Here is a 250204-nt window from a genome sequence, read left to right on the forward strand (position 1 = left end):
CCAGCCAACTCCCCTGCTCTATTTACCCATTCCCTGAAATTTGAGACATCGTTCAAATTTGTGGTCTCTGAATTCTGACTTACCAATTTCTCCTTAATCAATTTTAGCAGTCCTCTCACTTCATGCCCAAAAACTAATGCAAATGGACTGAATTTGTTTGATTCATTTGGTGCATCTCTCATGGCAAAAACTACAACTAGAATTCCTTCATCCCAATCATCTGGATAGTCCTGACTATAGGCTGTCGTTATGGTCTTTGACGTCTGATGCCACCTTTCCAGTGCTCCCTGCGATTCTGGATGGTATGCTGTAGATTTGAATAGTTTTATTCCTAATCTGTTCATAACTACCTTGAATAATTTTGATGTGAAGTTTGACCCTTGATCTGATTTTATTTCTGTTGGTAATCCATGTCTTGTGAAAAATTTGAGTAACTCTTCGACAATCCTTTTAGCTGTGATTTTGCGTAATGGAATGGCCTCTAGAAATCAAGGGGACACATCCATTATTGTTAACAAATACTGATTCCCACTTTTTGTTTTAGGTAGGGGGCCAACACAATCAACTGAGACTCTTGTAAAAGGTTCCTCAAATGCAGGAATAGGTATTAAAGATGCAGGATTTATTACTGTCTGTGGTTTTCCAATTACCTGATATGTCATGACATATCTGCTAAAATTCAACCACATCCTTGTGAAGTCCAGACCAGTAAAAATGTCTTTGTTTTTTAGCTTGAGTTTTGCTTACCCATAAATGACCTGCTACTGGTAGTTCATGTGTCACTCGCAACACCTCCTTTCTATAACCAACTGGTACTGCGACTTGATAAACTTCTGACCATATCTCATCTGCCTGAATATGTGATGGTCTGCATTTCCTCATTAAGTTATCATTTTTAAGGTAATAGTATTCAGGAATACATTCAGATTCTTTTTCCATGTTTGCCTTTTTATATAATTGCTAGCTTCTCATTTTTCTGCTGTAACTCAGTTAATGTCTCTGAACTAAAGATTTCTACATTGTCATCCATTTGCTTCCATTGTCATCCATTGTCATCCATTTGTGGGTGGCACGGTGGCACAGTGGTTAGCACTGCTGCCTCACAGCGCCAGAGACCCACCTCAGGCGACTGACTGTGTGGAGTTTGCACGTCCTCCCCGTGTCTGCGTGGGTTTTCTCCGGGTGCTCCGGTTTCCTCCCACAGTCCAAAGATGTGCAGGTCAGGTGAATTGGCCATGCTAAATTGCCCGTAGTGTAGGTAAGGGGTAGATGTAGGGGTATGGGTGGGTTGCGCTTCGGCGGAGCAGTATGGACTTGTTGGGCCGAAGGGCCTGTTTCCACACTGTAAGTAATCTAATCTGCTTCTGTTTTGTCTCAACCATTTGATCAAACTGGGCCTCTGCTAATTCCACTTCAACTTTTTTATCTGTACTCTTTGACTTCTCCTGTTTCAACTGGTGACTTTGTGACCTCATTACCAGATAGTCAGGAAAAATTCCAGGATAGGCTTCCGGAAATATTCGGTTGCCTGAGTTTCTACTGGTTTTTCACGTACAGTAGGCAGCACTCCTACCTGTGAACCCCCTGCATCATTATCAAGGACAAATTGTATTTCTGGAGCTGAGAGTTTGTCCAGTACTCCTACTATGACTTCTTCACTCTTCACTGGAGACTCTAACCTCATTCTAAATAATTGAGCACTTCTTGTCTCACCATGAATTCCCGTTACTAGCACTTTTCCTGGTAATAGCCCTTCAGAGATACATATCTCCTCATCTTACAACATCAAAGATTGATATGATCGTCTATCTCTTAATATTGTGACCTCTTTACCTGCTGCTCATGGCTTAGGCGAGTAAACTTTACATTCGCAGGTGTGTGGTTTAAGAAGATCTGGCACTTCCTCCTTAACCAATCTCTGACCAGGTTGTACATTCTGGTGCAGCTTTTTAGCATGCACTATGCTTTCCATTACCACTCCAACAAAATTTACCGGCTTATCCTGTTTTCTTACATTTGTTCTCCCAGTGCATTTTCTAACCCACCAACACTGTGATTTCATGTAGCCTACTTTATTACTGTGAAAACACCTGAGCTTTGTAACTTCACTTTCCCCTTTCAAGGGTTTCCTTTTTACCCTGTGGTAAGCTATCCTTATGAATCTTCACCGAGATCTGCCTTTCTCTTACCATGTAAGGATTTCTCTTTTCCCCAATTTCTAACCCTCTTGGATTGAAATTGATGTTGGAAGCTAAACTTTGATTTATGAACTAACTCATAATCATGAGCCATTTTGGCTGCTAATCTTGCCCTTTTAACTTTCTGCTCTTCCACATGAGTTCTCAATACATCAGGAAGTGAATTTTTGAACTTCTTCAAAATAATTGTGTAAGAGTATCACATGTTTGCTCTATTTTAATGCCCTTATCCATCTATCAAAACTACTTTGTTTGATCCTTTCAACTGAATGTAGGTTTGACAAGGATCCATCCTTAGATTCCTGAAATGTTGTCTGTAGGCTTCAGGCACAACCTCCTATGCACTTAAGATGGCTTTCTTCATCTCCTCATATTCCTCAAATACTTCCTCTGATAGTGATGCAAATACTGCACCAACTCTACCTCCAAGGTTTGTTTGGATCAATAAAATCCACATGCTTACTGGCCACTGCATTTGTTTAGCCACCTTCTCAAATGAGATAAAAAAGGGCCTTTACATCCTTCCCATCAAATTTTGGAATTGCTTGAATATATTTAAACACATCCCCACCAGGCTACCATGGGTATGCTCATCCTCACTCTCTTCTCCATTAGGTTTAGCCTCTGCCTTTACTTCTATTTGTTCAAGCTGACTTTCCTGTCTAAGTGCACAATTTCTGAAGTTCAAGCTCCCTCTCCTTCTTTCTTTCCTTTCTCTCTTTCCTCTCTCTTTTTGTTCTTCGAAAGCAATTCTGTCCTTTTCTTTTTATGGTCCTAGGGCTTTTCATTCTTTTTCTCTTTCCTCTGCTTTTAATCAGAATCCAAACAGTTTCATTTCTTTTTCTCTTCCATTTTCTTTGGCCTCCAACTCAAGCTGCTTCATTCTCAATTGAATTTTAGCAATCTCCAAAGATTCTGATTACGCTTCTAGCGAATTTAAATGCTGGGCTATTGTTGGACTTATTTCTCCTTTCCTCGTAGAAGGAGGCAGCTCCAACTCTAGCTTGATTGTCAATGCCAGCAGCTTTTCCTTGTTCATCTTTTGTAAAGCCCCCAATGTCACTTCTTCCACCCCCAGAAAACTCTTGATAATTGAAAGAGCCATTACTACACCAAGCACTGTTTAAACCAACAGCCAGAACAAAAGACGCTCACATTTACCACCCACTGCCTTTGAGTTCAACAACCCTAATTCCAATTTGGAACTATAGAACAAATCCCACAAAAAGCCCCAATTTGTTTTGGACCAGGCCAGACCCTTCAAAACATTTCAAGAAGATAGCCCAGAGCCTAACTTTTCTCGTTGTTTTAAGCAGATGTACAGTAGACATTCCAAGACTGATGCAGCTGGCACAACCACTCAGTTTTAAACAAAACAGAGTTTATTTACAGATGACCAAATGAAACCTGAACAAAAGAGAGTCAAATTTAAAATAACTTAAACTATCTGAAAACCCAATCAATTCTATCATAACATAATGATGCTGTTCTAAATACTTGCAACATTCTCATAAATATCCTCTTTGGCAAAAGAAGGTAAAATCAAACACAGGCTCTTACATTACAGGAGAGATATCAGAGAGAGAAAGGGTCAGCAAGGAACTGTTTCTTTGGGTTCCCAGCTAAAACTTGACCAGCAGCTGCAAACAAAAACAGCTTGCTAAAACCAAACCTGAACTGATAGAACTGGCCATTCCCCTTTCATTATACTAGTGTTTAAAAGAAACACTTAAAAGCTTTTTCAAGTAGATATTTCCAGGTATGTTGTAACCTCTGCTTTATGACCCCTCTAAAAAAAAAGCAAGGACAACGTAACCTTGTCAAAGGAGCAGCATCATCACAGTACAGAAACCTTTTAATCAAGAATTACCCTTCAATTAACTTCAGGTCTGGCATCATGTACAAGCGAAAGCTTCTTTGGTCTATTCTTTTCCTTTATCACAAGCTGCTTCCCAAAGTCCAAAGTCATCCTCAGCCCACACTTCGCAGTTCACCACTCGAAACCAAAACCGATAAAAGAATAAAAAGAAAAATAATGAAAAATCAATGAGGATTTGAACAAGCATAGAAAGTGTAGAGGGTAATTTTAATAAAAGAAATTAAGAAAAGCAAAGTGAGTGTATGAAAACCCACAAATGAGTAGAATAAAAAACTCAAAGAAGTTTTTTTAAGTATGTAAAAAAAAGAGACTAAATAAGGAAAGAGTCATAGAGGTACAAATGTGTGTCAGCTTGGGAGACATGGGTACGGTCTTCAGTGAATGGGCGGCACGGTGGTTAGCACTGCTGCCTCACAGCCAGAGACTGACTGTGTGGAGTTTGCACATTCTCCCCGTGTCTGCATGGGCATCCTCTGGGTGCTCCGGTTTCTTCCCACAGTCCAAAAATGTGCAGGTTAGGTGAATTGGCCATGCTAAATTGCCCGTAGTGTTAGGTGAAGGGGTAAATGTAGGGGAATTGGTCTGGGTGGATCGGTGTTCCACACTGTAAGTAATCTAATATAAATACTTTGCATTAATCTTCACAATGGAAAACATGATGCAGGTACAGACATCATGATAGAGAACTGTGAAATATTAGAATAAAATTAATGTTGAAAGAGAAGAGATACCAAATGGTTTAGCAGCCTTAAAAGTGAATAAATCTGCAAGCCCATTTGAAGTGTATCCCAGGCTATTGAGGGAGACACTGGGCAAAAGATCAGGGCCCCTGCAATAAATTTAAAATCCTCACTGGCTACAGAGGACTGAAGTGTTGCTGACATTATCCTATTATTTTAAAAGGGACGAAGGAAAAGACCAAGAAATTCCAGGCCAATCAATCTACCCTCAGTGGTGAGGATGTTATTGGAAAGAATTCTGAGGGGCAGAATATATCTGGTCTTGGAGAGACACAGATTAATCAGAAGCAGTCAGCTTGGATTTATTAAGGGTCATGTTTGACAAATTTGACTTAATGTTTTGAGGAATGTTGATAAGGATAATGCTTTTGATGTGGTCCACATGGACTTAAACAAGGCTTTTGAGAGGGTGCCACATAACAGACTGGGTAAGAAAGTAAAAACCAATGGGATTCAATACAAAGTGGCACAACGACTACAAATTTAGCTAAGAGACAAAAAGCAATAGGTAGTAAAGGGATATTTCTGTGACTGAAAGTCTGTTTCTAGTGAGGTCCTGCAGGGCTGAGTGCTGGGGCCCTTGCTGTTTCTGATATGATTTGGACTTAAATGTAGTGGCATGATCAAGAAATTCAGAAATGATACAAAAAATAGGTAAGTGGTAAATATCGAGCGTGAGAGTTTCAACGGACTGCTTAACTAGGGAGAACAATGACAAATGGAATTCAGCCAAGAAAATTCTGAGGTAATGTATTTGGGGAGGTCTATCAATGTGAGGGATTACATTATAAATGATAGAGCTTGGAAAGTACTGAAGATCAGAAGGACCTTGGTGTGCACATCCACTGATCCTTGAAGGTAGCAGGGCAGGTAAATAAGGCAGATAAGAAGGCATAAGGGATATGTGCCTTTATTAGCCAAGGCATTGAATATAAAAGCAGGGAGGTTATGCTGGAACTGTATTGGTGAGGTCACAACTAAAACGCTGTGTGCAGTTCTGGTCATTGTATTGTAGGTAAGATGTGATTGTACTAGAGAGGGTACAAAGGAGATTTGCCTGGGTGATGCTTGGACTGGAGGATCTATGTTATGCGAAGGATTGGATAGGCTGAGATTTTTTACCTTGGACCAGCAGTGGTTGCGAGGGGACCTGATAGAGTTTATATGATTATGAGGTTCATAGATATAGTGGATAGGAAAGACAATGACTATTAGTGAAGCAGTCAATAACCAGGGGGCATAGATTTAAGGTAAGAGCTAGGAAGCTAAGAGGAGACTTGAGGAGAATTTTTTTTCACACAAAGGGTGATGAAAGTCTGGGACTCATTGTCTGAAAGGTTATTTGAAACAGAAAATCCTGTAACGTTTAAGCAGCATTTAAATATTCACTTGTGCTGCCTAGCTTTCAAGATTATGCCCTAAAAGCTGGAAAATGGGATGAGTGGACTCAGATCTTTGACCAGCATAGACACGATGGGCTTAATGGCCTCCTTCATGCTATGAATGCCCATGAGTCTACAGTGTAAGTGAAGACAACACTTTTCATCCTTCCAATCACAGTACTACCATGACGCCCATTACTCTACCTAGCCATTTTCCTTGCATGGATCACATTTTTCACAGCCTCTGTTCTGTTCAACCCAAAGCTGGATTCCAACACTGTATTTCATCCATTATTAAGATTGCTAACCTCTTGACTACCTCTATCTGCTGCTGAATCATTCACATACCAGAAGCTGAACTATCTTCATATTGACTAGGAGGTCTGCTATTCTCATGCTTTGTAAATTATAACTTACCCAAATCTCTGCTGCTCATATCCTATCCTGTAACAGTTCTAATTCATCCAACGCCCCTGTCCCAGCTGAGTTCCTGAATATCAATACCTTAAATTTAAAATTTTCAGACTCATTGTTAAAATTATCCATGGTCTTGTGAATTCCTCTCTCTGTTGCCTGTTCAGTACCTACATCTTTTCCTCAAACTCTGCTCTTCTGAATTCTTTTACAACTCCTGACTTCTCTTTACAATTATTAACTGCACCTTCAACTGTCCAAACTTCATACCCGAAAATTCATTCCCGAAACCTGTTCATTTTCCTTTCCTTCTTTAGAACCCTTCTTAAAAATGATTTCTTTAAAGTCACAACTCCTGATATCTTCTTTGGTTTACAGTTTCAGAACAAGTAAGCTTTTTTTTCCAAACAAGCAGTTCTCATTTTATGTAAATGTACTTAATTCTATACATTAGTACATGTGGCATTTGGTAATTATGCACTTTATCCAGTATTGAACTATCAGCTAATATTACATCGCATAATCATCAATAATCCTGAACAATTTAAAAACTTGTAAAGCTGCCAATTATTTTCTTTGGAGCCTTTTGCAGCAGGTAGTCGGTAACACCGGTGTGGCAGCTAGATCGGGCCCAGGGTGAAATGGTGGCTCCTCCCGGTGGTCAGAGGCTAAGGTTGATTATGGTGCCTTGGAGGTGGTAGCAGCAGCAGCACAGATGTCCTTCTTGCCTTCACAGTTGCCCGCTTCAGTCGCAGCAAGACTACTCCAGTGATCGTGATCGGAGGCGGTGGCGGCAGCAGCAGCGATGTCCTCCCAGCATTCAGAGCTGGCAGCAAAGTTACTCCAGTGATTGAGGGTGGTGGGGAGGGCGGGCATTTCAAGGTGGAAGTGTTTGCAAGGTGACATCAGAGAGGAGGCAACCAGAGCGGAGGCCTGGTCTGGCAGCGGAGCCAGGAACTCCTGGTTGCAGTAGGCCGAGAGCAGGAACTCATGGCACTGGGAGGCGGCGGTGTTGTATGCCTGAAGCTCCTGACATTATCGAGGTAGTCACAGAGCCATGTACTCCTGGTTACGGGGCAAGTGTGGGTTCAACATTGCACCCAGCAGAGGCATCAGCAGTGGCGGTAGGGTGGGCCCAGCAGCAAAGAGATGGTGCCTAAAGAGTGGCGACAAACCCCACCCCTCCAACCGTAACAAGGACAGAACCCCCCCGGTCCTCACTTTCCACCCTACCAACTTTCGCATTAACTGCATCATCCGCCAACATTTCTGCCACCTCCAAAAGGACCCCAACACCAGAGATATTTTTCCTTCCCCACCCCTTTCCGCTTTCCACAAAGACCGTTCCCTCTGTGACTACCTGGTCAGGTCCACGCCCCCCCCACCAAACCACCTTCCCGTCCTGGCACCCTCCCCTGCCACTGCAGGAATTGCAAAACCTGTGCCCACACCTCTTCCCTCACCACCATCCAAAGCCTCAAAGGAGCCTTCCGCATCCATCAAAGTTTCACCTGCACATCCACCAATGTCATTTATTGTATCCATTGCTCCCGATGCAGTCTCTTCTTCATTGGGGAGACTGGTCGCCCCCTTGCAGAGCGCTTTAGGGAACATCTCTGGGACACCCGCATCAATTAACCCCACCATCCTGTGGCCCAACATTCTAACTTCCCCTCCCACTCTGCCAAGGACATGCAGGTCCTGGGCCTCCTCCACCGCCACTCCCTCACCGCCCAACGCCTGGAAGAAGAACATCTCATCTACCGCCTTGGAACAAGGTACAAGAAGTCATAGTTTGAAGATATGAGGAGGAAGGTGTAAAGGAGACATCAGAGGAAGGTTCTTTACACAGAGAGTTGTGAATGCATGGAATGCGTTGCCAGTTGAGGTGGTGGAAGCAGAGTTATTGGGGACATTTAAGCAACTGCTGGACATGCACATGGATAGCAGTGAGTTGAGGGGTATGTGGATTAAGTTACTATATTTGACATTAGGATTAAATCTCAGCACAACATCGTGGGTCAAAGGTCCTGTTCTGTGCTGTACTTTTCTATGTTCTATGTTCTAACACTTCAACCCCAGGGCATCAATGTGGGCTTCACCAGTTTCCTAATTTCCCCTCCCCCCACCTTACCCGAGTTCCAACCTTCCAGCTCAGTACTATCACCATGACTTGTCCTACCTGCCGATCACCCTTCCCACCTATCCGCTCCACCCTCCTTTCTGACCTATCACCTCCATCCCCACACTCATTCACCTATTGCACTCTGTGGTACCTTCTCCCCAGCCCCACCCCACCCCACCCCCATTTACCTCTCCACCCTGCAGGCACTCTTGCCTCTATTCCTGATGAAGAGCTTTTGCCCAAAACGTCAATTTTCCTGCTCCTTGGATGCTGCCTGACCTGCTGTGCTTTTCCAGCACCACTCCGATCTAACCTCTGGTTTCCAGCATCTGCAGTCCTCACTTTTGCCACTGTTACAGGTGGGTCTGGCACAGGGAGCGGCGAGGTCGTGCAGGAGGGATGGATGCGCCGGTGTCATTGGTGAACTGGCTCACGACTCAAGCCTGGGGACTCTGTTTCAGTTACATATTTTGTTCTTAAACAATTCTCTTTCAATTATATCTTTTATTCAAGATTTGTTGTTAAACTGTTCAAAATAGTACTAGATTGAGGTGACTGTTAATGTTTTTCACCATTTTACTGCATTATTCACTGTAAAATACAAGTGACAATAAATAAATCATTCATTCAAATAAATCATTAATTTACTCAATTCCAATCAATGTTCTCTTCAATACGATTCAGTTCTTTAACTCTTTATTCTTAATTCAGAAATCCTGGAATCATCCTACCCCCTTTCTTCCTCAATCTCCAGAAACGTGGGATTCAAGTTAAGAAACTGGACAGAGGATGGTGGTGGAAGGTTGCTTTTCAGATTGGAGGCCTCTGACCAGTGGAGTGTCACAAGGAAAGGGTGCTGGGTGGGTCCACTTCTTTTCGTCATTTGTATAAATGATTTGGATGGGAACACAGGAGGTATAGTTAGTAAGTTTGCAGATGACACCAAAATTGGGGGTGTAGTGGACAGCATAAAAGTTACCTCAGAGTACAACAGGATCTTGATCAAATATGCCAATGGGCTAAAGAGTGGCAGAGGGAGTTTAATTTAGATAAATGTGAGGTGCTGAAATTTGGAAAAGCAAATCAGAGCAGGACTAACACACTCAATGGTTGAAGAGCTTCAGGCAGAGAAGATGACCTGTGGGTTGCAGTGAGAGAGAGACTCACTGAGATTCTTGTGGAGAGAGGAGGAGAACTTCTTCAAAGTAGCCATGATTTGGAGATGCTGGTGTTGGACTGGGATGTACAAAGATAAAAGTCACACAACACCAGGTTATAGTCCAACAGGTTTAATTGGAAGCACACTAGCTTTCGGAGCGACGCTCCTTCATCAGGTGATAGTGGAGGGCTCAATCCTAACACACAGAATTTATAGCAAAAATTTATAGTGTGATGTAACTGAAATTATACATTGAAAAATTGATTGTCTGTTAAGCCTTTCATCTGTTAGAATACAGTAATAGTTTCACTTCTTTCATGTGTAAATCACAAAACCTTTTTTTAAAAAAGTTGCATTCGCGGGTTAGCTGTTAACAATGGTGATAGCTAAACAATATGTTGAAGGTGTTGGCGCCCTCTGTGTTCTCTGTCTATGCCATGATGTTTAGATTGATTCTAACCTAAAAAGTGAGATAACGGAGTTTTACGTGAATGCATGCAGTTTTTGAGCAAAATACTATGTAACCCTGAAAGTACAAATTCACCCCCTTTGTCTGTGTGTGTGTGTGTGTGTGTGTGTGTTTGTGTGTCTGTCAGTCTGTCTGTCTGTCTGGGTTGGGGGTTGTGAGTGTGAGAAAGTGTATGTGTGTGTAGTGAGTGCAGAGTGTCTTAAGTCTGTGAGGGGATGCATGTGTGAGTGTGGAGTGTGTGTGTCTGTAAGGGTGTTTGTGGGTATCTGTGTGCGCGTCTATGTATATGTGTGTCCGTGTGTATGTGTGTATAGGAGTGCCTGTGTGTGTGTGAGAGTGTGTGTGTGCAGGGGTATCTGTGTGTGTGTATAGTGCAATGGTGGTCACCCCGTAATGTGACATGAACCCAAGGTCCCGGTTGAGGCCCTCCCTATGGGTACCGAACTTAGCTATCAGCCTCTGCTCGGCCACTTTTCGCTACTGCCTGTCCCAAAGTCCACCTTGGAGGATGGTCACCCAAAGATCTGAGGCTGAATGTCCTGGACCCCGGAGGCATGGTACATTGGGGAAACCGATCAAAGGCTATGACAACGGATGAATGGGCACCGCACAACAATCAACAGACAGGAGGGTTCCTTCCCAGTTGGGGAACACTTCAGCGGTCCAGGACATTCAGCCTCAGACCATCAGGTGACCATCGTCCAAGGTGGACTTCGGGACAGGCAGCAGAGAAACGTGGCCGAGCAGAGGCTGATAGCTAAGTTCGGTACCCATAGGGAGGGCCTCAACTGGGACCTTGGGTTCATGTCACATTACTGGTGACCACCATTGCACTGTACACACACACACAGATACACTGCACACACACACTCTCACACACACACAGGCACTCCTATATACACACATACACATGGACACACACACACACACACACACACGCGCACACAGACACCCACACACACCCTTACAGACACACACACTCCCACACTCACAAATGCACCCCCTCACAGACTTAAGACACTCTGCACTCACTGCACACACATATACACTTTCTCACACTCACAACCCCCAACCCAGACAGACAGACACACACACACAGACAAAGACCCACATGCACACATATATTTTGTGGGGTGAATTTGTACTTGCAGGGTTACATTGTACTTTGCTCAAAAACTGCATGAATTCATGTAAAACTCCGTTATCTCACTTTTTAGATTAGAATCAATCTAATCATCATGGCATAGACAGAGAACACAGGGGGCGAACACCTTCAACATATTGTTTAGCTATCACCATTGTTAACAGCTAACCCGAGAATGCAACTTTTTTTAAAAAAAGTTTTGTGATTTACACATGAAAGAAGTGAAACTATCACTGTATTCTAACAGATGAAAGGCTTAACAAACAATCAATTTTTCAATGTATAATTTCAGTTACATCACACTGTAAATTTTTGCTATAAATTCTGTGTGTTAGGATTGAGCTCTCCACTATCACCTGATTAAGGATAAAGCTAGTGTGCTTCCAATTAAACCTGTTGGACTATAACCTTCTTCAAAGTAGGCATTGTTGCAAGAGGATTTGCAGTAAGGTTAAAATCATCATGTTTTTGCCCGAAACGTCGATTTTCCTGTTCCTCAGATGCTGTCTGACCTGCTGTGTTTTTCCAGCACCACTCTAATCTGACTGATTCCCAGCATCAGCAGTCCTCACTTTTGCCTTATACACTCAATGGTAAGGTCCTGGGGAATGTTGCTGAACAAAGAGTTGTTGGAATGCAGCTTCATAGTTCCTTGAAAGAGGAGTGGCCTGTAGATAGGAGAGTGAAGAAGATATTTGGCACGCCTTCCTTTGTTGGACAGAGCATTGAATATAGGAGGTGTGAGGTCATGTTGCGGCTGTACGGGACATTGTTTGGGCCACTTTTGTGTGTAATTCTGGTCTCCCTCCTATCAGAAGGATGACATAGTGTCATAGAGATGTACAGCAGCTCATTCCATACATGTACCACCCTCTGCGTGAAAACCTAGCCCGTTAGGTCTCTTTTGTATCTTGCCTCTCTCACCCTAAACCTATGCCCTGTAGTTCTGGACTCACCCACCCCAGGGAAAAGACTTGGTCTATTTATTCTATCCATACCCTGCATGATTTTATAAACCTCTATAAGGTCACCTCCCAGCCTCCGAGGATCCAGGGAAAAGAGCCCTAGCCTATTCAACCTCTCCCTATAGCTCAAATCCTCCAACCCAAATGGTTGAATGTCCTTGACTGCTGAAGTGTTTCCTAACTGGGAGGGAGCATTCCTGCCTAGTGATTGTTGTACATTCATCCATCAGCATGATGTCACTATGTGTGAAACTTGAAAGGGTTCAGAAACGATAAACAAGGATTTTGCCAGGGTTGGAAGATTTGAGCTATGGTGAGAGGCTGAATATGCTGGGGCTGTTTTCCCTGGAGCATTGGAGGCTGAGGGGTCACCTTATAGCAGTTTATAAAATCATAAGGATAGGGTAAATAGACAAGGCCTTTTCCCTGAGATGGCAGAGTCCAGAACTCGAGGGCATGGGTTTAGGGTGAGGGGAAAAATTTAAAAGGGACCTAAGGGGCAAACTTTTCACACAGAGCATGGTGCGTGTATGGAATGAGCTGCCTGGGAAGTGGTAGAGGCTGGTACAATTGCAACATTTAAAAGACATCTGGATGGGTATCTGAATAGGAAGGGTTTAGAGAGATATGGGCCAAATGCTGGGAAATGGGACAAAATTAGGTTAGGATATCTGGTCAGCATGGACAAGTTGAACCGAAGAGTCTGTTTCCATGCTGTACATCTCTATGACTGTACGACTCTATGTGTCACCCCTTTAGGGAAAGGTCATTTGAGACAGGTTGTATTTCATACTATTCAATATTAACCTAGAACAGAGGGACAGGAGGTGGCCATTCAGCACGTCAAGCCTGCCCTAGCGTTCAATATAATCATGATTGTTCGGACAAAGAATGGAGGGACATGGACCAAGGGCTGGCAGAAGGGATTAGTTTAATTTGGCATAGTGTTTGGCACAAAATTGTGACCCAAAGGATGCATTTCTGTACTGTACTGTTCTATGTTCTTTATACATTATCTCTTACCCACCCCATCTCCAATAACTCTGTGCAGCACCTGTAATCATTAATCTATCAATTGGTCCTTAAATGTACTCAAAGACACCCTTCTGTGGTAGAAAGTTCTGAAGGTTCACAACCCTCTGAGTAAAAAATTACTCTGCAACTCTGACCTAATTGGCGTTCACCTTATTTTAAATTATGTTGTCTAGTTCCAGACTTCCCAACAGGGAATAAGTTTATGTGCATCAATCTTGCCTATCCCTTTTATAAGTTTCTATGACAATAACAAATTTCCTGCGATAAGGAGACCGGTAATCACCAGTCAAGAGGATGGATATGCTGTTGTATGGTACCATGCCATGTCAATCTCATACCTGTACCATCTGCCAGCAGCGTGTGCTTCAAGCAAATGGCTATATCCTGAAATCTAAGAGGAGTAGTCCTCAGTCAAGTCAAGGGAGACAGCCTTCAATTAGATGTTCTTGAAAGAGTAGGTCAATGGTAGCTTTTGGTTTCAATGCAGGGGTTTAGCTACAGCCACTTAGCTGTCTGGGTCTGAATCTATACCACTGTGGAGAATCATGGTGTGCCAGTCGAGGAGCGTCAGGTAGGAATCCGGTCAGTCATCACTCGGGGCTGTCCATCCAATTCATTCAAGGGAGTGGTCCATGGTCAATCCTGGCGGTTTGTCAAATAAACATCAAGGGAGCTTATCAGGGAACACCACCATGATAAAGAGGCTGGTAAACTCAGTTGTGGTGATTAGAGGCAGCTTCTGGGATGCAGGGAGAACAATGATTTTGATGGGGAACAACTCACACAGAAGGGAGATATAAAGGAGGGAAAGGGTAATATGAGAAGTGGGGGGTCATTGACATTCAAAACTGACCTGGCTTTGAGGGGGGACAGTTTACTACTATCACCAAGTGTTATGCCTGGGGCTTAAGTTAAAGTGAGGAGATGTACAGTTAAATTAACTGGTTGGGTGGGAGCGTGGAAAAGGTCAAAAATAAAGGTGTTAACAGGGAGGGAAACCAAGAAGACAATGTGAAGATTTGAAGGTTCATTTAAATTGAGAAGCTGACTGTGAGACTTACTCTGTCAAAGATGACTTGTGATTCATTCCATTGTCATTCAAATAGCAGGAGCACAATTGAGCTGAAAATGTCTGCCACCACACCCAGAGTGGGTGAGGTAAGTGAGGGAGGGATCTCCATTTTTGTGGTATGTGAGACTCCTCAAAGGGCAATGGCATTAAACAGACTCCCACAAAGTGCCAATAAAAGACACCTGTGATTGTAAAAAGCTGTATATTAACCTTATGCATTGACTTATGGTGTCATGTCCGAATCCTGGTCCCAAACACATTTGACCATATCAATCAACATTACAAATCAATGCCAGTAATGGCTGTGATGCACAAGCAATACATTACAGCAGAGAAATATTCATCCTAGTTGCCAAAATAGCAATCATCTTCCAAAGTCCTATTGCCTGAACATGGTACAGAACCTGAAGTTAATTGGAGTTCCACAGGGGCCAGTATTGGGACCCTTTCGTTAAAAATTATAGAGTTGTACAGCACGGAAACAGATCGTTTGCTGCAATTCATCCATGCTGACCAGATATCCTAAGTTAATCTCGTCCCATTTGCTAGCATTTGGCTCATATCCCTTTATACCCTGCCTATTCACATATCTGTCCAGACACCTTTTAAATGTTGTCATTGTACCAGCCTCCACCACTTCTTCGGGTAGTTTGTTCTATACATGCATCATCCTCTGTGTGAAAAAGTTTCCCCTAAGGTCTGTTCTAAACCTATGCCCTCTAGTTTTGGACTCCCCCACCCTGGGGAAAAGACCTTGTCTAATCACCCTTCCTAATATATATTAATGATCTGGATCTTGTTGTGGAGGAGAAAATTTCAAAGTTTGCAGATGACACGAAATTTGGAAGAATTGTAAGCTGTGAGCAGAAAAACAGTATGGAACTCCGAAATTGTTGGAGTGGAGCAATAAGTTCAATGCAGAAAAGTGTGAGGTGATGCCCTTTGGTAATAAGAATATTGAAAGACAAAACAAAGTAGGGGATACAAGGGACAACAAAGCAACAACAGTGGGATCAAAGTGTGCACAGTTCATTGAAGGTGGCAGGACAGATTGAGAGAGCAGTTAATAAAGCATACAGTATTCTTGGTTTTAATCAAAAGGGATCGAGAACAAGAGCAAGGAGGTTATGTTGAACCTGTACAAAATATTTGTTTGACCTCAGTTGAAGTATTGTGTAGTTATGGGTGCCGGATCATAGGAAAGATATGAATTGGATGGTATGCAGAAATGATTTACAAGAATGGTTTTGGGGGTTAAGAAACTTCAGTTATGAGGATTTATTGAAGAAATTGGGTTTATTCTCCTTGGAGAGAAGAAGACTGAGAAGAGATTTGATAGAGGTTTTCAAAATCATGAGTGGGCTGGTTAGAGTAGATAGTGAGAAGTTGCTCCCGTTGATAAAAGAAGTAAGAATGAGAAGGCATAGGTTTAAAATGACGTGACAAAGAAACAAGGGTGATGTCAGAAAACCAACTTTTTCACACTTTTAGTAGTAATGGTATGGCAAAGTCTGGAAATGTGGAGGACACAGATTTAACTGAGGCATTTAAGAGGGATTGTTTGATTATTTAGATGGAAATGGTGTGAAAGGATATGGAAAGAAAGCAGGCGAATGGCACAAGGTGCTCACTCGAAGAAACAGTGCAGATGTAATGGGCTGAATGGCCTCCATTTGCACCCTAACAACTCTGTTATTGTGATTATATGAAGGTGCTCACTTCATATTTTGGATGATAAAGCATTGTGGTACCAGTGAGAATGGCCAACATCTTGACCATCTTGTGCACTTCTGGGCTTGCTTCAGTCAAACACATTGTCCTTTCTTTCCCCCACCACCAGGTTGGCAGCTGCATTATCAGGATCTTCGAAACCATTGTTAAAACGTTGCTAGTCACTCCATATACTCAAACAAAATCTTGTGGTCATGGCTATACTCCCCCAGTCACATATGACTACCTATGGATGCAGTCATCCTTTAAAGTTAATCCACATGTGTTAAGTATACTTTTCTCTCGGCCAGATTATTAAGCCTATTTCTCACAGAAGGAACAGTCAAATGTTCCTGTTAGTTAGATTGAAATTATTCAGCTAAGGAATCTGTGATCCCATTCTTGTCACCAAATTTGTTCTCTATTTACAGATAAAATTCCTCTCATAGATAACATGATTGTCAATATAAAATTAGCTAATTTAATCATAGAATCCCTAGTGTGGAAACACACCATTTGACTCTCTGAAGAGTATCCCATTCAGACACATCCCCCTACCCTATTACTCTATATTATATGCACTTAGCCTATATATTCCTGAACACTGTGGGCAATTTAGCATGGCCAACTCACCTGACCTGCACATCTTTGGACTGTGGGATGAAACCCGCACAAACACAGGGAGAACATGTAAACTCCACACAAACAATACCCTGAGGCTGGAACCTGGGTCCCTGGCACTGTGAGGCAGCAGCACGAACCACTGAGCCATTGTGCCACCCACATCAAGTTTTATTTATGTAAATGCATGGAACTTCTGTGGTGTAGTGGTAGTGGCCTTGCCAAGTCCCATCTGCCCTAGAGGCATCTACGACATTTCAGAACAAGCTCATTCAAAAATACATAAACTTTAAAAATAATCCTTCATACCTTTTATTAACACCAAATACTGAAGCAAATCCTTGCAGCATTCCAGTTGACTTTCTTGTTCATTGACATCATGAAAATTGATTAGCTGTTAAATCCATAATCATATTAATCTTCACACATGGAATTACATCAAGTGCATTATAAAGAAGTAATAAATGTAAGTAACTGAATGGCCTTTAATCAGTTAGTTTGAATAATTCCAACAAATTTATTAGATCTATTCCCAAAAAAAAATTTCCTTTTAATCGTTACCCTCTTTAAGTAGCTAATAGAAGTCAAATAGGTCTGAAATGGGCAAGTGCGACTTTACTTTTTTTTGTAAATCTGAAATAGTGACCAGAGTTGGTTTTTGTGATTATATGTTTTATTGAGAGTTGCCTTTTGATTACACTTCAAAAATACAAAACACAGATACCAAGTTTTCTTGGAGCAGTAAGGCTGTGCTATTTTCTGAGTCTGTAGATTGCTAAAGTGCAAAAATAGCCTTCAATAGAGTGATGTCCCCTTCCTGTCGGATGTGGGAAATTAAGGAGAGTTTTCATGTTACTGATAATTATGTCTGCAAGAAGTGTGTTTGACTGTAAATTCTATCGGAGCATGTGAATCAGTTGGATCAGCAGTTAGATGCAATGAGGAATTTATAGGAGCTAGATGGCAGTTACAGGAAGCGAGAAAAGCCACAGATACAGTCAGGTAGATGGATTACCACCAGAAAAAGTAGGAGAGGTAGGTAGGTAGTGCAGGAGTCTCCTGCCTATCCATCTCAAACAAGTATTCTGCTTTGGAAAATGTCGAAGGTGAGGAACTCTTAGGGGAATGTAACATTGACAGCCAGGTTTCCGTTACCAAGCCTGGCTCTAATGTAACAAAAGGACAGGTCAGATTCCAAGTGATCAATTGTGATAGGGGACTCCCTTGTTAGAACGACAGTAAGACATTTCTGTGGCTGACAACAAGACATCAGAATGATAAGTTGCCTCCCTGGTGCCAGGATCAAGGGTATCTCGGAGGGGACGCAAATCTTCTCAAAGGGGAGAGGGACAAGCAGGGGGTCATTGTACCTGTTGGAACTGATGACAGAGGAAGAGAAAAGGACAAGATTCTGAGGACAAAGTATAAGCAATTAGGCAGGAATTTGAAAAGTAGGTCCTTGAGGGTAGTAATATCTGGATTATTCCCAGTGCCACAAGCATTGAAGGTAGGAACAGAAGGATAGAGCAGATGAATATGTGGCTGAGGAGCTGGTGTTGGGAGCAGTATTCACATTTTTGGATCATTGGACTCTCTTCTGGGGTAGACGTGACCTGTTTAAGAAGGATGGATTGCACCTGGGTTGGTAGGGGACTAATACACTGGCAGAGAGATTTGCTAGAGCTGCTCAGGAGTTGAACTAGAAATGGGGGGTGGGGGTGGGGAGAATCCAGGCAGACAGTAAGAAAAGAGATCAGTCTGACATTGATGCAGTTGGGAAAAGGAACAACTCAAACAGTAGGGCAGGCAGGAGCAAAGCAGAAGCAGAGGTAGGACTGAGAAATTAAACCATTTATTTCAATCCAAGAAGCCTAGCAAGTAAGGGTGTGATTGGGAACATGGGAGTGGGATATCATAGCAATTACAGAGATGTGGCTCAGGGATGGACAGGACTGACAGCTTTATATTTCAGCGTATAATTGTTAGAAGAAGGATAGAAAGTGAGGGTGGGGGGGGTAAAATGAGGAGGGGAAGTGGCGTTTTTGATTAGGGATAACATTACAACTATACTCAGGGAATCATGATTTGGAGATGCCGGTGTTGGACTGGGGTGTACAAAGTTAAAAATCACACAACACCAGGTTATAGTCCAACAGGTTTAATTGGAAGTACACTAGCTTTCGGAGCATCGCTTCTTCGTCAGGTGATTGTGGAGGGCTCGATCGTAACACAGAATTTATAGCAAAAATTTGCAGTGTGAAATTTTACATTGAAAAATTGATTGTCTTTTAAGCCTTGCATCTGTTAGAATACAGTGATAGTTTCACTTCTATCATGTGTAAATCACAAAACCCTTTTTTTAAAGTTGCATTCTCATGTTAGCTGTTAACAATGGTGATAGCTAGACAATATGTTGAAGGTGACATTTACTTCCTATTGTTGACATTTTCTTATAGACACACACACTCCCACACATGCACCCCCACACACACTTTCTCACACTCACAACCCCCAACCCAGACAGACACATACACACACACAGACAGACAAAGACCCACATGCACACATATATTTTGTGGGGTGAATTTGTACTTGCAGTTACATTGCACTTTGCTCAAAAACTGCATACATTCATGTAGAACTCTGAGCTCAAAAACTGCATGAATTTATGTAAAACTCTGTTATCTCACTTTCTAGATTAGAATCAATCTAAACATCAGGTCATAGACAGAGAACACAGGGGGATAACACCTTCAACATATTGTCTAGCTATCACCATTGTTAACAGCTAACCCGAGAATGCAACTTTAAAAAAAAGGGTTTTGTGATTTACACATGAAAGAAGTGAAAGTATCACCGTATTCTAACAGATGAAAGGCTTAACAGACAATCAACTTTTCAATGTATAATTTCAGTTACATCACACTGCAAATTTTTGCTATAAATTCTGTGTTACGATCGAGCCCTCCACAATCACCTGATGAAGGAGCGTCGCTCCGAAAGCTAGTGTACTTCCAATTAAACCTGTTGGACTATAACCTGGTGTTGTGTGACTTTTAACTTTGTATACTCAGGGAGGGTATTCTTTGGAGTACGTCCAGGGAAGTTATTTGGGTGGAACTTAGAAAGGGATGATCACCTTTTTGGGATTGTGCTATAGACCCCCAGTAGTCAGCAGGAAATTGAGAAACAAATTTGTAAGGAAATCTGGTATCTGTAAGAATAATACGGTGGTAATAGTAGGGGACTTTAGGTTTCCAAATGAGGATTGGGACTGCCAAACTGTTAAGGGCTTGGATGGAGAGGAATTTGTTTGGTATGTACAAGAACATTTTCTGATTCAGTATGTGGATGTACCTACTAGAGAAGGAGCAAAACTTGATCACCTTTGGGAAATAAGGCAGATGACTGAGTTGTCATTGAGGGAGAATTTGGGGGCCTGTGATCACAATTCTATTAGTTTTAACATAATGGTGAATAAGGATAGACCACATCTAAAAGTTAAAATTCTAATTTGGAGAAAGGCCAATTTTGACAGTATTAGGCATGAACTTTCAAAAGTTGATTGGGGGTGGATATTTGTGGATAAAGGGTCAACTGGAAAATGGGAAGCCTTCAAAACAAGATAATAACAGTCCAGAGACAGTATGTTCCAGTTAGGCTGAAGGGCAAGGCTGAAAAATGTAGGAATGCTGGATGATGAGAATAATTGACATTTTGGTCAAGAAAAAGAAGGAAGCATATTGTCAGGTAAGGAACAGCAGGGATTGAGTAATTCCCTCGAAGAGTATAAAGGCAGTAGAAGCATGTTTAATGGTAAAATCAGGAGTCCAAAAAAGAGACATGACATAGCTTTGGAAAATAGAGTTAAGGAGAATCCAAAGAGATTCTGTAAATACATTAAGGACAAAAGAGTAACTAGGGAGAGAATAGGGCCCCTAAAAGATCAGCAAAACCCCCTACATGTGGAACCGCAGGAAATTGGGGGGATACTAAGTTTGCATCAGTATTTACAATGGAGAAACATATGGAATATAGGGAATGTGGGGAAAGTACATAGTGACATCTTGAAAATGTCCATGTTACAGAGGAGGAGGTTCTGGAGGTTATTTATTTATATAAATAATTTGAATGTGAACAGAGGAGGTATGGTTGCTGAGTTTGCAGATGACACCAAAATTGGAGATGTAGTCGACAACAAAGAAGGTTACCTCAGAGTAAAATGGGATCTTGGTCAGATGGGCCAGTGGGCTGAGGAATTGCAGATGGAGTTTAATTTAGATAAATGTGAGATGCTGCATTTTGGAAAAGCAAATCAGGGCAAAACACTTAACAGTAAGGTGCTGGGGAGTGTTGCTGAACAAAGAGATCTTGGAGTTTCACAGTTCCTTGCAAGTGAAGTCCCAGGTAGGCACGATAGTGAAGGAGGTGTTTGGTATGCTCGTCTTTATTGAGCAGTGCATTGAGTACAGGAGTTGGTAAGTTATGTTTGCAGCTGCACAGGACATTGATTAGGCTACTTTTAGAATACAGCATTCAATTCTTGTCTCCCCGCTATAGGAAGGATGTTGTGAAACTTGAAAGGTTTCAGAAAGGATTTACAAGGATGTTGCTAAGGCTGAAGGATTCGAGCTATAGGAAGAAGCTGAATAGGCTAGGAGATTTTCCCTAGAATGCTGGAGGCTGAGACAAGTCCTTATAGAGTTCGTAAAATCATATGGGGCATGGATAAAATGAATAGCCAATATATTTTCACCAGGCTGGGTGAGGCCAAAATTAGAGGGCATAGGGTTAAGGTGAGAGGGATAAGATTTTAAAGGGACCTAAGGGGCCACTTTTTCACAGATGTGGTGCTTGTATGGAATGAGCTGCTGGAGGAAGTGGATGGGTTATGAATAGGAAAGGCTTAAGAGGAATATTAGCCAAATGCTGACAAATGAGACTATATTAATTTAGATATCTGGTCTGTGTGCACGAGTTAGACTGGGGTCTGTTTCCATGCTGTGCAGCTATATGACTCTATTTGTACAAGACTGAAAACCATGGAAATTTGAGACATCTGACATTTGGAGTCTGGCAGAATGGTATGACACAGCCATCTAATATTTTTGCTACATATTAGAAAATCTGAAAACCGTGGGAATAAAGAGTGACAATGTAGATACTTTCTGTCCTTGAGCCAATTGTGTATTAAGTCATACTGAGTAATTGTTGAAGACAGGAGCAAAGTATACAGTGGTTTTCCCTAGAGTGCAGGATTAAGACAACTGATCTTTTTGATTCATAGAAATTACGTGGACTAGAGTATACTGGGCATAATTCCAAGGTTTGTAAATGATACAAAACACAAATGGAATAAAGTAGAAGAATAACTACAGACTTCAGCAGGACACGATGTGTGAAATGAGCAAGTACACGATTGGTGAAATTTAATACAAAATGTGAAATGATTCTTTTAGTTAGAATGATACGCAATACAAACAAAATAGCACAATTTGAAAGAAGTTGGAACAATGATCTTGGGGTGTGCATACATAAATGTTTGAATGTGGCAAGATAAGTTGCCTCCTTGTTCTGCTTCTGATAGTTTGCAATGTTATGGGTTAGACCTGGCTTTCAGCCATGAAGCCAAGAAGACGTACAACTTCTTGTGCAACTTTATAAACTGGATGGAAATGATAAAAGCAAATTGTAAATATCATATTGAATTTTATTTTAATGGTTCTAATATGAATGCTGTTCTGCTTTATTTCAAATGCTGAAACTGAAAATTAAAAAGGGTGAATTCCTGGAAAATCAGCTTAAATATGTAACACGCGGCAATTCTCTTGAAGTCTAGAAATTTTAAACTGTATTGCTAAAGATTTAATAACTATGCCTTTGTATTATTAGATGTACACAGGACAGAAGAAAACTGCAGTTTTGAAATTTAAAGATACTGAAGGATTCCATAATTATCCTGTATCATAGTGCTGCAGAGAATGTCACCATCTTGTGGCACACTGATGTCATTTCTGCTGCAAGTAAATATCAGGATTTTGCATTTCCAATGAGACCCTTATTCCTTGGTCTTTTCAGCAAAGTCTCAAATACAAACTATATTAAATGGTTAATTACTTCAAGTGATAATATTGGTCTTCATGCAGATAGTACTTAAAACTATGTGATCAAGAATGATAGCCAAGCAAAACCACCAAAATAAAAGCAAGACTTTTATTCTTGTTGTCTTATGCCCAATACCGTTAATAAAAAGGTGAACATTTCAAAAAGATGCGAAAAAAATGACCTAGTAGTTGATAACATTATATTGTCAAATCATTGTAATATCGCAACAGTAAATTTGATCATTTTGTAAGCTAAACACATAACAATGTGCATGGTGCATTTTGTTTCTTTTTAAAAATGCAAGGCATGGACACTATACATTTCCAGCATGAAGTGCTGCATAAAAACTAAAGATTCTCTGTAAGCATAAGCTCTGTCAGACACAAGTTCAATTAGTATAGTCAATGCATTATTTTTCCAAGCAAATTTAAGGTCATTATAATAAGTTAATTAGTTAATATAGCCATTGCTGGATGAATTGTATTACTCACTTTGTATTATTGTGTTCAGTGCCTCTCCGCAATTATATTTCTGCACTCGACATAACTAGCCTAAACTGTAAATGTTAATTCTACTGAAGCATTAATACCAAGCTATATTGCATGTAAAAACCTCTCATTACTGCTGCCTTACAGCTAATATTCAACTAAATCTGCAGATCACAACAAAATGTAAAGTATATTTCCTTAAGTAAATATAATGAATTGAAAAACAGAAACAGCATCAAATTGAATAAAAACTTGGGAATTTGAACAAATATTCAAATCTGAAATGGACTGAGCATAAGAAAAAATTGTGGGAGTTTGGGTGAAGTGTAGTGTCTTTGATGGTTTTACGATATCCCAATTACCTTAAAACCAATTAAGTACTTTTGAACCATAGGCAAAATCACAAACAGCAATGGTTGGACTGCATTTGTTGAACCTTTGAGAGTGCACCAATTATTTAATTGACAACTAATTTAAGACCATCAAACTCATAACATGGCTCATGGATATTTAATGAAGCAGCAGACATTCTTACACATGGTAAAAACAAGGACTGCAGATGCTGGAAACCAGATTCTAGATTAGAGTGGTGCTGGAAAAGCACGGCAGTTCAGGCAGCATCCGAGGAACAGTAAAATCGATGTTTCGAGCAAAAGCCCTTCATCTAATCCTGATGAAGGGCTTTTGCCCGAAACATCGATTTTACTGCTCCTTGGATGCTGCCTGAACTGCTGTGCTTTTCCAGCACCACTCTAATCTAGAATCTTACACATGGACCCATTCCCTGTGAATATAAAGAATATGTTCAAGCCTTGCAGCATTTTTTTTTTCAAATTAACAAGAATGTGGGGAGCTGGATGGAGGTTTGCTCACTGAGCTATAAGGTTCGTTTTAAGACGTTTTGTCACCATACTAGGTAACATCATCAGTGAGCCTCTGGATGAAGCACTGGCGGCATGGCCTGCTTTCTATTTGTGTGTTTAGGTTTCCTTGGGCTGGTGATATAATTTCGTCTGGTGTCATTTCAGGTTATTATTCTCAGGGGGTGGTAAATGGAATCCAAGTCAATGTGTTTGTTGATAAGAGTTCTGACTGGAATGCCATGCTTCTAGTTTTTCTCATGCATGTCTATTTGGCTTGTCCTAAGATGGATGTGTTGTCCAAGTCAAAGTGGTGTCCTTCCTCATCTGTTCATGTATCCTAGTTTTCTGCCAGTTTGTCCAATGTAATGTTTGTTACAGTTATAGAGTCATAGTCAGATGTACAGCGTGAAAATAGACCCTTCAGTCCAAACCGTCCATGCTGACCAGATATCCCAATCCAATCTAGTCCCACCTGCCAGCACCCAGCCCATATCCCACCAAACCCTTCCTCTTCATATATCCATCCAAATGCCTTCTACATGTTGCAATTGTACCAGCCTCCACCACTTCCTCTGGCAGCTCATTCCATACACGTACCACTGTGTGTGAAAACGTTGCCCGTTAGGTCTCTTTTCTATCTTTCCCCTCTCACCCTAAACCTATGCCCTCTAGTTCTGGAACCCCAGGGAAAAGACTTTTGTCTATTTATCCTATCCGTGCCCCTCATAATTCCGTAAACCTCTATAAGGTCACCCCCCAGCCTCCGATGATCCAGAGAAAATTCCCTCCCTCCATCATAAGGTTAGAAGTGGGGATGTTCACTGATGGTTGCACAATGCTCAGCACCAGTCACAACTGCTCAGAGACTGAAGCATTCCACGACCAAGTACAAAACGACATGGACAAAACATTTGGGATGAAGATTAGTAAGTAACATTCATGCCACATAGGTGCCAGGCAATTACCATCTCCAAAATAAAATCTAACCATTGCCAGTAGACACACAATGGCATAGACTTTACTGAATCAGTTACTATTGCCCAGAAACTGGACTAGTTATATGAGTACAGTGGTTACAAGACCAAGGTCAGAAGCTAGGAATCCTGTAGTAACCCACCACCTGATACCCAAAAGCCTGTCTACCATCGACAACGGCAAAAGTCAAGAAAGTGACAGAATATCCCCTACTTGCATAGATGAGTGCAGCTCCAACAACATCCAGGTTGGATACCATCCCTCAGAATAAAGCATTAAAGCAATAAATTTACTTTGCACTATATCAACATTCACTTCCTTCAACACCAATGCTCAGGAGTAGCAGTGTGTACCCATATACAAGATGCACAGCAGAATTTCACCAAGGCTTCTTAGGCAACAACTTTCAAATCCATAAATATAAGGGCAGCACATAGAAAGACCATCAAATGTGGGATTTTCTCCATGCTAATCACCATCTTGACTTGGAAATCTTTCTTCCAGTGTAATGAAGTCAAAATTCTGGGGAAAAAAAAACACCCTAATGGCATTGTGGGTGTACCTTCATCAAATGAACTACAGCAGTTCAAATCAACTACAGCAATTGGAAGGCAACTCACCAGTTCTTCTCAAACACAGCTAGGGACAGACAATACATACTGGTCTAACTACAAATATCCATATCCCAAGAACTTTAAAAGTATTCACTGGTCAAACAGATCACTAGCTTTACCAACCTCTATGACAATCCTGTGATTTACATTGAAGACTGTCAATTTTGAATGTAAGCAAACTCATTTTAAACGCTTTCTACCTGCAATTACATCTCACAAACTAGAGTTGCATGGACTCAATTTCTACAACGCTATCTTCTGATATGCATAATTAGGTAGAATGCAAATATAAGTATTTTATAATGTTCTTCTTATCACAAGTAAAAGTAGTTTTAGTTTGATAAATTCTTTCAAACTTACTGCCTCCCTAATGGATAGTTAATCTCACTTACATATCATGGAACTGCAGAATTTTTAAATTACACACTTCATACACCCAGATTCAATAAAGAGAGACAACATTTTAGCACTACTGATATTTATTGAATAATAATGAATTTAAAACTTCAGTAGATTTACCAGGTTTTTTTTTAATGAACAAAGGCAGATTCTAGCAGGTGACAGTCTCGGTCTTTACAATTTAATAATCATACAATGAGAGGGAAAAAATGCTCAGCAAAATTAGGGGAAATAAAAGTGAATTTGGCACTTGAATCCAAGTACATAAAGCAGCCTTATTAAAACAAAGCCTCAGAAAAAACTTACAACTGATCATATTCCTTCTAAAAATATTAAAACCCAAAACAAGAAATATTCTCTGAGCATCCAACTCCAGTGCAAAAAAGTACATGCATTAAACAACCAAAAATGATATTTATGAATGAAAACATTGTCATTCCTAACAGAATCAGCATTTCCCCAGAGAGAGACTAGGCCTTGACTTTCCCCAAACAGGCCATTGGTCATCCTATACTTCCTTTAACTCTCTTACATCAATAATAGGTACATGGAACAAAACAAGGTTAAGTGCAGTCAGAAAAGTTCACCCTTAAAGCAGCAGTAGCCCAACAAGTCAACAATTCAAAGACGCCTCAAAAGTCCACCACCTTCTAAATTCCACTACCAGGTTACATCTGCAACCAAACTATGACTCACGAGTATAGTTAGCTTGAAATGTTATCATAGCTCTTTAATTAAAGAAATTTGAAGGTAACTTCTGACAAACTAAGATGAAATCAGATCTCAGCCAAGGGAGAAGGAAAGGTTTACTTGAGGCCAATGAGACTTATAGAAACTTTGTAGAGGCCTGGAGATAAACCAACTTCATATCTCTTCCTTCAGCATAGACTAATACATGATACAAAGACAAAAGACAGCAAGTTTAAAGAAAAAAAGAATACAAATTCAATTTTAGAATATAGTGTGCAGCAATGTAACTTCATTGTACAAATAATGAACAGTAATCATGAGCCTTTCAAGGTCAAAATGACAAAATGTCCGTCAGTCACACTTATGTTCTGGTCTGGTGCAAATCTTAAATTAGTATTGGTGACAGAGCAATTGAATTTCACAAACTCTTAACAAATAAAACTGAGAAAAACAGGCATCCTGTTCGAAACCCTTTCAACATCCAATTACCTCCCACAAACTGGAGTTGTATGAACTTTCAATTTCTACAATACTGTCCAAATCTTTGTGGATGTAAAAATTATTCATATTCTTTGTTAGTTTGCAAACCTTTACCAAGCAGATAGATGCATATTGTAGCAGAGAAAAGTGGAATTAACAACTTATACTTCTGACTGTGATCATTTTATTTAATTGAAGGGTTGTCACTGAACACAAGCTAAACCATCTACAAACATACCATGACATTTAGTTTGAAACAAAACAAAAACTCAGAGGCTCATACATCTCCAGTGCAGTCCATCTTCTTCATTGAAACAAAATATATATTGAACAGTCATCAGGTTGATTTGAATCAAACCTAAAATAAATAAGTTTCAATTACAAAACCTTGTTAGCTGATGAAGGAAGTATTGAAAAGAAACTGAACTGGTGTGATAGATTTGGAATCCCACAAAATCTTTTCTGTTTGACATTGAGGCTAGTCTGCCTTTTTTTTTTGGAAAGTGACCAAATTATTCAATCTTGGTTGCTTTAGCTAATGCTGTTTATTGCAGCCGTGTAACATTGATGCAGAAATGACAGCTGTTAAATCTATACCAAAACTGCATTTCAAGCTTGTCAACTTATAGAATTAAAAACTTCATGCAGTAAGTATATATTTAAATGGTAAAAGAAAAAGCAGAACATATTGGAATACTGGAAAACAGAGCGAAGTAGTCCAGCCACATAAGAGGATTTTTTAAAAAATTTGACACTGCAACAAAGCAATAATGGCAAGCTATAAAACTGCAATATGATTATAATAAAACTATTGATACAAAGCAAAACAATTTAGTGTTGCCAACAGGAAATTCAACAAAACTTCTTCCATCACCAAAGGTCACCCAATTCAAACTTCATTACACAATTAAAATTAATCAGTACCACATTTCTCTAGTAGGCCTCCAAGCCTGCATTTTTCACATTAGGATTAATGCAGGCTGTTTAAAAATCAGAGTTTTCACTGTTTCTAGGGCTTATTACACAAGATTGTAGTACCCAGGCAGCAATGCACACTATATGCATTTAAGTACAAGAATCCACAGCATTTTTTGAGTGACACCAGTTTACTCAAATCATTTTCTCCATATCAAGACCAAGGCCTCTCAGGATTGCGCGATGGAATACAAGTTGCATTTAAACAAACAAAAGGTGCGATTTGTCAATATTTGTCTGGAACAGAAATCCATAGCCACCTATACTTTTAGTGCTATAAGGAAAAGCCCAAGTGCTATACGTTCATTGTTCACTTCAGTGAAACCAAACTTCAGCAAGTAGGTATAAGTGCTCATGACCATCTATTCAAAATAATCATGCCCAGTTAGATTAGCTGTGACTATTTACCAACAACCATTAAGGAGGGCAAAAATATTTTTCTCAGTGCTTCAACTGGCTGCAAACAAGTCCAATTGCTCTTTCAAATTCCAAGCTAGTTTTTTTTAAAATTAGACTATTACAAGTTGAATACAGTAATCTAGTTCAGTGGTACTTTCAGATAATACTGCATCTTACATTATGGTCAACGTTTGGTCCATGCAATAAACTTCAAAGGTATTTTTAGATATTTCCTAATCAACCTGTTTAGAGGTATTATTATACGTGTTGGGCAGGTGGGATTGAACGCAGGCCTCTTGGCTCAGAGTAGTGACACTACCAAGAATCCTTTTATGGTATTTTTACCTAAACGGATCAAAGTATATTTATGCTACTGGAACTCTGATTTGTGTTCATGTTTTAAAATAGGTTCCATTAAATTAAGTGCTCCTTTCCCATTCTAGTATTATTTGGTTCATTTATTTCAACTGAGCTGAAGTTGCTTGCTAGAATGCTAATGGTAGAGAGCATTTATTCATTGTGGATAGTTGGCAAATCGAAATCACAGCACCAAATTTCCAATGTAGTAGCAATTCTGAAGTAGAAGAGTTTGATACATGTACCATCAGTGCGTTGTAAAGGTTTGCTGAAATGAAAAAGTCTTGGAATGCAGCAGCCTTTAATAATTAAAAAAAATTACAGGATTTGGACCATGACTCAGCTGAAATACTAGAAATCTAAACTTTAAACAAGAACAATGAGTTATACTTGCAATGCAGTTAGTGCCAGATAAAGATAACAGTTAAATTGTCATTAAATTTTTGTTTTGTTAACCTAATTATTACGTCTTTGTTTCCAAGCCCATAATGTTGCCAGTGAAAAGTGAACACTGAAGCTTAACAGAAATCTGATATCTTTCTTTATCATCTTGAAAGGCACTGCTCATCTTACATTCCAAAGAGTGCAAATTTTGCACGAGAAACACAAGTCAAATACTCCTGCTACACCTAGAATTCAGCACCTGCAGATTCAATTCCTGCTTGACATAATCTGATCCTTCGTTCAAAGCTTTGTAATATTTACTAAACTAAAACTTTACATAAACCTGTTCCAGACAAAAAGTGCATAACACTTGTGCTCCTTTAAGCAAGGGCCACAACATTCATAATCTTCAAATCTACATAATAGCAGCCTATTAAAAGCAAATATAAGGTGCATAACTTGTCTGGTGAACTAGTAGGACCTTAGTCCACAGACAGTTCCATTTCATAAAAGGTAAGCATTGCAGTTACTGGCGCAACTGTGCTTCAGTTAAGTTCGCCAGCTCGATGAGAGCCAGAGCACCATGTAGTCGCTCCCGTTGCTCCTGCATACGTCGGCATGCTGCAGCATGTGATCCATTTTTCTCCTCTTCTTCATCTTCATCGGACTGTATGAACTCCAATGGATCCTGCTGCTCCTGGTCAGCCTTCTGTCCAGTGCTTTTCACAGGGTGAGTACGCTGTTCTCGGGTTTCCCAATATCTACATTTAGACAGAATTTGGACATGGTATTCCCAATTTAAAGATGCACATCACCATATCTACCAATCGGAAATAAACCACTTTGCTTTATACAATCTGTTCGTATAAAAATACTTAAAAATAAGCAGAATGATATCTAGAGGCTTCAAAGAATGCAGTAGACTTTTCACTTTTATTCTAAAGTTAAGGAGATAAGCATTTTACAACTCATTTAGGTATACAGGTATAATTAATGCTCATGATCATGCAATTTTTATTATTTTTTGCTTTTTATAAATAATTATCTATAGGCGGGGCATCAACCTTTACACAGAGGGTGACATTTCAATTTCTTTGTCACTTTAGGTGGGGGCGAGGAGGGAGGTGCATTACATTTCAGAAAGATGTTTGTTACAAGAGTAAATGTGACTTTTTTTCCTCAAAAGTGTACAATGAAAATGACTATTAAAAAGAGCTAAGCAGTAATTAACAAATAAAACCTATTTTGTTGTCAATTAAGAAGCAGCAGATCAAGACATAGTAGAGTCAAAAGCCTGACCCCATTGGGTGGAAGGATAGGAATCAGGATTTAACAATGACACTGCTTCACCTCTGATGGTGCACACTTCGGCCGGGCTTTGGCAAAATTCATATGATCATCAGGTTTGGACTTTCAAACTGGGCTTTCCTTCTCTTCCAGCTTGCTATGTAGTTAGTTTTTTAGGGAATGGAAGGAGAAGTGTAGCTGCATCCGGTTCAATACATTTCATATATTGTAGTTCTATATTCTGGTTCGCTTAGCCTCCCCCGCACATACTTGCTCTCCTTCTTTCCCTTCTGATAAAACACTCTCCTTCACATCCTGGGGTGGCACAGTGGCATAGCAGTTAGCACTGCTGCCTCACAGCACCAGAGAACTGGGTTCAATTCCTGCCTCAGGCAACTGTCTGTGTGGAGTTTGCACGTTCTCCCCAATGTGTGGGTTTCCTCCAGGTGCTCCGGTTTCCTCCCACAGTCCAAAGATGTACAGGTCAGGTGAATTGGCCACGCTAAATTGCCCGTAGTGTTAGGTGAAGGGGTAATGGGTCTGGGTGGGTTGCTCTTTGGAGGTTTGGTGTGGACTTGTTGGGCCGTAGGGCCTGTTTCCACACTAAGTAATCTAATCTAATCCTAGGGGCACACCTCACCCTCAAGCCAGCCCATCACATGCTCTCACATGAACACACCATCTCTGCCCTCCTCACACATCCCTGTGTGCATATCCAGTCCCATCCCCACCTTAGCACCCACCCACCCCACCCTAACACCCCTTCCTCTTGCAACCAGTCGACCCTGAACCCCTCCACCAAGAAGATGCTCAACGTTGCTTTCCTTGTGTGCTGCCCTTCCTGTCATTACCATAACCAGTTATAATACCCAGTTAAGACAAAGGATGAATGCAAAATGACAGTTCTTACAAATCAAGAAACAGAAGGTTCCCTTACTAATGGCAAATTCTCTCAAATGTACAACATTTGGGGCTTTTACACAAACCAACGTAGACAATATTTCAATTCCTTTCCAAGTTGAACAAACAGATATTTTAGTATCAAACAAACAGAGTCAGAGATGTACAGCACGGAAACAGAACCTTCGGTCCAACCCGCCCATGCTGACTAGATATCCCAACCTAATCTAGTCCCATTTGCCAGCACTTAACCCATATCCCTCTAAACCATTCCTATTCATATACCCATCCAGATGCCTCTTAAATGCTGCGATTACACCAGCCTCCAACACGTCATCTCGCAGCTCATTCAATACATGCACCACCCTCTGTGTTCTGTATCCAAATGGCTAATTCTCCTTGTATTCCATGAGATATAACCTTGCTAACCATCTCCCATGGGGAAACTTGTCGAACATCTTACCGAAGTTCATATAGATCACGTCCAACGCTCTGCCCTCATCAATCCTCTTTGTTACTTCTTGAAAAAACTCAATCAAGTTCCTGAGACATGATTTCCCATGCACAAAGACATGTGGACTATCCCTAATCAGTCCTTGCCTTCCCAAATACGTGTAAATACTGTCCCCCGGGATTCCCTCCAACAACTTGCCGACCACCTATATCAAGAACTTTCAAAAGCTGATTGGGCGCAGATGTTCGCAGGTAAAAAGGGATGTCTGGAAAATTGAAATTATATGACGAGAATCCAGAGACAATATATTCCTGTTGGGGTGAAAGGAAAGGCTGGCAAGTATAGGAAATGCTGGATGACTGGAGAAATTGAGGGTTTGGTTAAGAAAAAGAAGGAAGCATATGTCAGATAGAGACAGGAGAGATAAAGTGAATCCTTAGAAGGGTATAAAGGCAGTAGGAGCATTCTTAAGAGGGAAATCAGGAGGGCAAAAAGGGGACATGGGATAGCTTTGGCAAATGGGGTTAAGGAGAATCTAAAGAGATTTTACAAATACATTAAGGAGAAACGGGTAACTAGGGAGAGAATAGGGCCCATCAATGATCAGCAAGGTGGCCTGGAGCCACAGCAGATGGGAGAGATACTAAATGAGTATTTTGCGTCAGTGTTTACTGTGGAGAAGGACGTGGAAGATATACATTGTGGGAAAATAGATAGTGACATTTTGAAAAATGTCCATACCAGAGAGGAGTAAGTGCTGGATGTCTTGAAACGCATAAAAGGTGGATAAATCCCAGGTGTACCCTAGGGAAGCTAGGGAAATGATTGCTGGGCCCCTTGCTCAGATATTTGTATCATCAATAGTCACAGGTGAGGTGCCAGAAGACTGGAGCCTGGCTAACGTGGTGCTATTATTTAAGAAAGGTGGTAAGGACAAGACAGGGAAACTATGGACCGGTGAGCCTGAATGGATAACTGAATTATTAGCTAATAAACCATAAATAGACAATTTATCAGGTATTCTTTTGAGACATACTCACTTTGCCAGCCATTCTGCAACAGCTGTGTTGTCTGCAGCCTGCGTTTTCTTTGCTCCACTGGATGACTCATCTCTCCGTAAACGTGCGTAAGGATGCTTGGTACAATGGCGGTTTGCATGTGTAAATCTGCTTCCACAGCCTGTGGAGAATTCAGTAAATCCTACATTACATTTCACTTCCAAAACAGGTACCCCTTTAACAACTTTTAAGAGTATTTATGTTTCAAAAGATAGCACTCCCCTAATCCAACTTCGAAAGACTGACACACAAAACATCTGTGGCATTCAATTTACGTTTCACATATTGTAGTTCTGTACTCAACAGGCAAACTACAGTCTGCACCTTTGGAGAGATGCGCAAATAACCATGAGGAAATGCTGAAGTGAGAAATGGGCTTTTATTCCCCCTTTCTCCAATGTAATTCTGACTTGTAAATCCCTGCTCCTCTATTTCTACCCACATCTTATTCAACTCTCAATAAAGCTTCTGATGCAATCTTAAAATATACAGCATAGCAGCATTTGGAATAGGGGAATCAAAATAGGGTGTAGGTTTGCTCGCTGAGCTGTAGGTTTGATATCTAGACATTTCATTACCTGGTGAGGTAACATCATCAGTGGCGACCTCCAAGTGAAGCAAAGCTGTTGTCTCCTGCTTTCTATTTATATGTTTGTCCTGGATGGGGTTCCTGGGGTTTGTGGTGATGTCATTTCCTGTGGGGTTGATAGATGGCATCTAGATCTATGTGTTTGTTTATGACATTGTGGTTGGAGTGCCAGGCCCCTAGGAATTCTCTGGCATGTCTTTGCTTAGCCTGTCCCAGGATAGATGTGTTGTCCCAGTCAAAATGGTGGGTTTTTTCATTCGTGTGTAGGGCTACGAGGGAGTAAGGGTTGTGGCTTTTTGTGGCTAGCTGGGGTTAGTGTATCCTGGTGGCTGACTTTCTTCCTGTTCTCAGCACCCTGGCCTCAGAGGTCACTACTATGCATGGACCTCCAAAGCCTGAGCAATTAAAAGAAAATTAGAAGGAACTCAGGCTGATCTATGTACTTCAAGTTCAACATCCCCAGCTACCATAGATAGTCTGATTTAGTTGACCAACAAGCATCTACCATGGTCAAATCTGAAAAATTTCAAACGCTTCACCTCCATAGCCGTTAAAGCAGTTGCAAAGTCATACAACTTTCCAAAAAAAAAAAAAAAAAAATCCCATCTCTGTCCTAATTTCATTTAGTGTCCCTTATTTATGGACTCACCCACCAGTGGAAAGATTCCTTCTACATCCACTTGTCAAGACCATGATCTTAAACTTCAATCCAATCACCCCTCACTCTGTTGAACACCATTGTAAGCAAGCCCAGCATGTCAAATCTTTCCTTATGAGACAACCCACTCTCTCCAAGTTTCAATCCAATAAACCTCCTCTGAACCACCTCCTTTCTTAAATAAGGAGACCAAACCTATACACAGTATTTCATCCTGCAATGTATAACATAAAAAAAAGATTGTTAGGCTTCAAATTTCAATTAATTTCTTAAAAGACTAGCATTCCATGAATCTTGTGATTACATGCTAACCTGCTGTGCCTCACGCAGAGGAAACACCTAGATCCCTCTGCAACCCAGAATTCTGCAGAAATAGGCCATTCAGCCCTTTGAGCCTGCTCCACCATTCAATATCATGGCTGATTTGACATTCCTCAACTCCGCTTTCCTGACTTTCACTCACAACCGATGTTTCCCTTAAATTAAAACAAAACCCATCTCAGCCTCAAATATACTTAACGACCCAACCCTGACAGCCCTTGCGATAACAATTCCACAGGTTCACTACACTATGAGAGAAAAACACCCTACTCATTTAGCCAATATAACTGAAGATTATGCTCTCCACTCCTAGAAATTCTCACAAAAGGGAACAACCCTTCCATGATTACTTGTCAAACCTCTTAATAATCTTATATGCTTTAAGAAGATCTCCTCTCACTCAAAATTCCAATGAATATAGTCCAATCTACTCAACCTCTCCTCAGAGTCCAAATCAACCTCAAGAACTTTGATGGACTGTCTTGAATGTCACTACATCTTTCCTTAATTAAAGGAGAATAAAATTGTTCAGTATTCCAGCTGTGGTCCCACTAGTGCCTTGTGTATGTTTAGCAAAACCTCCCTACTGTTATACTCCATTGCCTTTGAAATAAAGGCTAACATTCCCTTTGCATTCCCATTGTCTACTGAACCTGGATGCTAGCTTGGATGTCGGATGTAAATTAAATCAGGAGCTGAAATTGGCCTGTCACAAAGATGTTACTACAGTTGATATGGGGGATTTCAACATGCAGGTAGACTGGGAGAATCAGGATGGTATTGGACCTCAAGAAAGAGACTTTGTGGAGTGCCTCAGAGATGGATTCTTAGAACAGCTGGTGCTGGAGCCTACCAGGGAGAAGGCAATTCTGGATCTGGTATTGTGCAACGAACCAGAATTGGTCAGGGACCTCGAAGTAAAGGAGCCATTGGGAAGTAGTGACCATAATAAGCTTCAATCTGCAATTTGAGAGGGAGAGGGTACAACGGAAGTGACAATATTTCTGTTGAATAAAGGGAACTATGGAGCTATGAGGGAGGAGCTGGCCAAAATTCAATGGTGCAATACCTTAGCAGGGATGACAGTGGAGGAACAATGGCGGATATTTCTATGTATAATGCAGAAGATGCAGGATCAGTTCATTCCAAAAAGGAAGAAAGATCCTAGGAGGAGGCATGGGTGGCCGTGGCTGACGAGAGAAGTTACGAAACATACAAAGTTAAAAGAGAACAAGTATAACATAGCAAAGATAAGTGGGAAAACGGAGAACTGGGAAGCTTTTAAAGAACAGAGGATTACTAAGAAGGAAATACGCAGAGAAAAAATGAGATATGAAGATAGACTGGCCAATAATATAAAGGAGGATAGTAAAAGATTTTTTTTAGGTATGTGAAAGGCAAAAAAATGGTTAAGACTAAAATTGGGCCTTGAAGACAGAAATAGGGGAATATATTACGGGGAACAAAGAAATGGCAGAAGAATTTAATTGGTATTTCAGATCTGTGTTCACTGGGGAAGACACAAGCAATCTCCCTGAGGTAACAGTGGCTGAAGGACCTGAACTGAAGGGAATTTATATTTGCCAGGAATTGGTGTTGGAGAGACTGTTAGGTCTGAAGGTTGAGAAGTCCCCGGGGCCTGATGGTCTACATCCCAGGGTACTGAAGGAGGTGGCTCAAGAAATCGTGGATGTGTTGGTGATTATTTTCCAGTGTTCGATAGATTCGGGATCAGTTCCTGCGGATTGGAGGGTGGCTAATGTTGTACCACATTTTAAGAAAGGTGGGAGAGAGAAAGCAGGAAATTATAGACCAGTTAGTCTGACCACAGTGGTGGGAAAGATGCTGGAGTCTATTATAAAGGATGAAATTACAACAGATCTGGATAGTAGTAACAGGATAGGTCAGAGTCAGCATGGATTTATGAAGGGGAAATCATGCTTGACTAATCTTCTGGAATTTTTTGAGGATGTAACTCTGAAGATGGACAAGGGTGATCCAGTAGATGTAGTATACCTGGACTTCCAGAAAGCTTTTGATAAAGTCCCACATAGAAGGTTAGTGAGCAAACGTAGGGTGCATAGCATTGGGGGCAAAGTACTAACTTGGATTGAAAATTGGTTGGCTGATAGGCAACAAAGGGTAGTGATAAACAGCTCCATTTCAGAATGGCAAGCAGTGACAGTGGGGATCAGTACTGGGACCGCAGCTTTTTACAATATATGTTAATGATATAGAAGGTGGTATTAGTAATAACATCAGCAAATTTGCTGATGATACTAAGCTGGGTGGCAGGGTGAAATGTGATGAGGACGTTCGGAGATTACAGGGTGACCTGGACAAGTTAGGTGAGTGGACAGATGCATGGCAGATGCAGTTTAATGTGGATAAATGTATGGTTATCCACTTTGGTGGCAAGAACAGGAAGACAGATTACTACCTAAATGGAATCAATTTAGGTAAAGGGGCAGTACAGAGAGATCTGGGTGTTCTTATACACCAGTCAATGAAGGCAAGCATGCAGGTACAGCAGGTAGTGAAGAAGGCTAATAGCATGCTGGCCTTCATAACAAGAGGGATTGAGTATAGAAGCAAAGAGGTTCTTCTGCAGCTGTACAGGGCTCTGGTGAGACCACACCTGGAGTACTGTGTGCAGTTCTGGTCTCCAAATTTGAGGAAAGACATTCTGGCTATTGAGGGAGTGCAGCGTAGGTTCACGAGATCAATTCCTGGAATGGCAGGATTACCTTACACTGAATGACTGGAGCGACTGGGCTTGTATACCCTTGAGTTTAGAAGACTGAGAGGGGATCTGATTGAGACATACAAGATTATTAAAGGATTGGACACTCTGGAGGCAGGAAACATGTTTCCGCTGATGGGTGAGTGCCAAACCAGAGGACACAGCTTAAAACTACAGGGTAGACCATTTAGGACAGAGATGAGGAGAAACTTCTTCACCCAGAGAGTGGTGGCTGTGTGGAATGCTCTGCCCCAGAGGGCAGTGGAGGCCCAGTCTCTGTATTCATTTAAGAAAGAGTTGGACAGAGCTCTCAAGGATTGTGGAATCAAGGGTTATGGAGATAAGGCAGGAACAAGATACTGATTAAGGATGATCAGCCATGATCATACTGAATGGTGGTGCAGGCTCGAAGGGCAGAATGGCCTACTACTGCAACTATTGTCAATTGTGTTTTTGCGATTTTTTTGGATGATGACTCTCAAATTCCTGTTGTGCTGCATCTTGCTAGAAACCCCCTCCAGTGAAACAATTTCCAGCTCCTGTACTCAACCCGCCAAAGTGCATAACCTCACATTTTCCATATTATATGTGGAGTTGAAGTGCCCATCAGCCATGATTGAATGGCGGAGTGGACTCGATGGGCCGAATGGCCTTACTTCCACTCCTATGTCTTATGGTCTTATATTCCAACGGCCATGCTTCTGTCCACTCACTCAAACCCTGAAGAAGGACTTGTGCCCGAAACGTCGATTCTCCTGCTCCTCGGATGATGCCTGGCCTGCTGTGTTTTTCCAGCACCACACTTCTCAACCCTGGTCTCTAGCATCCGCAGCCCTCACTTTTCCACTCACTCAAACTGTCTATATTCCTCTGTAGACTCTGTCATAGACTCCCTAGTGTAGAAGCAGGCTATTTGGCCCATCAAGTCAACACCGACCCTCTGAAGGGCAGCCCACCCAAACCCACATCCCTTCCCCTATCCCTGTAATCTGCATTTCACATGGCTAATCCATCTAGCCTGCACATCTTTGACTGCGGGAGGAAACCCACACAGATACAGGGAGAGTGCGCAAACTCCACACAGACACCAGAGGGTGGAATTCAACTGGGTCCCTGGTGCTGTGAGATGGCAGTGCTACCCATTCAGCCACCATGCTGCTGTCAACCTCACCACTTGCCTTTTCATCTATTTTTGTGACATCTGCAAACTTGGCAATAGTGCATTCACTTCGTTAATCCAAATCATTAATGTATATCGTAAACAATTGTGCTTCCAGCACTTATAAACTAGTGGAATAACATAAGAATAAGTTACCATCCTGAAAATGGCCACTTTAACCCAATCCTATCTTTTATTGGTCAGCTAATCTATGTTAATACATAGACCTGACACCATAGACCATTAACTTAATATGAGGTAGCCTTATTGCATGCTTTTGAAACCAGCTCCCCCTTCATCTATTCTGAATGTTACACCTCAAAGAACTCTAATGAGTTTGTCATACATAATTTCCCCTTCAAAAAAGTCATTGCAATTATATATCCTCTGACATTTTTTATTGCTGGTATAGTCTTCGGATTTTTTTCTCTTCTGTCCCTTCCTGCTCTTTTCTGCTATTCATTTTCAACATCAATATTTTATTATTCTGCCTCATTTCACTCCCTCTTTGTCTGATACAATTTCACAAGCAAGATCTCTCACCCCCATTCAGTTTATTCCTACTTCTGATGCACTTTGATCCATGCAGTCACTTTAATGCCATGCCAATTTACACATGATTCAAGCACAGTACCAAGACTATCATTTTGAGCTTTTGCACTGTAGCCCTGACTCTCATCCAAACAAGCTACAAATGTGGACAATTGCAAAGGCTGAGGGTCCTGTGCTCTAGGTCTCTTTTACCTGCCTTCTTTACAGTAAAGCCTTCCTGTCTTTGACCTTTGACGAAATCATAAAAAACCTATCTTAAAGAATTATGTGGACACTTAATCCAGGAGGCAGTCCCATTCCTTATGTCTTGATATGCCAGTGTATACACCTTGATAAGCCAGTCAAGTTTACTCCAGTTGCAAGCACTTGCTGCAGATGTATTTACTCTTGATCACACTGGTATCCTAAGCATCCACATTTTGAAATCACAACACATCACCTGCCCTGCCATCTTTAATAATTGTTAATTATATAGGCATTGCTAATTAATAAATTTATAATTACCAGAGCCTGCACCTCATGAAATGTTGAAATACCATCAGTAAACTTTACAATACTAATGAAACAATTCAATATTTACAGTTTCCAACAGTACGAGTTACAGCTCCATCTCCTCCACTAAATTGTCGATCAACTGTTGGAGGTTTAAAAAAAAGATAGCTGAAGTAGATCTCCTCGCCACCGTTCAAATAATACTGCTTGTAGCAAACCTTATTAAATGTACCTCTCTTTTACCCAGGTCAAAAATTACTACTTGGATCCAAATTCTTAGATGTACTCACTTAGTAAAGTCTCCCTCCCACTGGCCATACTCCTTACTCTTTCAATCCATTCTTTGCATATGGTAGTATATGTATAGGCATCAAAAACATTGAACATGCCCCATATTTACTGCAAGCCATGCTTCATCCAAATCAATGTATCATTTACAATTAAGAGACACAAGATATCCTGCATGCACAAGTGAAAACCTAAAGGCTTGGCTACACTTTATTAGTACTTAGGAAGAGACATGAAAAGTAGATTTTGATAATTTACCAGTTTCAGAACAAACAAATGGCTTTTCCCCAGTGTGAAGACGCTGGTGAGTTTTTAGTTGTCCACTCTGAACAAATGCTTTCCCACAATTTGGGTAGTCACATAAATAAGGTCTTTCACCTAAAAGAAACCCACAGTAATACAATCAATTAAAGACTATAATCCTTTCTCAAATTGTTCATTTTAAATAAGACAGCCTGAATTTTGTGAAGTTATCCCTCAATTTCAGCAAAAAAAAGTGTTTAAAATTAATCCTGCCTTATTTTACACACGTTTTCAGTGTGATAATTTCAGTTAGTCAGGATCAGTTACCATTTGGTCCTACTGATTAAATTTTGGACAGGTGTTAATTAAGTTCGGAGTCTGAAAGGGGAACAAAATGAAGAGTTGAACACAAAAAGTATCCAAATGATTTCTGAATAACATTACATAAGGATAACTTTTCAATTGAATTGTTAATCTGCAATGTCCTCTGAAAAATTAACATCCCTTTAGTTATGCAAATAAATGGTAAACCTCAAGACCAATGTTATGATACTATTACACATGCAAATTTACATTCATTTAAAGACAAACATTTCCAGTTTAGGGAATCTCCAATATAATATAATCCAACAGGTGTTAGCAGGTGCACTTTTAAAAAAAAGCTTGTCTAATATCCAAGGGATAACCAGGACATCTCAGTGATCACACTTTCCACATTTAAAGGACTATTTTAAGTTATTCAAAGCTGCACTTTAGCAATAAAGTAAGGTATGCAACACATGGCACAAAAAGGGTGAAAGTAGCATTGACATCAAAAGAAAATATTACTGACTGAAGTTAAAACAAAACTTTCAACTTAAATTCATGACTAGTACAATTTAGGTAAACACAGGATCCAATGACTTGTTAGCAAATTTTGCCACTGAGTAACAATCTTGACATAAGGACTAGAATGAAGAGCTACTTTGGATAATAACAAGTGCATAGTCAGAAACGGAGAAAAATGACCCAAAAGACTTGAACTTATATTTTAAACTAAAATCTATCAATAAATAACAGACTGCATTAAAGCCGATAAGAAATAAATTTGTCCATTGCCTTCAACCAGATTATGTTAGGATAATCATAGAAATTCCTACCAAGTTATGGACTGATGATATGGCAAACTGCAAAATACTCACCAGCTTTCCATTGTTTCTACCAGCAGGCAATATGCAAGGATCATGATTCATCTCATGTGCCAATATACGATACCCATGAAAAGTTCTAAATCTTACCAGTGTGTGTTCTCTTGTGAGCTTGCAAGGATTTCTCGCGAGGAAACACTCGGTTACAAATGTTACAGCGGATTCTGCTTGAGGAGTGTTCACCCTCGTTTATCAGATCGCGGATTAACTCCGCTCTTGGTCGGCCTCGTCTTGTTCCGTCCTGAAATAAAGCATACCAATATGGATTAATAACTTAATCTCTCAGTAATATAAAAAGCATGTCGCAATGGCTGACTTTTGGTGCAATTGGCAAAATTTAGTCTTACTAAAACTTTCCAAAAATGCCCCAATGCTTTCTTGAAACGCAATGCAGGAAGTCTTTGGAAAATCTCCAAACCAAGCTGAAGTATTCAGTTAATTTCCTCGTGTCTCATGGAGAGTGCACACTCTTTCCCTTACATGGGCACAAACTTTATAACAACTGCAGACAGCTCTACAACATAAAAAAAACTTAAACACTGCCCCTTCACTCTCCCAAGGTACATTTAAAGATACGAGAGTGTTTAAAACTTAGCAGTACAGCGTACTGACTAACCTCACATTGTTTGTTCAGCCTTTTCCCACCTACATTGCTTCGGAGTTAAATTGGGAGAATTCCAGTCTTCAATGAAGAGTTTCTGATCAACCATGTCGGCAGGGTACGGGTCTAAGTTTCAGAATTCACTCCTTAAAATAGGCCAATTTTCAAGTTATATAGTGCTGAATACCTATCCTAATATCTAGTTATTTGACTTGACATCATTTAACTCTTCGGAAGAGGGAAGAGCCCTTCAGAGCTAAAGAGTCATCTAGACCCGGCGGCTTGCTCTCTCTCCATGGTTGCTGCCTGGCGTCTAGCATTTTTTGTTGTTGTCAGTATAGCTCCAGCACTCACAGCCGGGTCAAGTGATTTAGCATCGACTAACGCTGCCAGAAAAATCGTGGCAGGCTTCCACGTTTGGATGTTTTGCCACAGAAACGAAGTGAAATCATTCTCCGCACTGAAAGCGAAAGAAAGGCGTGATTGTGGGATCACCAACATCAGTCCACACAGTGTAATCACAGAAATTGAACATGCGGACAACATAAACAGAGCGGCGTGACTTTGGACAGATGCGATTTGTGCAGCCAGGACAATATAAGAGAGCAGGATCTCTTTAAACATGTCCGGGGGTGGAAACTCGTTTCTTTTTTGGCGCGCTGGAGTTTTGACAAGCTCTCCAGGAAGTGATTTCATTCATTTGAATTGTTTTCTCCTTCCACAGCAGCATCGGTGGCGGGAAAGCAACGGGTCTTGGACTTAATGGCTCAACGGGGTGATTGGCCGAACTTTGAAGCAGGATCTGAGGGCGGTTCGGACTTGAAGGTGCTGCTGGTGACACCACTTTGTTTATTTAATCCTCCAGACCACCCCCCCGCACTCACTCTCCCACTGAAAATGGGCGCCAAGCGGGAGCCAGACAAACTGCACAGTTCCAACCGCAAAACGCCAGTCCGCGTTAAAAAAAACCCACCTTTAAAATTTAACCAATTTAAAAATAAATTTAAACACTCCCCTCCCTTTAGGTCTAAAGGATGAGTCCGCGGACATGGTGACTGGGGGGAAAAAAACAAACGCTCAAGTATTTCATAATACAAATTCTGCAGGACTCGAGTTCACTTTCCGTTGCCCGGTTCTTATGCTGCTCCCGGGTTCTGCCCCCGCCGCTCTCACTGACCTGTGAAAGGTGATCCAGCTCCCGGTGCAGAGCTGCCGCTGCTCCGCACTGGGCTTCCCTGGTGCCGGGACCGTTGAACGGGGCGCCGGGGCTGAGAGTGACATTGTGGGCGTTCTCACCCCATCGCCACGGATACACCATAAAATCACTGAAGCCGGGGCTGGTGGGGCTCACATCCAGGCGCTTGGGTTTAATCGGCGTAGTTTTAATAACCGACACGCGCTTGGGAGAACCACCGGCGATCTGATTCTCCGCCATCGCAAGGGCGATCCCCAAAGAATGGCGGAAAAACAGCGAAAGTAAATAAATAATCCAGCGGTGACAGAGCAGCCACTCAGACACAAACTCGCGCGTTTAAGCATTTCCCGCCTTTTCTGCAGACACCAACCGAACGCGGCGACGGAACCTCGCGACGTCACAATGGCTGATTGACAGCTCCATTCATGCATTGGAACGTCCGGTCACAGCCAATCAGGCGCCGGCGCGCTTTGTTGATTGGCGGAGTCGGGTTTTCCCCGCCGGAATTCATAACGTCTTCTTGTTAATCAGCGGGTTCTTTGTTTTCATTTTTATGGTTAAAGAGACAGAGGCGTTGGGAAATGCCACTTTGTGTAAAAAATATTATACATCTGCTGGGCCTGTAGACGTACTGGATACTGTGTGATGCAAGCCTATGGAAAGCTTCCAGAGAGGCGTTTATTTATGTGCAATTCTATTAGTATTCCTGAAAAGGGCCATATTTTGTTACAGCCGTTTTGTCTTGCACTCAACAGAACAATTCACAAGAAATGTTAAAATATATGTATTTAGAAATGCAAGTACTGATTAGGAAATAGGGTCGAGAGTGTGTTGCTGGAAAAGCACAGCAGGTCAGGCAGCAATCTGAGGAGCAGGAGAATCGACGTTTCGAGCAAAAGCCCTTCATCAGGAATGAGGCTTGTGGGTCCGGGCTGAGAGATAAATGGGAGGGGGGCTGGGGGGAATGTAGTTGGGAGTGTGACAGACAGATGAAGGTGGGGGTGAAGGTGACAGGTCGGAGAGGAGGTTGGAGCAGATAGGAGGGAAGGAAGATGGACAGTTAAGACAGTTCAAGAGGGCAATGCTGAGTTGGAAGATTGGATCTGGGAGAAGGGAAATGAGGAAACTTGTGAAATCCACATTGATCCCATGTGGTTGGAGGGTCCTAAGGCAGAAGATAAGGCATTCTTCCTCCAGGCGTCGGGTGGTAAGGGTTTGGCGATTGAGGAGGCTCAGGACCTGCATGACCTTGGCGAAGTGGGAGGTGGATGCAGATAGGGGTGGGAAGGGAAATATGTCCCTAGTGGTGGGGTTTGTTTGTAGGTGGTGGTGAATGATATGATGTATCTGGAGGTTGGTGAGGTGGAAGGTGAGGACTAGGGGGGTTCTGTCCTTGTTGTGGTTGGAGGGGTCGGGTTCCTGGGCAGAGGTGTGGGAAGTGCTGAAGGATATCATCGACCACGTGGGAGGGGAAATTGTAATCTTTGAAGAAGGAGGATATCTGGTATATCCTACAGTGGAATTAGTCCTCCTGGGAGCAGATGAGGCGGAGGAATTGGGAGTAAGGGATAGCGATTTTACAGGAGGCAGGCTGGGAGGAGGTATAGTCTAGGTAGCTGTGGGTTTGTATTAGATGTCCATTTTGAGTTGGTCACTGTTAATAGAGATGGCGAGGTCCAGGAACATGGCTTTGCGTCTTGGAAATCCTGGAATATCTACAGTGTGCACAGGGCTCAACAAGTCCACACTGACTCTCCAAATAGCATTCCACCCAGACTTACACACCTACCTTATCTCTGTAACCCTGGATTTCCCATGGCTCCATCTAACCTGCACACTTTGGGCAATTTAGCATGGCCAATCCACCTAATCTGTACATCTTTGGACTGTGGGAGGAAATCCATGCAGGCACGGGACAATGTATAAATTTCACACAGTTGCTCAAGACTGGAATTGAACCCAGGTCCCTGGCGCTGTAAGGCAGCAGTGGTAACCATTGAGCCACCTTGCTTCATTAACTTAATTGAGTTTTCTGAAGAGGTAATGAAGCGGATTGATGAAGGCAGAGTGATGGCCATGATTGTTATGGGCTTCAGTAAGGCGGTTGACAAGCTTCTGCATGGTAGACTGGTTAGCAAGGTTAGAACATATGGAGTACAGGGAGAACTAGCCGTTTTGATACAAAACTGGCTCAAAGGAAGGGGACATAGGGTGATGGTGAAGAGTTATTTTTCAGACTGGAGGCCTGTGACCACTGGTGTGCCACAAGGGCTGATGCTGGGTCCACTGCTTTTTGTCATTTATATAAATGATTTGGATGCGAACATAGGATGTATGGTTAGTAAGTTTGCAGATGACACCATAGGAGGTGTCGTGGACAGCAAAGAAGGTTACCGCAGAGTACAGTGGGACCTTGATCAGATGGGCCAATGGGCTGAGGAGTGGCAGATGGAGTTTAATTTAGATAAATGTGAGGTGCTGCATTTTGGAAAGGCAAATCAGGCCAGGACTTATACACTTCATAGTAAGGTCCTGGGAGTGTTGCTGAACATAGAGATCTTGGAGTGCAGGTTCATAGTTCCTTGAAAGTAGAGTCACAAGTAGACAGTATAGTAAAAATGGCATTTGGCATGCTTGCCTTTATTGGTCAGTGTGTTGAGAATAGGACTACATGTTGCGGCCGTACAGAACATTGGTTAGGTCAGTTTTGGAATACTGCATTCAATTAAGGTCTATTGTGGTTCTGTTCGCCGAGCTAGGAATTTGTGGTTGCAGACGTTTCGTCCCATGTCTAGGTGACATCCTCAGTGCTTGGGAGCCTCCTGTGAAGCACTTCTGTGATGTTTCGTCCGGCATTTATAGTTGTTTGAATCTGCCACTTCCAGTTGTTAGTTCCAGCTGTCCATTGCAGTGGTTGGTATATTGGGTCCAGGTCGATGTGCTTATTGATTGAACAGATTCAATCAATAAGCACATCGACCTGGACCCAATATACCGACCACTGCAATGGACAGCTGGAACTGACAACCGGAAGCAGCAAATTTAAACCACTATAAATGCCGGAGGAAACATCACAGAAGCGCTTCACAGGAGGCTCCCAAGCACTGAGGATGTCACCTAGACAGGGGACGAAACGTCTGCAACCACAAATTCCTAGCTCGGCGAACAGAACCACAACAACGAGCACCCGAGCTACAAATCTTCTCACAAACTTTCAATTAAGGTCTCTCTGCTTTGGAAGGACGTTGTGAAACTTGAAAGGTTCAGAAAAGATATACAAGGATGTTGCCAGGGCTGGAGGGTTTGAGCTATAGAGAGAGGGTGAATAGGCTGGGGCTTTTTTCCCTGGAGCATCGGAGGCTGAGGAGTGAACATACAGAAGTTTATAAAATCATGAGGGACATAGATAGGGTAAATACCCAAGGTCTAGTTCCCAAGATAGTTAGAATCATAGAATACCTATAGTGTGGAACCAGGCCCTTCGGCCCAACAAGTCCACACCGACCCTCCAAGGAGTAACCCACCCAAACCCATTCTCCTATTCTATTATCCTATATGGACCACTGACTAATGCACCTAGCCTTCACATCCCTGAACACTATGGGCAATTTAGCATGGCCAATCCATCTAACCTGCACATCTTTGGATTACGGGAGGAAACTGGCCCACGCAGACGTGGGGAGAATGTGCAAACTCCACACAGACAGTTCCCAGAGGCTGAAATCAAACCCAGGTCCCAGTGCTGTGAGGCAGCAGTGCTAACCACTGAGTCACCATGCCACCCTAAAGTAACTATTTTGATTGGCTAAGTAGATATAGTTACATGCTCTGTTTATACAAGTCCTAGATCCCAAATGGGAGAGTTGTGCTGAAATGGCTTTCTCATCACAGTAAGTTCCAAGACTAATGTTTATAGAAAGCTTGTCAGCAAGGATAATTGTATAGGATAGCTAGATTTATTCACCGGTATTCACCAAGTTCTGTCCATTAAGTTCAAAGTGCAATGCTGTCAATTACAAAGTATCTTTTAAATAACATCAAATTTATAATTTAAAGTAATAATACAAAATTATATAGAATATTCTGTTTAATTCAAAACAAACAAAAGCCTGTTAAACGAGTTAATTGAAGAATCTATTAATAGTCATATGCAATTTATTTTTAATGATAAAAGTATAAATCTACGAACATGCTTGTTCGGATAGAAATGCTCTGTTGTACCAAACCTCAGGCATGTTTTAGTGAACTTCCACAATGAGGCAGCCACCTGCAACATCACTTTGACAACCAGGTCAATGAAGTCACAGTAGTAGTTAGACTGTTGTCTTACAAGCTAGTACTAATGCTTGCAATGTTCAATGTAACATCTTAAAATCAAATAGGAAGAGCCTGTGGGATCTTACAAAATAAGCAGGAAGAGAAAAACTTCCAACCATTTTGCAAAGGTTTATTACATATTTTATTCTGTTTATTATGATAAATATAAAAATGAGTTTTTATATTTATAGAATGAGTTCTATTATGGTTCCTAAATCTCTACAGGAAACAGCTCACTTTTGCAAAGAGAGGAATGGATTGCAAATGTGCATAGTAATTAAATCCTTAAGGTGTATCTTAAAATTCCAGGTATAGTTCCCCAATTGCTTCCTATTATTTTCAGCCAAAACCTTGGAAATTGTCATTCCATTCAAATCACCACTGATCTAATGTTATAGTAAAAATGCGACAGAATCCCTACAAAAATTACTGGTGGAGTTTTAAACATATTTCCAATCACAATCCTTCACAAGTGGAGTCCAAAACGAGAGGGCATAGGTTTAAATCTTCCCCCTCTTACCTTAAAAGGGACCTAAGGGTCAACGTTTTCATGCAGAGGGTGATGCATCTATGGAATGAGCTGCCAGTGGAAGTAATGCAGGTAAAATTCCATTTAAAATGCATCTGGATTGACATATGAATAGGAACGGTTTAGAGGAATATGGGCCAAATGCTGGCAAACGGTACTAGATTAGTTCAGGATATCTAGTCGGCATGGATGAGTTGCACTGAAGGGGAGAGACCACACATGCATAGGAGGGACAGGGGGAGCACACATGAGGTGGTGGAAAGAGCATGTGTGTGGGGAGATGAGAATGCATGCACGTGAGAGGAGTGGAAGACAGTACGTACATGATGGGGGAGAGAGTGGACGCAATGGGGGTGAGAGATCACACGTGCACGAGAGAGTGGCTAGAGAGCCAATGTTGGGTGGGGGGGGGGGGGGGTGTTGGAGAGAGCGTGCTTGCACGCAAGTGGGAGAAAAGAATGCGTGCACGAGAGAGAGGGGAGAGAGTGAGGGGCAGTGGGCAGATTGTGAAAGGGGGGGGAGAGAGTGCATGAAAGAGGGAGCAAGGGAGGAGGCAAAAGGGAGGGGAGAGAAAGAGGGAGATAGCTGGAGAGAGAGGTTGAGAGACAGGGAGAGGGAGAGAGACGGAGAAAGAGTGGCAGAGAGAGAGGGAGGGAGATGGAGGGGGATAGAGATGAGCTGGGAATTTGTGTTGCTGACGTTTCGTCCCCTGTCTAGGTGACATTCTCAGTGCTTGGGAGCCTCCTGTGAAGCGCTTCTGTGATCTTTCCTCCGGCATTTATAGTGGTTTGAATCTGCCGCTTCCAGTTGTCAGTTCCAGCTGTCAGTTGCAGTGGTCGGTATATTGGGTCCAGGTCGATGTGCTTATTGATTGAATCTGTGGATGAGTGCCATGCCTTTAGGAATTCCCTGGCTGTTCTCTGTTTGGCTTGTCCTATAATAGTAGTGTTGTCCCAGTCAAATTCATGTTGCTTGTCATCTGTGTGTGTGGCTACTAAGGATACACACACCCAACACTCACAAAAGAAGTTGCATCAAGACACTATTCAAAAGGGCCACAACACACTGCAGTACACCAGAACTGCAAAAAGAGGAAGAAGAACAATGTATTCGCCAAAAACGGATACCCGTGCAATTTCATCAACGGATGCCAAAGGGAAAGACAACGTAACGAGGACATGCCACAACCCAAAGGACTAGCCATCAAGAGCATTTCCGAACTGATAGTCAGACTACTGTGACCACTAGGACTCATAATAGCACACAAACCAACAGCCACTCTCAGATAACAACTCACCAGAACGAAGGACCTGATACCCAGCATGAGCAAAACCAATGTAGTGTACAAAATCCCATGCAAGGACTGTACAAAACACTATATAGGACAAACAGGAAGACAGCTAACGATCCGCATCCATGAACACCAACTAGCCACGAAACGACACGACCAGCTATTCTTAGTAGCCACACACACAGATGACAAGCAACATGAATTCGACTGGGACAACACTACTATTATAGGACAAGTCAAACAGAGAACAGCCAGGGAATTCCTAGAGGCATGGCACTCATCCACAGATTCAATCAATAAGCACATCAACCTGGACCCAGTATACCGACCACTGCAACTGACAGCTGGAACTGACAACTAGAAGCGGCAGATTCAAACCACTATAAATGCCAGAGGAAAGATCACAGAAGCGCTTCACAGGAGGCTCCCAGCACTGAGGATGTCACCTAGACAGGGGACGAAACGTCTGCAACACAAATTCTCAGCTTGGCGAACAGAACCACAACAGAGAGAGATATATATGGGAGAAACAGAATGAGAGAGATATTGGGAGGGACAGAGAGAAAGATTTTGGGGAGAGAGAGAGTGAGGTACAGAGAGAGAGATTGGGAGGGAGAGATATTGGGAGGGGGATAGAGACAGCGATATTGGGAGGGGGTAGAGAGAGAGATATTGGGAGGGACAGAGAGATGGAGTTTTTCAGGGACAGAGTCATATGGGGAGGGAGGTATTGGGGGAGAGAGAGATGTTGGGAGAGGGAGAGAGAGGTTCGGAGAGAAAGAGTGAGATATTGATAAAGAGAGAGATATTGGGGGAGAGAGATATATTGGGAGGATGAGATATGGGGAGAGAGAAATATTGGGGGAGAGAGAGAGGTATTGGGAAAGACAGAGATATTGGGAGAGATATATATATTGGGAGAGATATATTGGGAGGGACAGAGAGATTGAGAGAGATATTGGAGAAGAGAGGTATTCGGGGACAAAGGGTCATATTGGGACAGAGAGAAAGACATATTGGGACAGAGGTATTGGGAGGGAGAGAGAAATATTGGGAGAGAGACATATTGGGAAAGAGAGAGATATTGGGAGATATATATATATATAGGGAGAGATATATTGGGAGGGACAGAGAGAGATTGACAGAGATATTGGGGGAAAGAGGTATTCAGGGACAAAGGGTCATATTGGGACAGAGAGAAAGACATATTGGGAGAGGGAAAGAGAGAGAGGTTGGGAGAGAGAGATACATTGGTAGAGAGGTATTACTAAAGAGAAATATTGGGAAAGAGAAAGAGAGATTGGGACAGAGAGAGATATTGAAAGAGAGATATTGGCGGAGGGAGAGATATTCGGGAACAGAGAGTCATATTGGGACAGAGAGAGAGAGAGACGTTGGGAGAGGGAGAGACATGTTGGGAGAGAGAGAGCTAATTGGAGAGAGAGATATGGGAAAGAGAGAGAGCAAATTGGAGAGAGAGATATTGGGAGAGACAGGGAAACTTGTGGAGTGAGAGAGGTATTGGGAGAAATGCGGAAATTTGTGGAGTGAGAGAGATATTGGGAGGGACAGAAAGAGAGATATTGTTAGGGACAGAGAGAGATTAGGAGAGAGAGATATGGGATAGAGAGATATTGGGAGGGACAGAGAGCAAGAGATATTGGGAGTGAGAGATATATTGGAAGGGTGCAGAGAGAAAGATAGATATTGGGAGGGGGATAGAGAGAGATATTGGGAGGAGGATAGAGAGAGAGACATTGGGAGGGACAGACAGCGATATTGGGTGGGACAGAGAGAGAGTGATATTGGGTGGGACAGAGAGAGGAGGATATTGGGAGAGAGAAAGATATTGAGTGTAGAGAGATGGGGGAGACAAAGAGATAGTGGGAGGGACAGAATGAGAGAGATATTAGGAGGGAGAGAGATATTGGGAAAGAGATATATTGGGATGGGGGAGAGAGAAAGATAGATATTGGGAGGGGGATAGAGAGAGATGCTGGGAGGGGGTAGAGAGAGAAACATTGGGAGGCACAGACAGCGATATTGGGTGGGACAGAGAGAGGGAAATATTGGGGGAGAGAGAGAAAGATATTGAGAGAGAGAGATGGGGGAGAAAAAGAGATATTGGGAGGGACAGAATGAGGGAGATATTGGGAGGGAGAGAGATATTGGGAAAGAGATATATTGGGACGGGGGAGAGAGAAAGATAGATATTGGGAGGGGGATAGAGAGAGATGCTGGGAAGGGGATAGAGAGAGAAACATTGGGAGGCACAGACAGCGATACTGGGTGGGACAGAGAGAAAGTGATATTGGGTGGGACAGAGAGAGGGAGATATTGGGAGAGAGAGAAAGATATTGAGAAAGAGAGAGATGGGGGAGACAAAGATATATTGAGAGGGACAGAATGAGAGAGATATTGGGAGGGAGAGAGATATCGGGAAAGAGATATATTGGGACAGGGGAGAAAGAAAGATAGATATTGGGAGGGGGATAGAGAGAGAGACATTGGGAGGGACAGACAGCGATATTGGGTGAGACAGAGAGAAAGTGATATTGGGTGGGACAGAAAGAGGGAGATATTAGGGGAGAGAGAGAAAGATATTGAGAGAGAGAGAGATGGGGGAGACAAAGAGATATTGGGAGGGACAGAGTGAGAGAGATATTGGGAAAGAGAGAGAGAGATTGGGACAGAGAGAGATATTGAAAGAGAGATATTGGTGGAGGGAGAGAGATATTCGGGGACAGAGAGTCTTTTGGGACAGAGAGAGAGACGTAGGGAGAGGGAAAGACATGTTGGGAGAGAGAGAGACATGTTGGGAGAGAGAGAGACATGTTGGGAGAGAGAGAGCTAATTGGAGAGAGAGATATGGGAAAGAGAGAGCTAATTGGAGAGAGAGATATTGAGAGAGACAGGGAAACTTGTGGAGTGTGACAGATATTGGGAGAGACAGGGAAATTTGTGGAGTGAGAGAGATATTGGGAGGGACAGAGAGAGATATTGTTAGGGACAGAGAGAGATTAGGAAATAGAGATATGGTAGAGAGAGATATTGGGAGGGACAGAATGAGAAAGATATTGGGATGGAGAGAGAGATATTGGGAGTGAGAGATATATCGGGAGGGGGGAGAGAGAAAGATAGATATTGGGAGGGGGATAGAGAGAGAGATATTGGGAGGGACAGACAGCGATATTGGGTGGGACAGAGAGAGAGTAATATTGGTTGGGACAGAGAGAGGGAGATATTGGGAGAGAGAGAAAGATATTGAGACAGAGAGAGATGGGCGAGACAAAGAGATATTGGGAGGGACAGAATGACAGAGATATTGGGACAGGGAGAGATATTGGGAAAGAGATATACTGGTACGGGGAGAGAGAAAGATAGATATTGGGAAAGGGATAGAGAGAGAAGTTGGGAGGGACAGACAGCGATATTGGGTGGGAGAGAGATAAAGTGATATTGGGTGGGACAGAGAGAGGGAGATATTGGGGGAGAGAGAGAAAGATATTGAGAGAGAGAGAGAGATGGAGGAGACAAAGAGATATTGGGAGGGACAGATTGAGAGAGATATTGGGAAAGAGAGAGAGAGATTGGGACAGAGAGATATTGAAAGAGAGATATTGGAGGAGGGAGAGAGATATTCGGGGACAGAGGGTCATATTGGGACAGAGAGGGAGAGACATGTTTGGAGAGAGAGAGCTAATTGGAGAGAGAGATATGGGAAAGAGAGAGAGCTAATTGGAGAGAGATATATTGAGAGAGACAGGGAAATATGTGGAATGAGAGAGATATTGGGAGAGACAGGGAAATTTGTAGAGTGAGAGAGATATTGGGAGGGACAGAGAGAGAGATATTGTTAGGGACAGAGAGAGATTAGGAGAGAGAGAGATATGGGATAGAGAGATATTGGGAGGGAGAGAGATATTGGGAGTGAGAGATATATTGGGAGGGGGGAGAGAGAAAGATAGATATTGGGAGGGGGATAGAGAGAGATGTTGGGAGGGGGACAGAGAGAGAGAGAGAGACATTGGGAGGCTCAGACAGCGATAATGGGTGGGACAGAGAGAGAGAGTGATATTGGGTGGGACAGAGAGAGGGAGATATTGGAGAGCGAGAAAGATATTGAGAGAGAGACATGGGGGAGACAAAGAGATATTGGAAGGGACAGAATGAGAGAGATATTGGGAGGGAGAGAGAAATTGAGAAAGATATATTGGGACGAGTGTAGAGACAGATAGATATGGGGAGGGGTATAGAGAGAGATGTTGGGAGGGGGATAGAGAGAGACATTGGGAGAGACAGACAGCGATATTGGGTGGGACAGAGAGAAAGTGATCTTGGATGGGACAGAGAGAGGGAGATATTGGGAGAGAGAGAAAGATACTGAGAGAGAGAGATGGGGGAGACAAAGATATATTGGGAGGAACAGAATGAGAGAGATATTGGGAGGAGGGAGATATTGGGAGTGAGAGATATATTGGGAGGGGGGGAGAGAGAAAGATAGATATTGGGAGGGGGATAGAGAGAGAGAGACATCGGGAGGGACAGACAGCGATATTGGGTGGGACAGAGAGAGAGCAATATTGGTTTGGACAGAGAGAGGGAGATATTGGGAGAGAGAAAAAGATATTGAGACAGACAGAGATGGGGGAGACAAAGTGATAATGGGAGGGACAGAATGACAGAGATATTGGGACAGAGGGAGATATTGGGAAAGAGATATATTGGGACGGGGAGAGAGAAAGATAGATATTGGGAGGGGGATAGAGAGAGATGTTGGGAGGGGGATAGAGAGAGAGACATTGGGAGGGACAGACAGCGATATGGGGTGGGACAGAGAGAAAGTGATATTGGGTGGGACAGAGAGAGGGAGATATTGGGAGAGAGAAAGATATTGAGAAAAGAGCTATGGGGGAGACAAAGAGATGTTGGAAGGGACAGAATGAGAGAGATATTGGGAGGGAGAGAGATATTGGGAAACAGATATATTCGCACGGGAGAGAGAGAAAGATAGATATTGGGAGGGGGATAGAGAGAGATGTTGGGAGGGGGATAGAGAGAGAGACATTGGGAGGGACAGACAGCGATATTGGGTGGGACAGAGAGAGGGAGATATTGGGGGAGAGAGAGAAAGATATTGAGAGAGACAGAGATGGGGGAGACAAAGGGATATTGGGAGGGACAGAGTGAGAGAGATATTGGGAATGAGATAGAGAGAGATTGGGACAGAGAGAGATATTGAAAGAGAGATATTGGCGGAGGGAGTGAGATATTCGGGGACAGAGAGTCATATTGGGACAGAGAGAGAGAGAGACGTTGGGATAGGGAGAGACATGTTGGGAGAGAGAGAGCTAATTGGAGAGAGAGATATGGGAAAGAGAGAGAGCAAATTGGAGAGAGAGATATTGAGAGAGACAGGGAAACTTGTGGAGTGAGAGAGATATTGGAGAGAGAAGGAAATTTGTGGAGTGAGAGAGATATTGGGAGGGACAGAGAGAGAGATATTGTTAGGGACAGAGAGAGATTAGGAGAGAGAGAGATATGGGATAGAGAGATTTTGGGAGGGACAGAGAGCGAGAGATATTGGGAGGGAGAGAGATATTGGGAGTGAGAGATATATTGGGAGGGGGGAGAGAGAAAGATAGATGTTGGGAGAGGGATAGAGAGAGAGACATTGGGAGGTACAGACAGCGATATTGGGTGGGACAGAGAGAGAGTAATATTGGGTGGGACAGAGAGAGGGAGATATTGGGAGAGAGAGAAAGATTTTGAGAGACACAGATGGGGAAGACAAAGAGATATTGGGAGGGACAGAATAACAGAGATATTGGGAGGGAGAGAGATATTGGGAAAGAGATATATTGGGACAGGGGAGAGATAAAGATAGATATTGGGAGGGGGTTAAAGAGAGATGTTGTGAGGGGGATAGAGAGAGAGACATTGGGAGGGACAGACAGCGATATTGGGTGGGACAATGAGAAAGTGATATTGGGTGGGACAGAATGAGAGAGATATTGGGAGGGAGAGAGATATTGGGAAAGAGATATATTGGGACAGGGGAGAAAGAAAGATAGATATTGGGAGGGGGATAGAGAGAGATGTTGGGAGGGGGATAGAGAGAGAGAGACATTGGGAGGGACAGACAGTGATATTGGGTGGGACAGCGAGAAAGTGATATTGGGTGGGACAGAGAGAGAGAGATATAGAGGGAGGGAGAGAAAGATATTGAGAGAGAGAGATGGGGGAGACAAAGATACATTGGGAGGGACAGAGTGAGAGAGATATTGGGAAAGAGAGAGAGAGAGATTGGGATAGAGAGAGATATTGAAAGAGAGATATTGGCGGAGGGAGAGAGATATTCGGGGACAGAGAGTCGTATTGGGACAGAGAGAGAGAGACGTTGGGAGAGGGAGAGACATGTTGCGAGAGAGAGAGACATGTTGGGAGAGAGAGAGCTAATTGGAGAGAGAGGTATGAGAAAGAGAGAGAGCTAATTGGAGAGAGAGATATTGAGAGAGGCAGGGAAATTTGTGGAGTGAGAGAGATATTGGGAGGGACAGAGAGAGAGATATTGTCAGGGACAGAGAGAGATATGGGATAAAGAGATATTGGGAGGGACAGAGAGTGAGAGATATTGGGAGGGAGAGAGATATTGGGAGTGAAAGATATATTGGGAGGGGGAGAGAGAAAGATAGATTTTGGGAGGGGGATAGAGAGAGAATTTGGTGGGGGATAGAGAGAGAGAGACATTGGGAGGGACAGACAGCGATATTGGGTGGGACAGAGAGTGGGAGATATTGGGGGAGAGAGAGAAAGATATTGAGAGAGACAAAGATGGGGGAGACAGAGTGAGAGAGATATTGGGAAAGAGAGAGAGAGTTTGGGACAGAGAGAGATATTGAAAGTGAGATATTGGCGGAGGGAGAGAGATATTCTAGGACAGAGAGTCATATTGGGGCAGAGAGAGAGGGAGAGAGATATTCGGGGACAGAGAGTCACATTGGGACAGAGAGAGAGACGTTGGGAGAGGGAGAGACATGTTGGGAGAGAGAGAGATATGTTGGGCGGAGGGAGAGAGATATTTGGGGACAGAGAGTCATATTGGGACAGAGAGAGAGGGAGAGAGATATTCGGGGACAGAGAGTCATATTGGGACAGAGAGAGAGTGAGACGTTGGGAGAGGGAGAGACATGTTGGGAGAGAGAGACATGTTGGGAGAGAGAGAGCTAATTGGAGAGAGATATATGGGAAAGAGAGAGAGTTAATTGGAGAGAGAGATATTGAGAGAGACAGGGAAATTTGTGGAGTGAGAGAGATATTGGGAGTTACAGAGAGAGAGATATTGTTAGGGACAGAGAGAGATTAGGAGAGAGAGATATGGGATAGAGAGATATTGGGAGGGACAGAGAGCGAGAGATATTGAGAGGGAGAGAGATATTGGGAGTGAGAGATATATTGGGAGGGGGGAGAGAGAAAGATAGATATTGGGAGGGGCATAGAGAGAGATGTTGGGAGGGGGACAGAGAGAGAGACATTGGGAGGGACAGACAGCGAAATTGTGTGGGACAGAGAGAGAGTGATATTGGCTGGGACAGAGAGAGGGAGATATTGGGAGAGAGGGAAAGATATTGAGAGAGAGAGATGGGGGAGACAAAGAGATATTGGGAGGGACAGAATGAGAGAGATATTGGGAGGGAGAGAGATATTGGGAAAGAGATATATTGGGACAGGGGAGAGAGAAAGATAGATATTGGGAGGGGGATAGAGAGAGATGTTGGGAGGGGGAATAGAGAGACATTGGAAGGGACAGACAGCGATATTGGGTGGGACAGAGAGAAAGTGATATTGGAAAGAGAGAGGGAGATATTGGGAGAGAGAAAGAAAGATATTGAGAGAGAGAGAGATGGGTGAGACAAAGAGATATTGGGAGGGACAGAGTGAGAGAGATATTGGGAAAGAGAAAGTGAAATTGGGACAGAGAGAGCTATTGAAAGAGAGATATTGGCGGAGGTAGAGGGATATTTGGGGACAGAGAATCATATTGGGACAGAGAGATGTTGCGAGAGAGAGAGACATGTTGGGAGAGAGAGAGCTAATTGGAGAGAGAGATATGAGAAAGAGAGACAGCTAATTGGAGAGAGAGATATTGAGAGAGACAGGGAAATTTGTGGAGTGAGAGAGATATTGGGAGGGACAGAGAGAGAGATATTGTTAGGGACAGAGAGAGATTAGGAGAGAGAGAGATATGGGATAGAGAGATATTGGGAGGGAGAGAGATATTGGGAGTGAGAGATATATTGGGAGGGGGGAGAGAGAAAGATAGATATTGGGAGGAGGATAGAGAGATGTTGGGAGGGGGAAGAGAGAGAGACATTGGGAGGGACAGACAGCGATATTGGGTGGGACAGAGAGAGGGAGATATTGGAGAGAGAGAAAGATATTGAGAGAGAGATGGGGGAGACAAAGAGATATGGGGAGGGACAGAATGAGAGAGATATTGGGAGGGAGAGAGATATTGGGAAAGAGATATATTGGGACGGGGAGAGAGAAAGTTATATATTGGGAGGGGGATAGAGAGAGATGTTGGGAGGGGGATAGAGAGAGAGACATTGGGAGGGACAGACAGCAATATTGGGTGGGACAGAGAGAATGTGATATTTGGTGTGACAGAGCAAGGGAGATATTGGGAGAGAGAGAAAGATATTGAGAGAGAGAGAGATGGCGAGACAAAGAGATATTGGGAGGGACAGAGTGAGAGAGATATTGGGAAAGAGAGAGAGTGAGGGAGATATTGAGGGAGAGAGGGAAATATTGGAGAGAAGGAGATATTGGGGGACAGAGAGACATGTTGGGAGAGAGCGAGAGAGATGTTGGGAAAGAGAGGTTGGGAGAGAAAGAGAGATATTGGGGGAGTGAGATGTTGGTAGAGGGAGAGGTTGGGAGAGAAAGAGAGATATTGGTAAAGAAAGAGATGTATTGGACAGAGCGAGACAGATTGGGAGAGATATATTGGGAGGGACAGAGAGAGATATTGAGACAGATATTGGGGAAAAGAGATTGAGCTTCAGTGACAGAGAGTCATGTTGGGAAAGAAAGAGATATTGGGAGAGCAACAGACATTGGCAGAGAGAGAGAGATGTTGGGAGAGGGAAAGAGAGTTTGGGAGACAAAGAGATATTGGTAAAGAGAGAGATGTTGGGAAAGAGAGATATTGGGAGATATATATTATATTTAGGGAGAGAAATATTGGGAGGGATAGAAAGATACTGGGGGAGAGAGAGATATATATTGGGAGAGAGATATTGGGAGGGATAGAGAGATACTGAGGGGAGATATATATATATGTAGGGAGTGAGATATTGGGAGGGACAGAGAGAGATATTGGGGAGCGAGAGATATTTGGGGACAGAGAGTCATATTAGGACAGAGAAATAGGCATGTTGCAAGAGAGAGAGGCATGTTGGGAGAGAGAGAGACATGGTGGGGGAGAGAGATATTGGGAGAAACGGAAATTGGGGGAGAGAATGAGAGAGATATTGGGAGAGAGAAAGATATTGGACAAGAGAGATATTGGGGAAGAGATAGAGACATTTTGTGCGAGAGGGACATGTTGGGAGAGAGAAAGACATATTGTTTGAGAGAGGGCCATATTGGGGGAGAGGGAGATGGATATTGGAAAAGAGCGCGAGAGAGAAATTGGGAGAACACAAGACAGATGTTTTATGACAGCGCGATATTTTATGAGAGAGGGAGATATTGCGGGAGAGAGGGAAATATTGGGGGAGAGAGGGAGATATTGGGTGAGAGAGGGACATATTGGGGGGAGAGAAATATATTGGGAGAGAGACAGAGATATATTGGGAGAAAGCGAGATTTGGAAGAGGGAAAGAGATATTGGGGGAGATATATTGGAAGGGACAGAGAGAGATATTGAAAGAGATATTGGCAGAGGGAGAGAGGTATTCAGGGACAGAGAGTCATATTGGGAGAGAGAGATGTTGGGAGACAGAGGTTGGAGGAGAGAGAGAGAGAGACATTGCAGGAGAGAGAGAGAGATAATGGTGGAGACAGAGAAAGATATTGGGAGACAGAGAGGCAGATACATTGGGGCAGGGACAGAATGATATTGGGAGAGACAGAGATTGGGAAGGAGAGAGATATTTTGAGAAAGATATGTTGGAATAGCAGGAGAACTTAACAAGTACTCAGTTTTCACAGTGGAAGACAGGAGTAACATCCCAACAATTAAAGGGAGTCAGGAGGCTGAGTTGAGTATGGTTGTCATTACAAAAGAGATAGTGCTAGAAAAGCTAAAAAGTCTTAAAATTGATAAATCTCCTGGCCCCGATGGGATACATCCTAGAGTTCTGAGAGAGGTGGCTGAGGAAATAGCGGAGGCATTGGTTGGATCTTTCAAGAGTCATTGGAGTCACGGAAAGTCCCGGATGATTGGAAGATCGCGGTTGTAACCCCATTGTTCAAGAAAGGATCAAGACAAAAGATGGAAAATTATAGGCCAATTAGCCTAACCTCGGTTGTTGGTAAAATTCTAGAATCCATCATTAAGGATGAGGTTTCTAAATTCTTAGAAGAGCAGAGTCTGATTAGAACAAGTCAACGTGGATTTACTAAGGGGAGGTCATGCCTGACAAACCTGTTGGTATTCTTTGAAGAGGTGACAAGTAGGTTAGACCAGGGAAACCCAGTGGATGTGGTCTATCTAGACTTCCAAAAGGCCTTTGATAAGGTGCCACATGGGAGGCTGCTGAGCAAGGTGAGGGCCCATGGTGTTCGAGGTGAGTTACTGGGATGGATTGAGGATTGGCTGTCTGACAGAAGGCAGAGAGTTGGGATAAAAGGTTCTTTTTCAGAATGGCAGCCGGTGACGAGCAGTGTCCCGCAGGGTTCAGTGTTGGGGCCACAGCTGTTCGCATTATTTATTAATGATCTGGATGAAGGGACTGGGGGCATACTAGCGAAGTTTGCCGATGATACAAAGATAGGTGGACAGGCAGGTAGTACTGAGGAAGTGGGGAGGCTGCAGAAGGATCTAGACAGTTTGGGAGAGTGGTTCAGGAAATGGCTGATGGAATTCAACGTGAACAAATGCGAGGTCTTGCACTTTGGCAAAAAGAATAAAAGCACAGACTACTTTCTAAACGGTAAGAAAATTCATAAAGCCAAAGTACAAAGGGATCTGGGAGTGCTAGTCGAGGATTCTTTAAAGGTCAACATGCAGGTTGAGTCTGTGATTAAGAAAGCGAATGCGATGTTGTCACTTATCTCAAGAGGGTTGGAATATAAAAACACCATTGTGCTCCTGAGACTTTATAAAGCTCTGGTTAGGCTCCATTTGGAGTACTGTATCCAGTTTTGGTCCCCACACCTCAGGAAGGACATACTGGCACTGGAACGTGTCCAGCGGAGATTCACACGTATGATCCCTGGAATGGTAGGCCTAACATATGAGGAACGGCTGAGGATCTTGGGATTGTATTCATTGGAGTTTAGAAGATTAAGGGGAGACTTAATAGAGACGTACAAGATAATACATGGCTTGGAAAGGATGGACGCTAGGAAATTGTTTCCGTTAGGCGAGGAGACTAGGACCCGTGGACACAGCTTTAGAATTAGAGGGGGTAAATTCAGAACAGAAATGCGGAGACATTTCTTCAGCCAGAGAGTGGTGGGCCTGTGGAATTCATTGCCGCAGAGTGCAGTGGAGGCTGGGATGCTAAATGTCTTCAAGACAGAGATTGATAGATTCTTGTTGTCTCGGGGAATTAAGGGTTACGGGGAGAATGCGGGTAAGTGGAGTTGAAGTGCCCAGCAGCCATGATCGAATGGCGGAGTGGACTCGATGGGCCGAATAGCCTTACTTCCACTCCTATGTCTTATGGTCTTATGGAAGTGAGAGAGAGAGAAAAAGATTGCAAAAGGGAGGGAGAGGTTGGGGGAGAGAGATATTGAGAGAAAGTGAGTAACATTGGGGTAGGTAGAGAGAAAGATGTGGAGAGAGGGAGATATTAGGAGAGAGAGATATTGGACAAGAGAGAAAGCTACTGGGCGAGAGAGAGAGACATATTGGGGGACGGAGAAAGAGAGATATTCAGGGAGAGCCAGATTTTGAGGAGTAAAAAAGAGATGTGGAGCGAGGGAGAGCAAATGGGAGAGAGAGAGATTTTGCAAGGGAAAGAGATATTCAGAGCAAGTGAGGGATATTGGATGGGAGAGACAGATATTGGAATAGAGAAAGATGTTGGGAGAGAGAGAGGTATTGGGAGCGAGAGAGAAAGAGACATATTGGCAGAGAGAGAGAGTGACATGTAGGGATAGAGAAAGATGTTGGGAGAGAGAGATATTGGGGAGAGAGTGAGACAGATATCGGGAGAGAGAGAGATGCTGAGAGAGAGAGACATGTTGGAAGAGAGAGATGTTGGGAGAGGGGGAGAGTGATGTTGGGAGAGAGATGTTGGGAGTGATGGAAAGAGATGTTTGGTGAGAGGGAGAGAGATGTTGGGTGAGAGGGAGAGAAATGCTGGGAGTGAGAAAGAGAGATATTGGAGGGAGACAGAGATATTGGGAGGGAGTGAGATATATATTGGGAGATATATATATATATATATATAGGGGGAGAGAGAGAGAGAGGGAGATATTGGGGAGAAAGATATGTTGGAAGAGAGAGAGATGTTGGGAGAGATAGATGTTTGGAGAAAGATAGTGGGAGAGAGGGAGAGTGATGTTGGGAGAGAGATGATGGGTCAGAGGAAGAGAGATGTTGGGAGTGAGAGAGATATTGGGAGACAGAGAGAGACATATTGCGAGACTGAGAGAAATATTGGGAGAGAGGGAGAGATGTTGGGAGTGAGAGAGAGATATTGGAAGGGAGAGATATTGGGAGAGGGAGTGATTTTGGAGAGAGATGTTGAGAGAAAAAGAGACATTGGAAGAGAGAGAGATTGGGAGAGGGAGAGACGTATTGGGAAAGAGAGATATTGGGAATGAGAGATAGACATGTTGGGAGAGGAAGAGGTGTTGAGAGAGGGAGCGGGGCTGGGAGAGGGAGCGGGGTTTGGTGAGGGAGAGATGTTGGGAGAGAGAGAAATGTTGGGAGAGGGAGAGATGTTGAAACAGAGAGAGACATATTGGGAGAGAGAGACATTGAGATGGAGAGAGAGATATTGGGAGGGCAGAGGGAGATATTGTGGAGAGAGAGAGATTTTGGGGAGAGAGACAGAGATATTCAGAGTTGGAGAGATGTTGGGAGAGAGGGTGAGATGTTGGGAGGGAGAGAGATATTGCGAGGGAGAGAGATATTGGAGGGAGAGACAGAGAGATATTGGGAGGCAGAGAGATATGTATTGGGAGAGAGAGAGACATGTAATGGGGGAGAGAGAGATATGTTGGAAGAGAGCGGAAAAGAGATAGAAATGTTAGGAAAGAGAGAGAAAGATGTTGCAAAAGAGAAAGAGGGATTGGGAGCAAGAGAGATAGATATTGAGAGGGAGAGATAGATCTTAGGAGTGAGAGAGAGAGAGACATATAGGGAGAGAGAGATATTGGGAGGGAGAGAGAGATCCTGGAAGAGAGAGAGATTGGGGAGAGCGGAAGAAAGATATTGGGAGAGAGCAAGAGAAAGGTATTGGGAGAGAGAGTGAGTTTTTTTGGGAGAGAGATTGATTTTTGTAGAGAGATGTTTGGGGAGAGAGACATGTTGGAAGAGTGAGAGAGAGTGGAAGAGAGAGATATTGGAAGAGAGAAGAGATATTGGGGGAGAGAGAAGTAGGTAGAGAGACAGTGATGTTGGGAGAGAAAGAGAGACATTGGGAGAGAGAGTTGTTGAGAGAGAGATGTTGGGAGAGAGTGAGAGAGATATTGGAAGAGAGAGAGAGATTTTGGAGAGTAGGGGTGAGATGCTGGGAGAGAGAGAGATGTTGGGAGAGAGAGAGGTATTGGGAGAGTGTTTTATTGGGAGAGAGATTGATTTTTGCTGAGAGAGATGTTGGGAGAGAGAGAGATAGGAAGGAGAGAGAGATGATGGGAGAGAGATGTTGGGAGAGAGACAGAGAGAGAGATATTAGAAGACATAGAGAGACATACTGGGAGAAAGAGTTGGGAGAGAGAAATATTGGAAGAGGGAGAGAGATATATTGGGAGGGAGAGACAGATATTGGGAACAAGAGAGGGATATTGAGAGGGAGAGAGAGAAATATATATGGAGATATGTATATATATATATTTGGAGATGGAGATATATATATATAATATATATGGAGTGAGAGAAAGAGAGACGTCAGAAGAGAGTGAGAGGTATTGGGAGTGACTGAGATAGATATTAGGATCAACAGAGATAGAATTTGGGAGCAAAAGAGAGACGTATTGGCAGAGAAAGAGATGTTGGGAGAGAGAGATATTGGGGGGAGAGAGTTATTGGGAGGGAGAGATAATGGGAGAGAGAGAAATATTGGGAGAGAGAGATGTTGGAAGAGAGAGACATATAGAGAGAGAGAGAGTTATTAGGAGGGATAGACATAGATACTGTAAGAGAGTATTGGGGGGGAGAGTGAAAGAGATGTTGGGAGAGAGAGAGATGCCGAGAAAAAGAGACATGTTGGAAGAGAGAGATGTTGGGAGAGGGGGAGAGTGATGTTGGGAGAGAGATGTTGGGAGTGATGGAAAGAGATGTTGGGTGAGAGGGAGAGAGATGTTGGGTGAGAGGGAGAGAGATATTGGGAGCGAGAGAGAGATATTGGGAGACAGAGACATATTGCGAGACTGAGAGAAATATTGGGAGAGAGGGAGAGATGTTGGGAGTGAGAGAGAGATATTGGAAGGGAGAGATATTCGGAGAGGGAGTGATTTTGGAGAGAGATGTTGAGAGAAAGAGAGACATTGGAAGAGAGAGAGATTGGGAGAGGGAGAGGTGTATTGGGAAAGAGAGATATTGGGAATGAGAGATAGACATGTTGGGAGGGGAAGAGGTGTTGAGAGAGGGAGCAGGGCTGGGAGAGGGAGCGGGGTTTGGTGAGGGAGAGATGTTGGGAGAGAGAGAAATGTTGGGAGAGGGAGAGATGTTGAAACAGAGAGAGACATATTGGGAGAGAGAGACATTGAGATGGAGAGAGAGATATTGGGAGGGCAGAGGGAGATATTGGGGAGAGAGAGAGAGATTTTGGGGAGTGAGACAGAGATATTCAGAGTTGGAGAGATGTTGGGAGAGAGGGTGAGATGTTGGGAGGGAGAGAGATATTGCGAGGGAGAGAGATATTGGAGGGAGAGACAGAGAGTTATTGGGAGGCAGAGAGATATGTATTGGGAGAGAGAGAGACATGTAATGGGGGAGAGAGAGATATGTTGGAAGAGAGCGGAAAAGAGATAGAAATGTTGGGAAAGAGAGAGAAAGATGTTGCAAAAGAGAAAGAGGGATTGGGAGCAAGAGAGATAGATATTGAGAGGGAGAGATAGATCTTAGGAGTGAGAGAGAGAGAGACATATAGGGAGAGAGAGATATTGGGAGGGAGAGAGAGATCCTGGAAGAGAGAGAGATTGGGGAGAGCGGAAGAAAGATATTGAGAGAGAGCAAGAGAGAGGTATTGGGAGAGAGAGAGTGAGTTTTTTTGGGAGAGAAATTGATTTTTGCAGAGAGATGTTTGGGGAGAGAGACATGTTGGAAGAGTGAGCGAGAGTGGAAGAGAGAGATATTGGAAGAGAGAAGAGATATTGGGGGAGAGAGAAGTAGGTAGAGAGACAGTGATGTTGGGAGAGAAAGAGAAACATTGGGAGAGAGAATTATTGGGAGAGAGAGATGTTGGGAGAGAGTGAGAGAGATATTGGAAGAGAGAGAGAGATTTTGGAGAGTGAGGGTGATTTTGGAGAGAGAGAGATGTTGGGAAAGAGAGAGGTATTGGGAGAGAGTTTTTTTGGGAGGGAGATTGATTTTTGCTGAGAGAGATGTTGGGAGAGAGAGAGATGGGAGGGAGAGAGAGATGATTGGAGACAGATGTTGGGAGAGAGACAGAGAGAGAGATATTAGAAGACATAGAGAGACATACTGGGAGAAAGAGAGAGACATGTTGGGAGAGAGAAATATTGGGAGAGGGAGAGAGATATATTGGGAGGGAGAGACAGAGATATTGGGAACAAGAGAGGGATATTGGGAGGGAGGAATATATTTGGAGATTATGTATATATATATTTGGAGATGGAGATATATATAATATATATGGGGTGAGAGAAAGAGATGTCAGAAGAGAGCGAGAGGTATTGGGAGTGACTGAGATAGATATTAGGATCAACAGAGATAGAATTTGTGAGCAAAAGAGAGACGTATTGGCAGAGAAAGAGATGTTGGGAGAGAGAGATATTGGAGGGAGAGAGTTATTGGGAGAGAGTGATAATGGGAGAGAGAGAAATATTGGGAGAGAGAGATGTTGGAAGAGAGAGACATATAGGGAGAGAGAGAGTTATTGGGAGGGATAGAAATAGATATTGTAAGAGAGAGAGATATTGGGAGAGAGAGTGAAAGAGATATTGGGAGAGAGTAAGAGATATTCGGAGAAAGAGAGAGGTATTGGGAGAGAGAGAATTTAATTGGGAGAAAAATTGATTTTTGATGAGAGATATTGGGGCAGAGAGAGACAAATTGGGAAGGAGAGATATTGGGGAAGAGAGAAAGATGTTGGGAGAGGAATATAAAGATACTGGGAGGGAGAGAGAGAGACACATGTTGGGAGAGAGTTGTTGGGAGAGAGACGTTGAGAGAGAGGGAGAGAGACATTGGGAGAGAGGGACAGTGAGGTTGGGAGAGTGAGAGAGATATTGGGAGAGAGGGAGAGGGATGTTGGGAGCGAGAAAAGGAGAGATGTTAGGAGCAAGAGAGAGACATTGGGAGATAGAGAGAGACATATTGGGAGAGAGGAAGAGATTTTGGGAGGGAGAGAGAGATATTGGGAGAGAGAGAGATTATGAGAGAAAGAGAGACATTAGAAGATAGATAGATTAGGAGAGGGAGAGACATATTAGGAGAAAGAGATATTGGGAACAAGAGAGAGACATGTTGGGAGAAGGAGCGGTGTTCAGAGAGATAGCAGTATTGGGAGGTAGAGCTGTGTTGGGAGATGGACCGGTGTTGAGAGATGGGATTGCTTTGGGAGATAGAGCGGTGTTGAGAGATGGAGCAGTGTTGGGAGATGGAGTGGTGTTGGGAGATGGAGAGGTGTTGGGAGATGGAGTGGTGTTGGGAGATGGAGCAGTGTTGGGAGATGGAGCGGTGTTGGGAGATGGAGAGGTGTTGGGAGATGAAGCGGCATTGGGAGATGGAGCAGTGTTGGGAGATGGAACGGCGTTGGAAGATGGAGAGCTTTGGGATATGGATCGGCGTTGGGAGATGGAGTGGTGTTGGGAGATGGAGTGGTGTTGGGAGATGGAGTGGTGTTAGGAGAGGGAGAGATGTTGGGAGATGGAGAGATGTTGAAAGAGAGAGAGATTGGAAGAAAAAAAGAGAGATTGGGAGACAGAGGCATTGAAATGGAGAGAGAGATATTGGGAAGGCAGAGAGAGATATTGCGGAGAGAGAGAGAGATATTGGGAGGGCAAAAAGAGATTTTGGGGAGAAAAACGGATATTCAGAGTGGGAGAGATGTTGGGAGAGAGTGAGCTATTGTGAGGAAGACAGGTATTGCGAATGAGAGAGCTATTGGGAGGGAGAGGCACAGAGATATTGGGAGGAAGAGAGAGATATATATTTGGGGGCGAGACAGAGAGAGACATTGGGAGGGAGAGATATTATGGAATAGTTGGAAAAGAGAGCGTAATGTTGGGGAGGAGAAAGAGAGAGATGTTGGAAAATAGAGAGAGAGGTATTGGAAACGAGAGAGAGAGATATTTGGAGCGAAAGAGAGAGAGGGACATATTGGCAGAGAGGGACATATTGGCAGAGAGAGAGAAAGATGTTGGGAAAGAGAGAGACATATAGGGAGAGAAAGATCCTGAAAGAGAGAGATTGGGGAGAGAGGTATTGGGAGAGAGAGAGAGAATTTTATTGGGAGAGAGATTCATTTTTGGTGAGAGAGATGTTGGGGAAAGAGAGATTTTGGGGGGGAGAGAGATTAGATTAGATTAGATTACTTACAGTGTGGAAACAGGCCCTTCGGCCCAACAAGCCCACACCGCCCCACCGAAGCACAACCCACCCATACCCCTATATCTACCCCTTACCTAACACTACGGGCAATTTAGCATGGCCAATTCACCTGACCTGCACACCTTTGGAGTGTGGGAGGAAACCGGAGCACCCGGAGGAAACCCACGCAGACACGGGGAGAATGTGCAAACTCCACACAGAGAGTCGCCTGAGGCGGGAATTGAACCCGGGTCTCTGGCACTGTGAGGCAGCAGTGCTAACCGTTGGGAGAGAGAAATGTTGGGAGAGAGAGATATTGGAAGAGAGAGAGAGATTGGGGAAAGGGAGAGAGATATTGGGAGAGAGAGAGGCATACTGGGAGAAAGAAATATTGGGAGAGATATTGGGAGGGAGAGATATTGAGAATGAGACAGGGATATTGGAGGGGGGAGAGAGAGAGAGATATATTGGGAGATAGGTATATATTCGGAGATGGAGATATATATATTGAGGGTGAGAGATAAAAAGAGATGTTGAAAGAGATTAAGAGGTATTGGGAGCGAGAGAGATAGAGAGAGACATATTGGCAGGGAGAGACACGTTGGTAGAGAGACAAATATTGGGAGGGAGAGAGAGTTATTGGGGGAGAGAGTGAGAAAGATATTGGGAGAGTGAGAGATATTTGGAGAAAGAGAGAAGTATTGGTAGAGGGAGAGTTTTATGGGAGAGAGATTGATTTTTGGTGAGAGAGATATTCGGAGGGAGACACACACATTGGGAAAGAGAGATATTGGGATGAAGAGAGATGTTGGGAAAGGGAGAGAGACATATTGGGAGAGAGAGTAACATGTTGGGAGAGAGATGTTGGGAGGGAGACTATGAGGTACTGGAAGAGAGATATGGGGGGAGAGAGTGAGAGATATTGGGAGAGAGTGAGTGATATTGGGATAGAGAGTTTTATTGGGAGAGAGATTGACTTTTGGTGAGATAGACATTGGGGGAGAGAGAAAGATGTTGGGAGAGGGGGAGATATTGGGAGCGAGGGAGAGACATATTGGGAGAGAGAGAGAGAATGATGTTAGGAGAGAGAGGGAGATGTTAGGAGAGAGGGAGAGAGATGTTGGGAGAGAGATGTTGGGAGCGAGAGAGAGAGAAATTGGAAGACAGAGAGAGACATGTTGGGAGAGAGAGGAATATCAGGAGAGAGGGAGAGATGTTGGGAGGGAGAGAGAAAGATATTGGGAGAGAGAGAGAGACATATTGGGAGGGAGAGAGGGAGATCGGAAGTTAGAGATATTGGGAGAGGGAGAGGTGTTGGGAGAGAGAGATGTTGAGAGAAAGAGAAACTTTGGAAGAGAGAGAGATTGGGAGAAGGAGAGATATTTGGAACAAGAAACAGACATTTTGGGAGAGGGAGAGATGTTGGGAGAGGGAGCAGTGTTAGGAGAGGAAGCAGTGTTGCGAGAGGAAGTGGTTTTGCGAGAGGGAGAGATGTTGAAAAAGAGAGGGAGACGTCGAAAGAGAGAGATTGGGAGAGTGAGAGAGATAATGGGAGGGCAGAGAGAGATATTGGAAGAGAGACAGATTGTATGAGAAAGAGATATTGGGAGGGAGAGAGAGAGACAAATAGAGCGACAGAGAGAGATTGGGAGGGAGAGAGATTTGGGGGAAGAGTGTGAGATATTGGGAGAGAGAGTTTTATTGGGAGAGAGATTAATTTTGGTGAGAGAGATATGGGGCAGAGAGAGACACATTGGGAAAGACAGGTATGGGGGGGAGAGAGAGAGAGATGTTGGGAGAGGGAAAGAGAGATATTGGGAGCAAGAGAGAGACATGTTGGGAGAGAGATCTTGGGAGAAAGGAGAGATATTAGAAGAGAGTGAGAGATGTTAGGAGAGAGAGGTATTAGGAGAGAGAGTTTTATTGGGAGAGAGATATGGGTGGGAGAGAGATATTGTGAGAGAGAAAGATATTGGGGGAGAGAGAAATAGACATATTGGGACAGAGAGATGTTAGGAAACAGACAGAGATGTTGGGAGACACTCAGAGAGATGTTGGGAGAGAGAGAGAGAGAGAGATTGGAGGAGAGAGAGAGATATATGTATTTGGGGGGGAGAGAGAGATGTTAGAAGACAGAGAGAGATTTTGGGAGACAGACGAGAAATTTTGGAAGAGAGAGAGATATTGGGAATGAGAGAGGGATATTGGGAGGGAGAGAGATCTATATATTGGGAGATGGAGAGATACATATTTGGAGTGAGAAAGAGAAAGGTTGGAAGAGAGAGAGATGTTGTAAGAGTGCAATAGGTATTGGGAGCGACAGAGATAGATATTGAGAGCAGGAGAGTTAGATATTGGGAGCAAGAGGGAGAAACATATTGGCAGAGAGAGAGACATGTTGGGAGAGAGAGAAGTATAAGGAGAGAGATATTGGGAGAGCGTGAGAGATATTCAGAGAGAGAGAGAGGTATTGGTAGAGAGAGATTTATTGGGAGAGAGGTTGATTTTTGTGAGAGATGTTGGGGTAGAGAGAGAAATATTGGGGGGGTAGAGAGATGTTGTGAGAGGGAGAGAGATATTGGGAGTGAGGGAGAGACATATTGAGAGAGAGATGTTGGGAGAGAGAGAGATGTTGGGAGTGAGAGAGAGAAAGAGAGATGTTGCGAGAGAGAGATGTTGGGGGAGAGAGAGAGATGTTGGGAGACAGGGAGAAACATTGGGAACCAAAGAGACACATCTTGGGAGAGAGAGAAATAGTCGGAGAGAGGGAGACATGTTGGGAGCGAGAGAGAGGGAGCGAGATATTAGGAGTGAGAGAGAGATATTGGAAGGAAGAAGAAAGAGATATTGGAAGAGAGAGAGATATTGGGAGAGGAAGGGATGTTCGGAGAGAGATAGAGATGTTGAGAGAAAGAGAGAACTTGGAAGATGGAGAGACATATTGGGAGAGAGACATTAGGAACGAAGGAGAGATATGTTGGGAAAGGGAGAGATGCTGGGAGAGGTAGAGATGTTGGGAAAATGAGCGGTGTTGGGAGAGGGAGCGGTGTTAGGAGAGGGAGAGGTGTTGGGAGAGGGAGAGATGTTGAAAGAGAGAGGGAGATGTTGAAAGAGGGAGACGTTGAAAGAGAGAGCGAGAGATTGGAGGTAGAGCAACAGAGATTGGGAGAGAGGAAGAGATTGGATGAGAAAGACATATTGGGAGGGAGAGAGAGATGTTGGGAGAGAGAGCTATTAGGAGGCAGAAAGAGAGATATTGGGAGGGAACGAGATATGGGGGAGTGAGAGAGATATTGGGAGAGAGCAAGAGATATTCGGAGAGCGAGAGACGTTTTGGGAGACAGAGTTTTATTGGGAAAGATTGATTTTTGGTGAAAGAGATATTGGGGCAGAGAGAGAGACATTGGGTAAGACAGAGAAATGTTGGGAGAGGGAGAGAGAGAGATACTAGGAGAGAGAGATGTTGGGAGAGAGAGATGTTGAGAGAGAGAAAGATGTTGGGAGAGAGATGTGTGAGAGAGAGATATTGAGAGAGAGAGAGAAAAAGATATTGGGAGAGAGTGAGACTGCGATGTTGGGACAGAGAGAGTGATGTTGGGAGTGGGGGAGAGAGAGATTTGGGGGAAGAGAGAGCAAAATATTGGGGGAGAGAGATGTTGGGAGAGAGATGGGGGAGAGAGAGAGATTGCGAGAGAAAGACACACTGGGAGAGAGATATTGGGAGTGAGAGAGAAGCATGTTGGGAGAGAGAGATATTTGGAGAGTGAGAGGTGTTGGGAGAGAGATGTTGAAAGAAACAGCGAGACGTTGAAAGAAAGAGAGATTGGGAGAGAGAGACATATTGGGAGAGAGACATATTGGGAGAGAGACATTGAGAGGAGGAGAGAGAGATATTTTGAGGGAGAGAGACATATTGGGAGGGCAGAGAGAGATATTGGAAGATAGAGATATTGGGAGAGGGAATGATGTTGGGAGAGAGAGATGTTGAGAGAGAGATGTTGAGAGAAAGATGTTGATAGAGAGAGATTTTGGATGACAGGGAAATATTGGATGAGAGAGAGTTATTGGATGAGAAAGGGCTATTGGGAGGGACAGAGGGAGATATCGGGAGAGACCAATATTGGGGAAGAGAGTGAGATATTGGGGGCAAGAGTTAGTGGTGGAGAGAGAGATATTGGTGGAGAGAGAGATGTTGGGGAAAAAGAGAGATATTGGGGGAGAGACAGATTTTGCAGTGAGATAGGAATGTTGAGAGGGAGAGATGTTGGGTGGAAGAGAGAGATATTGCAAGAGAGATATTGGGAGTGAAAGAGATATTGGGAAAGACAAAGAGATATTGGGAGCAGTAGAGAGGTATGTTGGGAGGGAGACAGATATTGAGAGAGAGAGAGAGAGAGAGAAAGATATTGGGGGAGAGAGATGTTGTGACAGAGAGATATTGGGAGAGAGAGAGCGATGTTGGGAGAGAGAGAGAGTGATGTTGGGAGTGGAGGAGAGAGATTTGGGGGAAGAGAGAGACAGTGGGAGAGAGAGAAAGATATTGGGAGAGAGAGAGATATTGGGAGAGAGATGTTGAGGGAGAGAGAGATGTTGGGAGCAAGAGAGATATTGGGAGAGGGAGAGATGTTGGCAGAGAGAGAGAGAGATTGTGAGAGGAAGAGACACATTGGGAGAGAGATATTGGGAGCAAGAGAGAGACATGTTGGGAGAGAGAGATATTTGTAGAGTGAGAGGTGTTGGGAGAGAGATGTTGAAAGAGAGATTGGGAGAGAGAGAGACATATTGGGAGAAAGTCATATTGGGAGAGAGACATTGAGAGGGGGAGTGAGAGAGATATTTTGAGGGAGAGAGACATATTGGGAGAGGGAATGATGTTGGGAGAGAGAGAGATGTTGAGAGAAAGATGTTGATAGAGAGTGAGTGACATTGGGGTAGGTAGAGAGAGATGTGGAGAGAGAGATTTTGGATGACAGGGAGATATTGGATGAGAGAGAGTTATTGGATGAGAAAGGGATATTGGGAGGGAGAGAGGGAGATATTGGGTGAAAGAGAGCTAGTGGTGGAGAGAGAGATATTGGGGTAACGAGAGAGATATTGGGGAGAGACAGATTTTGCAGTGAGACAGGGATATTGAGAGAGGGAGAGAGAGAGATATTGGGAGGGAGAGAGATATTGGGAGAGAGGGAGAGATATTGGGAAGGAGAGAGAGATATTGGGAGCAAGAAAGGGATATTGGGAGGGCGAGAGAGAGAGAGAAATAATTTGGTGGAGGGAGAGAGAGAGACATATTGGCAAACAGTTATATTGAGCAAGAGAGATTTTGAGAGATGGACAGACATATAAGGAGAGAGATATATTGGGAAGATGAGAGATACTGGAAGAGAGAGAGATATTGGGGGAAAGTGTGAGAGAGGTATTCAGAGAGAGCAAGAGATATTCAGAGAGAGGTAGATATTGGGAGATAGAGTTTATTGAGAGATAGATTGATTTTTGGTGTGAGTGATATTGGGGAGAGAGAATTGGGAGTGAGAGAAATAGATATGCAGAGCGGGAGAGAGAGAGATACATGTTGGGAGAGAGAGGGATATTGGGGAAGGGGGGTAATTGGGGAGAGAGAGATATTGGGAGAGAGGGGGAGAGATATTCATAGCAAGAGAGAGCTATTCGGAGGTAGATTTTTTTAGATTAGATTAGATTTTTTTTTAGATTACTTACAGTGTGGAAACAGGCCCTTCGGCCCAACAAGTCCACACCGCCCCGCCGAAGCGCAACCCACCCATACCCCTACATCTACCCCTTACCTCACACTACGGGCAATTTAGCATGGCCAATTCACCTGACCTGCACATCTTTGGAGTGTGGGAGGAAACCCGAGCACCCGGAGGAAACCCACGCAGACACGGGGAGAATGTGCAAACTCCACACAGTCAGTCGCCTGAGGCGGGAATTGAACCCGGGTCTCTGGCGCTGTGAGGCAGCAGTGCTAACCACTGTGCCACCGTGCCGCCCACGATATTGGATGGGAGAGAGATATTGGGAGCAGGATAGAGATATTGGGAGAGAGAGATATTGGGAGAAGGAGAGAAGATATTGGGAGAGAGAGAGATATTGAATGAGAAAGAAATATTGGATGGGAGAGAGAGATATTGGGGGAGACTGAGAGAGATATTGGCAGAGAGAGACATATTTGACGAGAGAGAGATATTGGGGGTGAGAGGGGCATATTGGGAGTGAGAGAAACATTGGAAGGAAAAAACAGAGATATTGAGGGGATGAGAGAATGAGGGAGAAATTGGGAGAGAGAAAGAGATATTGAGCGGGGGAGAGAGAGATATATTTGGAGACGGAGTGATATATTGGGGGAGTGAGAGAGGAAGATATTGGGGGAGAAAGATATTGGGTAAGAGAGAGAGAGAAAGAGATATTGGGGGGAGAGAGAAAGATATTAGGGGAGAGAGAAATGATATTAGGGGAGAGAGAAAGATACTGGGGGAGAGAGAGATACATTGAGAGAGAGATATTCAGAGAGCAAGAGAGAGATATTGGGGGGTTTGGGGGGCGAGGGAGAGATATTGTGAGAGAGAGAGAGACCGAGATATATCAGAAGAGAGGGAGATATTGGGAGAGAGAGTAGATATTGGGAGATAGAGATATTGGGGCGGGGGTGAGAGAGAGAGAGAGGGAGATATCGGGAGATGGAGAGATTCAGAGAGAGAGATATTGGGTGAGACAGAGAAAGATAATTTCGGAAAGAGAGACAGCGGGAGAGAGAGATATATTGGGAGGGAGGTTCATTTTGGGAGACAGAGATATCGAGGGAGAGAGCAAGGGAGAGATAGATGGAGGGAGAAAGGAAGGAATTGATGGAGAGATAGAAAGATATTGGGAGAGTGATACTGAGGGGTGTGAGAGAGAGAAATATTGGGAGAGATAAAGAGATATTGAGGGGGAGAGAAAGAGGTATTGGGAGAGTGAGAGGTAGAGAGAGTGAGCGGGGAGAATATGAGCAGGAGTGTCAGGAAGAGCGATGGGAAGGGGCAGAAAGGGGAGAGTGAGAGAGGGAGAATGGAGGAGAGAGAGTGTTGGAGAGAGGGAGGGAGAGTGGGAGAGATGGAGAAGAAGAGAGCGAGGAAGGAGAGAGAGAAAGGGTGTGGAAGCAGAAGGTGGAGTGGGAAAGGGGGATGGGTCAAGGAGATGGGGGAGAGGAGAGTGAAGAAGAGAGGGAAAGCGAAGGCAAGAGGGAGGAAGGCGTGGAGAGAGTGATAGAGAGAGGAAGCGAGAGGAAGAGAGAGAGGGCTTGCAAGAGAGATAGAGGGAGCAAGTGGAGGGGAAATTCAGCAGAGTGGGAGGGAGAGGGAGGGACAGAGGGAGAGCGAGGGAGGGAAAGCAAGGGAAGGAGGGAGAGTGGTAGGGAGAGAGATACAGGGAGAGTGGGAGGGAGTGAGGGAAGGATAGTGGGTGAAAAAGAGAGAGGGAGGGGGAGAGGAAGGGGTAGGAAGAAATGGAACAACGGAGGGAGAGGGAGGGAGGGGGAAAGACAGGGATAGGGAGAGACAGAGATAGACGGATCGAGGAAAAGAGGGAGGGGAAGTGGGAGGGAGTGAGTGGGGAACGGGGAGAGAGAAGGAAAGTGGAAGGGAGAGGGAGAGAGAGTGATAGAAGGAGCAAGAGATAGAGGGAGCGGGAGGAGGGAGACAGGGGAAATGGGAAGAGGGAGGGGGAAGGGAAATAAAGAGGAAGGAAAGGTGGGAGATACAGTGAGGATGAGATGGATAGAAAGAGGGAGAGATGGATAGAGAGAGGGAGACGGAGATTGAGGAAGGGAGAGGGGGAAGAGGTGAGCAAGGGAGGGACAGCGAGGAAGAGAGGGAGAGAAGGAGGGAGGGAGATGGAGGGAGGGAGATGAAGGGATGGAGAGATATAGAGGGAGGGAGGGGGGAAGACAGAGGGTGAGAGAGAGATAGACAGAGGGGGAGAGGTTTCTGGAAGGGGAGAGGGAGATAGAGAGAAGGGGTTCGAAAGAGTTGATTAGGGAGAGAGCATGGGAGGGCAAGGGTACGGGAGGGATAGAGCGCGAGAGGGAGAGAAAGATGGAGAGAGAGAGGGAGTGTGGCAGAGAGGGAGGGAGAGGGTGGGTGGGGAGAGAAAGAGAGAGATCAGAGAGGGGAGGGTAGAGAGAGGTGGGATGGGAAGAAGGGAGAGAGGGAGTGGGAGAGAGGGAGGTGGGAGTGGGGAGAAAGAAGGAAAGTGAGAAAGGGAGAAAAGGGAGTGGGGGTTGAGAGAGGGAGAGAGAGAGGAGAGTGAGGGGAGGGTGAGAGAGGGAATAAGAAAGAATGGGGAGAGAGAGAGGGTGCAAGAAGGGGATAGAGAGATGGAGAGACCAGGAGAGAGGGTGCAGGAGAGAAAGGGGGGTGGGGGGAATGGGAGAGAGAGGGGCAAAGAGGGAGAGAGGAAATGGGGGATGGGGGGAGAGATAGAGAGGGAGAGAGAAAGGAAGAGGGGGAAAGGGAGCGTTTTGCTCCTGCCAAACTGAGCCAAAACTGCTTCTTTTTTCTTTTCTCAATCAACATTCTCTGTGTTGGCTGGTCACCGCTGGTCCTCCTTTGACTGATCAATTAAACATCCAAACAGCTACTAGCCCTGAGCATTGCAACCACTGCGTGTCAATTTGTTTACAGTGTCCTTAGATTAGTAATTAAGTGGTATTACTTTGCAAGCCACTTTCCAACCAAAATCATTTGTCTTTGTTCTCTTTTAAAACAAGCTGTTCCAAGTTAAATTCTTAACTTCAACTGACAGTTTCAAATCAAAAAATAAGAAAAACTGTGATGGTCTCCACAATATGTTGCCATATGTCAGGTGACGGAGAGGATAGAGGGATACTGATCAAAATTTCACTACCTGGAATTTTAACAGTCACATTTGCAGTATTCACCTGCGATAGTTTCTAAGATTGTGGTGGCATATTGCACTTTGTGCATCTTTTCCAACCCAGAAAAGATTGACCCTGAAGCCTGTCAATGAAATAGCTACAAAAATGGATAAGCATTGCCCATCTCCATGAAGCTTCCCATCAGAGTGGGACTAACCTAAAGGATGATTGGAAAACTGTTCAACATTTGATGCCTCCAAGCCAGAACTAAGACCACCTGAACCTCTGTCATCAGTACACAGTCATCAGTACATCTGTTGCAGTACACAGACAACACCTGCTATTGCACACACTTAGAGGTCAATCTTCAAACCATCGTCAATGCATTCCCAAGGCATACAAGAGAATGGGCCTTAGACTAAATGCCCGGAAAGCAAAGTAAAAACAAAGAACTGCCAATGCTGGAAATCTGAAACAAAAACAGACAGTGCTGGAGAAAAACTGAGTTAATGCATTGAATCTAGTGACCCTTCAGAAAATAAGCATGCTCTGTCAACTTGCTCATGCCACAAACATTGACTCTCAACTGTCAAAATCCATGGAAAGAGTTTGCATGATGTGGATTATTTCCCATACGTTGGTGGCCTTCTCTCAGCACAAGCCGACATTGATGATGAAAACCAACATTGACTCCAATGAGCCACTGCAGCCTTTGGATGCATGAGGAACAGTATTCGAAGTTTAAGATCTCAAACCCAGCACCAAACTCATAGTCTATAAAGCAGGTCCCCAACCTCCTGTTTGCATCAGAAACATTGTCCTTGTACAGCAGACACTTCAATTCCCTTAAAAGTGACACCTTTGCAAAATTCTTCAAATGCACTGGCAGGATAGGCGTACCAACATGACCATTCTCTCCCAGGCCAATATCTCCAGTACCAAGGCATTGGTCATTCACAACCAGCTGTGATGGGTAAATGCATTGCCCACATGCCTGAAACATGACTCCCTAAACAACAGCTTATTCTGAACTCCATAATGGTGAGTGATTGCTAGGAGAGCAGAGGAAATGCTGCCAAGAACAGCCTACCTAAACTAAAGCAAACTGGAGAAGTATCCATGAAGATACCGCCCACTTTGAGCATCACTGAATGGAGCAGCAGAAACAGTGCATGGAATCCAAAGCTTCCCACCCATAGACTCATAAAATACCAACTGTCCCACATGTGGCACAGTCTGTGGCTCTAGTTTTGGACAACTCAGCCACCGCTGAATAACATCCAACCTCCCCATGCTTGCTGGTGTAGAAGCAAATCATCCTTGATCCTGATGTTGCCAAAAAAGAGTTTGTACATATTTATCTATGTATTCATATAAAAGCTATTCTGTGAAACTTAATAGCCCCTTTGAAGTTAAGTTTAAAAAGCATTACATGAGGAATTGTTTATGTTCATTTTTATGAAGTGTTGTGAAATGCAGTTGCTTTGGTGAGCACTTTGTCTCAACTTACCCTGTAAACGCAGCACAACAGATATTGTTTACTGATTTTATGAGATGTAGTAAAATTCAGTTGTCTGGGAGATAGATCTGACTATGTGGCTAAGGATATTGGCCTTGGTATTGGCTTTTAGAAATTCATAGCACTCATGAAGTATGTCACAAGACTGAAAATCATGATTTCATTTAAATTTTCTCATCTTCCTACTAGGTGAAGCTGATGCAAAATATCGAGGAGTGTTCATTGACTGGAGGGACTGTCATGGGGGCTGGTGGCAGGGAGAAGCCATACGTCAATGATCTGATGGAGCAGGAGGAATTCACAGGGTGCCTGTTTGGCCTTTCCAGTCCTTTGGATCCTACTGCAGCTTCATATGTAGGTTTAAGCAAAGTTGTTGTGAAAATTTAATTCACTATTGAGAGGAGAGTTAATTTGTGACAATGATAGACTCATCAGCTTGCAATATTGATAGTTTGCTCCATTGTCTGAAAAATATGAGGAAGGAATGGAGATAATGACATCATGCCAACAGGACATGGTAGATGCAATGGTGGAAGGAAAGGAGTGAATTAAGAATGACATCTGTCACCAAGGTGGATGGTAGTCATTGTTGTGGTTCTGTTCGCCGAGCTGGGAATTTGTGTTGCAGACGTTTCGTCCCCTGTCTAGGTGACATCCTCAGTGCTTGGGAGCCTCCTGTGAAGCACTTCTGTGATGTTTCCTCCGGTATTTATAGTGGTTTGAATCTGCCGCTTTCAGTTGTCAGTTCCAGCTGTCCGTTGCAGTAGTCGGTATATTGGGTCCAGGTCGATGTGCTTATTGATTGAATCTGTGGATGAGTGCCATGCCTCTAGGAATTCCCTGGCCGTTCTCTGTTTGGCTTGTCCTATAATAGTAGTGTTGTCCCAGTCGAATTCATGTTGCTTGTCATCTGCGAGTGTGGCTACTAAGGATAGCTGGTCGTGTCGTTTTGTGGCTAGTTGGTGTTCACGGATGCGGATCATTAGCTGTCTTCCTGTTTGTCCTATGTAGTGTTTTGTGCAGTCCTTGCATGGGATTTTGTACACTACATTGGTTTTGCTCATACTGGGTATCGGGTCCTTCGTTCTGGTGAGTTGTTGTTTGAGAGTGGCTGTTGGTTTGTGTGCTGTTATGAGTCCTAGTGGTCACAGTAGTCTGGCTGTCAGTTCGGAAATGCTCTTGATGTATGGTAGTGTGGTTAGTCCTTTGGGTTGCGGCATGTCCTCGTTCCATTGTCTTTCCCTTAGGCATCTGTTGAGCAACCACCTCAACACACACAAAAGAAGTTGAATCAAGACACTATTCAAAAGGACCACAACACACTGCAGTACACCAGAACTGCAAAAAGAGGAAGAAGAACACCTATACAATGTGTTCGCCAAAAATGGATACCCGCACAATTTCATCAACAGATGCCTAAGGGAAAGTCAACGGAATGAGGACATGCCGCACAAATAATAGCATTGTAACTACATGTTAAAATTATACATTTTAATGAAATAATACAATAAATTTAACACTTTAAGGGGTTTCTGAGTTTGCTGAGTTACAGTATTGTATTAAGACAGGGACTGAAGGTCATCATCAGCATCATTTTACTTTAAGGTACAGTTCTGGGTGCAGGGTTACAATGAAAGTAAACATTTAGTTCAGAAGTAGATGGCTGTGATTCATTGTCCTCAGACTGTTTCTTGGGGTTTGGCTTAAAAAATGCAACTAGTGTTTGTTGCTTTGCCATCTTTCTTCTTTCACAAAGAAACTGTTCATAGGATGCCAGATAAGACTTTATGCCACAAGCTGTGATCCTACTGCATTCTGCAGTGTAGTCATCGTCTTCGAAGAGCTGCAACTGCTTCTAAACTTCCTTCAGGATATAAGAGAAGTGGAAAGTTCTTGTGGTGCTGCATTGTGGACTTCATTTCATCTTGAACTTCAATTTCCCCTGCAGCAACAAGTTGATATAGATCAGTCTCCACTTCTTTAAATCCAACTTGCTTTGCAAGAGCGACACCATGTTCTTTGATTGCTGGAAGCTCCTCTGACGTTCAATGCCTTTAAAATCATGAAGAAAATCTGGGAGACGCTTCCACCAAACTGCATGCAAGCAGTCCTTACTGACATCACTCCATGCCTCCACAATGATGTCAGTAGCATTCTTAATGTTAAAGCTCTTCCAAATTGAAGAACACTGTCCTGATTATCCTCCTCAGTAGTTGTAATCAGCTTCCTGATTGTGTGCCTTGAATAATATGCTTTAAATGCTGTTATTGCAGTCTGGCCCATAGGTTGAATGAGAGAGGTTGTGTTCAAAGGTAGAAATAGCACTTTGCTGTTTTCAGAAAGCTCATCAATGGTGGGAGAATGGCTTGGTGCATTGTCTAGACTGAGGAGAATCTTGAAATCCAAATCTTTGCTTCTGCAATAATTTCTAAAAACATCCTCAAAAACATCAACAATAATCACAGAATCCCGACAGTGTGCAAACAGGCCATTGGTCCAACAAGTGCACACCGACACTCCGAAGAGTAACCCACCATAACATTGCCCTACCCTATTGCTTTAGATTTACCCCTGACTAATGCACCTACTCTACACATCCCTTAACACTCTGGGCAATTTAGTATGGCCAATTCACCAACCTGTACATCTTTGCCTGTCATCCAAAACCTCTTTTGCTTGACCTGAAGTAAATACCTAGAGCAGACTAAAGGTAATTTGGGATGGAATTGCATAATAGAGTCATAGAGTCAGAGAGATGTACAGCATGGAAACAGACCCTTTGGTCCAACTCGTCCATGCCAACCAGATAGCCCAACCCAATCTAGTCCCACCTGCCAGCACCCGACCGATAGCCCTCCACACCCTTCCTAGTCGTTTACCCATCCAGATGCTTTTTAAATGTTACAATCGTACTAGCCTCCACCACTTGCCCTAGCAGCCCATTCCATACACACACCACCCTCTGCGTGAAAAAGTTGCCCCTTAGGCCCCTTTTATATCTTTCCCTTCTCACCCTAAACCTATGCCCTCTCGTTCTGGACTCCCCCATCCCAGGGAAAAGACCTTATCAACCATCCTATACATGCCCCTCATGATTTTATAAACCTCTATAAGGTCACCCAACTGGAATTTGTGTTTTTAAAAAACTGTTCCCCAATTCACCAATTGCTTTACAGCTAAATTGTGTTGAGAAAATGCGTGTTATAGGAGAAATTACCTGTGTCACTGTTTCTGATGCTAGACAAATACATTTGCAGTAATCTCTGAAGTTCCATTAAAATTTCTATTCAAATATAAATAATGGCAAATCAATTCAAACTGTTTAAGATATGAAAACCTTTTACTTAAACAGCTGAAGTTTAGAATCTTTAGTAACTATATGAAATGAACTAAATGAAATAAAATCATTCATTTGGTTATTTTCAAAAATTTGATTGTTTTTGAGGAGTGAAAAAGCAAAGCAGGGATGTCTTACTTAAAGATGTAAATGTATTGGAGGCAGTTAGAGAAGCTTTACTAGGCTCATAACTGGAATGGGTGGGTTGTGTTATGAGGAAAAGTTGGACAGATCAGGCATGCATCCCCTCAAGTTTAAAAGAGTAAAAGGTGACTTGGCTAAAACATAAAATCGTGAGGGGTCTTGATAGTTTAGATGTGGAAAAGATGTGAATAAAGATTCTCTTATAGGAGAATCGAGAATTAAAGTTCACTACTTAAAAATCAATGGTCATCCATTTAAAACAAAGATCAGGCAAATTTTGTTCTCATGGAAGGTGATGTGTCTTTGACTCGCATCCTGAAAAGTTGATGGAAGCAGAGTTCTTGAATATTTTTAAGGAAGAGGCTGATAGATCCTTGTTAATCAAGGGATTGAAAGGTTGTTAGACATATGTGGGAACATGGATTTGAAGTTATAATCAGATCAACCATGATCTATTGAATTGAGTAGCAGGTTTCCAAGGATTTGTGTAAGAACTTAAATCCTCAACTCAGGAGGCTTCGAAGGATGCAAACTGTGCAATTACACCATTTCATAGTCATAGAGATGTACAGTGCGGAATCAGACCCTTCGGTCCAACTTGTCCATGCCAATCAGATATCCTAACCTTATTCAGTCCCATTTGCCAACACTTGGCCCATAAGCCTCTAAACTCTCCCTATTCATATACCTTTCCAGATGCCTTTTAAATATATTAATTGTACCATCTTCACCACTTCCTCTCGCAGTTCATTCCATATACACACACCATCCTCTGTTTCTCTGTGATGAGATCAGAGCTGCAGCCCAGTCAGTAGGTTTAGCCAACATCATTGACTTCCTGTAGGTGCTGGGCATTACAGATTGTACACCCATCATGTTGAGAGCAACATATTATAATGTGGCTGATGCTGTCAACAGAAAAGGGTTCCATTTCACCAATTTACAAATCATCTCTGATCATTAACACTACGTCTTTTTGGGTGGCACGGTGACTCAGTGGTTAGCACTGCTGCCTCTCAGTGCCAGGGACCCGGATTCGATTCCAGACTCAGATGACTAACTGTGTGGTGTTTGCACATTCTCCCCATGTCTGCATGGGTTTCCGCCCACAGTCCAAAGATGTGCAGGTTAGGTGAATTGGCCATGCTAAATTGCCCTTAGTGTTTAGGGATATGTAGGTGAGGTGCATTAGTCAGGGGAAACGTAAAGTAATATGGTAGAGGAATAGGTCTGGCTGGATACTCTTCGGAGAGTCAGTGTGGACTTGTTGGGCCAAATGCCTGTTTCCACACTGTAGGGATTCTATGAAAAATATCTTAGAAGTCTGCATCACGTACCCTGGAAGCTGCCATGATACTAACGTTGTTGACGACTCTATGTTCCTAATTGTTTTCAACGAATGGATGCCTTTCAAGGACGGTTACCAGGGAACAAGAGCTACCCTCTGCAACCATGACAGACTGCATTACACACTCTCCTAACTGAAACCAAACATAGCCATTCTTCTGCTTGGGTCCTTGTAAAGCAGATGATAGGCTGTGAGATGAAAATCCAAAGATGGGCCTTTTGGTCTGGACAGAGTGTGCCACATACTCCTCATAAGTTGTGGTCCACAGGAAAATTTATGTTAGAGCAGGAAAGAAGTGGGTCTGATGGACTCTGAAGGGTGTGTGGCAGCCATCTGAAGGCACTGAGCATCAACTCCTTCAACATGATTCTGCATGCAGCATCAAGCACTTAGTAAGCAGGCAGAACTTAATTGACCTTCAGTTCCAATGCATGTGAATTGGCTGCAGTGATCACTCATTGACTGTAAATGTTTGCTGCTGAAAAAGCATGTGGTACCCAGAAGCAAATTATGCTTTTGTTTCTTTACTTTTGCTTTGCTTAATATAAATCAAAGCTTTCATTGCTTGAATGCTTTCCAGGATACGATGGTCCCATATTAAACAATGAGAAGAAGTTAGGCTACATAGGGCGTTGGGACAGTCTACTAACATGACACAATGCTAAGGACAGGTAACCTGTGTAGCTTCATCCCTAAAAAGGAATACATTTAAGGAATTTGTACTTATATTTGTGATGAAGTGCCAGCAGTGTCATCTATGTACCCTGTGAAGTATTTCCTTTAGTACCCTCCCACCATTTGCATGGTGAAGGGCAATACTTGGCTGGAAGCACTCATCCAGGCAAGTACAGAGTATTCCATCACATTCCAGATTTGTGCTTTGTAGATAATGAACAGACTTTGGTGAGTCACTCATAGCAAGATATCTAGCCTCTGACTTACTCTTTTTGACACAGAATCCCTAGAACATGTAAATAGGCCATTCAAAACATCAAATCCATACCGATCCTCTGAAGAGCATCCTTCCCAGTCCCACACCCCCCACCCTGTCCTTTTAACCCTCCAGTTCTCCTGGCTAATCCACCCAGCCTGCACACTATGGGAAATTTTACATGGCCAATCCACCTAACCTGCACATCTTTGGACTATGGGAAGACATGGGAGCACCCAGAGGAAACCCATGAAGACATGGATACAGTTACACAAGGGTGGAATTGAACCTGAGTCCCTAGCACTATGGGGCAGCAGTATTGGCCACTGAGCTGCCCAGCTGGTCCAGTTCAACATCTGGTCAGTGGTAAACCCCCAGGATGTTGATCGTGGGGGATTCTGTGATGACTATTGAATGTGAACAGGAGATGATAAAATTGTTTTTTGTCGGATCATAGAGATGTACAACACAGAAACAGACCCTCTAGTCCAACTCGTCTATGCCAACTAGATATCCTAAATTAATCTAGTCCCATTTGCCAGCATTTTGTCCATATCCCTCTGAACCCTTCCTATTCATATACCTATCCAGGTGCCTTTTAAATGTTGTAATAGTACCAGGCTCCAACTTCCTCTGGGAGCTCATTCCATACATACACCACCCTCTGGCTGAAAATGGTGCCCCTTAGCTACCTTTTAAATCTTTCAGCTCTCACCTTAAACGTATGCCGTCTAGTTTTGGACTCCCCCACCCAGGGGAAAAGACCTTGTCTATTTAACCTACCCATGCCCTTCATGATTTTATAAACTTTTATAAGGTCACCCCTCAGCCTCTGACACTCAGGAAAAATAGCCTCAGTCTATTCAGCCTCTCCATATAGTTCAAACCCTGGCAACGTCCTTGTAAATCTTTTCTGAACCCTTTCAAGTTTCACAACATCCTTCCAATAGCAAGGAGACCAGAATTGCACATTGTACTCCATTAGTGGCCTAACCAATATCCTGTACAGCCACAACATATCCTCCCAACTCCTATACTCAATGCACTGACCAACAAAGGAAAGCATACCAAATGCTTTCTTCATTATCCTATCTACCTAAGACTCCACTTTCAAGGAACTATGAATCTACACTCCAAGGTCTCTTTGTTCAGCAAAACTCCCAAGACTCTTATCATTAACTGTATAAGTTCTGCCCTGATTGACCTTTCTAAACTGCAGCACCTCACATTTATCAAAATAAAATTCCATCTGCCACTCCTTGGTCCATCTGATCAAAAACCTGTTGTACAGAGGTAACCTTCTTCACTGCCCACTACACCTACAATTTTGCTGTCATCTGCAAATTTACTAACCATACCTCCTATGACGTTCACATCGAAATCATTTATATAAATGATCCTTGTGGCGCACTGCTGGTCACAGGCTTCCAATTTGAAAAACAACCCTCTACCACCACCTTCTGTCTTCCGCCTTCGAGCCAGTTCTGTACCCAGAATCTGTATCTTCTCCTTCTATTCCATACGACCTTGCTAACCAGTCTACCATGAGTAATGTGGTCAAATGCCTTTCTGAAGTCCATAGGGATCATGATCATCACTCTGCTCTGATCAATCTTTTTTGTTCCTTCTTCAAAAAACTAATCTACTTTGCAAGACATGATTACAAGTGGCAATTGTTTTTGCACATTGCAATGATGCGAGGCTAAAATACCATTTTTGCTGCAAGCCTCAATTTACCAAGGCACTGTTCTACTGAGTACTTGCACTGCGATAAGTGGGTATAGGGTACAGGGTATGAAGAGACCTCAGGGATAGTTTGATTGATGACATGGAAGAACGTAAAGAGAAAACCCAAGACAATTTTTAAAAAGCCTCAACCTTGGTCCTTCTACCCTCATAAACTTTAACCCTCTTGCAATCTGCTTTTTTTCTCTAAGTGCATTGTTGCCTCAACAATACATGCTAATTTTTCCTGCAACATCATACTTGAATCTGTTCCTGTAACAGCATTGAAACAGTCCTAACCTGTCACAAATTGTATCTGGGATTAGTGAACTATCCTAATTCTGTCAGTAGTTTCTGACAAGTTGAATGATACAATTGTCCTCTGATGCCTTGTGTCTCTTGTGCAGTTGAGTGGGACTGCCATTGCTTGCTAGTCTTGACTCTTACATATTCATAGTTAGATCATAGGGGTGGCACAGTGGTTAGCACTGCTGCCTCACAGTGCTAGGGACACGTGTTTGATTCCAGCCTCAGGTGACTGTCTGTGTGGAGTTTGCACATTCTTCCCGTACCTGTGTGGGTTCCCTCCAGGTGCTTCGGTTTCTCCCAAAGATGTGCAGGTCAGGTGAATTTGCCATACTAAATTGCCCATAGTAATAGGTTCATTAGTCAGGGGTAAATGTGGGGAATGGGTCTGGGTGGGTTACTTTTCGGAGGGTCGGTGTGGACTTATTGGGCCGAAGAGCCTGTTTCCAGACTGTATGGAATCTAATCTAAGATCATTTCTAGCGATGGCTCTCTTCCCATACACAATATTACCTCTGGATTACTAAGGATATATCATTGGGTCTTGCTTTATCTTCCCTTCCTACATGCCTAGATAACAACACCTTACATGTACCTAGCTGAAGACCTTGTCTAGGTCTCTCTGATAACACCTAACCTTTCTTATGCCTCTGTGTTATGACGTTGCTCGTCTCACATCAAGTCAAAATGAATTTCAATTTCCTCCAATGATCAATTTTCAGTCGCTTGACAACCATTTTGAATTTGTTGCTAGTCACAGTAGCCCTGATTTCTCATGAATGAGGGAAGGTTTGACTTAATTCAGTTCAGAAATTTGCATTCAGATACTCAGTGTGAGGCTGTAAGAAGCATTAATTTTATACTTTGGAGTTGTCCATATGCACTGATGTCACTGTTAGAGATGGAAGAGAACATACAATGAGATAGGAGTATGTAATTTCTCTTGTTGCAGATGGCCTGGCATTGATGTGACATAAATGTTACTTACTATTTATCAGTTATTTCAGTATCTGAGTCATGATTGGTGCTGAACATTGTGTAGCCATCAGCACACATCCCCGCTTCTTACCATATGATGCCAGGACAGTCATTCATGAAGTAGCTGAAGATTGTTGGGCCTAGGATATTACCCTGAGGAACTCCTGTAGAGATGTCCAAGAGCTGAGATGACTGCACAACTATCTTCCTTGGTGCTAGGTATGACTTAAGTTCTACTTGAGCTCCTTGATGCCACAGGTTTAAATGTAGCATTGATGTGAAGGTCTGTTATTCTCATCTCACCTCTGGAATTCAGCTCTTTTGTCCATGTTTTTGGTCATTTCACTTTTAATTCTAGATTGTTATTGAATTCAAATTCTACCATCTGACATGGTAGTCTGAGAACATTTCCTAGGTGTCTAGGTTACTAGTTCAGTAACAATACCAAGAGGCCATTTCCTTTCCTTGGTGATTGAGGCTGGAAATATTCCATTCATTGATTTAGCTGAAGGTTAAGCTCTAATGCTCGTGTTATCCCATAGATTTTCTAGTATTCATGGCAGGCTAACTATCCCATAATTTCTTGTTTTCTCTTTCCTTCCTTCCTCGAATAGTGGTTGCTACATTTGCTACCCAAAACATTAACTCTGCTTTCTCTCCATAGTTGCTGCCAGACCTGTTGAGTTTTCCTAGTGATTTTTGTTTTTGTTTCTGATTTCAACATGCACAGTTCTTTGTTTTTTTTATTTAAGCAACAGGGAGATCTGGAAAGAGTAACATAATTGGATTTCTAGGTCATTATATAATTTCCGAGAAGTTAGACTTAGCTGAGGTTGCTATGAGAATGAAAGCTTAGCATATGCACTGGCAGGGAATGAATGATCTGTTTCTATGCCATATATCCTATGTAATCCTATGCAATATTTGTTATATATTATAAATTTTGTTTTAAATGTTTGGCATACTTCCTTCATGTTGTTTCTTGCATGTCACACTAATCACACATATCTCATCATGTCTCTCACAAATCCAATCAGGCTGTCAAATTACTCTTCATAAGCTCTCCTCCTTTCTGCAGGACTAGTTGATGCACTATAACCATAAATAAATAAGTAAAGGAGTAAGGCCAGATTCCATTCATAGGCTGACTTACATGGAGAAGAAAACCTTGGAAATTCTTGCTCATGTCTCTCTCATACTAATATACGAGGGGAAGTTGGACAAACTGAGCAGGAAGTTTTGAGTGTTTTGTTTTCTGTTTTTCTCTCCATATTGCTCATCAATGTTTAGTTTCTTCAGGTTGTGGACAGCTGAGGGGATAGGTGGAGATGGAGCGCAGAGAGATATGAAAAGGGTAGGTGATAAGGGGATTACTGATCATAGGCCAAAGTAGAAGAGAAGCTGAATAAGTGATAATGAAAACTGAAAGGAGGAGAGATTGTGGGTAGCTGTGCTGAAAGCAATCTATATCAATGACAGAATTGGGTGTGAGAGTGGGTAAAAGTAATGGAAGAATGAAATCAGGCTGTAAAGTTAGAGTGCTCTACTCATTGTTATGCACTGCCATTTACACACTCATGACCTCTCTCTCCATCAGCTCAGCCTCATGCTGTCTGATTCCTCCATGCAACCCAGTTCCACTTCATTCTCCAGCTTGTTTGACGTTCTAACAAGAAATTTTTCTTTTCCTTTCAAGAATGAAGGAATATAAGTTGCAATTACTCAAAGATACCCATACCCTCTGGATCCTCCCTTCCCTCTGACTCAATTGTTTCTTCAAAGCCTACATTTTATCGAATATTTAGTATCTCATCTGACCTTCCACTTTCTGATGCTGAATGGTCTACACTCAGCCAAAAATTTAGTTTTATCCTTCTGCACCTCACTTCAATCAATTTTTAATTCCAGACTTATTAATAAGTTGAACTTTAATTCTCCTGTCTGCTGTGGCAGGATTTGAATGAATGTCCGCAAAGCATTTGTATGCTCTTCTGAATTACTGGTCCAGCAACAAATCACCGCTATGTTGCTGTTCCCTTTGGATTACATCTATATTTCCTAATCTTATTATCTATCTTCCAAATCCATTTCATTGTACTTAGGCCTAAATACCCATATGTAATACCACAGAATATTGGTTACTATATATACTTATAAATAATGATAAATATGATGATTTGCTAGTAATATTCTTTTCATAAGTTTACATTCAAAGGTATTGTGCATCACTGTAGCATTCCTCATAAGGTTTGAGATATAATTTGAATCCATTCATATTACTGTCTTCTCATCCAGGAGCTCATTAGTCTTTATAACAACGAATGGGAATGCAGTAGTGAATTACCAAATCCTGGTGATAACTGCTAGGAATGAAAGTGCAGTTTCTTTTAGGAATGCTTGCCTTACTTGATCAATAATGAAGAACAAAGAACAATAAAACACTATTGCTCAGAATAGAAACAAATGATCTGGTTATTCAATAGTCTGCTTTGTACAAGTTGACTCTTATCTAAAAATCAAATTACTCCAGTTCAAAACAATTCACAGTGTGTGCAGTATTTTGGGATTTGTTTGGGAAGAATGTTACATAGTGCAAGGTGGAATTTTCTACTTACAGGTTTTATAAATCCTTGCACCTGTTGACATATTTCCTGTACTTTCTAAAATACACTTTTTAAAAACCTGGAACCTGGTTTGCATAACATACCATTTCTAGATTCAACAATTCTGAGCACAAGAGGTAGCCTGTATGATATTCTGCGGGCAGCAAGGAAACTAAATAGGAAACAAAACTAAATTCAGCGTTTAGCTTTGATCGGGAAAGTGGGATGGCAAAAAAAGCACCTCGAAATATCTGGCAATAAAACGAGCACGAAAAATAATACTTGCGTACTATCAATTTAGGTGGATTGACGCGCCGATTTTTAAAATAAAACTTTGGAGAATTAGAAAAACAAATAAGGGGAATTAATAGAATTTTTGTTGGTAGAGAGACGGTTTGTTATTTTGAGATGTAACAAGTACCAGTCGATGTTGCGGAGGGTCAATCAGAAAATTTTGTTGCACAAAGGGGGAGGGAAAGAGGTAAATAGAGAGTCGCCATATTGTCGAGTGTGGGCCGGGAGTGGGAAGAGCGAGGAGGAAGGAGGAGCTGCTCCGGTGAGGCTGGATCTACCGGACTACGATACAAGTATAAACCCGTGTAAGGTTGTGGAGGCGGCGGGAGCAGAAACTGGGCTATGAAAGGAGTTCTCTTGGCCGCTGCCGCCATGCAGGAGACTTTTGGTTGCGCCGTCACTAATCGCTTCGACCAGCTGCTGGACGACGAGTCCGACCCGTTCGACATCCTGCGGGAGGCCGAGGAGAAGAAGCAGAAGAAGAAGAAAGAGGAAGGAGGCCGCAAGAGCCGAGCCGGGAGTGGGCCCTCGGGCGGCTCGGCAGCATCAACCGCCGGCGCCGCCTACGCCTCGGCATCGAGCTCGGCCAAAGCCGGCAGGAGAGAGTCTCAGAAAGCTCGGAAAATCCCGGCGGGCGTCGAGGCCGGCAACAGGCCCGGGGGAGCATCTGGCACCGAAAATGTCTTCCTCGGAGGAGGAGGAGGACAGCGGAGAGAAGGTCGGTACCTAACATAGCTCTGCAGCACCTGGGCGTGGGGGGGACTCCTCCTCCTCCTCCTCCTCCTCCATCATTCCGAAATGTTTAAGATACCCGGGGGCGGGGGGGCTTCAATCTGTAAATTCTGGGGTTAAGTTTATTCTGATTTCAAACGTGTAGGATCAATGATGTAGCCCCGGGTTTAATTTCTAACGGACTACAGCAACAATACACACGTGGTATGTACTGTATTAGTGGTGCTGGAAGAGCACAGCAGGTCAGGCAGCATCCAACGAGCAGCGAAATCAACGTTTCGGGCAAAAGCCCTTCATCAGTCCGTACCGGGGGGGTGGGGGGTGAGTGGTGGAGAGGGGGAAAGGGATGTATGAGAACCTGGCCGGAGAGAATGGAGGTTAATGCAGGTGCAACTACCACTTTGTACTCCAAACCTGGAATTGGCATACATTTTCTTGGGGCTGTCCTTTCAAGCGACATTTGGGCAAGTTTGGCCTATAAATTGTGGGTGAGTTATCACGTAGTTTTTATTTGGGAGACTGTTAATCTGCCTTATATCGTTTTGTTGAGTTGCCATTTTTGTAAGTATTTTAAAAGCGATATTCACAAGCGTAGATTTTTCAACCCCTGCTGAAGAACTTCATGCATATGAAACGTGGACATGTTGTCTCTATGGCCATACATTTGGGGAACTGGACGTTTGGGATTGCAAGACTCTAACTTCAAGTTGCTGTTTTGTTAAATCCAACAGTTTACTTTGAACACTGAGATGTGTAGCTTTTTTATGAAAAGTAAGGGAAGAAAAATTCGTCAGGCAGTCCTGTTTACTGCAATGAGTGGTATATATTATGGAGAGAATAAAGGAGTCCTACAGCACGCAAACAGATGCTTCCATCCAACCAGTCCATGCCAAATACAATCTCAGATGAAACTACTCTCACCTACCCGCTCCTGGACCATATTCCTCCAAACCTTTGCTATTCGTGAACCTATCCAAATGTCTTCCAGTTTCTGTTTTAGTTTTGAATTTAATGTTGAGGTGTTTACTTCCCTTTAAATTGGTACTGGATTAGTGATGCTGGAAGAGCACAGCAGTTCAGGCAGCATCCAACGAGCAGCGAAATCGACGTTTCGGGCAAATTGGTACTGTATGTCACTATTTGAGGTTACTTTTGTTATTTTTTTTCAAACATTAGGTGAGGTACAACTTAATTTTATATGGGTGGACATTTGTTTTTTTTTCTAAACCATCTTCTGTTCCCCTCTTGAATGTTATGGTTGGCTGCAGCTTAGTTTCATTGAATCAGTCATTCAGCAGAGACAAGGGAACCTCCTAAGTTGAAATGTCTAGGTAGGTTGCTAAGCCTTTAAGGTTGCATATATGCTATATTAAGTAAGTAACCCTGTGGTGGTTGAAGAGGCAACGACAAAATGGGAAGAGGTTTTCTTCACTCATAGGATATGGATTTTGCAGTCTTCTTAACCTCATTGCCAAGGACCTCAATTTTGACTTGAGAATGCTGCAGCCTTCAGGTCTAGTCATAGAATCATACAGCACAGAAACAGACCCTTTGGTCCAACTATTTGATGCCAACCATCATCCCAAACTAAACCAATCCCACTTGTGTGCTCCTGGCCCAAACCTTTCCACCTTTCCTATTCATGTATTTATCCAAATGTCTCTTAAATGTTGTAATTGTACCAGCATCCATCGCTTCCTCAGGAAGTTCATTTCACACACTAACCACCTTCTGTGGGGAAAAAAAATTTGGTCCTCATGTCTTTTCTAAATCTGTCTCATCACCTTAAAAATTTGCCTCCGAGTCTTGAAATCCCCTATCCTAGGGAAAAGACAACTACCACTAACTCTATCTATAGCCCTGTTTATTTTATAAACTTCTATACAGTTACCTCTTAAACACCTATGCATCGGTGAAAAACATGCCAGCCTTTCTTTATAACTCAAACTTTCTATACCTGGTAAATCTCTTTTGCACCCTCTCCAGCTTCATAGACAGATCATAGAATCCCTACAGTGTAGAAGCAAGCCATTTAGCTCCGCGAGTCTACATCAACCCTCAGAGCGTCCATCCAGACCCATCCCTTACCCTGTCCCTGTAACCCTACATTTCCTATGGCTAATCCACCTAATCACTTGACACTAAGGGCAACATTGCATATCCAATCCACCTAATCTGCACATCCTAGGACTGTGGGAGGAAACTAGAGCACCCAGAGGAAACCCATGCAGATGCTGGGAGAATGTGTAAACTCCCCACAGACAGTCGCCCAAGGCTGCAATCGCACCAGAGTCCCTGATGCTGCGAGGCAGCAGTGCTAACCACTGAGTCACTGTGTTGCCCCAGATTAATAATATCCTTCCTATAACTGTGCGATGAGAACTGGACATTATATTCCAAAGAGACCTCAAAGTCCTGTACGACCTCAACATGACTTCCCACTCCTATACTCAAAGGACTGAACAATGAAGGCAAGCATGCCAAGCACCCTTTTAAGCACTCGGTCTGCATGTGAGGCACACTTCAAAGAATTATGTGCCTCCAACCTTGCGTTACTGTGTTCTATAATGCTACCCAAAGGCCCTGCCATTATTTGTATGAAACCTATCCTTGTTTGTTGTTGCATTTATCCAGATTGAACTCCATCTGCTGTTTTTCAGCCCATTGACCCATTTGATCAAGACCCCTTTGTAATCTTAGTAGACAGTGAAGAAGGTTTTCTATGCCACTAATTTTGGTGTTGTCTGCAAACTTGCTAAGAGTGCCTTCCATTTTCTCATCCAGATATTTATATAAATGACATACAGAAGAGGACTCAGAATATTGAGTTCAATAATTTTGGAACCTGAGCACCTTCCACATCCATCCCCATCCCTACTTGTCCTCACATGGGCTTCTACCACAGCCAATCCGTTTTCAGCCATTGGTTGGTCCTAGTTGAAAGCTTCTCTTTCTCCCAAGCTCACCATTATCCATTTGTTTGTCTGTCCAGTTGTTTTCTCTTTTTTTAATTAGTATACAATAGCTGTCCTGTTCAGTTTTACTGTACATATTTTTGCATCATTTTGATAGAATTAACCAGAAATGCCTTTCAAAATGATAAATCATTCTTTTTTTTAAAAAACTGAATCAAATTGAACAATTATTTCTGTACCAGGAAAAAAGTTAAATTGCTTACTGTTGACCTATTGGGTAGGATTGTTTGTGATGTGGTAATTCAGGTCATTCAGAGCCATCTGCAGAGGATTGGGCCCTTTTTTTTTTGAAGAAAAGTTTTGGCAAAAGTTGGCAGAACATTTAAAGTAGATCCCTTTTTATAAAAACTAGGGTGTCTAGAGGGGTGTGGAAATGGCTACAAAATAGGTATTTTTTAAAGTACACTCATTAAGTGAGAGTAAACTTTCTTTGTCTACGACCTCCTGTAAAACTCTATGCAGAGTTTAGGGATGCTGATTATTCTGCAGAGTTTTAGATCTATTGTATCACACTAGATTGTTGAGAGGCTAATTAAATTCTCCCCTTCCCCCACTGTACATTCATACATCTATTGAAAGCAGTAATTGACTTCTAAATAATTTCCAGTTTTTCAAAGATTTTTGATTCTTGTTCATTTGCTAACCTCTGAGGTGCTAGAAAGACATTACATAACACCTTTAACCTATTACTTAAAACAGACTCCCTTGAATTACCTCTTTCAAGGTTTCATCAGTGTTTCATCAAAATAAAAACCACCAGTACTGGAGGTGGATAATATTATTAGCATGTGACATCCACAGAGAAGTAAATGCTTTAGGTCATTAGCCTTCTAACAACATGGAAGAAGTTGAAGATATAACATGCTTAAAGCAAGCACAGCATTCGGAGGGGATAACATAACAAGACTTTGAAAGAGAGATTCTGAAAAAGGGTCACTGGACTCGAAAGTTAATTTTATTTTCTTTCCACAGATACTGCCTGACCTACTGAGTTTCTCCAGCAATTTCTGTTTTTGTTTCAAATTTCCATTATCTTTAGTTGTTTGTTTTATTTAAATGCAAGTTTTGTTTGTATGTTGCTTTTCTTGATCAAAGTATCTCAAAGCAATTAAATACTATTTTGAATTGTTGTAGGAAATATCACAATGTGCACACGTCATAACATTGCTGATTTCAGAGTTTCCTTTGTGTTTTCTGATGTTGATTTGAGGGTTAGATATTGCTGAAGACCAGCAGCAATTTCTCTCTGCTCTTTGAAATAGTTTCTTGGATCTTTCTGCCAACCAGAGCAGGTAGATGGGACCTTGGTTTAATGTCTCATCCAAAAGATGCCTGGTCCAAATCTCACTGTCCTTTCAGTCCTCTGCATCCTGTGTTGTTCACCTATGCCTAATTGATGTTTGAGGAATAGTGTCCCATCTTTTTATGGATTCCATGTTGTGTTCTGTTTTATTTCTTCTTCCATTGCCATATCTTGTTGCCTAGCACTATAATTCCTTTTTATCATTTAATTTTTCCTGCTAGCCACTTCTTGAACTTTCTTCCCTCCCCCTCTATTAGCTTGAAAACTGTTACATCAATACCCTTTACAGTTTTTATAAAGGGTAATTGATCTGAAGTATTAATTTTGTTTTTCCTTCCTAAGATGCTGCTTGACCAGCTGAGTATTCCTGGCCTTTTCTGTTTCTGTTCCATCAATATATTGCTGCTTTAATTCCACCCCTGTGTGATACATGATAACAATTTGAATAATAACTCCTCACAGCACTTTCTCTGTTTGGGGGTTCTGCAAAACCATAATTAAATCTGTTACATTACTCAGAATATTGATTCATTTATTAATCAGTTTAATGCAGAGTAAAATTAACGTTGTAAGATGAGTGAACTTACTGGGATTGTTTTCTGGTAGATTTAACTTTGTGTCCTAAATGGTCAATATAAAAGATTGTGGTGCCTGTTACATTGTTGAATTTTTCCTACAAGTTAACTATTTTCCTTGTTTTATTTTAATCTAACTGGGCATTCTAGGGAAAAAAAACAAGAATAAAATAATTACAATGCATTTTGAACTTGGAATAGGTATGGCATGCAGTACTTGGGAATGTGGGGGCAGGTTCAAGTGAGACATTCAAGAAGATATTGAATGTATATTTGAATAGAAATGGCGTTCACAGATATGGGAAAAGGTAGGGTATTGGCACTGGATAATAGGACAAGTGCAGAGACAGTGGACCAAACGGCTTCTCTGCTCCAAAACAATTATGTAATGTAAGAATCCTTTTTGAAGATAGCCTTGGGACTCTACTTATTAATGTCCAATTTTATTGAGTAAATGATGCTATTTACAGAGTACTATGTGAGCATATGCAAAGACATTTGGCAGTTCAGAAAATTGGACAGAATATTTGTTTTCTTGTAATAAAAGATTTAAAGAATATAAAATGAAGATTTAAAAAAGATGAGTTACCAGAGAAAGTGAGTCCAGATGAATCGAATAGGTATTTTGTGTCAACCTTCATTACAAGCGATACAAGTAATATCCCAGATGCAGCTATAAATCGGCAACAGTAGGGAGGGAGAAGCTCAGGAAAATTACTTTCACGAGCAAAGTGGTGCTGAGTAAACGTTTGGAGCTGGAGGCTAACCAGTACCTGGGTCCTGATGGACTTCATCTCTCAACACCCCCCACTTCCACCTCCACTTCAATTCCTGAAGAAGGGCTTATGCCCGAAAAGCTGCCTAATCTGCTGTGCTTTTCCAGTGCCATATTTTGAGTATGAGTAGTGAAGTCTTGCAGCAACTGTACAAGGTGCTGGTGAGACCACATCTGAAGTACTGTAAGATTGTCTTGTGAACAAAGGCTAAGTAAACAGGGACTCTACTCACTGAGGTTTTGAAGAATGAGAGGTGATCACTTTGATTCAAATAGGGTCCATGCTGAGAGGATATTTCCCATCGTGGGAGAGTCTAGCACTGGAGAGCATAGTTTTGGAATGAAGGGACAGTAATTTAAGATTGGAATGAGGAATTTCTTCTGAGGTTGGAGAATCCTTGGAGCTCCTTGCCACAGATGTTTTGGGGCAGACTACCTGTTTGTGTATAAGGCTGAATAGATCTTTGGTCAGTAGGGGAATTGAGGGTGAAGGGGAAAATGCAGGCAAGTGGATGTGAGGTATGTTGGATTAGCTATGAACTTATTGAAGGGCAAAACAGGTTTATGGGGCCGAATGTCCTACTCCTTTTCTTACAATTGCATGGAATGTCAAGTATGATGGCAAGATTCTCTCATTGGAGATGGGCATTGCTTGTCACTTTTTTGTGACGTGAGTGTTACTTGTCACTTTTCAGCCCAAACTTTGATACTGTCTAAATCGTACTGCTCCATTTGGATGTATGCTGCTCAGGAATCTGAGGAATTGCAAATAGTGTTGATATCCCTTCTTCTGACCTTGTGACAGAGGTAAGGTCAGTGATGAAGGGGCTAAAGATGATTGAGGAGAAAGTGAGGACTGCAGGTGCTGGAGATCAGAGCTGAAAATGTGTTGCTGGAAAAGCGCAGCAGGTCAGGCAGCATCAAAGGAACAGGAGAATCGACTTTTTGGGCATGAGCCTGAAAGAAGGGCTCATGCCCAAAACGTCGATTTCTCCTGCTCCTTGGATGCTGCCTGACCTGCTGCGCTTTTCCAGCAACACATTTTTAGCTAAAGATGATTGGGCTTGGAACACCAAGCTGAAGACCTCCTGCAAAGATGTCCTGAAACTGGAATTACTGACCTCCAGTGACCACAACCATCTTCCTTCCTTCCTTCCTTCCTTCCTTCCTTCCTTCCTTCCTTCCTTCAAGCCAGTTATGTCTCCAAATAGTGGGGAAGATCTCTTCCCACCTCTTCTTTTTTTTTTTACCCCCACCCACCCCACCCCAACCTGATTCTTATTGACTCCAGTTTTGCAAGGGTCCTTTGATTGTCAAGGACAGTAACTCTCAGCACACGTCTGGCATTTTTTTTTAAAGAAAGATACATAATCAAAACCTAGGGTGACACGGTGGCTCTGTGGTTGGCACTACTCCCTCACAGCACCAGGGACCCAGGTTTGATTCCACCCTCTGGCAACTGTCTGTGTGAGGTTTGCACATTCTTCTTGTATTGGTGTATGTCTCCTCTGATGCTGCAGTTTCTTTTGAGTCAAAAGATGTGCAGTTTAGGTGGATTAGTAATAGGAAATGTCAGGATTTGGGATAGGGTAAGAGTGTGGATCTGGATGGGATGGTCTTTGGAGGGTTGGCGTATTTGATAGGCCTAATGGATTGCTTCCACGTTGTGGGGAATCAGTGATTCTAAACATGATTCTAAAAGCAAAATATCTGGCTACATCTAAAATTGAGTGACTACACTTCAAAGTATCTGTTTGGGAACATTCTGCAGCAATGAAAAGCACTGTAAATGCAAGCCTTGCTTTTCACTTTTTCTTAGACCTTATCTTTGAACCTGCTTATACTTCCTTTAATGTTTTGCATATGTTTAACTTATATTTCATTTAGGCCCAAAGAGGGGCCCAAAAAGGGCAGAAATGCGAGGACAGAATGAGAACCAAGATATTGAAAGAAAAACTGAAAGACCAGAACGTAGAGTTGTATTCCGAGAACGGCGCCCAAATGAAACTGAAGGAGCGACTGAATTTTCATTAGAAGCGTAAGATTTAAGTCTCTGTGGAATATGTTTTACTCTAGGTAATTTTTTGCAATATTGTTTTCAACAAATTTGGTTTTAACCTTGACGCAGGTGGGCTACAGGTGAGGGAAATTTGGGAGGATTCTCAGGTTTTGCTGTAATTTAATGTGCTGTAAAGCAGTTTCATTTTCCCTTTGCATTTGTAACAGTTTCTGTAATATTTAATTTTCTCATTCTGGCACCCATGTGACCATTCCTCATTTCACCACTTTGTAACCAATAATGGGTTGTCAATATTGACTTGCCAACCATGTTTGGCATATGTCCTCCCTTCCCCTCAATGGAGTAATGTGATCAGATTTGCCAGGATATTTGTTTATATTTTGTAGATTATGAAATTTCTGTTGACAATAGTGGCCTTTTTAAAAAAAAAAATGCATTGTTCAAAATATTTACCAGGATGTTGACAAGTTTGAGTTATATGTTTAGCATGGACTGGTTGGACCAAAGGGATGTTTCCATGCTAGATGACTCTGTATTACTGGTATTTGGGCTTCAGTTCCAATTTTTCGTTTGTGTGAAAACAATCTTATCTTATTGAGTATAAGTGGTTTTTTTGTCTCCTTTGGGATGTGGGCATTCCTCACCATTCCAGATTTGTTATCCATCACTAATTGCCCTCGAGAAAGTGGTGGTGACCTGTTTTAACCTGCTGCAGTTCCTAGGGTGTGGGTGCACCTGCAAAACTGTTAGGAAGGGAGCTGCAAGATTTTGACTCGGTGAAATAAAGGAATGCTGATTTATAGTTCAGTCAGCAGCGGGGAGAAATTTGCAGATGGTGATCTTGTGGATCTGCTTCCCTTGACCTTCCAGGTGGTAGAGATTGTAGTTTGGAGTGTGCTGTCATGAGCCTTAAGTTATTTGCAATGTGTTTGTAGATGGGATAGACATCTGTCACTCTGTGTCTTGGTGATGAAAGTAGTGATGTTGAAAGTGGTGGATGAGGTGTCAGTCAAGCTGGTACCTTTTACTCTGGTTGATACTGAACTTTGAGGGTTGTTAGAGCTACAATCATCCAGGAAATTAGTATTCCAATATTCCATAAAACTCTTGCACTTTGTGAATAGAAAAAGGGGCCATATTGTTCAGGATATGGATAGTAGGGGATTCAGTGATGGTAATGCAATTGAATGTCGAGGTGTGATGGTTAGATTCTGTTTTGCTGCACAAATATTATTTGCCACTCAGCAAACTAAGCTTTGACGTTGTCTACGTTTTGCTGAATATGAACATTGCTTCATTATCTGAGGATTTGCAAATTGTGCAGTCTTCAGCAAGTAATCCCCCTTGTGACCTTCATGGAGGGAAATTCACGGATGAAGCTATTGAAGAAGGTTGGGCCTAAGGCACTACCCTGAAGCATTTCCACAGTGATGACCCGAGACTGAGGTGGTTGAGCTCCGGTTACTACAAAGTAATTGACTGCAATTATAATAGCCCGTTTGGTCCAATACCTGGTCACGTTCTGCTCCGATATCAAGGATAGACACTTTTGTCTCACCACCTGGATTTCATCTCTTTTTGTCCATGTTTGGACCAAGGCTATAATGGGGTCAGCAGTTGAGTGGCCTTGGCAAACCAAAGCTGAGCACCCATAAGCAGGTTATTATTAAACAAATGCTACTTGATGATAATACTTGATAATTCCTTCCATCACTTTGATCTGGCTAAATAGGATTTGCATTGCTTTTTGTACGCAGGACGCATCTGGGCAATTTTCATTGTTGCTGAATAATTGTCGGTGTTGTCAATGTATTGGAACAGCTTAGTTAGGGTTGCAGCTAGTTCTGGAGCACCAGTCTTCAGTACCAATCCTGGAATGTTGTCAGGGCCCATAGACATTGTGGTGTCTAGTATCTTCAGTTGCACACCTTTATTTGAAAAGGGAAGGAGACAAAAAACAGGTGACTATAGGCCAGTTAGCCTAATGTCTGTTGTTGGGGAAATGTTAGAGTTCATTATATAAAATCTAATAGCAGAGCATTTAGAAATGCGTAATATCATCAAGCAGTGTCAGCATGGCTTCATGAACGGGAAATTATGCCTGACAAATTTGATAGAAGCAGGATGTGAAAGGTGTTGGTTGTGATGTGTGGATTTTTCAGAAGGTGTTTGATAAGATACCATATATTAGGCTACTTAATAAGACAGAAGCCCATCATGTTGAAATTAGAGTATTAACATGGTTAGCAATATCCTAACTCGGAAGACAGAGTTGAGATAAGAGGGAATTTTCAGGATGCCACCCTATAACTAGTGAGTTAGGGATCAGTGCAGGACCACAATTATTTACATTATATATTATTTGACTTAGATGAAGAAAGTGAATTTTAGCAAAGGTTGCAAATGACACAAAAATGGGTGGAAAGGCAAGTGATGAGAATGACATAGTGCAGAGGAATATAAACAGGGTTATGTGAGTGGGCAAAAACTTGACAAATGAAATATAATGTGGGAAAATGAGAGGTTATGTACTTTGGCAGGATGAATAGAGATTCTGAATGTTATTTAAATGGAAACACTTAAGAAACCAGTGGTGCAGAGAGATGTGGTGGCGGATAATTGAGAAGGCAAATGGAATTGAGTAAAAGGACAGAGGTTTTGCTAAAATTACACCTGGGCTTTAGAATATGGAGAACAGTTTTGGACCCCTTTTTCCAACGAAAAACATAACTCGCATTGGAGTTGAGGTTTGATATCAAGTATGCAGAGACGGTCTTATGAAAGAGAATTGTACTGAGTGGAATTTAGAATTAGAGGAGACCTTATTGAAGTTATCAATGTTTTTAGGAGACTTAACCAAGCAAATGTGACAGATTGTTTCCCATTGCGGAAGAGTCTAGGATCAGAGGACATAAACATGTAACACTTATTCCTGAGATTAAGACAGATGAGGATGAATCTCATCTGATGCTAATAGATCTGTGGAATTCTTTACTACAGAAAGGTATCAAGGCTGGGTAAGTTACATATTTTTAAGGCTGAGACAGAGGATTTCTAACCAGTGAGAGAGATCCTAGATTTATGGCAACAACAAGAAGTGGAGTTTAGCATTGATCTGACAGCTGTGATTTAATTGCGTAGACTTCCTTGTCTTTAATTGAACAAACTACTCTGTTCTTATGTCTAATGGTCTTATCCCTTAAAGTGAATTGAAATGGTTGAAGCATGGAATCTATGCTGGACACATCAGACATCCTTATGGTACCTTTTGATTGAAGATGGACAGAAATGCATCAGTCTTGTCTTTTATACTGATATGTTGGACGACTCCATCATTGGGGATGGATACGTTTTATGGAGCGTCCTCTTTCTATTGGTGGTTTTAAATTTGGACCACTATTCGTGACTGAATGTCAGGACTGCAGAGCTTTGATCAAATCCTTTGGACCTCTTATCTCTGACGACCGTGTGCTGCTTCTGCTATTTGGCATGCAGCTGGCCTTGTATTGTAACCCCCAAGGTAACGCCTCTTTTTTTTAGATGTCCCTAGTGCTGCTCTTGGCATGTCTTCTTGCAGTCTTAATTGACTCAAAGTTGATTCCATGGCTTGATGGCATGGTAGAACTGCGGGTTTCTGGACCATGATGTTACAGATTGTGGTTGAAAACAGTTCTGGTCTCCCACTGTGCCTTTTGCTTGGCCAACTTTAAGTTGCTGGATCTGTTTGAAGACTGTCCCATTTCGCATGGTGCCAATGCCATGTAACATTACAGAAGATCTCCTTCATGTTTGATGACAAGACTTTTCCTCCACAAGAGTGCAGTGGCCACTCCTACCTGTATTGCAGTCGCTGTGCATCTCTGACAGGTTGAGGGCAAAGTAGTACAGGTTTTTCTCTGACCCCCTCAGGCAGATTCACTCTAGTAGCTGTACTGTTCTGGACTTGATCAACTTATTCAGTATTGGTGTCATTGTGCCACACTGGTGATGGATTGAACTCCGCCCCCCCCCCCCAACCACCACCACCACCACATGTTTGTTCTTTATTCTTGCCACCTTCTCTCTTTCTTCCAAATGGAGTTCAGCGTGGTGAAGTAGTCATTCATAAGCTAAGGTGGGTGTTATGGGTCGGTATATGAATGATTTGTTGTCCATACTTGACATAATGCCATGGGATTTGGCATCAACGTTGAGGTCTACCAAAGTGACTGCTGCCTGACTGTAATTGATGTGCCGTCAGCACTGTGACTGCTGGTGGTACAAGACTTATGTCCATATGGTTGAGGTTGTGACTGGCAGGTCATTAAGGTATGATTTTGTGAATCTGACAATATCAGGTTGCTTGACTCACCTAACTGTGGCACAAGCCCCAGATGTGGGTAAAGAGGAATTTGCTGGGGTGATGGTTAGACCTATTATCATTGTTTGTTTCTGCTACCAAGATTGATTGCAGGTTAATTGTCTGGTTTTCTTCTTTGCTTTCCACTTTTTTTAAGCTGTTTTGATTCAACTGACTGGCTTTTCATTCCATTTTGGAGGATATTTGAAACCAATCACATCACTTTGGGTCTGGAGTCATATGTAGGCCAGGGTAAGGAAGTATAGTAGACTTCCTTCTCAAAAGGACATCAGTGAAGCAGATGGGTCTTGATTATTGGCAATGGTTAACTGAGCTGCACTCAGTCTAGCTCTTTACTTATAGGTTTTTTTTGTTTATAGTTCACATATCCCCATTTGCTATCATGGGACTCCAGCTTATATCCCCAGTGCATTAGTTGGGACTCTAGGCAATACCACCGCACCATTTTGTATAATATTTATGATTCTGAAATAATATATTTAAAAGGTAAATGTCAAATCTTATTGCTCAATCATCATCTTGGGTCACGTAGGACAGAATGTCCTTGTTTTGATCCTTGACTTAGATTGAAGTAACGACAATATGATGTGTACTTTTATGATGTCATAGGAAATAGCTGTTCACTATCCAGCCATCTTTGCTGAAACTATCTATTTGATATCCGAGGAAAATGTTGTATCTCCTATGTCCCCATTTAAGAATTAATTCCTCATTCAAGCTAACTTTCTCAAAGTTGAAAGCAGTGCAGTGTCCTTTTGGTGTTTTTAATAATTTTTGAATGAAATAGGAAAAGCCTTTAACTTAGATGTGGTTTAGGGGCGGCACAGTGGTTCAGTGGTTAACACTGCTGCCTCACAGTGCCAGTGTCCCCGGTTTGATTCCAGCCTCTGGCGACTGTGCAAACTCCACACAGACATTCTCCCCGTGTCTGCATGGGTTTCCTCCCACAGTCCAAAGATGTGCAGGTCAGGTGAAGTGGCCATGCTAAATTGCCCATAATGTTAGGTGCGTAAGTCAGAGGGAAATGGGTCTGAGTAGGTTACTCTTCAGTGGGTCGGTGTGGACTGGTTGGGCGGAAGGGCCTGTTTCCACGCTGTAGGGAATCTAATCTAATCTATACGTATCAGGGGTAGGTAAGCTTCAGTATATTAAGCCATTCTGAATTGGAGCTCACTTCTTAAAATGTATTTTAGTATGTGCATCATATGTCTTAAATCAAATATGCCTAATATTAGGTACTATTGCTCTTGCTGTTTTGTCAGTTACATCAGGAAGCAAATATGAGTTAAAGGGAGACAGACACTCTTTTTTGAAGTACTGTGTACTGCCAGTAGAACTGGCTGTTTTTTCACTTGTGTTTTGTTTGAGAGTTGGACCATGAGCAATTATTGAATTGGTCCATGGTTAGGGACAAAGTACTGCAGAAATTTTGCAGGTGCCTTCTGCAGAATAGCTAACCAAGAGACTTTTCCTATTTTTAACTGCCTGTCATCAGAGTGTTGAAAGAATTTTCAAGTTGAGATCCAAATTTTAGTCATATTCTGATTACATCTTCCATCTTCAACAAATCCTGTCATTGGACTTGAACCTAATAATTATGACTCAGATGCTACCACTGTGCTACAAGGCATGTTAACTGGCCAAAAAGGCCGAAAACTTGGTAAGTTGTGTAAATAGCTCAGCAGTGTTAAAGAGCTGGATGCAGTCAATCATGAATCTGGATGATATTGGTTAATCAGTTACGAAGAAACTCTGGAAAGCTACAGCATGGGGCTGGTTGTGAAAAGTGGAGAGAGGAATGATAGTGATTTTTCCAAAATGATGGCCATTAATGAGAAATCTTGGAGGTGAAAGCTGTTGTCATGTAGGACTCCTGACCAAATGAAGAGCAACATTTTATAGAAATGTGTACCAACAAATTGCAGCATTTGTTTGGTCTGTGATACATATGCTTGCATTTAATCTGTAGATTAGTTAGTGATTTATTTTGTTCTTATTTGTGTTTCCCTGTTAACACATGTAATTTACATTGATTTTGATTTATTCATGTAAAAGCTACAAAAGGTGAAATCTTGGTCATTTTCATGTTTGGGGTCATTTAGCCAATTTTGTTAATATTGCACAAACATCTATCTTCAGCTCACCAGCCCACCTTTGATTTGACTAAAAAAAACCCAATGTCAGGGTGGAGCAGACGTCACCACTGGGATGCAGGTGAGCAGAACTAAAAGTGCTTTACACCTGTCCTAAATAAATCTAGTTATAAAATTAAGTATTTGGCAAACAAGTCTGAACAAGATGGAGTAAGAGCCTGTGCAGAACCATTAATTGCAGTAAAAGGCCCATGAAGTCCGTATTGATCCTCCAAAGAGAAATAACAGCAAACCTCTTGCTTTCACCGCTGTTTGGAACCAAAGATCTAAGCAATCTTTTGGAGCATCTCTTTTCTCCACGCATTCCATTAATGGAAGTATACAACTTGTTGATTCATTTTGAGCCGCTCCATAAGAGGTGCCGATTTCTCTTATTGGTTTATGCAATTTATTTCATGAATCTCACATCTTTGTAAGAAGAGCTTACCTCCCATACCCCCTCTGCCCATAAGGTTTTTACCATGATTTGCATGTTTATAAAGTTAGACTTGCATTTTTAAAGTAATTTTTAAAAAACAATATTACCTATATTCATTGCAATTAACTTTCTTTTGGTGTGTAGACCAATTGACAGGGTGGACAGGCCAATGAAAGGACGTGGAGGTGGCAGAGGGCGTGCAAGAGGACGAGGCGGATTTCCCAGGAGTGTTGATGGATTTGATCCAAGAGGAAAACGAGAGTTTGAAAGGCACAGCGGAAATGACAAAGTGTGAGTTTCTTGAACAGTGCAATAAGTAAATTTAAGGTAGGAATGCTGCAGAAATCGCAATGTATTGAACATAAGGGGCGTATTTTGCAAGCACATGACATGACTAAGTCATGATCAAGCTGTTGAGTGGAAAACCTCCTTCAATGTGGTGGTCTTTTTGAAAGCATGCGTAATTTAACAAAGACTGGGATTTAATGCTGTATTATTTCCAAATATAATCCTCTACATTGGTAGCCTGCTGTTTTGATAAACATTGGATAAATTTCAGGGCATTTATTTACAAATAACTAAGTTAGCTGTGGTAGAAACAAAGAACACATGTATTAGCTGGTAGCCATGTTATTGCTGGGTGTTTGCTGATCATTGATTTTGAGCTTTTTTTTGAACTAGTATTTTTTAAAAGAATTCTGTTATCATCTGTTATGGCCTTCTACTTATGATCAATAGAAAGGTGGAGGTGTTTACTGCTGACCATGGGAAGAAGTTGAGTGTAGGATGCAGTGGGGGCTCGTTCTTTAGGCTACAGTGTTGTTTCAACAGTAAAGTCAATGGAAAGGTCTTGGGACATGGCACATTTCTGGTGAAACCACACCATCCTCTGATGTCAGCATCTGAAGATCAACCCCTTGAGATGTGTATTCAACTCAAGCAGGGATAAGATGAAGGGTTTTTGCCAAAATGTCAGCTCTCCTGCTCCTCTGATGCTGCCTGATCAGCTGTGCTTTTCCAGCACCGCACTCTCGACTCTATAATCTCCATCATCTGCAATCCTAACTTTCGCCCAGAGATAAGAAATGGCTAACTATTGGCCACTGTTAATAAGAAAATCCAATGTAGTTGCGTATACATTGCATTAAAGCTCCTCGGGTGCATCTTCGGTTCCTCAGTCCTATTAATATCAGAAGTTATACTTAATTGAAGTGAGGTTGTGAGTTATTTTAATATTTTTGTTTCGATGGCTCAATGTGAGGTGCTCCAGAACAGGCTTTGCAACTGCTAAGAGCATCTCAAGTAAAATTCCTACAACTGCTTGGCAATCAGGCAAGTTCCTGAATAACTGGCCCTGGTGACACTGTCAACTTGGGATCCTCTGAAACTTGTACAGGCCCACTGCAGGCCTGCATTTGAGCATAAATGTATTCCTTGGCACATTTTAGTGCTTCCTGCTATTGGTACCACAAGATTTGGGTCTGTATTCATGATAACATGTATAGTAGTGTGGATAGTTACTTGTGTGCCAGGTGTCTGTTCCTATAGAGTAGTTCTGGGAAATGGAATTTTAAACTGCTGTGCTATTGTTTTTTGGATTTAGTGCAGTGCCATGGCTTTTAAGTTGCCAGAGCTGTGTGCAGTGTACTGTGCTTGGTGTCTGTGTTGATGTCTTGTTCACTTGCTAGCAGTTGGTCAGAATGGAGATCAGGTTTTAAAAACCAAAGTCCCTTCGTTTGCTCTGGGAGAGTGTATAATTTTTCTCAGGCTTAATTATTTTTCATAGTGCTTCATTGGATGTGGGTTGGGTGGCAGGATTCTCCTGCTGCAGTTCAGTAGACTTTTAATAGCTAAACGATTCATTCGATCTAAAATTGTGAAAGAGACTTCATGCAGTCTATTCAAGGGGCACAGTAAAGGGGATTTTTTTTTGGTCTTTGTTCAAAATTACATGGTATCTGATGGTCTTGCATTTCTGGCCATGAAGTGTGTTTTTCTAACAGTTTAGAATGAAGTTGTTAATGTTTGATTACTGACTACAATTATTTTTCTATGTATTTTGAAAGGTTCAAGCTATATGTAGATTGAAATTGTAATTTTATTTCAGGTAGGATGTGAGGGAGGTGCGAAGTTTGGAACTTGTGTACCTTTTTCTCTTGGGGAAAGTATATGATCATCACTCCTTTTCACGTTTTAGTTCTTTATTTTCCCCCCAACTCCCTCACTTTGATAACAGGAGGTAGTTCCATCGATTTCATATATGCATCTGTAAATCAGAAGATTATGTACAAGCTGCACACCAGAACTCCCGTGCATACTTTGCCCCTTTCCATCTAACTCTTATAAACATTGTCTTCTATTCCTTGCTTCCCCATATGTATATCTAGTTGTCCCTTAAATTTTGATGTCGTTTGTCTCAACCATTACTTGTACTGAGTTTCAAATTCAGCCTTTCTCTGGGTAAAGAAGTTTCTCTCCGAATTTCCAGTTTTGCTTATACATAGCCCTCTTTTTGTTCAATTTTAAAAAGAACCACTGTAAAGCTTAGCCTTAATTGAGGAAAGATTAGTTTATTGCAAAAAGTTGGAGGTCATTTATCTCCGCTGCAAGATCTCTCTCCAGTAGTTTTTTGGTTGTCCTAGATCCAACCTCCAGTTGGTTCATCAATGATCTTGCCTCCGTCGTGATGTCAGCAGAGGGGATATTCAGTAACATTTGCAAGTCCTGAGATACTGAAGCAGTAATGTCTATATGCGGGAAAACCTAGACAATTTTCAGACTTGGGCTGTCAGGTGACGGGTAACATTCCCTGGCAGTTATGTAGTGTGAACAATAATCTCCAACAAGATAAAATCTGACAATAACCTTGCTGAAACTACCACCATCCGCATTCTCAACATTGCTATTTACCAAAAACTGAACTGGGCCAGCCAAATAAATACTGTGGTTACAAAAGCAGGTCACAGTATCTTTCTTCCTGTCTCCCCAGTGTTTGACCATTCACCAGGAACAAGTCAGGAGAATGGGGAAATATTTTTCACTTGCTTGGATATGTACAACTCCCGCAACCCTTCAGCTCAATACCATCCAGGACGAAGCAGCCCATTTGCTTGGTACCCGATCCACTACCTTCAGCATTCATTCCCTTAACACCATTTCATAACCACAGCATTATGTAGCATTTATATAATCCACTACGGGAATTCGCCAAGCTCCTTTGACCGCATCTTCCAAATGTGTAACGTTTGCCGGCTAGAAGAGAATAATATGTCTGTGAGTTATCCTCTAAACTGCACACCATCCTGACTTGCAACTCTATTGTTGTTGTTTCACCCTCAACTGGATTAAGCTGTCTTTCTGTACGTCAAAGTATGCAGTGGTTCAAGAAGATGGCTCTCCACTATCTTCCACTGGGCAATAAATGCTGGCATAGCCAGTGACACTGACATCCCAAGAATTCCTCCTTCTACACACCACCCTTCGTGTTTCCTCTTTGTCCTTTACCTTCAACAAAAAGCCCACATCTAAGGTCTTAAACTCATTCACTATCGCCAATTATTTCCTCGACTGCTCATTGCTGCAATCATTAGTGAGCATGTATGCAGCAGATGGTGAGTTACGTACAACCTGTGATTGGGGTAGAAGCATCTCCCTGATTCTCTCTCCAAGTTCCTTCCTCACAGGTGTTTTGTTTTTTTTTGCTACCCAAATGCAGGGGTGCCATGTAGGAAAACTTGGAATTGGGAAGATCCATTTTCACTGTTTTGTAGAGGAAAAGGACAATGATATTTTCTGGTCTGCAGATTGGAAGAATCAAAAATGGCCCTTAGTAGAGTGATATGCTCTTGTCGAATGTGTAAGTTTAGGGAGAGTTTACGGGTTACTGAGGATTATATCTGCAATAAATGTCGTTGGTTGCGAATCCTATCAGATTGAATGGAATGATTGTCTCGAACCGTCGCTCAATGAGAAATTTACAAGAGCAAGGGGGTGTGATGGATGGCAGTTATAGAAAGGGAGAAAAGTTGCAGATACAGTCACATAGATGGGTTAACTCCAGGAAAAGTAAGGGCGGTAGGCAGGTAGTGCAGGAGTCTTCTGTAGCTATCCCCATTTCAAACAAGTGTGCTGTTTTGGAAAATGTAGGGGTGATGGATTCTCAGGGGAACAGAGCATGAACAGTCAAGGTTCTGGTATTGAGACTGGCTCTAATGCAATGAGGGGTATGTCGGGTTCCAAGAGATAAACTGTGTTGGGGACTCTCTAATCCGAGGCAGACAGACATTTCTGTGGCCAGCAGTGAAAAATCAGAATGGTGTGTTGCTTCCCTGGTGCCAGGATCAAGGATATCTGAGAGGGTGCAGAATGTTTTCAAGGAGGACAGGGGCCAGTTGGGGATCGTGGTACACATTCGGAACCAACAACGTAGGAACGGAATAGGTTGAGATTCTGAAGAGGGATTAGCAAGTTAGGCAGGAATTTAAAAAGGAGGTCCTCGAGTAGTAATATCTGGCTTATTCCCAGTGCAATGAGCTAGGGAAGGCAGGAACTAGGAAGATAGAACAGATGAATGCGTGGCTGAGGAGCTGGTGTATGGGAGAAGGATTCGCATTTTTGGATCATTGGAAGCTCTTTTGGGGTACAAGAAGGACGGATTGCACCTAAATTGGAAGGGGACAAATATACTGGCAAGGAGATTTGCTGCAGCTGGTTGGGAGGATTTAAACTAGTAAGGTTGGGGGGAGGGTGGTGGGACCCAAGAACATAGTGAGGAAAAAGATCAATCTGAGACTGGTACAATTGAGAAAAGAAGCGAGTCAAACAGTCAGGGCAGGCAGGAACAAAACCGAGAACAAGGTGGGCCTGATCAATTGAACTGCACTTATTTCGATGCAAAGGGCCTGATAGGGAAGGCAGATGAACTCAAGGCATTGTTAGGAATATGGGACTGAGATGTCATCATCATAATTGCAGAAACGTGGCTCAGGGATGGGCAGGACTGGCAGCTTAATATATGCTATAGGAAGGATAGAAAGGGAGGTAAGAGAGCAGGGGAAGTGGCATTACAGCTGTACTGAGGGAGGATATTCCTGGAAATACATCCAGTGAAGTTATTTGGGTGGAACTGAGAAATAAATAAAGAAAGGGATGGCCACCTTATTGGGATTGTATTAAAGACCCCCTAATAGTCAGAGGGAAATTGAGAAACAAATTTGTAAGAAGATCTCAGTTATCTGTAAGAATAATAGGGTGGTTATGGTCTGGGATTTTAACTTTCCAAAAATCGACTGGGACTGCCATATTGTTAAGGGTTTAGATGGAGAGATAATTGTGTGTACAAGAAAATTTTCTGATTCAGTATGTGGATGTACCTACTCTTGGAAATAAGGCAGGGCAGGTGTCAGTTGGGGAGCACTTTGGGGCCAGCGACCATAATTCTATTAGTTTTTAAATCGTGATGGAAAAGGATAGACCAGATCTAAAAGTTGAAATTCCTAATTGGAGAGAGGCTAATTTTGTCAGTATTAGGCTAGAACTTTCAAAAGCTGATTGGTGGCAGATGTTCGCAGGTAAAGGGCTGGCTGGAAAATGGGAAGCCTTCAAAAATGAGATAACAAGAATCCAGAGAGAAAATCATCCTGACAGGATGAAAGGAAAGGCTAGTAGGTAAAGGGAATGTTGGATGACTAAAGAAATTGAGGGTTTGGTTAAGAAACAGAAGGAAGCATATGTTGAGTATAGACAGGACAGATCAAGTGAATCCTTAGAGTATAAAGGCAGTAGGAATATAATTGAGGGAAATCAGGAGGGCAAAAAAGGGACATGAGATAGCTTTGGCAAATAGGGTTATGGAGTATCCAAAGGGTTTTTACAAATACATTTCAGGACAAAAGGGTAACTATGGAGAAACTAGAGCCCCTCAAAGATCAGCAAGGTGGCCTTTGTGTGGAGCCGCAGAAAATGGGAGAGATACTGAACGAGTATTTTTGCATCCGTATTTACTGTGGAAAAGGACATGAAAGATAGAGGACATACAATGTAGGAAAATAGGGGTGACATCTTGAAAAATGTCCACATTACAGAGGAGGAATTGCTGGACATCTTGAAACACAAGTGGATAAATCCCCAGGACCTGATCAGATGTACCCTCAAACTGTGTGGGAAGCTATGGAAGTGATTGTAGGCCTCTTGCTGAGGTATTTGTATCATTGATGGTCACAGGCGAGGTGTCGGAAGACTGGTGGTTAGCTAACGTGGTGCCACTACTTAAGAAAGGTGGCAAGGACAAGCCAGGAAACTATAAACTAGTGAGCCTGACCTCGGTGGTGAGCAAGTTGTTGGAGGGACTCCTGAGGGACAGGATGTATATGTATTTGGAAAGGACTGATTAGGGATAGTCCACATGACTTTGAATGTGGGAAATTGGGATTTTTGAAGAAGTAACAAAGAGGATTGAGGGCAGAGCAGTAGACATGATCTATATGGACTTCAGTAAGGCATTTGACAAGGTTCCCCATTGGAGACTGGTTAGATCTCACGGAATAAACTGAGATCTAGCCATTTGGATACAGAACTGGCTCAAAAAAGGCAGAGGTTGGTGGTGGAGGGTTGTTTTTCGGAGTGGAGGCCTGTGACCAGTAGAGTGCCACAAGGATCGGTGCTGGGTCCATTACTTTTCTTCACTTATTTAAATGATTTGAATTTGAGCTTAAGAAGTGTAGTCAGTAAGTTTGGCTACCTCAGATTACAACAGGATCTTGATCAGATAGGCTGAGAAGTGGCAGATGGAGATTAATTTAGATAAATGCGAGGTGCTATGTTTTGGGAAAGCAAATCTTAGCAGACTTATACACTTAATGGTAAGGTCCTAGGGAGTGTTGTTGAACAAAGAAACCTTGGGAGTGCAGCTCCTTGAAAGTGGGGTCACCGGTAGATAGGATAGTGAAGAAGGTGTTTAGTATGCTTTCCTTTATGCTCAGAGTATTGAGTACAGGAGTTGGGAGGTCATGTTGTGGCTGTACAGGATATTGGTTAGCCCACTGTTGGAATATTGCGTGCAATTCTGGTCTCCTTCCTATTGGAAAGATATTGTGAAACTTGAAAGGGTTCAGAAAAGATTTACAAGGGTGTTGCCAGGGTTGGAGGATTTGAGCTATAGAGAGAGTTTGAATAGGCTAGGGCTGTTTTTCCTGGAGCGTCAGAAGCTGCGTGATGACCTTATTGAGGTTTATAAAATCATGAGGGACATAGGTAGAATAAGTGGACAAAGTCTTTTACCTGGGGTCGGGGAGTCCAGAACTAGAGGGCATAGGTTTTGGGTGAGAGGGAAAGATATAAAAGGGACCTGAGGGGCAACTTTTTCATGCAGAGGGTGGTACGTGTGGAACCATGCTGCCACAGGAAGTGGTGGAAGATGGTACAATTGCAACATTTAAAAGCCATTTAGATGGGTATATGAATAGGAAACGTTTCGAGGGATATGGGCCGGGTGCTGGCAGGTGGGACTAGATTGGGTTGGGATATCTGTTCAGCATGGACGAGTTTATCTGAGATGAAAACTGAACAATGGCAACAGTATTCAGGTCAGGCAGCATCTTTAGAGCGAGAAACTGACAATGTTTCAGATCTTTTAACTGAACTAGTATACCTAAGCTTTAGCATAATCTTTGAACATTCTGGTACTTTCCTGTGAAGTTAGGCAAAGATGTACTCTAAGCATCGGGGCTCTGTTTTTGTGCTGTAGGAGAACATGAGGATTGTTTTTAGTCACGTTGACTGAAATTTGGGGTCTCTGGCATGGATAGAAATTGTGAAAAGCCAAGTTTCAAGTGGCTTGGAGGCAGATCTTTGACATGTTAGCCTTGCCTGAAGAGATGTTATTGGATAACATTTTGGGTTTGGGGTAAAAAAAATCTTTGTTTTTTAAAACAAGACATCCATTAGCCTAAATTTCCTTTTGTTGTCTTTTCAGAGGACATTATTGGGCCAAATTTAACTTGGAAAATGGCTTACTTAAACCTATTCTTCGAAGCGATTGAATGACTAGGTTATACTGAGAAACTTTTTCTTTTAGGGGATTGAAACCAGAGGACAAAAGGGGTGGAAGTGGATCTCGAAACTGGGGAGCAGTCAGAGATGATCTGAGGTATGAACTTGTACAATAATGTTCGGTAGACCAGAGTGGAAATACATTGTCAATCTCCATTTTCGATAATTAGAGAAGATCCCCTATTTGGAGAGAAGTGTCTTGCCTACATCATTCCTAAAATCCATCTGGCATTAGGGGTGAATAATGTGCTTAGAACATAGACCATTACAGCGCGGAACTGGCCCTTCCACCCTCTTTTTGCACTGACCTGTGGAACCAATCCGAAGCTCATCTAACCTATACTATTCTATTCTCCTCTATGTGCCTATCCAATGACCATTTTAAATGCCCTTAAAGTTGGCGAGTCTACTACTGTTGCGGGCTGTGTTTTCCACGCCCCAACTTCTGAGTAAAGAAACTACCTCTGACATCTGTCCTCTCTCTATCACCCCTCAATTTAAAGCTATGTCCACTCGTGCTAGCCATCGCCATCTGAGGAAAAAGGCTGTCACTGTCCAACGTATCGTGTGTCTCAATTAAGTCTCCTCTCAACCTTCCCTCAAACGAAAACAGCCTCAAGTCCATCCGCCTTTCCTCGTAAGACCTTCCCTCCCTCCATACCAGGCAACATCCAGTAAATCTCCTCTGTACCCTTTCCAAAGCTTCCACATCTTTTCGATAATGCGGTGACCTGAATTGTACGTAATATTGCAAGTGTGGCCGCACCAGAGTTTTGTACAGCTGCAGCATCATCTCATAGGCCCAAAGCTCAATCCCTCTACCAATAAAAACGAACACACCATATACCGCCTTAGCAATCTTTCAACATGGGTGGCAGTTTTCAAGGATCAATGTACATGGGCACCCAGATCTCTCTGCTCATCTACACTACCAAGAATCTTAGCATTAGCAGTACTTTGCATTCCTGTTACTCCTTCCAAAGTGAATCACCTCTCCCTTTTCCACATTAAACTCCATTTGCCACCTCTCAGCCCAACTCTGCAGCTTATCTGTCATTCTGTAACCTACAGCATTCTTTGTTACTGTCCACAACTGTACTGTCCTTTAGTGTCATCCGCAAACTTACATGCCCATCCCTCATCCAGGTCATTTGTATAAATGACAAACAATAGTGGACTCAAAATAGATCCTTGCGGTACTGCCACTAGTAACTAAACTCCAGGATGCATATTTCCCATCAGCCACCAGCCTCTGTCGTCTTTCAGATAGCCAATTTCTGATCCAAACCGCTAAATCATCCTCAATCCCATGCAACTGTATTTTGTGCAATAGCCTACCATGAGGAACTTTTTTCAAACGCCTTACTGAAATCCATATATACCACATCAACTGCTTTACCCTCATCCACCTGTTTGGTCACCTTTCTCAAAGAACTCAATAAGGTTTGTGAGTACCACCTACCCTTCACAAAATAGTGTTGTCTATCCCTAATCAACTTATTCCTCTCTAGATGATTATAAATCCTATCTCTTATAACGTTTGACGACATAAAGATCCAAGCCAAAGGTTCGGCAATTTCCTCCCAGGCTTCCCAGAGAATCCTAGGATAAATCCCATCCAACCCAGGGGACTTAGCGATTTTTACACTTTTCAGAATTGCACCTTCTCATCCTTTTGCTTTTGTACGGACAAACTTTTTTTTTTCCCTCTGCTTCTGATTGATATTAGATATAGGGCAATAGAAATTTAGAGAAGCAAAATATTCCCAACTTGTTCTATTTTATAAATAAAGATAGTAAATATGAAATCATCCTTCATATTCCTAAGTTAAATTTCCAGAAGTAATTTTAGTGACCATTACGCTGCATCTGGAACAATACATTTGAAGGGCTGCTGTTATCTTATGTAATTTTGATACATTAGATCCTGGTTGATGGTGTGAGTACACCTACCATAGATCACAGTCTCTGAAGACGAATGAAATATTAAGGATAGAATTCATACCAATTTACAGACAGAATGTTCACCCCACCCCCCGCCCCCCCGCCCTTGCTTTGGAGTACCGTAATTTTTGTAATCCTACCCCATATTCTGGTGACTGGATTGGCTGAATATTAGAGGCAGACATTTTTACCTGTGGTAGCTCCGCACAGGTGTCCATCCGGCTGAGGACTTAACTAAGAATGACACTGCATTCGGAGAAAACTGTCTCATCCTGAAACAAACTGAAAGATGTTACTAAAAACAATTTTTCTTCCTGAACAGAGGGCCAGTTTTACAAGATTGTTTCTGGGCCAAGCTACCTTTTTGATCTCCGCTTTAATAAGCCCACAGAACTCAAGTACCTGCTGAAAGCAGGGAATGTTGCATTGGGCATATCCTGACTAAGTCAGGCAGAATCCTTAGGACTAACCATAAAATTTGCTGTTTGCCTTTAGTGTTTTCATCCACTTAGCGCAATTAAGTTTTTGTTTAAACTGGGATAAAGCCTGGAACAATTTGCAGCTCCTCCTAGCTGACCTTGCATTGTGGTTTTCCTCCTTACCCTAGATTATACAAATTTGACCCTGTCACTTTCGGTGGCAAATATTGCTTGGACTTTTAAAAATTTGTTTCTTAATTCTCTTGCCAAAAGAAGATCTTGAGTGTCACAGCTTCTATAACTGGCAGAGCAAGGAATCCTAAATCTGTCCCTGCAGAATGTGGATCAAGCCTTGTACTGCTGGTGCAAATCTGTTCCACGTAGGCTGCCCATCCTTCCAGCCCCCTCCAGAAGACCCAAGTCACCGTGGCAATGTGCACTTTTACATGTATGTTGTAGTGTGGAGACATGGATAGTGGCAGTAAAGGCTCTGATTTTGTTCCATCGCATAATTGAAGTCTTTCCTCCCCTTATTGTTTGCCATTGACATGTTTTGGAAGGATTTGTATGTTAATAATCAACCTGTTTACATTATGAATGCACCTTCCTTGGACCTTCAAGTTCTGAAGTGGGATGTAAACTTCTGCTCCGTGGCAGGGATGCTACCCAGAGTGCCATAAGTTGTTTTTTATTTATAGAGGAAAAATTATGTTGTATTTATTTGTCCTTGTGGTACAATTTTTAACATTTTTTGATACTATTGCAGAGTGCAAAAATTGTGGTGAGCAACAATTTTTGTGTGAAGAACAATATTAACTAACTACTGCAAGTTCTTAGTCTAATGTTAATATTTGTAATGGAGCAAGATGGAATAGCTAACTAACTCTACATAACTCTGCAGGGATAGGGTAGCATTTATAGAACCTCTCCATCTGATCATTCAGTGCGTGGTACTATTAACCACCCAGCCCCCTTCATCCATGTAAACCGATGGTTATAAGCAAATCTACAACAGTTTTCTCAAATCCTTACTTCCCTCCCTTTTTTTATGCCTATAACACAACTTTCTACATTAATGATTTATACAGTAACCTCGCACTATTAATGCCTCAGCTCATATATTGTTTAAATCTTCAACCTGCCATTGTTGCTTCTGTAGTTGGTATTCTGATGATCCACCTCCTGTAAGAATGTCAGCAAAAAGAGCAGGAATAGACTGAATGTCCCCCTTGCAAAGTAGTGACAAAGATTTATAGAAGCTGAAGCAAAGACCGGCATCAAATAGGATCAGATGGAGAATAAAGTTAAATAGAATTAAAAGCATTCTATTTGAATGCACACAACATTTACAAAAAAAGTTGATTTGAAGGCTCAAATTGAGATAAATGGGCATGATTTAATTACTGATTCAGATACATGACAACAGGGTGACAACGTTGGAAGTTGAATGTTCAAGGAGGAAGGATAGGCTAGCACCTTTAAGGGATGAGAACATACATAATTGAGAGAATCTTGGATCAAAGGATCAACATGTAGAAGCAATGTTGAACCTGAGAAGCAGCAAGATGCAGCAAACACTGGGAGCTGATTATAGAGCACCAAACTGCATGTTGGGAATGGTATTAATCAGAAACTTAGAGATGCTTTAATGTGTAATGCAGTAATAATGTGACTTCAATTTATGTAAACACTGGGTAAACCTAATCAGCACATTTGCTGTGGAGGTTAAATATCTGGATTGAGCGTAAGATGTGTTCCTGGAGTAGTACGCTAAAGAATCACCCAGCAACCAATCTATTTTGGATCTTTTCATTACGTAGTAGAAGGACTAATTAATAATATTGCTGGAAAGCATCCTTTGGGAAAGCGTAACCATAATATGACAGTACTTCACATGAAGTTTGAATATAATCTAGTTCATTCTGACATCTTACATCTGAACAAGGGAAACTGAAGGTATGAGGATTAAGTTGGCTGTAGTGGAATGGAAAAAAAAATAATAAACAGGCATTGGCTAGTATTTAAAGAAATGATACATGGTTTATAACATGTGTTCGTCCACGTCAAAGGGCAAGGTGATTCAACCAAGGCTAATAAAATTAGCTAAGGTTGCATTAAGATAGGAAGTGGATTGTAAGGATGGCAGAAAGTGTTAAGCCTGGTGATTGGGGCAATTTGGAAAACAACAATAACAAAAAAAAATAGAGAAGAGGGAAAGTGAATGCTAAGCTACCAAGAAATGTAGATACATCTATAAAAAGTATCATGGGAATGTAAAAGAAAAGCATTGGATTGGATAAATGCAGTACAGCAGAGGCAGGAGCATTTAAAGTAGAGAATTTAGACAAAGTGACTGTTTATCTTGCATCTGTGGAAGATGATGCAGGATATTCCAGCAATACTATGCAATTGAATGACTTGTGAAATTGAGGAACTGAAAGGAATTAGTATTAGTAAAAGAAAAATTACTATTTGAAAGGTTAACTGGATTGGAAGTCAATAAATCCATTGGATTGGATGAGCTTACATTCCAGTCTGTTAAAGAAAATGACTGCAGATATAATGGATGCATTGGTGCTTATCTTTCAAAATCTATAGATTCCTGGAGACAGGGAGGTAACAAATGTGGGAAGCTCGAGGAGTGATTGCTGGGCCTCTTGCTGAGATATTTGTATCATCGATAGTCACAGGTGAGGTGCCGGAAGACTGGAGGTTGGCTAACATGGTGCAACTGTTTAAGAAGGATGGTAAGGACAAGACAGGGAACTATAGACTAGTGAGCCTGACGTCAGTGGTGGGCAAGTTGTTGGAGGGAATCCTGAGGGACAGGATGTACATGTATTTGGAAAGGCAAGGACTGATTTAGGGATAGTCAACATGGCTTTGTGCGTGGGAAATCGTGTCTCACAAACTTGATGGAGTATGTTGAAGAAGTAACAAAGATTGAGGGCAGGGCGGTAGATTTGATGTATACGGACTTCAGTAAGTCGTTCAATAAGATTCCCCATGGGAGACTGATTAGTAAGGTTAGATCTCATGGAATACAGGGAGAACTAGCCATTTGGATACAGAACTGACTCAAAGGTAGAAGACAGAGGGTGGTGGTGGACAGTTGTTTTTCAGACTGGAGGCCTGTAACTAATGGAGTGCCACAAGGATCGTTGCTGGGTCCTCTAATTTTAGTCATTTACATAAATGATTTGGATGCGAGCATAAGAGGTACAGTTAGTAAGTTTGCAAATGTCACCAAAATTGGAGGTGTAATAGACAGCAAAGAAAGCTACCTCCAATTACAACAGGATCTTGATCAGATGGGCCAATGGGCTGACAAGTGGCAGATGGAGTTTAATTCTGATAAATGCGAGGTGCTGCATTTTGGGAAAGCAAATCTTAGCAGGACTTATACACTTAATGGTAAGGTCCTAGGGAGTGTTGCTGAACAAAGAGACCTTGGCATGCAGGTTCATAGCTCCTTGAAAGTGGAGTCACAGGTAGATAGGATAGTGAAGAAGGCGTTTGGTATGCTTTCCTTTATTGGTCAGAGTATTGAGTACAGGAGTTGGGAGGCCATATTGCGGCTGTACAGGACATTGGTTAGGCCACTGTTGGAATATTGCATACAATTCTGGTCTCCTTCCTATCGGAAAGATGTTGTGAAACTTGAAAAGGTTCAGAAAAGATTTACAAGGATGTTGCCAGGATTGGAAGATTTGAGCTATGGGGAGAGGCTGAACAGGCTGGGGCTGTTTTCCCTGGAGCGCCGGAGGCTGAGGGGTGACCTTAGAGGTTTACAAAATTGAGGGGCATGGATAGGATAAATAGACAAAGTCCTTTCCCTGGGATCGGGGAGTCCAGAACGAGAGGGCATAGGTTTAGGGTGAGAGGGGAAAGATAGAAAAGGGACCTGAGGGGCAACGTTTTCACGCAGAAGGTGGTACCTGTATGGAATGAGCTGCCAGAGGAAGTGATGGAGACCGTTACAATTGCAACATTTAAAAGGAATCTGGATGGGTATATGAATAGGAAGGGTTTGGAGGGATATGGGTTGGGTACTGGCAGGTGGGACTAGATTGGGTTAGGATATCTGGTTGGCATGGATGAGTTGGACCAAAGGGTCTATATCCATGCTGTACATCACCATGCTGGTGATTATTTTCCAGAGTTCAATAGAATCGGGGTTGATTCCTGAGGATTGGAGGGCGGCTAATGTTGTGCCACTTTTTAAGAAGGGTGGGCGGGAGAAAGCAGGAAATTATAGACCAGTTAGTCTGACCTCAGTGGTGGGAAAGATGCTGGAGTCTATTATAAAGGATGAAATTACGGCACATCTGGATAATAGTAACAGGATAGGACAGAGTCAGCATGGATTTATGAAGGGGAAATCATGCTTGACTAATCTTCTTGAATTTTTTGAGGATGTAACTCTGAAGATGGACGAGGGAGATCCAGTGGATGTAGTGTACCTGGACTTTCAGAAAGCTTTTGATAAAGTCCCACACAAGAGGTTAGTGAGTAAAATTAGGGCGCACGGGATTGGGGGCAAAGTACTAGATTGGATAGAGAATTGGTTGGCTAATAGGAAACAAAGGGTAGTGATTAACGGCTCCATTTCGAAATGGCAGGCAGTGACCAGTGGGGTACCGCAGGGATCCGTGCTGGGACCGCAGCTTTTTACAATATATGTAAATGATATAGAAGATGGTATCAGCAATAACATTAGCAAATTTGCTGATGACACAAAGCTAGGTGGTAGGGTAAAATGTGATGAGGATGTTAGGGGATTACAGGGTGACCTGGACAAGTTAGGTGAGTGGGCAGATGCATGGCAGATGCAGTTTAATGTGGATAAATGTCTGGTTATCCACTTTGGTGGCAAGAACAGGAAGGCAGATTACTACCTCAATGGTATCAAATTAGGTAAAGGGGCTGTTCAGAGAGATCTGGGTGTTCTTGTCCACCAGTCAATGAAGGCAAGCATGCAGGTACAGCAGGTCGTGAAGAAAGCTAATAGCATGCTGGCCTTCATAACAAGAGGGATTGAGTATAGAAGCAAAGAGGTGCTTCTGCAGCTGTACAGGGCCCTGGTGAGACCACACCTGGAGTACTGTGTACAGTTCTGGTCTCCAAATTTGAGGAAAGACATTCTGGCTATTGAGGGAGTGCAGCGTAGGTTCACGAGGTCAATTCCTGGAATGGCAGGATTGCCTTACACGGAAAGACTGAAGCGACTGGGCTTGTATACCCTTGAGTTTAGAAGACTGAGAGGGGATCTGATTGAAACGTATAGGCTTATGAAAGGATTGGACACTCTGGCAGGAGGGAACATATTTCCGTTGATGGGGGAGTGCCGAACCAGAGGACACAACTTAAAAATACGGGGTAGACCATTTAGGACAGAGATGAGGAGAAACTACTTCACCCAGAGAGTGGTGGCTGTGTGGAATGCTCTGCCCCAGAGGGCAGTGGAGGCCCAGTCTCTGGATTCTTTTAAGAAAGAATTGGATAGAGCTCTTAAAGATAGTGGAGTCAAGGGGTACGGAGATAAGGCTGGAACAGGATACTAATTAGGAATGATCAGCCATGATCATATTGAATGGCGGTGCAGGCTCGAAGGGCAGAATGGCCTACTCCTGCATCTATTGTCTATTGTCTATTGTCTATTGTCTATCTCTATGACTCTATATTATTCCCACTATTTTTTAAGAGAACGAGAAAGGAGGACTTAAAGGCATATTAGTTTGATTTTAAAAGTATGGGAAATGTTTAGCAAAATCAGCATAGATTTATGAAAGGGATTTATATTTGATAAACTTGTGCAATTATTTTAGTGTGCTATATGTAGCATCGACCAAAGAGAACCCGTGGATATGGTGCATTTTAATTTTTGGAAAATTCTTGAAAACCTGCCACAAAGGAGGTTAGTTAACAAATTGGAGTGCATGGGATTGGGAGTAATATGGCAGAAAATATGGCTGGAAAAGCATTGCACGTCAAGCAGCATAAGAAGAGCAAGAAAGTCAACATTTTGGTCAAGATCCTCATCAGGACTTATTGGGAATAATATCAGTCTAGAGTCAGAATTCGTTAACAGGAAACAAAGTAGGGATAAACGGATCATGCTCAGGTTGACAAGCTGTTGCTAGTGGAATACTGCAAGGATCAGCATAGGGTTCATTGCTTTTGTAAAATGATTTGAATGTGGGGGCCAGTTTGCTGATGACATTTGATGAGAATGCAAGTTGGGGAGGATGCTAGCGACCTTCAAGTGGACTAGGTGAATGGGCTAGAATGTAGCCAGTAGTGTATAAAGTTAAAAATCACACAACGCCAGGTTATAGTCCAACAGGCTTAATTGGATGCACACTAGCTTTCGGAGCATCACTCCTTCATCAGGTGATAGTGGAGGGCTCAATCCTAACACACAGAATTTATAGCAAAAATTTACAATGTGTAACTGAAATTATGCATTGAAAAATTGTTTGTCTGTTAAGTCTTTCATGTGTTTGAATGCCATGATAGTTTTACTACTTTCGTGTGTAAATCACAAAACCTTTTTTTAAAAGGTTATATTCTCAGGTTAGCTGTTCACAATGGTGATAGCTAGACAATATGTTGAAGGTGTTAGCCCCCTGTGTTCTCTGTCTATGCCATGATGTTTAGATTGATTCTAATCTCAAAAGTGAGATAACGGAGTTTTACATGAATGCATCCAGTTTTTGAGCAAAGTACAATGTAACCCTGCAAGTACAAAATTCACCCCACAAAATATGTGTGCGCATGTGGGTCTTTGTCTGTGTGTGTCTCTGTCTGTCTGTCTGGGTTGGGGTGTGTGTGTGTGTGTAGTGAGTGCAGAGTGTCTTAAGTCTGTGAGGGGGTGCATGTGTGTCTGTAAGGGTGTGTGTGGGTGTCTTTGCGCGCATCTCAGTACGCAACACCAACAACTGCCAATCTCCAAGCACCATTCTACAACTCATCCGCTTTATCTTTGATCACAACATCTTCACCTTTTGACAACCAGTTCTTCATCCAGACACATGGAACAACCATGGGGACCAAATTTGCACCCCAATATGCCAACATTTTTATGCACAGGTTTGAACAAGACTTCTTCTCTATGCAGGATCTCCAACCAACATTATATACCAGGCACATTGACGATGTTTTCTTCCTCTGGACCCATGGCGAGGAGTCACTGATAAAACTACACAGTGTCATCAACAAGTTTCATCCCTCCATCAAACTCACCATGGACTACTCTCGACTATCTGTCTCATTCTTGGACACATGCATCTCTATCAAGGATGGACACCTCAGCATCACACTCTACTGCAAACCCACAGACAACCTCACAATGCTACACTTCTTCTCCAATTTCCACCCAAAACATATTAAAACAGCCATCCCCTATGGACAAGCCCTACGCGTACACCAGATCTGCTCAGATGAGGAGGAACGTGATGGACACCTGGAAGTACTCAGGGGTGCCCTCACAAGAGTCGGTTACGATGCCCAACTCATTGACCACCAGCTCCGACGTGCCACAGCAAGGAACCGTAATGACCACCTGAGGAGACAGACACATGCTGCAACCAACAGGGGTACCCTTCGTTGTTCAGTATTTCCCAGGAGCTGAAAAACTACGCCATGTTTTTCGTTACGTGCAACACATTATCAATGAGGATGAGCACCTCACCAAGATCTTCCCCACACCTTCAACTACTTGCCTCTAAACAACCACCAAACCTCAAACAGATCAGTGTTCGTAGCAGGACAACTCCGTACAACCCTGTCACGGTAGGCGCTGCAAGACGTGTCGGAGTGTGGACGTAGATACCATTATTACGTGCTGGGACACCTCCCACCTTGTACATGGCAGGTACTCATGTGACTCAGCCAATGTTGTCTATCGTGTACGTTGCAGGCAAGGATGCCCTGAGGCATGGTACATTGGGGAAACCAAGCAAAGGCTACGACAATGGATGAATGGGCACCGCACAACAAACAGGAGTGTTCCCTCCCAGTTGGGATCACTTCAGTGGTCCAGGACATTCTACCTCGGACCTTTGGAACTCCATTATCTCACCTTTTAGATTAGAATCGATCTAAACATCATGGCATACACCGAGAACACAACACCTTCAAACATAGTCTAGCAATCACCATTGTTAACAGCTAACATGAGAATGCAACAAAAAAAAAGGTTTTGTGATTTACACATGAAAGAAGTGAAACTATCATGGTATTCTAACAGATGAAAGTCTTAACAGACAATCAATTTTTCAATGTATAATTTCAGTTACATCACCCTGTAAATTTTTGCTATAAATTCTGTTAGGATTGAGCCCTCCACTACCACCTGATGGAGGAGTGACGCTTCGAAAGCTTGTGTGCTTACAATTAAACCTGTTGAACTATAACCTGGTGTTGTGCGATTTTTAACTTTGTACACCCCAGTCCAACACCGGCATCTCCAAATCGTGAATAAGTGTGTAATTATTCACCCTTTCAAAAAAAAAAATCATACTACTTATATTCAGAATTTTGCAATACCCTGGTGTCCAAAGGGATCCTTGTTCACAGATCACTAAAAGCTAACATGTTGATGCAGCAAGCAATTTGGAAGGCTTTACAGAATAGAGTCTCAAAGAATGAGTGGTTTCTTCAAAATTTACAAAATTCTTACACAACATGCCAATGAGTATAATCTTAAAGATTGGATGTAAATAAGTTGCTTTTCATAACCAATGAACCTAGAACTAGGAAACATAATCTCAGAATAAGGAGTAGGTAATAATCTTGGATAATTACATGATCTACATGCAAATTGGTTTAAGGTAAATGAGATTAAAGAGGTAACTATGTGGCCTCAAAGATAGGTACGTGAGAAATTATTTCTGATTCATGGTGTATTGGTACCAGTACTGGGGAAAGGAGCTGTCTGTTTGGGATGAGCTTTGTTTAAACCGTGCTGGGACTGGTGTCATAGCTAGGGTTCTAGATTAGGCTTTAAACTAATTAATTAGTTGGGGAATTCTTCAATTGAAAGGAAGTTTAAATCACGAAATGGAGTGGTGGTGGAGGGTCGTAAAGAACAAATAATAAACTGTGATACAAAGGGATAAAAAGACGTGCAGAAGAGTCTAGCAAAATTCAAATCAGAATAAATAATGGTTAAATAAAAAGGTTCTTGTAGTTCTTTATCAGGATGCGTGTAGCATTTGTGATCAGATAGATGAGTTTATAGCACAAATAGAAACAAATGAGTATGGCTTGATATCAGAGTTACAGATTGAACGAGAGTAAACTTGCTATTCCAGGATATTCGATGTCTACTCTTCTGCGACAAAGAGTAGAGGTGGGGTGGAGTCACACAGCACTGAAACAGACCCTTCGGTCCAACCAGTCCATGCCGAACATAATCCCAAACTGAATTAGTCCCATCCTCCTGCTCCTGGTCCATATACCTCTAAACCTTTCCTATTCATGCACTTATCCAAATGTCTTTTAAATGTTGTATTGACACTCTCATCCACCACTTTCTCAGGAAGTTCATTTCACACTTGAGCCACACTCTGTATTTAAAAATAAAATTGCCCCTCATGTCTTTATAAATCTCTTTCCTCTCATCCTAAAAATGTGCCCCCTTGTGTTGAAATTCCCCCATCCTAGGGAAGAGACAACTACCAATAACTCTGTCTATACTCCTCATTTTATAAACTTGTATAAGGCCACACCTCAACCTCCTATGCTCTAGTGAAAAAGGTTCCAGCCTTCCTTTTCTTAAATCGAACCCTCCATAACTGGCAACATCGTGGTAAATCTTTTCCGAACCTTCTCCAGCTTAATATTCGTCCCATAACTGAGTGACCTGAACTGGACACAGTATTTCGGAAGAGGCCTTGCCATTGTCCCGTGCAACCACATCATGGCTTCCCAACTCCTATACTCAGAACTGAGCAATAAACGCAAGCATGCTAAATGCATTTTCAATCACCCTGTCTGCGTGAGAAGCAAACTTTAAAGAATTGTGTACCTGCACCTCTAGGTCTCTCTGTTCTGCAACACTACCCGAGGTCCTGTCATTAATTACGTAAGCCCTCCCCTTGTTTGTTTTAAAATGCAAGTGATCACAATAATCCAGATTGAACTCCAGCTGCCATTTTTCTGCCATTGATCCATTTGATCAAGATCCCTTTGTAATCTTAGAAAACCTTCTTCAGTGTCTACTATTCCACCAATTTTGATGTCATCCGCAAACTTACTAATCATGCCTTCTGTATTCTCATACAAATCATTTACATAAATGTCAAACAAAAGAAGACCCAGAACTGATTCCTGTGGAACACCACTGCTGACAGGTCTCCAGCCCAAAAAGCAATCCTCCACCACTTTGTCTCCTGTCATTAAGCCAGTTATGGCAGGCTCACCCTGAACTCAATGTGACCTGATTTGACTGTTTAGTTCACCATGTGGACCTTTGTTGACTACTTTACTGAAATCCCTGTGAACAAAGTTTACTGCTCTGTAATAGAACAATACAGCCCAGAAACAGACCATTCAATCCAACCAGTCCTTGCTGAACAGAATCCCAAATTTAACTAGTTCCACCTGTTAGCTCCTGACCTTTATCCCTCTGAACCTGTCTTATTCATGTATCTATCCAAACCTTTTTGGTAATGTCCTCAAAAAGTGCAGTCAAGCTGTGTGAAGAAAATAGTGTCTCTCAAAAACCATGCTGACTATCGCTGATCAATTTTTGCCTCTCAATGACCATTAATCTTTTAAAATCATCTCCCAACAATTTACCCACAACTGAAGCCAAATTCATGGGTCTAGTGTTCCCTGGTTTCTCCTTACAACCTCTTAAACAAAGGTACAACATCAGCCACCATCCAGTCATCAGGCACCTCACCTGTATTTATAGATAATGCAAATATTTCGGCAAGGAGACTGTCAATTTCCTGCCTTGCTTCCCACACCATTCTAAGATACATTAGATCCTTTATATTCTCGAAGACCTTCATATTCTCAAAGACCTCCAGAACCACCACCTCTATAATGTGAACTGTTTTTAAAGCATCATAATTTATTTCTCTGCACTACCTAGTCTCCATTTCTTTTCCACAGTAAAAACTGACGCAAAATATTCATTTAGTATCTGTCATCTCCTGAAGTTCAAACACAGATGATCTTGATCTTTAAGGAGCCTAACCCTCCTTCTCTAGTTACCCTCTTACTGTTAATATGTTTGTAGAATCTCTTTGAATTATCATTAACCTTATCTGCCTATGCTGTCTCATATCCCCTCTTTTTGCTTACCTGATTTCTTTCTTAAGCATGCCCCATACTCTTAATATTGATTGAGATTGAATTGAACCAAGTTGCCTATATCTTAAAATAAGATTTGCTTTTATTTTGACTACGACCTCCATATCTTTTATTCATCTATTGTTTCTTAATCTTGCCAGTTTTACTCTTAACTCAAACAGGAAAATAATGTCTCTGAACTCTTTATCGTCAGACATCAGGAAAGCCTCCCACTTATCAGATGTTCTTTTACCTGAAAATAGTCTACTCCAATCAATTTTTGAAACTTCTAGCCTCATATCATTAAAACTTATTTTACTTCAATTAAAAACTTTAACTTTTATAGAAGGCTTATCTTTTTCCATAACCATTTTGAAACTGAGAGAATTATGATGGCTAGACCCAAAGTGTTCCATCACTTTTACTTCAGTCACCTGCTCTATTGCCCAAACAAAGGTCTAGTTTAGCTCTTTCTCTCTTAGGAGCAAGCACATTGATAAAAATGTCCTTGAACACATTTGATAAATTCTTCACCATCCAAACCTTTAATACTATGGTAACTCCAGTCACTCTGTGGAAAATTAAAATACCCTATTATTGTAAACTTATGCTTGCATATATCTGTGATTTTACTGCACAGTTGTTTCTTAATCTCCTCTGACGACTGGGGAGCTTGTAGTACACTCCATCAAGGTGATCGTTCCTTTCTAATTTCTACCCATTTATTTTCACTGGGCGATTTTTCAGAAAGTTTGTCTCCCAGTTACAGCAGTAATGTATTCTTTAATCAAAATTGTCACTCCTTTTCTATCTTGCTTTCACATCTAAGACCTGGAATATTGAGCTGCCAGTCCTGTCATCTCTGAGCAACGTTTCTGTAATAGCTATGATTTCCTAATCCCGTATTCTTAAACCTGCCTTGAGTTCATCAGCCTTGCCTTTAAGACCTTAGCATTGAAATAAAGGCAGTTTAGTTCTTCAGAATTACTGCATATTCTGACTCTTGTCCGTCTTTTCTAATGTGATTTAGCATTGTTAATAAAGGAGTGTATTAGCACACTGGTGGGTACTGATGCAAATAGTGGTGTAAAATAAGTTTGTGTGGAAATAAGGAATAATAAAAGAAAGAGGTCCTGCGTGAAAGTCGGAACTGAGAAATGAGAAAGGGATGATCACCTTATTGGGATTGTATTAAAGACCCCCTAATAGTCAGAGAGAAATTGAGAAACAAATTTGTAAGGAGATCTCCGTTATCTGAAAGAGTAATAGAGTGGTTATGGTAGGGGATTTTAACTTTTCAAATAGACTGGGACTGCCATAGTGTTAAGGGTTTAGATTGAGAGGAATTTGTGTGAACAAGAAAATTTTCTGATTCCGTATGTGGATGTACCTACTAGAAAAGGTGCAAAACTTGACCTACTCTTGGGAAATAAGGCAGGGCACGCTACGGAGGTGTCAGTGGGGGAGCACTTTGGGGCCAGCGACCATAATTCTATTAGTTTTAAAATCGTGATGGAAAAGGATAGATCAGATCTAAAAGTTAAAGTTTTCAATTGGCGAAAGGCCAATTTTGACAGTATTAGGCAAGAAGTTTCAAAAGCTAAAGGGGCAGCTGGAAGATGGGAAGCCTTCAGAAATGAGATAACAAGAATCCAGAGAAAATATATTCCTAATAGGGTGAAAGGAAAGGCTGGTAGGTATAGGGAATGCTAGATGACTAAAGAAATTGAGGATTTGGTTAAGAAAAAGGAGGAAGCATATGTCAGGTATAGACCGGATTGATCGAATGAATCCTTACATTATAAAGGTAGCAGGAGTATAATTAAGAGTGAAATCAGGAGGGCAAAATGGAAGATTCTGAGAAGGTAGAACCACCTTTGATTAACAAACGTGGTCAAGAAGAGTGTCAACTGGAATTCAGCAACAGCAGACTATGGTCCAGTTAGACTAACATCTGTTGTTGGGAAAATGATACAGTCCATTATTAAAGAGGATCTAGCAAGACATTTTGAAAAGCTTAACGCAACCAAACAGTCAAAATGGCTTTGTGCAAGAGGTGTCACATTTGACAAATTTCTTTAAGAATGAAACAGTCAGTTGATAAAGGGAAACTAGTAGATGTGCATTTGGATTTTCAGAAGGCAGTCAATAAGGTGCCTAATAAAAGATTATTGTGCAGGATAGGAGCTCACAGTATTGGGTTAATGTATTAACATGGATTAGGTTTTGGTTAACATACAGAAAGCAGAGAATTGGGATTATAGATTTTTTTTTAGTTAGAGAGACTTAACTGGTAGTAACCCACAAGGTAAAAACAATGACTGCAGATGCTGGAAAACCAGATTCTGGATTAGTGGTGCTGGAAGAGCACAGCAGTTCAGGCAGCATCCAAGAAGCAGTGAAATCGACGTTTCGGGCAAAAGCCTTCATCGGGAATAAAGGCAGAGAGCCTGAAGTGTGGAGAGATAAGCTAGAGGAGGGTGGGGGTGGGGAGAAAGTAGCATAGAGTACAGTGGGTGAGGGGATGAAGGTGATAGGTCGGAGTGGAGAGGTGGAAAAGGAGATAGGCAGGTAGGACAAGTCATGGGGACAGTGCTGAGCTGGAAGTTTGGAACTAGGGTGAGGTGGGGGAAGGGGAAATGAGGAAACTGTTGAAGTCCACATTGATGCCCTGGGGTTGAAGTGTTCCGAGGCGGAAGATGAGGTGTTCTTCCTCCAGGCATCTGGTGGTGAGGGAGTGGCAGTGAAGGAGATCCAGTACCTCCATGTCCTTGGCAGAGTGGGAGGGGGAGTTGAAATGTTGGGCCACGGGGCGGTGTGGTTGATTCGTGCGGGTGTCCCGGAGATGTTCCCTAACGCGCTCTGCTAGGAGGTGCCCAGTCTCCCCAATGTAGAGGAGACTGCGTCGGGAGCAACGGATATAATAAATGATATTAGTGGATGTGCAGGTAAAACTTTGGATGTGGAAGGCTCCTTTAGGGCCTTGGATAGAGGTGAGGGAGGAGGTGTGGGTGCAGGTTTTACAGTTCCTGCGGTGGCAGGGGAGGGTGCCAGGATGGGAGGATGGGTTGTAGGGTGTGGACCTGACCAGGTAGTCATTGAGGGAACGGTCTTTGCGGAAGGCGGAAAGGGGTGGGGAGGGAAATATATCCCTGGTGGTGGGGTCTTTTTGGAGGTGGCGGAAATGTCGGCGGATGATTTGGTTTGTGCAAACGTTGGTAGGGTGGAAGGTGAGCTCCAGGGGCGTTCTGTCCTTGTTATGGTTGGAGGGGTGGGGTCTGAGGGCGGAGGTGCGGGATGTGGACAAGATGCGTTGGAGGGCATCTTTAACCACGTGGGAAGGGAAATTGCGGTCTCTAAAGAAGAAGGCCATCGGGTGTGTTCTACGGTGGAACTGGTCCTCCTGGGAGCAGATACGGTGGAGGCAGAGGAATTGGGAATACCGCTTGGCATTTTTGCAAGAGGTAGGGTGGGAAGAGGTGTAATCCAGGTAACCCACAAGGGTCTATTCTAGTACTTATTTACTAACTTATAGTAATGACTTGAGGGGGAAGAGACAATGTAATGTCCAAATTTGCTAGTGGTGCAAGTGTAGGTTGGGGGACATGTTGCGATGAGGACGTAAGAAATCTGCAAAGCAATATAGGTTGAATGGGTGAGCTAAATAGGTTAGGCTTTTATTCAATAAAGTTTAGAAGAATAAGCAGTGATCTTATTGAAACGTACAAGACTCTGAAAATGCCTGACGGGGTAAATGTTAAGATGTTTCCACAAGTGGTAGAATTTTTGATTTGGAGATATGGTAAGAAGAATCATTTTAAAATTTAAGAAAAGAAATTTCTTCCAGAGGTTAGTGCATGTCAAGAATTCTCTATCCCAGAAAACTGTGAAGGCTAGAACACTGAAAGTATTTAAAGAGGCGAAAGATCAATTTTTGAAATATCAGTGAATTGATCGCTATGTTGAACTGGAACAAAGAGGAGTTAAAGCCTGAAGTAGATAAACCATAATCTTGTTGAATGGCAGGGAAAGATGAGGAGCCAAATGGTCTACAGCTGCTATTTAGCTTTTATGGCTTTATGCAGCAAAACTTGGACAATGTCAAGCTTGGGGTGACAAGTTATAAGTAACATTTGCGGACAAAATTGCCAAGCAATTGCTATCTCCATGAGAGAATCTAATCCTATTCCCTTGACATATAATGGTGTTCTATCACTGAAGGTCTCACTTTCCATATCTTAGGGGTTACCATTGACCAGACACTGAACTAGACCAACCACATGAAGACTGTGGCTACAAGAGCTGGGCCGTGGCAAGTAACTCCACTCACGTCGGTTTTTAATGTGACCTGCTCTGTGCAGCTCCAAATCTTAAGCTCAACATATCAGCCTGCTTGATTTAACATAATTTTGAAAACTAAAATAATTGCATTCATCACTGACCTACTGTGGTAACAACGTGTACTTTTGACAAGATACACTCCACTAATACACTGTCTCAAAAAACTGAACAATACTGGAAATCTGAAACAAAAACAGAAATTGCTGGAAAATCTCAGCAGGTCTAGCAGCATCTGTGGAGAGAAATCAGTTAACATTTCAGGTCCAGTGACCCCAATTCAGAATGGGGTTCAGTTCTGTGGAAGGGTCACTGGACCCGAAACATTAACTCTGATTTCTCTCCACAGATGCTGTCAGACCTGCTGAAATTTTCCAGCAATTTCTGTTTTTGTTTGTCACGAAGTCTCTTGCACCATCTTCCAAACCCAATGCCTCTGGCACTGAGAAGGACAAGGGTAGCAGATGGAAGGAAATATCACCACCTGCAGGTTCCCTTTAATGATGCACAACAGCTTGACTTGGAACTGTATTGCCCTTTTTTTAAGCCTGATGCTGGATCAAAATCTTGGGACTCCTTAACAGCACTGTGGATGTAATTATCTCTCCAGACTGCAGCCGTTCAAGAAGGTAGTTCACCACCACTATCTCAAGGTGGTGGGCAGTGAATGCTGTCCTATCTAGTATTATTTGGAACTAATCCTTTTCTTTAAAAAAATACTGTTCTACCATAATAAGCATTTACCCTGGCAAACCCCCTTATTTTCTTATTCAATAGGTTGTTCTCTTTTTCTTTTAAACTTTAATCTGAATAGGCCATACCAATTCTGTTTCTTCCCATCAGACAAATTCATCACCCCAGGAACCAGGTCTTATCAATCTTCTCTGAACCACTTACACTACATAATGTCTCTTCTCAAGTAAAGTAACTAAAGCTGTACATGGTACACTCAGTTTGGTTTTACCAAAGCCCTGAATAATTTTAGCAATACTTTCCCCTGTTTTTACTCCATCACTTTACAATAAAGGCCAGTTTTTATTTGCCTTGTTACTTTTATAACTGCTGACTTTTTGAGAGCATATACCTTTGTATTGCAGAATTCTGTAGTCTCAATTTAAATATAATTCTGCTTTTCTTTTTTTTTGTGCAAAGGTGGACATTTTTGCCTAGTATATTCCATCTGCCATTTTTGTCAACTCACTTAACCTTTTTATAGCCTTTCAGATTCTTTGTATACTGCTCACAATTTGCTTTTTGACCTATCTTAGTATTCTAGCAAATGTGTCTACCATACAGTTGGTCCTTTATTCAAGTCATCAAAAACAGTTACAGTTTGCTATCCTTTTTATCCATTTATTCTTTGTTTATTTATAGTTAAGTTGTCCTTTTTTAAAATCTATATGAAATTATAGAGAGGTATAGTTATGGAAAAGCTTCTTAAACATTACATTGATAATTATTTGCAAAGGACAAAGTCATTTAAAATGGAAAGAAACAGACTGAAATGCTGCTTTCTGTGCTTAATTTGGAGGTGCCGTTGTATACCCCAGTCCAACAAAGTTAAAAATATAGTCCAACAGGTTTATTTGGAAGCACTAGCTTTCAGAGCGCTGCCTCTTCATCAGATGGTTGTGGAACAGGACCATAAGACAATTTATAGCAAAAGGGTTACAGTGTCATGGAGCTGTAATGATATACCAAACAAATTTAGATTAAGTCTTTCAACTTTTAGAATGGGATATGTAAGTTTCAGTTTTTTAATATGTAAATCCCAGAAGTCGTTTTAAGCTTAATTCTCAAGATAGCTTCACCTTTTCTAACAATAGGTGCCATCTGAGCTCAGACAATGCAGTAAAAGTGAGTTTAAAGCCTGTCTGTGTCCCAGTGTTGAGTCAGACTGGTTCTGTTTCTAAAGTGGGACTTAAAGAATCTTCCTTGGATTTATGCAGTTTTTGAACAAAACGAAATGTAATTCTGCAAATAAAAATTCACCCCATAGGCTTACATGTGTGCACTTGCAGTAGAGACAGCGAGTGTGTGCGTGTGAAGTATGTATATAATTGTGATAAAGTGTAAGCCTGTGAGAGGGTGTGTACAGGGGTGGCATGTGTGCATGTGAGAGAGGGTGTGTGCGCGCGCGCACGTGCTTGTTTTGTGTGAGAGTGTACAGTGCAGTGGGGTCAAACTTGGTTATTAGCCTCTGCTTGGCCACTTTGCATTGTTGCTTGTCCCGAAGTCTGACTTGAAGGATAGTCACCCGTAGGTCCAAGGCCAAATGTCCTGAACTGCTGAAGTGTTCCCCAACTAGTGTGTGGTGGTCGTTGCTCGGGTGTCCATTCATCCATTGTCATAGCGTCTGCTCGGTCTCGCCAATCTACCATGCCTGAGGGCGTCCTTGCCTGCAGCGTATTACATAGACAACATTGGTCTAGTCAAATGAGTACCTGTCACATACAGGGAGGGAGTTGTCCCCACGTGTAATGTTTGTATCCGTCGGCACTCTGAGACATCTTGCAGCAGCTGCCGTAACAGGGTTTTCCAGCGTTGTGGTCAATGTTGTCCTGAAGGCTGTACAGTTTGCTGCAAACAATGATCGTGCGCTCTGTCTTGCGCTCTCATGCTCATGTTACCACATTTATAGACACACTCCTTCACATGCGCACTCACCCACTGGCACAAATGTATGTTTATGGGGTCAATTTGTACTTGCTGAATTACATTTTATTTTGTTCAAAAATTACATAAATCCAAGAAAGAATCTGTAAGTCCAACTTTATAAATAGAACCAGTCTGACTCAACACTGGGATACAGACAGGCTTTAAACTCTCACTTTTACTGCATTGTCTGAGCTCAGATGGCACCTATTGTTAGAAAACTAAATCTATCTTGAGAACTTCACTTAAAAGGAGTTCTGGGATTTGCGTGTTTAAATACCAAAACTAGCATATCCCATTCTAAAAGATGGAAGACTTGATCTGAAATTTGTTTAATATATCATTACAGCTCCATGATGCTGTAACCCTTTTGCTATAAATTCTGTGTCTGTTGCCCTCTTCCACAACCACCTGATGAAGAGGCAGCACCTCGAAAGCTATGCTTCCATCTCAACCTGTTGGACTATAACCTGGTGTTGTGTGATTTTTAAACTTTCTGCTGAAGAGTTTGATTCTATGACTTCCTTTTCAATCAAGCTAACCTTGCATGAGAGGTAGGCCTTCTTGACTGCTCAATGCATTAAATGCATTATTATCAAAGGAAGTAAAAATGGATTTGTGGAATATGGAAAGAGTGGAAGTATTAGAGAAAAAAATTATTTTATTATCTGATTACTAGTATAGGTTTAATTCAGAAATGTGCATGGCTAATTGGATAGCACACTTGGATATTAAAATTATTTTAAAGATAACGATTCATGTAGGAGCGAACCATTAAATATATCATTATAGCTAGAGGGAAAACCCAGAAAGATCCACTTTGAAATGTGAACGTACTTAGAAAAGGTCATGATGATGAAACAAACATGGTATTAATTGAGCATAGATAACAAAATGATATAAGCAATACTTTTGTAATTAAAAGGAAGACCTGGTTGGAGATATGTCGTCATCACACAGATGTGAAAAGAACAGGAATACTGGAACGATCCAACTGATAAGGGATGGCAAAGGACATTATCATGTGAATATCATTACAAATCAGAAGAAGAGAGCACTCAGAAATGAAACCTCCTTATTGTTAACTAAGGCTTGAGAAGATTTGTTGCTCAATCGAAGGTTCTGGATGTCGGTTTGCTTGCTGAGCTGGAAGGTTTGTCTTCGGACGTTTCGTCACTATACATGCAGATGAGGAAGGACACCACTTCGACTAGGACAAGCCAAACAGAGACATGCACGAGAATACCTAGAAGCATGGCATTCCAACTGGAACTCTATCAACAAACACATTGACTTGGATCCCATTTACCACCCCTTGAGAAAAAGAACAGAAAATGACAGCACCATAGGAAATTATGTCACCACAGGAAATGATAGAAAGTGGGCTACATCACCAGTGGTTCATTCGGAGGTTCACTGGAGTATGGTGACGAAACATCTCAAAGCAAAACTTCCAGCTTATTGATAACCTTTTAATAAAGGATTCTTTTAAGAATGACTGAGTATAGGAGAGATGAAAGGACTATCCATAAGAGTATAAAACATCAAATATGAATCAGCTAGCTCAAACCTCACAACTTCATAAAGGAACCTTCACTGAATAATTAGAGTGTTAAATGATACAGCATCACATGAAAATGTGGGGAACTTGTATAGAAAGTTAACACCCACATTTGCAAAGCAGGAGAAAGAAGAATAATATATTTTTAAAAAAACTATTCAATTTAAAATTCAGAAATATCCAACTCTTGTAATACTTTTTGAAAAGGTATTTTCTCCCACTGGGAAAACACATCTTTGCTTGGGCCTTTTAGATAAAATTTCAACTGTTGATGGATATTCCTGGATGTTCTTGGATATTCGTGAATAGTTAAATATAACATAACTATTTTCTTTTAGACTTGGTATTTCATTTTTCAGTTGTTTTTAGCATAACAGCATACTTATTCATTTACTGTATTGCTTATTAATTTATGTTGATTGAGCTGTAAATTGCGTGAATCATCTCATTTAAATTCTTGTTACAACTGAAACAGATCCTGTTCTGTACACTCCTTCAGTGGGGGAGTATATTCTGGAGAGAGAATTCCCAGATCCTTAAAATTTCTGGGAAACTTAACTGGTTAAACCTAAGCACACTTTTTGGGGAAAAAGCTGACATTCTCAGTCAACTTCTCTTGAACAAAAACCAAAGTTACTGGAAAAGTTCAACAGTTTGGCAGCATCTGTGATGAGGAATCAGAGTTAATGTTTCTAGTCCGGTGACCCTTCCTCAGAACCCTTGAGGGATGGTTTTGTTAAATACTATACATCCAAGGCATTTGTGGGATTAACTAACTTGAACTCAGTGGAGAGAAGTTATCAAGGAAACACTCCTGATCTAATTTAGATGCAAGTCAAGGGTTAAAAGCTATAATTAACTCCAGATGTGACTTTATTTTAAATAGAAAAAAAACGTATGACCCATGTTCCTGGAAGGTATCATTGAGGCCCGATTGTGTGATTATTAGATTAGATTAGATTACTTACAGTGTGGAAACAGGCCCTTCGGCCCAACAAGTCCACACCGCCCCGCCGAAGCGTAACCCACCCATACCCCTACATCTACATCTACCCCTTACCTAACACTACGGGCAATTTAGCATGGCCAATTCACCTGACCTGCACATCTTTGGACTGTGGGAGGAAACCGGAGCACCCGGAGGAAACCCACGCAGACACGGGGAGAACGTGCAAACTCCACACAGTCAGTCGCCTGAGGCGGGAATTGAACCCGGGTCTCCGGCGCTGCGAGGCAGCAGTGCTAACCACTGTGCCACCGTGCCGCCCACCACATTACAGTGTGGAAACAGGCCCTTCGGCCCAACAAGTCCACACCGCCCCGCCGAAGCGTAACCCACCCATACCCCTACATCTACATCTACCCCTTACCTAACACTACGGGCAATTTAGCATGGCCAATTCACCTGACCTGCACATCTTTGGACTGTGGGAGGAAACCGGAGCACCCGGAGGAAACCCACGCAGACACGGGGAGAACGTGCAAACTCCACACAGTCAGTCGCCTGAGGCGGGAATTGAACCCGGGTCTCCGGCGCTGCGAGGCAGCAGTGCTAACCACTGTGCCACCGTGCCGCCCACCACATTATATACCACATGTGGCACCATAGAGAAAATGTTTAGAGACTGTATGCTGAAATTTTAGCTATAATTGAGTCTGAAAGAGAATGTTGGCCATGATTATCTGGGGTCAGACAATGAATAATCTTTCCTGCTTTTTTCTCCCCCTGCTCCCCATGCACACGTTTAGAGAGACTGAGACAACTCCAGCTGAAGAGGCAACTGAAATGGAAGAACCCCAAGATGCACTTGAAGGCGATACAGAGAACAAGTGAGTTCACTGTTTCTAGATTTCTTTCTACTACTATACAGTGTTCATACTTAACTCATCTTCTGAACAGATACAAAATGCTTGTGGATGAAAACAGCAATGTGATTCATTTTTATTCATTCATCTAGACAGTCGTTTTTTTTATTCTTTCTTGAGTAGCTCGGGTATTTTTTGACTACCCCATCCAGAAGTCCATTCCATGCACAGATCACCTTGTGTGATCAGTACTTCACTTCTTAATGTATCTTTTTAAAGCTGAAAAGCCCAAGTTTCTTAGCCTTTCTTCAGTCTTTCCTTATGACTCAGACTTAACACTATGGATCAATTTTGGGGTGTTCCTGCATACTGTTTCCAGTACCTGAATGTCTTGGGACCAGAGCTGGAGACAGTACTCAAAGTATGGTCTGATTGGCACTATACAGTTTGCACATGACTTCATCTGACTTGTGCTCTGCTATTTTGGTTATATAGGTCAGCACTCTATTTACTTTGTTGATTGTGGCTCTGCATTGGTTGGACATAGTGTCAAGTCTCCTAAGACTGGTAGGTCTTTTTCAACTTAATCATAGGCTATTTCAACACCGTTTGGAGTACATGTGTCACTGATACTGGGTCATAAATCAGTTGCTGATAACATTTGTGATCTTGAGCTGTGAAGCCATTAGTTATTGCTGATTATATTTGATTGATTTGAAGTTGCCCATTTAAAAATAGCTTTCCTTTACTTGCACACCTCCCTTGCATACTCATCTTGTGGAACACGCTGTCTTCCTTGATTTATTGACATGGTGTTACCAGTATATTCTTAATATTAGTTATATTCTTCTGCACAAAAGATGTCTGACAAGAACAGTTGATTGTTCAGGTCTCTGTCTTGCACACTATCAAGCTTTTCACACTCAGATGTTCTTAACATATAGGGTTATGTCACTGTCTCTTTCTGTCCACCATCTTTTCTGGCACTTAATGGATGTTGTATTCATGACCATATCCTGGATTAAGTATCATTTAATAATCACACTACATTAAGGTGTCCTGATGCAATAGAAGCCTTCAATTCTGGAGTTTTTTTTCTCTCCAATACTTCCAAGCAGTTGTTTCTGCACATCTTTATTGTAGATTTTCCTTCCTTTAGCCTCCAGTATCTGCTTGTTTGATATGAGGTTTGCAGAAAATAGTGATATTGTATTTGCATCCATCTGTTCTTGGGGGGGTTGGAATGGATGAACGAGGATTAAAGAAACTGGGGGTGAGGCCAAACGGCTCATCTGTTTAACTGTTTTGTTTGCCTTGCAGTGATTATTGCAGTCCTTCAAACCAATCTGATTTAGAAGCCCTCAATTCAGTGAGGAGAATAAATTTTATCATAAAACAAGTCCATTCTTCCTAGGGGAGGAAGAAACAAAGGACTGCAAGTGTTGGAAATTTGAAGAAACCGAATATTGGAAATGCCTAGGTCAGGCAGCAATGTGGAGAAGGTTGCCATTTCAGATTAGTAATCCTTCATTAGAACTGACAGTTTAAGGGATGAACAGCATTTTAGGCAAGTTCAGAGCCAGGGAAAAGAACAGAAGGGAGAACCTGTGAGAGTAGAAAAGTCATTAAATAATTAAACCTAAGACAATATCATTTTTGACTAACAACATTCTCAAATACTTTCAGGAGTTAACCATTACTTTGTCTATATTTTATGTTGTAGGCTGAATGAAGGGGAGCATGAAGCAACAGTAGATGATGGGCCACATGAAATGACTCTGGATGAATGGAAGGCACTTCAGGAACAGACACGCTCCAAAAAGGAATTCAACATCCGCAAACCAGACTCCAGTGTTTTGTCAAAGGCAGTTGTGATCCATAAGTCTAAATATGAAGGGGATGTAAGTGAATTGGATTGTAAAACTGTATCAACAGATGTTGATGTTTATCAAATCATGCAAAGTTTGAAGGCATTGAGCTTAGATTGTAGCTTTGTCAGTGATGTGGTGCTAGATAGCTATCTGGTCTGCTCATCCTTGACCTTGACCTACTTTTAAAATTTGTTGAGTGTTGAATGGAGGCTGCAATATCTCTACAATAGGTAAAGAGAAACAAATGTAAGCAGTTCAGCTTGGTCAGCAAATTGTTTCACTCACTACATTCACACAGCAGACCAAGGAGTCCTGGAAATCCAAAGACTGGAGATGAATTGGAAGTTACCAATTTATATTCTTTTTAAAATTATAACCCTTTCTCCTCTCATTAGTCAATATGCCTGTCATGTCAGTGACTGCAAACTTTGTTGCTCCTGCATTAGGAACAGAAAGAAGAATCTGATGAGGAAGATCACCATTACTTTAGACGATCAGCAAATGACATCACTTCCAAATTAGACATTAACTTCGGTAGTCTTACACGCCCTGGTCGAGGACGTGGTGGTGCCAGAGGCCGTGGAAGAGCCAAGCGAATTGCTGAAACCAGGCCAGAAGTGCCAGCTGTGGATATGGTAAAGGTGGTCTTTACTTTTTTGGAGTGGGGCATTCAGGAGTGTGCATTAGAGGAAAAGAGGAAAAACGGTTTTGCATGTGACAGTGTGATGTGATCAAGTAAGGAGAGTAGAATAGCTATCTCTTTCCTTACTCATTTGATCTTAACAAAGGATATGTGTGTCAATTCAGTGAATGTTTCCATATCATGATTATAAAAGAGACAAACTGATACTTTCCTTCTCTGTCTAATAAGAAATGACAACTTTTTTTTGTACTTAGCTTGGTAAAAGAAAAAATACACACTGATTTTCATACACATACAAATCGATTAAAGTAGGAAGATAGATTAACTAATTTAATATCCAGTAAAGGCAAAAGGTATTCAGTTTTGAAGGTTGGAGACTTCGATGACTTTAGGCTGAATTTGGTGATCATTCTGGACTGACTGTCAAGGCAGTTTAATGATCTAGATAATCTGTTTTTCTAGTTACAGCAACTGATAGGTTGAGTTCATGAGAAATGTCTGTGCCTGCAGCACATGGATAGTCGAAATCTATTTGTCAGATTTCAAAAGAGGGAATACACTCAGTCGTTGTTCTGTACCTTATTTACTGATGCAGGTGTTTACCTACACAAAGGGTAGCTGACTTGTCACATGGTCCTCCAACTGTTCTGTGACCCAAATATGGTCATGGCTAGTGGATTCTAGTTGCCTGGTTTACATTAATGGATTGCATCTCTGCAAGTTCCTTTCATAACCAGAGTCCCATTGTCCAAGTGATTAAGCCTCCCTCTCCTCCCCAAACTCCCGCATTCCTACTTCGCCTAAATACTTGTTCCTGGTGAGGTTTTGCAGACAGGTTGTTTCCATTTTAATGGTTTTGGACTGTAAAAGGTATGGTTATGCAAGTTCACTTTGGGATTTCTGTTCATGTATTGTGATTAATCCAAATCTTAAGTAGATCTTGCACAGAATGACAAAGAAATTATATAATGGAATCAGGCCATTTGTTCCTACTAGCCCGTGTGGAAAGTGAAATTAACATGAACAATGATTCTCAATTCATTTACCCAATGTCTTTCCTTCAACTACTCATTCAAATATGTGTGCATGTTAACACTATCTCTGATTCAAAAAATAATGGTACTGTTCCATGACTGTTAAAAATTAATTTACTGGATTTGGACATTGCTGGCATTTATTACCTATCTCACTGCCCATGTGAAAGTGATGTGTGACGTTCTTGAAATGCTGTGGTGCATGTGGCACGGTTTGGTAGAATGAATGATCCTTTGTAATTAAGGATCCTTCTAGGAAGTAGCAAGATAAAATTTCAAATTCCCTTTGAGGGAGAGCAACTCCCATCTGAAACCATTATCCAGAACTACGAGAAGGGCAATTACAGAAGTGTGAAGGAAGAGTTGTCAAAGTGGGTTTGAGAAAAGTCAGTGAATGAGCAGTGGTAGGTACTTAAGTAGATACTTCATAATACTCAACAAAAATGTTTCCACTCAAAAGAAGGAACTCTGTGAGAAGCATGAACAATCTACAATTAACAAGGATAGCCAAGGAGTATATCCAATCAAAAACTAAGGTATTCAGAGATGGAAATTAGTGCTAGGCCAGAAGTTTGGGAATTTTTTAGCTATGGATGATTAAAGAGCTAATAAAAAAAGGAAATATTCAAAATTTGCAGCAAGAACTTTCTATGGGAATGCAACATGAATAGCCAAAATGAGTGAAACCCTTGGAGAATGCAGCTGTAGAATAAGTAACAGGGAAACGGCATATAATTGAAACCAGTTTTTTGCATTGGGCTTCACAATAGATGACTTATCCATTAACAACGGGATGTTTAATAAGCAAGGTGCCAACAGAGGGAAGAATCCTGTATCAGGAAGGACAAACCATTTGACAAACTAACAGGGCTAAAGTTGCCAGGATGTTCTGTATCCAGCGGTTTTAAAGAAAGCATCAGCAGGAATAATAGATTCCTTTGTTGAAATATTCCAGAACTCTCTGAATTCAGGGGGGTTCCAGCAGATTGGAAGACAGCTAAAGTGATGCCCTGTTGAAGAAGGAGAGAAAATCCAGAAAACTATAAGCCAGTTAGCCGAACACTCTTTTGGGAGGTTGCTAGGAGTTAATTCCTTTTATGAAAGAACAAAAGATATTTATAAAAACTTAATGGAATCAAACACAATCAACATGATTTTGTGCAAGGGAAGTAATATCTGACAAGTTTGCTAGAGTTCTCTGAGGATGTAACAAGCAAAGTTGATAGAGGAATTCATGTTCAATCCATTGGTGTACACCGTGAACAGAAGTGATTCCAGAATCAAACCACTGACATAAGAAACAGCCTTTATCTTGTGATTTTAGTGGGTGGAGGGGGACAGTCATGATCACGTTACCTAGCTTAGTTGACAATTTATTGTAATTTTGAGTTTATTGAGAAGCAACAGTTTAGATACAGGATATTATAATGCAAACAAAGGAAATATCTGACTTGTGACAGATGAGAATGCTATACCAATCCCAGAGCCATTCTATAGAATGGAGGAGTAGAGGCAGCACACTCCCAAAGTTCAGAGGTCCTATGTATTCTTATAGTAGTCTTTGGTGGTCTCATTATTCCTCAGGGGGAGCTTCCAGTCTTCTCCCAAGATGATCGTTGGCTTACCTCTGGATCTTCTTGCCACTTCCTCCCCTCTTGTCACTGTTCATATACCTTTATTTTGGGGCTAGCCATCAATGCTATGCTAATCACCTGTCTAATCCCTTTTGGTCAGTGGCCATGAGTTAGCTATTAGAGTAGCTATTTTGCACACCACTTCAGGTATGGTCTGACCAAGAACCTGTACTATTGGAGCAAGACATCCCTGCTGTTGTACTTAAATCTCTTTGCTATGAAGACCAATAAAGCATTTGGTGCCTTTTTCACCTGCTGCACTTATATGCTTGTTTTCAATGATTTAATGTACAGGGATACTCCAGTCTCCTTGCACCACCCCCTTTCCAAATCTATTGCCATACAAAGTGAATAACCTCCCATTTAACTATATACCTTCTCTGCCATGCATTTGATGAGTCATTCTAAGTCACACAAGCAATTCTGCATCCTTCTTAGAGGTCCCCTTCCCAACCAACTTTGTCATCTGCAAACTTGGAGATATAACATTTAATTCCCTCCTATGATTTCGTACCATATATTGTGAGTAGCTGGGGTCCTTAAAAGGATCTGTTTATTCCTACTGTTTCCTGTCTGCAAACCAGTTCTGACCCCCACTATACATCACCCTCATCTGCTTTAATTTTACATGCTTATCTTCTATGTGAGAGCTTATCAAATGCCTTCTGAAAGACTAAGTAAACCATATACTGCCTCTCTCTTATATACAATTTGTTATATCCTCAAATTCCAGAAGATTTATTGTGATTTCCCTTTCCTAAATCCACGCTAACTTGTGTCTGATCCTGTCTGTTTTGAGTGCTCTGCTGTTAAATCTTCTATAATGGACTTCAGCATTTTGCCCACTGCGATACCTTCTACCTCCTTTTTTTTAAAAAACAGATGTATTATGTTTAACTACTCTCCAATCCATGGGAAATATTCAAGTCTATAGAATCTTGAAAGATGACCACTATTACCTGGACTAAAGTGGGATGTAAATCATGTGGCCCTGGGAATATTTTGGCCTCTTATCCCATCAATTTCCCCAATATCATATTCTTACTGGTTTCCTTCGTTCTTCCCTCTCACATAACAAAAATATATTTAATTGGTATTTTGTCAGCCATCTTTGTTTCCCATTCTAACTTGTTCTGTTCCTGTAAGGGACTTACATTTGTCTTCACCAATCTTTTCTTTTTCACCTACCTGGAGTTTTTTACAACCAGTTTGTATGTTCCTCAAAGCTTATTTTTGCATTCTATTTCCACTCTTAATGGAGAGTGTGGTGCTGGAAAAGCACAGCAGGTCAGGCAGCATCCGAGGAGCAGGAGAATCGATGTTTCAGGCATAAGCCCTTCAACAGGAATGCCCAAATCATCGATTCTCCTGCTTCTTGGATGCTGCCTGACCTGCTGTACTTTTTCAATGCCACACTCTCGACTCTGATCTCCAGCATCTGTGATCTTTACTTTCTCCCACTCTCTTAATCCCTTTGTTCTCCCTTTGCTGAAATCTAAATTGCTGTGAATCAGTCTGCTGTTAATTGAAATGTCCTTTCTTTGGATCTAACACTCCCTAGTTTCCCTTGCTAGACAAGGTCAAAACTATCTTTCCTGTTTATTCCTGTCTGGCACAAAAATAAACAATTGTTGCAGTTGTTCCTTTGCAAAATATAAAGGTAATTTTGTCTTTCTTTAGACACGGGTAAGTGCTCCCAATCCTGATGACCCAGAGGACTTCCCAGCTCTTGCTTGAAGCAACATTGAAATTTGGTAACTGGCACCAGTCTTGAAGAAAATAAGTTTTGGCACATCAGAAAGAGAGGCTTTTTGCTTCAGTGTGCAGTACTGACTACAAGGAGTGGCAGTTGGCTCTCAACTACTGAATTTGGACTTTGCTGTTCACGACTGACTGTGAATAGACTTCACTCAATGCGTGTGGGTGAAAGATGGCATTTCTCCTGAGTTTTCAGCACCTCCCTTTGTGCTTACTTTGTGTGATATTGGCAAATGTCTTAAACTGCTGAAGAGAGGTATATTTGATGTTTAAAAAATGCTATATATTAAAAATATTGAATTGTTTGCTTGATTTGTAATGGTTTCCTGAAAAAGCACACGGGTAAGAGAATGCAGCCTATATTCTGACAAAGATGGTCTATCATTTATTTGGTTATCTGTAAATTTTGAAGTATTGCAGGCATGTTATGGAAATGGCATATTTTGGTGCCTATTCAGCAGAAGCAGCTGCAATTGCAATTTTTTGAAGCCATGTTAAACATTGCATAAGTCCTTGAACTTGAAAAGTTGCTTATTAGACCACAAATTCAAAAAAAATCCTTTTCCCCTAGTGTCCATTTTTGGAAGCCAAGTGTTAAAATTTGTGAAGTTTGGACTAACTTATGTAAAGGGGAAACACTGCATAATTTGCCTTTTTGGTAAATGATTGTGAAAACTTGATAGAATAAATGCAGATTTGTTGAAAGTTAGTTCTTTTTATCTTCATGTTGCTATACATGGAGCTGAATTCAATATTATTAATGCTTACATTATGGAAGCAGTGAGGGATTGTCATGTAGCACTTTAAGTACAGCAGAGTTACATTACTAAGTATTAGACACACACTATGAAAACATTCAGGGGTTTGTTTTTATAAATGATTACTCCATTGTATGACTGAGTAAAATCATTTACTAGTGCATCTGCTAGTTGCTGGTTTGAGTTGTCTTGCCAAAATGCTGAAAGCCAATTGTTACTTTGATACTTAAATTGCAGAGAATGACCTATTTGGCTAAATGAATACACCTGTCCTTTGACAGAGGCTGTTTTTAGTCTGTCAGAAGCTGTGATTTCTGACAAAATGGTAATATTCCCCTTTTTAATTTGGTCCTGATGCTGGTTGCCTTTTTCTAGAATGGCTGAGGACTTTACAGGGTAGTAACAGTTCCAAAAAGCTGTCTTTTCTCTCTCTCGCGCACTCTCTCTTCTCTTCTCCTCTCCCCTTAAATTTATCAGCTTGAGTCTAGGGTCTCTGTGGTAATTGCATTTGTTTTTAACTATTGATGAGCTTGCATGTTTGTGGCAGTGCTACAGGAAGAAAATGTGGTGGATGTTAACTGAGTGGACTTGTTTAACAAAAACTGATCAAAAACCTAAAATAACAGGAGGGGGACCATTTTTAATCCACCAGCAAATGGTCTGTCAAATGGCACAGCATGCTCATCTGATGGTGCTTTAATTCAATATTCTGCCTAACTCCCATAAGGTCCAACTCCTGAAGAATCCAATATTAACATCTGGTAGTCTTTTAGACATTTTCTAATCAACCTGTTGAAATTAGACATCCTTGCTGCAGGCGAGACTTGAACCAAAGGCTCCTGGCTCAGCATAAGGATGCTATGATGCATCCATGCTATGCAAAACAGGCCCTAAACTAGATTTATACACACATTGGTCAATATTGACCAAACTGTAGGCTTGTCTTGTAAATAACTTTAAGTAGTTGAGATAGTACCACTGAGTTGTTTGTTGGTGACACTTACTTGCTCCAGAAGATGGAGCTCTAAAAATCTAAGTTTCACAGAATCTTCAGTAATAAAAGATTCCAATCTGAACTCTACAATGGGGTGTTTCTAGGGGGAAGGGAGATGTAGAAATTAGAGTCAATGTTGACAGGTCTAGTAAATAAAGCCAAGTTGACTTAACAGTCAGGCTCATTTAAGTTTGGACCAACAATTTTCTCTACCTTATTGTGACTTGGTGATATTTTTGGCCACAACTCTGGGCCAGAGGTTCCATGGTCAAGTCTCTCCCCTCCCTTGGAGGTGTGTCATAACATGCTTGTACAGGTTGCTTAATTTATTAATCTACTTCAGATGGGATACATCAAGTATGATGGGCTTTTTTTTACATTGGCACACTGCAAAGAGATGTATGTACTGCTATGGATTTAGAGATGCTGGTATTGGACTGGGGTATACAAAGTTAAAAGTCACAACACCAGTTTATAGTCCAACAGGTTTTTGGAAGCACTAGCTTTGAGTACTGCTGCTTCACCAGGTGGACAACAACCTAATGAAGGAGCAGCGCTGTGAAAGCTAATGCTTCCAATTAAACCTTTCCATTTGCAGTAAACAGATTCTAAAATTGTCACAATCTTAGGTCAGTTGTTACATTTTAAAATAATGAATTTTAAATTTTTAGTCTGTGATGATGTATTGGGCACTTTCAAAAGGTTTTGTTTTTAAGAAAGTAGGGCTATTGAGACAAATGATGGGGTGCTACCACTGAACCAGTTAGTGTATCTCCCATTTTCAGTTCGAAAGTGGCATTAAAAGATATCACAGAATTTCTCATCTTAAAATGAATGCAAATACATAAAATGCTATGTTTATTTCCTGTCAAAAGGTTTTTTACTGCATACATTTCTGTACAAAATAAGTTGCTTAACTCTGGCTTTGCAATGCAATTAATTAAACATTAACAAATTAAACCAGAGAAAAGATCAATTCCATAGTTAAAAATACCTTTCACCCAAATTAAAAAATGTACACCAGTTATACTGGATCAGATTCCACTCAAGACTAAAACAGAAGCAAATGCAAATAATTCAACCAGAATTTTAAAAATCTGATTCCTAACATTGTGCAGTACTGTATTGCTTTAACATGAATATACAAAGTTCTGTAACAAGTTAAAAAGTTTCTTACAGTACTGTTCCAGACAAAGTGCACACATCCAATCCACAGCACTAACTGTAGCTAAAAATCCACTCTCAAAAGACATTCACTGCAAAAACTGAAAATACAACTTGTTCATGCATATAAAAATATTACCCTTCACCCAAATTTGGGTCAGATTTTTATAATCTTTCCAACAGATTAACAGCACTCTTACTGTTCCAAATCAACTCTACCACACAACAGGTAGAACATTTGTCTAATTACAAGGTCACTTGGCTTTTAAGTTTCCTTAAACAATATTTGAAGAAAATTAATAACCATTCATTTAAGAAAATGAATTATTAGTATGTTTATTTTACATGAAGTAATCTTAGTAACAGCTCTCAATACATATTCTCATTAAATGAAAAGTTGTAACTTTAAAGTTTTAGGATTTTGTTTGCTACGGATAGTGTCTAGTGTAGGACAACACTTGCTTGGGGTATTTTGCATTCTCATTGCTAACATTGCAGGGTTTTTTTTCCAAATGCATAGATGGTGGCTGTTTTCAAAGCATTTAACAAATAGCAAACTACTTCAACCAATGAGAATCTCAGTGACAGACATAGATATCTATCTTTAGAATTGAAGGAGGCACCATCTGAATACATAACATTCATAATTCACAAAAAGTGATTAAAATTGCAACTTTAAAGTTGAAAGTTTGATTCAGTATAAACTTCAATGTCAAAAAACTTTCTTCAATAATCTAGTTCCTTCATGATCATTATCTGGAAAATATAATGGCATGAAGTTTTCACTTCATACCACATTTCGTGTTGTACTTTCTACTTTGGCTATAAGATGGTGCTTAAAGGCTTGGTTTCTGCTTCACAGCTCGGGTACAATGCATTATGCAACAGGACAGTAAACACTTGTTTTAAAACTTTCTTAATGTTCTTTGCAACCTGATGTACGAAAGGAAGTGTAAAGATCCATTATTACCATTACTTGTTATGTTATGGACAGGAAGTTCTCAAGGTGGAATGGCAGAGGAGTTCAAGGTCAGGACTGTCATTTTGCAGAACTCTTCTGATGATGCGAAGGTGTTGCTCTGGAATAAATTCCTAGTTCATTGAGAAAATCTTGTTCTCCAGGTTCCTCCACAAATGTTCAAGGTATCACTTCAAAGTGTGAATGTTAACGGAGCAATGGTACTTTAGTGCTAATAGTCGAGTGACTTTAAAAACAGATACAATAAATTAGTGCATAATAAAAAAAACAAAAGTTAGGGTGCATTTTATACAGAATAAGTTCATTCAAGAAATTAACCCAGGCACCACTATCAGGGGTGGGGGGGGGGGGGGAGGGGGAGAGGAATAATATGGGTGAAATCAAATCAAAAACACTTATGGTAGTTCTTTGCAGTCATATTAAACTCTTCAAATTCATTCTTAGTTTATGATTCATTTGTCACAACCCATGAAGGGAATTCAAGGAAGTGGGGGGGGGGGGAAATAAAACCAGCATGTGAATGTCAGGTGAGGACAGGATGCATTTAGCTGCAATGCCTTTTAAAAATAGCATTAGACCTATAACAAGCTGCCTCTTTGGTCCATCAACCTTTTCACCCAATGATAGGAAAAAGTGAAATGAAATGTTTAATATGACGTATCCTTTAGTCAAGTGGATTCATTGCTTAGATTTACCCATGCCAATTGAGAGGGGTACATTACCTTAACAAACCAAAACAAATTTAATTTCTGCAATTCAAACCTTTATGTACTTAATCTCAAAATTAACTTTCAGCAAGTTGGGATCTAAACCAGCAACTGAATTACATCTGTTTTCATATTTACAAAATAAAGTGGTGCAGAAGTATCATATTTTAAACATTTGATTCCACTTTGTCTCCATCCTTCAGGGAAGCTTAAAATTGTAATGCCTTTCAATATTATTCTAAAAGTTGACACTAAAAGGTAAAACTAGGGAATAAAACAAAGACTGAAGCAATGTGTACTTGTACCTCTAAAATTTAATGAAACAGGTCAAAAGAAATCAATATTTTCCAGTACAAAAATTTCTTATGAAGTTACACAAGATATACTTGTTGAATATGTAGGCTAGTTGTTGGATTTTCACAATTTTGCCTTAATAACATTCATGTTTTCTGCATTTAACAAAACCTTCATGCACAAGAATATTTAGATGATTTTATAAATTTGTTGTTTAAAATATTCACATTTTCTGAAACTTATGGAAAAGTTTGTACTAGAGTGGGGGCATTAAATGTAAAGACCTGGGCATGGTCACTTTACATGGAAGGTTGTGTTTATTGTGAAAGCAATGATCATACACACACAAGAACAAAATGTCAGCCAACTGATATCACCAACCCTGTTTGCATAACTGCCATTTTGTTATTTAGACAAGGAAGTGGATCATTCCTTCAATATTGGAGGAAAGGAACAGACATAGTAGATGCAGCACTAGGAGGGGCCCTACCGAGACAGTGGAGAGGCCTGGGTGAATAGAGGAGTGATGGAGGTGACTACCTACCATATGGAGAGGAAGATTCTCTGTCAGCTCCAGCTGCCACATCTATCTCACCCCATGTCTGGTGATGGCAGCAGCCCATTGCAGCCAGCTGATGTCAAGCTGCACGAAGTGTCTGTGCCATTTTAGCATTACAATCATTTTGAATGTGGCACATCATTTAAACAGATGTAAGCAGGACACCTTTTCAAAATGTTAACTAAAAAAAAGTGTTTCAAGGAGAAATAGACTTGACAAAAAAGTATTTACTGGATTATAGCAGAGGACCTAGTTGGAGATATCAGCTGGAATAGCAGAAAACAGAAAAAGATTGGAGAAACAGCTTGAAATATCTCCAAACAAGCAAGCAGGGACTTAGAGTAGGAGATAGATAATGGGTTCTTGAGTATTCAGTTTTAAAAATAAAATCAGGACTGGGAAATTATATAGTTAAGTAGTTTAATTAATAATATTTCAGTATGAAAACCAGACATTCAGGTAGCAATATTGACACTCTAATATTATTCTAGTTGATTTGTGGTGATGTATAATGAATGTGAGGAATGAACATGTTTTGCAAAATTTCCTTCAGCAGATTGTTCTTGGCCCTAAGCTCGTAGCATTTCTGGATGTTGTATTGAGAAATCATAGAATCCCTACAGTGTGGAAACAGGCCATTTGGCCCAACATTGACCCTCTGAAGTGTATCCCACCCCTACTCTATTACTCTACATTTACCCCTGATTAATGCATCTAACCTACACTTCCCTGAATACTATGGGCAATTTAGCATAGCTAATCCACTGAGCCTGCACATCTTTGAACTGTGGGGAGGAGGAAACCCACACGTACACAGGAAGAATGTGCAAACTCCACAGATAGTCCCCCCAGGCTGGAATCAAACCTGGATCCCTGACATAGACAACAGTGCTAACCACTGAGCCACCCTGCTGCCCTAATGAGGTGGACCAAATGGGCTAGGGGAAACAGTTGGTTAAGAATTTACAATCAGAAGTTTTAAATTAGCAATGGCAAACTGCAAGAACTTCTAACTTCCTAGATGACTAATTTCTTCTTAATCCACTGAAATCTACCTACAGTAAAATGGAATTGAAGATGAAATCATAACAAAATGATCTTGAGAGAAGTTCTGGGTAGAGGTGAAATACATCAAGCGCGAAAGAACCAAAGCCACTGTTCCTTGAAAGAGGACAGAAAGCACGACAAACCCTTTGTTTTGCTTTATGATGCACGTCAAGTTAATTTTTTAGGTGAGAACTTGGCTAATAATAAATTGAGAGAAGTAAAGAAGAAAATACAACTAGTAAAGAGTCAGTCTAAAAATATGGCAGATAACAAAGAGAACTTAAAAATCATGTAACACAAAGATCAAATGGATAGCAAAAAGGTAGAGTGGGGCCTAATGGAGACGAAATGGATGATAGATGCTTAGAGGTTTTTGGACAACACAAATATTTGAGTACTTTGCATCGGTGCTAACAAAATATCAGTCGAAGCAGAGATAAAGAATAAAGTGAAAATTGATAAAGATATTCTGGAAAAACTGCTATTATAACTGATTAGGTTTGTATGATGTGTTTAATAAGCAATGCAAAACATAAGTTAAAGGTTCATGTGACTATTTCAAACTGGCTTTATAACTAGCTTTGCTGAGCTAGCTGCTTCACAAGTTACTTTCACACATAGGAGTTAACAGCATGGACAGCTATGACAAACAAGACTTGCCAAGTCCAAGTGGTTGGAGCAGAAGGAAAATGCGGAGAGCAAAATAGCAGTTGGTGTGTTCAACAGCACAAACAGGCTGTAGTTTATGAGCAGAAGGCCTACCATAACCTTCCAATCTTGCCAAGATATGGGGGAATTGTCAGGATTAGAAAGTACCAATGTGCTGTTCTTATTCATGAAAGAATGCTAGGATAGTCATACTAACTACAGACCAGTCACTTTAACATCAGTGGTTGGTAACATTTTAGAAACAATAAATTGGGGAAAAATAAACAGGCACATGCAAAGCTTTTAGTTAATTAAAAATCGCCAATATGGGTCTGTAAATGTCACATCATGCTTGAGTAATCCAAATGAATTTTCCAAAGTACTAACGGAGAAGGATATTGAAGGGAATTTAATGGATGTTTGTCAAATGCTTTGTACGAAAGCATTTGACAAAGGCTGGTTATCGAAACGGAGGCCTGTGACATAATGTCAGCTTAATTAAAATATTGGCTTTATGGAGCAGTTATATCTAGAGCACAGTAATTCTAATCGACAATTTACAAAATATGGTTTTCATGTTCTGCATCCCTACCAAACCCATGCAGACCTTTTCGTCTATCTTAATATTTCAGTGCTTTCATGATTTGATGTTAGTTCAAAGAACGGAGTGAAGGAAAGCAGCTATATTTCCAATCAGGATGATGGGCAGCTTGGAGGGCAACTTGCAGTTGGTGCTGTTCCTATATATCTGTTGACCATCCCAAGTGTTAGGGGTCAGAAGTTTGGAAGTTGTGTCAAAAAAGCTTAGAGTTGTTTCAGTGCATCTTGTACATGGGACACACTGCTGCCAGTATGTTTCAGTGGTAAAGGGAGTGAGTGCAGAACAGGGTGAATGGGATGCTATTCTTTAGGGAGTCCGGTGATGAGTTAACTTGCTTCAGAATTCCCAGCCACTGACCTGTTCTTGTAGCTGCAATATTTATATGGTTGATCCAGTTCAGTTTCTGATCAATGGTAGCCCTTGGGACATTTTTGTTTAATGTTCATTCACAGGATGAGTGTGTTATTGACAAGGCCATTAATTTTTACCATCCCCAATTGGCCTGAAGGAGGTGGTATTGAGCTGCCATCTTGTATTGCAGTCCTTGATGCGTAGGAACACTGTTGTTGGCAAGAGTTTAATTTTGAACCAGATGGTAGGGAATTCAGGGACAGTAATTCCATTGAATATCAGTGATCTGTCTGTTTCTCTGCAGTTTTTGGTAGCTGAGAGAGCGCAGATCATAAAGCATTAGGGGAGTAGGACAAAAGTAGAAGCCTGGAGAGATAATAGGAGAATGGTGGAGAACTGCAATATAGCACGTGTACTACAGCTGCAGGAAGAGAGCATAAACACGGAAGGCAGAAAAGTTCACTGCTTAGTCTATTCATTTAAATTAAACCACAAAGAAGAATATATTTGAGCTTGAATGTATTCTCCAAAATAATTTACAATAATGAACAAGACTACTAATATACTGCTGACTTTTTTCTATACAGGAATTGCTACAGTATACAGTATCCATTTCCTTCTTTCCAACAATAATAAAAAAGTATTTCATTGTGATAGTACTTGACAACATTGCTTTCACTCTTAGATATAAAATAGACCAATAAAAAAACCTGTTAGTCATATTTTTAAAAACAAATATGCTTAGTTTTATCCAGGTTCCTACGTTGCCAATATAAGCAGATAATCGAGAATCCACTTCATATTTCATGATATCAGCTAATAGTTTTAAACCTAATGTTAATTTTTCACTTATCCTGAATCTCTTATTTCCTTGGACAATATAAAGTATATTAAGATGCTTTTTTAAAAAATATACCCACAGAAATTCTTTTTACCTCAGATTATTGTTTGCAGCCATGGATCTGGTTGTCCGTTTGCTCGTAGGGCTTATACCAGGAACAGCACGTGGATTTGAAGGCTTGCAACTCTGTGCGCTAGACTGCAGTATTATCCTATATTTGCATGTAGTTAAATTGGAACAGAAATAAAGTCAGTCTTTAAAAAGGCCACCAAATTAGCAATTTGCTTCAGTTAAACCAACCTGATCATTTTTAACAGTTCATGCCTGACTGAAACAGTTACGTTGCTTATAATTTGCTGTTCCTGGTGGGTTTGATAAAAAGATTCAACTTGTATTTCTCAGTTTAATAATAATAATAGGGACACATTGAATGCAATTATGAATCACAACGTAATCTGTTGTGAAATTAAGTGATTATTAAACACAGCAGGCCAATGTAGATGTGTCAAAACGTTTTAAGGATATCTTAATTACATACTCAGGTGAGAACACACCATCTACATGTTTACCTCCAAGGCATGCACTGTCCTGACTTGGAACTATATTAACTATTTTGTCAGTTTGCATATGTTGTAGGATTTATTGGCAACCGAACATACACTTCCCTCAGTTCCTCTTTATAGTTTGCATGCTTCTGGTACTAAAATGAAATGACTTATCAGGAAGCTTTGCTCCTCTTCCTCCTCACACCTTTTATGAATAGTACTGACCATGTTGGGGGGGGAAAAAAATCTACATTTGAAAAAGGGATGAATAAACTTGCAATTATGTTGTACTTTCATAACAAATATATTTCACAGAACTTCAGTTCAAGAAAGTATTTTAGCAAAGTAGAAAATCCAGCAACCAGTTTGCACACATCAACATTCCACAACAGGAATGATAAACAATAAATAACTGAAATTGTACTTTATTAAATGTAAAAAAATAAACCACCTCTCTCTAACCCAAACTATGATTTTATTCAAAAGTGCCATGGGACCTTTTTAGAAAATGCTGGCTGAACAGCTCAATGAAGGGCACCTCAGATTGTGCATTTGGAATGTTTAGAGAAACATGGGGAAAACTTTTCACCGAGAGGGTGTTGGGTACCTGGAACACTGCCAGTGAAAGTGATGGAAGCAGGCACATTAGCAGCATTTAAGGTATACATTGGTAGACACATGCAAGTGAGGAGAATGGAGGGATAGAAATCACACACAAGCAATAAGTAATGAGTCTAAGATATAGGAATTGGCACTGGCTTGGTGGGTTGAAGGGCTGTATTGAATTACATTGTATCATTCTGTCCTGTACTGTTCTATCTTATGTTTTATTACTACATTGAAAAAGATCATTTACAATTATAGGCTTATGTTCTGTCAAACCATGTCCTTTTAATTTTGAGGCATGACTGCTACTTTAGAGCAAAATCTGACATAAAAGATGTTTTATGTTGACTGTCCAATATTCCCCCTCCATTTCCTTTTCCTTCTCTTCAACACAAACCTGTTACTATGTTTTCTAATGTTTTGAAAATGTGACATTTAACTGGCTGTCAATGAGTCATTATTACACCTAAACAAACTGATGACTACATTATAATGCTATTTATATTTGGATTCGCTTTAAACAGGTCCTTTGAAGTGTGACATTTAGTAAAATTAATTCCAAACCAAATGTCAGATAAAGGATAGACAATCTCCATAAAGTTTATTAAAAAACTGATTTTTTATTAAACTCCAAAATTAAGTAGAAGTACTTTAATGAGATTAAGCTTCAAGACAAGATGCTAATAAATTCTAAATTATTTCAGAACAGGCTTCAATTTAAATACGGTGCTCATCTTAGTGGCTGGAGGCTCAGGTGAGAACACACCACCTACATGTTTACCTCCAAGGCATGCACTGTCCTGACTTGGAACGATACTAATTATTTTGTCATTGTTACTGGGTCAGAGTCCTAGAACTGCCAGACACCACAATTGTGTAGCTACCCTCATGGGTGGCAGTTGTTCAAGAATTGGTTCACAAGAGCATTTCTCAAGAGCAGTTAGAGGTGAGCAATAAACACTGCCCTAGCTAGCAATGTTAACATCTCATAAAAGGTAATTGATTGATTTAATTTATGTTCCACTTAGAATCATAGAACCAGAATAAAGAGGACTTCTGGCCAGTTGAATCTACACAAAAACCATGCCATGTCAACACTAGCCTCACTTTCCAGCACTTGGCCCATAGCCTTAAGTGTTATGACATCAAGTGCTCATTCAAGTAATTTTTAAAAAGGGTTGTGAGCTTTTCCATCTCTACTAATCTCCCAGGCAGTGCATTCCAGATTCCCACACCCTCAGTGTGGAAGTTGGTTTTGCTCAAATCACCTCTAAATGTCTTTCTAAACTTTACAATTATAGCCCCTTATTGACCCAGGTGAATAGCTGCTTTCTATCCATCCTGTCAATGCCCATCAATCAGTTCCCCTCTCAACTCCAAGGAAAACAACCAATGCTTATCCAATCTCTGCAAATATAAAATGTTCACCAGGCAACATTGGTGAATCCCCTTTGTACCCCCTCCAGTTGAATTACAGCTTTCCAACACTGTTATGACCAGAACTGCACACAGTACTCTGGCTTTGGCCCAAAGTTTTGTACAGCTCCCTGCTGTAACCCCCCCTGCTCTTATAATCTATGCCATGACTAATGATGGCAAGTGTCTCAAATGCCTTAACTACCCTATTAATCTGTCTTGCTACTTTCAGGGATCTATAGACAAGCACCCCAAGATCTTTCTGTTCCTCTGAAGTTGCTCCTATCCTGTCATTCATGGCGTACTCCCTTACCTTGTAACTTCTTCCAAACTGCATCATGTTACACTTTTCAGGGTTAAATTCCATCAGCCAGTGATCTACCCATCTGACCAATCAAACTACATTCTCCTGTAACCCAGTCACCTTCCTTATTATCAGCCACCCAGCTATTCAATGTGTCATCTGCAAACACACTTATCCATCGATCCCACATTTGTATCTACAAACGTCATGAATAAGGGACCCAGCACAAACAGCCTTCTACCACCACTTGGTTTCCTTTCACTAAGCCAGTTTTGGATACAACTTGCCAAATTACCCTAAATCCCATGTGCTTTTATCTTCTTTATCAGTCTCCCATGTGGGACCTTGTCAAAAGGCTTTGCTGAAATTCATAAAATTACATCAACCGCACTATGCTCATTTTCACAACTGGTCACCATCTTTTAAAAAAAAATCAAATTTGTCAGGCATGACCTCCCTCAGACAAAGCCATGCTACCTCTGATCAAACCTTGTCTCTTAAGTGGAGATCAACTTTCTACTTCAGAATTTTCTGTAATAGTTTTCCTACCACAGATGCAAGACCCACTGGTCTGTAATTCACCGGTTTATCTCTAACATCATTCCCAAAAAGTGGGAATCTGTCCTTAGCTGTCCTCTGGTTTTCCGATACCTCCTGTGGCCAGTGAGAAATTAAATGTTTGCATCAGTGCTCCTGTAATTTCTTCCCTCATCTCCCACAGAAATCTGGAATACAACTCATCTAGTTGTGAGAAGTCATCCACTCTAAGCTTGTGAAAGTCTCTAGTACCTCCTCATCGTCAATGTCAATCTGTTCAAGAACCTCACAGTCCCTCTCTCTGAATTCTGTATCTATATCCTTCCTTCTCCAAAGCAAAGGCAGGTGTGAAGTGTTCGTTTTAATACCCTACCAATTTCCTCTTGTTCCCCATACAGATTGCCTCCTTGGTCTCTTATGGGCCCTACTCTTACCCTGGTTATCCTCTTCCCCTTCATATTTTTCATGCTCTCAATTTGCTCTCCAGTTGCTTTCTTAAGATTCCCCTCTTGATTGATTGGCTCCCTTGTACCTGTTAAAAGACACTTTCTTCTTGCCAGTCCTGAATATTCCTAGATAGCCGAAGTTCTCTGGGCCTGTTACTCTTACTTTTCACTCTAAAGGGAACCTATTGGGCCTGTACTCTAATTCTTTTTTGAGAGTTTTTCCCACCACCTACTGTCCTGTTGTAGATTTACCCTGAAATAGCTGTTCTCGCTCTACTTTGGCAAGATTCTGCCTTATTTCAATAATACCCACCTTCGTCCGATCCAAAAACGTTTCTTTGCAGACCATTTTTTTTCCTTTTCCTTAAGTTAAAGCGTAGTTGTGTGATCTGGGTAATATTATTCCATAAATATAATTGTTAATGATATTCATAACTTACCAGATACAAAGTTGATAAAGAATAAGACCACACACATCTCAGGACCATTGCATCAATACACTTCCTTGTAATTTACTTTCTATCCAATAACTGCAGTCCTTCCAAATCTAACTATGGATGATGGCAGACGATTAAAGATTGAAGGAGACAAAGAGTCCCATAATAATGCTGGAGGATTCCAACACATCAGAGCAATGACAAGGCTGAAACACAGAAATCAACCCTAGGTAGAAGGGTCAAGTGGATAATTCATTCCCATATTCTCCAGCATTACAAAGATGACAACTTTTGGACAACTTAATACATTCAAAATATCACAAAAAACACCTGAAGGACTGGATACAACAACGACCATGTGCCCTGACAATATCCCAGAAGCAATCCTGGAGATTAGTGTGCATGAACTAACTGCATCCCAGATCAAGCTGTTCCACTACAGCTGCAATAATGGCATCTACCCGACAATGTGGAAAATCACCCGGATGTGGCCTCTCCGCAAAAAAACAACTCAGGACAAATTCAAGCTGGTCAATTACTGTTAGATCAGTGTATTTTTGATAAATCAACCAAGTGATGGAAAGAGTCATCAAGAGTGTTTATATGTGACACTTATTCAGCAATAAGCTGCTGACTGTTGCAGAGTTTGATTCCATAGGGTCACAAAGCTCCAGGCTTCACAAAAGTGTGGCCCAAATGGGAGTAAAGGGAGCTATATTCCAGAGGTGAAATTAGAGTGACTGCCCTTAACAACAGCATCTTGCAAGAACTCCATCTTCTTCTCCCAATTTCTCTGGCACAGCTGCTCAGAGGGAGAGACATTCTGCTCCCAAACATCCCAAGTGTCCACCTATTTTGAACAAGTGCTTTTCCTCCCTCCGTTATCTGGACAGCCCTCTGCCACACCACCTCCATTCCCCATTCCACTGCTCTAAACCGCCCACTTCACCAAATGCAATAAAGACAGAGGCCCCTTGTCCTCACCTACCACCCCAGCAGACTTTGCATCCAACACATCATCCTTAAATACTTTCCGCCAACCGCAACTAGACCCCACCAGCAAGAACATCTTCCCCTGCCTCTCTGCCTTCCACAAGGACCATTCCCACAGACAGTCCTTGGTGTGCGCCACTCTCCCTAACGACTTTCCTGAATCCCCAGGTACCTTCCCCTGCAACCGGAAAAGATGCAAAACCTGCCGGTACACCATTCCCCCTCACCTACATCCAGGGCTCTAAGCGGTCCTTCCAGGGAGAGACAGAGGCTCACCTGCATCTCCTCCAACCTAGTTTACTGCATCAGGTGCTCTCAGCATGGTAGAGAGAGTCTTCCCTACATCGTGAATTGTTCGCCGAGCATTGCAGCCAGGCCCCCAGGGGCCAACTGGACTCCTCCCAGTCACAGCCCATTTTAAAATTTCCTTTCCCATTCCCTTTCCAGCATAACTATCCTTGACTTCCTCCATTGCCAGAATGAACCAAATTGGAGAAACAACATCTCATCTTCCACCTGGGCAGCCTCCAGCCCAGGAGCACACAAGAGTTCTCCAATTTCAAATAACCTCCCTGCCACCAACTGGACTCATTCCTTCCATTAGCCAACCAGGTCATACCCTCTACTTGTCTTCACCTATTCCCACTTCACCACCTCCTTTAACTGCAGCTCCCCATACACCAGTCCTGAAGAATGGTTACATCTGAAACATTGACTTCTCTACCTTCTGATGCTGCCTAGCTTGATGTGTTCTTCCAGCCTCCTGCCTCTCTACTCAACATCAATGCAATATCTAATAAAGTTTGGCACCAAACAGTCCTGGTAAAGCCGAATTCAATGGGAATCAGGGCAAAATTCACCACTGGCTGGAGTCATAGCAAGAACAAATGAAGATGATTGTGGTTGCTGGATGCAAATCTCCTTGTCTGGATGGATTTTATTCAAACAAGAAACTTGACAACATAGAGGACAAAGCAGCCCACTTGATCGCCACTTCAGCAATCAATTTGATCACTCATTCCCTCCATCACAAGCACACTGTGGCAGCATGAACCGTTTAAAGTATGGGCAATATAGGAATTCCCCATGGCTCATTCCAAACCTATGATCTAGATGGAGAAGGATAACTCCACAGCATGTTCCCCTCCAGGCCCCTCACAAAAATAGAGAAGATCAATACAGGAGACTACTATTAACAGTTTTGAGAAGATTTGTAGCTCAGGTTGGAGGTTCCAGATGTAAGTTTGCTCACTGAGCTGGAAGGCTCATTTTCAGACATCATCATGATACCATTAGGAGGAGGCCATTCCTAGATGTCTCAGTAGAGCGAACAGCCAATGGGAAACTTCAAACCAGCATCTACAGGAAAACAACGCATACAGACTAAATACTGAACTACACCCGCAAATGAATCTGCATTAGAACATTACTTCAATGAACCACCACACACTGCAGTGCAGAGGAACTATGCAGAACAGAGGAAAATCACCAATACAGCATATTCAGAAAGAACGAGCACCCAATGAACGCAGTCAGCCGATTTCTCAGCAACAAACCCAAACAAGCAGACAAAACGCGTCCAGAAACCAAAGCAACTTTCCCCTACAAAAGACAGCTCGGAAATGACTACCAGACTACTCAGAACTTTTGGCATCATGGTAGCCCACAAATCCACCAACACACTAATACAGCAGCTAATGAACTTGAAAGACCCCATATAGACAACAAGCAAAACACCTTGCAAGAACTGTAATAAACAGTACATTGGACAAACAGGCAGAACACTAACCACCAGGATACATGAACATCAATTATCCACAAAAAGACATGACCCCCTCTCACTGGTATCCCTATATACAGATGAAGGAGGACACCACTTCGACTGGGATAACACATCCATCTAGGACATGCCAAACAGGCACATGTACGAGAATTCCTATAGGAATAGCATTCCAACTGAACTCTATCAACAAACATATTGACTTAGGACCCATTTACCACCCTCTAGGAACAGGAACTGACATCACCAATGCAAGGAAACCTAAACACAAATAGAAAGTAGGTCACTAACACCGGTGCTTCACCAGAGGCTCACTGATGATGTTACCTAGTATGGTGACAAGACATCTGAAAGTGAACCTTCTAGATCGGCGAGCAAACTTTCACCCACAACTATTAAGACCATTGTGCCCGTGCTCACTCTTTAAAAAATCAGCATCATCGTGTAGTGACAACCTCCTTATCTTTGCCTGTTAGTTTTATCTAAATAATTATCCAATGCTCACTTGAATATCTCAAATGAAACACATCACCCTGATGCAGAACAATATTGCTGCTCCTTTACGGTCACTGGAAAAAATCCTGAAATGCCCTTTATACCTACAGTATGGACATATCTCCAGCAAATTGACTAAATATTGTGGTTCTGTTCGCCGAGCTGGGAATTTGTGTTGCAGGCATTTCGTCCCCTGTCTAGGTGACATCCTCAGTGCTTGGGAGCCTCCTGTGAAGTGCTTCTGTGATCTTTCCTCCAGCATTTGTAGTGGTTTGAATCTGCCGCTTCCAGTTGTCAGTTCCAGTGGTCGGTATATTGGGTCCAGGTCGATGTGTTTGTTGATTGAATCTGTGGATGAGTGCCATGCCTCTAGGACAGTGCCATGCAGCGGACAGCTGGAACTAACAACCGGAAGCGGCAGAGACAAGCCACTATAAATGCCGGGAGGAAAAAAAATCACAGAAGCGCTTCACAGGAGGCTCCCAAGCACTGAGGATGTCACCTAGACAGGGGACGAAACGTCTGCAACACAAATTCCCAGCTCGGCGAACAGAACCACAACAACAAGCACCCGAGCTACAAATCTTCTCCCAAACTTTAAATTGACTAAATAGTTCAAAACAGTGGTTCGCCACAAGTTTGCACCTTTTCTGGGGCAATTAGGAAGAGCATAAGTGGCAAATCACCTTTATCAATAATTGCCCTTTGGAAGATGATGGTGATCTACCTTCTTAAATATTGCAGTTAATCTGCTGTAGGCATACCCATAGCGCTGCAAGGAAGTGTTGAGATTTCAATCTAATAATAGTAAATTAGTAGTTAGTTCCAAGTCAGGATGGTAGGTGGACAGATGAGAAACTTGCAAGTAGTGTTTTCACGTACGGATTGCTCGTCTTTCAAAGTTGTAGGTCACAAGTTTGGAATGTGCTTTGGAAGGAGGCTTGGCAAGTTGCTGCAGTGCATCTTATAGATGGCACACACCACCATTATTGTGTATTGGCTGCTGGTATTGTGCATTATTGAGGAAAGGGCTATTTATCGACTCACTCTTCCCTCATTAGTTGTTTAACTGTCAACACCATTTACGAATAGTGTAGCAGAAATGCAGTGTTTCATCTGATCCACCAGCTGTGGGATGTATAGCTGTCTATCACTTGCTGTCTTGCCTGTGTATATTCTTACATTGCAGAGAATAACATGGTCATATTATTTTAATTTGTTAAACAAAGGCAATTATAATGTGATAAGCCTAATGAAATTCCATATTTAGAAGTGGTCAATTGCAACATAGTAAGAAACAGACACCTACCTGAATGCCTGCGATGACGACCTGGTGTGCATTTTATTTTCTTCCAATCTGAAATAGGTAATGCAAAATCAATTCGACAGGTGAACAAATGGCAAGTCAACTAATACACAATTTGCTGACACAACAGAAATGCATGATCTATACAATTTATAAAACAGGACAGAGAATATATTGCCTTAAAATAGAATAAGACAAGCACTTAAATGTCTTATGTACATGGGGAATTTAAAGGAATCAAATTTCTTGTTTAAGAACCAATACATAGAGTGAAACTAGCTTGTCATTGAAACAAACATGGAGAAGTTCAGGGATGTCAAAAGCAGCTGTGGAGCAAGGAACAGTTAATGTTTCAAGTCCAATATCACTACCCTTCAGAAGCCACTGATACATTCTGAACTGTTGAGAGAAACAATTTTCTATAACTTTCTGGAAAGGTTTTGATTTCATACTAAAACAGAATACTAGGTCAATAAGTTGCAGATTATAGGGCTGCATGTGAGAAAAGCTGTGATGGAGGATTATGGTACTGGAATTGGAAGGCATGTAGAGGTGGAAAATATGATCAAGTGAAACAAATTACTTGAAGGGACATAGCACAAAAACAGTTATTGCAGTCTGAACAAAAAGTAGAAAAGCTGCAGGATATGACGAATGTATCATATAAACATGCAAAACAGCAAAGAGACACTATTTGGCCCCTCAAGTCTGTTTCACTATTCAATAAAATAATGGCTGATTGACAAATGGAATTGAAAACACAAACCAATGAAATGCTGATAGCCTTTGATTCCCCTGCCATACAAGAATCTATCCACCACTGATTTAAAAATATTCAATTATCCCACTTAGTCCACTCCCCTCCCCCTGCCTTCTGAGACAAAGAATACCAAAGTTGCACAACTTCAGGAAAAAAAAAAGGTTTGCACCAGTAAGAGTTATAAATTCTATTAATTTGTAAAGGTTAATAACATTTCAAGTCAAAATTGGAGCTGTATGATCAATGGACTGTACAGATTGAAAACTTGGTAGCAAGTGGAGGGGGCAAAAAAAACAGACTGAGTAGTTTGCAAGACTGTAGGCAATGGGCAAGACTGAAGATTTGTTTGAGAAGTTTAGTACTATATTCTGAGCTGTAGTTTAATTTGTACCCAATTTTTGCTTCAGAATGGCAGTGTTACTTAGGGCTACAGAATCAGTCATAAGCATCACAGGAAGCCTTTCAGCCCTGCATAAAACAATCCATCAGTCCCATTTTCCCCACTCAAATCACAGCTGTGTAGATTTATTTCCTTTGGTGTGTCCATCCAACTCCCTTTTGAAATAATGTCATGTCAATTTCCAATCATGTGGCAGCAAATTCTATACCATTATCACTTGCTACTTAAAACATTCTCTCACATTCACCATCAAAACCCCTCAGGATCTTAACAGACTTCAAAGAAGTCAAGTCTTACTCTAAAAACTGCAACAATTATAAACAGCCTATCCAATTCTTCATAAAACAACATATTCATTCCAGGTGTTAGATTAAAAAAACCTTCTCTGAACTGTTTCCTATGCATTTACATCCTTTCTAAATGAAGATAGATTCTGCAGAGTACTTTGGATGTGGTCTCATCAATGCCCTCCTTACTTGCTGTACCTGCATACAGATCTTTTATGATCCATGCACTACAACACCCAGATCCCTCTGTACTTCAGAACTCATCACTTAGATTCTTCTGCCAAAATGAACAATTTCACATTTTTTCCACATTATAGTTATGTGGCAAATCTTTACCCATTCAATATATACATATCCCTTGGTAGCCTCCTTGTATTCTCTTTGCAATTTGCTTTCCTACCCACGTTTACATTGTCAGCAAATCTGGCAATTGTACTTCTGTCCTTTCATCCAAGTCATTTATATATTTATTGTAAAAAAAAACCTGAATACTGATCTCTCCCAAGCCATTTGTGTTGCATCTTGTCAACCAGAAAAAAACCCATTTATGCCTACTCTCCATTTCCTGTCAGTTGACCAATCTTCTGTCCATGTCGACCTCTTATCCCCCTACACCGGGAAATTTTATTTTCCCCCTCAATCTTTCATGTGGTACATCAAATACCTTCTGAAAATAAAGTAAATTGACATTACATGTTACTTCAAAGAACATAGATTATTTAAACATGATTTCCCTTTCAAGAAAAATTCAAGTGAATTAGGAAAAGTACTCTGATATATCTTTAATAACAGCTTCTAACCAATTCCCTTTGTTAAGCTAATCCACCAGTGGTTTCCTGCTTTGTCTCCCTCTGTCCAGTCCAATATAACCTTCCCTGAATCTAGAGAAGTTTACAAAATTGAAACCAATGCATCAATCTTAATCTTATGAGCCACTTCTTTTAAGACTTTGGGCTGAAGTTCATTAAGACCCAGAGACTTGACAGCCTACGGCTTGAACAACTTACTCAGTACCATGTCTCTGGTGATCGTAACTCTCTCCATTTCCTCATTTAAAGCTTCTTCTAGGATGATGTTTATGTTTTCTATAGTGAAGACCAATGTAAAATACCAATTCATCTGTCACCTCTAATTTCCAAGCTCATTCCCCAGATTTATTTTCTGTAGGACCATATACACTTTGCTAATTCATTTCTTTTTAAAAGATCTATAGAAATTGCTTGTGTATTCCTGGCTAGCTTTCTCTTGTATCCCATCTTTCTCTGTCCTTAAAATCTTTTAGTCAGTCATACTTTGCATTGTATCATGTCCAAATTTCTTGACCGGTCACCAACCATTGCACAATTACATGATTTCTCTTTAAATTTGATAATACCTTACCTTTTTAGTTAACCACAGGTCCATTTAATCTCTCTCATTGGAATGTATTAATCTGTTTTCTGAAATACTCCTTTAAATATTCACCACTGCGTCTCCATTCACCATTCCAAACTTAATTCTGACAGTTTACTTTGGCTAGCGCTGCTTTCATTTGCTCATAATTGCTCTTGCTCTAACATTTAAAATACTAGTCTCGGACCCGCTTCTTTCTATCTCAAATTGAAAATAAATTCAACAAATGATTGTTGTTAACTAGGGTGTCATCACTATAAAAGGTTGCTAATAATCCTATCTTGTTACATACCACCAGGTCTAGTACAGCCAGCTCTATGTTGGACTCCAAAACACGCTGTTCTAAGAATCTATTCCAGAAATACGCAATGTTCCTTTTGCCATGTGAATTTTGGCTGTATGTAGATTAAAATCTTGCAAGCTTTTCTGACATGCTCTCATGATTTTTCCTCTATACTCCATTCGATTGTGCAGTTACTGTTTGCAGGCCTGTACTCCACTCCCACAGGTGACTGTGCATTCATCATTTCTCGCTTCTACACAAACTGTTTTCACATCCCTGTTTCCTGAACTTGGGTCACCACTCTAGTGTGCTCATACCAGCATTATCAAACAAACAGATGGTCCTCCACCCTTTCCTACATAGCAATCCTTCCTAAATATCATGTACCCTTTAATATCCAGATCTCAATCTATGTCATCCTGCAGTCATATCTCTGCTCGATACTAGATTATTTTTAATTATCCCTATTTGTGCTATCAGTTCGTCTGTTTTGTTTCAGATTCAGGTAGAAAACTTTCTATTAATCTTAGGTCTATTTCCTGTACTATTTTATTCCTAAAATAATGCATGTTTAACAGAGCTGAAACACTTACTAGATACTCACCAAGCAATCAAAGTGTTCCTGCATAATAAGAATCATTCCTACAGGACAAGGAAGCTTGAAAAAGCACAGGAGTATATCCTTCCCCGAACTTTTAGCACTCCATTTGAAGTCACACAGAGATGCCTACATTTAGATGCTCAGTGTTAACTCAGTGCAGATACAGAAAAGTTTCACCTATTCCATAATTAACTAAATTCATCTGCTGTACTGTGGCGAGCTTCAATATCCATGCTTTAAAACTAAATTGAATTCAGAATATAAACATTAAGTTTCAGTTCAAAGTTAAGTGTGAAATGCAACTAAGTTCTAGATTTGCAAAGAGACTAAGATTCTCCTTACTCCCACTCCCAAAAGTCACATTCAATGCTAAGTCACACTGAGATGCGGCTGGTTATATACAGTATTGGGTTGGATCAACCTTGGATATAGAAAAGTTAAACTTGCTTCCTTAGTTAACTAACTTCTGCCGGTCTCCAGTTGAATACTTTAGTATCGGGACCTTCAGAAGTCCCAATGCATTCTAACCTAGGAATTGCTGGGAAGTTCAAACCTCTGGTGAGCTTTTACATAGTCTCTGGAATTCTCTCAAAAGATTTCTAATTCTGGAATTGGAATTGAAGAGTTCTGACTTATTTGTCTGCATAGTTAGTCATAAGACCATAAGACATAGGAGTGGAAGTAAGGCCATTCAGCCCATCGAGTCCACTCCGCCATTCAATCATGGCTGATGGGCATTTCAACTCCATTTACCCGCATTCTTCCCGTAGCCCTTAATTCCTCGAGACAACAAGAATCTATCAATCTCAGGAGAATTAGAGTTTAAAAACCGGTCACTCTAAAACTTATCCTCTCCAGACAATGCTCAACCCTCAATGTGCCACCCAACCTGACTAAACAAACACAATCTAACTTGTACAATTCCTCCACTCGGCAAACCCACATCCTTCACCACTTATCTTCTCTCTCCAGCTTATCAGAAAAGCACTACGTTTTTAGACCAGGAACACAGCAGTTCCCACTGTAAAAAAAGTGTGGCTTGAACTCTAGTGCTGAAAACATGCTATGCTGGAAAGCTCCCAGAACAACCACGCTCAGATTTTCAAGAGGCCTGAATCAGATGCTTCCTAACAGAAACAGAGACCCAGCACAGAGTTTAAAACAAACAGAATTGGGAGTGCCTGTAGTTCTTACATTTTGGAAGATTCAGCCCTACACTGATACAAGTTTCAAAGTTCTTTACACACAATTGACAAATCATGTAATAGCTTTGTAAACTAGGTGCTAAAAGTTCTTCAGGTATCCTTCCTGTTGCCTAGACATTTTGCCCCAGTTTAGGTCCTTAAATTGTTAATTAATGGCTACATCCTGCCCAGCAGCAATTTTCAGGGCTTCCACAATCAAGGAGCTCATTTCCTGATTACCACCACTCCTCAATGAGATCTGCGTCACCACGTGCATCATCCTGCCCTCCATCACCAACTCCACAGAGATGCCTGATATGCAGCTTTCATCACATTTTGATTGTTCCCAGCTGGAAGTGGATGTATTTCTAGCAGTGTTTCTGGTGATACATTATGATTAGAGAGATATTGGTCAATTATATTGGTCAGCATCTCTTGGGGGCAAAACTTCCTCCCAAGACAAGTCCTGTCTTCAGCCAACTAAACGCTCTACAGAGCTGCATAGCAGTTGAGAGTATTGGAAAAGCAATGAAGTTCTCAGAATGATAGAAGAGGGGAAAAGATCATAAGTAAATATTTTCAAAAGGAAACAAGGACAGATTAGCTATGTTTCAAGGCATGAGAACTTGGTGAAGAAGGTGAGTGCAGGATAATTAGAGGCGTGCAGACTGAGAGAGAGAGAGAGAGAGAGAGAGAGATTGATAATGCTGGAAATTGAAAACAGGAGGCTCAAAGTAACTGAGGAGAAAAAAAAATAGACTCTCTTTCTTGAATAGATTGGAGGAGTTATCCTTCAGACATTAATGCAAGAAAGTAGCAACACAAAATCAAGTTTTTCAGCCAGTTTTACCCATCCAATAATAAAATGGCATAGATTAAGATTCTGGTTATAGTGACAATTTGTTTTCGCACTGGTTATGACTGTAGGTTCCTCAGTAACAACAATCCTTCAATACAAGCAACCTTTATTTTACACGGAGGTACATATACTGTCCCTTGTAAAGTGCTTTATTTCAATTATAAACCCTAAAAGCAAATGTAACACAGCACACTAAGAAAATAACGCCTGTAAACCAAATCTTACAATTATTAGCCATAAAGAACCATAGATAACTTCAAACCCTAATTTTATTATCTGACTAGGTTTAATATAGTAAATAAAAGTCTCCTGTGCAGTAGCCAAATAAGCCAGTTAGGTACATTGCAACAATTGTTGCAATCAAAACTTTATTACTATGCTTCTTTCTCAAATCACACAAACAGAAATAGCTAAAGTAGAAAGTTAAAGGGCAGCATAGTGGCTCAGTGTTTAGCACTGCAGTCTCACAGTGCCAAGGACTTGGGTTCAATTCCACCCTTGGGCCACTATCTGCGTGGGTTTCCTCCAGGTGCTGTGGTTTCCCCCTACAGTCCAAAGATGTGCAAGTTGGGTAGATTGGCCATGCTAAATTGTCTATAGCGCCCAGCAATTGCAGGCTAGACAGATTAGCCATAGAAAATGCAGGTTTACAGAGATGGGTCTGGATGGGATGCTCTTCGGAAAGTGGACTTGATGGGCCAAATGGCCTGCTTCCACACTATAGGGATTCTAGGATGCTAGGAAAAAAAAAAGACTACATTCACAATAAAACAACTGCCATGGATAAATGTACAATAAGAAACAAAATTACGTTAAAACACTATAATGAACATTTATGGACTACATGGGAAATTTACATATACCTTCAAAACCACAAAAGATTTTTAGTTTTGTGAAACCAGCACCAGAAGTAGTAGAAATACCAAAAGTATCAATGACAATCTTTAAAAACAAAATGAATCAAATAAAATACATCTCCACTGAGTTCAAGAAACAGAATAGTGAAAGTTATTAAAGCATGCAATGCAAGAGATTGGTAAATGCGACACAGCGAGCGCATTGATTAGTCTTTTAAAAGAAATGGAAGTGGCACACTTACAGTGCTACCTGCCTGGATCCTGAAGGTTACTAGTTTCCTAACCCATCTAGACAGATTAGCAGGATGGGAGAAGGGTAGGCACAAACCATCCACCAGATGACAATGCTACACAGTGTAGATACCAGCATAGCTAGGAGCCATCTAGAAAGGGAGAAAGATGAACAAAAAAATACAAATGGGAGTGCAGAAAGACTTAAACTAAAATGACATAGGCAAAGTAACTGCTATAAAGCTGCAATTTTGAAACAAAAGCGAAAGCCAGGCACCATGCAAAATGCGGTTATTCATTTCTATAAGAGTGCATACAGATCATTTGATCATTAAGAAAGCATTATTTAGCCTTTGAGAACTTCAACTTGCATGGACAAATGAGAAACTTGTACTCTGGGCTGGATATAGAAGGTTAACAAACATTGAATTATGATAATCAAAAAAAATGGCCTTTTCACAGCATTAACTGAATTTCTCAGAAATCACGTACTGTTTGTGGCATGGACAGTTCTCCCAATCTGCTGGGAAATCAATCTTAAATGAGCCCGAAAAGCAGCATCAATACCACTGAAACTTATTTTTGACCCACCAGATTTATGCCAGTGTTACATGCTGCACATGAGCCTCTTCTCACCTTCCTCAACCTAAAACCTATTGGCATATCCTTCTATTTCTATCTCAATCATGAGATTGGCTACCTTCTCTTTAGTAGAACTCTACCACTTGTCTGAACTGCTCCATTTTGCAGAAAACTCCAGTGCCTAACCATTTCAAGTAAAGAAGGATGCTCCTGCCATCTTCTAACAGTCTTGTATTAACAACCCTTTATTTTGGATTCTACACAGTAGGAATTATTTTCTCTACATCTACACTAGTGACCCTATTTTCCACAGAAATTCACTCTTGCAGCCTGTTCAGCCTTTTCCAACAGTTATAACCCCATCATCCCAGTAAATACCTTTTACACCTTCTACAGACTTTGGGATGGAATCCAGCGCTTTCTAAACTCTACTCCAACAATAATGATATGGATTCGTGTTGACCTTAGAGGACCTGATATTTGATATTTGTACCTGTCACTTTCCAATAGCACAAGCTGTGACTCTAGCGCCATCAGGAATTAACACTTCTACTTACAAATATTCCTCACCAGATCCTGTTTAACATGCCTATAAAATAAATTATCTCTATCTGGAATTCTTCTTCCACTTGGAGCCAGTGGTTGGAGGTTAAAAGACTTGGTGAATAGATGGAAAATGTCACGAGAAACATAGATAACAAACTGCTTTTATCGGTTCAGGATACTGACAACCTAATGAATACTTTGTATGGAGTCCAAACCCTGAACAGTCAAGTAACAGGCCACAAGAATCAAATTTCACTTATTCAATTCTTCTGAATAATCTATGCTAAAAATAGGCAAACACAGACATGGAGAAAATTCACCTGCTCGAAATGAGTTGGACTTTGCTGAAGAGGCAGAACCTCAAATTGTGAAATTTCTTGATTCTGCAGGTGCTACTTGGTATTGTGCCTTTTTATATGATAATTTTGCTCAGGTGAGACAGGTAGCAGGATAGAATAGGTCGCTCCAGCCCCTGAACAAGTTGGGAGGCAACCATATGAGCAGCTGAGTGGCGGGCCACACTGATTAATAGACAGACCACTGCTCTCTAGGACACCATCCCAATTGTTTACTTACATTTTATGCCCTTGAGCCCTCACCCTTCATATGCCATTTACCCTGCCCGACCCAATCTCCATGTCACCTCTATGCCTCTTGCCAACTAAAGCCCTCCCATCTAATCCTACAACCCCTCATATCTTCCATTCCAATTCATGGTTCTCCCTTGCCCATTCATACAGGGTATACTATGTACTGACCAGTGATACTTTTAGTAATAACATTTGTAAAACTATTTATAAGCACACATGCATAATTTTTTGAAAAATAAAACTAATGTTCCTAAATCAATTGACAAAGCAGGCAATTGAAGTATCAAAAGCAGAAGACTTAAATATTTTCTACTACTTAACTTTGTGTAAGCACTGAGGCAATATAACCACCGAAAAATAACAGATGTTAATCAAGCGAAGTCAACATTTCCTGTACTTGTGTAAACAACTTACACAATCCTTTTATGAAAGTCTAGTTTCTCAATCAAGCATGCAATATTCCAATTTTCATTTCACAGCAGAACAAGTATAAATGGTTCACTTAAGAGCTGGATGAAAACAAATCACTGAATCTAGTCGACATGTAGATGCTTTCACATGTAAAAATTCTGAAATCAGGATCAATGCAAGAGTTACCTTCAAGATCTAGTTAAACTTCCAAACATCATGATGTTTTGGAACAGAAGCTGTAAGCTGCTGCTTGCTTTTGTAAATCATCGGAATACACTAGTATGAAAATTTGTTCTGTGACACATATCTGCATTATACGACACCGGGTTGTAGTCCAACAGGTTTATTTGAAACCACAAGCTTTTGACTTTATCCACCCTAGTCCAATACTGACATCTCCACATCAAATGTAGTACAGACAGCAAAAAGCATGCACTACAATCTAGAAACAAACTGGTTAATTATGTAAAAAAAACCTTGAGCTACATGCACTTCGTAAACTTATGGTTTAAACTGCCATTAGGGATTGGCTCCTCTTGTGCTAACCAAGAAAGTTGTTTAAAGCCAGAATCTGAAGTTATCTTTAGGTGAACAGAGTGGTTGATTGAATAATTCAAGTACATTGACCTTTCATCACCAATATTACTACTATTCAATATAAGACTCACAAAAGGGATGGAAAACTCCCTTCCAAATAGATATGGAAGAATTACATTTTAAATTAATTCGGCCATGTTTACAGTCTTCCTGTGAGATCAGAGTCTCCACAGCACAAAAATGTCCATATTTCCAATCTAATTGGCACTGAACTAAATCTCAAACAGTTCCTAAAAGAAGGTGTTGATGTTAATAATGCAGTGATTATACAGATGCATAAATCGGTAATATCGATATTGATGAGATTGACCAGATAGTAAAAAAGTGATTCAGTTCCTTAGCACAGACAAAATTGATCATTATGGTTATATTTCCATAGACATCCAATAAATCAACTAAAAACCTACACTCCCAACCCAAATAGAATGTCACACTTTAACTATGTTCACAGTTTAGACAGATTGGCTCATGGTGATGTTACTTGGACAACATTTTATTTTCTATATCTTTTAAAAAAAAGAGAAATGACATTTCTAATTGCCCTCGAGCTGCTGGGTCATTTCAGAACAGTTAAGAGGACAAATATAATGAAAGGATTATGAAGAAATGATGGAGTGTCAACTGGTGTGCTGTGTAAGCAACCTTACAGATTATCTTTGCAATATTCTGTTTGAGACTTTCATCATACTATGCACCTCATTTTGGGCAATCTAGTAAATCTAATGAAGGGAATCTTAAGAAATCAAGTACATCCTCAAATCCACCTTAGATAATCAAGTTTACAAAAGAGTTATAACAATTAGTACAGCACAGAAGGAGGCTATTCAACACATCAGGTTTGCGCCAGCTCAACCAAGTATGCCCCACTCCTTCTCAATCCCTTGTAATTTTAAATGCTATCAAATCTCCTTTAGCCTTTTCTGCTCTAAGGAGACCCACATTGTTACTTCAATCTGCCCACACAACTGTAGAACTGCATCCTTGGAACAATTCCAGTAAAGTTCCTCAGCAACTCCAAAAGCTTCACATCTTTCATAAAGCATGGTGCTCAGAAATGGACACAACTTCCATCTGGAGCTAAATTAGTGTCTTCTGAAAGTTTACTATAACTTCCTGGCCTCTTTGAACTCTGTTCCTCTAAGTTAGAAAGTTGGGATTGTATCTGTTCCATTTACCTGCTCTGCCACCTTCAAAGCTTTCTGCACAAATACCCTCATGTCATTTTCTTTTTGCACCCCCTTAAAAAATATACCATTTAACTTTTTAAAAAATTTGTTCATAGGATATGGGTGTAACTGGCTTGGTCAGCATTACTGTCCAGCTCTAATTGCCCATAGCTTGCAAGGCTATGTCACAGGATAGTTAGAGTCAACCACATCACTGGACATGGTGTCACATGTAGACCACAATCAGATTTCCTTGTCGACGGGATATTAGTGAACCAGATGGGCATTTATAACAATCAACAATGATTGTCGTTAGACAAGTTCTATTGCAAGTGCTGGTTTTTAAATGGAATTCAATTTTCACCACCTGCCATGTTGAGTCCCCAGAACATTAGGAGTCTAGTGACATTACCTATATGCCATAGCCTCCCCAGCGTGCAATCTGTTTCTCCTCATTCTTTCTACAAATAATGCACTCACCTTTCTGCAATGGATGTTCACTTATTCTGCCAGCTTGTCTATGTCTTTTTGAAGGTTTGCTGTTTACTTTGCTTCTAAGTTTTTGTGCAAACTTAGAAATTGTACATGGCCCACACAAGTCCATATCATTAATACATATCAAAAAAACAATTTGTTCAGGTACTGGACCCTGAGAAAATCCATTACATAATTTTTTACCAGTCTGAATAACAGCCATTTGCCACAACTCCTTCATTCCAATTTTGAATCCATGCTGCTACCATCTCTTCTAAAGATGCTTCAATTTTTAAAAAAATTACAATGTGGTACTTTACAGTATGTCTTTGAAAGTCCACATGCACATCAACTTCGTTGCCTTCAAACCTCTGTTACTTGTTCCAAAATTTCAAGCAAATTAGTCAAACATGTTTGCCTTTAAGTTTGTGCTAACACCTTTATTAGTACCATGAGTAAAATGTCAGCTCGTGAGATCACAACCAAAACCACAACCAAATTTAAGGTAAAATGCAGATGGGAAAAAAGAAATTACAGAGATCAGTTAGATTAGGGAAAAATAACATTGCTGAAGCAGAGTTTATAAAATTTCTTCAAAATAAATGCTTGAAAAGAAAGTTTGACTTGTGTCTGGTGAGTGAGCAGAAGGGTGGGTAGAGCAGAAAGAGAGATACAACTTGGAGTCACAGAAATGTTCAGCATGGAATCAGACCCTTCAGTCCAACTCGTCCATACCGACCAGATATCCTATTAACCTAATCCCATTTGCCAGCATTTGGCCTTTATCCCACTAAATCCTTCTTATTTATATACCCATCCAGATGCCTTTTACATTGTATCAGCCTCCACCATTTCCTCTGACAGCTCATTCTGGGCTGCATCACTTGGGCAGGCTACAAGCAAAGGTAGGATCATGTTCAAATGCAATTCATTAATCGGTCAACATTTACAGGTTATATGTAACTCATGAACACAAATGTCAAAGAGCAGCAGATTCCTGCTGTTTGCATCCCAGAATGTTGTTATTCCCTTCAGGAGCATTTGGGGTAGGGACAGTGATGTAGGAGCAGACACCAAGCTATGTATAAGAATATTTGCATTGCTACCATTAATTGTACTGTCTTAAGTTAAGTATCAGTTTCATGCAACATTTTAATATCATAATGGAGAGAAACATCTGCTTGTTTCTTACCTCCTATCCACTGAGGTTAATTCTTACACTAGCCCTGAGGAGTAACCTACAGCAGGACCCGATCTCTAGGTATATGGTTTTATGTGAAATGTTTTATGTTTTAAAGTGTGTCCAGCTTTATTCAAATCAGGGGACAGAAAAAAAAACCAGTAAGCTTGTTCTTTGAAGTAAGGCACAAAATTCAGTTCAGATGGCTTCATGGAAGATGCAGCCATAAGTTCAAATAGATTTCATGGCAATAATCACAAGCCCCATATAGAGTGGATAAAGTACAATTATCTGACTTGATACAGTCAGCCCAGATTGATAAGAGGCAAAAAAGATAAATTTTCCATGCTTAAGGGATGCATGAAATAATTTTAGGCACAGTGCAATTCTTCAGCAAGTCTCAACATCTTTGGGATCCCTCTTAAAAATGCTTAGCCAACCCAACTTATTTGAAAAGTTACATTGATGATTGGTATAGGGTGTGGAACTATCCATAGGTGTAATAGAGAGGTTTTTGATACAAGTATTAAAGGCACATTACTGGATTCAAAAGAATGCCTGCTCTCCAGCTAACTGCATTATTATTTACCTAAGACTACATCATGTCGGCACAAAGTTAAAAATCACAACATCAGGTTATAGTCCAACAGGTCTAATTGGAAGTACTAGCTTCCGGAGCGCCACTCCTTCATCAGGTTGACAACCACCTGATGGAAGGAGCCGAGCTCTGAAAGCTAGTGCTTCCAATTAATCCTGTAGGACAATAACCTGCTGTTGTGCAATTTTTAAACTTTGTCCACCCCAGTCATAAACTGGCATCTCCAAATCATGTAGACACAATGTGAAATAGCAATGCGTTTCATTGTCCAGGAACAACTACTTCTCTGATTAAAAAGAAAATATTCATCCAAAGATAAAACCTCAAAGTTTGATGGGAATTCTGGCTACAGACATCAGATACTATTGAGCCTAATCTTAATAGCACTAGATACTCACTTTATGGATCCAGTGGTTACAGCTCGAGCTGGTCTTCTACTCTTCAATACCCGAAGTTTATCTCCTTGGGTCAGTTCATTTTTATCATTGCAGTGATCATCATTATCGTTGTACTGGAGAGAAAATAATAAATAAAATCAGAATAATTAACAAATTTTCCAAAACAAACTAAATTAATATCACACCAATTACACGTATGAAAGACTTGAAGATCACAACGCAACCAAGAAAAACAAATTTCATATATTGTCCTGTTAATGTTGTGAACAAATACTGTAAACTAATTGCTTGCTATTGTTTTGCCATCTTCAAATCCATAGTTTAAAATTATACAGTGGATTCCAAAATAATAGGGACATTTGAAGTTAGCTATAACCAAAATTGTTTTATTTTCTGGTACAGAAAATGTCCTGAAGTGCTCGTCTTTAGAGCTCCCTTACTAAATGTCTTCAATTTCTCCACAACAGCAAAACACTGCAAGATGCTAGAAATTCTTTGATAAACAAAGGAAATGCTTGAAGATAAAAATCAAGTGTGGGAGCAGGATTCACATTTCAGATAATTCAAAATTAACTTGAAATGCATTTATCTATCCACAGATGCTGCACAGCATTTCCAGCGCTGCATGCTTTTAACTCATGATTAACATTCTAGGGAGCACCATTTACCAGAAATAGAACTGGACCAGTCATTAAATACTGGCTACAAGAATAAGTGTGTAAGAGTCTATGTCTGTGTAGAGATGGAGGAGGTGCCACTGATAGGGTCAAGGAACCCGCAAAACGAGGCATCCCCTCTCTCCCTTTGTCAGGCAACCATCTTGTGCGGCTAAGGCTGTCAGTCTTTCCACTTCGCATGGCATGGGCCTCCCTCTCCTGTAGTATAAAAAAGCAATGTAGATTAGAAAGGAGGCATTAAGAGGCCTCAAAAGGCCAAGCGTGGACAGACTGCCTGACAACTCCACAAAGGGAACAGGCAGGTGACAGGCACGCAGGCAGTCCACTGATGGTGCTGGTGGTTGTGGGGGTGGAGTGAAGTGTAAAATTTAGCCCATGATGCTGAAATGAAGCAAAGTATCTAAAAGATTATGCGTGTAGCATTAAACATCTATATTAAAAGGTAACAGCGTTGCTCTTAAAAATGAGGTAACAAGTGATTCAAAATGCATTATTCTCAACTGAAAAGATTAAATTTCAGCTTGGAGTAATCTTAAAGTACATGCACAGTGTAAGCTTCATTGTATGAAGTTACTGTCAACGTTTGCCAAAAAAGAAATTGGCATCTTTTAAATATTTAATAGAAAAACATCACCAGAAATCATCAGGTGAAAAAGCAATGCTCCAAAAACTTGTGATTTCAAACAAACTTGTCAGACTATAGTCTTGTGACTTGACTTTGACCAGTGGTTTTACCCATCTCTAACCTTCCCCAATTGTGCACTACATCCTTGCTCCCCAAAATTTCCTGTTCCTCAGACTCTGGCATCAAACACCGGGCGGCATGGTGGCTCAGTGGTTAGCACTACTGCCTCACAGCACCAGGGACCCAGGTTCAATTCCAGCCTCTGGTGACAGTCTGCCTGTGTGGAGTTTGCAAATTCTCCCTGTGTCTGCGTGGGTTTCCTCCGAGTGCTCTGGTTTCTTCCCACAGTCCAAAGATGTAATACTTGTAGAGAAATAAGAGGGTGGTCCTAAGGGAAGAGTATTAAACTGGGCCAAGGCCAATTATATTAAAATTAAGCAGGAGCTCAGAAATGTGGATTGGACACAGCTATTTTAAGGGAAGTCCATATTTGAGATGTGGGAGGCTTTCAAAGATAGATTAAAGATGGTGCAGGATAGATATGTCCCATTGAAGGCAAAGGATAGGAAGGGCAAGATTTGTGAACCATGGATGACAGGAGAAATTGTACGACTAGCCAAGAGGAAAAAGGGAAGCGTACATAAGATCTAGGCAGCCAAGAACAGAACGGGCCCTGGAAGAATATTGGAAGAGTAGGACAAGTCTTAAATGAGGAATCAAGCGGGTGAAAAGGGGTCATGAAATAGAATTAGTGAGCAGAATTAAGGAGAATCCCAAAGCATTTTATTCTGGGTAACTAGAGAAAGGATTGGTCCACTAAACGATAAGGATAACAAAGGAAGGCTGTGTGTCGAACCTGAGAGAATGGGTGAGATTCTGACTGATTACTTTGCATCAGTGTTCACGGAGGAGAGGAACATGATGAACGTTGAGATTAGAGATAGAAGTTTGATTAGTCTGTTGGGTAGGCTAGAGGTTATTAAAGTGGACAAATCCCCAGGACCGGATGGGATCTATCCCAGGTTGCTGAGGGAGGAGAGAGAGAGGAAATAGCTGGAGCCCTGACAGATATCTTTGTGGCATCCTTAAATACAGGCGAGGTGCCGGAGGACTGGAGGGTTGCTCATGTTGTCCCCCTTTACAAGAAGGGTAGTAGGGATATTCCGGGTAACTACAGACCAGTGAGCCTGACGGCAGTGGTGGGAAAGTTGCTGGAGAAGGTACTGAGGGATAGGATCTATTTATATTTAGAAAAGAATGGGCTTATCATTTTTAGGCAACATGGTTTTGTGCGGGGGAGATCGTGCCTTACCAACTTCGAGTTCTTCGAGGAAGGTGACCAAGTTGATAGATGAAGGAAGGGCTGTTGATGTCACATACATGAACTTTAGTAAGGCGTTTGATAAGGTTCTCCATGATAGACTAATGGAGAAAGTGAAGTCACATGGTGTGCAGGGGGTTCTAGCTCGGTGGATAAAGAACTGGTTGAGCAACAGGAGACAGTCGTTGAAGAGAGTTTCTCGAAATGGAGAAATGTGACCAGTGCTGTTCCACAGGGGGCAGTGTTGGGGCCACTGTTGTTTGTAATTACATAAATGATCTGGAAGAGGGCACTGTTGGTATGATCAGCAAGTTTTCAGATGACACGAAGATTGGTGGAGTAACAAAAAACATAAGGAACTGTCAGAGAATACAGGAGGATATAGACTGGAGAGTTGGGCGGAAAAGTGGAAGATGGTTTTCAATCCAGAAAAATGCGAGGTGATGCATTTAGGCAAGACTAATTCAAGAGCGAATTATACAATGAACGGAAGAGCCTTGGGAAAAGTTGATGGGCAGAGAGATCTGGGAGTGCAGGTCCATTGTACCCTGAAGGTTGCTGCACAGGTGGATAGAGTGGTCAAGAAGGCATGCCTTCATTGGACGGGTTATTGAGTATAAGAGCTGGCAAGTCATGTTAAAATTGTACAAGACATTGGTGCGGCCTCATTTAGAATACTGCGTACAGTTCTGGTCGCCACATTACCAAAAGGATGTGGACGCTTTGGAGAGGGTGCAGAGAAGATTTACGAGGATGTTGCCTGGTATGGAAGGTGCTAGCTATGAAGAGAGGTAACATAGAAAAAAGGAAATTAAGGGGGTGGGGGGGGGAAGACCTGATTGAGGATTACAAAATCATGAAGGGTATAGACAGGGTGGATAGAGACAAGCTTTTTCCCCAGGGTGAAGGATTCAATAATGAGAGGTCACGTTTTCAAGGTGAGAGGTGAAAAGTTTAAGGGGGATACACGTGGAAAGTACTTCACACAGAGGGTGGTAGGCATTTGGAATGCATTACCAGCGGAGGTGGCAGAGTCAGGCACAGTAGATTCATTTAAGATGCGTCTGGACAAATGCGTGAGTAGGTGGGGAGCAGAGGGATACAGATACTTAGGAATTGACAGACAGGTTTAGACAGTACATTTGGATCGGCTCAGGCTTGGAGGACCAAAGGGCCTGTTCCTGGGCTGTAAATTTTCTTTGTTCTTTGATGTGCAGGTTAGGGGAATTGGCCACACTAAATTGCCCAAAGTGTTCAGGGTTAGGTGCATTCGTCAGGGGTAAATATAGGATAGGGGAATCGGTCTGGGTGGATTACTCCTCGGAGGGTCAGTGTGGACTTGTTGGGCCAAATGGCCTGTTTTCATACTGTAGGGATTCGAATTCTAATCCCTAGTCCCCTGTTAAAGCCTTCTTTAAAATCTACACCTATGATCGTATGTTTGGTTTCCCCTTTCTAATAAATCGCTTTTGGCTCAGCATTCACCTTTTTGTAAGTGTATCTCCATGAAACACCTTGGGACGTGTTTCTACATTATGTGCAGAATATAAAAAGGTTAATCGTGTGTTTTGTAAATATATTCACAATCATTTGATTTTGCTTATTCCAATTCAGTACTAAATGGACATTTAAAGGATGACCAACAAAGAGCACCATAAAACTTTTTTCCCATTTTCCTGGTATTTCATGGAGATACATTGCTTTTTCTATTTCAAACACTTCCCTATGAGGGACATTTTACTCTTTACAGACCTATCCACAATAGAGAAACTGATATTGGGACAGAAACCCATTTGTTCCATCAAGACGGTTTATGGGGACTCTGGAATTCAGTCACAGCACTGTCAACTCATTTCTGTGTTTCCTGATCAGAGATTAGGCAGGGTGATGCCTAAAACTCAGCAAAGGAGAAACTCAAACAGATGCAGAATAGCTGAACCATACATAAATTGCAACCACAGGAATGGAGTAAATACTTGGGGAAAACTCTCTCAGAACCTTCCCTTGAAGACCTTACTGGAGGATCCACGGGATGAGGGAGGCAATATTTGACACGGTTGGAGGAAGATCTACAGTTGGAGGAAGAGACTAGTCTGTCAACCAAGCTGATGCAAATGCAAGTGATTGATCAAGTAAACAACTGCAGTGTGGTTCCTCAAACCTGGATAGAGCCCCAAGAATATCATAAATCCTCAGGAGTGTGGAAAAGGTGAGTGGCATATCAAATGCCAAAGCCAATCTCCTCACTCTGTTCTCTCATCATTCCCTTGTACAAATTAACTCAGACCAGCACAATGCAAAGCTTCACTCATTCTTCACTCTCCAGAAATTCACCAAAACTCCTTAGACAGCACTTTCCAAACCCATGACCACTACCTTCTAGAAGGACTGGGGCAGCAGATACATGAGAATACCATAACCTGCAAGTTGCCCTCCAAGTCACTCACTGACTAGACTTGAAAATATCATTTCCTGCAATTATGCAGGGTCAAGATCCTGGAACATTCTTCCTAATAGTATTATAGGTGCAGCTACACCAAATTATCTACAGTTGTTCAAGGTAGTAGTTCACCTACACCAACTTCTCAAGCACAATTATATAAGTGTAATAAATGCTGGCCTGGCTAGTTAAACCCATCCTATGAATTAGGGAAAAAGATGCCTCCTACATCCAGCGAAACTTCCAACACTGGCTCACAGTTTCATTTGAGCCCTATGCATCGAACTTTCTCTGTTAATGTTGTCCATCCCTCCTCTCCTCACATCAACTTCCCTCACCCATAACTTGCTTCCTATCACGATAGAACTAAGCTCAGAACCCCAGGGTGAGGAACAGAACAAGTCAGTTGAGGGGAATTATGAGGCTCGCCTTCAAGTAACAACCTCCTGAACTATTGCCATCGTGTGTCCAATGGAAAGGATGAGGTCACTGCTGGGGACTGCAGATACCAATACCAGGCTACTGTAAAATCCTTAGCTTCATCATGCATTGGTATACACATTTCATCAAAACCTCAGGCTATAGATTCCATTATGGTGGATTTTTCTCCCTTCCAACTTGGATCAGTGTCCAATTTCTGCAGCCGGTCAGACAGCATGTGGCTGAGAAAGTTGCTGGTGCTGCCCATGCCAGAGTTGTGGCTGCCTTTCTCTTGTTCTTCATAATTAGGAAAAGTGATTAAATAATACTGTTACATTCCTAAACAATTTTGTAGGATAACTGTTGTACAATATTACACTTAAACATTTCTATGAAATGCAGTAAAGCTGTAAAACTTGATCGATGTTATCCAATAATGGCAGTAGGAAATACCAAACTTTCACTTACCATGTGACATTCTTGGTCATCAATGGTCATGTTCTGATTATCATTAATAGAAATATCATCAACTCCAGAAAGGATACGGGTAACACCGGCCTTGTCCTTTCCATTTTGCTGATCTTTTAATTTTGCACGGTAAAGGTCACCCTTAGCCCATAGATTAGCTTGCTTCCTACCAAACATAGCATAAACCAAAAGGTTAGAAAAATAGAAAGTATGTAGGAATGAGAAGCGCTCATCCTTGTTTCTACACGGAACTGTCCAGTACATTCTTATTCTCCTCTGGCCAAAAGTTAAATCTATAATGTCCCTGCCCAGCAACTCCGGACCTGACTACACCTCTGTTTACAGTGCCATGAATTCATTTGTATTAACTTTTAATGCAAATATTTTGAATTAACTAATTCAACTTAATTTATTCGATTTATAATGTATCACTTCCTGCTGTCAGGTCGAAACAGATATCAGACCGCCTCAATCACACCAGCTCCTCCAACTTAGGGGAATAAAAAGCTTTCATGCATAGTCGCAAACTGTGAAATACTAATAAACCATTTATGGAGGTCATTACTTCTTTACTGAACTATAAGATCTAACATCTGTACAAGCAATTGACTCTAATCTTCATTTTCTCCCAAGCATTTTTATTTAGGCTTTCTATCTGATCCAACATATTCTTACCTAACACTAAAATTTCTTGCACTTGTTGTCATATTCTCTTTTCTTCAATTTTTTTTTGTTTTGTTGAAATGGATGAGGTGCTGGGGGGAAATGTAGGGAATAAATTTTAAAATAGATTTTATTTTATTACCACAGCTAATCAAAACATTAAGCCATTGATTACAGCTGGCTTGCAAGGCAGTATGAGTGGGTTCAATTCTGTACTGGTCGAAGTACCACAAAAGCCCCATCACTTCCACCTCAGCCCTCACCTGTCTCTTGGATTAAACTGGTCATTGCTCTAAGACAGCAACCTATGACGATTTCGTTTTTATTCCCAGAAAAATTGTGACATTTAGTTATTACTTAGGGCTTCAAACAAAATATTATAGTTATAAAAAATTAAATACTGAATAAAATAATTCTACCAACTTAAAAAAAAACTCCTTTCAACCAACCATTCTTCACTCATCTGTCAAAAAATAGTGTCTGCTAAATCAAGCAGACGGAGTACAAAAAGTTTCAAATTTACAATGTTTATGCTCTTATGTTAATGTGCCTCAATAAATCACCCCCAAAAAATGTTTCCAAAACTTTTGTGCATCTGCCTTTTTCAATGTTATCACCTCTTGTTTTTGAAGGTAGTAAACTTTGATTAGAGAAAGCACCACAGGTGATTCACCCAAGCTCAGATTTTAAAGTGTCAACCTAAAAAGTGAGCAAACAGGCTGTGAATCAAAAGGGGGCAATGATGTCAATTCCATTCCTCTTTCATAGCCATCTTCATATTTGAATTTTCTGCAATGGATAGTATCATACATCATGACTGAGAATCAGTGATTGGTTTTCTCTTATTTCTTTGAATGAATGACCTCGATTGTAGTATTTTACATTGCTGTTTGTTATATAATCTTTTTGTGCAATCTTCAAACTCTATACGATTTAATCCAAAACTATGTTCGACATAATTCTGTGGACCTTCCATGTCAGATATATTCTGAAAGTGGCAGAGATTTGAGAAGGTATCTTTACAGTTTTTAAGAACAGATTAGTGATTTATGAACTTGTCTTCAATTTATCCCTCCTTACTCCAGTGGTGTACTTACTTTGCCCAAAAACACACCTTGTGGCTTGTGTACTTTATATTCCAGCTTCAACTAAATTTACGTAGAATCCCAACATTTTACCCATGAAAAATTGTCGACGACTGCGCACAAATTTATTTTTCCTACCATAAGGTAGGAGATAGTTTTAGCACATATCAGATATCAGCAAATACTTTTATTAAAACTGTTTAAATGTTCCTTCATAATATTTTAATTAAGAACAGCATTGTACTCACTCTTCTAAAAAGTTCTGTTGAGGCCCTATAACCGATCCTGGTCTACAAATTCTGATCCAGGCAATGGCTTCTGCAGCTGTTAGTTTGTAGTGTTTCATGATATAACATGCTATAAGAGTACCAGTTCGGCCTAAGCCAGCTATTTGTTTTTGAAAAAAAAGCAGAGTCATTTCTCTCATTTTGGAAAGTTTTAAATTGAAGTATCAGCAGTACGTTAAATAAGATTCATAGGGAAACAAATAGAATGCATAATTCAAACAAAATTAAAGTATTTCATTACAAAAAAAAGATCAATTTTATTCCTTTGTCCATCTACCCCTTCTCAAGCTCGCAGTAATCTAGACCATTGAATTTAAAGATGGCAATCTGCTACTTATTTCTGGTTTAAACTGCAAAGGCAATGAATTTCTAAGAGAGAATTATAATGTCTGCACAGTCTAAAGTCTCAAAATGAAAACATGATTCATCACCATTAATTTCTAGAAGACAAAGACAGGCTTAGGTGGGGCCAATCACTTCAAAAACATTTTCACACTTTTTTTAGTTTACTGCTCAGATGAGCAGTTATTAATATCATTATTACAAATGAAAATGAGCAAAAAATACCTTTACAGTGCACAGCAATGATACCCTCTGCATTTTCACAGATATTCAAGAACTTTTTGACTATCGTATCACTGGGTGTACTTCCATCCACAAAGAAGAGATCATAATGCTCAAAACGAGCATCTGTAAATCGCTTGGCATCATACATTTTCTTGTTTAAACGAATAATAGTGGTGACGTTGTGCTTCCGGAAATACTGAAAATAGGCCTCAGGAGCGTGCAGAGGGTAACCTAATCCATCAGATAGAGAGAGAAACAAGATATGCCCTTGAATTCATTTCTAACATTTAGCAGTTTTAGACTCAATATAAAAAGGTTAAACTGAAAAAACTTGCTGGAAGCAGCAGGTTTAAGTCCTGATACATCAACTTCTCATTACTCTTCCCACATGCTGTCTGACTTATTGTGTTATCATTAGCAATTTGTTTCTTTCCATTTACAGAAGTAATATTTGAAATTTCATATTGAAGAGAGTCAAAAATGTGGAAAAGAACATAAAGTAGGGTTCCATTTGAAAAGCAAATGCTTTGAACATATTATATAGACACCACAAAGACTAATATACATTGACACCTACAGAAAATCATATCTAGCATTAATGGTTTACTATCCTTAAAAACAGTTTGAAATGCAAAACTGGTTATGCACTCTTAACATAATTATAACTGGTTAGACAGACAAAACACAATGCATATTAATGGATGTTGAAGGCTAATATTCAGAACTTTCTCATTCCAAATGAATCATTATTCATCGCCAGATTTCTAGAATCACGTATTTACAAATCAAGCACACCATGAATGAGTGCAAGAGTGTTGAAGCGTGCTGATACACCAACTTATCTTCAATAAGCTTTCAAGGCAGAGGGAGAGATCAAGGCAAGATCAAAAATGAATGTAGCAATTCAAAAACCAAAATCTGTCAAATTTTAAAGATTCTATATAAATGTAATATATCATGGCATTTTACAAATGATTATGAAAAATAAAGTGGATTACTACAATCCCAACTGATGTTATTAAGCAAGTCAAATCTCAGACAGGAACTGGCTTGAAACATACGGTTATCTTATCAAGGAAAAAGGTGATCTCTCACTGAAACATACACGCACAATGCCGAGGACATTGTAATAAATTTCTGCTCAATTGTTAAATCAAAAAGAATTGAATAATCCAAACCATTCATAACACAAATTGAACATTGTGCATTTAATTAAAAAAGACTAAAATTGCCTGCAGTATTGATTCCTGTGACATCTTGCCAACCCAAAAATGGACCCAAGTGTATACTTGGTTTGTTGCTACTTTGCCAATGCTCTATGCATTGGTACCCAGAGAAATAATCGAATCATGATCAGGAGAGGGAAAACTTAGTTGAGTTATTGACTCCATGGTTTAGTTGGTGTCAAATTTATTAAAATGGTACTGCTTACTTCTGAAAAGTTAAGACTAAAGGGAAGGCAACAAGGCAATTGCAATGGACACAGCAGCTGAGGTGCATGCTTGTAAGCAAACTGACAAGAACAGGTCATATAGAGGATTCAGAAATACCACGTGATAAGATTCTAAAGAGTCACTGGACCTGAAATGTTAACTCTGATCTCTCGACATACACTCCTTGTTTGTGTTTTATGTATTTGTTTTCCAAGTGGAATCCCGGTTTATGTTCTTTTCCACAGATGCTGCCAGATGTGATGAGCATTTCTACCAATTTGTTTGTGTTTCGGACTTCTGGCATCAGCAGTTCTTGTGAATGTTTGTTCAGAACTATGGGCACCGGTATAACATGGCAACGTGTTTCGCCTGTTAGACTGTGGTGGTGGGGGGGGGGGGGGGGGGGGAAAAAGAGAGGGGGAGCGGAGAAGACGAGGACAAGGACGAGGACGAGAAACAGGCATTCCACCCTCAGTTGGCGTCAGAAAACCAAGATTCAACAGTATATCATTAAACACATTCACATAATGCAGTATAAACCTAACAATTCAGTACCTACCATTTTCTATTTTGCTCTTTGGATGTGGTCCACTAAAGGCTAAAAACTTGCTGGGGATTATCCAGTTAAAATCTCCATTCTCTGCTCTCTGCAAACAAAAATAAACATAATTGTTTATTCTTCTAAGTCTCTTGGTCTTCTATGCGCTCAGAAAATTGGTTTTGAAAATGCCATCTTCTAATTAATCCAAAAACACTAACCTCATAATGTTCGTATTCATCTACATCAAATGTATTAAAATTGAAGAAGTTATACTGCAGAGCCTAGGAATGAAAAGGTTGAGAATTATGTTTATCAATTGTCAAAAATATAAAGAAAACATTCAATAGATAAGGTTAATCCAAAACATGGTTCAAGTAAAATCAATACTATAAGTTAAAGAGATACAGGCATAAATGGACAAAATGTAAGTTCAGGACTGATAGCGAAATTACTTTGCACAGAGTAGCTAACACAGGAAAGAGGCTTCTGGGCATAATAGTAGAGGCAAATCTTTGGAATTATTCAAAAGTCTCTTAAATGCTGAAATGGAAAGGATAAGGATGTTACAGGTTTGTGTGCAAGGATGAATCGTGCGCAAGATTTGTGATATTACACAAGTATACAAACCAGTTCTAACAACATTAAGCCATATTTGGAATATCACTGAAAATAATACCAAGAAATATTAACTGACATTATATTTATCACCTTACCTTACTAACTGCATGTAAACAGTCCAAAACCGTTAGGTTATATGTACACGTGCCAAATGAAGCATCCCTGCAATAAGAAAAAAGTTTTCTATATGTCAAACACAAAAATACAAGGACATAAGGCATAAGAAGATAGATTATTGGCACTTGGGCCTTCTCTACCATTCAATGTGATAAGGACTCATTCTCAGCCTCAATGCCAACTTCCCAACCCTCCTCATATCCCTCAATTCCCTGTCTAAAATGCCTTAAAGATTGTAAAGGCTATGTTTTTATTTTTCTGAATGTTTGATAGATAACTGCTTAAATATCCAAGAACTGTGAAAGGAATTGCTGAACTTTTTAAAAACAAGCTATCAGCCCTTATTGTAAGTATTGTTTAAACTATAACTTGTTTAACCAATAAGACAGGATTCTGTAGACAAGCTGGAGCCAATGGGGTTTATGTAGGGAGATTTGGCTGGCAACAAGTAGCTAATTGGTCTGTGGAATGGTGACCCATTGATGACAAAGACCCATTGGCCGCCAACAACTTTATAGTTCCCTCCCAGCTAGCTGTACAGCTTATGGGTATGAATGCTGTAGTCAGAAATTGTTCTCCAGAAGGAAGGTGGTGTTCTTGTCTCTGCAGTAAATAATACCCAAAGCCTGAAGAAAGCCATTTTACTTTCCTTGACCAGTTGGTGTAAACTGTTGCTTTTAACCAATAAGTCAGAGACATTGTAAGTTGAGAATCAGTCGCATTGAGCCTCCTGCAAGTGAAAGTACCTGGAGAGTGGAGATTAAGGAACAGCAGGTCCTGATAAGTCAAAAGATTCATCTCAGCAAATCTTACAGTCAGCAATTGACTTGCTCTGCCCATAACACCAACTTAGTGTGCACACACTCTTGCAGTCACACGCGGGGAGTTTTTATAATTGAGTTTACAGTTTTAACCATTAGAATTCTATGTCAACAATTCATACTTAGATACTGAATAGATTCTGACAAAGGTAACCATTTGTAATAAATAGTATTTCATGTTAAGTACAAAAACCTGGTCTGTGTTTTACATTAACTGGGGTCTAGAATGACAAACCTGCAGACCGTATTCCAGGTGTGGTGTTACCAAAGCTCTATACAAATGTGTCAAAAATCTCAATCCAATCTTCTTGCAATAACTACATACTAACATTCTGCACTCCTTGTCAGAGTACACCAACTGCCACTTAATATGTAATTATTATCTGAAAAGTAGGAGGTTTAGAGTGGAGTTGAGGAAAAATAACCAGCTGAGGGTGGTGGGTCTAGAATGCACTGACTGGGAATGTGGTAGAGATAGGTAACCTGATAACCTTTTTAAAAACAAACAGACTTTGAAGAACACTTGAAACGTCATAAAATTCAAGGTTACGTGCCACGTGCTGGTGACCCCGAGTAATGTAGATTAGCATGGTTTTGGCAGTTAACAGAATCAATGGGCCAAAGGGCCTCTTCTATACCGTATGATTCTACACAACTAAGTCTCACTAAACAATCATAAGTTGCACATCTATTGAAAAAAATTTTTTTGACCCTTTTGAAATCATACTTCCTCATATTAGTCTCCATCTATTGACTGAGCAGGCACTTCACTTGTCAAGTCACTTCACCTGGCATGGTGACAAATAATGGTCTAGGAAGCTGGATTAAAAAGGTGGATTCTTTTGAAAAAAAAAACAAAACACTGAGTTGAAAGTCGAATCACCATGAAACTATGGACATAGAAACCATCAGGTTAATTAATGTCCTTTAGGAAAGGAAATCTGCCATCATTACTTGGTCTAGCTTACTTGTAATTCCAGTAATAACATGATAGACCTTTTTTGAGAGGGCAGTTAAAAGTCAACGGTTGTATCAACTATTGCAGAGGTTTCAAAAAAAAAAGGGAATGAAACCAGATAGGTCACCTGGTACGGATTGAGAGACCCAAAATGACAATGACAAACACAGGCCTGTGATACTGCAAAGTTCCCCTAAAATCAGAGAACTAATGCCAAAATTGGGACATCTGTGGGTCACACAGATGAGCTAAGTAACAGCCTGACTCATCCTACTGCAGTATCATACTTAGCATACAGTGTTCCAAACATGACCACCATCACAATAAAAATAGAAACATTGCTGGAGAAACTCATCAGATCTAGCATTATCTGCAGAGAAAGAAAGTAAAAAAAGTTAACATTTAGAGAGTCCATTCTGACTCTTCTTCCAAACTAGCAGGACAGACTCAGCAGAGGTGTCAACACAGTTGTGTAAAGGGCGGTGGTTGCCCTGTGAATCCTCAACATTGACTCTAAACCCGATGAAATCTCATGGCATCAAATAAAATGTAGGCAAGGAAACCCTCTCCTGAAATCACCTACCACACCCCAGTCAGCCAAAGACTCAGTACTCCATGAAGGAAGGACTGAGGGTGGCAAGGGCATGGAATGAACTCACGCTGGGAGTGAACTGTAAAAGATAAGATTAAACCATACGCAACAATCTTCAGCCAAAATAGCTGAGTGGATGACCCATCTCATCCTCGTCCTGGAGGTCCTCAGCATCAGACACCACTCTTTAGTAATTCAATTCATGCCACGTGATTCTATAGGATGTTGTTAAACTTGAGGGTGCAGAAAAGATTTACAAGGATATTACCAGGTCAGGAGAGTTGGAGCTATAGGGGGAGGTTGAGCAGTTGGAGGCTGAGGGGTGACTTCATAGACGTTTATAAAATCATGAGGAGCATGGATAGGGAGAGTAGCCAAGGTCTTTTTGTTAAGATGGGGAGTTCAAAACTAGAAGGCATAGGTTTAATGTGGGGGGGGGGGGCGGGGGAAGATTTAAAGAAGAACCTGGCTTGGCTACTCTCCCTATCCATCGCACCCACCTCACCCTGCCCACACACACATAGGGTGGTGCAAGAATGGAATCAGCTGCTAATGGAACTGGTGGAGGCAGACACAATTACAATATTTAAAAAGCATCTGGATAGGTATATGAATCGGAAGGGTTTCAGAGGGATATCAGCCAAATGCTTGCAAATGGGACTAGGTCAGATTGGGATGTCTGGTTGGCACAGACCAATTGGACCAAAGGTTCTGTTTCTGTGCTGTTTGACTCTACATTAAAGAAATGGTTGGAGGCACTGTATATTTAAAAGGCCATGGGGCCCTGACAACATTTTGGCAATAGTACTGAAGGCACACGCTCCAAATCTTGTCCTGCCCTTGGCCAAACTGTACCAATCCAACTTCAACACTGGCATCTATTCCACAATGTAAAATGCACAGGTATGTTCCATAAACCAAAAGCAGGACAAATCCAACAGGCCAATCAATGCCTCATCCATCTACTCTTAATCATCAGTGAAGTAACTGAAGACTTCATCAACCATGCTATCAAGCTCAGCATCAATGTGCTTCCTGACACACAACTATAGCACTCCCCTAAATTCATTATAACCTTGCTGCAAACATGGGCAAAAGAACTGGATTCAATAAGTGAGGTTAGAGTAACTGCTATTGGCATTAAAGATTACATTGGACAGGCTGTGACATAAAGGACCCATACAAACTAATGGGAATCAGGTAAAAAACCCACAACTGGCCACAGCCACGTCTAGCATAATAATTGGACAGCAATTGTTGTTGGATATCAGACTACAGCAATGGCTTAGGTTACTATTCTTGCCCAACCATCTTCAGCTGCTTCAAATGACTCATCATGTCAGAAGAAGTTGGAGGTTTTCTTATGATTGCCCCATTCAGCACCATGGTGCAATGGTGGCTCAGTGGGTAGCACTGCTGCCTCACAGCACCAGGGACCCAGGTTCAATTCCAGCTTTGGGTGACTGACTGTGGATTTCTGCTGTGTTCTCCAAATTCCTCCCAGCAGGTTAGGTGGATGGGTCATACTAAATTGTCGACATGTCCAAGGATATATAGGCTAAGTGGATTTGCCATGATAAATGTAGGGTTATGGAGGATAAAAGTAGGAGTCAGAGTTGGATGCTGTTGGAGCGTTGGCACAGACTGGATGGGCTGAATGGCCTCTTTCCGCACTGTGGGATTCTAATCATCGTTTTCAACTCCTCAGATGCTGGAGTAGTTCATATTCTAATGCAGTAAAACATGGTCAACATCCAGGCTTAGCTGACAAGTAGCATGTGCCATTCATGCCACCCAAAAACCAGGCAATCACCATTTCCTAAAAGAAACCAAACCATTGCCATTCGACATTTAATGGCATTACCATTGCTGAATCTCCCAAATCAGCATCCCAGGCTTAACAGTGAACAGAAATTGAGCAAGCCATACAAGTAGTGATTGCAAGAGCTGGTCAGAGGCTAGGAATCCTGCAGAAGGTAACTCACCTCCTGACTTTCTAATACCTGTTCACCCTTGCACAAAAAAGGTACATGTCAGAAATGTGATGGATTACTCCAATCTGGCCTAAATGAAGTGCAACTCCAACACCACTCAGGAAGCCTTAGACCATCCAGGACACTTCATTGGCACCACATTCACAAACGTAACTCACTCCTCCAAAGTACAGTAGCAGCAGTATGTGTCATCTACAAGATGCATTGTAACAACTCATCATAGCTCTTTAGACCACACCTGCCAAACCCACAACCATTTACAAGAACAAGTACAGTAGATGCATGGGAATACCATCATCTGCCAGTTCTACTTCATGCCATTCACCATCCTGACTTGAAAACATATCAGTTTCTTCAGTGTTGAGTCCAAATTCTGGATCTCCCTCTCTAACAACATTGTGGGTCTACCAACAAATGGACTGCAGAGATTCAAATAAAGCTGCTCACTACCACCTTCAAGGGTAACTTTGAATAGGCAATAAACTATGACCCAGCAGTAACTGCTGCATCCACAAATGAATAAATAAATTTGCAAACCCCCTTTTTACCCAATTCTGCTTCCTGTCTAATAATTCACAGAAACCACACATTGAAAATTGACTGTCCGCCGAGTCCCCCATCCGCCCAAACACCATGAACAGCTCCATCACCCCCCACGTGCAAACCACAAAACCTCCTTCTCAAAAGTTGCACTCTCAGGCCAGTTATTGTCTAGCCGACATATTGTCTAGCTATTACCCATTGTTAACAGCTAACCGGAGAATGCAACTTCCAAAAAAAAAAGTCCTGCGATCCACACATGAAAGAAGCGAAACCACCATGGCACTCAAATAGATGAAAGACCCAACAGATAATCAACCCCCCAAAGCACAACCTCAGCCACATCATACTGCAAATTCCCACTACAAACCCTGCGTGCCAGGATTGAGCCCCCCATCACCACCCGATGAAGGAACGACGCACCGAAAGTCAGCGCGCCTCCAATCAAACCTGCCGGACCACAACCCGGTGTTGTGTGATTTTTAACTTTGCCTACTTACCCTATCCACGCCCCTCAATTTTGTAAACCTCTATAAGGTCACCCCTCAACCTCCGACATTCCAGGGAAAACAGCCCCAGCCTGTTCAGCCTCTCCTTATAGCTCAAATCCTCCAACCTTGGCAACATCCTTGTAAATCTTTTCTGAACCCTTTCAAGTTTCACAACATCTTTCCGATAGGAAGGATACCAGAGTTGCACACACTATTCCAATAGTGGCCAAACCAATGAATTGCACAGCCACAACATGACCACCCAACTCCTGTACTCCATACTCTGACCAATTGTTGCTGTGAATTCTGTGTGTTGGGGTTGGGCCCTCCACTGTCGCCTGGTGGCGGAGCGGTGCTCAGAGAGCTGTTGTGCTCCCGGTTGAACCTGTTGGACTGTAGCCTGGTGTTGTGTGATTTTTAACTTTGTACACCCCAATCCAACACCGGCATCTCCAAATCATAAATAGGCCAAGTCTTTTCTCTGGGGTCAGGGAGTCCAGATCTAGAGGGCATAGGTTTAGGGCAAGAGGGGAAAGATATAAAAGAGACCTAAGGGGCAACGTTTTCCACATAGAGGGTGGTACGTGTATGGAATGAGCTGCCAGAGGAAGTGATGGAGGCTTGTACAATTGCAACATTTAACAGGCATTTGGATGAGTATATAAATAGGAAGGGTTTGGAGCGATATGGGCCAGGTACTTGCAGGTGGGACGAGATTGGGTTGGGATATCTGGTCAGCATGGACAGGTTGGACTGAAGGGTCTGTTTCCATGCTGTACATCACTATGACTCTATGTTAGCCACAAATGAATGCCTTTGCATACTAATCTTTTGTGTGGCATCCTAACAAACACTATGTCCAAATACAGCAAGTCTCGTTTTTTTTCCTTCAATTAGTGACTACAGACATCCTTAAAAACAAAAAAAAACACTGTTGGTTTTGATACTGGATTTTTAAAAGTGCATTGTTAATGCTGTCTTATTAATAGCTTCCTGCATTTTCCTGACAACTGATATCAGGCTAATTGGTCTAGAATTGCCTCTTTTTGCTCTGGCACCTTACTTGAATAGTAACGCCTAAAATTTGCTAACTTCCTGTCTGCTGAAATTTAACTCCAATATCTAGGGAACTTTGGAAAATCATAACCAAAACTATTAATTTACATACATAGAATTTTTCAAGCCTGCTAATGATGTGAATGAAATATTAAGCACATCCAACTTGTTTTAAACTAATTCTTGCCTCCATTACTGGAATTTAAATAGTTTAAACTTCCAAAGTTTGAGCATTTCATTTATAAAATTTTGTAGTTCCTGATCCATCTCAATCTTTTTAGAAGATTGATACAATCCAATTTATTTTCCAATCTTTGAAAAAAATGTTCCAGTTACTGTCCAAGCTTCTTCCCTTCTTCAGAAGTGACATCCTACTTGACTGATCTTCAGCACCTTTCTTAATCCTCATGAATCCTTTTACAAAGCATTCTACTCCAATGCTCCTCCTTCATTATCTATTTTGGTAGGGCAGTCCTTCTCTGGTTCCATTCATATCGAAGTCAGAAAGCAACCAGTATAGCTTCCCTATCTGCAATGATCTGTCCATGGTCACAGCACCTATTTCACATTTTCATGGTGGATTTTTAGATCAGGTCACCGACTAATAGCAAGTTCTAAATGCACTCCAATTATAAACTCCATCGCTGCCTGCTTCAAGGTCCAAAATTCCAAACCGGATAAGCAGAAATATTGGGATTCCAATGATTTCTCTTCACTTGGCTACTGACTGGGATGGAACAAGACTGTTCACAACATCTATTTCCTATTTGATCCAGAAATAAGTTTCTGATTCTATATCCACTACGTATTTAAACCTGTCTACTTACACCTTTACAACCACCTATTTTCACCATGCTTCAGGCTAACCACTGTTGAAAACTTCAACTGAGCCTTTGTTACCTCTATACTTGCAGAACTCAAAGCTATCCTGGCTAGCCTCTCATTTGTCACGATCAATAATCTTGAATAAATCTATAACTTTGCTGCTCACATTCCTGCTCAATTACTAATTACCAAATGCTCACTATTGCTTCCTGTTTGGTGATGCCTCAATTTTAAATTCCATCCTGATTCGTAAATGTAACAAAGTCCAGCCAATACCTAGCCTCTTCCAAGTTAACAATACCCTGAAGTGCTTTATTTCTCCCATTTTGGTCCTCTGGTGCATGCCTGATTTTTATCACTCCATACTGGTGGGCCAGTCTTCGACTGTTGTCTCAGTTGCAAGTTCTGGAATGCTCTCTCCATTTCTTTGATTTTAAACAACCTTTTGGTCATTTGCCATAATATTTCCTCTTGTGACTAACTGCCAAATTTTGTTTGTTAATGCTCCTGCCAAGAACCTTCGGATCTTTTACTAATTTAAAAGGTAAAACATTCATGCAAGTTGTCAATTTCAATTTCTAAAATCAAACCATTTGCCAGTCCTCAAATAGAAAATGCTCTGGTTTTGTGAATTTTTAAAATTCCTCCCATATTAAGTCAGATAATTTTTTTTAAAAAAACATACCTCTGGGCAGATGGGACTTGAATAAGGGAGTCTTAGCCCAGATTTAGAGACATTATCACTAGAACGCTTTCAGTGGAAGCAATGGCCTAGCACCATTATCATCAGATTATTAATTCAGAGATCCATGTAATATTCTAGGGACCCCAGTTTGATTCTCATCACGGCAAATGGTGGAATTCAAATTCAATTTTTTAAAAAATCAATCTGGAATTAAGAGTTCAATGATGACTGCTGTCAATTGTTGGAAAAAAAATCCATCTAGTTTATTCATCTCCTTTACGAAAGGAAACCCACCACCTGTACATGTGGCCCCAAACTCTCAGCAATGTGGTTGACTTTTAACTGTCCTCTGGGTATTAGGTTTGGGCAATAAATACAGTTCTTGCCAGCAATGCCCACATCCAGTGAATGAATAAAAAAACTGTTCTACTAAAGAATGGTAAAGATATAATCAGAATGATTAGCTCCTGCATCATTTAAGTAACTCAAATCGTGTGTACGCAACAGCAACTCAATTCATATAAATTCAAAGAAGGTTTACATTTTGAGAAAGTAACTAATTCAGCAAAGAACAAATTAGCCAGTGGGCATGGATTTCTGCAGACATTCTTTGACTCACTAACAGTAAGGTCAGTGTTAAGAACTATTGAGAAAGCTGTTGAAACAGTATTGTGACAGATTATCCCACAGTAACTAGTCACCACTTTATCTCATGTGTGACAGTAGCTTTTAGTTGCTTTTAATACTTCCAAGGCAGCAACGCTTGGCTTCATTGCAATTTCTTCCTTCTCTGTAAAATTAGTATCTGTAATTTAAAAAACCTACGAGATTTACACTTAAGACTAATAATGCTTGTTCTCCCATAGTTTTAATGCTGCATGGATAGGTGAGACTGTGCAAGGTTAAAGAAATACTTAGAGCCTGAGATTTCAGAGAATAGGAAAACAAATTTCACCTAGGTCTGGACAAAGGTATGGAGCAGCCAGGCACCAAACCATTTGGCATGCTGATTTCCATCCTGGAAGGTGGTGGTCGTGGATTTTGGGAGTTTGACACACAAGCCTATCCTAATTCCTACAACTTTCCAATTTGGTGAATATCACTGCTGGATGACTGTTTCACAGATTGCAGGGTCAGGAACACCTTTCGACCGTGGTGTTGGAGTCTCAACCCAAAATCCCATCCAAGCCTCTGAACCTCAAATGAGGTCAGGACACAGGAAATGAAAGTGCCTATTGGATTCAGTTGAATACTTATTAGCACATATAGGTTAGTCCACTGAGAGATCTATCACAGATGCCTTTGTTGCGAAGGATGTTATTTGTTCATTCTTCATTAGCGAGTACATCTTGGTGTCACCCATGCTTCTACACAACCTCAGCTTTCAAATCCCAAATAACAAACAAACAGTGAGTATGAATGGACCTAAATCACAGTGAACTGAAGGAAATGCACCAGCTGTACATCTCCCTCTTCTCTTGGAATTAGTAAAAATACAGCAAAGTCGTCATCACTACAAACACATTTAGGTTTAGCACTACATACTGTTATACCTCCAAGTCCCAGTTTTAGGGGATGATTCCACTCATTAAGCCTACTATTTATTCAATAGCAATGACAGGAAAGGGAAATTGTAAAAAGAAAAGTTACCTAAAAGGTTGATATGTGTTATTCCCCCCTATCAGTAGTCTGTAGGTTTCCTCTGGAGATTTTTTTAAGTAAATTACCTGGTGGAAACAAAAGTTGAGCATGAGTTTTCAGGACTCTTATTGCAGCACTTTAATGATATGTTTTAATTATGGTGTTCTGCTGTACAAAAGGCGTGAACACACATTGTCCAAACACTAATATCCTAGCAAACAAAATAGATCTTTGATCAAAACACGTCCTCCTTTTAACATTCCCAGGTGAAATAAATCTTTGGGATAACTCATGAATATCAGATTTTATAACATGATAAGCAATCCAAGTTTTGTACATTTTCCTAATAACTTAATTAAAGATCAGAGGAAAAGCTGTTTACAGTCCACTCTACAAGAATTACAATGAATCAAACCAACATTGGAGTTACATCACAACACATGGTCAATTTGGTATTCTCCATCCATTAATTCTCAAGTTAATATAAAAAAAGCCAAAAAACCTTCTAGAAGCTAGATACTCGGATATACATACTTGTAGTCTGATGCCATTTCGTTAAGCAGTGCTGCTTACTCTACCAGACATTCCCTCCACCGTTTCTGGAGAGTGAGCTCAAAGGTTTGAGAGAGTGCAACAAAATATAGATTTAAACAATTGCAAAAAAAAGCAAGAGCACAAGCAATGTACAGTTTTCCTCCAGACTACATTTTAGACCAAAATCTTTACAAGTAAAGATGAAGTCAGTGTTAAACAAAAGAAAAAAGCAGTTAAATTAATACTTCTAGAAATGCAAATGAAAAAAAATGGAACAAAAACAAAAACTGCTGGAGACACTCAGCAGGTCCGGCAGAATTGACATGGAGTCCTTCAATGAAAGTAGTTCACTGGACTAGAGACATCAGCTCCAGTATCTCTCCATAGATGCTGCTAGACCTGCTGAATTTCTCTGCCCATTTTGGTTTGTTTCATAGTGTCAGAGCTGTACAGCATGGAAACAAACCCTTTGGTCCAACCTGTCCGTGCCAACCAGATATGGTAAGTTAATCTAGACCCATTTGCTCGCACTTGGCCCATATTCTTCTAAACCCTTCCTATTTATATAGCAATCCAGGTGCCTTTTAAAAGTTGTAATTGTACCAGCGTCACCACTTCCTCTCGCAGCTCATACCATACACACACCATCCTCTGCATGAAAAGGTTGTCCCTTAGGTCCCTTTTAAATTTTTTCCCTCTCTTCTTGAACCTTAACCTATGCCTTTTAGTTTTAGACTTCATTACCCCTGTGAAAAGACCTTGGCTAGTCACCCTATCCGTGATTTTATAAACCTCATAGGGTCACCTCTCAGCATCCAATGATCTTTGTTTGATTTTAATGAAATATGTAGACAATTTCAACCTATAAAGGGTGAGGGCTGCAGATGGAGTAGATCAGAGTTGAACAGTGTGGTGCTGGAAAAGCACAGCCAGTCAGGCAGCATGAGGAGCAGGAGAAATAACGTTACGAGCATAAGCTCTTTATCAGGAATGAGGCTGAGGCTGAGTTTCAACCTGGTGCAGTGCTTAATCTCTAATGTTAGTTATCCCCAATGAGTGCTTAATTCTGCCAAATGGAACAGAAAACAATAAGGATAATGTTGGCACAAGGATTACATTCTCTTAAAAAAAAACAAAAATGGCTCCAATCGCCCAAAGTGAAATATAGAAATTCTCCACAAATGAAGTATAACAAAACATTTTGTATGCATTCTATAAATTCAAGGGAAGAAATACAGACTTGCATTTATATAGTGCTTTTTATGATGACTAAATGTCTCAAAGCACTTCAGAGCAAATGAATTTTTGTAGTCTGCTGTTGTGTAGGAAACATAGCATTCAACATATGCATGGCAAGCTCCCACATATAATAATGTAATTTTCAAAAAAGAAGAGTTGAGGATTATTTTGCTGATTGAGGTAAACAAGTTGGCCAGGATGCCAGAAAAACTCACCGTTTTTTCTTGAATGACTGTTTCAATTTTTCTTTAAATCAGTTATGACAGTAGCCTCAAAATGTTCAATGCCAAACCTAATATTTCCTTTACAACAAAGTCATCAAGATTTTAACTTCAATGCCTGGCAAATGCTGTAACAAGAACTGGTGAGCTCTATAATAAAACAAAGAACTATAAAATGCTGAAAAACTGAAACAGAAATGAAATTTTTGGAGAAACCTAGCAGGTCTAGCAGCACCTGTAGACAGAAAGCATAGTTAATGTTGAATCCAGTGACCCTTCATTACAGAAGAAACAGAAACAATTTCTGCTTCTAATCACCTCTACAGTTGCTATAAGCACAATTTCACACAATCATTTCAGACTTGCCGGATAACCCATTAAAACCTTGTGAATCAAGCCTTCATGGTAGGAAGGCCAACCTGTGAGAATCTGTGGTGTCTGTCCCCTTTTATCAATCACTATAAAGGACTTTCTCCGAGTGACCATGGTTGAATAAAAACTGTATACCCAGTTAAATACTGCTTCGAAGTCTCTAGATTCCATACCTGGAATTTATGTTTCGATGTGCTGTTAAATTTTTGGATGTTATTTTGCTGCATTCTAATTAAATTATTTTCTTTTTTTCCTTGGGGTATCTGATTACCTTTCAGGTGTTAGAATAATCAGGCCTTGACAGCATACCATTATTGGTACAGAATACACCTGACAAAAAAAGTTGCCAACCGTTGTTACTAATTTTCAACTTCAAAACTCACGTTCATGATAAACATTTGAAAAATATTGTAGTGTCAGTTTAGACAGAACAACGTAACTTATCAAAAGTATACAAAATGTTTCAAGAACTAAATACAGGAAGTGCTGGAAATACGCACCAGATCTGGCAACATTTCCAGAGAAGAAAACAAAAGAGTAAAAGTTGAGTTGAACTGGATTCTTGAGCATTTTCCATTTTTATATAAAAACTGAGTGTTCATAATGAATTACATTGTAATTGAATCTTCCTTTAACCATTATGTTTGGTTTTAAGTATTACCATTTAAATTTACATTCAAAGACAACTAATGTAGCTGTGATACCAAATACCCAATATAAGAGATCCATATGGATTTGAGGAATGAAGTGTGAGTCTAAGGTTGATGGCACAGAACCATAGACAATGCAGTTCACATAAAAGACAGACTGGATTTTTACTGCTTCTCTTGCCCTCAAGTTTAAAGGCATGGGGGTAGCAAGTTAAATGCCTGCCCACCTACCATGCTCCAGCACAATTTTACCAGCAAGAACAGAAATTACTGGAAAAGCTCAGTAGGTTTGGCAGCATTGATCGACAGAAACCAGAGCTAATGTTTCAAGTCCAAAGACCCTTCCTAAGAACAATGTTGCTTGTGGTTGGGGTTGCATTGGGCCATTAATTTCCAGTTAAGGCCTCAATTCCCAGACAGCAACATTCTCTCTACAGTCTCTACCGCACTCCATCCCCTGCTGTGGTCAGCCCTTAGTGATCATCAAATACTTACCAAGTTCCGGTCTGTAACTGGATGCCTTTTTAAGGCCAAAAGGCTGTACTGGTTGTGGTACTGCTAATACTTAAGATTTGCTGACACCAGATGTAGGGCTTCCTGTTATTCAGCAGCTAAAAATCTTACCTCCAGCCTATTGATGCTTAATAACTATTAAATGGATACATGGCAATTGTTCTTCCATTGGATCCTGACCTTTTAAGTTGGGGGCAAGAAGCACAACACCTCATAACTGAAACTATGCAGATCTTGCACAGTTGCAGTGCCTGTGATATCACATGGAATGACTACATTTCACCAACTTCAGCCATTAGGAAAGAGGTAAAAAGTTAAAGCAGAGGGTGCAATAAAGCTGTAGCACTTATAGGCCTAATGCATTAGGTATTAGTGCAAACTGAGATTCACTGTACCTGTCCTTGCATCCCCTCGTGCTCTTGTGCACATTTCAAATGAATCACCTTGTGCTTATACAAAAAGTTAGAGTCATTTAGTCATGCTGCACATAAACATGTCCTTTGGTCTAATTCATCTATGCTAACATCCCAACCTGACCTTGTGACATTTGCCAGCATTTGGCCTATTTCCCTCAATTCTTCTTATTCATTTACCTATCTAGGCGCCTTTTAAATGTTGTAATTGTACCTGCCTCCATTATTTGCTCTGGCAGCTTCATATACAGATCATCCTCTGTGTGAAAATAAAAGTTACCCCGAGAGCTCTTTTCAATTTGCACAAATACAACAGATAATTTCACACATAGTAAAAGTGGACTGTAACCTATTCTGCTTTCTAACAGCAACATAGTTTAAATAAAAAAAGGTTGTCCAATTTGTAGAAGCTCTTTTCCTTTATTGGAAAATGTTTCCCACACTTATCTCAGAGCTTTACCCAGGAGATATCTGAAATCAGTATGATTTTCAGTTATCTTTAACATAATAACCAAACTAGACATACATCAATCTCTGTATCCCTAATGCCCTAACACACCAAATATTGACAGCCCTTCATTTTGAACATTCAATAACTGAATACCTACAGCTCTCCCAGCAACAAAATTCAAAATATTCATAAACCTTAATGCCTGATCCTCATTCAAAGGATGGCAATTCTAAAACTTAGAATGGGATCACATGTGCTGTTGGTTCCAGCTAATACAAAAATACACACATTTACAAGAAGCCCACTTCTAGTTTTGACGTGCTTTCTTCCATGACTGGAAACAATTCTTGGATGCCTTTGTTACATCTTAGTTGCTCTACAAGTTGACAATTAACGCACCCCCCATCAGCTGAATATTATGGCTGCAAATTGGATGGGCCACCCTTAGCCTCCCAGCACATAGCTGGGAGACGTCGGTCAGCAATACAATATCAATCAGCTGCAGATATCGGAGAAGGCAAGTGAATGCCAAAAATAACTCTGCCAGTCATTTTGAAACAATCATGTCAACTATCTGTAATTTTTCAATATTTTCTGCACCTTTTTGGTGTAACGTGAAATATTTAGAAGTGCTTTTTTCAGAAAAAAAAGCATAGATATAACAAGGTGGCACAAGAGGAGAAGAAAAGATCTGCTGTTGCAATCCACAGCTATATCTAGTAATAAATTCTACCAGTGAAAGTGGCAGTGTCAATATTGGATGCCCAATGTTGATTTGCTAAGCTGAGGTGGTAGGTGCAGGAGTGAACAGACTATACCCTTGCCCTCACCCTGCCGAATGACAATAAAAGTAGCCCTCTGGTTTCTACACAGGAGAAATGCATCAACTTTGCTGACCGTTTCATTATCCATTTAGTCATGTTTTTCACTGCTCACTTCAACCTATTATGCTCAACTGTTCCACCTAATTTTCCTTGCAACCCACCAAAAATAACTTTATTCTTGTCATATCCAGTTTCACCCTAATTTTAATTCCAGTTTCAAGTGTTATCATTCATCTAGTACAATTATCAAAGTTACCCTCCTTCCCATCCAATGTGATTATTCTATTTCATTTTCAAGATGCCTATTTTCTTCACTCATTCCAGCAATGAAAACTTTAACCACAATGTTTTATTTAGAAATGGCAAAATACTGCTGGTCTGTAGAGGAGTTAATTATGCAATCCAGATTCTGCATTGGTTGGTCCTGGGCAAAAACTATTATGGAAATTGCATAAGTGCAACTTGTAGTGAAAATTACTATGGTTGATAATTCTTACCATCACCCCTAATTTCCCCACAAAAAAAATATTACATTTTGTATTTCTTTCCTTCATTTCAAAACCTACTCTTCAGCAGAGAATAGGTTTGGTTGGGATCCCCCTGATCTCACTTAAAGGCAAAATTTAAATCAGAGTTTTAATATGCTGTGAGAAGTTCTAATATAAAACTCCACTAGAGACAGCACAGTAACATTACAAATTCATCCTCATCATTGCGTGGAAATAGGTATGTTTATGTAATTCTAATGAGAGCTCTCAGTTAATTATATATAAAGTAAATAATCAACTGCAGTACTCCAAACAAATTACAAAAATTGTGTGCGAGTGACAGCGAGTGTGAATTTTATTTTGCATATTCAAAATGTAATGCCAGGTTAACAGGATGGTATTACACCACACAAACTAGAAGTGTTCCAAAATCTTTTCCTGGCATATGCCATGTTAGACTACACTGACATGAATACAGCAGGAGAAAAACAGAAAAGGCCTCTATCTCTGCACGGATAAGTAAATGAATTTATACAAAAATCATATGATTCTGCCCTTGATTCATATATGGTGACTCTACTAACACATGAGGACAAGATAAATCTACGATGCAATGTTACTCAATAGTAAAATAACTGGAGAGTCTTGATCAGGTTAAACAAGGAAGAAATGGTCATTTGATTCAAAAAAAAAGGAAATGCTGACATTGCATTCAACACAGGTGAACAAAACATTTGAGTATACAGGATAATTCAGTAAAGAAAAGCCTTAGCATTGAAAAAAGGCAATATTTTAACACCCACTGTGCTCAAACGACAGGCGTCCAGATGTCAGAGATCCTAAGTGTTGTTGGCACTAACACTTGATTTATGAATCCTAAGCATGTTGTGCAAAGATAAACTAAGCAAACATATGCACAAATGAAATTTCAGATCATAGAATAGCTACAAAGTAGTGAACAATTTAATCCATTTTGCCCACATAAGAACAGTTCACCAAGCTTTCTCCCTGTAGCCTTGCAGATCTTCTCTCCAGGTGTTTATCTAACTCAATTTTTTAAAAAAAATTAGAAACTCCTCCCTGTACACTCAAGTCCTGGTCATCAAGATCAAGAAAAGGAGGACTTATCCTAACACCAGCCTCTGGGGAACCTTCTTCCTGTCCTAAAAAAAAAATTCTTGTCATGGGCCAACTTGAAATCCATGTGGTTACTATCCCTTTTATTCAATTGGCTTCAACAATGTTGGCAAGCCTCTTAGGTGGCATTCTTTCAAAGCCTCTATGGCATCAACCCAACCATGTGGAGAATTGCCTACTGATGTCCTGTAGACAAAGATCAAGACAAATCCAGCATAGTCAATTACCCTATCAGTCTACTCACAATCAGCAAAGTGGTGAAAGGTGTCATCAACAGTGCTATAAAAAGAACACTTGCTTAACAATAACCTGTTTGCTGACACCCAATTTGGATTTTGCCAAGGCCACTAAGCTCCTGGCCTTGTTTCAGCTTTGGTCTAATCGTGAACAAAACAGCTGAATTCCAGAGATGAAGCAAGAGTGACTGTCCTTGATATTATGGTCACATTTGACAAAGTGCACATCAAGAAGCTGTAGCAAAATAGGCGTCAATGGGAATCAAGGGGAATACCTCTCCACTAGATGGAGTCATACATGGCTCAAAAGAAAGGTTAGTCATTTCAGCTTTGGGACTTCTCTGCACAAGTCCCTCAGGGGAGAGAGTGTGTCCTAGACCCAAGCATCTTCAGTTGCTTCAATGACCTTCCTTCTGTTATAAAATCAGAACTGGGATACTTGCTGATACCCGCACAATGTTCTGCAAGTTCATGATTCTTCAGATAATGAAGCAGATGCAACAAGGCCTGGACAATATTCAGGCTTTGACTCACAAATGGCAAGTAACATTTTTGTTACACAAATGCTCGGCAATGACCATCTCTAACAAGAAAGAATCTAACCATCTCCCCTTGGCTTTCAATGGTATCACCGCTGAAAATTCCACTAACATGTTGGGAGTTACCATTGACCAAAACTGAACTGAACAAATCCTAAGTACAATGGCTACAACAGCAGGTCAGAGGCTCGGGATCTTGCAGTGAGCAACTCACCTCCTGACTCCCCAAAGTCAGGAGGGTGGTGATGGAATACCACCACTTACCTAAATGAGTAAAGTTCCAGCAACACTGAAGGTGCCTGACACCATCCAGTACAAAGCAACCCGCTTGATTGGCACTGCACCCAAAAACAGTCACTCACTCTAACAATGACAAACAGTAGCACTAGTATGTACCATCTACAAGATGCACTGCAAAAATTCACCAAGGCTGCTTAGGCAGCACCTTCCAAACCCATGACCACTGCCACCTAGAAGGAGGACAAGGACAGTAGATAGAGGAGAACACAACCACCTGCAAGTGAGCCTCCAATCCACACACCATCCTGACTTGAAAATATAGCCCCATTCCTTCAGTGTCAATGGGTCAAAATCCTGGAACGCCTCCTTTAATAATTTTGTGGGTGCACTTACAGCACAGGGGATTGCAGTTAAAAAGACAGCTTACCACCACCATATGGGCAACTCGAGATGAGCTACAAATGCTTGCCCAAACACTGACAACCAAATCTTATGAGTGATTAAAAAGCTCTACATCAACTGCATTACCTTCAGCATTTTCTGTTAAATTATCAAGAAGCTCCACCTTGTTAAATACAATTTTCCCTTTACAAATCAATGCTGGTTAATTTTGTCCCAGATTATCACTTCTAAAAGTGTTCCCAACTGAGGTTAAACTGGCTGATCTGTAGCTGTCAGGCTTATCCTTAGACCATGTTTTATTATGCAAAAACATAACATTTTCAATTGTCAGCTGGTACTACACTGTATGAGGATGGAAAGACCATGGTCATACCAACATGTAAATTTTTCCCAATTACCTACTTTTTCCACTATGATTTGCATATTTCTATCTTAGTTAAAATTAACATAAATTATTGTTTAATACCTCAACTATGCACAAATTCTTTTTTGTCCTTAATAGGACACATTCCTTCTTTTTATCATCCTTACTATTTATCTATCTATTGAAGACTTTCAGTTTCCCCTCTTACATTGGCTAACCATCTCTTATACTCTGCCTCAATTTTTACATTTATCCTCTAAAAGGACTATATTTTCAGCATGGTTCCCCTATCGTGAATTTTAACATCTATTTTCTGCACTCCTTTTCTCTTTCATGTTACTCTTTGTATCATTAAGGTGCACTCGTTTGTTTGCTCCATCTTTCCTCTTTGTAGGAATGTATTGACTGTATCTCCACTTAAAAGACAGCCATTATTCAGTTATTCCTGTCAATCTTTGATTCCAATGTACTGAGCTAAACCTCGTTGAAGTTATCCTCTCTCAAAATTTTTACTCACCTTTTACCACAGCATGAACCTCCTCTTACAATGATCATTGTCCCCAAAATATTGCATGCTAACACTTAGTCCACTTGACCTAACTGATTTCCCAGAACCAGTGCCAGGAATGTCTCTTATGATGTCAAGAAATGTACAGATCCAGCAAATTTTCATGAACATAATTCATAAACTTCATGCCATCTTACAAAATAAATTTCAGAATTATACTCTACAGATGCACTAGAAAAGTTCCACATTAGAAATGCTCTATATAGTTTCCTTCTAATTTCCCTCCAAATATATTCATTCATATCTTTCCAACTAGCGCTGGTGTATATAATACATCCATTAAATATGATACTGCTACTGAGCTTTAACCAAACAAATTGTGCCTTTAGCCGTGGCTAACTCTCAGGTATCCTCTCTCTCCAGCAATTTGTATTTGCATTAATCAGTATTACAAAATCCCCTTTCTTTCTTATCTTAGATAGAAAGTGTACAGCAAAGATAATAATACCCAGTCCAGATCTTCTTTAAACCAAGTTTCTTTTGTCACCATACCATTACTATACATGAAGGTTACCAGCTTACTGATCTTATTTTGCAAAGCTTTCAGATATATGTAGAGCAAACCTAATTTAGATTCCAATTGCTCTGGGTCAGAGCTAATAACTTGATGTTACCTAATCTAGATCTGTCTATCCCAATTCTGTGCACCTGGTGTGTACTGGTTCTTTCCCTTCCACTATCTTCTAGTTCTAATACTCCTGCAAAATGAATTTAATCCCTCCCCAAAAACTCTAGCAAAAAGGGAAAGAAAAAACTAATGTTTCTGTTCAGGTGTCGGCACTAAAGCAGATGTTCTAAGCATTTAAAACCCTCTTTGCTTCACAACTTCAAAGCATAGATCTGCTCTATTCTCAGTGTCTATGCTCACTAGCATATAATACCCTAGTAATCGGGAGATTAACAACTGTGGAGGTCCAGCTTGCTACTCTTTTTCCTAAATCCCTAAAGTTTGCCTGCAGGACTGCTTATGCTATCAACATGGACCATGACCACTGCTGGTTCTCCCTCTACCTTCAGTGAGGTCTGGACCCACTAAATAATATCCTTTACCTTTGTAACAGGGAGGCAATGGTCTGTTTCCTAAAACAAATTCCCTCTCACTATTGCTGGATAAACACAGTAGGCTTATGAGCATCACGAGAGCGAGAGCAATAGTGAACAATAGAACGGATTCTGTTGATTCTGGAGTTGAAAAGTTAAATTTTGTTTTCCTCTCCAGAGATGCTGCAAATGGGATCTGTACAATTATTCATTTTGAATGAATGAAATCTAAAAATGGAAACCATAATATATTAATCATGTAATAAGTAATTTTCTGCAAATTACTGTGATTACCATTTAAATCTTTTGAGCAGCATAATCAAAATAAGGAATGAATGATTCTGCTCCACAGCTACCTGATGAAGGAGCAGCACTCCAAAAGCTAATACTTCCAAATAAACCTGTTGGACTATAACCTTTTGTTGATTTTTATCTTGGAAGATATGCAGTGTTCAGTAAAGGTCATATGCCAACGCCAAGATTGCCACTTGGTAAAGCTGAGGAAGCTATAACATTCAGCAAGCAATCAGGGCTAAAATCTCAAGCTTGGACATTTGTGTCTCTGCATTTACTTACCTTGTTTGTGCAAGTAAAAAGGTTTTAAACATGTGCCATTTAAAGTTACAATTCTATATTACAGGGAAAAAAAAAGTGCCATAATGAACATCTTCAATACCTGCAACCATAAGCAAATTCATAAAAAGCAGCCTATGTACAAACTGCTGCATGACAACCAATTTAGCTCAGGATCCTAAAACAAAGCAAAGCAAAGCAATCTTAAAGTCTTGAATTGTAAATAAAAAGCATTACCTTGCTGGAAAAAAAATTGCTTGAGTGCTTACTGAACGTCAGGAATAGTTTTATGCAATGCTTAAAATAATGAGTGAAACAGATAAACATCCAGCCCTTTTCAGGTTCGTAGAGGAGAGACGTAACCTCCCCGTTAGTTTTCCTTCCTCATTAATTAGTTGCTCTGATATGAAAAAATGATACATTTCCTGAGGTAACTGTAAAGATGAGGGAGATGCTGGCTAGAGTTGATTGGAAGGGAAACCTAGTCAAGATGATGGTGGAGCAGCAACTGCAGCAGTTTCAGAGGGTAATTCGGGAGACTCAGCAGAAATTCATCACAAGGAAGCAGAAGTGTACAAAAGGAGGACGATGGAACCATTGCTGACAAGGGACCTCAGAGAAAGCATGAAAGCAAAAGAAAAAATATACATTATGACAAAGATTAGCGGGAAGCCAGAGGACTGGGGAGAAGGGGAAGCAGAATAAAGTTTAAAAAGAGCAATAAGGGGAGAAAGATGAACAGGAGACAAAGTTAACTAGTAATATTAAAAGAAAATTTCAGGTGTTTTTATTTTAGATACGTAAAAAAGGTAAGACAGAGGGGTAAGTGTGGACATTGGACCACTGGAGAAGTAGTAAATGGAAAAAAAAAATGGAGGAACGGAATACAGTTTTTGCATGTTTTCAGTGATAGACGCCTGCAGTATGCCAAAGTTTTTTTTGGGGGGGGGGGTGGGGAGCCGTGACGGAGAGCGTGCAGAGGTGAATGAAGTAGCCTTCACTAAGAAGAAGGTGCTGGGAAATGTGAAAGGTCTGGAGGTAGATAAATAGACCAGATAGACTACATACCAGAATTCTGAAGGAGATAGCTAGAGAGATTGTACATACATTGGTGGTGATCTTTTAGGACTCACTGGAGTTGGGAGGGTCCTAGGTGACTGGAAAATGACTAATGTAGCACCCCTATTTAAAAGGAGGGAGGCAGAAGACTGGAAATTGTAGGCTGGCCATTGGTAAGATTTGAGAGTTATTATTAAGGATGAGATTCTGGAGTACTTGGAAGTGTATGGTAAAATAGGGCTGAATCAGCATGGCTTCATCAAGGGGAGCTCATACCTGTCAAATCAGGTAGAATTCTTTGAGGAGGTAGTAAGCAAGTTCGACAAAGGAGAGCCAGTGGACGTGATCCCATTAGATTTCCAGAAGGCATTTGACAAGGTCCACGCAGGAAGCAGCTAAATAAGATAAGAGCTTATGGTGTTAGGGGCAAGGTGCTGGCATAGATAAAGATTGGCTGACTGACAGAAAGCTGAGACTAGGGTTAAAAAGAGGTCTTTTTCAGGATAATAGCTGATGACTAGTGGAGTTCCATAGAGGTCAATTTTGGGACTACAACTTATACACTAATGATCTGGATGAAGGAACTGAGTTTACAAATGACAAAGATGGGTGGATGGACAAGTGGCGTTGAGGAAGCAGCAAGGCTACAGAAGGACTTGGACAGGCTGGGAGAGTGGGCAAAGTGGAAAATGGAATACAATGTGGGTTAGTGAGAGATTATACACTTTGGTCAGGAGAGCAGAGGCATTGATAATCTAAGTGGGGAAAGGCTTTCGGAAATCTGAAGCACAAAATTACTTGGGAGTCTTACTTAAGGATTGTCTTAGGGTTAATATGGCAGCGAGGAAGGCAAATGCAACATTAGCATTCATTTCAACAGGGGGAGAATACAACAGCAGAAATGTACTGTCAAGACTATCAAAGGCTATGGGATAGGCCTCAATTGGAACACTGAGCAATTTTAGGCTCTGTATCTAAGAAAAGAGGGGTTCCAGAGGAAGTTTATAGGAATGATCCCTGGGATGAAGGGCTTGCCCCGTGAGTATTCTTGGTCTGTACTCAATGGCATTTAGAAGGATGAAGGGATATCCAATTGTATTCTGTTGGTTTCAGAGAGGATTGGATAGGGTGGACGTAGAGAAGATGTTTTCACTAGGAGACACTATGGCCTGAGGGCTCAGATTCCGAGTGAAGAGAAAGCCCTTTAGAACAGAGATAAGAAGGAATTTCTTCAGCGGTTAATCTGTAAGGCTCATTGCGGAGGGCTGTGGAGGCCACGTCATTGAGTGCAGTTAAGACAGAGATAGATAGGTTCTGAATTAGAAGACAGATCAAAAAAAAAGGTTATTGGGAGAAAGTAGGAGGATGGGGTTAAGAAACGTTAGCCATGATCGAATGGCAAAGCAGACTTGATGGGCTGAATGAGTCAATTCTGCTCCCAAACCTTATGGTTTCATGGCCTATGTGCTCTGCTTAAAACACACCTTACCTCACTATTAACTGAACCGACATAACTCTTGCATTTCAGCTCAAACGAAAGAAAGAGTGTATGAACATCCCATAGCACTTCTATGAAATGACTACATATTTAAAATGGATCACAACACACTTACCGAAAAGGACCCAATTAGGACTGCTGCATTTGCTTGTTTCTTCTGATCACACCCTGTGTAGTGAACTATTTTCTTCCTCCCCATAGTAAACGACTACAACAAAAACAAACATTATCACAATGCAACTAAAGCTGGACGTAGTAAGCTAAGTGACAAACGTTATTTATAATTTGACAGTTTTGCCAATGCACTTTTTAATTTTGCTGGAAACAGCACGTCAGCTTTAAAACCATTTTGTCTAACTAGTCAATTTTTCATGGTGTTCTGCAAAGTAAATCACAGTAGCTTATCAGTGAAATGGGATTAGGGGATAATTGGATCAGAGACAAGTGGCAAATGCAACTGGCAAATTGCAATGCTCCATCAATACCTCGCAATCAGAGCTAGTCTTTCAGATGAGAGGTTAAATGGAGGCTTGCTCTAAATCTAGTGGCAAAATAATACAAAAGATCCTGGCATTATATCTCAGACATTACCAGAAAAAAAGCATTATTATTTCACTATAATAAATGCTCTTTGATTGCAATGCTCACATTGTTGCATTACAGAACATTTGTCAGCCAGTGATGACAGTTCAAAGATATTTCATCAGCCATTCATTTGCTTCACGATGGTACGTGGCAGTTGTGAAACAATGCTTTAGAAATTCAAGTCTGCCCTCTTCCTTTGTTTTCAAACCACGCAATGGGTTCCCACATTAAAAGTTTTATAAAAATTCAAAATGCTGCAAACACTCAACAGGTCTGGCAGCAACTGCAGAAAGAGAAACAGTTAACATTGCAGACCACAAACTTACAACCAAAACATCAAAAGGTCATTAAACTTATTTTGTGCCATTTTATTCCGGTCCTTAGGAATAGGCTCCTGACACTGAATGCCACAGAAGTGTACATTCATTTGTTATAAAAGGTTTCCTAGCTCCCTGTAGATAGAGGACATCTCTCCACCTCTTCAAAGGCCTTCCGTGCAGCTCTGGAAAATCTTGAAGCTCATCTCTGCCCTACTGAGCCATCCTACAAACGAAGTCTTGGTCACACTCTTGTAACCAGTTCTATTACCTCAACCAGCCACAACGTATCTCTCTTCTTTAAGAGACACAGTCTGACTTTGTGATGTGATGCTAGCCTCCCCAATTTTGCAAAAGCCCCTTAAATTGTGAACAATTCAACAGACAATTTCAATGAAATCATTAGACACAGGTTAATAAACTCAATCTGACTTCCATGTTTGTTTTTAAGTCATTAAATGTTATAGACTTCATCGTTTATCAATCATTTTTGGGCTGAACTGCATGCTAAAAAGGTGAATATCAGTGCTGGGAATGGACAGACTTGGTATAGAAGAAAAACTTTACCCCGGAAAAAAAATCCAAAAGCCAAGATACACCAGTTGGTAATACCGAAATAAGCCCATATCTAATTATTCTATTTTGTGGTGACTGATACTTACATCAGACATCCTCTTGTCAAAATTAGGATGCCAATTCATCCTAACTTGTATAAATTTTGTACTGTAGTCACTTGTGTTTGTCCTCCCAATTGACAGATAGGATCTTTGGCAGGTAATAGTATGACCCATGTTTTGAGGTGACTCCTACAGAGTCCATATTGGAGTCCTACCTTTTAAGGTAGGAATAAATGTTCACATGGTAGACCATGAGTTGATTTTAATTTTGATGTCAGAATCTAGCAATTTTAGGTTCAAATGACCAAAGGCTGTATCAGTAGATTTTGGTTGATATTTTATGCTTCAACAGTATCATTCAGCATCATACTATAAATGTGTTTCAACCATTTATGTTTCAACAGTATCATTCAGTTTCATACCATAAATGTGTAAGTATACTTCAGACTTTTTAAATGTGCGGTCTGATATACAGCATCAGGTTTAAAGTTCTTGTTCTACAAAACCATTGCAATATTACATATCCAAATATATCTATTCAGTTACACATAGTGGCAAATGTACTTGTTTGAGTACCACCTGCCTAATTCTAGCTCTTATGGAAGCAACAAGCTTCTTTCCAACACAGTCATTTTACAAGAAAGCATTCTACAAATTTTGAGCACCAGTACACAAGTCAAAAATAGACATTAAAGTCCATTGGAATTCTCTGCAGTTTATTCTCCACATTATTTAATATGCTATCAAATACTGAACTGTATTAATGTTCCATAATTGGAAACTGAAGTCAGTTAGTCCCAGAAGCTGAAAATGGATTCTGACCCTCTCTATATGCACGTTTGTTATTTAAAAACATGCTCTGCTCCAAATTAAGTCAGTATGTACTATTGATCTAACCCTACATATTATAAGTACCACTAACCCTAAACAAGCACCATGTTTCGGACTTAGAACTTTTATGCATTAATGTTCCAAATTTGCATGTAAAAGGGAGTTGGCTTCTACCCACAGTTCCTGCACATTGTATACAAATGTTTGGTGTAGTAACTCAATTTGCTAACAGGAACCACATCAGCCTACTCAGTTGTTGCCTTATTGCTCTCTGAACACAAGATTTCAGAAAGCATCTGATTATTTTATTACATTATCTAATAGGTCACAACGGTAAGACATCAAAGTCAGGTGAATTTCATCCTAATGGCTTAGTGATAAATGCTTAACTTGTCAGGGTAGATAAAGGTGATTTCACACTCAATCTTTGATATAAAAAAAAAGTGCACTTCAGATAGCTCATCAAGATGACAATTCTGAATCTCAGCTAATTAATCGGAGGATTGCAACTTTTCAAAAACAGAATGGCCCGGGAGGCATTGCAAAAGGTTGAAGTGGGGTCAAGGTATTTGATTACAATCTAGTTAACCAAATGGTCGTAATAAAACCAGGGAAAGATACAGTCAAAGTAAAGGATTGAACTTAGACTTGATATCTGCTGGATCATACTATTCTCTCCTACACCACTCCAAACTTGTAGCCTCTTGGAAAGAAAAGCACACACACATATACTCCTATGCAAGGTCCTCAAAGGCAATTTTCATTCAGTGGTTGGAGTACCCCAAGTCTGACTAAATTCATTTATCAGGAGAGTAAAGAAAGAGAAATTGAAGAGGCTGGGGAAGGGGGAAGGAGGGGAAAAAAAAACAAACAAAACACTTGTGGCAGCACCAGTGTCCCTCTCATGATCACTTTCAGTTCAAAATGCAATCTGTCCTTTGGGAAATTACTCAACGCCTTCAAGGAGGAAAGACATAGAAATCAAAGTAAAGGCAAAAGTGAGGTTAAAATGGTAAAAGTGGGGTGGCATGGTGGCCCAGTGCCAAGGACCCAGGTTCGATTCTAGCCTCAGGCGACTGTGTGGAGTTTGCACATTCTCCCAGTGCTTGCGTGGGTTTCCTCCGGGTGCTCTGGTTTCTTCCTACAGTCCAAAGATGAGCAAATTAGGTGAATTGGCCATGCTAAGTTGCCCACAGTATTAGGCGCATTAGTCAGGGGTAAACGCAGGGAAGCGAGTCTGGGTGGGATACACTTTGGAGGGTCGGTATGAATTTGTTGGGCCAAAGGCCTGTTTCCACACTGTAGGTAATCTGATCTTTAAAAAGCAGCTTTTGTGACAGGAGCTTAATATAATGCCATGTGAAGTAGCTTTAGAATAAGGAATCAATGTATACTAGGCATCATAATTTCAAATTTAATAATATTCACCAAGTCTTAAGACACAGCCAAACCACACCTGTGGATGGCTTCTTTTAATGAATTTCTTGATACACATTTTTAATTGCAAAGGGTCTGTTATCAGTGCAAAAATGGCCACCATGATCCATCTGCACCTGCTCAGCTGAGCAGGAAATCAGATCCATGCTCAATTGAAGAGCAAATTTCAGGAGTGAGATGCATGATGTCACATGATTCATGTTTGTCCTCAAGCTATATCTTACACCTTACTGCAAATAGATCATCATCATCTTTCAGACGAAAGATCTTGAAGTTATGATTTCAGAATGTGCCTTTCAACATCTCACTACTAACACTGAGATAATGCCCAGTTAGCTCTCACCTTGCAACAAAAGCTGTATGTTACTTGAATGAGTGCTAATAAACTGCAACACTTCACTTATCGGTGTTGTTCTTAAATACACCCTTTAAAAAATGGCCCTTTCTAAACTGCCTACGTTAGCAAAGGTAAATGTTGACTGATTCATTTATCGCACAGTCATCCCAAGATAAGCATGGCACTTGATAATCATCCTAGGTTTACCCACAACAGGATATTTTGCAAAATGGGTTGATGAAAATATCATTTGTGCTCAGTATATTAAGTAATCCTGTACTCATTAAGTAACTCGACAACTACGTGAGCATCTAGTGCGAACATAAAAACACAATTGTAACACAGTCAGAAGAAATAATTAATTTAAATAGATCAGTTCTACCTCAATAATCGGCTTTCAGTAATACTGAATTAAGTTTTCACATGCTATCAAATTCAATTCCACTCTAGGCTTTCTGGAAAATACCATGTTATTGTTTGTAATATTTTTGTTTAAATTCTCTACCCAAAAAAATTAGTTCCAGAATGAAAATAGAAATAATTATGCACATCCTCCCGTACCATGTACTGTAATGTTACCATAAATCAAGTATCAACAAATTAGGCTAACAGTGATTGCTACAAACAAACTTGAATCTACAGCTCAAGATTAAAGGAAGAGAAGACCTTAAATTTTCAGCTGAATGTTACAGTATGGTTTTGTAATAGCTACAGGAGATTGTGTCATCAGTCAATGCAGCTGTCAACAAAACATATTTAGGCTTAACCTCAAAAGTTGACCACCATTTTTAAGCTAAAAAAATTGCATATTTGGGGCTCTACCACAGTTGGAGTCATGGTCAATTTTTCAGCTCAGAAATATATTTAGAATTGTACCAATTATAATGTACTGAAAACTGCAATGTGCATTTGCCCACTTAAAGCTCCAGCAAAGGAATGTAGGAGGAAAATAAAAAGAACTCACATTTTAATTGCATGCAAAGTTCTGATTAAAAAGCATTCACACTGAATCTTACTGGAAAAAAAACTTTCCAAAAGACAGTGTGAAAATATGAAAGTTATGACATTTTTGGAAGGTCTTTGTCTACGTTCTGTAGACTGCATTTTAGGTTTGAAATTTAGAAAAATACACCAAGGCATTAGACTATTGATAGATACATTGAAGCATTCTAGCACAAGATTAGCAACAGCAAGATCAGCCAGTTGTAAATGCACATTGGATAATTTTACAGGGTCAATATTAACTTCTAATCATCATAGAGGCTTTATTTTAGCCGCAATGGGATCTCAGATGTTTGATCTCACACTCTCCTAGCATTGCTGATTATGACCTATGCTTTTGATGTCTCTACAGAACTATCATTTGTATCTTCACAATGTGAATGTGTAGGACTGCTATTACAAGCACAAAAGAAAAAGCCTATGGAGTGAAGAATTGGAAATTTGAGACAATTATGTCCTAATAAAATGACTACAACTCAAAAATTAAATCATTGTTTTGTTAAGCATGCCCAATCTTCTGATACATGAAGTGAGAAGCAAATCAGAAAACTGAAAATTGGCTATTGCACATAATAGAGGCAGCTTAGAGAATCTACAAGTAAAAACATTCAAAAAGTCTTCACTAAGCTTGAAATGAGATCATCACTGTGTTGCCATTCCACATTCTGAATATATTTTGTCAGGTCCAGCACATGAAAGTTAGCAGTGAATTAGAATCAGAGTCATAGAATTATACAATACAGAAACAGACCCTTCGGTCCAACTCATCCATGCTGACCAGATATCCTAAGTTAATCTAGTCCCATTTGCTAGTACTTAGCCCATATCCCCGCAAACCCTTCCTATTCATATACCCATCCAGATGCCTTTTAAAATGTTGTAACTGTACCAGCCTTCACACTTCCTTGACAGCTCATTCCATACATGAAAGACATGCCCCTTAGGTCCCTTTTACTTCTTTCCCCACTCAACTTAAACCTATGTCCTGTAGCTTTGAACTCTTCAACACTGGGGGGGGAAAGAGACCTTTGCTCTTATCTTATCTATGCCCCTCATCGTTTTATAAAGCTCAAGTCTTCAGACTCTAATGCTCCAGGGAAAAAAGCCCCAGCCTATTTAGCAGCTCCTTAAAGCTCAAACCCTCCAATCCCAGCAACGGCCTTGTAAATCTTTTCTGAACCCTTTCAAGCTTCTTAGCATCCTTCTTACAGCAGGGAGACCAGGATTGAACATTATTTTAAAACAGTCCTGTACTGTCGCAACTTGACATCCCAACTCCTATACTCAATGCACTGACCAATGAAGGCAAGTGTACTAAAACACCTTCTTCACCCTGTCTACTTGCGACTCCACTTTCAAAGAACTATGCGTCTGCACCCGTAGATCACGTTTTTCAGCAACATTCCCCAGGACCCTACCATTAATTGCACAAACCCTGCCCTGGTTTGCCTTACCAAAATGTAGTACCTCACATTTTTCTACATTAAGCTGGATCTGCCAGTCCTTGGCCCATCGGCCCATCTCAGCAAGGTCCCATTGTACTTGGAAGTAACCTTCTTCACTGTGTACTACACCTTCAATTTTGGTGTCAACTTGTCAAAACCAAACAAAAAAAACTTAAAAATGCAAAAAAGAATAGTTTCCAGGAATTCACTGTTTGATAGGACATAAAAAATCTGTTCACCATGGAAACAACTTCAATGCCAAACTTTTATAACCTTCTTAATATGCCTGAACATTCAGCAGTGCCACAGAGACAAGGTGTATATGGATGAAAACCTATTTATTGTCACTGACAAGAGCAGATTCAGTGTCATGGAAACAAGTATATCAACCTCAACAAAACCTTGACCAATCTTCACCTTGTTCGGAGTCCTTCAGCAAACATAAATGGTCAATGCTCAGTGATGAGTTCAATATTCATCAGCTACTTAGCTTCTCAATACAAAAAAGTAGAGATTTATGCTACTTGATAAAAAGGCAATTAGACAGCAACTCTACACAAGTGGAATACCTCCAATTACAATCATGTTTACACATTCTCTGTAAACACATTTTCATGAGCAACCTTGAAAAAATGTTAGTAATCACCACGCACACAAAAGACAACATAGAAAGAAAGGATCAAGTGAAAGTGAATTGGAGCAAAATGAAATACTTAGAGCTACCATAAAGCCAGGAGATAAATTGAAATTGTGAAATTTAATGCTGAAAAGCAAACAACCCAAAATGATATCCAGGCATTTGGGATCAGCAGAAGAGAATCACTGCCATGTACAGTTTGCAAAGACAAAACATGTCACACTTCAAAAAGTAGTACTGAAAACATCATATACAAGCACTGAGTTGGATTCTGACATCAACATCAAGATGAACATTAGTTAACTAAGACCACACCCGATGTTAGACAATACCCTACAATACTGAGAGAGAAAAGATCCACCATTCTGAAGTGACTAAACTACAAAATGGATTATCTGCTGTTAAAAGCCAAAGGCTATCATGTTTAATAAGTCTGATTACATGGATAGGTCAATACAAAATTTGAAATACATAATAGCGTTATGGTGAAGTTGAACATTCAGTTGTGCATAAGCTCATTTACATTCCTGCAAGCTAATCATTGAAACACACTTTCATTCATTTACTGAGAAAGTGAGGGATGTAGTGTTTACAAAATTATATAGTGCATTTTGTCCACTTGAGATACCACATTCGTGTCTCAACAGAGTATAGAAGAAAAATAAAAAGGAATCCATGTCTGATTCTTTGTTTATTTTCAAAACCCTTAGCATATTTGTTGGTACAGGGACCAAGGGCAAGATTCAAGTCATGGTGTCACAGAGGACAACCCATGAACAAATTACAATACTTGCTGTTGCAAGACTCAATGTTGATTTCAAGCAAAAAGTAGCAACTTTTTAAAAATCAAGTAACTGTACTTTAGCAAGAAAATTCAGTGTTAGTGTAAACTGTTGAAAGGATGAATCTACCAAAGATCAAGTGTGTGTGAGAACAGAGACCAGCTACTGGCTTGATAGAACATAACAACGCAGTACAGACTCTTCGGCCCTTGATGTTCTGCCACCCTGAGACACCAATCTGAAGCATATTTATCCAACACTGTTCCATTCTCATCCATATGCCTATCCAGTGACCATATAAATTCCCTTAAAGTTGGCGAGTGTACAACTGTTGCAGGCAGTGCATTTCACACCCCTAGTACACGGAGTAAAGAAACTACTTTTGACATCTGTCCTATATCTATCATCTCTCAAGTTGAAGCTATGCCCCTTCATGCGAGCCATCATCATCCTAAGAAAATGGCACTCACTGTCCACCTGATCTAACCCTCTGATTATCTTACATGTCTCAATTAAGTCACCTCTCAACCTTCTTCCCTAATCAAAACAGCCTCAGGTCCCTTAACCTTTCCTCATATGACCTTCCCTCCATATCAAACAACATTCTAGTAAATCTCCTCTGAACCCTTTCTAAAGCTTCGACATCCTTCCTATAATGCAGAGATTAGGACTGCATGCAATACTCTAAGTGCGGCCGCACCAGAGTTTTGTACAGCTGCAGCATGACCTCATGGTTCTGAAACCCAGTCCCACTACTAATAAGAGCCAACACACCGCATGCCTTCTTAACACATCTATCAACCTGGGTGGCAACTTTCAGGGATCGGTGTACATGGTCACTGAGATCACTCTGCTCATCTACACTACCAAGAATTTTACCATTTGCCCAGTATTCTTGTTACACCTTCCAAAGTGAATCACCTCATACTTTTCTTCATTAAACTCCATTTGCCATCTCTCAGCCCAGCTCTGCAGCTTATCAATGTCCCTCTGTAACTTACAACATCCCTCGGCACTACCCACAACTGTGCCGACCTTCGTGTTGCTCACAAATTTACTAACTCATCCTTCTAGGCCCTCATCAGGTCATTTATAAAAATGACAAACAGTAGTGGACCCAATACAGATCCTTGTAGTACACCACTAGTAACTGAACTCCAGGATGAACATTTCCCATCAATCACTACCCCTCTGATCTTGAGAAACATATCAGAATCTGTCCTTGAAAATTGTATGAACAGTTTAATTGTTACCAAAAGAAGAATTGTACATATGTACTTAAGTGGGCCAAATCAATTCAAGTCCTGCAGGGATTTCAGGAGATGGTGTGGCTGCCTCATGGATAAAAAAAGTTTCTAGGATTACAGATAGTAACTAGGTTCACGCAGTCTCACTCTGTCAAAAGATCCAAAAGCAAAAATTACTAATTTCTACTGATACATCACAGACAATGGCAAAAACACAAGTACATTTTGTCAAATCAGCCTAAGGGAAATGCCCACGAATTTTGATATATCTAGGTGGAATGGTTTGAAAGGAAAAATGTCTACCAAAAAGTTCTAGAGGACATGAGCAAGAAAAGAACAAAATTCAGGAATACAGGGGTTCTGAAGACCAGCCATCTAACTTGAAATATTAATGTAGATTTTTCTCTTTACAAATGAGGGGTTTCTCAGGCACTTTAATTTTGTGCTGTTGATAATGCATTTTGAATAAAAACAAGGACGGAATAACTTTCAAACTAAAAGTATGCCAAGAATATCCTTGACAACAGTTGGATGAGAAACAAAAAGTGAATTTGTGGATCAATAATGATATCTACAAATAATGTCGCCGATTCATGTGGGACATATCAAGATCCTATATAAATCAGTAAGATTGAGGTGCCTATGAAGAGGTACCATCAAAATGTACTACACCAAGAAATCTAATGTCTTCAGTTCAATAATTGAAGTATGTTGGAGATAGCAAGGACTGCAGCTACTAGAAAGTCAGAGTCAATAAAGTGTGAAGCTGGAAAAAGCACAGCAGGTCAAGCAACGGAGAACCAGGGGAGTTGGCATTTCAGGTTGGAACCTTTCATCAGGACAGGGGAGGGGGAAGGGACTTGAGAAATAAATAAACAAATAAAGGTGCTGGGGGAAGACAGGTGGATGAAGGTAGGAGGTGATTGTAATTGGTCAGTGGGAAGGGTGGAGAGGATAGGTGAGAAGGAAATGGACAGGTCAGGTCAAAGGGCAGAGCAGAGTGTAAAGGCTGGAGCGGATTTGAAAGCTGGTGAATTCTATATTAAGGCCGTGTGGTTGTAAGCTCCAGAGGCAGAAGATGAGGTGGTGTTCTTCCTCCAGTTTGCTTGTGGCCTTATTTTGATGGTGAAGGCAGGCCAGGTTGTAAATGTCATCGGGGAGTGGGAGGAGAGTTGAAATGGCTGGCAACCAGAAGGTTGATTGGAGTGTATGGACCATAGATGTTCCCTGAACCAGTCCCCGAGTTTGCGCTCACTCTCTCTGATGTAGAGTAGACCACATTAGGAGCAATGGATGCAATTAATCAGATTAGAGGAAATACAGGTGAATCTTTGCTGGACTTGGAATTATTCTTTGGAGCCTTGGACAGAAGTAAGAGGAGAGGAAAGAGGGGGGGTTTTGCACCTCCTGCAGCCACAGGGAAAGGTACCTGGTGTGGAGCAGAGGTTGATGGGGAGTGCCGACCTAAAGAGGGAGTCATGGAGGAAATGGTTCCGGCAAAAAAAAATATAGGGAGGGGAGGGAAATATCATTTTGGTGGTGGGGTCATACTGCAAATTGTGGAAAATTATGGAGGACACTGAACTGGGAGATTGGTGCGGTAGATTGTGAGGACCGAGGACTCTATCTTTGTTGTGGTGGTGGGGGTGCAGGATTTGAGGACAGGTGTGGGAAACGGAAGAGATGCAGTTGGGGGGCATTGTTGATCACGGTGCAAGGGGAAATTATGGTCCTGAAGTAGGAGGAGATGGGTCTTAACAAGATATTCAAGGATCATGCCTACTCAACAGAATAGGTGGATGGTTCACAAAAAAAATCTCAAAAAACAGAAATATGCATGTTACACAACTTGATTTTTTTTTATAACATGGGATGATCATAGAGTCATAGAGGTGTACAGCATGGAAAGAGACCCTTCGGTCCAACCAGTCTATACCGACCAGATATCCCAACCCAATCCAATCCCACCTGCCAGCACCCGGGTCATATCCCACCAAACCCTTCCTATTCATATAAGCCTCTTAAATGTTGCAACTGTACCAGCCTCCACCACTTCCACTGGCAGCTCATTCCATACACGATGTCATCAAATTCTGGGATGCTATTAATACATCAATTAATTGATCAAAAATGTAAAATAGCCAATTGAACGAGTGGAGAGAATGGTAATTTATTGTGGAGCAACAGTTCTGAAACTGAAGTTTCACATCTAATCGAGAGTGTGGTCCTTACGATGATGCGAGTCAAAGTAACTCAAGGTTACAATGACAAGGTTCCCCATGGGAGACTGGTTAGCAAGGTTAGATCTCATGGAATACAGGGAGAACTTGCCATTTGGATATAGAACTGGCTCAAAGGTAGAAGACAGAGAGTGGTGGTGGAGGGTGCATTTTCAGAGTGGAGGCCTGTGACCAGTGGACTGCCACAAGGATCAGTGCTGAGTTCACTACTTTTTGTTATTTACATAAGTGACTTAGATGTGAACATAAGAGGTATAGTTAGTAAGTTTGCAGATGAGACCAAAATTGGAGGTGTAGTAGACAGTGAAGAAGGAACAGGATCTTGAACAGACAGGCCAACGGGCTGAGAAGTGGCAGATGGAGTTTAATTCAGATAAATATGAGGTGCTGCATTATATGTAAGCAAATCTTAGCAGGACTTATACACTTAATGGTAAGGTCCTAGGGAGTGTTGCTGAACAAAGAGACTTGGAGTGCAGCTTCATAGCTCCTTGAAAGTGGAGTTGCAGGTAGATAGAATAATGAAGACGACGTTTGGTATGCTTTCTTTTATTAGTCAGAGTATTGAGTACAGGAGTTGGGAGGTCATGTTGTGGCTGTACAGGTCATTGGTTAGGCCACAGTTGGAATATTGCATGCAATTCTGTCTCCTGTTGTGAAACTTGTAAATCGTTTCTGAACCCTTTCAAGAATTTTGCCAGGGTTGGAGGATTTGAGCTATAGCGAGAGGCTGAACAAACTGGGACTGTTTTCCCTGGAGCGGCGGAGGCTAAGGGATGATCGTATAGAGGTTTATAAAAATCTTTATGGGCGTAAATTGGATAAATAGACAAAGTCTTTTCCCTGGGGTAGAGGAATCCAGAACTAGAGGGCATAGGTTTAGGTGAGAGGGGAAAAAGATATTTAAAAAAAACCTAAGGGGCAACTTTTTCACACAGAGGGTGGTGTGTGTACGGAATGAGCTGCCAGAGGAAGTGGAGGAGGCTGGTACAATTGCAACATCTAAAAGGCATCTGGATGGGTATATGAATAGGAGGAGTTTGGAGGGATATGGGCCAGGTGCTGGCAGGTGGGACTAGACTGGGTTGTGATATTTAGTCAGCGTGGACAGGTTGGACCGAAGGGTCTGTTTCTGTGGTGTATATTCCTATGACTATATAACTCTGTGAATTCAACTGTCTTACTAAACAGTTAACAGAAGAATACAGGCAGATAAGGTTTTAAAGAAGACATAGGTGTTTGTCATTTTTATAAATGACTTAAATGCAGGCATATGTGGATGGATTCGTCAATTTGCAGAGGACACTAAAGTCAGTGGAGTAGTGGACAGTTTGGAATGTTACAGGTTGCAGGGGAACTTTGATAAACTGCAGAATTGGGCTGAGGGGTGGCAAATGGAGTTCAATGCAGCTAAATGTGAGGTGATACACTTTGGGAAGAATAACAGAAAGGCAGAGTACTGGGTTAATGGAAAGATTCTTGATAGTGTGAATGTGCAGCAGGATCTTGGAGTCCATGTGTATAGATCCCTGAACGTTGCCACCCAAGTTGATAGTGCTGTTAAGGAGGCATATGGTGTGATAGGTTTCATTGGTAGAGGGATGGAGTTCCAGAGCCGCAATACCATGCTGCAACTATACAAAATGCTATTGCGGCCACACTTGGAATATTGTGTACAGTTCTGGTCGCCATATTTCGGGAAGGATGTGGAAGCATTGGAAGAGGTGCAGAGGAAATTTACCAGTATATAGCCTGGTCTGGAGGGAAGGTCTTATGAGGAAAGGCTGAGAGACTTGAACCTGTTCTCATTGGCAAGAAGATGGCTAAGAGGGGATTTGATAGAGACATACAAAACAATCAGAGGATTAGATAGGGTAGACAGTGAAAATCTTTTTCCTAGGATGATGATGACGTCAGCTTGTATGAGGGGCATAACTACAAATTGAGGGGTGATAGATTTAATTCAGAGGTCAGAGGCAGGTTCTTTACTCAGAGTGGTAAGGGCGTGGAATGCTCTGCCTGCCAATGTAGTTAACTCAGCCACATTTGGGAGATTTAAACAATCCTTGGATAAGCACATGGATGATGATGGAATAGTGTAGGGGTATGAGCTGAGAATAGTTCACAGGTCGGCGCAACAGAGGTCCGAAGGACCTGTTCTGTGCTATATTGTTCTATGTTCTATATGGTATGCTCTCCTTCATTGGCATAGATACAGAACACAATGTAGAGAGTACAATGATGAAACTGTATAAGACACTGGTGAGGCCACAACAGGCATACTATGTGCAGTTCCAGTCACCACATTACAGGAAGGATTAGTTGCTCTGGGGAGGGTGCAGAGGTGATTGATGAGAATGTAGCCAGAGCTGGAAAACTGACCCAAGTGGAGAAATTGTAAATATAAAAAAAAAGATTGATAATTCCATACATTCTTTAAGCTCACCAACTTAAAAATTTTTATTGTTTTTAAATGCATAATTTTAACTGTGGTCAAGTAATCAGACTACATTAGATCACGTTTTTCTCAAACATGCAGAATTTGATGGTGTTTTTCCTCCACCTAGTTTTGATGAATGGTCATGGAGAATCAGTTCTAAGATGAAATATATAAAATCGAACCTTGCAAAACAACAAATGCACAGACTATATAATCCAAGTATGAAACATCTCATGATCTAAGCAATTAAACATTTTTATGCCCACATTTAAACCAGGAAATGCTGGCATTTTAAAAAAATACTTTTTGGATATATTTAAACCCTCCTCCATCCTCCAAAATTATGGACTTCAGTGCCAACACTGCAGGAAGATACAATTACAGGACCAAAAAAAAATTTACTTAAACAGTTCCCATTATAAAGTTTAATATTCGGTGGAAACAAAAGAAACAAGTCACTTTCAGAAGAACACTGAATTATGCACCTTCCTCTCCACCGCCATCTCCTTTCCCCAATGTGATAATCCTCAGGTGATTATCTGATGACAACATCAAGTAGTGAATTATTGACTAAAACTCTCCAGTTCTGCACTTATGGCACACTTAGCCAAGCTACCCAACAGCAGCCCCATGGTGCCCCTGCCTGTGAGCAAGGAGGACCAGGTTCAAGTCTCATCAACTCCTCAGGTGAGAGGTAACATTTTTGAATGGGTTGATAAAGTTCACATTTCAGTATTCCACTGTTAAAAAAAGGAGAAATTTAGCCTATACTGGAATGACTGCAGGTGTTTTTTGGAACAACGATCAACCAATGCACACAAATTTAACTTAAATCTCTCCTGGAAAACCCAGACATCTTCTGTAACTTTTCTCACTTATACACTATGGTGGCTATCTTGAAATCTTAGCTGTGGAGCTCTTGACATTTGTTTAAAAGCACATTTAGACCCCCCCTTTCAAAAAAAACTCATTTCAATTTACCTTTATTTTTTTGTTTAGTTTGCAGCAGTATCTGTATAACATGGCCATGTTCAGAGGACCGAAATCTGCATAGAAACTAGAAAATAAAAAATGTAATGAAGAAACATGCAAGTTCACATTAAAGATAAATACCATCAAGTCTGTCCCACACAGTTGTAAATGCTATCACGACAGAATACTTCTTTAGCACCCCTTTACGTTTTTAGGGGTTTCGCTAGTTTAAAATCACACTGCGTCTTAACCACACTGATGAATTAATGTAACAAGGATTGGTCTTAAGTATATAAACGCAGCGAGAAAGACTTTGTGTTAACCCTTCCGTTCAGAAGCAAATTTGACATAATGACTTGGTTAAAGTGAAAGTATGTCTAAATTGACTCGAACCAACTTTTTAATCAAAAGGATTGCTCTGGCATATCGAGGGCGATGCTGCGCAGTAACTGAGGTGCATCTGAGTTTTTAAAAAGTGACATTTCAAAAAAAAGTCTTCCTGATTTTTAAAAAAATATGTCAAGTCTCGAAAATATACTCACTTTTCATATACAAGTTCGTCATCAATGCTAAAATAGTGCGTGTTCGCTGTGTTTTTGGGCTTATGTCGAAGAATAGCAAAATACAGCCGATCTGAAACACAAGTAACAATAGAAGAGATAAACAGCATTGACCGTGCCCCATTAAGGATGTACCGTTGCTGCACATTTACAAACTGCATGAAGTAGCAAAGCGTCTGTCTTCACCCACACAAACAACCACATCCATGGTTCAGGCGCTTCGCGATAGGCTGCTGCCTAACTCGGAACCATTTAAAATTTAAAACCGCCATGCTTTAAAACCACGGAGTTTAGAATCTGCTCCTCAATGTAAGCCATACCAAATCAATATCAGTTACACAAGCCGTCACCTTTTATAAACTCCGCCGCATTAAGCAGCTCTTCTCCGTCCGCCATTCCGCAACTTAGACAAAAACGAAACAAAGCTGTAAAAACTTTTCAGCACGCACTTTAGCTGAAAAACTGCACCCAGTCTCAGGGGAAAAAACAAACACTGATAACCGATTTGGGGCTCGCCCAAGGTCAACCTTCAGTGCAACTCCCTCCGGCTGAGTAAACACTACCACAGCATTCACGGGATCGCAAACATTGCGGAAAAGTGGTGCCAATGTTAGAACAGCTATCGCATCGCCACCGAGGGTCCAAAAGTCAAAGTGGCTCTCTCCTGCCCTGCAGCCTGTCACTCAAAAAGCCGAATGCCCGCATTCCCCAGGTATTGGCCAGCCCCTGGCTGATTTACACTCGCTCCAGCCCACTTCCCCAATACAAATCCGCCTATTGGAATGAGGCCCTGATGGTTGTCAGTGGAAACCTCTTGTCGTCATCCTTTAACCCCGCCTCACCTCTTAGTATTGACATCTCAGAGCTTCACATCGGAAGCCAGTGGCGCTATTGCAGCTCAGTGCATTCCCCTAGAGCTTGTCCTCTGCGCAGGGAAAACAGGCAATCCAGAGAATTAGGCCAGGCAGCAGCATCTTTTCATTTACTATGCTGAGGTTGTGGAATTGCAGTGGAATCCCTGTCAGCATTAACGGTAAGGTGGTTGAAGGAAAAGAAGCGCAGAAGTTGGTCCCTTGGAGGTGGACACAGAAGAGAGCATGGGGAATGAGGAAGTGGAAGAGATTTTGAATACATATGGTGTCATAGAGTCATATAGCACGGAAACAGACGCTTTGGTTCAACCAGTCTCTGCTGAAAATAAGCACAAGCTAAACTAGTCCCATCTACCTGCCCGTGGCCCATATCCCACCAAATCTGTCCTATTCGTGTACTGTACCGATCAAACTGTCTTTTAAACATTGTGATTGTATCCACATCCACCTCAAGACGTTCATTCCACACATGAACATCGTCTGTGTACTACAACAGACAAATAAAATAGATCTTCTGTAAAAATAATTTCTATGATCTCATTTTCTTTTTTTATCCCCATGTGGCTTTTGCTCATTATGCTACTCCTCAAAGACAAAGAAACACTGGGATGTTGCATTTTAAAGAGTCACTGGTCTTGAAACACTAACTCTGCCTTCTTCCCACAGATGTTGCCAGCTGTGTTGTGTGTTGGAGCTTTCTCCATTTAAGTAATACTGTTCTTATGCTCTCCCTTCCAAAATGAACAACTTCTCATTTTCCCATATTATACTTCATTTGCCAAATTTTGCCCAATTACATAACCTATCAATAGCTGCATGGGTTCAAACTGTTTTCTGTACAGCAGAAGAGGTGGGGGTGGGGGGGGGGGGGGACCTCTTTACTGACGTGTATAGATTGAGGGGCAAGGACAAGGTGGATAGGAACCAGCTGTTCTGCAAGGAGGCATAATTTTTTTTAAGGTGAGGGGCAGGAGGGTTAGAAAGTGTTTTTGAGAAATGTTTTTTTTACCCAGCGGGTGCTGGAAACCTGGAATGCACTGCATGGGAGGGCAATAGAGGCAGGAAACATCACAACCCCTTACATGATGCAGGGATGAGCACTTGAAATGTCATAAGATCCATGGCAATGGGCCAAGTGGTGGAGAGTGGGATTAGAGTAGCTAGGTGATGGTTCTTTTCAGACATTAGGACTCCATTAGTGAAAATCAAATCGCTTCTGCAATAGTACAGTATATACTAACAGCAGCAATGTATTTAGGAAATTTAAGATAAAATTCATGAAATAATCAATTGTAGAAACTGCACGACAAAACAAGCTTTATAATACTCTGCATTTTCACCCAGCATACTATAAAAAAGATATGGAACACTGGGATCAACTTATTAGGCTAATTTAGGAGCAGTGATGTTCTAGAGGCATTGCTGCTAGACTTGTAATTCAGACATCCAGGTACGATTCTGAGAAACCAGGTTCAAATCCCATCACAGCAGATGGTGGAATTTGAATTCAATAAAAATCTGACACAAAGATTTTAATGATGACCATGAATCCATTGCCGATTATCTGGTTCGCTAAATTCCTTTCGGGAAGAAAACTGACATCCTTATCTCGTCTGGCCCACATGTGATCCTGTACCCACAGCAATGTGGCTGACTCTTAAGTACCCTCTAAGCAATTAGGGATGGGCAATAAATGTTGGCTGAGCCAGTGAAGCCCTCAACCCATAAAAAAACCAAATCAGAGAGTTATACTAATCTGGAAAGATTGAACAGACTGGTTCCCTTCCTTTTATACAAGGAAGAGAGGTGACTTGATAGAATTATATTTAAGAATACAGAATTGAAGCAAATAGTATTTAAGGAGAAATTGGTTAACAAGGGAAGAAAAAAATAGAAAATTGAGATTAAATTCATATGGAACATAAATGCTAAAATGGGATCTGATTATGTAGATTCTACATAATTCTAGTAAGATGTTCAATTGGTAAAAATGCATGGAACTTATCATGCAGACAATGTCCAAATTGTTGAGAAAAGATGATTGTACATGAAATAGAAATGCCTTTAGAATAATAGAGTCACTACTTTCTGATCCTTGTACAAGAAGTACCACAAAGCCAGTCTATGGAAGGCCAGATTTACTTCATCACATCAATATTTATGGCGTATAGATGTTCTTCAATACTCTGCTCATTTTTTGGTGTCAGCCATCATAGCAATTTGCAAGAAGACCAATTCAAGTGGAAAACCAACATTTGTACTGCAAGAGAGGAGATTGCTGAATAGTTGGCAAATAGACTGTTAGAGGTGTTGGCATGGAGAATGCAATCTTGAATGCTGATTTACAGCTACCAGCAATATCAATTGTTTTACATGAATAGTGGGTAGAAGCTCTCAAGAATCATGAGAATTATCCAAATGGCATTTTTATCTATGCTTTAAATACTATGTAAAACTATGTACAAGACTTGAATCTTGTACTGCCAGCTAGTAGCTAGCAGTACAAGAGACAAAAGCAACTAACATTTCAACCAAACATGTAATTCAGATCTGCTAACCACTATTTAGCACATCAACAATTTCTGCTGGGAAACTTTAACTGAGATGAACTGAGAATTTCCAGTTGTACTTTGTACACACTTTAAAACAAGTAAATTCCATAATTCGTCATAAGTATCATGATAAATTAACTAACTTTTCGTCGTCACAATATTACCCTTTGCTGAAATTTTGGCAATAATTAAAATTTCTGCATTTAACTTGGTTATGCTGGAGGACTTGAAGGGGGAGATCAGCCATTGGAGGATTTCCCTCTTTGGGGCAGGAGAACGTTCACTTTTCAATGAGAGGCTTAAACATCTAGTGAAGATATCACCCAATGAATAAATACCTTCACCTAGACCTATTAGATTCAAATAAGGAAATGGTTATCTGGCATTAGCAATACCAGACTTAATCTGTCTAATTTTCTGCGCATATATATTCCTACTCTATGTCAGGCATAACCTAGCAAGACTCATTTGTCATACTCAACAGTACCAAAAAGCCCTTCTCCTGTGCCATATAGTTTTACCCCAACTTAAGAGACACAGTACATGAAGGTTGGAGGATATAGCTTTAAAACACAGAACTCTTCACATATTAACCACAGAAACTTGCATTCCTTTGACACCAGGACATTCCAAAGCATTCTCAAACAATGCAGCAGTGATTATTTGAAAACTAAATCAACATAGCAGCAAATTTGTATGCAGAAAGGTTTCACAGAAAGGTACATTATCATATAATTTATTTTGAAAGCAGGAAAGGTTGCTTGGCAGTACTTTGTAATCAACCTATTCAGAGATGCCATTGCACACCTCTGGGAGGGAAGATCTTGAATCCAGCCTCCTGGCTCAAAGATGGAAAGCATGGTGGCTCAGTGCCACACAGTTCAATTCCAGTCTGAGGAAACTGTCTGCATGGAGCTTGGACATTCTCCCTGTAACTGCATGGATTTCCTCCAGGTGTTTTGGTTTCCACACTCAGTCAAAAAATGTGCAGGTTAGGTGGATTGACCACGCTAAATTGTCTGTAGTGTCCAGAGACTTGTAAGCTAGATTAATTTCCCATGGGAAATGTGGGATAATAGGGAAAATGTAAGGGCTTGGGTAGGATACTCTTTGAAGGGTCAGTGCAGACATGATGGGCTGAATGACATCTTTCTGCAGTTTAGGGATTCTAGGATACCACTGTTCAAGCTGCTTGGAAATGAGTGACCAAAAAATTGAGTGGGAACAATTAGAGGACACAGAAACTGGCTCTTTCCATAACCATTTCAATATACCATGCTCACAGGTTAATATTATCCACAACTGGATGAGGACTAGAGCGAGTTGAGTAGCCAGTCAGGATTGCAATCCAAATGTCATTGTTCTTCTTTTTCTGTGGATCTCTTAAGATGAACCAACAGAAGGAATTGCAGAATTGATAGAATACCATCATGGCACATTGTGAGAACCTCTAGTAAAGTCTGTCACTGCCAGATTTGATTAACTAGATGACTGTTTAGAAAAAGCAACAGTAATTTTGACAATGAATTGGACCTCAAATGTATCACCAAGGTGTATCCAATTTTTCAGTCAAGTCCTGAAAATGAGTCATAATGGTAACTCTAGGCTCCCCAAAATATTTTCAGTCATTCTATAGCCATGCTCAAATTGTTACAGCTTAGTTCACTACTGTAGAGTACACGGTAGAAATGGTGTTACAGATGGGGCGAGCAGTTGGTGAGAAGCTTTGATTCATAGTTATCAATAGTTGCCTTCAAACGGATTGAGTGGGTTCCCATTTTTATTAGCAAAATGTTAGTGTTTTCACATTCTCAAGCTCCAAAATAGTTGTGGTCTGTTTCAAACAGAAACAAATATATAGAGGTTGTGAGTTCATTTTGGGAAGAGCTAAAGCTGAAAACATTATCCTGGAATCTTATTTGCATAATTTAAGCATTATATCTGGGATAATGCAAGACCTACTGCATGGTTTCTGTTTGACAGAGAAAATAGTCAATAAAAAAAAATCTGAAACAATAACACCAGTGACAAAATTAGAAGCATAATCTTCTGATTTGTGCACTCTGCTAGTGAGATTTGGTGTCTACAGTACATCAGGAACTTTACCTCATTGTGTCTCCAGTGATAAAAATTGCTGCATTTACTTTGTTGACTCGAAAGATGCTGAATAATACTGCCATAATTATCAACAAGTAATCACTAGCTTTTGGCCATTCGTGTGTTTCACCATATAGTAAGTATTACTTGAGGATGACATGAGCGGGCTCCATCCTATCCTGATCTAAAAACATGCTTCAAAGTGAATAATAACTAGGATAAGGAACTCCATTCAGCAGAGCTGAAACAATTGCTGAAACTATCCTAAACTACCCTCCTTTCATAGCTCAGACTCCATCTTCCACTTAAAAAATATTTATTCTTCTCATACTTAATACAAACATAGAAATGTACAGTCTATTCTGCTATAATGCATATTTCTTAAGTGCAAATTGGTTATAAAGCGATTGAATAATTTAGACCATTATTTGTAGAATGCAAACTTTCTTTACCTATATTGACTATAATGTGATTCTGGCCCTATTCATTTATATGGCACGGCTATCATGCAATTTTCTTATAATGCGAGATAGTATGAGAACAGAACTATTGTGTTATATCAGAACCGACTGTGCAGCACAGGAACCGGCCCTTTGGCCCATGATGTTATAATAATCATGACAATAAAAATCCTTTCTGCCTGCCCTTGGGCCATATCCTCCCAATTCTTGCATATTCATGTGCTTTTCTAAAAGTCTCTTAAATGCCCCATCATTATCTGCCTACACTACCACCCTTGGCAGCACGTTCCACCATCTACCCACTCTGTATAAATAAAAATTAGCCCCTGACATCTCCTTTGAACTTCCTTCCTTTTTCCTTAAATGCAAGCCCCCTAGTTTTAGATATTTGAACTCTGAGAAAAAGATTATGACAGTTAACCCTATCTATGCATCTCAATTTTATAGACTACTTTCAAGTTTCCCCCTCAGCCTCCAACGCTCCAGAGAAAAAAACCCCGAGATTTTCTAGCCTCCTCTTATAATTCATACCCTCTAATCCAAGCAGCATCCTGGTAAACCTCTTTTGTACCCTCTGCAAAGCCTCCACATCCTTCCTGTAATGTGGCAACCAGAATCAAATGTAGTTCTCCAAGTGTGGCCTACTCAACATCTTATAAAGCTGCAACATGACATCCTGACTCTTGCACTCAATTCCCCGACCAATAAAGGCAGGCATGCCATACTCTTTCTTCATCACCTAACCTATTTGCATGATCACTTTCAAGGAGCTATAGTCTGGAACCCCAAGATCCCTCTGTATATCATTGCTGTTCAGGACCCTGTCATTAATTATATATTTTTCCTTGACATTTGATCTCCCAAACTGCAGCACCTCACATTTACCTGGATTAAACTTCATCTGCCATTTCTCCGCTCATATCTGCGACTGATCTGTATTTGGCGATATCCTTTGATAACCTTCTACATCAACCACAACTCCACCAATCTTTGAATTGTCTACAAATGTATTTCTCACCCATCTACATTTTTATCCAAGTCATTTATATATATCACAAACAGCAGAGGTCCCAGGACAGATCCCTGCGTAAAACCACTAGTCACGGACCTCCAGTTTGAAAAACAACCTTCCACCACTCCCTCTGCCTTCTGTGGGCAAGCCAATTCTGAATCCATGAGGAACTCACCATGAATCCCATTCATCTTAATTTTCAAAATAAGCCTACCATGAGGGATTTCATCGAATGCCCTAAACAAAAACAGTAGAACAGAGGTATAACTTTCCAAAGCCAAATAAAAGAAAATAATTATGAGAGCAATATCAGATAGAAATAATTAAATACGCTGCAGAAAGGGAAAGTTCAGAAATCAAATCATCTAAAAACCGCATTGCACTTTTGACTTTTTTTAAATAGCCATATAACAAACTGTGGGTTTCTAGAGAAAAGAATTAAAAACCAAGACAAAAATAAGAATGCAATATTATCACAGTACCTCTCAAAAAATCAGTTTATGCAAAATGAAATATATACTCAAGTACAAGTTATTTCATGAATTTCAAAGCTTACAAAATTCAATTACCTAAAGTTAAATTCTAAAGTTGTAAAAAGTATTTGCATCTCCTCTCCTTTTTTGCCCATTCAGATCAAGGATGTAAATAGAATGATAGCTGGGTATTTTCATATTATTGGAGGCAATAAAAGAATGTTAATGCAATTTTAGAATTATTGTGGAATACAAAAGTATAATATGCTTATGTGATGGCTTGAGGCAAAGGGAGAAAGAGCCTTCATGATTCAGATCCTGGAAACATTATTTATTAGTTTTTTTTTTAGAAATGTTTTGCCCATCAAAAATAACACATTGGACCATAATTTACTGTTTGAGAGAATCCAAGGCATTAGACAGATTTAGGACTAGGTAAACTGGATGCTGCCTGAACTGCTGTGTTCTCCCAGCACCACGAATCCAGATTTAGGACTAGGTTAGATTTTTAACATTCTCGCAGGGCAAGTTGCTGAAAATTGAGCTAATAACATCACAGGATGGGAACAGGCATTTGGAACTTGAGGGAGCAGAGCAACTATACATCTCATTAGCCACATTGAAGAACTGTGAAATGAACAGCACAAGTACTGTGAATGGCCGTGGGTCAGTTAGCTCAATTGGCTAGATGGCTAAAATGTGACAAAATGTTGCCGATGGCATGGATTCAATCTTCATGATGGCAGTCATAATTCAAGGAGGACTGCCTCCTCATTCTGTTGCATGCCTCGAGACTGATGCTGCTTGAGACTTTTTAACCAATTGTCTTTCTCTATCCTTTCTGATCTATACCTAGAATGGGTGAATTCAATGTCAACTTGGAGAAAGTGAGGACTGCAGATGCTGGAGACCAGAGTTGAAAAATGTGGTGCTGGAAAAACACAGCAGGCCAGGCAGCATCCGAGGAGCAGGAGAATCGACGTTTTGGGCATAAGCTTGACGTTTCCTGAAGAAGGGCCTATGCCCGAAACGTCGATTCTCCTGCTCCTCAGATGCTGCCTGGCCTGCTGTGTTTTTCCAGCACCACATTTTTCAACTCTGAATTCAATGTCAACTCAGATACAGAAAGAAAAGTACAGAGAGAAAATCTAGAGAGAGATAAAAAGGGGAGAATAATTTAACAAGTTAACATCTTTAAAAACTGAAGAAATGAGGCTTGTAATAGTTCATTTTCAAAACCAAAGAGATTGCTTGTCAGTAAAGAACACCTATTGCATCATTAAAAATGTGCTTAAACTGAAATGGATAAGAAGCAGCAATGTGAGGCTAGTATAGTTCATTTTTGCTATGCAAATGCAGCAGCATCACATTCGTTGGTGAGGCACAAAGCAAGATGCTTTTTTTGCAAAAGCTATTGGCCAGGTGCCAAATTCCCAACAGCAACTTTTGAATTTCTGTGTTTAACTGCACATCTGCCCTTGCTGTAGAATTTGCACATCAATAATGGCAAGTACCATTAGCACTCTGCTATTTCGATAGCAAATTATAGCTAACTAAAAATAACTACCCTTGGGTCAATGCAATGAGATTTCACCTTCAAATCCTCTCCATCACAAAGTCTATGTACTTTGATGTCCTTAGCATCATTCACTTCTACCCTTCTTCAGCCCATCTGCTACTGAAATCCTAAATTGTGCCCTTGTCAGCACCATCCTCCCTAACTTCAGCTCAAACAGAACCCTGTGCTACCTGTATCTTACTCATCCCATACGTTGCTCACCATCATCTCGGACTTCATTAATTTATACTGGTTTTGAACACCCAAAAAGTTCCAAATTCAAATTTTTGTACTTTAAATCCTTTACTGAGCTCATTCAGAGTTTAGTGTCCTAAATAAGAAATTCATTTTGAACACCAAAAAAATCATGAGTTGGTGTAGTTGGCAGGGACAATCCTGACTTTTCTAAAGTGATTCTGCATGATACCTTCAGTACTACCTCTGCAAAATCCTGTATTTGCACTGGTGGGAATAAGTGCCCCAATCTCGGAGGCCAACATTCCAGCATAAAGGCACTAGTTACCATTGATCAGCTGCACTGGACTGGCCACATACGTGTGTGCCTAACACAAGACTTCCACAGCTAGGCTCTCTACTCTTAGCTTCATCACAGCAGATCGTGACCAGGAGGGCAGAGTAAACACTTCAAGGACATCCTCTGGTGCTCTGTGAAATATTGCAATATCTGCACTGACTCATGGGAATCTCTACCCCAAGGTTATCCAATCTAAAAGAAGCATCCAAAAAGGAACCAGTTATTTTACAAGGACAAATAGTGAAAGGAGCATGTTAAAACCCAAATATCTTACCTATCCATTTTAGTAAACTTCAGCTGCCCCACCTGTGGCAGGATTTGTGGATTCGGAATCCGACCACTTAGGCACTCAGAGCCCTTGGAGTGGAATGAAATCATCCTTAGGATGCCCTAAAAAGAAGGATTCTGTGTGGTTCTACATTAAAGCTCACAATTTTTTGCAGGACCTCCAATACGGTCATTATTATTCTGAATATTAAATTAGCACTGCTGCCTCACAGTGCCAGGGACCTGGATTCATTTCCAGCCTCGTGCGACTGTCTGTGTGGAGTTTGCACATTCTCCCTGTGTCTGCGTGGGTTTCCTTCGGGTGCTCCAGTTTCCTCCCACAATCCAAAAACGTGCAGTTTAGGTGGATTGGTCATGCAAAATTGCCCATGGAGTTCACGGATGTGTAGATTAGGTGCATTAGTTAGGGGTAAATGTTGAGTAATAGGGTAGGGGAATGGGTCTGGATGGGTTACTCTTCGGAGGGTCAGTGTCGACTTGTTGGGCCAAATAGCCTGTTCCCACACTGTAGGGAATCTATGATTCAAATTGAGTTACGAATAAAGTCCTGAAGCCAGTCAAATGCAGAGCACACATTTCAGTGCTTACAAAGTGCAATTCCATAAATGTATTATACTTTTAGTACATCTTGGAATTTCAAACCAGCTTTACATCTCCATAAAATGCAACAGATAAAAAAAAATCAATTTAATCAATGACATTGGAAAGAACAATAATAAATACTATGTTAGCAGATACTTAGGAACACCATCACTTGCACGTTCCCTTCACAGCAACTCACCAGCCTGACTTAAATATATATAACTCAAAACCTTCAGTGTCACTGGGTCAAAATCCTGGAACTCCCTCCCTAATGGCATTGTAGATCCACCCATACCAAATCAATTACAGCAGTTCAAGAAGGCAATTCATCACCATCTTTTTAAGGGCAACAAGGTATGGCCAATAAATGTTGGCCCAACCATCATCACCCACTTCCCATGAATGATTAGTTGAAAAGCTCAGCAGGTCTGGCAGCATCTATGAAGAGAAATCAAAGTTAACATTTTGGTTCTGAGGAAGGGTCACGAGATCTGAAATGTTAACTTTGATTTCTCTTCACAGATGCTGCCAGACCTGCTGAGGTTTTCCAGCAACTTCTGTTTTTGTTTCTGATTTACAGCATCCTTGGTTCTTTCTGTTTTGATAGAATGCTTAGCAATTTGGAAATAATGCAGATGAAGCATCTTAAGTAAGAGATATGTTATCCAGGAACAAAGACCTCAGCACTGATGAAACCACAATGGATTTCAATTTAAAACAATGGCCCAGCAATAAAATCAAATACAGAAAAAAAAATTGTATTTTACACAGGCTAAAGAACAATACAAATGTCTCATTAACTTACTGTTCACATTGGTACCTGCTCAAAAGTTGAATGCAAGATTACAAATCCTATGGTGATGGAAAGCAACCTTTCAATTTATAGGATCATTAAATTATTGAGCATGACAATTAAGTCACACTGTGGAGTTTGTATCATTATAATTATCATCATTATCTAATTTGTCCATGAATAGAAAAGTAAACTGAAGTTACAATAATTATATTTATCTTAAATTAGAAATCACATGACACCAGGTTACGGTCCAACAGGTTTATTTGAAATCACAAACTTTCAAAGCGCTGCTCCTTCATCAGGTGAAGCTTGTGATTTCAAATAAACCTATTGAACTATAACCTGGTGTCACATGACTTCTGATTTTGTCCACCCACAGTCCAACACCAGCACCTCCACATCATGGCTACCATTGACACCACAAACTGTCTGCTTAAAGTGGAGAGAGTCTCCAAGAAGATCACTCATATCGACACAGACATCAAGTTCTGTGGAAATGCAAAAAAGCAGAGAAGATCCCAAAAGGACTTCAGATCATGAACCCACTCAAGTCAACCCACAACAGACTATTCTGAGGGACTCTGAGGAGTATGAGAGATGGGATGGTAAACATCTCATACATCTGCTCTACAGCAGACATCGCAACCTCAAAATCAAGACAGAGTTCATATTGTCAGCATGTGCTCAGGACACAGCAGGTCAGCTCTGAGACACTTCCAAGCTGATGAGGCAACAGAACTATGCCACCTACATGCCTACCAAGAACAGGAAACTTGAGAAACTCGGCATCACCATCAGCAGTAACCAAGCCTCACCCGGTACATGGTTGAAACCGATACTACCACAACTTGTCTGACCACACCCTTCAACCAGACAAAATTGAAGTTCTTGGCCAAGGGCTCAATTTTGGCTCCACTACAAAAATGGATCCCAATGGTCTCATGGTAGATAGAGGAATTTATCAGGCAAATGAGACTCTGGGAATTCTTCCACAAACACAAAAATATGAGCAGTGAGTCCAATAAGACAACCAATGAACTCGTCAGAGAGACCCGCAGTGTAGCAAACAAAGAAGAAAGAGTCGACTTGGACACCTCCAGAAGGGCATTGTACACTCAAGCCATTAACAGATGTGTCAATACCAGATGCATTAGCTCACAAGAAAATCCAAAACGTCACCCCAGCAGAAGGCAACACCATCCATGCTCTTAAGATCAAACACAACATAGTCATCAAACCAGAAGACAAAGGAGGAGCCACCATCATACAGAATAGAACGGGCTACTGCAAGCAAGCGTGCTGACAACTAAACATTCAGGAACACTACAGCCAACTAACTGCCGATCTGACCAAAGAACACTCCCGTCAACTCAACAGACCGATCCAGACCTTCAGAGTATCCAATTCACTCTCATCTCATGGACTTCTCGCAGAGGAGACTTCTACTGCCTTCCGAAGCTACACAAGTTGCAAACACTCAGACATCGTACCAGGCAAGGGGGCCCTGTGTGAGAACCTCTCTGACTATGTTGAGGGCATCTTGAAACCCATTGTACAAGGAGCCCCCAGCTTCTGCCATGACACTACAGACATTTCACCCAATGAAGGAGCAGTGCTCAAAAGCTTGTGATTTCAAATAAACCTGTTGGCTATAACCTGGTATTGTGTGACTTCTGATTTTGTCAACTGCAGTCCAACACCTGTGCCTCTACAATATATTTTAAATTAAATTGTGACATAGTTATTGCACTTTGTGTGAATTGTCTCATAAGGCATTCTGCATGGAAGCCTTAGCCAGTCGAAGCCACTAGTTACATGTAATATGGAAGGGAAATGAAAATACTCCTAGCCTTGTAATATGGGTCAAAGTTCAAGAAACTGGGTCAAGTAATATTTAAGAATTGGTGAAAAAAAGACATTTTGTTGTAGCTTTTTGCCCTGCACTCATCAGGGCAATATATATGAATATCAAAGTAAAGGGGTGAGAAGAGTGTTAATTGTTTGGCAAGTGAATTCTGATTAACCAAATGGTTGCCATAAAGAATGCACCAATTAATGATGTTCAGTACTTAACTGCAAAGCTAAGTTTAAATTTTAAATCAGGCATATTTGGTCTGATTGGTCAAGACATTGTTCTAATAAAATGAATCAAAGAATGGCTGTCACATATTTTACTGAGTAGAAGCAAGGGGAGTGTGGGCATATGTGCGCTACATACAGGTGTGTTTTTTTTTTAAATATATGTAGCTTCCTGTACACACATCTGTCCACACTGCTAGCCCAACTGACAATCCCAACTAGCACAATTAAACATCTTTCTGTACTGCAGATCAATTGAAGTACAAGGTAGCATGTGGTGAGGAGCACATAACATGTGAACGGGATAAGGGGTTGGAAACAAGGATATCAGTGAAAATTCCCTGTTTGAAATTACTATTCGTGGTCTAAGAAAAGAATCAATGATAGCTTTCAGAAAATACTTAGATTTCCATCTCACTTTTGCCAGCAGCAAAAAGTGTAACATTATCATCTTACAACAAAATTCTTCAAAATACTTTAATTTCCTGTCTCTGTAGATTAAAAAATCCTCTTTGTAATTTGTACAGCTCTTGTCGTCAGAGTGAACTGAAATATAAGCACTGGGAGTTTGATAAAAAAAAGGAAGGTTCCTTAAATTAAATTAACCATATACACGTCATGTATTGGGAATGAAGCTACTAATATATACATGCTAATCTATAACAATAAATCAGCAATAAATAGAAACATTGCCTAATTAGATCATTACTTCATAAGGGGAAGTGCTAACAAAACATAGATGAAAGGATCCATACACTTCAAGTTGATGATTTCCAAAAACAAATATAAATAGTCAGTGGTTAAAGGGTTATTCCTAGAAACTAAGGAATTGGGGTAAGCACCTAATAATTAAATTATTGTGAGTAATTCTAATTTGAAATAAATTGTTAATCAAATTACATATAGTGATTTTTTAAAAGTTAATTGAGCCCGAATTCACAACATTGGTATCCTGCTTTATATTCTGACTTTATATCCTGTCCATAACGTTTCACCTCCATACCATCACCCCCTTCACTTGCCTTTCACTGGTCTACTGATGAAACTCTCCTCTCTGGTTTTGTTACCTCTAAATATTTAAATGTTCTCCTGGCTGCCTTCCACTTTCCAATCTTTATAGACTTAGATTCATTCCTAACTCGGCTGCCCATATCCTAAATTACACAATGTTCAAATCACTCATCACCATTATGCTCCCTGCATCGAGTACTGTATATGATCCAAAACTGTTTATATGAAAATGATTGTCATCATGTTTTCAAATTCCTCACCTCCCTACCTCTGAAACTTGCTCCAGCCTTCTAACCCTTTGAGATCTCTAATCCTCTTCCACATTACTGAATTTCATTGTTTCTTGACCTACAGTTGCCTCTTCTCTAAGATTTTCTCTCCCTAAACTTCCTGCCCTAAACCTCTGTGCCTCTCCCTCTAACTTTAAGATTCTCCTTAAAGTATTTTTGGGTATCACCTGTGGTTCAGTGCCACCAGTCACTCTCTGATGGTTTTGGATTTATGTTCAACTTCAGGGATAGCACAATGATCTAGGCTGATACTTCAGTACAGTATACAGCTTCACTGTATGGGATGCCATTTTGAGATTTGATCTGGTCATTACCACTTGAACAAATAACAGTTTGCCATATGCAAATTAGCTGCCAAATTTCCAAATTACAATCTTTGTATTGCATTGTTGTAAAGTGCTTTGGAACATCTGGTGGTTATTAAATGTACTGTATTTAATAAATGTAGGTTTTAGTGAAAATAAAAACTTATCTTATCAATCAAGAATACTTCCTGATGGCGATGTGGCTCAGTGTCAACTTTAATTTGTCAACACCCTTGCAAAGCATGTTTTACTATGTTAAGAATAATACATAATACCAGTCACAAGTTTGGATTTCCTATGAGTTGGTGGTTGTGTTTGACTTCTTCATGGATTCTTTAAGGACATTCCTGAGGTATCTCCATTGTTCATATATCAGTCATCAACCTCCAAAAGCAATGTCTCACCCAGTCGAGTTTATTTTTTAGTGATTAGTGCCTCGATGCTGGGCAAGTTGGTTTGCAAGAAGACACCATAATGTGCCTGCCTTTTCTGCCAAGGAATTTAGAGGATCATGCAAAGGCACTGCTGGTATACTCCTCCAGCGTTTTAAGGTGTCGGCTATAGTTGTCCAAGTCTCCAAAGCATTTAGGAGCGCAGGAATCACTACCACCTAATAGACCATGTTTATGGCAGACTGCCCAATTAGTACACCACGTTTTCATGTACAGTCATGCATTTTTTTCCCCAAGAAACAGAGTTTGCAGTGATTCAATGTACATTAAATTTTATATGCTAACCCCAAATTAGTTGGAACAGACATGCTTTCATCTTTCGAGTTTAGAGGTTTCAGTCCAATATTGAGGAATAACATGCAGGTGTCAAGTTTTACCAAATTATATGTTTTGTTGGTTTGAAACTGGCAGTGGTATTTAGTGTCTTGGGTGCATTTGTTCTATAAACAAATCGAATGAGCCTGCTGTCTACACTCCAAAATGTATTTGAATGGGTTGTTGAATGAGTAAGAATAGATCTCAACAAAAGACTGCACAATTGAAGCATTACTTCATGTTTATATTCTAATCCCTTTGAGATAAAGGCTAAGAGATATTTTTCAATAATTTTTGCATTTGTGCAGAGTCTTTGATGTTCATACAATACTGAACTACAACTGTTCCTTCACATATCTTACTCTCTCAATAATAAAATATTCTCTCTAGTTTGTTGTATGGAAATTTAGCTAATGTGCCTTGAGTTTCAAAAGCAAAATTACTGGGGTAATTTAAAAACACTTACTCCAATACTGGGATACCCCACTCAGTTTATTCCTCTGATATGCTATAAATCTACTGTGGCAGAATCAGAAATCACAACAGTATAAACAGCATGTGTACCATAAACATGCATAATACCCATAAACCAATAGTTTCATTCAGATTGACAATGTGATGTTAATGAATTATGATACATGATGTCATGTATTTCTTTCATATGCCCTATTTATTGTGACAAATACGAACCATATTAACATGTTCTACAGATAGTGAGTGCAATTATAAAGTTGTGCTATTTCTAGGAATAGACTGTTCTAAAACCCATATTCTCCACACTTTTCAGAGGTTGAAATGCAGTTTGAATTTTCTGTAATAATATTTGGTGAATGAAGTTTGCATGTACAATTATATAACAAATGTACATAATCCTTTGCTGTACATGCTTTTCAAAACTTAATTTTCCTTTCAAATTCTTTACAGGTACTTAACTAAAGGAGCGTACATCCAATGATCTGACTAATGATACAAGAAATCAAAGGTTTTTTTAAAAAACAATCAACTGACTAGTGCTTTCCTTCATGTTGTGCCAAAATCAGAGGACAGTACGGTGGCTCAGTGGTTCGCATTGCCATTTTACAGCACCAGAGACATGGGTTCGATTCCACCTCAGGCAACTATCCATGTGGAGTTTGCACATTCTCCCTACGGTTGCATAGGTGTTCTCTGGGTGTTCTGATATCTTCCTACAGTCCAAGCACGTGCAGGTTAGGTGGTTTGGCCATGGGAAATGCAGGGTTACATGGATTGTGTGTGTGTGTGTGTGGTGGGGGGTGGGGTGGGAAAGAGTGTTTCTGGGTGGGATGCTCTTCAGAGGGTCAGTATGGACTCAGCTGGCTGAATGGTCTGCTCCCACACTGTAGGGATTCTATAAATCTTTCAGCGTTACAAGTAGAGTACCAGGTATTGGGGCAAAAGATGACAACATGGCTTAAAAATCTGGTCATAAGTCACTACTCAAAACAATAGGATTTAATAAATTTATTGTGAATCACTTTCATTAAATCTAATTATTTTTAAAAATACAGTTTACTAAAAACATCATTAAATCATATTGGCTTTCAAAACATTATTGATCCAGGAGTTCTGATGACTAATACACCACTCAACTTTGTAACATTTGAATGGGTTACTATCTTAGAAGTGACTGCAAGATTATAATTAATTTGTACTCCTTATCATTATAGAACAGCCATGTGTTTGTTTCAAGATGAAATAGCAATCTACAGGTATATCACAATTAGTATATCACAATTGGCTGCTCGCGGTGTGATCTTGTCTACTTTGTGGGGAGCTGCAGATACAAGGTGACTGGTTTGTGAAATACCCACAGGTGTGACCCCAAACTTCACTCACTCAACAGGCATCATTGCAATGGTCTGATTATGTACAAAGACACTGAAAATAGCTTTTGCTTTCAAAAGTTAAAAATATTCTTTCTTCATATACATTTGAAATTCTAATAATTGCTGTCATGGGTCATACCAGTAGGAAACTATGGGGCAACTGTTTGCATCAATGTAACACATGATATTAACACACATGATGTAAGTATGTTCTGAAAATGCAAACTGATAGGAATGATGCACAGCTCTACCTAGATTTCCCCCTCAGCAATGTAAATAACTGATCACAGTTCCTGTTTAGCCCCAATTCTACTGAGCTAAACGTTTACAAGGCTTAGGCTCATTTCGTTACATTCCTGTTTGAAAAGAAAGATAATCGCTTCCTTAGCAACGTAAATCAAACAAATTATTACTATAACCCACACTTGATTTTCAACTGTCTCATAATCTATCTCACTAGTTTCATGCTGGGTTCTGGTAAAATGCCATGTTTGGCAGTTGTGGACCATTATCCAGTGAAATTCAGTAGAAAGGTTTTTTTAAAAAACAATATATTTGATACCTGATTTGCCAATAACTCTGAGAATGACTGACCGTTTCCCAGTACTGAAATAATAACTGGGCAAGCAACAAACAACAAAAATGGTTGAAGCATTTGCCTTTTCCTTGTTTTCTTTACCTTGTCCGCAGCAATCTAGCTTTACAAGTCCAGCATTTGATACGCATCAATAATAATAAACAATTTGCCTCACGTTGTACCATGATATTTGCTCTTCTCACCTTGTACCCTGATGTAAACATCGGCAGCAACTGCCGGCTGCTCCTCCTCCGGCTTCTTCCGTATAGAGCGCCGCTTCGACACATAGCCTTTGCGCTTGTCGTTCTTCCTCTTCATGACGGCCACAGCCCGGCACCGAGCCGCTTCACATCAGCTCGGGCACGGCCACGACGCTGAGCTTTGTAAATGGCGGATCCCCATCCACAGCCCGAGAGGGAGCCTCCTCCTCGCCGTGTTGACTGCAGTAAGCCCCGGACTCAGCCCCTCTTGCTTGGTGCGCTGTCTAAATGACGTGCCGTGCGGGAGGCCGGCAGGAGGGAAGGGCAAAACTGGATGCAAGTTAAGCTGTTTCCTTTTTCTTGATATGGTGTCTTAGTGATTGTAACCAGGTCGGCCAGCTGATTGTTCCCTGATTGGGGCTGTCAGTATGGTCCAATCAGGGAGCCCTGGCTGACATAAAAAGTTTGAAGTCAAATATACTGACACCTTGGTAGATGATTGTTACTACCCTCTGTTGAGTTATTATAGTGTTCACCTGGACAAAAGAAAATGCCCAAAGACTTCTGTTGTGTAATTTGTTACATTAAAGATGTGGGCAGCCTGAAAAATTATTGTTAAATTAAAGTCTTGACAACCTTTTTATTTAAAAATTAGTTTCCTCCCAAAGGTTAATTTAATCTTGGTGAATGCAAAGATTGTGAACTGGGCTAAATGTGTGTCTCTCTCACTTTGTGTTTTTTGCAGAAATAACAAAGATGATTGATGAGGCAGAGCAGTGGACGTGATCTGTATGGACTTCAGTAAGACACCCAACATGGTAGACTGGTTAAAAAGGCAAAAACAATGACTGCAGATGCTGGAAACCAGATTCTGGATTAGTGGTGCTGGAAGAGCCCAGCAGTTCAGGCAGCATCCAAGGAGCTTCGAAATCGACATTTCGGGCAAAAGCCGGGTTAGATCACACAGAGTAGAGGGAGAACTACCTATTTGGATACAGAACTGGCTCAAAGGTAGAAGACAGATGGTGGTGGTGGAGGGTTGCTTTTCAGACTGGAGGCCTGTGATCAGCAATGTGCCACAACGATCGGCTTTTCATCATTTATATAAATGATTTGGATGTGAACATAGAGGGTATGGTAAGTAAGTTTGCAGATTATGTCAACATTGTAGATGTAACAAAGGTTACCTCAGAGCACAATGGGACCTTGATCAGATGGGCCGATGGGCTGAGGATTGACAGATGGAGTTTAATTTAGATAATTATGAGGTGCTGGATTTTGGAAAAGCAAACCAGGACAGGACTTATACACATAATGGTAAGGTCTTTGGGGAGTGTTGCTGAACAAAGACATCTTGGAGTGCAGGCTCATAGTCCCTTAGAAGTGGAGTCGCAGGCAGATAGGATAGTGAAGAACGCATTTGGTATGCTTGTCAGTGCATGGAATAGAGGAATTGGGAGGTCATGTTGCGGCTGTACAGGGCATTAGTTAGGCTACTATTGGAATGCTAAAGCAGTTCTGGTGTCCCTGCTATAGGAAGGATGTTGTGAAATTTTGGAAGAGTTCAAAAAGATTTGCAAGGATGTTGCCAGGGTTGGAGGATTTGAGCTATAGGGAGAGGCTGAATATTCTGGGGTCTCTATTTTCTCTGGGGTGTCAGAGGCTGTGGGGTGATCGTAAAGAAGTTTATAAAGTCATGAGGGGCATAGATAGGGTAAATAGACAAGGTCTTTTCCCTGGGGTGCAGGTGTCCAAAACTAGAGGGCATAGGCTTAGGGTGAGAGGGGTAAGATTTAAAAGGACCTAAGGGACAACTTTTTCACGCAGAGGGCAGTGCATGTATGGAATGAGCTGCCAGAGGAAGTGGTGGAGGCTGGTATAATTGCAACATTTAAAAGGCATCTGGATTGGTATATGAATAGGAAAGGTTTAGAGGGATATGGGCAAAATGCTGGCAAATGGGACTCGATTAATTTAGGATATCTGGTCGGCATGAATGAGTTGGACTGAAGGGTCTGTTTCCGTGCTGTATATCTCTATGACTCTATTTTGTGATTTGGGAAATTCACATTAATAGAGGTGGTCACATTGCTGGCCATAACTCCACAGGCAGGGAAGGAATGGATGACCATCAGGCAGAGAACGTGGACTAGGCAGGCAGAGTTCCCTTTGGCCATTTGCTTGAAAATAGATATTTCACTTTGGATATTCTTAGGGGAATAGCCTTGCAGAGGAAAGTGGCAACAGTCAAATTCATTGCACCAAAACTAGCTCTGTTGCACTGGAGAGGAGGAATAAATGTGAAAAAGCTACAGTAAAAGGGAATTCAATTGAAAGGGAAACAGATAGATATTTCTGTGGCTGCAGACAAGACTCCAGGATGGTATGTTGCCATCTGAGTGCAGGGTTAAGAGTAGGCTACATGGAAGTTTGGGGTGGGAGTGTGAATAGTCAGTGGATGTGGTATACATCGGTACCAATGACATTGGTTTTTAAAAAATGACATTTGAAAAGCAGAATACACAGAGTTATGAACTAAGATAAAAATTAGAAGCTCAAAAGTGATGATTTCAGATTGCTACCAGTGCCACATGCTTGTTAGAGCAGAAATAGCAAGACCTATCAGATGAATACGCGGCTGAGAAGGTGGTACAAGGGAGAGGGTTTCAGATTCCTGGGGCATTGGGACCAGTTCTGGTGGAGGTCTGACCATACAAAGGATAAGCTTGCACTTGGGCAGGACCAGAGCAGTGTCCTCTGGGAGTATTGCTGATGCATTTAGGGAAGTTTTTAACTAAAATGGAAGGGGGAACTTATACGGAGAAGTAGTACAGAGTGAAATAAGAGCAAAATCAAAAGACAGAATCAGAAATAAGAAAGGTAATAGACAGATAATTCAAACCAGAGTGCAAAGTAACAGGACTAAAATATCAGGAAGGCAAGACTTGAGGCATTGTGTCTAATGCGCAGAGCATTCACAAGAAAGTAGATTGATTAATTGTACAAATAGACATAAGCAGGTATGATATAGTTGGGATTACAGAGATGTGGCTGGAGGGTGTCCAGGGTTGGGAATTGAAAGGGAGGAGACAAAGCGGAAAAGAAGGTGGGGCAGCGTTGCTGGTTAAATAGGACATTATTGCAATGGTGAGGAAGGGTTTAGCTCTGGTGAAGCTGAATCTATGTGGGTGGAGCTTAAAAACAGCAAGGGGCAGAAACCAATAATGAGGTTGTATATAACACCCAAACTGTAGCGGTAATGTTCAGGCAGGCATTAAACAGGAAATTAGAAAAGTAAGCAGTAAAGGTACAGTTGTAATTATGGGTGACTTAAATCTGCATATGGATTGAGCAAATCAAATCAGTAACAATACTATAGAGGAGAAATTCCTGGAGCGGATACGAGATATTTTTTGGATCAATATATTGAGAAACCAGCTAGAGAACAGGACATCCAAGTCTAGGTATTTTGTAATAAGAAAGGAATAATTGGCTGGAACAGGACTGGCTCACAGAATGATTTGAGTGGCAATCCCATCCAGGGTCCTGTCAAGGTCACTGCTGTCCTGAATTTTTTATGTCAGTGGCTCATTTAAATGAAAAATTAGGGTCCTATCTGGTCTCTCCAAATCCTTTGTTTATAAACGTATCTGGGCAGTCACTGATGTCATTTTCTCCAGATTACACAGTAACAAGAGTAGGCCAATCAACAAATTGAGCCTGCCTTGATTAACCATGATGGTATTGAATATCAAGCACTTCAAAGCCTTTTACTCACCCCATCCCCATAATCCTGTATGCCATTTGTAATGCAAAATCTATCGGTCTGTATCTTAAATAAACTTAAAAATTGAGCCTCCACAGCTCGTTGCGGTCGACCATTTCAAATGTTCACAGCTTTCTGAGTAGAGTCATAGAGATGTACAGCATGGAAACAGACCCTTCGATCCAACCTGTCCATGCCAACCAGATATCCTAACCCAATCTAGTCCCACCTGCCAGCACCCGGCCCATATCCCTCCAAACTCTTCCTATTCATCTACCCATCCAAATGCTTCTTAAATGTTGCAATTGTACCAGCCTCCACCACATCCTCTGGCAGCTCATTCCATACACGTACCACCCTCTGCATGAAAACGTTGCCCCTTGGATCTCTTTTATATCTTTCCCCTCTCACCCTAAACCTATGCCCTCTAGTTCTGGACTCCCCGACCCCAGGGAAAATACTTTGTCTATTTATCCTATCCATACCCCTCATAATTTTGTAAACCTCTATAAGGTCACCCCTCAGCCTCCGACGCTCCAGGGAAAACAGCTCTAGCCTGTTCAGCCTCTCCCTGTAGCTCAGATCCTCCAACCCTGGCAACATCCTTGTCAATCTTTGCTGAACCCTTTCAAGTTTCACAACATCTTTCCGATAGGAAGGAGACCAGAATTGCACGCAATGTTCCAACAGCGGCCTAACCAATGTCCTGTACAGCCACAACATGACCTCCTAACACCTGTACTCAACACTCTGACCAATAAATGAAAGCATACCAAATAATTTCTCTTCACCTCAGACCTAAGTGACATACTCCTTATTTTTAAACAATGTCCCCAGGTTTTTGGCTGCCCAAACAGGAAAAACATCTTATTTACATCTACCTGTCTACCCTTTAAGTATTTTGTGGATTACAATGAGAGCACTTTGAATCTTTAGAGAATACAAGCCAAATCTATCTTCATAAGACAGTCCTTCCATCCTGGAGAAAGTGAGGACTGCAGATGCTGGAGACCAGAGTTGAAAAGTGTGGTGCTGGAAAAACACAGCAGGCCAGGCAGCATCCGAGGAGCAGGAGAATCGACGTATCAGGCATAAGCCCTTCTTCAGGAGTCCTTCCATCCTGGAAACAAGTCTGGTGGATTTTTATTGCACTTACTCTACGTCAGTAATATCTTTCCTGAGATAAGGAGACCAAAGCTGCACACAGTACTCCAAGTGCAGTCAAACCAAGCTCTTATACAATTGAAGCAAGATTTAATTAATGTGGTTTACCTCTAAATCAAAAAAATTTAAAGCTCAATGATTATGAAAATTTACATTTTATTTCTCTACTAAACATCATCCAAATATTTTAATCCTGAAAATCTGTCACTCACTGGCAAACTCACACATATTCCTCTCTAGTCAGTTTCCCACATGGAAAAGATAAATATAATACACCATCCTGAGCCAATTATAGTGATTTCCCACCTAAGGTTACAAGTGAACTATTCTACCTCCATTTTATTACTAATCTCTGAACATTTTTTTGTATGTTGAGACCATCACCGTTTTATTTCATACTTCTCATTTTTGGTTTGGAACCGTAAATTGAAATTGAGAATCAAACATTGAACTTTGAACAGCAGCTTGTCTTTAAAAAAAATGTACAAACAAATTGATGTTTGCATATGGGAACTGGCTGCAGAGGTAATTGTAGGTTAATTACTGTTTTAAGAACATTGCAGACATTGGATATGTTAGGCTTAAGGACTGGCAGCTGGTTGGTTGTTGCATTGGTCTTCAAAGGAAGGATAGTGCTGGCCCAGTCAACCACAGAGGATGCTGGAAAGCAATAAGAAACCATTGATTGAACTGGTTTTGCTGGACTGAAGGCTCTCGGAAACTGCTGGACTGGGAAGCTGTATTTGCATTTTACTCTCTCTAGTTTTATATTCATTTAAAGAACTGTTGAATGCTCTGAGAAAGGAATCGCAGTTTACAAGAAACAAGTGAATATTCCTCAGATCCTGCGGGAAGCCATTTGCATTCACTGGTGACTTCAGAATTCAAGCAAGATATGATCCCATGTATTGTTCAAGAATTCCATAAAGACCTGTTACACTTCATTGAAACATTTATCGAACTGTCAAATTTCAACCCTTTTTAAAAAATTTATCTCTTAACTGAGTTTGTCTGATTATGTGTGGAAGTTCAGTTTTTGATCAGGAAGATTGGGTTGAAATAATTGTACTTTAATTAGATTACCTTGTTGTATAGCTTTGCTCTGCTAAAGTTACAGTATAAATAATTGTTAATTTCTGTTTAAGTTATAACCTGTTGTCTCATATCTGTTCATAAAATTCTGTTAGGAACTATTGGCCAATTGTGAAGATCATCAAATGATTTAATTTCACTGTGTTACAAATCCAGTGAGGCTGATTTAGTTTGGTTTGCTGTCCCTGTCTTGCAACATTAGGCAAATGGAAATGCGGTATGAAGATTTTGTATTCCTACCATCAGAATTGGGTTTCCGATGTAAATTAATGATTCATCCTAGCTCAGTGGTTAGCACTGCTGCTTCACAGTACCAGGGACCCAGGACCGATTCTAGCCTTGGACGATTGTATGTGTGGAGTTTGCACATTCTCCACATATCTGCATGGGCTTCCTCAGGATGTTCCGATTCCTCCCACAGTCCACAAATGTACAGGTTAATTGGATTGATCAGGCTAAATTACCCACAGTGTCCAGGGATATGCAGGCTAGATGGATTTGCAATGGGAAATGCAGGGTTACAGGGATAAGGTCTGGGTGGGATGCTCTTTGGAGCAGCAGTATGGATTGAGGCTGAATGATCTGCTTCCACACTGTAGGAATTCTATGATTTTAAACAAAAAGGTGGGATCAGGAATGTCATTTGCCCACTTGAACCTGTAAGTGAATTTTACTGTGGCTATCACTCCATTTTCTCAATTGCCCCCCAATAGCCATGGTACCTTTGTAAACCAAAAGTTTGTCTATGTCAGCCCTGAATATATTCAATAGTTCAGACTTCATAGCTCTGTTGGGAAGTTAATTCCAAAGATTAAGCCCTCTGAGAAAAGAAATTTCTTCTTATCTCCCTCTTAAATGGGAAATGCCTCTTTTTGAAATGGTGACCCTTGTTCTAGAATTACATATGAGGGGATACATCGTCTTAGTGAAGCCCACATCCTGTGGATGAATAAAATGAAAAAGCTTTCTATTACCTCACAAAAAAA

The 250204-nt window shown here is 40.9% G+C and overlaps 3 protein-coding genes across 8 annotated transcripts; 1 reads left to right on the plus strand and 2 right to left on the minus strand.

Moving 5' to 3' along the window:
- Window positions 1-26419: 26419 nt before the first annotated feature.
- On the minus strand, window positions 26420-43741 carry znf367 (zinc finger protein 367). Of its 2 annotated transcripts, XM_072586121.1 has the most exons (5): window positions 43352-43734; window positions 41664-41814; window positions 40402-40521; window positions 33324-33462; window positions 26420-30403 (listed from the first exon to the last, which is right to left on the minus strand). In XM_072586121.1, exons 1-5 carry the CDS (start codon window positions 43607-43609, stop codon window positions 30169-30171), a joined length of 903 nt encoding a protein of 300 aa, XP_072442222.1. In that variant the 5' UTR covers window positions 43610-43734; the 3' UTR covers window positions 26420-30168. The 2 variants fall into 2 exon arrangements, with proteins under 2 accessions (XP_072442222.1, XP_072442231.1); XM_072586130.1 differs by lacking the exon at window positions 40402-40521 and having other exon boundaries at window positions 43352-43741.
- A 46127-nt stretch (window positions 43742-89868) lies between these two features.
- LOC140486944 (intracellular hyaluronan-binding protein 4) lies at window positions 89869-144723 on the plus strand. Of its 2 annotated transcripts, XM_072586180.1 has the most exons (8): window positions 89870-90402; window positions 97932-98082; window positions 105140-105286; window positions 113070-113141; window positions 137018-137098; window positions 138798-138975; window positions 139392-139580; window positions 143937-144723. In XM_072586180.1, the coding sequence occupies exons 1-8, from the start codon at window positions 90027-90029 to the stop codon at window positions 143991-143993; spliced, it is 1251 nt and encodes a 416-aa protein (XP_072442281.1). In that variant the 5' UTR covers window positions 89870-90026; the 3' UTR covers window positions 143994-144723. The 2 variants fall into 2 exon arrangements, with proteins under 2 accessions (XP_072442292.1, XP_072442281.1); XM_072586191.1 differs by lacking the exon at window positions 113070-113141 and having other exon boundaries at window positions 89869-90402.
- Window positions 144724-146377: 1654 nt separating this feature from the next.
- On the minus strand, window positions 146378-243491 carry LOC140486934 (dual specificity protein phosphatase CDC14A-like). 4 transcript variants are annotated; one of them, XM_072586143.1, is made up of 15 exons: window positions 243200-243491; window positions 224877-224967; window positions 224344-224419; window positions 209561-209653; window positions 196093-196169; window positions 186459-186525; window positions 185964-186026; window positions 185764-185851; window positions 183772-184002; window positions 183166-183304; window positions 181170-181335; window positions 175219-175331; window positions 161826-161873; window positions 153052-153168; window positions 146378-148135 (listed from the first exon to the last, which is right to left on the minus strand). In XM_072586143.1, exons 1-15 carry the CDS (start codon window positions 243312-243314, stop codon window positions 148096-148098), a joined length of 1524 nt encoding a protein of 507 aa, XP_072442244.1. In that variant the 5' UTR covers window positions 243315-243491; the 3' UTR covers window positions 146378-148095. The 4 variants fall into 4 exon arrangements, 3 of the variants coding, with proteins under 3 accessions (XP_072442244.1, XP_072442253.1, XP_072442267.1); XM_072586152.1 differs by lacking the exon at window positions 243200-243491 and adding an exon at window positions 225245-225572 and having other exon boundaries at window positions 146379-148135; XR_011962675.1 differs by lacking the exon at window positions 146378-148135 and adding an exon at window positions 168688-168828 and having other exon boundaries at window positions 153064-153168.
- Between the last annotated feature and the right edge of the window lie 6713 nt (window positions 243492-250204).

This window comes from Chiloscyllium punctatum, chromosome 2 (genome assembly GCF_047496795.1).
Source record: "Chiloscyllium punctatum isolate Juve2018m chromosome 2, sChiPun1.3, whole genome shotgun sequence".
NCBI lineage: Eukaryota > Metazoa > Chordata > Chondrichthyes > Orectolobiformes > Hemiscylliidae > Chiloscyllium > Chiloscyllium punctatum.

Excerpts from the sequence above, each read along its gene's own strand:
- znf367 (XM_072586121.1), bottom strand. The coding sequence starts at position 43,609 with ATGGCGGAGAATCAGATCGCCGGTGGTTCTCCCAAGCGCGTGTCGGTT. Across the intron at positions 41,815-43,351 it reads AGCTGGATCACCTTTCACAG|GACGGAACAAGACGAGGCCG; the intron begins GTCAGTGAGAGC and ends GCTTTATTTCAG. Across the intron at positions 33,463-40,401 it reads ATTTGTTTGTTCTGAAACTG|GCTGTGGAAGCAGATTTACA; the intron begins GTAAATTATCAA and ends AATTCTCCACAG.
- LOC140486944 (XM_072586180.1), top strand. The coding sequence starts at position 90,027 with ATGAAAGGAGTTCTCTTGGCCGCTGCCGCCATGCAGGAGACTTTTGGT. Across the intron at positions 90,403-97,931 it reads AGGAGGACAGCGGAGAGAAG|GCCCAAAGAGGGGCCCAAAA; the intron begins GTCGGTACCTAA and ends TATTTCATTTAG. Across the intron at positions 139,581-143,936 it reads AAGTGCCAGCTGTGGATATG|ACACGGGTAAGTGCTCCCAA; the intron begins GTAAAGGTGGTC and ends GTCTTTCTTTAG.
- LOC140486934 (XM_072586143.1), bottom strand. The coding sequence starts at position 243,314 with ATGAAGAGGAAGAACGACAAGCGCAAAGGCTATGTGTCGAAGCGGCGC. Across the intron at positions 185,852-185,963 it reads ATGAATACGAACATTATGAG|AGAGCAGAGAATGGAGATTT; the intron begins GTTAGTGTTTTT and ends TTTTGTTTGCAG. Across the intron at positions 153,169-161,825 it reads TCGTCATCGCAGGCATTCAG|GATAATACTGCAGTCTAGCG; the intron begins GTAGGTGTCTGT and ends ATGCAAATATAG.